The 288,358-nt window shown below is 45.5% G+C and overlaps 1 protein-coding gene across 2 annotated transcripts; it reads right to left on the bottom strand.

Annotated features, from left to right (window-relative positions):
- Positions 1-76,958: 76,958 nt before the first annotated feature.
- LOC138452671 (geranylgeranyl pyrophosphate synthase-like) lies at positions 76,959-259,933 on the bottom strand. Of its 2 annotated transcripts, XM_069605025.1 has the most exons (5): positions 259,810-259,933; positions 228,597-228,628; positions 215,931-216,023; positions 176,918-176,988; positions 76,959-78,026 (listed from the first exon to the last, which is right to left on the bottom strand). In XM_069605025.1, exons 3-5 carry the CDS (start codon positions 215,998-216,000, stop codon positions 77,238-77,240), a joined length of 930 nt encoding a protein of 309 aa, XP_069461126.1. In that variant the 5' UTR covers positions 216,001-216,023; positions 228,597-228,628; positions 259,810-259,933; the 3' UTR covers positions 76,959-77,237. The 2 variants fall into 2 exon arrangements, with proteins under 2 accessions (XP_069461126.1, XP_069461127.1); XM_069605026.1 differs by lacking the exon at positions 228,597-228,628.
- Positions 259,934-288,358: the final 28,425 nt, after the last annotated feature.

Here is a 288,358-nt window from a genome sequence, read left to right as displayed (position 1 = left end):
GATAAAAGAAGAGCCCAAACGAGGTTAAGGACAAGGGCTAATCCACAGCAAGAAGAATCCAAAATAATTTGTTTTTTCTATAAATACACAGACAAGTTAATTTGGGATTCTTTGACGATGCTTGCCTAAAAGAAAACATGATATTTCTACAGTAAGGGGAAAACAACAGATGTTCCCTATAACAGTTTTATTTTTCTTGGTCTTGTCTTTTTTATGAACATTTGTACCTTTTTAGGAGCCTGGAACATTTGCTTCACCATATTACTATTGAATATAAAGGCTATATAGTGTTGGAAAGACATATTCTCTCAATATTGACAGGGCTTCTGATACAAGAATGCATATGTTGAATAATATAAGATATTCTCTCTTAGTGCCTAGAGGAGAATTTACTCATAGAGATTTGCAGAAAGTAGAGACCTTAATAATAATGATAATAGCAATATGTTGTACATTTTGTAGTCTTCAAATAATAATGTTTATCGCAGCAAGTGAAATGATCATTTGCAATACTGCTAGACCAGTAAACATGAGCATAAGTACTGTAACAATGATAAATGAAATGGCACCAGAAGAATTCCCTGTAGTAAACACACAGATGAGGAGACTAAAAAGAAGTGTGATAGATGACTCCAGGTACCTGAGTAAATATATTACAGATTGTGCCCATGTCACTAATAATTTCTGGTAAAAGCTCATGAGCAAAGTAGGAAGTATAGACATCTGATTAGAGCTGTTATATGTGTCCCCTCATTCCCTACACCATGAGCGCGAGCAGGACATTTTTGGCTACAGAAATATCTGCACATAGAGCACACTGCCTAACAAACTTACCACTTTGCACAACTGGGGGCAATTCCAAGGACGTTGGGCTGCCTTGCGATGGATGACAAAAAAGTTGTTTCCTTATGAGGATTGCTACATAAAACAAAAGGTTATGATGGATGAGCCTGGAAGAAGAAATAAGGTGATGCAATACACATTAGAAGGCCCCGAATAGAGGAGAGGTTAAAATAATGATCCATAAGTTATTACAATGTATAAATGCCAGAGGGAAAGAGATACCTGGGTGCTGTGAAAGACACCAGCTACTAATATACATGCAGGTATTTACCTTAGCAGGTTGGGTCGCAGGGATGATGAGATGCAAAGCAGAAGCACTCCTGACAGTACCAGTAGAGGTGGTGCAAAATGCAAACAATGCATGCCTCAAAGAATGAACTGAATATTCCAAATTGCTCACATGGGTAAAGGATGAAGCAGGCTTACTACCCATAATATACGTGAAGAAAGTCCATATTATGTTTCCCCAATACTGGCACAGTAAAAGTAGTGGAAAACAAAGGGTGCAAACGGATATTCGATGTGCCAGGCATGAAAATAGGCACCACTGTATTAATGGACCACAATTGGGCCTGTGGTTCAAGAGCTTATATGCAGCTCCCTCCAAATTGAAGATGCGTGTGCTCCCTGGTGGTGATAAGTATGCCAGCCTTGGTAGTACCCCTGAGTGTAGTACAGATGGTGATTTCCCCAAAATGAAAACACACATAAGACATAAAAGATCCCTCACACTTGCACACATGAAGAGAAGTAACTATAACTCAATGAAAACGGAACATGCATATGACGCCATACCACATGAGCATATATTGTTCAGCAGAACTGAGATGTTCTTTACATCCCTCTTTACTGCCGGGTTGCAAGCCAACACTAATGCAAAATGTCTTCCAAGAACCCACCAGGAGCTTTTGCAGAAAATAAACAGAACTGTAAACGGCTGTAATCCCATAAGAGAAGAGCAGAGAGAAACACGACTCATGACCCACCAGAATAGATACTTTCTTGATCTGATGAAAGCCATGGAGGGTGGTGTGTGTGCAAAAATTGGGCCTTCCAGCTGCACATACCCACCCACCCACTTTGAGGAGAATGGAACCCTCAAAGAGGCTATAGCCCCTGTAACAGAAATAAATACAAGTATGGTGGAGGAGGTAGATGATATTGCTAATGATGACTGGTTTTAATTATCTGTTCTCATGGATCCCCTCCTAGTTGGCTAATGTATTCAAAGTACTGATGGCCATTGAAGTACTAGTACTATTTGCCTTCTGTGTTCTAAGAATTGCAATAAGCCAATGCAAAAAGACTGCCAAAAAGAAAGTAGGAATGAAAATAGTAATACATTTGGATGCCCACATACACAAGTATACCCAAACAGATGACCATATCCTTGCCCAAGTAATGGAAAGCCCTATCATCCATCCAGGATCAAAATGATTTTGTCCTCAGGACCCTCACAGTTACACTGAGCACTAGGTATACTTTGATTCTAATAGGGTATGCTGCTTTATGGCCCCGAGTTTGGACACACATGTTATACAAAATCAGTACTACAAGACACTCTCTTGATGTGTGTGCTGGATAGTGCAATTGGTTTAGTGCTACTGTAAGCAGTCCTAGGGGCATGACTGGTTTCTCAGTGCTGTCCTGCCTCCACATTGCTTCTGTGGGAGACAATGTGTTCCCTCTTCATTTCCAGAACTCCTGCTCTTCTGGTGGTGCCCTTTCCTGTAGTGTGGTCATTTGCGCTATAAGTAGTGTACTAAAACACCCTTCATTACCATGTTGCGTGCAAGTGTGTATTTATTTGGTGCAGTCACAGTGTGTGACATTTTGGGAAAATAAGCTGCTCTTTTTGCTTCAAGATCAATGGCCTTGTTGCCGTGAGAAATCAAATCCGTACCTCTGGGAATGGCCAATGGAAGTTGGAGTGTGTCTATGAGTTTGTCCAATGGATGTACATTCTACACTGGTGTGCCGCCTGCACGCAGGAAGCCCCTCCTCTTTGAACATGACAATCCTGCATGTGCTGTTGACATCACATAGGCAGAGTCAGAATACAGTGTTACTGCTTCTTCTTCATGCACTTCAAGGGCCAAAATCAACACTACCAATTCTGCTACTTGTGCTGAGAAATGCTCTGACAATCTCGCACTTGTCACTGTCTCAAAGATGTTATTCTCTTTTGCCTTCACTATTTCTGTGCCACTGTGCCTTTCATCAGTGGTCTGGCCTATTGACGATGACCCATCAATGAAGAGAATTATAACCCCTTCTAGGGCATTTTCCTTGACATGTGATATTTCATCAGTGTACTTAGTGCAATCATGCACGTTATCTCCTTCCTTTACTAGTTCTGCTATAAATCTGGCTCGATTTACCACTCAGCACCTGACCATTTTAATCGATGGGTTTGACATAATTACTTTATATCTGGAGGTTATCTGTGTAGTCAATGTGCTTTTGGCCTTTTCAAGTATGGCAAATAGGGCATGCTCAACATATAATGTAACTGGGCAGCCCATAGTTATACTGGCAGATTTCTCAATTGCAAAGGCTGCTGCCGCCAATGCTTGCTCGCAGGGATAATGGCCACTCATGACTGGATCTAAAATCTGACTGTAGAATGCTAATGATGTGTGTCCCATGGTAGTTTCCTGTGCGAGGACAGCAGTCATCACTACTCAATTTGAATGAGAGAATACAAATAATCATTTATTGTAATTGGTGAACCCTAACACAGGAGATGTGCTAATTGCTAGCTTCCTTCATCAAAGGCATCTATTATCTCGCCTTTCCAGGCTATATCACTGTTATCCTTCTGGGCCTCATTCAGTCCTTTTAAAAGTGGCCTTACATATGTGCTGTAATCAACACCCCATGCCCTGCAATAATTGCAAAGGCCTAGGAATTGCTGTAACCCTTTCACTGTCCCTGGCTTGGATGTCTTCCATATTGTTTCTACTCTTTCATGTGTCACCTTCCTTCTTTCTTTGGCTATTAGCTGGCCTATATAAAGGACTTTTTGTGGCAACATTGCATTTTTTCTTTGTTAACTTTGTACCCTTTCTCGGCCAATACTGTAATCAGTTTGATTGAGTCTCTCCTGCACACATTCCTCTGTGTTGGTGCACACTAAAATGTCATCTACAGATTGGATTACTATGTTGTCAAGTTGTACATTTTCCAAGTCCATCTACAGCACTCGGTTAAAGACCAAGGGGGATTCACAGCACCCCTGGGATAACCGAGTATGTTTTAGTTTAATTTTGCGGTAAGTAAACATGGTCAAATACTGCGATTCTTCATGCCAGAAGATGGAAAAAAAAAGCATTCTTTAAAGCATTCACAGTAAAATATTTAGCTTTAGATGGGATATTACATTATATTGTGACTGGGTTTGAAACTAAAGCAAAATCTGCCTCAACAATATTATTCAGGAGGCGTAAGTCCTGGATAAATCTCCACGACCCCCGTGTCGCTTTTTTCACCGGGTACACAGCCGTGTTGCATGGGGATTCTGAAGGCACTAATATCCCTTGTCACACTAAGGCAGCAATAGTTTCATAGATTCCTCCCCAGCTTCTTTTGACATGGGGTATTATCTTACTCGTTGTAAAATAGCTCCTTGCTTCAATTTAATTTTGACGGCCCCACTCCTTTCAATAGACCAACGTTACATGGACTGCTAGTCCACAATGTGCTTGGTACATATGCCAAATCTTCTTGGAGAAAGGACAGTACTTTCTTTACTAATGACATTCTCTGAGGTATCTCCCTATATTCAATTTTTAACTGATATGTAAGACTTATATTAAACATAACTTCATCATCTGTAAAAAATCTGTTATCTGTTAAGTCAGTCAATCTATGCCCTTCATCAAGAGCTATCACTGTTCACCAGTTAGCCCCCATCACGAACTCCATGTAAAATTACTCTGTCTTCCCTCACTGCTGCTTCTAACTCAACTTTAATTATCTGCCCTTCCTTGATGTCTGTGGGTACTTCTGGATGAAACAAGTATTCTGTGATAACCGCAATAGTCTGTCCTATGTTCTTGAAGGCCATGCTAACAACGTGCGTACACCGTAATGGAATACGTCTGGGTTTAATTGCACTCCTCTTTGTGCTTCCTGACCATACAGTGCTGTGATGAATTCTTGAGCCTTCACATATGGATCCCTGGGGTAGAACATACTATCCCTTGGTCAGTAAATGATATTGTCATGTTTAATTTACACCTCAAGTCTCTCTCTAATATCTTCACTGACGAGAGTACACCAATGGCATATAAATGTCATGTTCTCCTCTGGTGATGGGTAAAGTGTCTACAAAAGGAGCCATGGTTGTCGCCCAAGAAAGTCCTTGTGTGTTCATGGTAATGTCTGACATTTGGAACCTTCCCTCTTTAACACAAGATTGAGTCTCCCCCCAATCTACTAAAAAGGAAAATGTTTTGTCACCTATGGTCACCCCGGCCCTCAGGTTACAAAACGCTAGTCAATTGTGATTCAAAACAATTTGGGTGCAGAGGAGGTAACACAACCCTGAAACAAGGTTGGATATAAAGAGCAACAAAAGGATGTGCAAGAGCATCAGACACGCCTGTCCCCTGCACACCTTGATGCTGAATAAATCAGCCACAATTAGATGAACAATTGTATGCTCCCCAAGTAAATGTCATTCAACATTAGAATCTTAAAGTAGTATTGTTACAATTTGAGGTCAATCCAGTGCTCAAATCTTTCTTTATGTTCAAGGTCGTCAGCACAACGCATTTCGGGATACAGATTCCCTTCATCAGGTGCATTTCATTAAGCTTCAATGTAATAAACAGACTATCAATATAATAGAAAACTGTATTATGTGAGGATATAGTCAATTCCAAATATTAACTATGTGATAAAATTACATTTACACTCCTAATTGTATACACTTCATGATGAGTACTGTAAGGAAGGCATGGTATCAAACAGTAAGACAGACACAAGTGATCAGAGTTCACTGGTGTTTTTCGAACTTCAATGGGGTTTGAAAAATGCCTATCTAATCCTAAGTCTAAAGATGGGAGCAAGCTATGACCATCAAATAATAATAACACAGTTCTAGTGGTGTCTTGTCAAAATAAAAGGGCTTATACGAATAAACCTATTGCCAATCCTTACTTCTGAATACAAATAATGTGGGAAACAATGCTTTTGCAAAAGGAAAGTGTTCAAGAAATGATATGTCAGGATATTCATGCCGTTGGCTTCCCTTCCCCCCCGTTTTCAGCACGGGTCAAGGTGGCACACTCGAGCTTAGCACAGTCTCTGGCTTCTCTAGCACGAAGATGCAGTTCAAAACATCAACATCAGGGCCTTTTGTGCCAAAGTCTCTTTGTCATTCAAAGTCTCTTATTTCCGAGGGTCTGATGCAAAACGACAAACATCAAAATGTCTTTCTTCTTAGGATTTCACATGGACAAATTCTCGGGTGATTTTCTGTTCACTCCGGGTCCCCCACTGCCGGGCTCAGACCCCCTTTAACACATAGCCTTCAATTGGTCTCCCTCGGCTTGGCTCAGACCAAATACGCATACTTTTCCAAACTTTCTCAATTTCATGATCAGACTTTCAACTGTGCAAAGGATTTTGCCTGACCTGTCGCAGGACCACTTCGATTCACATTCATTAATTCTCTTTCAATTGGTCTCCCACCACCGGGCTCGGACCACATTTATCTACTGTTATTACTTCTCAGCTGGAAACCTTACAGAGACCTTCGATTGAGCACCAACAAAGTGCCGGACCACTCCATCAAAGGTATGGTAGCTTGCTTTAAAGTTCAATCATCCATCAGCAGTTTCATTTCACTCGCACCTCTTATCACAAACATTTTAACAATGTTCATTCCAGTGCTCGCCATACAATGTTGCTGCTTGCAACATTGACTTCAACACAGACGGGTCTTGTATCGGTCCCCCCAACTTACCAGCTGTGTTGACTTCACTGATGCTGCTTTTCTCTTGAAGCCAAGGAAGGTACCACAGTGGCTGGTGATTCTCCCCTCCTTGGTTACTGAAGCGGGAGGGCCCCAGGTATCTCTGACACACAATGCAGGATTGTTCAGCTTGGTTTCCTGGTCTTATGCTTTCTATTCTCGAGGTCTCTGGAAAGTAATGGTTCCTTATCGAAAAAGTCAAGGGAATTTCCTTCCTTGCGATCCCCTTCGGTTTTGCCGTCTTTCCCCTCTTACTCAGCTGCTGCCTCAAAACTGTGTTTTTCCTCGCTCAGAGCGTGCTCTCATTCGCCGCCTTTTATTGTGTTGGGAAGTGTAATGGAAGTCAGGTGTGAGTGATTGTCGATAATTGCCTGACCTTGCCTGACCATAGTATTGAAACATGTCAGATACATTGTTTGGGTGTTAGTCTGTTTTCCGTTATAGCAGGCTGTCCATGAGAAACTGTTTGTGCTATAAAAGGGGGCAAGGGGTGGTAGAGTTCCTAAATATCCTACCGGGTTGGATGGGGTAAAGGTGACAGAGGGAAGGGGATACCGTATCTCACCATCTAGTGTCCCACTCCGACTCCCTGAAGACCCCTCACCCAGGTGATCCTCCCTCACTGGTTCACCCCCAGGAACTGGATCCAAAATCGATGGCTTTTAAAATAGTCGAATTTGTAACTGAAAAAAGAATGGATTGGGTGGCTATACAATTTAATTCACCAAACCATTATGGATAAACAATATTCCTTCCAAAAGATGGGCTTTGATATTTCAGATACGGGGAGAGAATATTTGACTCCTGAAAGCTCGAATAAGAAATCCATCATCAAACCCAACAAAGAATTACAATCAGGATTCAGACCCTCAGAAAAAACTAATCAACAAAATAATTTTGGATATGTCGATCCATATAAGCTTAAAATAAAGTTTGGTACCGTTACATTCACACAATTTACTGATGTGGAAGTGAAGGCAGATGACCACACGAAGCAACCTTGGACATGCCCAAACTCACAATTTTATCTAGAACGGTCAAGAAAATCATAACAAACATGCTCAATGGAAATGGCACCATGGTCCCTGTGTTCATGGAATACATAGGGATCTGGACATCTATTTGAAGGAGACAGCAAAGAATTGAGGACATTTGATATCCTGTGTTTACAGGAAACATGGATCAGCAAACAACCAATCAGCGAGTATTATGTTACGTTCATTAATCCAGCAATTGTTAGAAACAAGGGTCGCCCATCCGCAGGTCTCCTGATACTCATCAAGCAAGAACTTAATTTAAGAGTTATTGAAGCGCGTAATCCAAATCATTTCAACCAGCGCGCGTCAGAATAGTGACAAGTCAAGATGCCCAGTCATAGGATTGGTGAACCTTTACTGGAACCCTGCGGCTATTAACAATAGCATCTTTATAGATTCTGTTCTCTCTTCCATTGACGAAATGTATGCATGATACATATCTCCAGAAATTATTATCTGCAGAGATTTGAACTGACACCTATTCACAAAAAATGCAACACTGATTGCTCCTAAGGATTTATCAAATAAAGCTAGAGTTTGGATGAAGAAACTGACACAAAGAGACCTGGTATAAATGAATGGGCATACAAAAGTCGATATTCCAGCCTTACCTACATGGTTCAAAGGAAACTCAAACGCATACTTAGATTACATCTTCACGTCATCAAAGTTAAGCGGCGAAATTGATTCACTGACCGTTGCCTTTGCAAATACTAGTGATCATCATAAACTGTCCATGAAATGGAGCACAATGCAAAAAAGATCCTCAATCATACAACTTCCAATAATGGAACCTACTTATGGGAATACAAGACTACGACTTACTAATACAGAATCGATCCAACTAAAACAAACTTTTGTGAACTCACGGATCAAGGAGATAAAAAAAATAGATTACGAATGGTTTCTCTTACCGTTTAGGAAAACCACCGATCTAAGGAAGAATCAACCACAAAGTCATACACATGCGTTCAACATAGAAATTATGACTAGGAAAAATTCATCTAAGAGCTGAATTTAGGAAATCTAAAAGCTCCTGATTGATCAACAAAAAGCATATACCAAAACTTGTATAAAGTGGCTTTATAGCCACCGGACTATACAGGCTCAAAATTACGCAGAACAAATGCTTCGAGCCTTGGAAGGCCGTAACACAAGAGATCTCTGGAAGATCCTAAATGGCCAAGGTTCACATACTGAACTACTAACATCAAACATTGGGGAAGCGGAATGGGTGGCTTACTTTACACATCTGTTTGCAAAGAAGGCCACCGATCAATATGAAGTGAGAAAAGAAATCTTAACCCCCATCATTGAACCTCAACTTTGAAATATGAAGATATATTGCTCCAGATCAAGTCCTTCAATCCGTCCAGAGCTCCGTGACCAGATGGACTCACTAATCAAATGCTAAGATCCAACCGGAGACCTGGGAAGACTTTAGTTACCATCCTTTTGCTCTAATTAACACACATAAGCAAATTCCAGCATCATGGCAAACGGCAACCCTGATTACGATTTTTTTTAAAGGAGACAGGGCTATGCCAAGTAATTACCGCCCAATAGCCCTCATAGAACCACTTGGAAAAGTGATTGCTTCCTTTTTACTTCAACGTCTGACAGAGTGGGCAAAGACCAATGACCGAATGTATCCTCGACAAACTGGATTCAAGCGAGGTGTTGGGACAAATATTAACCTTTTGCTCTTAAATTGACTTAGGCTAAATGCCATCAAGACCAAAATGCAAACCATTTCAGTATTTATTGATTTCAAACTCGCTTTCGACAGTGTTAACAGACAAAAACTCTGGGAAAAACTAATACTATGGAACTGTCCATTGGATATTCTGAAGCCAATAAGAGCCTTGTACTCTAATTCAGAGTCAGGATAACAAGAAACGGCATTACAACTAAAGCAATTCATTCATGCAATGGCCTAAAACAGGAATGCCCCATGGCAGTCTTCCTATTTAATCTTTATACTTCAGACCTTAACATCTCACTGATCTTGTTCTCATGGACAGAACACAAATAGGGCTGCAAGAACGTCTGATTGCATTAGAGAGATATGTAAAAGACAACGATCTTGAAATCAACATATCAAAATCTCACTCGATGTCTTTGAGCCAGCAAAGAAGGAAAAAACAGAAGAATGTGACAGTCTTCCTAAATGCCAAAAAACTTGCAGAAGGTAACAGCGTCAAATATTTGGGAATCTGGCTTAACCAAAGCAGATGTGAAAAGGAATGGATAGATCACGTACGTATAAAAATCAAAGCATTAGTTCGCCAAGGCCTATTGCTACACAGGAAATATGGGAAATTCTCGTTAAAACCTGTAATCTTGTTTAATAGACTACAAGTAGTAGCAATCCTTGCCTACGGCTCAGAATCTATGCCAAATCTAAAATGGAAGGCACGGGATGTACTGGAGGCAATATTCTGCCGCAAAATACTAGCTTTGCCAAAATCCTTACCAATGCAGCGGATACAATTTGAACTGGGTTTACAATCTCTGAGATCAATAGTTATATGGAAATGTTTGGACCTTTTTAGGAAAACACTACTGGAGGAAAACATCCCACCAATAGCAATCTTAAGCGATAAATCGAACTCGTCACATCGCGCATTGCTTACATTATGGAAGAAACAATGTGCCCAGTCCCTTGAAGATCTGAAGTCTTTAATATACCGTCCTCTAGAAGTTAAAAGAAAGATCCAAAGAAGGGACTGGATCGAGACTATAGAGAAAAAAGAACTATGTACACTCTCAATATGAGCTATAAACGAACACAGATCACTAAATCAACTTTCAGACTACCTCACCCTCTTCCCATGCCAGCGGATCAGGGATCTTTTCCTAAGAATGCATCTAAATATATTACCAACTAACGAAGTGTTATCAACAAGAAAACAAGATGCGATAACTTCCCCTATTTGTCGCTTTTGCCACAAAGGAGATAAGATTGATTCACTACAGCATATTATTATGGATTGTTCCACTTTGATTGAAGAAAGACAATGGCCTCATTATTACTCCGGCGGTAGCCATGCTGGTAAATGCCAGAGTTATGAATTTACCGGCACCCGGCAATGGGGACTTACTGGGACATTCCAGCCCCGGCGGACCCGGTAAATCCCCATTGCCGGGTGCCGGTAATAATTACTCCCCATTCCCATTTGAGTCCCGTTGGACTCAATGGGAATGGAGAGGCCAGATATACCGGCACCATTCATGAATGGTGCCGGTGCATCTGACATGGTCTGTTCGCGAGTGCCGGTCCGCCCTCCAGGTCAGACCTGGCTGGCGGGAAGGCTCCCGCGAACAGAACTCGTAGTTTGCCGGTCCGGTAACAACTATACCGGCAAGCTTACCGGTACCGTTGTTACCGGACCGGCAAGCTTATAATGAGGCCCAATGATATGCTGCTATGTCACCACCAGAGGCTGTGGAATTGACACCTGAAGAAAGATGGAAGGCGCGCATTGGAAGTGCCTGGGAAGTGTAAGGCTGTAGGGCTGAGACGCTGTTGCTCCGAGTTGTCTCTGCTTTTCTGCTGCCTAGTGTGGACGTAAGGACAAGGGGAAGGTTTCAACTTCCTACAGCGGCGAAACGCTACCACTGCGTGTGCTTGGACTGCCTATTCAGAACTCGGACTTCATAGCCCAGAATCCTTTGCGTGTTGAAGCCCCGCCCACTATCCCTCCAGCCCCCCAGCCAGCCTACTTACACTCGGGCACGTGCGCATTGGGCGTGCGCATTGGGCGCGCGCATTGGAAGTGCCTGGGAAGTGTAAGGCTGTTGGGCTGAGACACTGTTGCTCCGAGTTGTCTCTGCTTTTCTGCTGCCTTGTGTGGACGTAAGGACAAGAGGAAGGTTTCAACTTCCTACGGCGGTGAAACGCTACCACTGCGTGTGGTTGGACTGCCTATTCAGAACTCGGACTTCATAGCCCAGAGTAAACATATCTATTTTTCATATTCATTTTTGCTTTTGCATTTAGCCCACTTGCATACCTTTGGTGTGGAGCTCTTGGTGTGGACCTACTGAGGGTGGGGGTGGCTTGCTCCTCCTCCCTGTTCAGTGTGTTGGGCTGGTAATGCTTGCGTACAATCATGCTAAGGTTTGGTTATTTTGAATCTCCCTGCAGATCCTGTGCGTGTTGAAGCCCCGCCCACTATCCCTCCAGCCCCCCAGCCAGCCTACTTACACTCGGGCACGTGCACATTGGGCGCGCGCATTGGAAGTGCCTGGGAAGTGTAAGGCTGTTGGGCTGTTGGGATGTGGGTGAGTTCAACATTATGCCTCAATTTTCAATGCATTATTGATTGCAGGAAGTGTATGGATCTGCCACCAGGCTGTTGCTGATTCTGTGCTGATGCATTTGATATTTTCACCGTCTAAGTTTAGTTTAAAGTGGTATGTTGTAACGTTTAACTCTCCTACCATTTCTAAATCACCTCATCTAACGTTTGCATTTTTGTCAATTGCGCTGAGGATCAACGCAGTATTATAATGGTAAACGGTCTGCGTAGCGGATGCAAACTTATCACGGTTAAACCTAAATTCGCACTAACCCCCGTTCCTGCTTGTATTACTTTGTCCGCGACGTCTGATGTCCATTCTATGTCAAGACGGAGGCGAGCATTAAGCTTCATCTTCTATTTTTATTCCTGTCTCCAGCAGTTTCAACAATAAACCATTTATCAACATTTGTGGAGAAAAACATTATTTTTTTTATTTTTTTTAACAAAAACTACATTTCCCTTCTGCTCCGGGTCTGCTGTAGTCCTCCTGGTCTGTCCCTTTGACCTTAGTCCATTCACTTCCTGTGCCCTCCCTCTTCTTTCCTGCTCTCCAAGCAGATAAGTACCTTTCATATCTAGCTGCGTAGTTTACGTGATTAGAAGAGGATAAATGATAGATATGACCTATATACTAATGCCCACTAGCGTAGGAGCGCAAGCGTTCTGGTAATAATTAGAGAACATTAGAATTCTCCAGAGATATTGACTTATAAATGAAAATGTATAACGTTGTTTAATGCGTGTAGGATTAATATAACTGGTAAGTCTGGATAGTGTGAAGTGAGGAGGAGGCGGCGACCCCGTGCCGCATTACCGTCACGCTGGGGATCTCCAACCTCCTCCTCAGTACCGTAGTCCAACGACATAAATATTAGTGCGGTGAGCGCGAAATAGCCCCCACCCGCGTGAGGGCGGAGCTACAAGCACGAGCACTCGCGGGCAGCCCCCACCTGCGTGGGGGCGGAGTCAGGAGCGAGAGCGCTCGCAGGCGTCCTCATAAAAGGCCCCCACCCTTGCAGGGCCGGAGCCCGGAAGGCTCCACAGAGCCAATGAGAGGAACCAATTAAAAATACAAATACAAGGCCGGTTAAGAGCGCACGGCGCATTGGAGGGAGGAAAGAGCCCCCACCCTTGTATGGGAGGAGCTACGATCGAAGGAACACACGGAATCTGACAGAGTCAGATGTCCTAACGTTCGTATCGTACGGAGAGTAAAGAGAGGAGTGAAAACTTGTAAAGACACGATCTTGTACTGGTCAGTGCCCTCTGTCAACAAAGAGGGGATAAAACACAGAAATAAAAGAGCATTAGCTCAGAGGAGACAAAGAGCAAATTCAGCTCTGCAAATTAAGGTGCAGCCTCAAACTCATCAGAAGTGAGCAGTGGGCGTGCCACTAAACCGAGACAGGTATTGAAAGGCACTTAACAGCACTGATCATGACAGAGATGGAATGGAGTGAGGAGGAGCAGGAGGCAGCCTATTGAGAGGACTTAGCCTTCAGCTTCAAAGAAGTGCTGGGAGACTCACTTATAGAGGCAGTGGCTCAGGGGGTAAGGCCCCTCCAGGACAGATTAGAAACAATAGAACTCTATCTGAGCCAGAAGGAAAAGAGCACCTTACCAGAAACTAGCACGTCCACAAAAGTCCCTCTAGAGGACACTCAGGGGTGTAAAAAGGCCCGGAAGAGCAAGAACTCTTCTGACCCCCCGGGCCAAAAAGAGGGGGGAATTTCAAAGGCCCCTGAGGCTACCGATGCGTTCCAAAAACTGAGAGACGCTTTCATTAAGAAGTCGGGAGTGCCGAGCCTCAATACCCCCTACCCAGGAGGAGCAAGGTTCAGAAGAAGAACCAGGAAGGTCTCCACAATCCTCACAAGATGAGTTGGACAAGGAGGAAGTACAACCTCCACCCAAGAAAAAGTTGAGAAAGCTCAACAACATCGAAGAGGAGGAAGGGACATCAGATACGTTCCAACCCGAACACATAAGAAACCCAAGGTGCTCAGAATGGCTTCCATCGCCAAGGGTCACACAATACATGACCAACACACTACGGAAGGCACTAGAGAAAGAGGTGCAGCAGAGAATGAGCGCAGAATGCCCTAAGCCCGAACTCCCTGGAAAAGTAGCGGAGGCGCCGGAGCTTGACCCAAAAATGTTGACCTGTGTATCAAAGACCTCCAGAGACCCCAGAAAGGGGATCGATCGATCTTGGCGAAGCTGTCAAGAAAAAGTGCTAGATCTAGCAGGGCCGCTGACAAAGATTATGGACTTAGCGCAGCCAGCAAAGGATACAGAGGGAGAAGTAGATCCGGAAGTGCTCGCCAACTGGGCTCAGAGAGCAGTTTGCCTTTTGGGAAACGCCAATTGCGCCATATCATCAGAGCGCAGAAGAGGGCTACTCCTCAAGATAGATCCTAAGCTAGGCAATCTAGCATCATACGAGGCTGGCGAAGCAGCCCAAGGATTGCTGTTCGGCGAAACCTTTGGGAAGGAGATGGGGAGGTTTGTAGGGACCTACACCTCATTAGAGAAGGCTCAAGCATCGATAAAGAAAATATTTCTTGGGAGAGTTTTTGGCGGGACCGGTCGGTACCGAGGCCGAGCGACCGGTCACTACCAAGCCACAAGAAGGCCTCATAACAACAGAGCTCACTATTGGGAGCACAGGCAGCAAGACACCTTTTTTCCATCAAGAGGTCGCTTCCAAAGAGGAAGGAGAAGCAGAGGACAGGGAAGAGGACAAAACTTCCCCACAGGTGAAACAACACGCTAACCCACCAGTGGGGGGGAGAACATCCAAGTTTTGGGAGAACTGGTGAGCGCTTTCCAGCGACGCTTGGGTTTTGCAGACAGTCAAAGGCCTGCAGCTGGAATTCACAGAAATACCATATCAATCCCACCCCCCAGCCCTCTGTATTTAGCGCTAGCAGAGAAAGAAATCCTCAGAACTACGAGGACTAGCGAGCAAGAGAGCGATAGAACCTTGTTTGGCAAGCCCCGAGTTCATAAGCAATATGTTCTTAGTTCACAGGAAACAAAAAAGTGAGGCCTGTGATAAATCTGAGAGAAATTAACAAGTGGGTGGTGTACCACCACTTCAAGATGGAAGGAATCCATCAGCTCAGAGACACGCTCAGACAGGGCGACTGGCTCACGAGAGTGGATCTAAAGGACGCATACCTCACGATACCAGTGCAGGAGAAGTATCGCCCTTTCCTAGCATTCGACTGGGGCGGACAGTTATGGCAATTTGAGACTATGGCCCTCATTACAACACCAGCGCTAAACCATGGCGCTATTAGCACCATGGTTGGTGCCGGTGTTGTAACGGGTCCGCCATGGTTCAATGGGGAATTACCACCCCATTCCAAGGTTGGCGGGGCGGTAATTTCCCATTGAACCATGGCCCTTCCCCATTCCCATTTTTCGCCCCATAGGGCTCTATGGGAATGGGGAAGGCGCTAAGAACAGTATCGCAAATTGTGGTACCGTACTTAGCACCAAGGTCCCTTTGCGGGTCCCTACTTTAACGGCTGGTGTAGACCAGCCGTTAAGGTCGGGTCCCGCAAAGGGACCTCGTAGTAAGGCGCTAAGTGTTTAACGGCGCCGCAGCCTTTTACGGCGCCATTAAACACTTAGCGCCAGGGTCGTAATGAGGACCTATGCCATTCGGGCTAGCCTCAGCGCCTTGGGCCTTCACGAAACTCATGAAGCCAGTAGTGGCGACAATGAGAGAGAAGGGGATCAGGACGATTATATAACTAGACAACATCTTGCTGATGGCAAGCTGCAGAGAAATGCTCACATATCAGACAAGCTGGGTGTCAGACCTCCTGAGGTCTTTAGGTTTTCTAGTGAATCAAGAGAAATCAGAGATGACACCAGCCAAGAGAATGGAATTTCTAGGTTTCGTCATAGATACCAGAAAGGCGACACTAGTACTCCCGCTCAAGAAAATAAGAGACAAAAAGAGAGAGATAAGGAACTGCCTCAGCAAAACCCTAGTTTCTCTGAGGACGATAGCGAGAATAGTGGGGCTGTTAGCAGCATCAATACAAGCAATATTCCCAGGACCTTTACATTACCGAGCCCTTCAACGACTCAAAATAAAACACCTACAGCAGGGCCTGCAATACCACCAACTGGTACCTCTAGACAGAGAGTCAAAGACGGAACTACAGTGGTGGTTACAGAATATGGAAGCCTGGAACGGGAAAGCCATATTCGGCGACCGGCCGGATCTAGTGATAGAATCAGACGCCAGCAGAGCAGGCTGGGGAGCCCGATGCGGAGAACTAGAGACAGGAGGGAAGTGGAGCTCAGAAGAGCTCAAATTACATATAAACTGTCTGGAATTACTAGCAGGATCGTTGGCGATCAAAGCTTTTATGAACGACAAAGTGAATTCATGTATCCTGCTGAAGATGGACAACATTTCAGCGGTCAGATACATCAACCACTTAGGGGGGACGAAGTCAAAGTTACTGGCGGAACTAGCCAAGGACTTCTGGCATTTCTGCCTGGAATCAGGAACTTCAGTTGTAGCGGAATATCTCCCAGGCTCGCAGAATGTAATAGCGGACTGGAACTCCAGATACCTAATAGACACCAGCGACTGGATGCTGGACAACAAGAAAATCTTTCAACAGATAGAAAGGATATGGGGGCCAGCACATACAGATCTGTTTGCGTCCAGACTGAACGCGCAAAAGAGCAGATATTTCAGCTGGAGGCTGGACCCGACAGCGGCAGGCGTAGATGCTTTTCTGCAAGACTGGAGAGGAGAAACGCACTACGCCTTTCCACCATTCATTATGATGAACAGAGTGTTAACGAAAGTGCGCAGAGAGGGAGCGACACTGATAGTGGTAGCGCCAATATCGAAGTCGCAAGTATGGTTTCTAGCACTAATGGAATTAGTGGCAGACTACCCAAGAATACTACCAGCACGGGACAGCCTACTCACGGACCCAGTTGGGTCATATCATCCTGTGAGAGTGAGAGGGACGCTTCCGCTGATGGCATGCAAGATAGCAGGAGACGCTGGAATCTCCCTGAGATTTCGAGGCAAGCTGCTAGCCTCATTGCGGAGTCGTGGGCACCATCGACTAGAAGGAGCTACGACGCAGCTTGGAGTAGGTGGTCAAGATGGTGCAAAAGGAGAAGTATTCATCCCGTTTCAGCACCTCTAGTAGAGATATTAAATTTTCTAGCTGAGTTGCTACAAGATGGGAAAGCTTATAGAATGATAGGAGTCTATAGGTCAGCCATATCAGTGGGTCACACACCCATAGGAGGTGTACCCGTGGGAGAGAACGAAGCAGTAGTAAGACGGCTGAAAGGAATAAAGTTCAGAAAACCGCCACAGCCAAAATACGACTCATTATGGGACGTGGCGGTAGTCCTCAAACTACTAGCCAGCTGGCCAACAAATAAATATTTGTCTTTGAAGCAGCTATCCGGAAAGCTAGCAATGTTGTTATGTCTAGTGTCATGCAGAAGAGTGGCAGATGTCAGAGCTCTACACATGAATAGGAGAGCATACGGGCCACAGGGTGTATCCTTCACTCTAGTGAGAAGAAGTAAGACTGATTCTGCGACAATTGTATATCCCTATCTACAGGCGCACCCCAAGTGGTGTGTAGCGGCCTGCATAAAAGAGTACGAGCTGAGAACAGCAGAAATGAGGCCCATGGGTACAACACAGATGCTGATAGCGCGTCGAAAACCTTAAAAAGCAGTAGCCACAGCCACGATAGCAAGATGGGTCAGAGAAGTAATGCAGATAGCAGGAATAGATATGACTAAATTTGGAGCACATTCAGTTAGAGGCGCAATGGCTTCAAAAGCGCTAGCGCAGGGCGCGAGATTGCAAGACATATTACAAGCAGCCGATTGGGCAAGCGATACCACTTTTAGAACATTCTATTTCAAGCCTGTACAATCAGTGGCAGAGACAGTAATGACAAGCTTTGAACAAGCTTAATGCTCGCCTCCGTCTTGACATAGAATGAAGATTACCCCTGCTAAATAGCGCAGATAGTCTTGATTCTATTAAAGACAAGGAGGCGAGCATTACTTTCCTGCCCTAGATACACGGGAGAGTTAATATAAATGATGATGTGAAATGATAATGATGTACTCATAAAACTTTCCTCCCAGAATAGGGTGTGTATCCGCCTCCGTAACAATATGTGTTGTATCTTCCCTTAGGAGATGACCAGAAAAATAGCTGAACCAATCGATAAGTTCAGAAGATGCAGAGCAAGACCGTCAGTTCTAGAGCGGAACAGCTGCAAATCAAGATAGTCCAAAAGACATTATCAAGTTGAGAACTGTTGAAAGCCGGTTCAAGTTGGCTTGCAGTTAAAGAGCAGTCAAGAAGAGGGAGGGCACAGGAAGTGAATGGACTAAGGTCAAAGGGACAGACCAGGAGGACTACAGCAGACCCGGAGCAGAAGGGAAATGTAGTTTTTGTTAAAAAAAAAAATGTTTTTCTCCACAAATGTTGATAAATGGTTTATTGTTGAAACTGCTGGAGACAGGAATAAAAATAGAAGATGAAGCCTAATGCTCGCCTCCTTGTCTTTAATAGAATCAAGACTACCTGCGCTATTTAGCAAGGGTAATCTTCATTCTACTGCTTCCGAGCCCAGTATAGTTAAAATGTCTAATGAGCAAGTTCCGATTCTTAAAGCTGTAATTTCCACTTCTTGTGCGCCCCATGAGCCTGAGAACACTGGCTCTATTGTTGATATGTTGGCAGACGAGCCTCCACGGGTTCCAAGTGATACCGTGGAAGTCTCTATCTGTCCGCCTCTTAACATTAACATTGAGGCCCACATCACACAGCCGCAGCAAACTACGGATATTGATTTAGAGGTCCTACCAGGCGTGGGCGCACCAAACGAACCCAGTAATCCGGTGGCCACCTCCCCTAACGTAGTGCCTTTGCACCATTCACTTCCCTTGGATAGGAGTGTTACTTTAGGAGCATTCATAACTGGGCCTGTTGCCCTTGAAGTAGTTCCCATAGTTGCAGAAATATGTCATCCAAAGGGATCAGGTGACGAGAAATGTATTTTAAAACAAGCATTTCCACTGCATGCAACTGCAACTCCAGGTGGCTATACTAATGCCCAAGTTCACAAACATGCTTTAGGCTCTTTATCTCTAAAAGAGGCAAACAAAATCTTGCCCATACATTTGGGATAACGAGGATGATAAACTGGATAGTACAGCCGATAGGGAAACCATAAAAATATCGATGGGAGTGGAGGGCTGTATTAGTCATCATGCTGATTTTTCGATGCTTGCTCCTGCAATCGAATCAGAGCTAGGAAAGCGCATTAGACTTTCAAACGAACCCTCGACCCCCGTCACTCAAAGGAGATATGGCATGGAAAATGTTTTCCTTTATAATAACTTGCCTAATTATTCATATAGCAGTCCATCACGCACCCTCCCATGTAGTGATCGGCGCGGTATAGATAGTATTTTCACTCCTAGAAATCCATCGATCCCTCCTGCAGCTAGACAAAAAATTAGCTCCCCCATATCTGAAAAGTCTGCCTTTCATCATTCTAAGAGCTCTAACACTTATGAACAGTCATTGGTCCATCATCTATCTGAAGTCGATCCAATTAATGACGACCCTGTGCCTGCAATGGCAGCCAGTTTAGATGAGTTCGAGTGAGTCCCGAAGCATTTCCGGTTCTCACCCGCATACTCAACTTGCTGGACAGGGGCCATGAACAAACACACGGTGAAGTCAGGATGCTCGAAATGCAAATGTCTGAGCTAATTGGCAAACTTAGCAAAATCGAGGGGATGCTATTTACCTGTGACGCAATTTCTGTTCTAACTCAGCAGTATGTTAAGAAGGCTGAGTCTCATTCTATTGCCACTCAGACAAAAACATTTGCTGAAATTGTGGCACACAATTCATGCAACGAGTTGACTTCAGCTCAAAGTTTAGAATTGCAACTCCCCCAACTGATTGCAATTAATGCAGCCAAAATTGCAGAATTATCGTTGAAATTTGTTGTGCTAGGTTCAACTCAGTTGGCTAATTCTTCCTCTGACGAAGTGGGACTTGTAGGGCCAAATGTCCCTCGAGAGATTGTGAACTTGGATAGTCCCACGGCTCTAACAGATCTTATTCATCTTTCTGATGACATTGTAGAGCCAATAGAGGGACTGGATCTGTCTGCGACCATTTATTGTACCAATGACACCTCCAAACCGGTTTTGACGCGTAAACTAAAACGAGCTATCGCTAGAGCTGAGAAACGTAAAGCCTTTGAAAAAAGATCTAAGACTAAAACAGAAAAAAACAAAAAAATTTACCATCAGAGAAAAATGATAGAGACAACACACACATGAAGGATATTTGTAATCTGTCCGGGGGGGACGCAATCATTGACTTGAACCAGTTGAATGAAGAGTCTAAGTTACTGCTTAATCTCTCGATGCCCCATCTACAGGCTCACTTATCGATCAATCCTGTAATTGACTTAAAAACTAAATAAAAACTAAAAAATAATCTATCTCAGCGTGATATAAGTGATTTAACAGGATTACCTCCTCTGAGCTCAGGTCATAATGATAACAAAGGCCTATTAAAATCATCAAAAGGGGCTGCTCCAGTCTCTAAAGGGACTGCTAAAGGTGTCTCTCCACTATGTGTGCTTTCTGTAATATTGGAACAAAAACAATCTGTTCTCTCAAATTACTATCCGATTTTGGGCACCAAGAAAACCGAAAAGGTAATCATTGGTGCAGTAAAGGAACTAAGTGCTCAAAGCCCAGGCAAATTGTCATCAAACAAAGAGAATAGTACACTTTTGTCCTCTGCTGACTGCATGGCACACATAGGTGGGGGTGGCCTCAGTAATGGAGGAGTGCTCATTGGGCAAGTGCCTCCATCTGCAAAATCAGATGCACAGGCAACGATCTACCCCCCCACTGGGCTCAGTAAAGAAAAAGAAAATGGGCTAGTATATAATGATCCTCCTCCTACACCAATCCAGCTCAATTCTGCTACTATGATGGGCTGGTTAAGTGACCCGAAGCGTCACAGCAAAGCCTGTTTGAATCAAATGTTTCTTTTAAATGCTTTGCAGGAGATTCCAGCACTACGCATAATAAGATCTAATGACCTAGATTGGATCAAATTAGCCTCTGTAAACAATAACAGAATGATATGCAGATGGACCTCTCATTTTATTCTCAAACTTATTTGGGAGTATAGAGAAGATTTGATTCCTATTGGTTTAATTCCACATTTGTTTACTACAATTGAGGATGCCACAAGTTTCGTTGAAACCCCCTTACCTCCTGTAGTTGAGACAGTACCAGGGGTGACTCAGGGTAATCCTGCTACGATAGATGATCGCACAATGAAACAATTCATGGCTTTTGTATCAGCAATTAAAGGTATGCCATGGATGGATCCTTGTCTTGCTCAACCTGTCTCGAAAACTGAAAAGGTAAACGATTGTTAGCATTGCTAACTTTTCCATCATTTCCTGGAATTCCTGCGGTTTAAATAATTTTAGATCTTGGTGCAGGAATAAAAATAATCTTAAACCAGATATCATTTTCTTACAAGAAAGATGGTCGACAATAATGATGGGCACAAACAGAGACTTATATTTAGAGTTGTACAGTTTTGGATTAATGTTATTGAGAAAATACCATCAAATATACATGGAAATTATCCCTGATATCTAAAAGAAAGAACTTCGAGACTGATTTTTATTTTGTTTGCCATATGTCAGCTTTTGTAATTTTATTACTGGTTTGACCTAATGAAAAAAGATTGTAACTCAAACTATACACATTTAATAAAAAAAATATTTGACAGCTACTCAGGGACTGGTGCCTGAGACACCTTCTTGTTTCTCATAATACCAACTAGTCAAAAACCAGGGTCATAGTTTATCTGTATCATGTAATCTGAGTTTCGTGTGATTTAGTATCAAAGAAGAGTTAGTATGTGCAAAAGTAATTCCCAGCTGGCTGTACTGCTCAAATGGTGTCAGCATGCTGGAGTAGTGTCTAAGGTTAGAAAACCCATACCAAGGCAATTCACTGTGTAGCCTTATTGCAAGAGAAGAAGTGCAACCCACACCTCATGAGTTACAAACTGTGTAAAAAATAGATAACTACCTAAGAACATCCCGGAAGGATCCCCTTGAAGGTAGAGCTAAGCAGTTGACATCTAGTCATGTAAATATGGCTGAGGGAAAAGTGCCCAAAAAGGATAATATGTAGCCATGAATGTTGCTTCAAATGAAAAGGCACCCAGTAGGAAAAATGTGAAAGATATGAGAACAGAATTACCTCAATTATCATAGTAATTCCCAATTCCTGCAGATGTGAGATGATTGTCTGCCTGCAGAGAAAATATGTATGGAACTGTTGTATCCAACCAATACTAGAGATAGTAATTTAAGGAAAAAGGAAGAAACGTTCCATTAAAAAAATCAGTCTATGTAAGTATACCATGGGAACAGGGTTAGAATAAGAGGTCCGGTCAACAGAGCGATGAGCCCATTTCAGAACTGGAGTCTGCGAGCTTGTGTGCAGCGTAGCAATTTAAAGCTGTAAAGGCATGTAACCAAGGATTCTTCGTGTTGGGAATAGTTGACCTGAATACTCAATACTGAATATAGTTGACCCTGAATACTTACCAAATTTTTATTCAATGCTCACTAACTCTTTTGCCTCCATTTCACACCCTTTCCCAATAATACTTTTCCACAAATGAATACTTCTGCGTCTCTCTTTGAGACCACGCATCCTGCGTCCCCCAATGCTTCAGAGCAGCACCACAAGCCCCACCTCACGTTCCCTCCAAACCTTCTCAGTGACACCACACCCATCACTCATGCTCTGAGAAGCCCCACCTCGCTGCTACCACACTGGACCACACGCCACGGTCCACACCACAACTTCACGTCCCCCACAATATATAATAATATACACAAAAAGACCACTTTTTACAAATCCTAAGCTATTTTACAACATAAGGCTGGCACCGGAAATTACTTCACAAATAAATATACTACGGCCATCTTTCCAACTCCTGTTGAGTTATTTATCTCTTTTTGCTATTACCCCGTAACAAAGTTTACCACGTGATCTTTGCTGACCCTTCTCAGAAGCTATCTTTTTATCACTTATCTCTTAATTTCATAAACATCCTTTAATATACAAACAATGCCCTCCCCCCATTTTGCCAGGCCTATGTCATACTTACATTTGTGGATCTACTGAAGGTCCTCAGTGTCGTGTCTCCCCTAACAGCAAGCTGCCCTATGCCTTACGGGGTGCCCTGCAGGGACCGGAGAGGACTTTCTCCAAAGGGGCTCCTGTCGACCTCTCGCCATTAGGCAAGATCCTGCTCTCCACAGGCCACCTCCTTAGTCTTTGGCAGGGACCCTTCGACAATCCAATACATGCATACAATTCTTGGTGCTCTCGCCGGTTATATATTCAACATTTGTCATAACCAACACCATACTGTAATTTTAGATACCAAAACCTACGGGGAACGATGATTGGATTATAGTGGTGATTACATATACATTCTATGGGGGTTACATTTCTAATTAGGTAATGCTTATCTGATGGCTCCTCCTGAGACCACCTCTAAATTAATAGAGGTAAAAAAAACATCATCTCTGCAATATGTAAATGGCTGGCACCTTACTTCATAGGTGCTATAACATTGGGGGTTTTCATTAGTTGGCTTCGGGCTAACCAAGCTTCAACAACTGACAGGCCGTCAAGACATGGGCCAGACAGGAGTAGGGGAAGAGAGGTCCATGGACAAGGTTCCTTTTAATTAATTTCTAGGCCATGAGCCATGGTGATCTCTTTGTATTTAGCCTTGTGTGGGATCTTGTGTCTGGGGATACGTATAACTAGTAAGACAGTTGTCCTTTCTGTGTTTGCTGCTAATAAATAAACAATGCTCTCCAATTATGGGTCACGTGTGATGGGAACGTGCTAAGAATTATTTCACCCTTCATTTATTGGGAGTTTAGCAAATAAAAAAAAGTGTTATGTTTTCTCTTTCCACAGGGGATGCTCGAGTTATTCTTCATGGAGTCTTTTGGCTTAAAGTTGTCCTGCAACTGGATTAGAAAGACTGGATATGCTCTTATAAAACTTTAATTAATCTGGGAGTATCCGTCTGCATTCTGGGAATTGTTATCTTGTGCTTTCACTGAAGCGTTCTGACCCTCTGTCAATTTGCGGTAACCTTGGCTGTGGTTGGCGGCTCCTGCCTGAGCCCTGTATTTCTCTGGTGTCAGAATTTTGAGTTCTCGTGAAGCCTTGAGGCCCTTTGTTTAATTAGAAGCATGTTATGTATGGCTTCCTTTTTGGAAAAAGATGGCTGCCCATTACTGTTACGTTTTTATATTAGTGAGCTATGTTCGTGTGTCGTTCATGTTGCATTCAGCTTATACATCGTGTATGTTAGTAATCTTCATGACGTATGGATTCTATGTTAATATTCTTCATGTATAAATGCATATATTACCTAATGTACGCATTCTTCATGTTGAGTGCATGTTTGGTTTGTTTCTAATACATGCACCTGTGTTGTCACAAAGTTACTTTTATTACTCTTGCCATCTTTAGCGCAGATGGTTTCCATCTCCTGCTGTACCTGCCTGGGATAAGGGCAATATGGTTGCCTCAATGAGTAGTGCTTCTCACCTGTGCAATATTGGGCCGGGGAGGGGCAGAAGCTATGGATGACTTATTCCTCTGCCTCCCAACACTGACCAAGTCGGAACTGCAGTGCGTGGTTCTGACTCTAGGGCCTCATTACACGTTTTTCAGTGTGGAAATAACATGCTGATAATTCCATTTACTGGCACTTTTCCACACTGGCAAACTAGAGGTTTGCCAGTGGGGCAGCCAGAATTACCTCCAGTGAATAGCTGGAGGTAATTCCACCACCCCACCAGCTCAAATTGCCTGTATTACCGGCACCAGTATTACCGGTGCCGGTAACACCGGCAAATCCCCCTGTGTAGTCCTATTGGACTCCATGGAATGGGGATTAACATCCCTTACCAGCACCTCTAATCTCCCAGTAATTCCAGCAGACCAAGCACCGGTAATGGGATTACCATTTGGTGTTATCCAGCCAGATTTACTGTATGGTACCTACCATACTTGTAATGAGGTCCTCTGTCTCACATTCATCAGTCTCAGTTTCTTCAGTGAGATTATAATGTGTATCCAGCAACTCTTCATAAAAAAATACTTAAAAATCACTCAATGAAAAGACTTCCGCCATTATCCAAAGTAGGTCCTCAAGTCTGCTGGAATCTAAAATAACCTTATTTCGCTCTGTCTAATCAGTTACTTGACTGCGTACATGATTCTGTTGTCTACACCCTTTGAGAATGTTGCAAGATGTGATCACAGACAGGGATTGAGGAATCATCTTCAGTGATCGAAATGATGAGGGTCCTGATATTTCTGTTGGGCTTAGGACATCTGACTCCCCCTTCTCTAGATGGACCATCATAACTGTACCGTGCAAAGTTCCTTTTACATACAGAGTATCCTCAAGGAAGTCAATGTTGTCAGCAGCACAATAGACAAATCTGCTTCTGAGGGATTATAAGATCCTCCACACTCATCAATGCGTTTTATTACATCTGTGGCTATCTGTGTCTCAAACCGAAGGACTCTGGCATAACTTATAGATGCTCCCATGCTAAGCAGAAATTGAATGATGAATTTGCTGCGGGTAGCTGTGTGCATTGTGAGCCCAACTGCCACTTGCAAGGGCATTTTGTGGATATGCGGTGTGGTAGAAGTGCTTGTGTAGAAATCCTGTTGTGGTGATAGCATTTCATATATAAACTCCTGTCACAATGTATGTACCCTGTTCATCACAGTGGTATCCCGCTTTTCTGAATGACTTGTAAAAAAGAACAGATTCCCTTGCAACAACATCTGCCAAATTCACTTTTTCAAAGCTTTCACTGAATTTTCATTTTTCACAAGTTAGTACGACTCTCCGTAAAATCATAGCTGCTTCAAGAACGGTTCCACATTTTTCTCAATATCCTCAAATTCTTCTTCTACATGATATAGGGCAACATCTGTTGTTACTTTCAGTTAAGACGTGTGGTTCATTCACCCTTTTGGGATTACTACATTAAAATAATGCCAATACATTCAAGCTCTTCTTCTATGAAACCTTTGATTCGTTTTCTTGTATTAATCTGTCCTTCTTCTAAACCATTATTAGCTGCAATTTTCCTGTAAAGCTTCTCAATTTCCCCCACTGTTGTTATGTTGCCTTCAAGGAGAAAATCACTGATTGAAGATACAAATTCAAAATGTTTCACAAGACAGTAAATTTGGCTTTATCTTTCTGCTTAGTGTAGTCTTGCGCCGTAAGAAATTCACTACATGTGTGTTCCAACATAGCTTGTGATGTGCAATTTCCAGTGTGTGGGGGTCACCAAGATCTGTAGAATTACTAAGACAAATCTTCAATGTGTCTTTGGTAGACAGTTCTACTGCTCTCTTAAAACGGATGCCTGCTGAATCAGTTGCAATCAAATGTAATTGATTTCTTCTGTTTCCTTTTTTATTGCAAAAAAAGCACTTATTTCTGTCCTCCATAAGTTTTTTTGATCTTGTAGTGTAGCTTTGTTCTACTTCTTCCTCTTCTTCATGGCTGGAGATGACGGCTTTGGCTCACATAACTGCTCTCCATACAATCTTATGCTTTGATTAATGTTTGCCTTATGAGTACATTGCTTGTGGCATTCCGAATGGCAAGATGCTTTTTCATTTTTCAGTTCTTCAGGTGTTAATTTGCCTAATTGTAGACTTATGTTCAAGTATTCATTATAATTCAACTTGGCTGTCATCCGCAATCGCTACCGCGGGTGGCGGCTCCTTCCACGTTGGAGGCTGCAACCCGGCAGGTAGGGCGGTTTAGTCCCTTCTTTGTGTCTGGTCTCGAGTCATTGGCCTATCGCAGTACTGCCGGAAGTTATCTGCCCCTCAAGCCCGGCAGTCGCTGCGTTTCAACCCTTTGTTGGTCCTCGCTCCAGCGGCTCTGGTTCTTGCGCTCTCCCAGCTGTGCCCTCTGCTCGCCTCGGCGTGCGGCGGGTTATTTCTGCCTGCTCGTTCCTTATCCTTGGGAACGAGATTCCTCTCCTTCTCTGCCGGCCGGTTCGTTTTAACGGCGGCGGCCTTACCTCATCCAGTCTCTTCCTCGCCGACCTCTCGGCACTTCCTCGCTTCCTCCTCCTAGTCTCGCTGCTCCGGCGGCGGACGTTTTTTCTCCTCTTTGCCGCTCTTTTCACTCGCGGTTCTCCAGTTTTTCCTTTTCTTCTTTCTGTTGTATTCTCTCCTGTAGGTTCTCTCTTTTTCCTACCGCGCCTGTGTTTCCTTTGGGCCGGTTGTTCATTGGCTTCCTTCTCACCTCGAGTTGCGTCGCATTGGACTTACTTCCTGTGTTCAACCCTGTGGATCTCGTCTCTGCTTCCAGTCCTACTGCTACTAATTGGAACTTCACCTACTTCATTGCCAGAAGTCTCCTAAGGGTTTTTCCCACGTGTGGGTTTTTTCCCTTTTGTCCGGCCTGTTCCCGGAAAAGGGGCCCCAGGACGGCTGTATATTCAGCAGTCACTGTGGCTTCTCACCGAGACAGGCAAGTGCTACCTAAAAAAGAACGGTACTACCTGAGCCGGCGGAATCTACGAAACTCAGGTCACTCTGAAGACTCAGGTGAGGAGAGTGTGGAGGGACGGGAAGACGAAGGGGTTCGACAGCTTAAGCATTCACAGATTGAAACGCCAAGAAAGACCAAGATGTCAGCCGAAGAACAAGTTCAGGAGTTATGGAAGGCTTTCCAGGCCATGTCACTGGAATTACAGGGGGTCAAGACTGAGAATGCCCTTCTAAAACAGATGGTAGAGGTCCGGGAACCCTCACATCCCCTGGAATTGCCCCCTATGGCTCTTTCTTCAGGAAGATTTGATGGCTCACCTAAGAAGGTAAAGGAATTCTTGGAGGCCTGTAATGTTTACTTCACCTTCAGACCGCACACCTTCTCCACGGACCAAGCCAGAGTGGGGTTTCTGATCTCCAATATGACGGGGAATGCTTTGGCCTGGGCTACTCCGCTAGTGACGAACAGTAATGCCATCCTACAGGAATTCTCTTGGTTCCAGAACCTACTGAAACAGACCTTCGAGCGACCCAAACTATCTTTTACTGCATGTGAGGACCTGCTGGATGTACGACAGGGTGCTCTAGATGTGCTGTCATACATCTCCTCCTTTAAGACACTGGCAGCAGGAGCGGGATGGCCCGAACAAGCACAGTATGCTGTATTCCGGAGAGGGTTGAGAGATGAGATCAAGGATGAGCTAGCCAGATCTCCACGCTCTCCCACATTTCCAGATTTACTTGCTGCCGCTCTCCACATCGAGTACCATCTCCAAGAGAGAAGGGCAGATCGCCGGAAGCAAAGAGGATCAGGTAATCCCATGGACCCTCCTTCACACTCTCCCTCTGGACGTTTCTCCTCTACTCAGAGCGAAGAACCGATGCAAATCGGAGCCACAAGGGCACCCCTGTCATCTGCTGAGAGGCGGCGAAGAAGAGAAAAAGGTTTGTGCGCCTATTGTGGTTCCGACCAACATGTACTAAAGGACTGCTCTGAGGTACCGGAGAGGAAGGCGGGAAACGATTACCCTCGGCGTCAATAGGGACGGGTAGCCGGGGGTACTCAGATCTTCTTCAGCGTCCCTATGTCACACTTTCGGTGTCGGTTTCAGAATCCCAAGAGGATTCCAGACTGATGGTACTATCCGTTACCTTGAACCTCAAGGGGGTACCGGTGGAAACATTAGCCTTATTGGATTGCGGCGCGGCAGGGAACTTTGTGGACACTCTGTGGGCTGACAAGATGGGTCTCACTCGGATAGTCCGGAAGGTGGGTCAGAAAGTGGAAGGAGTAGACGGTACACCTTTGTCGTCCGGACTAATCACTCATACCACCGAACAACTTTCCTTGGTCATCAACCAACACACAGAAGTCTTGGAATTCGACATTATTAGAGCCGCGCATTTCCCCATAATCCTAGGCATTCCTTGGTTGCGTAGGCATAACCCGCATATCAACTGGATGGAAAATCGACTGAGTTTTTGTTCCACGTACTGTTCGGTCAATTGTCTTCCTCCCGATACCAGGGAAGATCAACAGTTGGTTAGGGTTCTCTCCAAGGATCATGTGGGTATTCACGCGCTTCCTAATTTTTGTGCAAAATTCTCCGGGGTATTCCAAGAGAATCTCCACGCTCGGCTACCTCCTCATCGGCCAGAAGACTGCTCAATCGATCTCGAACCTAATGCACTGGTTCCATTTGGGCGCATGTTCTCTCTTTCTCAGGCCGAAAAGAAGGTATTAAGGGACTATCTGGATACCAACTTGGAGAATGGTCTTATTCGACCTTCGAAGTCACCAGCTGGTGCCTCCCTGTTCTTCATCAAGAAGAAAGACACGACTGATCTCAGACCCTGTATCGATTATCGGGGCCTCAATAAGGTTACAATTTGTGATCGGTATCCCATGCCACTCATAACCAACATTATTGAGGCGGTACAAGGTGCTCGAATCTTCACAAAATTGGATCTCAGGAATGCATATCATCTGCTTCGCATCACCGAGGGGGACGAATGGAAGACAGCTTTTCGCACCCCATATGGTCTTTTTGAGTATAGAGTGATGCCGTTCGGCTTGGTGAACGCACCGGCTGCATTCCAGAGATTCATGGATAGGTTATTTTCAGATCTGCTGTCGGTTTCGGTTATAATATACCTCGACGACATTCTGATTTTCTCCCCTAACATGAAGGAACATATTCAACACGTCACCCAGGTTCTGTCTCGCCTTCAGAAAAATCAGTTGCTAGTCAAGGGCGAGAAGTGCAAGTTTGCGGTATCCTTGGTTCACTATCTCCGATTCATTCTTTCCGAAGAAGGGGTGGCCATGGACCAAACCAAGGTTGATGCTATTCTTGATTGACCAGCACCTACTTCGGTTCGGGAAGTCCAAAGATTCTTGGGATTATCAAATTACTACCGTAGATTCATCTCTAATTTTTCAGAGGTAGTATACCTGATTACGCGCCTACTCAAGACGGAGGCGGTTCAGTTTTTTTGGTCGGACGAGGCCGAGAAGAGTTTCGATTTTCTCAAGAGATTGTTCTGTACCGCTCCCATTCTTCAGCATCCTGATCAATCACGGCCATTTATTTTGGAGACCGACGCATCAGCTGTCGCAGTAGGAGCGGTATTGCTCCAGACCGTCCAAGGTGTGGTACACCCCGTGGCATACATGTCAAAAACTCTTTCTCCTAGCCAGCTCAACTATTCTGTGCTGGAGAAAGAACTACTGGCCATGAGACTTGCCTGTGAAGAGTGGCGCCATCTCCTACTAGGAGCCAGACATCCATTTCTGATTAGGACAGACCATAAGAACCTCAAGGTACTACAAGAATTGGAGTGTTCTAATTCCAGACAGGCCAGGTGGGCCCATCTTTTTGCACAGTTTGAATTCCAAGTCTCGTATATCCTGGGATCACAGAATAGTCTGGCGGATGCCTTGTCGCGCAAAGACTCCACCAAGGAACACCTGGCAATCAAGAGGGAGTCCATGTTCAAGCGCAACCAAATCCTGGCTTTTGTGGGTTCTTTCCTTAAAGAGGTGAAGACTGCCCTCATTCAGGAAAAACCCCAACTACCCCCACGTCTGACCTCTCCCTTTCAACAAAGAGGAGACTGGCTTTTCTACAAACAGAAATTGTACATTCCTGAAGGTCCTCTTCGTTCTAGAATCCTGAAGTGGAGTCATGACTCTCGCTCGGCCGGCCATAGAGGGGCTGAGAATACCCTTCATCTCCTCTCTCGAACGTTTTGTTGGCCAAACGCTAGAAAGGAGACATATGAGTATGTCAAGGCTTGTCCAATTTGTGCCAGAGCCAAATATCGCCTGGGAAAACCTTTGGGTCTGCTCACTCAGGTCGAACTTCCTACTCGCCCATGGGGTCTTATATCGACCGATTTCATTGTCGATCTACCGGTCTCGGAATCCTGTACCTGCATTATGGTTACGGTAGACGCTTTTTCTAAGCTGGCACATTTTTTCTCCCCTTCCAGGTCTGCCCACTGCGGCTAAGATGGCAGAGGTTTTTTCTTGAGACATATTCAAGTTACACGGTCTCCCCGATAAGATAATATCGGATCGGGGAAGTCAGTATATCTCGAAGTTTTGGACTGCCTTCTGCAACCGTTTGGGCATTGAAAGAGCTCTGTCTTCAGGGTTTCACCCGGAGACCAATGGTCAGACGGAATGCCTGAATGCGACCCTGGAACAATACCTAAGGTGTTATATAACTCAACATCAAGACAACTGGGTCTCTCTGCTTCCCACGGCAGAGTTCTCGTACAACAATACCAGGCATTCCCCCACAGGACTCTCTCCTTTCTTCTGCACTTATGGGGTTCACCCTCGTGCTGTGTTTCCGGAGGTTCCCAGTTACACCAACTCCCCGACTGTGGAGGAGGTATTAGGGAATATTAAGGCAGCCCAGACTTCAGCTATTCGGAGTCTAGAGGTCAGCAGACGACGGACAAAATCCTGTGCCGATCAACATCGGAAAGAATGTCCAGCATGGAAACCAGGTGATCAGGTGTGGTTGTCCACCCGGTTTCTGCCCAGATGGACACGGCCTTCTAAACTGTCTCCTCGTTTTCTGGGACCTTTCACTATTCTCTCTAAAGTTAATCCTGTCACCTATCGCCTCCGGCTTCCTTCCTCTCTTTGCCGCATTCACCCTGTTTTTCATTCCTCTCTTCTCAAACCTTACTGTCCCGACCTTCACCATAGAACCATTCCCAGATCTACCCTGGCACATTCCTCGGAGCCTGATGAGTATGAAGTATCTCATGTCCGTGATTCCAGGTATTATCGCGGACGTCTTGAGTACCTCCTGTCCTGGAAGGGATACCCTGAGTCGGAGGATTCATGGGAACCGGCTTCTCAGGTTCATGCACCAAGGTTGGCTACTTTTCACCGCCGCTATCCAGGGAAGCCCGGTGCGGTTAGGTGGGGAGGGGGTCATACTGTCATCCGCAATCGCTACCGCGGGTGGCGGCTCCTTCCACGTTGGAGGCTGCAACCCGGCAGGTAGGGCGGTTTAGTCCCTTCTTTGTGTCTGGTCTCGAGTCATTGGCCTATCGCAGCACTGCCGGAAGTTATCTGCCCCTCAAGCCCGGCAGTCGCTGCGTTTCAACCCTTTGCTGGTCCTCGCTCCAGCGGCTCTGGTTCTTGCGCTCTCCAAGCTGTGCCCTCTGCTCGCCTCGGCGTGCGGCGGGTTATTTCTGCCTGCTCGTTCCTTATCCTTGGGAACGAGATTCCTCTCCTTCTCTGCCGGCCGGTTCGTTTTAACGACGGCGGCCTTATCTCATCCAGTCTCTTCCTCGCCGACCTCTCGGCACTTCCTCGCTTCCTCCTCCTAGTCTCGCTGCTCCGGCGGCAGGCGTTTTTTCTCCTCTTTGCCGCTCTTTTCACTCGCGGTTCTCCAGTTTTTCCTTTTCTTCTTTCTGTAGGTTCTCTCTTTTTCCTACCGCGCCTGTGTTTCCTTTGGGCCGGTTGTTCATTGGCTTCCTTCTCACCTCGAGTTGCGTCGCATTGGACTTACTTCCTGTGTTCAACCCTGTGGATCTCGTCTCTGCTTCCAGTCCTACTGCTACTAATTGGAACTTCACCTACTTCATTGCCAGAAGTCTCCTAAGGGTTTTTCCCACGTGTGGGTTTTTTCCCTTTTGTCCGGCCTGTTCCCGGAAAAGGGGCCCCAGGACGGCTGTCTATTCAGCAGTCACTGTGGCTTCTCACCGAGACAGGCAAGTGCTACCTAAAAAAGAACGGGACTACCTGAGCCGGCGGAATCTACGAAACTCAGGTCACTCTGAAGACTCAGGTGAGGAGAGTGTGGAGGGACGGGAAGACGAAGGGGTTCGACAGCTTAAGCATTCACATTGGCTCTCTTCTCTTAAAATCTAAAACCTTTTCATAACATTTTGGATTAACCAGGGGAGATTTCTTTCTTTGTTGACATAAGATACACAAGGAAAAGTCTGCTAACTGTTCTTTTTGTTGGCTAGTGTTGAAAGTTCTACTTTTAAATGACTTTCGATATCTGGAGGTATTGACATTTTGAAAATATTGATTTTACTGGAAGATAGAATCAAATTTCATGCTTCAATTTCTCTTAAATAATTGTCACATTTTCTTGCCAATTACGAGAACCTACAACAAAATAGAAGGACTTTTTTTTAGATATCATTAAAAACTAACTGCGATGAGAAACCTCTAAACAATAAGCGATAACAAATTATTTGACGGACCTTCTCTTTGATTTTTATGTTGAACAAAAAAGGTCCTTTGAATATATTTGATAAGATCACTCTGAAAGGCGTTATAAATCAAATTCTGATTCATAACTTGTAGCAGTGGCGATTTTGGATGAATGACTTCACACAGGCCCTCTGCCACAAATTCAGACAAAACACCTCGTAAAACATGATGATACGCTTCATTTGCAATGTACCCCCGGTATTCATAACTTCCCATGGAATTACATATGCCCCTCAACTAACTTCCAAATTTACCAAGTATCGATCCAGAGTATGCTTATTCTTTTTTAGGCTGCTTAAAATGTGGAACAATTATTGCGGTAGGAGAAACAAATGCTGCTACTTGTCTGTAAACATGTAAGTATCATCAATTAAGACATATTTTTTAAAATTAAACATATACAATATTGAATTTTTTATTTTAAATTTGTATTTTGTTGCATATTCATAAATGTGGGCCATTGATTTTCAGTAATAATACATGTATTACAATACAATTTTTGTATATTTCCAAAGCAAAAATAAAAATATATGGCCCAAATGTACTAATTAAGTCGTAACTTACATTGAGGTACCTTACACAAATGTACTAAAAGGACTTATGATAAAACACAGAAAGGCAGAAGTCAAGAAAAAGAGCGTACGCCAAAGCAAACTTCTGCCAACGAAGGAAGATATGCACAGATGAAAAAGCATAAATAACCCAAAAAGATATGAAAATCAATATGTCTGGTAAATAATTACTGAAAAATACACACCACCTACATTCACCCCAAAGTCATCTGAGCAGAGAATCGACACACAAAAGCCAAAACATGTCCAGTAACACACCCTAGAAACAATCAAACACACATACTGTCACATCATATGTGCATCCAATACGACTTGACAAAAAAGGGATAACACCCCCCATGCTAAAAACACACACACCCCAGCAGCAAACAAGATACACCTGAACACCCCCCACACACAGCTGCAGAACATCCAACACAAACAAGGACAAACCAACCCATACAGCAATGATGCACATCAGCATGCATATCATGACGCCATACATCCCTATATGAATACACACAGCACCACTGCACACCTCCCACCTCAGGAGATATATCCCTCTGACATAGCAATAGCACTCTACATGCAGGAATGGCACAATGCTGCTGCTGCAGGTACCGCACAACATCCGAGAGGGAGACGGAGGGAGTGGGTCTTCCGTGTCAGGATAACCCTCTTCACCATGGCCGGCACTGAGTTCTACCGAAGGCATGGTTTCCCTTTGCGTGCCATCATGAACATGTTGCGGGAGTGGGAGGGTGATTTGCACACCACCACAGTTCGTACACATGCCATCGGGGCACATGTGAAGCTCCTTGCCCCCCTGCATTTCTCTGCCACTGGCTCATTGCAGAGGGTTAGTGGCATCACTGCAGGCATCTCCCAGGCCACACATTCATGTACCCTCCACCGGGTCGTAGCATACATCAAATTGATCAGCCAACACCCTGTTTAAATGCCCTCAACCCAAGACCAACAAAGACGGTGGCACATGGTTTTTAATTGGCACACCGATCACCCATGTCATCAGTGCCATTGACTGCACTATGTCCCCCTCAATACCAATGCTTACATGTACCAGAACCGGCACTACTGGCACTGCATCAATGTACAACTAGCCTGCAAAGCCGGTGTGTTGTTCATGGATGTGTACGCCAATTTGTCAGGCTCCACCCACAACAGCCTCATATTGCGGGTCTCCAGCTAGTGTTCGCAGTTGGAAGCCGGACACTATGGGGACATGAGCCATCCACAGACATGCACACAGCCACATTACCCTCTCAACACGTGCATGCCATCACTGGGTCCACACAAAGCCAACTACCATGCATCCAATACGATGCACGAAGTGGCACCCAATCTGCACTGACACCATTCATGTGCTTCCTCACGCAGGTGATGCAGGTCATCCATTGCGGCCCTACCTCATGACACCCTACAGGCAGCTAGCCAGTATGCAACAGGAAATGTACAATTCGGCACACAGGGCCCCCAGAGGCATCATTGAGCAGTCCATAGATCTACCGAAGTCACAATTCAGATGCCTAGATCACTCGGGGGAATACTCCTGTAAAGGCCACATGTTGTGTGAGATGTCATACATGCTTGTTGTATCCTGCATAGCATCGTAGTGCGCAAACGTTTACATGATATCAACTGTTATTACAGTGCTTTGATGCCACTCGGTGAGCTAACGCTATATAAAAACTGGTTTTATTATTATTATTATTATCATGCAGACCTAGTACCTGACCCCAGGCCAGAGCCAGGCACCAGGCTACTAACCCGGGGGAGTCCGGTGCGACAGCAGCACAAGTGTGGGAGCGACTGGTCAACAGCTTCTTCACAACTGCATGCATGCTGCCAGAAAGAACAGTGACCTGACATAGGACAGTGTCTATTACAAAATTATGACAAGTAGCAGGCAAGGAAACACTTTCCTGCCTAAAACACCCATGCAAACAGACATCTGGCCATACCAACACGTAGCAAAAATGCACGCCTCCACATACACAGGTGTGCAATTGCACAAAAAAGCAATGGGCAGATACATACAACCTTCCGGCACACCAGCACTGCACATGCACAAAGGTATGATCATGGAGTAAGCAGGACTCAACATCAACTCCATTGCACATAGCAACACTCAAACCACCATGTACCCCTCAGCACAACCACATCCAGCATCAGTGTCCACACGTACACCCACTCCACCACACATGCGCCCTGCATGACATGTCACACGTGACAAGTCATCTGATGACGTACCCACAACAATGACCAATTGCGCACAACACATCATGACACAACTACAGCTCAGTCCAAACACTTCCCAGTGCCGTAATCAATGCATCACACTGGAGGAACAACATGAAGACTGACTTGACATGCCGTGCATAAAGTGGAGTAGACACCATTCCCCATTGTAACATCTGCCACCCACCCGTTGTCTGGAATCAGGCAATGGCAAGAAAGCAGTACACAACACCCACTCACAAGACACCTGCACTGAAGTGGCAGAGGTACACTGGTATACATCATTGGGCGCACATAGTGAAAAACGCATTACTTTTATTTTTTTATTTTTTATTGGCTATTCATGGGTATACAAAGAAAAACCTTTAAGACAGTTTATCCGACATCTAAAATCCAAAATAAAAAACAAGTAAACACTTGAGTACAGGTCCAATATGAACTTTAGTTCATTTGGTTTGGTATCAGTCCGATTCTCCAGATGCAGAATTTGGTACTTCCAGTCTCTTGAAGATTCCAACAATCAGTTAAACGAATGGCAATGTGATTGAAACTGGCTCACCCGCCATTAGGATATTCCAAAAGGCTTCCCTAGATCTTTGTCCATACTTCTTGATCACTTCCGACATGAGTTTCAGCCTTAACTCTTTTGTTTCAGAACATGTCATTACCAAGTGATTGAGAGTCTCAATCGTTGAATCCCCTTGACACAATCTACATATCAGAGTTCCCCCACCAGGTTTCCTTGGCCTCAGAATTTCCCTAGTCGGAAAAAGGTTAAGACGGATTCTCAAGAATTGAGACCTAAAAAACCAACTAGGAAAAAGCTGTAGATATTTCGGCAAACAGTTCAGCCTTTTTTCCCCTTGCAGCGGCTTTCCATAGCGTTTGAACGCTTGCCTTTCTGTGGGTCTGTATCAAATCCTGCATGTATAGTTTGTTTTTACCTTGTCAGGATTTTGCAGGAGTGATTGATCTGTTTCCCCCAAGTCGGAAAGTACAGCTTTACAGGTGCTTTCGCATACTATGAGGGAGCACTCTGATCTTTCATTTAGGGGTCTTTGTAGAACCCTAAAGCCACCCCTCGGCTGATCTTCTATACATATCCTGAATAGCTGGAGAGATTTCCACTTAGCTTTGGCAAGTGATGTTAGGCCACGTTCCATTCGTATAGCCTGTACCGGACAACGCATTACAATATTGCATGGATGTGGTGTCATAATGCACAGCCATAGCTACAGCCTCAGTAACATCACATGCACGCATGGACAACTATTGGTGCACACTACATTTGTACTGAAGGAAAAGGACACCGAGTTCAATCGAAACAGGAGTCTTAAAGTAACCACATGGAGTCAGCAAAGCAAACTTCCCACTACCCAAAATTACACAATGAACAACGGGAACAATGTGTGACTGCACCTTGGGATGCACAGATGATGGACCACAGCCTTGTGAAGTGACAACAAGCACCCAAGGAGATGAACTGGTCCCAACCAAGTACAAAGTCGGAAGGCAGATACAACATCATCAAATCAATAGATGATGAGGACCCAGGGGAGCCCAGTGTGGATTCCAAAAGCAACATCACCAAGGAAAAGCCAGTGGATGCACTGATGGCATAAGGCACTGTAACTGCAGGCTACAACAAGCTGAACGTCAGTAAGTATCAACGAATGCAACCGCAGAGAACACACATGTCCTGATGGCACTGCATCACTGGCATTGAGGACACTGCTAACTAGGTCTGGTGGTGAACTGCAAATGCTAATGCATACCGAATCCCTTTACTGCCTGACATGAGAGATCGGGGGAGAGGGCACTACTTGGAACAGCGTTGACACACCAGAAAGATCCACCCACACCATGGCAACTACTCCACTTCGTCCCCATAAGGATGTAGAGGACCACACCCACCCACGGCGGACAACACCTCTCCCCATATGTGGGCCTCCAACATCCCTCCACCCAACATGTCACCCCATGACCAACATAGCATAAGTGTGACCATCAGTGCACCTTAATTACCTGACATAGGCCTCCGCCCGACGACCTGTCATAAAGCACCACGACACATTAACCAGTGGATTGCAAAAGGACCCCTGCATGAACCCAATGTAATGGTACATCTCCCCACAATGCTGCCTGCACCCACCACCCCTGCATAGCCAGTCAGCCTGCACATAAGAGAAGCTGTAAGTAGGCACATATGCGCAAGGGCACCAGCATGAGCAGCAACCAAAATGTATGACACGCAGACATGTTCATGGCGGCAGGGGCCACTGTACGCTTTATAGCGAATCATGCAGATCGCATCACAGAGTCAGGACGAGTGTGACATTCACCATGCATAGCACTGCATGCGGGCAAATCACTCTGTACATGTCAATGTGCATTATCAACAATGAGCTGCAAAACGGCAGGTGAAGGGCTGTCACTTCTCGTAAAAAATTATTTTTCTAGAACAAATATTCCATAACAGCGACAGACTGCAACAATGCATCTAGGGACAAAAAAGGAAATGCACAGTCAGAAGCCAAAATGGGACACAAGGCCTCATACCTTCCCACAGTTTGCAGCAAGACACATGCATGGAGCCATGCTAGTGAAGAAGTGTTCTTACATCAGATGTAGCAGTACTTTGGGATAGACTCATATCAACATACTTGCCCTTGTCCCATGCTGGCCCTGCAACACATACAGGAATATGTTCATGCAAGCGCTCTCAATGCACACAGACATTTATCGTGGGACACATGGGTACATGATTACTCGCAATGTACCCACCTGTAGTCTGATTGTATCCCAAAGCGATATAGCCACATATCCATGGAACACACCTTCCAGACTCTCTCTGTGCAAAATACTAGAAGGATGCAACAGGGCACCCATATTCATAGTCGTCCGGTGAAGGACTCAAGAACCCCACACAAATTCAAACGAGCCATAAAATGTAGGACCATCTCTCCACTAATCAGCTGAGGTAACACGCAATAAACAATGTGTCCTTCGCTGTTGCAAAAGAGGTAATCAATCCACAACCCACAAGGTTGGTGAAAACAAAAACTCATTCACCCTATTGACATAGCTTGAAAGGTCAAGGTCAGTGTGTACACCCAGGATGTAGGCAGGCCATGGCAGATGAGTACAGGAATGCATGGCACCTAACACCATCCTGCTCACCCACTCCCCACCCACCCGATTTGAAAATCATGCGCATTACCCACATGCTGTTGCAGCACTTACTCTGGTGCCAAATGCGTGGACATGACGGAAGATGATGCTGACCCGATGAATTGGCCCATTAATAGGCAGGACACCCCCATGCCTGCAAATCCCAATCCCAGCAGCTGCATATTCTTACGGACACATCATCGATGGAGTCGACACACTGCCTCCGTCACAGGACTACTCACCTGATGTACATGTCGATGCATATATGCATCATGACACAATCACACGGACACTGCCAGTCCAAATAACACACCTGCATTTACTATGTGCAGGTTCAGTCCTGATATAATTCTGCCCACCACAACCTACAGAGGCACACACTACACACAACAAACCAAATGGACAAGAGCCGTGGATGGAGCACAAAAAAAGAATATTGAAAAGTACAACAGAGTGTGAAAGGCAATGGGGAAAATGGTGCACACAAACATTGCCAGGGAATATATGAATGAAAGGGTGAGTGCAGGTAAATCAACATACACAGTGAAGGTGCAATCTACAGAGTCAGTGGTACAAGTGGCGATAGAAACATCAAGATGAACAAACAAGACACAATGCACACTGTGAAATGAGAAGGACACAATGAGTTAAATGATATACTGTCACTGCTCTCCCTATGACCCCTCACATTCACTGTCCCTTCTTGTGAAGGAAATGCATTGGAGGGACAGGGCCTCCATGTCCTTGTCATGTATTCCCTTATCATGTGTGTTCTGTATTATCTTCTGCACGGGAGGCCTGTTGGGACCCCCTAAGACTGTAGCTCTTCCTCTTTTTGTTTGTGGTGGAGACCCTTGGGATACCCTTATGGCACCCATGAATGGGGGTACAACCCTGTACCCCTAGTGTATGTTTTTGGGCACCTGTGTGTTGCCCACAGAGCAGGGTATGGGCAGCTTCATGCAGATGTGACAGGAGCTCTGAGTGTGCTCCATTTTGGGATCCCCAGGCCCTGCCATAGGAATCAGTGGATTCCTGATAGGAGACAAGATGGCCCCTGGGGCCTCTTGGTTTCTATTGCCTGTTACCTTGTTTTCCCAAAGTCCTGGGAAGCCCTGACTCTGTCCCTTCCCCTGAATTGCTGTTGGGTGGAAGAACCATGTATGGTATTGTGGGGAAGTCCAGGCCAGACTGGCAGGAGCCTTCCAGGTGACTGTCTGTTGTGGGTACACCCTTGGGGTGGGACCTGGGTGAATAGAGTGTGTGACCAATATGCATTCTATGTTATGAGTGTCTGGTTTCTGTGTGTGTGACATAATAAATGAGACACACCTGCCTATAACTGACATGAATGCAGTGTGGTGTGCTGAAAGGCTGGGTGCTTGCCCCAATCCACATTACTTGTTATGGGTGTCTGGGTGGAAGTGAATGGCCTGAATGCCTGTGAGCCTGATTGGGTGCCTGAATGCATGAATGCCCTTCTGTGTGATTGGCTGACTGAGCCTGGCTCAGCCTGAGTGAATGAGGGACAGATGTGTATATCTGGGGACCTCTCAGTTACCAATTTGTTCAGAAGCTGAAGTCGAAACTTGAAGCTGATCCTTGAAGCCCAGCTGGAGGAGAAGATTGCTGCTGCATTTCCTTCAATGTAATCCAAGAGCTGTCGAGTCTGTCGAGGACTGATCCAAGAGAGGAACTGGCTAGTAGACCTCTCGCCGAGCTATGAGGGACCATCATGCAATAACTGCTGTTCTTCATCGAAGCACCCTGGAAGCCAGTTCTGTGAGTCTGATTTCCCGAGTAGGGGTCCGCCGAGAATCCTGAAGAGAGCACCTGGACATTGAGAGTCGCCCAATCCTTTGGCATCGACCAGGGTCGGAAGATTTCTTTGACCGCTGGAAGCTAAGTAGAATTGTGTTGCCCAGAAGCGGGGACACCATGACGCCATACTACCTGATGGCCCGAGCCGAGAAAGCTCCACTTTGCCTAAGAACATTTGACAGAGGGCTCCCTTGCCATCACCGTTGACCACTTTGTCCCGCCAGAGAAAGTCAAGGTCGCCGGCTACCGAGGAAAAGTCTGCTGGTGGGTTCCCCACCACCAGAAGCCGACAAAGACATCCCAAGGACGGTGTCCTGTCAATTGGTCGACTGCAATTTGGTCGACAGGACAATTGGTCGACACCATTTGGTCGAATGCCAAATGGTCGAATATTTTTTTTTTATTTATATTTTTTTTTTGTGGGTTTTCGTGTGGGGAAAGAAAAAAAAAAGAAAAAAAAGGGGGTTGGGGGGGGGGACCCCCCCAAAAAAACCCAAAAAAGGGGTAAAAAAAAAAAAATTCGACCATTTGGCATTCGACCAAATGGTGTCGACCAATTGTCCTGTCGACCAAATGTTTTCGACCAATTGACTGGTAACCCCCAAGGACACTGATGGAGTGAAGATCCGAGGTGCAGCCCCTGGTCGAGTCCCTATCACCAAAGTCATCCCGAGGTACGTGCTGCGGCTGCAGCACCGACAGACCATAGGACCCCTGAAACAACTCCCAACACCCAACGCCCACTGCCGGGCCTGCATTCATCACCACCGAAGGTTTTTCAAGTCCACTGAGTCATATTTGCGGCAACAAAAACTTTGCATCAAGGTTTACCGCACACCTCATCTTCCCAGGACTTCCACCATAGAACGATTGATCATCGAAGAGCACTGAGAAGGTCGAAGCTGCTGTATATCCACAAGTGTTCCACTTTTCTTCGAGGATCTCAATGCCCAACGGCTCCTTCTTCAAAGGGGTTCCATCCTCGAAGGATAGCATCGACGAACCGTTGAAGAAACTCTTCCACTTCAGTTACATTGTGTGGTTGAACTTTTTAACCAAGAAACAAGGCTTATTGAACATTTATGGACTGGGCTTGTTAATTCATTTATTACAGGTTTCCCAGGTGGGGGATCCTCACACAGAATTGTGTATCTATATCCAAAGAAAACATTATGCCATTGTTTAACCTTAACCTGCCTTTCTTCCTTATTATCTATGCTGATACACCTTACTGAATGATTTGTATGCTCTATTATAACTGCTAGCAGTTGATGCATTTTAAAGGAATCTAAAGTACCACATAGAACTGTGTAGATTTGTCATTATAGAATTGCTAGGGTACAAAGTGTGTTATTGAATTGTGTATACATCTCTGAACCTTATTTTTATGTAAAGAACTGTGTTAGCACATAACATAGTGTGTGGACATTCCAACGATAAACTGATAAGACATGATGAAATTGTTAGGGTATAGGCAACATGATAAATATTGTGCTTATAACCCAAATGTTGGCATCCTACAGGTTTATTTACTCCTGTCTAAATTCAGAGCACTAACTGCTGTATCTCATGCTAAATATAATGAAGGTTCAACTCCATGGAAATGCAAGAATGTTTGTGGATAATGTGGGAGGTGGATTCCATCCAGAAAGACAGTTTGATGAATGGAGGTTGGACTACCTGGAGCAGGGGCTCTTACTTGAGCTTTATAAATGTGAAGAAACCTACTCACGTGTCTTGTTCCATCATTGAATCTTAACACATTTTTGACGAGGAAGGGATTGGTGGTCTTCCTAATACTCTGCTAAACTCCAGAGAGGAATCCAGATGTATGGTGCCATCCACAACTTTTGCAGCTCTGGAAATCAAGGAAGGGGCAGCTACTGAAAACTCTGGTGAGTGCAAGTATTATGCCCAGACTGGACTATTCCAATGCGCAATGGTGCTAGCAAAAACTGCATTCAGAAACTCCAGACATTACAGAATGATATACTTTGTATTGTTAAGAATGGCTCAAGAAGAGAGCACATTTCTGCCTTTAGGAAGGAACTTCATTGGCTGCCAGTAGCATCTAGAATTTGCTTCGAGATAAATAACTGTCTCTATAGATGTCTTCATGGGTCTGCCCCTTCTTATCTTAAAGAAAGTATTGTGCAACATACTTCCGCTAGACCAACACAGTCATGTAATAACACATGCTTGATTTGCCCTAGAGAAAAACATGTGAGGGGGAGCGACCGCTCCTTCCCTATCTATGCAGCTACTTCCATGTCAAGGAACCTGTCAAGGAACCTGATCACCTTTTGAAAACACCTCAAGATCTCTCTGTTTAATGAAAAGGTCTCCTCAATACTTTATCCTGTTGTAGTATGATCTTGGTGTTTGTGTGTGCCCTGATGCCTGCGGGCTCTGGCGAGTAAAAAATAGATAAATAAATAACACTGCCAACCCCATTGGTGAGTGCTGCTGAGGGGGCTGCAGAAGCGACAGCACGAGAAAACTATTGAAAAGAATTGAAATTGAGCCACGAGCAGAGCGCAATCCCAGGAGAGGGATAATGGAGTCGGATGCTGCATGGCATAACTGTGTGGAACGAGCTCTGTAAGCCACGGCGTAGAGTGTTGGAGGAGCCGAAGTCCTGTACAGCGATGCGAGAAAGCAAAGCATGGTGATGTGACCTTGGAAAAAAGGGCCGTGCAGCATGCAACGCAGATCATAGATATTGAATTTTGTTCTCCAAGGGAGCGCAGTATATAAAACAAGACAGTGGATGAAGGAACTGGTGTAGCTGTGCTGCTTTGTAGTTCTCAGCATAATTAAAGGGGCGTGCATAAAAAAGGGGTTAGGGAGAAGTTTCATATGACCAAGGACTGTTTTAACATGCTGAATAAGGCAAGGAATGTGTAAGCCACATATATAAAAAAAACTATAACTCCAGTGAAGAGGAGAAAAGGAGCATAATGCACCTGGACCAGCCATTTTTTACGGCTCCTCCTGGGTCACCAAAAAACTGAAATGGGGACCGTGCAAAAAGTGGTTCATGTACTACCTGAGGGTGACATGTGGAGGAAATGTGGGAATGGATAGAAAGGTTTCCCTACTAATGTGGATGTATATGGTTTGGGCGTGGCACAATTGTTCACGGCCAAATTGACGGTGGCCAATTCGACCGCGAAGACAATTTTGCTGTGGCCAAAATTGGGCCCAACTTAAACCCCCCATTGCCCCCAATACACTCCCCCACCCACACCCTACTTACCTTTTTGCAGTCCTCTCATCTTCTGACCCTGTGGCGTCGGATCTGTCCCTCCAACCCCCAAAGGCCATAACTACTAAACATGAGGACCGGAGGACACCCCGGCAACCCCTGCTCTCCATGTTTGGTAGCGATTACCCAAACTCATAGTTTACAATAGATCGAATGGTACTGGCCGGATTTGGCCATATTTACCATACAATCAATTGTAAACAATCAGCAAGGTGCACCTAGCGGCCACTGAGAGCGGTCCTGGAAGAAATGTCATGTGCAAAAAGTGCAACAGATGGGGCCATTTTGCTAATTAATGTATGAACTATAATAAAAGTCACAAGAGTGTGGGTGTGGTCTGTGATAGTGTCCAAACTGAGTAGAACTCTCAGGATAGTGAGAGTGCTGTAGAAGCAGATGTGTGCCCCATAAGTGTGGTAGGAGGGGGTGATGAGAGTGCTGATGAGAGTCCCATTCCAGCGATTGAGTAAATTGTAAGGCAATTCCCCTGCTGGATGTTTCTGGAGTTAAAGTGTCATGATCTCAAAGGATCAATGGCAACTCAAAGGACTGATGATGCTGGACCTAAGTCCTGTGGGTATAAAATGGACAAAATTGAGATATTGCAGTATTTCCTGGCGATGTTGGAGTTCAAAGGAAGGGAGGCAGATGAGAAAATGTACGTAGCAAAGAAGGGAGACACTCTCTTAAGATGGAAGGAGCGAAGGAAGTAAAAGATTAGGTTAATTCCTAACACTTGCATGCAGGTCCTGGCTGTTGCAAATAGCTATATATATGTCTGAAATCAAGAAATATCCAGGAGTGTTTTTGGATGGGGTAGTTAAGTTGGGAGGTATGGTACACAAGATAATCTTGAAAGCCGCGGCAGTGCCTGTCACTGCTAAATTAAGACCTGTAAACATGGTTTTAAGAGAGGTTGTGAAGGATGAATTGAGAACATCATGTGAGAATGGAATTATTGAATGTGCAGGGGCAGTGGAGTGCATCTCCCCACGGAAGTAAGGTAGTGCGTAGAGGTGCGACAGTTGTATAAGAACGTGGTAGTGGAACGTCATGCCTTGCAAAAATGGGTAAATGCTCAGTCTTGTGGGAGATAGCAAATGGTTCACTAATCTCAGCTTAGTGTCGGCTTATCACCAAGTAAATTTGCATCCAAAATCCAGGAAGCTAAACGCATTCATCTCGTATTAAGGAGTATTTCAGTTTTGATGCATGCCTTTTGAGTTGTTGTTGGCATCATCAGTATTGCAGAACGTTATGTTCAAGTTGTTCCATGGAATCAGAAATGTGTACTGCTTCCAGGATGACATATTGGTCTTTGGGAAGGATGAAAAGGAGCATGATGAAGCATCAGAAAAGGTTTTGAGAATTTGGTGTGGGATCGGACTCATGCTAAAAAAGGAAAAGTGTGTGTTCAGGAGAGAAGAGGTGGGGTACTTAGAGCACAGGATCTCTAGAGTAGGCGTGGGGCCTAAGGAAGAATTGGTCAACACCATCAAAGCGATCAAGAAACCAATGTCTAAAGAAGAGATCAGGTCATTTATAGACTTGGTAGAGTTCTCTCAAAGGTTTATAAAGAAATTATCTGAAAAAGTGGAAGGTTTGAGGATGGCTTTGGGAGAACGGACCGAGTTTGAGTGGTACGCCAGGTGTCAGAGGGGGTTTGAACGTATTAAAGAAGAAATTGATTTAGCCAGGCCTTTAGGACAATTTGATACTGGGGACAAAGTGTTGAGGCGATTTGCACAATGGGTGACCCGCATGCAATGCCATGATTTTGAAATGGAAGTAGTTCCAAGGAAAGGCAACAAAGTTGCCGACCACCGGTCAAGAATTAGAGTAGAAGGAAGTTGTGAGGATAAAGGCGAGGGATGGGATGAGCATGTGTATATGACTGACAATGATGTCATAGGATGAAGGGATTGGGAAGCGGAGTGCTATAATTATATGATATATGATATGATATGTCATTTATAACGCACCGGTACACAAGCATTTGAAGGAAGTGAAGAGGTACGTGAGTGGACGTTTGCCAAGGAAGGCTAATCTGAATGAAGAGTTAAAGATTTTGGGAAGTGCAAGACGAACTCAGTATGGAAAATTAGTTGCTCTATAGGTCATGTAGGGTTGTGACTCCCAGTGGTCGACATAGCCCATGAGGCACATATGGGGATGACGAAGACCAAAGGGTTATTGAATGCAGATTATTGGCGGCCTGGGTTGACCAGATATGTTGAGCACATGTTGAAAGAGTGTGTGGTGTGGAAAGAGTCAGGGAAAGGGCTATGTGTTATTGAGCATCCATTAGAAATTCCCAACCTCCCAAAAGGTGTGTGGTATGAATGTTGCCATGGACATCCTAGGTTCCACAGAAAAGAGATCACAAGTGAAGAAATATGTGATGGTATTGGTGGATCTGCTTTCTAGATGGATTGAGGTGAAGGTGGTGAGGGAGATGACAGGAAAAGTTGTTGAGAATATCACAGAAGAGGCGTTTGCTAGGGAATGCATTAAGTGCAGTATTTTGATTGACAATGGGCTCCAATTTATGATTGAAGAAACGAGAAGGTACAGAGAGAGGCACAAATAAACTGCACTGCAACATCCCCAGACCAATGAAAGGGGTGCATCTGGGGGAGAGTTGTGAAGTCAGTCGGAAAGAAACAGTGTTTGAGAGTGTCAAGGGACTATAGTTGACACTGCATGCTATGATGGGAGCTATACCATTTGAACTACTGAGAGGAAGGAAGGGACATACGCGGGAGTGCCCCCTTCGCTAAACAGGTCAGAATGGAAAAAGATGCATGAGAGGGGGCTAAAGGAAAAGGTAGTGTATAGTAAGATGTGTTCTAAAGACAAGTACGATAGGGTGAAGTGTGTAGAGAAAGTGTGCATTCAGGAAGGTGATGTATTTAGTGTAAACAAGGCAGTGACAAACGGGAAAGCAACGTTAAATACAGACCTCCTGAGAGAGTCAAGGAAGTGTTGAGTGGTGCTGTACGGTTGGAGAGTGGACATTTGTGGAATTTGAGGAGGAAAGTCAAAGTGAAGTTTACCGAATGTTATCTTCACCACAGAAAAGTCTTGCAGCTAAATTAAACAGTGATTTCCGGGTTGCACTGTGACGAAGGGAGATGTGTTGCATCTCATGCTAAATATAATGAGGCTTTGACTCCATGGAAATTCAAGAATGTGGAGAATGTGGAGTCAAGCGAAGGCTAAAGAAGAAGAAAGACAAAAGGGATTACACTAAGGAGAGTGGGTGGAAAGGGGAACAAAGGACAAGCTAGAGAGCATGTTTCTGCTGTTCTAGCAAGGTGCACCTAGCTGGCGCTCAGAACTGTACTGGAAGAACAGTCATGTGCAAAAAATGCTCCGGATGGGGCCATTTTGCTAATTATTATATGAACTGTAATATAAGTCACAAGAGTGTGGGTGTGGTCTGTGATAGTCTCCAAACTGAGTAGAAGTCTCAGGATAGTGAGAGTGCTATAGAAGCCAATGTCTACCCCATAAGTGTGGTAGGAGGGGGTGATGAGAGTGATGATGAGAGTCCCTTTGCAGCGATTCGAGTAAATGGTTCGACAATTCCCCTGATGGATGTTTCTGGAGTTAAAGTGTCATGATCCAAAGGATCAATGGCAACTCAAAGGACTGATACCACTGGACCTAGGTCCTGGGGGTATAGCATGGACAAATTTGAGATATTGCAGTATTTCCCTGCGATGTTGGAGTTGAAAGGAAGGTAGGCAGCTGGGAAAATGTATGTAGCAAAGAAGGGAGACACTCTCTTAAGATGGAAGCAGCGAAGGAAGTAAAGTTGGGAGGTATGGTACACAAGATAATGTTGAAAGCAGTGCCTGTTGCTGCTAAATTAAGACCTGTAAACATGGTTTTAAGAGAGGTTGTGAAGGATGAATTGAGAACATTGTGTGAGAATGGAATTATTGAATGTGCAGGGGCAGTGGAGTGCATCTCCCCATTAGAAGAAGCAAGGAAACCCAATGGGGAAGTAAGGATGTGTGTAGATGTGCGACAGTTGTATAAGAACGTGGTAGTGGAATGTCATGCCTTGCAAAAATGGGGTAAATGCTGAGTCTCTGTGGGAGATAGCAAATGGTTCACTAATCTCGACTTAGTGTCGGCTTATAACCAGGTAAATTTGCATCCAAAATCCAGGAAGCTAACCACATTCATCTCGTATTAAGGAGTATTTCAGTTTTGATGCATGCCTTTTGGGTTGTTGTCGGCAGCATCAGTATTGCAGAATGTTATGTGCAAGTTGTTCCATGGAATCAGAAATGTGTACTGCTTCTAGGATGACATATTGGTCTTTGGGAAGGATGAAAAAGAGCATGATGAAGTATTGGAAAAGGTTTTGAGAATTTGGTATGAGATGGGGCTCATGCTAAAAAAGGAAAAATGTGTGTTCAGGAGAGAGGAGGTGGAGTACCTAGGGCACAGGATCTCTATAGAAGGTGTGAGGCCTAAGGAAGAATTGATCAACACCATCAAAGCGATCAAGAAACCAATTTCTAAAGAAGAGCTCAGGTCATTTATAGGTTTAGTAGAGTTCTCTCGAAGGTTTATAAAGAAATTCTCTGAAAAGGTGGAAGGTTTGAGGATGGCTTTGGAAGAACGGACCGAGTTTAAGTGGTACGCCAGGTCTGAGAGTGAGTTTGAACCTATTAAAGAAGAAATTGATTTAGCCAGGCCTTTAGGACAATTTGATACCGGGGACAAAGCGTTGAGGCGATTTACTGGATGGGTAACCCGCATGCAATGCCATGATTTTGAAATGGAAGTAGTTCCAGGGAAAAGCAACATATTTGCCGACAACATGTCAAGAATTAGAGTAGAGGGAAGCTGTGAGGATAAAGGTGAGGGATGGAATGAGTATGTGTATATGACTGGCAATGATGTCATAGGATGAAGTGATTGGGAAGCGGAGTGCGATAATTCTATGATATGATATGATATTATATGTCATTTATAACGCCCCTGTACAGAAGCGTTTGAAGGAAGTGATGAAGGAAGTGAAGAGGTACGTGAGTGGCCGTTAGCCAAGGAAGGCTAGTCTGAATGAAGAGTTAAAGGTTTTGGGAAGTGCAAGACGAACTCAGTATGGAAAATGAGTTGCTCTATAGGTCATGTAGGGTTGTGACTCCTAGTGGTCGACATAGCCCATGAGGCACATATGGGGCTGACGAAGACCAAAGGGTTATTGAATGCGGATTATTGGTGGCCTGGGTTGACCAGATATGTTGAGCACATGTTGAAAGAGAGTGTGGTGTGTAAAGAGTCTGGGAACGGGCTATGTGTTAGTGAGCATCCATTAGAAATTCCCAACCTGCCAAAGATTGTGTGGGATGAATGTTGTCATGGACATCCTAGGTCCCATAGGAAAGGGATCACAAGTGAAGAAATATGTGATGGTATTGGTGTATCTGCTTTCTAGATGGATTGAGGTGAAGGTGGTGAGGGAGATGACAGAAAAAGGGTTTGAGAATATCCTAGAAGAGGTGTTTGCTAGGGAATGCATTAAGTGCAGTATTTTGATTGACAATGGGCTCCAATTTATGATTGAAGAGATGAGAAGGTACAGATGGAGGCACAAATAAACTGCACTGCAACATCCCCAGACCAATTAAAGGGGTGCATCTGGGGGGGGAGTTGTGAAGTCAGTTGGAAAGAAACAGTGTTTGAGTGAGTCAAAGGACTATAGTTGACACGGCATGCTGTGATGGGAGCTACACCATTTGAACTAATGGGAGGAAGGAAGGGACATACGCAGGAGTGCCCCCTTGGCTGAACAGGTCAGAATGGAAAAACATGGATGAGAGGGAGATAACTGAAAAGGTAGTGTATAGTAAGATGTGTGCTAAAGACAAGTACGATAGAGTGAAGTCTGAAGAGAAAGTGTGCATTCAGTAAGGTGATGTAGTTAGTGTAAAGAAGGGAGTGACAAATGGGAAAGTAATGTCAAATACGGACCTCCCGAGAGAGTCAAGGAAGTGTTGAGTGGTGCTGTAAGGTTGGAGAGTGGGCATGTGTGGAATTTGAGGAGGAAAGTCAAAGTGTAGTTTACCAGATGTTATCTTCACCACAGAAAAGTGTTGCAGCTAAATTAAACAGTGATTGCCGGGTTCTCCTGTGAGGAAGGGAGATGTGTTGCATCTCATGCTAAATATAATGAGGCTTTGACTCCATGAAAATTCAAGAATGTTTGTGGAGAATGTGGGAGGAGGATTCAATCTAGAAAGATGGTTGATGGACTTTAGAATTCCTGGAGCAGGGGCTCTCACCTTGAGATTAATACATGTGAAGAACTCTACTCAAGTGTTATGTTCTGTCAGTGAATCTTAAAACTTACCATGCACTTAATTGTACTCTAAATATTTTCACTTACTGTTGGGGCTTGTTTGACTCGGCTTTGCACTGCTAGAAGAATTTAGTAGTCTTTTGCTAGACAAACGATGCAATTAAGAGCCACATAGGCTAAAAAATATAGGACCTGTTCCTATTAATGTACGTAGATCCGAATGTGTACTTAGCTACAATAGGACGTTTTTCCTGGGTATGTAGATTTTATTTAGGAAAATCTAAAAACCCAATCACACATTCGTCCATACTCCCTACTTTCATTTACATAATGCCTGGGAGAAGAGAGAAGATTATTCTTTTAAATCCACTGCTCTAATCACACTATTGTCAATCAACAGATAATGCCAATTTATTGCATATATGAATGTGTTATGTATATATTTGTTCAATTTAGCAATCTATATACAAGTACATACAAATTGGAAATCATAGCCATCGATCAAGCGCGTGAGGCCACCAATAGTGGCAGACAGGTGCTATACAAAACCACTTACATTACAATATTCAAATATATTTTACACTATGTACACCTTGATTAGGTACAAGAGAATACTAGTGTTTGAAGTAATAGTTTGCCTGTGTGGAGATGTAAATTCATAAATAGCAACATAACCCAATTCAATGTTATATTTTCATACAGCTGGGTAAATGAAAGGGTTTGATGTTAAAATGCAGAATAGTTATGTTTATTACATCAGCTGAAATATTTATACCAAATGTTGGCTGTTGTTTGTATACCAGTGTCGTCATTATCTTTGTACATGTTACGCTCTGGGTTGCCTCACAGTCTCTCAATATGTCTGTATGCTTCTATTTCAAGCTCTTTCAGTAGATGCCTCAAATATTCAAAGGAAAACAGATTTTGCACAGAATATTTTTATATTACATTGCCACGGTAGTGGCCGTGTAGTTATGGTTAAGTTGCTATTCCCATAGGAAGAGCACTTTTTGGGCGGCTTATAACTTCGCTCCCCATGGACGAATCCACACCAAACATTGCAAAAAAAGTATATGGCCCACTCTGAATATGTTTGCAAAGTTTGGTGAGGTTTGGTCCAGGGGGAGGAAAGTTATAGGGGGGGTCCCAACATTTATTTTTTTCCCATAGACTGAATGGGGGAAAAACTTTGCGCACGCCTACAGCCCAAACCGCTGGACTGATTTTCACCAAATTTGCGGCAGGAGCAGGGGCTTGGTCCCGAAAGCGTGCTTTTTTAAATTTGGTGAAAATCCATCCAGTAGTTTTCTTTAAAACGACCAAAAAGTAGATCTAAAAAAATTGGTGATATCTATGTCTGCTCCGCGGAGACACTTCCCTGTTCGCTCCGCAGGCAAGATATCGATTGGCTAATCGGTCGCGTCATGTCCGCGGACATGTGCCGCATTCGCTCATCGGATGGTGAAGAGCGTGAAGGTCATCAGATTGTGCCGATGCGCCCGCCATCTTGGATCCGTGTTTTGGTGTCCGCGGACATCGCCGCAAAAAACATATTAAAAAACACAACATTGCACTTGTTAAACCTAGCAAATACTGTCTGGGGAGGTGAGGGTTGATGAGGATGGGATGGGATATGGCAGCAAGAAGCAAAAATGTGGTGTTTTTCTCTCACGAAAGTCATACGGTACATTTGGAGGTGTTCCACAATATAATATGCGTAAAGTACAGGCGAAGGACTAATGTGTCTGTGTTAAATTGTATTTAAAATAATAATGGAGTCAGACTGCCGCCCCCTAGAGTCTGACATCTGAGACAGCCACCTGCAGTATTTGATGGAAACAGCGGCCCTGCACGTGTATGAGAATACGAGTTCTCATGGATGCGTTGAGCCATGTTATTGCAAAGTTAGAATGTATTTAGATTCTGAGTGAAGGTCACCAGCTTTGATTTTTTGGTTGCGAGCTAAGGAAGCCCACGCATGGGACACAAAGTATAAGGTTCAATTGTTTTTTGACCTTGAGAGAAAGTGAATGTTCCTTAAGGAATGCAGTGAGAGGAGGTTTGTAATAATGAACATTTGATAAGGTTATGCATTCCAAAAGTGTGTAAGGAGCATGAAAATTCAGTTCATGAAGAATCTTTGGTGTGAGCGCAGTGAGCGTTACGTTCTGATTTACGCCAAGAGAATGGAAATGGTGAATATAATGTAAGTTTGATTTTGACGACTGTATACCGGAACGAGCATTAACATATTATTATCTGAAGATTAATTTTGGGTTATATTCTATTTGTTTGTTCTGTGTTTCTTATTGCAATGTAACGCAAGTACTATCTTTCTGTGTGGTTGTCTTTTTTATGTGGTTATGGGGAGTGCAGGATCTAGGTGCATGGAGACTATCACTAGGTTCACCCAGGTTCAACGCTAATATTTCATTAAAATGTCATGTATGACCATATTGAATTGTGTATCAGTTTCCACGTTGTTTTTGTCTTTGTTGAGATTGTTTGATGTGTGTGCTAATCGTTAGTTTAAACTCTATGCCGAATTAAAAAGTCAATAGATATATTGTAATAAAGTTTGTGTATTGATACACATTTTCTGTTATGTTTTCCAAATAGCTACATCCTGCCTTTCTGCGATTGTCATAGATTCCAGGTGCCAACTGACGGCTTCTTAAATCAGCAGCTGCACGTAGTTGTCAATGGCTGGAACACAGTGACTGTATTTTGGGACGATCGCCCAGGGCCAATGTGCCCATACGCTGTACTAGCGATTAGGAGTAACATAACATCCTTTATGGTGGTCTAGGCCCAAGTTGATGCAGAAGCCCTAGAATTCACTGTGTGACCCAAGCGGTTCCTTTATCGAAAACGAACACTTTGTGTACGGAAAAAGAACAACGTGTGCCTCACGATTAACATTTTGCATCACGAGCGAAGAAACAAATTTGTAATTTGATTGAATATGGGAATAGTGGGATGTTCTCGGAGCGTTTATTGTGAAATAAAAGCACTTTACAAATTGTACAGTGTTATTGTTTTCTTTTAAAGAGCGGTTTAATATTCCAAATTGTGACGTGCTGTGCTGTTAGTCGATGTGTGTTGATTTTCGGGTTCTGCGTCACGTCCCGTAGGTGATTATGTGCGCGTTTGGCTACGCTGAAGAGGAACGTCACCGAGAAAGGTGTAGAATATCACTAGGGTTGGTGATGTGAGGGTCAGGGGCGGGGCATATGATTTAGTGACGTCAGGGCAGTTTACTTTAGGCAGATGCAGCAATGGATAAGAATAGCACAAGATGGACGCGCCCTGCTACCAGATTTCGTATGTTTTTAAAAGAGGAAAAGTGAGGTGAGGTGAATTGGAAATGTTTGCGATAGATCAACGTATGTATAAAAATACATGGTCGAACCCTCGGGACATTAATATTTTCTGAGCATTGCACTTGTGAAACTTATGAAATAATGTTTGGGGAGGTGAGGGGTGATGATTATGGGTGGGATATTTCTGACATGATTTCGAATGAGTTTACAAAGTTTGGTGAGATTTTGTGCAGAGCTTATATGATGATTGTATGTCTATTCATTTGACAGTTTTGAAAAAATAAAACATGGGTGGATTTCCAGCAAACTTGCATAAGGCACATTGGCAAGGATCGAAAAGCATGGTTTTGCAAATGTGGCAGTGTTTTCTTATTTGACAAGTGTCATAATGTAGTTAAAAAAAATAGCGGTATAGCTTTAGTGACTGAGGGGTAGGCTGTAGCCATGGGCAGTGGCCAGAATGTCCGGGTCATGGTATAAGGTCATGATCCGGACAATGTGGCTACTGGCCATGACCAGAAGGGACAAAACATAGGATTAAAGTGGCCATGTCCACCTGGGACTGGCTTTGTGGTAAAGTTATTCGAAATTAGGATAGATTTGAAAGGGAAGAAAAATGTGCTTGTGGTAATATGGTCATAGGGTTTTCTTTTTGCCTTTTGCAGGCTGCCATGGAAAGCGAAGAGGGGCCCTGTATGGAACCTCCGCCTTCCCTTTCCATGGTGGCCATCTTGGAAAAGGAGTTTCCTTCCTAAACCTAACGCAGTGAGCGTTACGGTCTGATTTACGCCAAGAGAATGGAAATGGTGAATATAATGTAAGTTTGATTTTGACGAAAAATAGGACGAAAAATCCTCTTTTTTTAGTAGCACGGGTTACCGCTTTGGAATGGTCTTCATACCCCATTTCAGGGGCTGGAATGGGGGTAATGGTCCAGAGACCTCGTTATCCACCCTCGCTTCGCTTGGGCTGATAACTTGGGCTGCTGGGCCGGTATCCACCGTTCCAGTCCGTGGAACGGAGGATGAACGTACCAATATTCCGATTAGCATAACACAAAATGTAAATGGAAATGTTGGAAAATCTTATTGAGTCTATGTATTTTACTGAGAAATATAAAGTAGATGTAGTCTATGCGGTTTTTTTTAGTTCTATTTTTTAACTGTGAAAGGTGGTTCCTAAAGGAACATTCATTTTGTTTTTGGATGGATTTTTTTGGCAGGAGAGCTAAGAACGAAAGGTGGGGAGGGAAATGAGGGAAGAGGCACCAAACATAATATGGAGGGGCAGGTGGACAGGGGAAAATGTTGCGCGTGTGTTATTTCTAAGGTAGGGGGCAGTGTTTCTCATGCTCCTTGATTACAGCAGTGGTGGTGTCTCTTGGGGAAGAGGGATGCCCTTAGCTGATGCCATTTTAAGATAAATAGCAGTTTTGCCAAAAGTATGTACTGTGTACTAGATTGTTAATGGATGAGTACGAATAGATGTTGGAGCTGTGCAAGGGAAATGTTGAAGTTGAAAGTTCCTAGATCAGTAGAAAATGTAGTTCCAAACTGTCCATGAAGCACAGATCTTATTGTGAAGTGCGTACGGGTTCTCGGACACGTCATCATGCTGCGCGCCAGCATATGGTCATGTGGCACTCTCCGGAAGGTCTGCAATGAAGTCAGATGTTCGTAGACATTATGGTTAAATTGCGCTAATAAAAACCTACGAAATTCAGTAAAAAAACTTTGTTAAAGGGACGTTATGGTTAAGTTGCGCTACTAAAAAACTATGAAATTAAGTGAAAAAACTTTGTTAAAGGGACGTTATGGTTCCAAGTAAAACCGAAAACCCCCTGAAATTCGCTAGTTATGGTAAGCTAAGCAACCATAACTCGCGCCACCACCCTGCACTACTAAGACTAACCCCCAGGACATCAAAGATGACATCACAAATGTCATTGTTGACATCACTGATGACATCACATGTGCATTTACTTTTCATGCAGAGCTTCCACAAGGGATTGTCATTATTATATTGCAGAAAAGTATCAGAGATAATTGAAGAACTATCATATGCCAAATAGTTCATTAAGCAATGCATTGCTAAAAAATTCCATTGCATTACTGAGTTCTTTCAGTACATAAACGAACTCATGAAGAAACGTAGGCATTGTCTGCAGAATGCGCTATAGAGGTGACATATTCGAAATCCTCCCATGTTGGATACTAAATTGATAAATGCTTCCATTACAGAATTTTGCATACTGTGAAACATTAGTATCTACGAATGCTTCCCTTACTGCATAATTGTACTATTACACACAAAACATAAAGAGACCACAATGCATACATATAGAAGCATATACAGGGAACGTAAAGTAAGCAAAAAAAACTGCAGTATTTCCAGAAAGTGTTCATAACCGAAGTAATTAACTTCATGCACAGAAAAGATTCTTGTGTTTCAAGATTCCTTCTTCTCCTATGTATATGTATCATATGATATAACTGTACCCTAAGGAAAGTATTGTAAGAACATATGATAAGGGTAAGGACTACAAATATAGCACTTTTTACTTTTTTAATTCCTGACTGACAGTGAAGAAAGCCACCTGGATTAGATATGTCAGTGAACAAAAAAAGAGGGAGCTAGACATGTGATGTCATCAGTGATGTCATCAATGACATTTGTGATGTCATCTTTGTTGTCCTGGGTGTTAGTCTTAGCAGTGCACGGTAGTGGCGCGAGTTATGGTTGCTTAGCTTACCATAACTGGCAAATTTCAGGGGTTTTTCCGGTTTTACTTGGAACCATAACGTCCCTTTAACAAAGTTTTTTCACGGAATTTCATAGGTTTTTAGTAGCGCAACTTAACCATAATGTCTCTTTAACAACGTTTTTTTACTGAATATATATATATATATATATATATATATATATATATATATATATATATATATATATATATATATATACTTTCTGTCCACTGGCACGGGACAATTTGCAAATGAGTACTTTCTGGTCTGGAACATATCAAATATGTATTTTCGAGCCCAGAACATATATATTTTTCGTCTATAATCTTTAGCATTTAAATTTGGGCAAAATAGGGCAAGTGTTTTGAGAAGTGGCTTGCCATTCACGTGTATAGTCTGAGAATAACTGAATGAGGTCTATAGTTAACGAAATAAGTCCTCCTTTTTTCTTCAATACCATAACTTTATATTGAGCGTTTGTTGAACACGTGTAGGTATAAAAACGGTAAATATCCTAACTTTGTCGTAGGTGGAGGTGTAATAACTTATCTGTAAATATCTTCACCCTGTCCTGGTGTTAGAACATTTTGAAGAGGAGATATATACATAATGAACTGAATGTATTGTAGTTAGAATGACATAGATGCTCTGGAAAAGTGACGTAAGTTTGAGTCATCTCCAATGTCATGTATCAACAGAGAGGCATTGTGCAGCATTTCTCTTCTTGGATTATCTTGAAAAGAAAAAAATGTGCACAGCATAGAAAACAACAGGTCACACTGCAATAAACAGTGAAGAAAGACTATTGATATACACATGAGACTCAATATGTATACACCAATTATGTGTTTTCTAAACATGTAATAAACAATTTCCGAGAACAGAGAAACAGATGCTGCAAACCGTTTTGACAAATACACTGTTATTTCATCTACGACGCAGAACAAATAGTTTAATAAAATCATTACTATTAATACTATTTCAATATTCTTCTGCTGAGTAATACAGACAAACTAAAAACTGTCATCCTAAGAGGCTTAATCAGTTTAATAAACAAGCAATATACAATTTCCTCTACAACGGGTTAATATCCCTAATCTCTGTCCCTACACTGCAAACTCAGTGTGCAAAGAATGACCTTGGTGGTTCTTTATACCCCAGACAGTGTAGTACACCGGAGCTGATTGTCAAATGCCATTTCTCCACTACTTTAATATGTCAAAGCGTCCTCCTACTAATCAAGAATATGACCGTTTTCACCATGTCAATGTAATAATTCACAGGAAAAGTTAAAGAGCTGCATTAGGAGTTTGGTGGTATTCTGGTGGAAAATCTGCGGAAACACCGCCAACCTCAATCACTGTTACCAGCACTTGGTCCCGTGGAGTTTACATGGGATTACATGTGGTGGTAATTACCTATTTTCGGAGTTCGTGGGACTCCATGGGTATTTTTTGCAGATTTACCGCCGGCAGACTTACTTTGTGGTAAATCCACTGATTTATGACGGCAACGTGGAGGATTTACACCTGGAAGCAAGCTGGAGGTGCATCCTTCGCTTTCCCCCAAAAAATCAGTGGATTTACTGCCGGCAGAACGACTGCACAGTTAATCTGAAGATTTTCGCACATAAAGTGGCAGATTCACCTCCAGCTTGTTATAATTTGGTGGTGCAGGATAAGTGGCGGTAGAGGATTTACTGCCACCTTTGCTGCACTGTAAAAACTTGCAATGAGGCCCAAGGTGCCCAAACCTGCAAAAAGAAGATAGACCCTTATACAAGATATTAGAACCAAAATGATCAATGATATTCATTGATTTCTGCAATTGGCCCTGGCCAAGGAAAATATTTGATCACAAGTCTCTATATGTTGCGCGGTTCAATTAGCCCGATGACGATTATTGCTGAAAAATGACAGCAAAAAAGAGTCCAAATCCATTCTGGACCCTGTCATGAACGTGACTGGGATCAATGAGACACATAAACCCAAAGTGTCACTTTGACATGGTTTTATTTAGAAAGATAAAAGCCAAGTGTCTCAATTCAAATAAATAACTGAGTCGCTTTTCGGCAGGCTGAAGCAAGTAGGTAAGCAAGTGGCCATAATAATAGCAGGATACCGTCTTCTTTGGCGCAACAAACAAACCAAAAAGTACGTTTCTAATTCAACAGTTACAGAGTCCGGGTCCCCCTGCCTGACAATCCACAGGTGATGAAAGTGACTCACAGTCTTAGGTGTGTAGACAGCCCGCCAGCCTTTTTTCCACAAGTCCTGTGCTTGATGTCCTCTTCTCCTTCACTTGTAGTGTAGAGCCTTGGTTCAGTGTTCTCACAAACCACCATCATCCAAAGAAGGCTGACCACTGGAGGGAGGTCAAGGTTGAGCAATTGCAGTCAATGAATCCCTGTCGTGGTCTTGGGGAAGCTGGGTGCTTGGCAGGCCAAGTAAACTGGAGGGAAAACCCTATGTATTGGGAAGGTCAGGTTAAGGGCATCGAAAATGCTGTTATACAAATAAGGAACTGACCTTATCCCATTAACAATATTAATCTTTTTACACACACTGTTTTTTCGTGTGGTGCTCTACGAACAAAAGGCTTAAAACTGGTACGCCTATGAAACAATAAATGTTGAACCCAAAAACTCTGGATATCTAATTAATTTGATATCTCAGGCTACCCCGGAGCATCGAGTGTTGCTGCCTTGGAGCAAAAGAAAATATATAGAGAAAATTACTGTGATAGCTTAGTGGCTATTTATTAATTATACAGTTATTGTTTAACAAATAAACATGATCTCCCAAAGGAGCATTTACAAAAAATGGTACTTTCAAAAACAGAAACCATGATCATTAAAGTGCACAGTGAATTACATCGAATAGTATGGAACATACATTCTGGTATTTGACAAGAAATAAACATTTTCAAACAAAAAACCATCCACACAATGTGTAATTGAATCCACAGTCTATATAATGAGTTGAAAAGACAAAGTGAAGGAAAGAAAACAACAAAAAGCAAAATCCCAACACGTCCTGGTTGTGTGTGATAGGGCAAAGCAACCAAATGCGACCCCCACCAGAGTCTGATGTATTAGTGGCCACGGCCAAAGGACCAGATGTCAAGTCCTCGGGTTTGGAGCCCAGGGCATGTGTGGTTCCAAACTAATGCCAGAGGTCCGGTCCTCCTGATGACTTGGAGGATCAGCTGGTGGGAGTTTATCAAGAGACCAATCCTAGGTCAGACTGCTAACATTGGCTCTCAGGTTTCTTTACCTCTGACTGCTCTCCTAGTGACTCTATTAGACGTGTTCCTAGGAGTTCTGTGATATGTTGTATGGTAGAATGGGGTCGTTGAAATCCAATGGGCGACATGGAGTGTTGAACCCATAGATATTCGACGAGGGGAATGAGAGGATTCGAGGGAGAGCCATTGGAATTTGATATATGATATGATATGGCATTTATAACGGGCCTAAATACAAGTATTTCAAGGAGCGAAAGGGAGGTCAAAAAAACAGGGTTGATGGATCAAAGTTAATAAAACCTTAATTCACATAACAGCCACTCACATGATCATTACTGGTTCCTTTCGCTCTTTTTCTTCACTACTCACTCTGTACTCACTCTGAACTCCTATCCCTTCTGCTGGGCCAAATGATGTGGGGCTTATTGGCCCAGGAACTCCTTTGCCATAGTCTGTCAGTTCTTTTTCCACTGCCGCCTCCTATCTTATTGGCCCCATCAGGCCCTGCCTTTGCTCTCTCTGTTCTTTCTTTTGTACATTTCCCACCACCGCCTGCACTTTCGCTGTTCCGCACCACCTTCACCTGGTATTTCACTGTCTTCCCACTTTACTTCCTCTTCCTTCGTATTCTACAGTCCTCCACCTTTCTATCTCCCACCACCTCCTTGACTTGAATTTTCAAGACATCCTGAGTGTCTCAATTCCCAGCCTCCTTGTTCTCTCTCTCTCTCACTTTCTCTCTCTCCAGCCTCTTGGGTCTTTCTCTCCCCAGACACCCTGGTCTTTTCCTTCCAGTCTGCTGGGTGCTTCTCACCCCCGGCCCTGGACCTCTCTCTCTCAAATGCCTTACATTGTGCCTCTCCTCCTTAATGCAGCCTCCTGGGCCCTTCTCTTCCCACATAACTGAGTCTCTCCTATGGCCTCCAGTGTCCTGCTCTAGATGCTTCTGCACTCTTTGCTACCAATCTCCAGGTGAACCCCTTCTCCTGCATCCCACGCAGAGGCCATTTCTTATAGAGCATTAGCACTACCTTCCAATCTCTTTCCCTCTGCCTGCCACACTCTGGCTTCACCATTAGGGAGAACTCTCTTAGCATAATAGGTCTTAAGTGTAAGGGTGTGCGGAGAGGCTGAAAAGGTGACTTGTTGAATACTCAGGTTGGATGTCTTAGTTTCTGCCTGCTTCTTCCCCTTGCGGGTTTGTGTATGGTTTCTGTGCCCATGCGAGGGGGGCTGCACAGGATGGTGCTGCAAGCTCTGAGAGATGGCCCCTCATAATTGGTCCCCTTAAAGGGACCATGCTGATGGTTAGACTCTTGTGACAAGCACCTGTCTGGCTCGAGGGAAAGCGTGGGATGGACCAGTTAATCTACCCTGCACCCATTCCTCTTTGCTCCCCTTATTTCTAACTCCCAGAGTAAGGCAGCACAGTTTGCCACACTCCCAAGACAGTTAGGCATTGACAGAGGCTAATTTAACAGCGTGACTATCCCATCAAAAGGAATTCCTAACCAGGAACCAGGATCTCCTATATGCTGTGCATGATTGATTCAAAATGGGGTATCCTGTGGCAGACCCACCGAGTGTGAAGACATGTCCCTAGTCTACAACAGCTTCTCCAGCAGAACTTTTGGCACATGATTCTTATTTTGACTTTCTATGCACAACAGACAATTTACAGCACCATCGCTGAATTTAGCATCGTACAATACCATATTACTAAACTACTCCGCTTAGCCTAGAACTAGAAAACAAAAAGGTCATTTATTAGAATTTGAGTTCATCAGAATGTCAATGGAAGTTCTGTAAGAATAAAAAAATAAATGAAATAAAATGCAAAACATGCATCATTGAAGGCTGGTTTACATTTTGCAGCATACAAGAAACTCTCATAGGTAGCTAATTATCTAAATAGCTAATTATCTAAACACACATGATGCATACAGAACAAACAGAATTTAATAACACCACCAATATCACACACATTTTGGGATCAATTAAAACCAAAGATACACTGGGATCCTGTAAAAATAGTGCTCAATTTAACAGGTTTACTGATGATAGTTGTTGGTATCAAGAAAGTCATGAGTAGATTTGGCATTGACCTGATTAATGCATGCGAGAGATGTGGCCAAAGCCCAAGCAACAGGGCGAAGCTTACATTTTTGGAGGAACCTATGCCACTTTCTGTTAATGTACGACTAGAAACTGAAGGGATCAAGCCAGCTGTTTACTGGAGATGGGCGCCAGTAGATTCACAGGTAACCCAAAACACAAACTTGCACATGCAGGAAAGTCTGTGCCCTGAAAGAGAAGCAAAGACGTCAGGGAAGGGGATTGCCACATGCATGACACTACTAGAGGTGTTTTGCCACCCAGGAATGTATGTATGTATGTAAGTATGTATGGGATGTATTAAACGAAAATCTAGCTGGGAAGGAATAGAGTGTTGTACATGGGACTCACTGAAACAGCTACAAGCTAAATCTCCATGAACTAATGTGTTCTCCTATATGCCATTGCTATTAGTAGTGTAGTGCCCTAAATCTACTACCGTTAATTTCTGCTCGGACGCCCCCAGACATTGTGGATAGATCTGTAACTCTAACAGGGTCACATATCCATGTATTTTACCCAAGCCCACCCATGAGCGAGTGTGACCTCTGCGACAATATTCCTGTATGCGCCGAATGATACTCATACTCATGCCTTAGTCCAAATCATACACATGTAGAATCACCCGCCTTTGATCATGACACCTCTTAGCATTACTGTACTTACCATCGATTCGGATCGTTACCAACATGCTTTAGCATCCATTTTAAATGTTACATCTAGCTCCTTATATGCTGCCCTTCAGGCTATTTAGAGATACCAATGCAAAGCGCCTAGTGACATTGCACTCTGTATCTTGATGTTTATATACTGCCCTTCAGGTTATTTAGAGATACCAATGCATAGCGTCCATTGACATCACGCTATATCCTGCATCTAGATGTTTATATGCTGCCCTTAAGGCTATTTAGAGATACCAATGCATAGCGTCCATTGACATCACGCTATATCCTGCATCTAGATGTTTATATGCTGCCCTTAAGGCTATTTAGAGATACCAATGCATAGCGTCCATTGACATCACGCTATATCCTGCATCTAGATGTTTATATGCTGCCCTTCAGGTTATTTAGAGATACCAATGCATAGCGTCCATTGACATCACGCTATATCCTGCATCTAGATGTTTATATGTGTGACTGCGTGAGCTGTAGAACCCCTTCGTCTTCCCGTCCCTCCACACTCTCCTCACCTGAGTCCTCAGAGTTGCCTGCGTTCGGTAGATTCCGCCGGCTCAGGTAGTCCCGTTCTTTTTTAGGTAGCACTTGCCTGTCTCGGTGAGAAGCCACAGTGACTGCTGAATAGACAGCCGTCCTGGGGCCCCTTTACCGGGAACAGGCCGGACAAAAGGGAAAAAAACCCACACGTGGGAAAAACCCTTAGGATACTTCTGGCAATGAGGTAGGTGAAGATCCAAGCTTGTAACCAGTCGGACTGGAAGCAGTTGCGAGGTCCACTGGCTTGAACCCAGGAGGGAAGTCCAATGCGACACCAAAATGAGGTGAAGGAAGCCAAAGCAACTACCGGCCCAAGGACATAAAAGGCGCGGTAAGAAAGAGAGAAATTACAGGAGAGAAAACAACGGACAGAGAAATAGGGAAAACTGGAGAGCCGCGAGTGAAAAGAGCGGCAAAGAGGAGAAAAAACGCCCACCGCCGGAGCGGCGAGACTAGAAAGAGAAAGCGAAGAAATGCAGAGGGATCGGCAAGGAAGAGGCTGCAGAAAGGAAGGCCGCCGCTAAAACAAAACGGCCAACAGGTAAGAAGAAGGAACTTTATCCCAAGTAGTAGGGACGAGCAAGCAGAGAAGACCCGCCGCACGCCGAGGCGAGCAGAGGGTGAAACGCTGGGGGAGCGCAAAAACCAGAGCCGCTGGAGCGAGAACCAGCAATAGGTTGAAACGCAGCGACTGCCGGGCTTGAAGGGCAGATATACTCCCGGCAGTGCTGCGATTGGCCATGAATCGATACCAGACACAAAGAAGGGACTAAACCGCTCTACCTGCCGGTTAGCCTCCAACGTGGAAGGAGCCGCCACCCGCGGTAGCGATTGCGGATGACAGTATGACCCCCTCCCCACCTAACCGCCCCAGGCTTCCCTGGATAGCGGCGGTGAAAAGTAGCCAACAACCTTGGGTCATGAACCTGAGAAGCCGGTTCCCATGAGTCCTCCGACTCAGGGTATCCCTTCCAGGACAGGAGGTACTCAAGACGTCCGCGATAATACCTGGAATCACGGACCTTAGATACCTCATACTCATCAGGCTCCGAGGACCGTGCTAGGATAGATCTGGGAATGGTTCTATGGTGAAGATCGGGACAGTAAGGTTTGAGAAGAGAGGAATGAAAAACCGGGTGAATGCGGCGAAGAGAGGTGGGGAGCCGAAGGCGAAAAGCTACAGGATTGACTTTAGAGAGAATGGTGAAAGGTCCCAGAAAACGAGGAGACAGTTTAGAAGGCCTTTTCCATCTGGGCAGAAACCGGGTGGACAACCACACCTGATCCCTTGGCTTCCATACTGGACATTCTTTCCGATGTTGATCGGCACAGGATTTTGTCCGTCTTCTGCTGACCTCTAAACTCCGCATAGCTGAAGTCTGGGCTTCCTTAATATTCCCTAATACCTCTTCCACCGTCGGGGAGTTGGTGTAACTGGGAACCTCCGGAAACACGGCACGAGGGTGAACCCCATAAGTGCAGAAGAAAGGAGAGAGTCCTGTGGCGGAATGCCTGGTGTTGTTATACGAGAATTCTGCCGTGGGAAGCAGCGAGACCCAGTTGTCTTGATGTTGAGATATATAACACCTTAGGTATTGTTCCAGGGTCGCATTTAGGCGTTCCGTCTGACCATTGGTCTCCAGGTGAAACCCTGAAGACAGCGCTCTTTCAGTGCCCAAACGGTTGCAGAAGGCAGTCCAAAACTTCAAGATATACTGACTTCCCCGATCCGAGATTATCTTATCGGGGAGACCGTGTAGCTTGAATATATCTCGAGAGAAAACCTCTGCCATCTTAGCCGCAGCGGGCAGACCTGGAAGGGGAGAAAAATGTGCCAACTTAGAAAAGGCGTCTACCGTGACCATAATGCAGGTACAGGATTCCGATACCGGCAGATCGACAATGAAATCGGTAGATATGAGACCCCAGGGGCGCGTTGGAAGTTCGACCTGAGTGAGCAGACCCAACGGTTTTCCCAGGCGATATTTGGCTCTGGCACAAATTGGACAAGCCTTGACATACTCGTATGTTTCCTTTCGAGCGTTTGGCCAAAGAAACGTTCTAGAGAGAAGCTCAAGGGTATTCTCGGCCCCTCTATGGCCGGCCGAGCGAGAGTCGTGACTCCACTTCAGGATTCTAGAACGAAGAGGACCTTTGGGAATGTACAATTTCTGTTTGTAGAAAAGCCAGTCGCCTCTTTGTTGAAAAGGAGAGGTAATATGTAGGGGTAGTTGGGGCTTTTCCTGAATGAGGGCAGATTTCACCTCTTTAAGGAAAGAACCAACAAAGGCCAGGATTTGGTTGCGTTTGAACATGGACTCCCTCTTGATTTCCAGGTGTTCCTTGGTGGAGTCTTTGCGTGATAAGGCATCCGCCAGACTATTCTGTGATCCCGGGATACACGAGACTTGAAATTCAAACTGTGCAAAATGATGGGCCCACCTGGCCTGCCTGGAATTTGAACATTCCAATTCTTGTAGTACCTTGAGGTTTTTATGGTCGGTCCTAATCAGAAATGGATGTCTGGCTCCTAGTAGGAGATGGCGCCACTCTTCACAGGCAAGTTTCATGGCCAGGAGTTCTTTCTCCAGTACCGAATAGTTGAGCTGGCTAGGAGAAAGAGTTTTTGACATGTATGCCACGGGGTGTTGCACTCCTTGGACGACCTGGAGCAATACCGCTCCTACAGCTACCGCAGAAGCGTCGGTCTCCAAAACAAATGGTTGTGATTGATCAGGATGCTGGAGAATGGGGGCAGTACAGAACAATCTCTTGAGAAAACCGAAACTCTTCTCTGCCTCATCAGACCAAAAAAACGGAACGGCCTCCTTCTTGAGTAGGCGCGTAATTGGGTAAACTACCTCCGAAAAGTTTGAGATAAATCTGCGGTAGTAATTTGCTAATCCCAAGAATCTCTGGACTTCTCGGACTGAAGTAGGAGCTGGCCAATCAAGAATAGCATCAACCTTGGTTTGGTCCATGGCCACCCCTTCTTCGGAAATAATGAATCCGAGATAGTGAACCGAGGATACTGCAAATTTGCACTTCTCGCCCTTGACCAGCAACTGATTTTCCTGAAGGCGAGACAGAACCTGTGTGACGTGTTGAATATGTTCCTCCATGTTAGGGGAGAAAATCATAATGTCGTCGAGGTATATTATAACCGAGACCGACAGCATATCTGAAAATAGCCTATCCATGAATCTCTGGAATGCAGCCGGTGCGTTCACTAAGCCGAACGGCATCACTCTGTACTCAAAAAGACCGTATGGAGTTCGAAAAGCCGCCTTCCATTCGTCCCCATCAGTGATGCGAAGCAGATGATATGCATTCCTGAGATCTAATTTGGTGAAGATTCGAGCCCCTTGTACCGCCTCAATAATGTTGGTTATGAGTGGCATGGGATACCGATCACGGATAGTAACCTTATTGAGGCCCCGGAAATCGATACAGGGTCTGAGATCAGTTGTGTCTCTTTTCTTGATGAAGAACAGGGAGGCGCCAGCTGGTGACTTCGAAGGTCGAATAAGACCATTCTCCAAGTTGGTATCCAGATAAACTCTTAATACCTTCTTTTCGGCCTGAGAGAGAGAGAACATGCGCCCAAATGGAACCAGTGCATTAGGTTCGAGATCGATTGAGCAGTCTTCTGGCCGATGAGGAGGTAGCCGAGCATGAAGATTCTCTTGGAATACCCCGGAGAATTTTGCACAAAAAGTAGGAAGCGCGTGAATACCTACATGATCCTTGGAGAGAACTCTAACTGACTGTTGATCCCCCCTGGTATCGGGAGGAAGACAGTTGACCGAACAGTACGTGGAACAAAAACTTAGTCGATTTTCCGTCCAGTTGATATACGGGTTATGCCTGCGCAGCCAAGGAATGCCTAGGATTATGGGGAAATGTGCGGCTCTAATAATGTCGAACTGCAAGGCCTCTGTGTGTTGGGTGATGACCACGGTGAGTTGTTCAGTGGTATGAGTGATTAGTCCAGACGACAAAGGTGTACCGTCCACTCCTTCCACCTTCTGACCCACCTTCCGGACTATCCGAGTGAGCCCCATCTTTTCAGCCCACAGAGTGTCCACAAAGTTCCCTGCCGCTCCACAATCCAATAAGGCTAATGTTTCCACCGGTCTTCCATTTAGATTCAAGGTAACAGATAATACCATAAGTCTGGAATCTTCTTGGGATTCTGAAGCCGACACCGAGAGAGTGACATAGGGACGCTGAAAAAGATCTGAATACCCCCGGCTGCCCGTCCCTATTGACGCCGAGGGTAGTCGTTTCCCGCCTTCCTCTCCGGCACCTCAGAGCAATCCTTCAATACATGTTGATCGGAACCACAATCGGCGCACAACCCTTTTTCTCTTCTTCGCCGTCCCTCCGCTGATGACAGAGGTGCCCTGGTAGCTCCGATTTGCATCGGTTCTTCGCTCTGAGTAGAGGAGACACGTCCAGAGGGAGAGTGTGAAGGAGGGTTCATGGGATTTCCTGATCCTCTTTGCTTTCTGCGTTCTGTCCTTCTCTCTTGAAGATGGTACTCGATGTGGAGAGCGGCAGCAAGTAAGTCCGGAAATGTGGGAGAGCGTGGAGATCTGGCTAGCTCATCCTTGATCTCATCTCTCAACCCTCTCCGGAATACAGCATATTGTGCTTGTTCGGACCATCCCGCTCCTGCTGCCAGTGTCTTAAAGGAGGAGATGTATGACAGCACATCTAGAGCACCCTGTCGTGCATCCAGCAGATCCTCACCTGCAGTAAAAGATAGTTTGGGTCGTTCGAAAGTCTGTTTCAGTAGGTTCTGGAACCCCGAGAAATCCTGTAGAATGGCATTACTATTCGTAACAAGCGGAGTAGCCCAGGCTAAAGCATTCCCTGTCATATTTGAGATCATAAACCCTACTCTGGCTTGGTCCGTGGAGAAGGTGTGTGGTCTGAAGGTGAAGTAAACATTGCAGGCCTCCAGGAATTCCTTTACCCTCTTAGGGGAGCCATCAAATCTTCCTGACGAAAGAGCCATAGGAGGCAATTTCGGGGGATGTGAGGGTTCCCGGACTGCTACCATCTGTTTTAGAAGGGCATTCTCCGTCTTAACCCCCTGTAATTCCAGTGACATGGCCTGAAAAGCCTTCCATAACTCCTGAACTTGTTCTTCGGCTGACATCTTGGTCCTTAGTGGCGTTTCAATCTGTGACTGCGTGAGCTGTAGAACCCCTTCGTCTTCCCGTCCCTCCACACTCTCCTCACCTGAGTCCTCAGAGTTGCCTGCGTTCGGTAGATTCCGCCGGCTCAGGTAGTCCCGTTCTTTTTTAGGTAGCACTTGCCTGTCTCGGTGAGAAGCCACAGTGACTGCTGAATAGACAGCCGTCCTGGGGCCCCTTTACCGGGAACAGGCCGGACAAAAGGGAAAAAAACCCACACGTGGGAAAAACCCTTAGGATACTTCTGGCAATGAGGTAGGTGAAGATCCAAGCTTGTAACCAGTCGGACTGGAAGCAGTTGCGAGGTCCACTGGCTTGAACCCAGGAGGGAAGTCCAATGCGACACCAAAATGAGGTGAAGGAAGCCAAAGCAACTACCGGCCCAAGGACATAAAAGGCGCGGTAAGAAAGAGAGAAATTACAGGAGAGAAAACAACAGACAGAGAAATAGGGAAAACTGGAGAGCCGCGAGTGAAAAGAGTGGCAAAGAGGAGAAAAAACGCCCACCGCCGGAGCGGCGAGACTAGAAAGAGAAAGCGAAGAAATGCAGAGGGATCGGCAAGGAAGAGGCTGCAGAAAGGAAGGCCGCCGCTAAAACAAAACGGCCAACAGGTAAGAAGAAGGAACTTTATCCCAAGTAGTAGGGACGAGCAAGCAGAGAAGACCCGCCGCACGCCGAGGCGAGCAGAGGGCGAAACGCTGGGGGAGCGCAAAAACCAGAGCCGCTGGAGCGAGAATCAGCAATAGGTTGAAACGCAGCAACTGCCGGGCTTGAAGGGCAGATATACTCCCGGCAGTGCTGCGATTGGCCATGAATCGATACCAGACACAAAGAAGGGACTAAACCGCTCTACCTGCCGGTTAGCCTCCAACGTGGAAGGAGCCACCACCCGCGGTAGCGATTGCGGATGACAATATGCTGCCCTTAAGGCTATTTAGAGATACCAATGCATAGCGCCTAGTGACATTGCACTCTGTATCTTGATGTTTATATACTGCCCTTCAGGATATTTAGAGAAACCAGTGCATAGCGTCCAGTGACATCACGTTATATCCTGCATCTAGTTGTTCCCATGTTGCCTTTCAGGTTGTCTTAAACATACTACTGTATAGAATTCGAGATACCACATTAGATTTCGTATCTAGATGCTCCCAAGCTGCTCTATACATCAGACTATATTTAGGGTGCCCATTGTCCTCTGGTCCTCTGGTCCAGCCCTAACTAGTCACACCCAGTATCATAGCATACTTTGTATCCCAGATGGTACCCTAAGCTCCTGCTGTCACCACCCACTCTTCACACAAACCGCACCTTTGCTCTTACTCGTTACCACTGTCCTCTCGATATAGTTCATGTCCACTTATCTACTAGCATATCCTACCCAGCCAACACTGCAATGTTATACTACCCTATGCTGTTCTACCTACTCCTCCATATAGCCTCTTACACCAGCTAACATATATACCTAACAGCTCCGCTCCAGTCACCTATGACCCCCACACAAGATGGTAGGTTGACCCACACACCACTATGCACTAAAGGCACATATATCTACCAAGACATAGGCCTAGCCAGCATTTGCTGCCCAAGACACCATCCTCTACCCTGCCCCACGCCATTCCTGCCCACAATGCTAGTCTTCCCACCTGGTCTTGACGTGGCTCTCAGCATAGTTGACAAAACTATCAATGCATCTTAAGCCTCCCACACAGACATGCTACGCACAGTCCATGTCATCCACCCATGCCTACCCAACCTAACATGCTCTGATAACACCCACACCTCAGCCCTTCGCACGTCCCCATGCTTAGGGGTCATGCGCCAGTCACGCCTAAGATCAAGAATCCTACCTTACACCCCGCAACCTTCGAGACAAATATTAGGTGCACTCAGGAGATCCAAACTCTCCTCACACTCCCATCTACACCTCATAGATACTGGCAAACAGAAAATCCCCTTTCCCCTTCTCACCAGGTCATCAAACTACAACCCCATCAAGCGTACCACAACCTCAACACAGAAACCCACCACCTTGACTCTCTCAGGTCAACCAAAACTCCAGCCCTCCCACAAGAAAGGCCATGTAGCTAGAATAACTTGTACAATTCCACCCCTTTCACTCTGGCCAAACATTACTGCTCCCAGTACGCATCTAAAAGGAGGATTATTGAATGTGTGCTCCCTAGGGGCACATGCCATTGATGTACACAACATCATATTAGAACACCAACCAGACTTCATTGCACTAACCGAAACCTGGCTCCATCAAGCCTCTGGCCCAGTACTGACCCTAGCCGTCCCACCTATTTTCACCATTATTGGATCTGACCGCCAAGACACTACAGGAGGAGGAGTAGAAATCATTGCTAAGTCCTCCTTACAGCTCAGAACATGTAACATAGATAGTCTAGATGGTTACGAGTTCCTAGCCCTCAAACTAACCACTGACCCTAAAACCACCATCAATTTCCTGTTATTATATAGAGCACCTAGCACCTCCAACCATCCAGACATAGATATCCCGCTACTCATTACCCCAATGCTCAAACCCAAAGCTAAATTTGTAATACTAGGCGATATAAATCTGGGCTTCAATGACTCGCATGATCACAAAGCCACAGCCTTCCAAACTGCGCAGCAAGAAATGCAGTTCTCCCAAATCGTCAATGCTCCCCCACACTAAAGGTAGAACCCTAGATTGGATTCTTACCTTAAACACTGAAGTATCCTTAAAGGAGATAACAAAACCCTTATGGTCGGACCACTCCTTAATCCAATTTAACATATCCACCATGAAACCCCAAGATCCACCATGCCACCTGCCCAGCCAATAATGGTGAGAAACTCTTGCAAGCTCATGGCGGAAACTCTCACCCCTATCCTGAACAAGCTATTGGAGGCTCAACCCAAAATGTCTGCCGATCCTGATAGTATATCCCATTTCTATCACGGCTGCTTAAACAAGGCCATCAATGAAGCAGCCCCACTCAGCTCTAAATTACCTAAACCTAAATGTATTAAAACTTGGTTCAATGACGAGCTCATTGAACTAAGAAGAAATAAAAGAGCACTAGAACACCTTATTAGAAAAAAAACACCAGTGAATCCCAAAAAGAACTCCAATTAGTATCACAAAAATACAAACGTGCAGTCATCACGCACAAAGTCAGCACCCTCAATTCACGTATCACCAATGCAGCATCCAACAGTAAAGAACTGTTTACAATTCTCAGATAATTGGAATCTCCTATCTCTCCGCCCAGTCCAGCCATTGCAAGTAAAGCATGGTGCACCACTACACAAAACGCTCAAGCCACTAAAATCACATCTCTCCAAGACAAAATAACTCATAAAAAAAACTACTGCCCCAAAATGCCAACACAACCCCAGATGTTCAGACTGAAAATGTAATTACAGGTCCTCAATTTAACTTCTCCCTAGTCACCCAAGACCAAATAATTAAAACCATCGCCTCACTAAAACCTTCACACTGTAAAGGAGACCGCTTCCCGGCTAAACTAGTTAAATTCCTGTACCCTCACGCTAGCTCCCATAATCACTAATATTATCAACTCCTCCTTCAGTACCAACTCGGTCCCATCCAACATCAAAGAAGCTTGTGTCACGCCACTATTGAAAAAACCCACCCTAGACCCTACATTCCCCACTAACTACAAACCTATTAGCACAGTCCCCTTCCTCCTGAAAATAATTGATATAGTTGCATAGACCCAAGTTCAAACACATTTAGAAACCAATCACTTACTAGGTGACAGTTGTCAGGGTTCCGACCGAAACACAGCACCGAGACAGCACTGCTTGATTTGAAAAACCAGATGGACACTATCAGAGATTCAGGCAACCTCTGCATCCTATTGCTACTGGACCTTTCGGCCGCTTTTGATTTAGTGGACCACAACAAACTCTGTCTAGCATTATCTAAGAACTTTCAATGTTCTCAAAATGCTACCATGTGGATTAAATTGTTTCTATCAGAACGTACCTCTAGAGTATCCATAGGCAAGGATGCGGCAGATCCCATAGCAGTCCCCATAGGCGTACCGCAAGGATCATGTCTCTCACCCACTCTCTATAACGCATACACTAAACTGCTCTTTGCAGCCTTAGATGCCATGGGAGTTATATATACCAATTTTGCTGATGATACTCAGATACTCATTCCAATCTCTGGTGACCTAGAACATGACACCATTCTTGTAAACAAAATCTACTGAGATCCTAATAGTAGGATCCCCAAACCAAATGAAAAAATTGAATCATGACTACACCTCTATTGTTATAGATGGTACTCCTATCCCCATCTCCAACCAAGTTAAAACTCCAGGGGTATACTTAGATTTGTGCCTAACCATGAATAAACACATTAACATACTCCTACTAGGCACTACTAAGAAACATCTGGCCAATTTGCAACTTATGCAAAATAAAGCTCTCAGAGCAGCCTTAGGTATCAGAAAAGGGACTACCTATTTCAGTACAGGAGAGAGGCACACTGGCTACCCATACAAGCCAGAATATTGTACAAAACCCTCACCACCACACATAAATGTATCACCCAAAACGCCCCTACTTACCTGAACAAATGTCTTGCACTGAAAAAAGTGGCATGCAGCTACTCATCCTCCATTTCAAGAACAACAGAACAGGACAATCCAGTTTTCCTGTTGCAGCCCCCAGACTATAGAATTCTCTCCCCGCATACCTAAGCAATGAGACCTCCCATACCCTTTTCAAGAAACTCCTAAAAACCTGGCTGTTTATTAAATACTAAAACAACATTCAGATGTACCCACAACCATAGGGATGGTTGACAACGCAATCCAACTTTCTTTTCATACTTGTAATTGTTTACCATTCCTTTGCATATGTTGTACAGTTTGCCAACCCAATGTCCTTATTGCCACTGTTTTGTTTTTGTTATTCACCATTGCCACTGTACATAATGTAACTCTTCTTAAAACCTACCCGATTGAAATATTTTGTACATCTCTGTAACCAGCAAGCATTCCATATTCATGTAACCTACGCCGTGATACCTCCGGGGTTGGGCGTATTATAAATGTAATAAATAAATAAATAACAAAGGTGAGAAGATAGCAGAAGAGCTGGGATGGATAGGATAGCTCCTTCTTGTGCCCGGAGGCCAGCTGCATCAGTGTTTTCTTTGTTCTTCAAACGAGACCAGAGATACAGCTCAGGTTGTAGACTGGACTCGCATATGCATCTGCATTGCCTGTGTACTTTTAATCCGAACCAAGGGTAGGAAATCGAACCTCTGATGACCCCCTCCAGACCTGCTAAGTTTTGACCCAAACCGAGCTATGGGCGGTGAGTACTGAAACCACTTAACGGTGGCCCCTTGTTCATCCATTGCATTTGACGCAGGGAGGATCCTTTGTGGTCCTCTCTTTGGCTTGGGTAGCTCCCACTTTCTAACACCCTCCTAAAGTTGGGAATAGTAGTAGTAGTAATCGTAGGGCTGGACTTATAACATTAGGGTTGTCCATCTTTGAAGATTGCCTATGCTATAAAGATTGCCTGCCCTTTTCACTTACAGGTATTGGTGGAGTTAGCTCTTTTACCGCATTGATACCATTGACTGTATATATTTTACAAAGTGTGTTGTTTGAGTGGTGTTTTACTGTGCATTAATTTTTAACTTGTGTGTTTATTCTTGGGCCTATACATTGGATATGTTCGTATACTATTGTCTAAAGGTAATTCTTGGCATCTAACTGGGTATGCTCATAAAGACCTCTGATCACCCCGATTCCTCCTGAGACTTAGCCTTTACTGCTCTCCAATCTACCGTGAACTGGTCTGGCTTTTTGTCCCAGTTTCATTAACAAGGGTGTCCTCCTAAACTTCTGTTCACCAGAGCAGAGTTTAGAAATCCATTCGAACAGTCCGTGACCTGAGTCACGTGACCGGAACCACTACCTCTTCACAGGCACTCCCAGTGCAGCCTCGCCTGGGCAGCCACTAAGGGCCAAAAACTAAGGGCAGCTCCTTAGGGCAGCTCCATTCCCTGTTTTCCCCGTTCGCCCGGGGCTCCCCAGCCAAGCCCTAAAACTGTCTGCAGCAACCTTCAGGTATGACAGGGTGATATTTGTTTCATATATTTAAATTCTGTAGCTGAAGTTTGGTGTTTGAAGTTCGGTGCGTATTAAAGTATACCCACTGTATTTAAGTTAGGTGCATATCTAGGGGATAGCCACAGTTCTGAACCTAGGCACACATCCACTCCATAGCCACTGTTTGAATTTAGGTGTATTTTTAGGGCATAACCACTATTCTTGCTGTGCTCCAAAACTAGCAAATGTATTGCATCTATATGATTTTTGAGGGTAGCCCATGTACTGCATTTGGATTAATTCTGATGGTACCCAATGTATTGCAATGTATTTCATTTAGATGAATTTATGAGGGTAGCCAATGTATTGCATTTAGATTATTTTAAGAGGGTAGCAAATGTATTGCATTTAAATGAACATTTAGAAGAATTTTGAGTGTAGTTCAATGTATGGCTCTTAGAAGAATTTTGAGAGTAGTCAATTATATTCGTATTGCACTCAGAAGAATCTTTAGGGCAGCCTGTGTATTACACTTAGAAAAATCCTGGTATCCTATATATTGCACTTAGAAGATCTTTGAGGGGAGCCAACGTTTTGCACTTATTACAATTTTGAGGGTAGCCAATGTATGGCACTTAGAAGAATGTTTGAGAGTATTCAACTGTATTTGTATTGCACTTAGAAGAATCCTTAGGGCAGCCTATGTATTGCACTTTGTAGAATTTAGAGGGTAACCAATGTATTGTATCTAGTGGAATGTTGAAGTATAGACAATGTATTGATTACGGTACTGCTGCCCTCTGCATCCTGTCTCTGTGTTGAAAGCATCCTACACTCTGAAGCTTGCCACTTTACTAATCAACCCAACATGGGCTCCTTTCCCGCATACCTCCCAAATACCACACAAGCCCTAAAGGGCCAGCCACTCTACACACGAAACACACAAACCATACATCCAGCACAACAAACATCTGCAAACAACAAACAATCACAGACACTGGGATTTAACCATCTGGACACAACAAGTCAGTGTGCACAAGCAAAGCTCATTTAGATAGCAGATGCACAGAGGCAAGATTCCCCTGGTTCTGCAAGTATCAACAGATGAGCACAATCTCTCTCCTATCCCTCTTTTCTCACTAAACCAACCCACCCTCTTTTTTACAGAGCCGTGTGAATGCCTGGAGACCATGCAAATGGTACCGGTGCACAGTATAAGTCAACTTAACATAACAGTCCACTTTGAGTTGATTACTAATCCCTATTTACCTTAGAATACAATACTTATTAAAGTTATTAACAATGATCATTTACATAAGACAAAGTATAGTGGAGCTATATCTACACAACTTTCTGTAATATTCACTGTCGCAATGCCTCAATTTGTTTAATGAACTTTTTCGCATAAGGGAAACAGACTGATAAGGCTCGACCTCAGGGTAAGATTCAAAATCGAGGTATTGTAAATAAACAACAGAATTCAGAGCACAAAAGTCAAGTGTAACCAGTGCAAACCATGGTAAATATGTAACGTTATAGACAAAGGATAATGTTGGTACTTAACTTTCAATGCTGGCACCCTACATGGTTAATTCTTCTGAAAAAAAGATTAATTAAGAGTGCTTACATTGCAATTATTTAAACCACAAATAATGTCACCTCTTGCTGGGGCTGTTTGACTCAGCTCTCCAAGACTAGAAATTTGCATTTTCCCACCGTAAATATCTAAGTGCTAAATTGTGAAAATATATTCTAAAAATCATGATCTTACTAATACAGCTGCACTTATCTACAAAAGGTATTTACTTGGGTTTTTAGATGTTACTTTAGGAAAATCTAACAACCCAAATACACATGTGCCTTGCTTTCACTTTTGTTCTTTATGGGAAATGAAATAAGAAGACGTTTTGGAAAGATTCTTTATTAAATAGATTGCTGTAATCAAACTATCGTCAATCTACAGAAAATGTCCATAATTAATTGTTTTTCAATTCAGCAATTTATACAAATACATAACATTTGGAAATCATGGGCATTGATATTCTAAATATATTTGACATTTTATATACCTTGATTAGGTACAACAGCAATACTAGTGTTTGAAGACTTTTTAACCGTTTCGATAGGTTAAAATTGTTTATATCAATATAATCCAATTCAGTTTAATTTTCTCACACAGCTGAATAAATGGAAGTAGTTGATACTAAAAATCAAATAAGTTTATTCCATCAATTGAAATAATTACATCAAACGTTGGCACTTGGTTGCAGAGCAGTGTCTTCATTATATCTGTACATTTTACATATATGTTGGACTAAATCTACAAGATCAGGGTTTCCCCCTAGCCTTTCAATTTCACTGTGTAGTTTGGATTCAAGCTCTTTCAATGTTTGCCTGGTGTATTCAAATGAACCTATCTTTTCTATATATTCCACAAAATATTTTTTTATGTGTATATTTTCTGTCCGCTGGCTCAGTATGTTTTGCACCACACTACTTTCTGGTCGTGACCATATTGCATGTACAGCAAGAAACGAATATTTTCCCTCTGTTAAATCTTCACAAACAACATTGTTCTCATTATACTCTTTACAATTTAAATTTGTATAATCATCAATTATTTGGAGATATAGGGCTAGTGTATTAAGAAGTGGCTTTAAATCACGTTTATCATCTGAGAATAATTGCATGAGGCCTACCGTTAATTCCAAAAGTCCTACCGACTTCAGTAATACCATAGCTTTATATTGAGCTTCTGTCGGACACGTGTAGGTATCTCGCCAGTGAATATCTATACCTTGTCCTATGTGGAGATCTAAAGCCACCTCTATGAATACTTTCATAGCGTCTGGGTGACAGAGTGTTAGAATCTTTTGAATACTGAGTAAATATGCATAATTCGCTGCATTTATTACAGCTGCAATGCCATATACGCTATGCGCCACTGGAAAGCCTTTTCGTAACTTTGAGTTATCTTGAATGTCGTCTATCATCAGAGAGCCATTTTGAATCATTTCTGTCACTTTAGTGATTATCTGAAAAATAAATATATAGACAGGTAGTCAAAAAGAGGTCCTATTCTAATACACATTAAAGAACTACTATTGGAATAAACATGAAACTGGACATAAATATGGCAAATACGTTTTTTCAATATGTTCAAATTAATTTCCATGAACAGAGAAACAGATGATGCGAAAACCTTTGACAAATATTCAGATTTCAAACCAATAGCAAAAAAATATGTTAATAAAACCTTTACCATGAATACCATTACAATATTCTTCTGTAGAGTAGTACAGACATACCAAACTTTGATTACTAAGAGGCTTTGATTACTAACCAATAGACTTAATCAGTGTTAATTAACAAGCAATAAAAAATCTACTCTATAATGCATTACTGTCTCTATGTTTATGTTTATGTTTATTATTTCTATTGCGCACCAGGTACCCAAAGGCTTAAGGGCGCATACAAACAAAGAAGCAAACAATACAAACAATTCTTAGAACAGGAACAAGAATGAGCAAAAGGGAAGTGTGTCCTAAACACAGTACAAAACAAGCAACAGAAAGACATAACCTAGAAAACCGGCTAAAACCTCATAAGTGATCAAATAATCAAACTACAACCAGTCGATCGCCTAGGCATGTATTTACATAGTCTTAGGAAGGCCGTTAGGGAGCTGGACCCACACCCCACCAAGACACAATCTTTATTATCCTCTGTATTCCAGTCTCTCAGGTCCATCCTACAGAGGATTTTAAGATCTGATAGCCTGACCACACCCGGCCCTGTTATTTGTCTGAGCCAGCCTAAGACTTTAAGTCGTAAGGCTTCTTTGGGTTCATGTCCATCGACCTTGCTAATATTGGTGATGATCAAATTTCTCGAGTCCGAAGCAAAAACCTGAGTATTCGTATCTTCTATCCTAGGCATCCGGCATTTTCTAATGCGCAGGTTCTGGGAGGAGCCCAGCTTCGGAGGGACATTCGGTTGATTGTAAGCTTCTTGGCCCGATTTCTGTGCCACTGCTGTAATAGCAGCAGCTGGTTCGACAGAAGGAAAGACAGTGAGGGACTTTGTAGTAACGCTACTTTTATTTATCGGAACACTAAGTGGTGTCTGAACTACCTTACCACAGTGGTCCGATTGCGAGGCCTTATCTAGTAGCTTTTTTTGAGGGTTAAATTGACAGGCCTTATCCAGATTGTATGTCCCAGTTCCAGCATGTAGGCAAAAAGAATCATTAGTTTGTGAAGCTATATTCTTGCTCAAGGAGCTTGGATCCCCCACAGTTTACTAAGAGAGTTCACTAAGAGTCCCAAGTCGAAGGGGCTTTTACATAGCAGCAGCTCTTTGGCGATACTGGCCATAAAGTCCAGCCAATGATCGAGAATAGATTGTTCAAGAGATAAGGAGGGTGCCGGGCCAGCCTGCTCCAATTCCATATCAAACTGATTGGTGGAACCTTATGTACTACAGATAGGGGGAAAAAGGAGCTACTCCTGGCTCCTTGGAATTGGATGATGGAGACCCCCCTAATATGCAAGTGACTAGAAAGATGTTCCTTCCACAGGTATTGAAACACCAGCAGGGTGAGTGGCCCGCTCAATGTATGCGCAGCCCCTCTCTCCAGGGAGAACTACACCCGTGTGAGTGTGACTCCAGTTAGTCTGCCTATTTCCTCCCGCACTATAGCGTCAGAAGGCGGAATATGGTGCTCTGAGCCCTTTCCCCCAGGGGCCTGAGTAGCAAGCCCAGCATATCTCTCTCACCGGCCGCCGGGTCGCGTCCACACTGGGGCGTGTCTGCCCGATCCGCCAGCCAAGCCAAGCGCATGCCAGCCATGCACCCACACCGATCTTGACCCCGGACACCGTCTCTCGGTGCTGGTGGCTCCTAGTTCACCTGACCGCAGTCGCGTCCTCCTCGAGGGCCGTGGGGAAGCTTCGAGACGCAGCAACAGACGAAACGCTGAGCCGCGCCGGTTAGAGAAAGGCACCTGGAAATCCGCAGTACACGTCAAACCGCACGGCAGAGCCGCCGCTTCCGACGCTTCCTCCTGATGAGCAGCTTCCTCTATCTCCCTCCACCCCAAGCTCAGAATGCAAGGGAGAACATCAGTGGTCTTCTATCCCCCAGTTATTAGTGCAGTACACATGATCTGAGAGCCAAAATCCATTTTTCCAATACTTAAATATATCAAAAGGAACCTCCTAATAATCAAGACTATGGGCCTCCTTACGAGTTTGGTGGTTAATCAGTGGCAATCCATGGATTTACCATCAAAACCGTTGGCCATTTCTGTCACTTTGACATGTGGAAGTAACGCAGGAGTATGAGTGATGGCAAGGTGGTGTTAATTCTCATTTTTGGAATCCATAGGAGTCCATGGGGATTTTTTTTAGATTTACAATGAGCTGTAATTCTGCAATGGTGGATTTGCTTCCAGCTATTTGCCGGAGGTAAATCCTTAATGTAACCTCCAAAACGTGTAGAACGGTGGCACAGTTAATTGTCAGTAAAGTTTAGGTAATTGTGCTACTGAAATATTACTGACAATATTTCCCATAACACTGTACCTGAAATGAGGCCCTATGCCCTTTTTGACCATAACAGTGTAATAATTCACAGTAAAAATCAAAGGGACCAGACTGGCATGGACAAGCAGAATTAGGAACAAAAAAGGTACTTTTGAATTGCTGTGATGGTCCTTGTTCAAGGAGGTGATTTGTTTACAGTCCAATTCACTACCTGTCCTTGTGAACAGACTGTCAAGGACTTTATCACATCGTTGTTTAGTACCTATATTGGGTGGCTTGTCAGGATGTTGCGAACTGGACTCTTTGGGGTTCCAGACTCGACAGACTCCAGTCGTGGAGCACCTAAGTGAAGACACATTGTCGGGTACTCAGAGATCTGTTCCCTGCATCATGAGACATCTTCCCAGATTAATGTGGTGAAGGAAGAAAGCAAGAGCTGAACCAGATAGCTGGACTGCTTCTGTCGATGGCAGGTAGAGTACTCCAGGAGTACAGATGGTAATAGGAGAAGCAGGTAGGAACTCCTGGGGTACTTGTGGATGCAGGAATAGCTGCCAGGAACTCCTGGAGTGCAGATAGTTTTAGGAGCAGAGCAGCAAGAAAGAAAGTTCCTGCAGAAACTGCAAGGCAGGTGGGCAGGTGGACCAGGAGACGAAAAAGATACTGGAAGTCAAGCAGAGGAAAAGGACAGGGAGGAGGAGAGTGAAGCAAGGCAAGGTGCAACAGTGGAAGGGTGGGGGAGCACACGGCAGGTTAACAGATAAGATGAGACAGGCAACCAAAGGCTAGGCAAAGCCAAGGAAAGGCAACCAGCAGTACGCAGCTTGTTGCAACATGTCCATTTCAGGCTTCACAGGGTTTAAATCACCTCAGGGCAGTGAACTCAAGGTTAGGGCCTCGGTCATGGTTTTCAAGGCAACACAGGATGCCCCCATTGCGTACATGATGTTTGGGACAGAGTTCCTCATGTCATCATGCCAGGACTGTGCCCTCTGCTGCTCATCCACGTCTGGCCTGCCACCGAACCTCTGTGGAAGCCGGGCGAGCAGCCTCCAGCAAGGGTACAACCTCCAACCAGGTAAGTGCTGGGTGCAACGGTGAGCACAAGGCATGTCACCTTACCCTTTCCGCTGGGAAACCTGGTGCACTGTGTTTCCAGGGAAAATGCTGATAGAACTGTCACACCAACTGAGTAGCATGGACTTGAGTAGCTGGTTTCCAAGACCGATCACAGACAGCGTAACACTTCCAGTTGATCAAGAAGTACAGCCGACCATTCTGTAGATGGGAGTCGCAGAACACCTGGACTTTTAATTCAGGCTGACTGTCAACCAAAACAGATGAAGGTTTTGCAGGTGCATGGCCATAGGCATCTTCCCGGTAAGGCTTCAGTAAGGTGATGTGAAAGACAGGATGAACAGGTCACTCAGTGTTCTTAGGGTAGGCTTTAGAGTGGCAGATTCATACTGTACAGCCATACTCTATGGCCAATCTTGTACAGAGGTTCCTGCATCCTCTTTCTGTCTGCGATATCCTTTTGTGATTGTGCCATTTCCTGGAGGATCAGGGACACCTTCTTATGGACCTGCTGTATGTGCTGCACCAAGACATTGGGAGTAGGAACTGTACTTTGCGATGGTGACTGGAGTGGCAGGATCTTGTGGTGAAATCTGAATGTGCAGTAATAAGGTGTTCGTTTTGAAAAAAGAGTGCATAGAGTTGTTGTGTACGTTGTGTAGCCTGTATACTTCGTGACAAAAAACCTGTGCCATCTGCACAGTGGTAGACAAGGTGGGTAGAGAAATTACATTCTCTAATTTGGAGAAACTATCAACTATTTCCATACTGCAAGTGTTGCCGTGGGAGCACAGGAGCTCTACAATGAGGTCTTTGGCAACAGTATGCCAGGGATAAGGCGGTTTCTCTAAGAGTTGTTGCAATCCAACAAGCCGACTCTGGCTCGTCTTGGACTGGGCGCACACAGGACATGTACTCACCTACTCCAGCATCTGGCATGACAGAACGGGCCACCATAACTGCAGAGACACCAAGTATGTTTTGGCTTTGATTCTCTGATGCCTGGCAATTTGAGAATCGTGGAAGCAGGAAAGGATCACACAGCGAGCAGCCTCAAACAAGGGTACATCTTCCAGCCAGGTAAGTGCCGGGGGCGGCAGGGAGCGCCAGGAATGACACCGTCAAGCAGTATTCCCTTGGCCCCAATGCAAGACCCATATTTTCATTAAGTAACTGATTTATTAATTTTTTCTAATGAAAGAAGGTAACTGGAACTCTCCACAGTGCGCCACTATGTGGAAACTGTGTTGTAGATTTTGTAAGGACAGGACACAGTGTGGGTTCAGAGCCAACCGTTTCATCAGCAAAGTCCAGTTTACTTAGCATATCATTTAGAAAGGTAGCAAGTATGGACTTAAATGTCCCTAGGGACCTTTAAGGCAGGCCAGGCGGCCATACATTGTCAAATAGCTCTTAGGCTTGTTCTTGGGGCTTGACCGAGTTGTGCCAGGTTGGTAGACAGTTTAAAATGGGTTTAGTCAGCATCAGGATGTTTTAGGACCATTTCTCCCCAATTGATCAAAGGTGTCGAGACAGTGGAATTGGACTGAGGTGGTCCAGCGATGTGGTGCAGCCGTGCAGCTGTGATCGGCACAAATCGGGTGAAGAACAGACAGGGGATGGTCGAGTCAAGTTGGCTCAAAAATGTCCAGCAATTAGATGTGATTTCTCAGTGGCAATCTAAGGGGAAAAGGCTGAATCACACAGTGGTTATTGGTCGAGTCAGGGGCTCGATGACTCAACAGAGGACAAAAAAGCGGCGAGTGCCATGGGCAGCTCTGGGTGCGTGTAGTGGCATGAAATGTTTTCTTAGCAGTCAAAAGGACTTGAAAATGGACCAAAGCTGAAGAACAGAGTCCAGAGCTTCCCTTAAATTCTTGATGATGAGAGACCCCTCCATAGTGTCTGGGGGTAATGCAAGTCAGTACTCTGTACTTCGCAGCCATAGGCAGGAAGGTTTAAAGAGCATTTTCACTACTGTCACCATTAAGCAGGTTCCTGGGTACCAGCAGTCTCATTTTGGAGAAGGCGTTGTCCAGCCAGTAGACCACCCCAAATAGTCCTCGGGATGATTAAGGGAAGAGACTTTCTCATTTCTTTGAGCATTTATCTTCACCTATATGGATGAAGGCTTTGGGGCATACTGTACCCCAAAAAAAGTTCCAGGTCAAATTCTTCTTCTGTAGATTAAAGAAGATTCACCTGGGAAGTTGTTCTCATCCCCTTAAATAGTCACAGTGCTACAGTGTATTTGCTCCCTTTTAGCCTTCTAGAAGGGGTCCAGTACTGGCTGCTGTGTTTAGTCTTTTGCCTGGTGATGTCAGTCTCTGAATGCTTTGTCTGCTGGAAGTCGGAAGGGGGAGCACAACATTTGGGAGCCTGCCTTAGAAGCAGTGTTCCAAGCTATCCCCAGCAGGTATTTCCTGTTTTCTGATGAAGGTAAGAAGCCTTCCCAGAGAGAACAAGTGTAGTTTCCGGGCTGGTCCCAAGAGGTTGGATAAAACTCTTTTTTAGATGCCGATAGACATAAGGCACTGTGAGTGGGATGAGTCACTAATAACCAAGCTGTCAACTATATCACACCAATCGTCTTTGGGCTCCATACTTGTGGATTATAAGAGTCCACCGTGTCAAAACCAGACATGGCTTATATTTAGAGTTTCAACTGCTTCCAGGCTTTGGGTGTTCACAATTATAGAAATTTGAATCAGAGATGCCCATGGTTAAAGGAGGACCCTAGCTGCCGGAACATTGGATTCCATCAGTCTGATGAAAGGAATGTTTATGTAACTTTGCAATTGTCATGATGCCAGACCTCAAGGCAGCTGGTTAGAGGTGTCAGTAGACACATTCACCACTGCTTTATGTTTGCCTATGCTTTACGGTGGTCAGTGATAATGTCGAATGCAATAATGTCGACAGTCAAAATGTCGAAAAAAATAATGTCGAAAACCAATAATGTCGAATTTTTTCTACATTTTTTTGAATTTTTAGAAAAAAATAAATAAATATATATAATTAAAATGTGTTGAGTATGAGGGGTGAGAGGGTGGTGGGTGTGAGGAGGAGGTGGCAGGGGGGCGTTGGGTCAGGGGGGTTGGGGGGGACCCCCCCTAGTAAATGATACTCTTCTTGTTTATTTATTTATTGAATAAATAAATAAATAAATAAATATATAAATAATTAAAATGTGTTGAGTATGAGGGGTGAGAGGGTGGTGGAGGGGTGGGGGGAGGGTGGCAGGGGGGTGTTGTGTGAGGGGGGTTAGGGGGACTCTTCTTGTTTATGTATTTAGTGATAGTGCTAAATGACTTTTTTTTTTAAAAAAAATTTCTAAAAATTGACTCTTCATTATATGTATAGGTTTTCGACATTATTGATTTCGACATTTTTTTTTCGACATTTTTGTAAGTCGAATTTTTTTTTTCGACGTTATCACTATAAACCATGCTTTACAGCATGGAGCATTATGACTGGGGGATCTGATTAGCAAACCATGCTTTCAGAGTCAGATATAGCCGCATCATTTTGCATTAAAAATAATAACTGCTCAGGCTATTCAGCCCTCGCAGATACATTCTGTCACAACTGATGTGATAGGCAATGGAGTATGCAGATAATCCTGTATTGGGGTGGGCGGAGAGGGAAAGTGAAGGGAGGCTAATCGATTCCACCTCCAGATAAAAGGCTACCTATTAAATCTTGTCATGCAACAGTTTTTATTATACTTTTAATATTTATTTGCTTTTGTAAAGTCAAAGCTAAATCTTTAAACAGAAGAGGTGGGAATGGACATGCAATACACATCTCGATATTAGAGAGAAGGTCCGAAGAGCATCATCCCATCACTATATGTTAAATTGTGCTCCGCTGTCGCTACATTTACGTGGGCCTCACTCACACATTGGTGGATTGGCAAAGTGCAATCAATATGGGCCTCCAATTAAGCACTCGTAAGAGCAAGGTTCTATTATCACCTCCACCAACACCTTTTGAGAAGTGGCCCTGTGGTTTCTTTTTTATTTTGGAACAGCAATACAGCATTACAATGAATATACTTCCGTATTAAAACATAAAACTAGTCTTTTGGCTTGCATAGCCAAGGGGAAAAGCCAAGCGAGGGCTAACAGTTCCTTCTATGTATCAATCAAAATCCGTATTCAACTTTATTCGGAAAATAATCATCAATCCAACTGTGTTGGCTTTGTTAGTGACATAGGATTTACTAAGCTCTGTGCATGGTGACAACTCAGGAGGGATTTTAATGTCTTTATCCACAAAATAAGTAGTCGCTGCACAGACTTGGATGATTTAATAATACATTTGTGACCCCATTTCTTCGATTCTATGTAATTCACCAGGTTTCAAACCCCATTGTCATTTAACAGCATTGTTATGTTTCTTTTCTAATTGTATTTGTTTTTGCTAGACTACCAGAATATCTCTTTCCCTGCAAAGCCTTAACACTGTATTTCTCCCCAATTGATCAAAGTTGTCGAGACAGTGGAGTTGGACTGAGATGGTCCAGTGATGTGCTGCTGCCGTGCAGCTGTGATCGGCACGAATCGGATGAAAAATAGACAGGTGATGGTTGAGTCGAGTTGGCACGAAAAGGTCTAGAAATTAAATGTGATTTCTCAGTGGCAATCTAAGGGGAAAAGGCTGAATCACAGGGAGGTTATTGGCCGAGTCAGGGGCTTAATGACTCAACAGAGGACAGAAAAGTGGCGAGTGCCATAAGCAGGTCTGGGTGCTTGTAGTGGCTGGAAAAGATTTCTTAGCAGTCAAAACGACTTGAAAATGCACCATAGCTGAAAAACAGAGTCCAGAGCTGCTCCTTAAATTCGTGATGATGAGAGACCCCTTCCAGAATCTCCAGGGGAATGCAAGTCAGTCTGCAGCCATTGGCAGGAAGTTTTAAAGAGAGCCTTTTCATTACTTTCACCATTAAGCAGGTTCCTGGGTACCAGATGTCTTATTTTGAAGAAGGCTTTGTCCAGCCATTAGACAACCCTAAATAGTCCTTGCAATGACAAAGGGAAGGGTCTTTCTCCCTTCTTTGAGCATGTATCTTCACATATATGGATGAAGGCTTTGGGACATACTGTACCTCCATCAAATTTGGTCTCATCCCCTTAAATAGTTACCCTGCTGCAGCAGATGTGCTCCATTCTAGCCTTCTAGAGGGGTCCTATCCCGGCTGCTGCGTTCAGGCTTTTGCCTGGTGATGTCAGTCTCAGAGTGCTTTATCTGCAGGAAGTCGGAAGGGAGAACACGAAATTTGGGAGCCTTAGAAGCAGTGATTCCAGCTGATATTTCCTGTTTTCTGATGAAGGTGATAGAACAAGTACAATTTCTGGGCTGGGCCCAAATGGTTGGACAAAATCCGTTTCTAGATGCCGATAGACATAAGGCGCTGTGAGTGGGATGAGTCACTAACAACCAAGCTGACAATTATATGACACCAATAGTATTTGGGCACTATAATTGTGGATTTTAAGAGTCCACTGTGTCAAATCCATACATTGCTTATATTTAGAGTTTCAACTCCTTCCAGGCTTCGGGTGTGCACAATTATAGAAATTTGAATCAGAGATGCCCCTGAACTGTACCTGCCAGACTACCACTATATCTCTTTTACCTACAGAGCCTCAACACTGTACACTGTTTCATTGAAGTAAATTACCTCATGGAAATTACATTACTTCGCTGACATTACATTGTGGCAATACAAATAATGATATATATATATATATATATATATATGTATATATATATATATTATTTGAAAAAGAACACTACAGAAAATGGAAGGTTAAACCAATGAAAATGTAAAGTCTACAAACATTAGAAATTATAATACTAAGGTAGCAAATAATAAAATAAAAATATTTTTTATTCAAATCAAATATCATGGTGACCTTATCTCATCCTGTTTTTTACAATATTTTGCTTTTAAATTAAATGTTTTATAGATGGAAGTGATGTAATGTGTTGAGTGAATATTTGTTTGTGCTAAATAATAATGTTAAAGTGTTTTTATGTATGTTTACAATATGTATTGGTTCACACATAACTTTATTCGGTTTAAAACCATGAAAGCAAAGTTGCATCACGATATATAAAAAAAAGAAATTGACACCAGCAATACACACGCTGCATTTAAACATAAAAACCCAATACTTTCCTGAATAAAATCAATTAAATATTTTTAAAATCTGAATTCATCTCATTACATACTATAATTCATTAGCAGTCATTTTGTACATTGGCCCTTTTTCCTTTAGGTTATACTTTTTTGCAATGTGTAATTACGTTTGCACTGCTTTTGTTACTATTAAAACTTTCTTATTTAGTAAATGTAATTTAGTGCACATATTACATGTTAACATTTTTTCTGCAGAATAATGACTATTGCACTTTACATGCTACTAGCTTTGTAAGTTATAAATGTTGTATATATTACTATTATTTGTTGAAGTAAATGTAACTAGGTTTTACTGTATATGGTATTTGAATATTTTTTTAGTTGTTTTGTGTATGTTTTATTTTTGTTTATTGTTTACTAAACTTTATATTTGCAATATTAACATGTAATTTCTATATTTTTATTGTTTTTATATGTAAAGTATGATACTGAAATGTATTGGAAAGGATTTAGGAATTTTTGCCCTGAAGATGGAATTAAGATCACTGCCCATAGGTGCTTTCATCCCTCCTATTTCTCCCTCTGACGTGAATCAGGCAATATGGGAACAGCAAAGTGGCAGAGCCCCAGGTTTTGACTGTATACCATCTGATTTGTTAAAGAATGATCATGCTATTTGGATCCCCTTTCTTACTAAGTTTTTAAGCAGTGTTTACACTATGAACTTACCCCGCAAAGCTAGAGGGAGGCGACCATCTTACTGATCCATAAGAAAGGAGACAAGGACCAACCGTCCAACTATAGACCCATTTCACTGATCGATTCCTTAATTCCTTAGCAGAAATGTATTCCTGAATTATTCTACATCGTCTTGAGGATTGCGCTGCTAAGTTAAACATCCTTTCTTATGCCCAGGCAGGTTTTTGATCAGGGGTTTCAACAATCGATCAAGTGATGCGGCTGGTCCTAATGTTACAAAAATATGTGCGGCTGGATTCTCAACGTATGCATCTGGCATTTGTAGACCTCCAAACTGCATTTGACACTGTCCTAAGAAACCTTCTATGGGAAAGTTTGGATGATCTTGGCGTCTCAGTAAGTCTTAGTAACGCCATCAAGTCTCTATAGCCCAAGAACAGCGCATACATCTGTTGGGGTGCACGAGGAGAAGCTACTGACTCAGTGCCCATTAAAATCGGAGTAAGGCAGGGCTGTGTCCTGGCCTCTTTATTATTTTCACTGTACATTAATAACATAGTACCAGTATTACACGCGGCGGCAAAAGATGCTCCTAGCCTGGGTAGACATAAGTGGAGCTTGCTTCTCTTTTTACAGACCATGCAGTTTTGTTGGCCAAAACACCTGCAGGTCTACAACATCAACTCCACACATTTGAGGCCTTATGCAACAGCAAAGGCCTGCGTATCAATTTAACTAAAACCAAGACCATGACATGCGCCCCTGTCTGGCGTCTTTCTCGTGCTGTTGTAAAATTCTTTCTGAATAACCATCTTCTGGAAACTGTTGACTCATTTGCCTATCTAGGATTGACCCTGTCCAGTAATGTGAAATGGGTTCAGCAAATTGAGAAGAGCTCTCTGCAGCACGATTGCAGGCCTTGCATCTCACCTGGAAGGAAAAACAGTCTCAGTACACCTCAAGATTATAGGGCTCTGGCTATTCCAGCCATTACATATGGTGCTGAATTGTGGGGTCATTGTTCTTGGCCCACAATCCAAATAATGCACCTACTGTCCCGGTGACCCTGGAGGGTGGACTAATATAAATAAAATATGTCATTATGCTACAACCTGTGCTATACTGGTTAATAATCTGGAATACAGAGGTGCTCATACACAAAGGCCTGGCAGAGGTGCTGCTTAGACCTGGAGGAAAGTTACTGTCATGGTTTAAGCATGTCAAGACCATGTTAAAAAATATTGTTCTCAAAGATCTGTGGGAAGATCCTACGTTTCGCATTAAGTACAAAAGCAGCACTAAGAACCATTTTAATGAATGGCTCCTGGACAAGATCATTGACACATGCTTTTAAGGACAACTGGCAGTCAATTACAATGGAGTCAATACAACCTTGGGTATGGAATCTTACCTCGACTACTGAATAATTTCCAAGGCGAAAAGCGTTTTCACCTAGTTTTACCTAGGCATTTTACTGTTTGCTGAGTTCACAGCTAAATGGGACAAGAATTCGTCCTCTTTGGGGTCTATCATGAGTTGGGCGGTATCCCAGCAGCAATTGCACTGGGATACCACCAGCGCAAATAGAGTTACCGCAGCTCGGTCCGATGCTATTAGTGCCGGATCACGAGTAGCGGTAAGGCAGTAAATCCTCATTCCCCATTGGGTTCTCTGGACTCAATGGGGTTGGAGGCGCTAATAACGCAGAAAATGCCCTCTCCACCGGCACATTCACCTTGAGCTCAGAGCTGGAGGTGAATGCGTCCTGGCAGGACCAGACTCGTGATTGGGCCAACCCTTAAATGCAGCAGTAATAATATTACCGCCGCATTTAAGGGGTACCACCCAACTCGTGATGAGGCCCTTTGTGTCCTTTTTGTACCACTATGATAGAAGATGAACTCCACTTTTCCTTCATGTGCACTACGTATAACATCGAAAGGTCAACATTGCTTAAACCTCTGTGGCTCCAGCTGCACTCAAGAGAAACTGGCTCTGCCCTTGTTTCTATGAAATTATGTTCCACCTATTCTGACTTTGTGGCGGTTTCCACTTTTCTTAATATTGCTTTAAAAAAAAGAAGCATGCTCTTAAAGTTACTTGGACTGGTGCTGAGTTGGGCAGAACTGATAACCATCTGCACATTAGGCATCTTCAGAACTTGCCTGCGATGTATGAGGATCTTCTATTTTTTATTGAGTACAAGCTTCTGGAGTTTTTCATATGATCCTGTTTTAGCCTTCAAGTATTTCATCGTTGCATCAGTGTATGATTTGTTTTCTTTTATGGCGGTTCTCTGCCCAAAAAAATGTATGTTTTATTTATTTATTTATTTGTATACTGCGCCGAATGCCCACAGGCATCAAGGAGCAACAATTACACATTAGGTACAAACAAAAAAGACAGGACAGTCAGATCGGGAGAAATGAGTTCAGGGCCGGTTGTGCCTCATTACTTAAACAGACGAGTTTTGAGACTTTTGCAGAAAGACTTCAAGCTTGTCTCAAGTCTGAGCGGGGAAGGAAGTGAGTTCCACAAATGTGATGCTTTTACTGGAAAGGATCTTCCTCGGCCATTTGCCCGTTTGAAAGCGGGGCAAGACACCTGTATCTGATTTGAAGAGCGCAATGTCCTGACTTGGTTGTACCCATGAGTCCATGCTTTGAGGTATGATGGAGCTGTTCCGAAGATGCATCGGTGTATCAGAGTGCATGCTTTAAAGTGTAGGGGTTCCTTTATCAGAAGCCAGTGAAGGTCCCTCCTGTGCTTGGAGATGTTAAACCTTCTTGGAATCTGTTTAACAATGCGTACAGCTTCATTCTGGAGAACTTGGCATTTTTTCAGATTGGACATGGAGGCTCCGATCAGTAACGAGTTACAATAATCGAGCCTCGATAGTACAATTGCTCGGGCAGTGATGGACTAGTTTTTTTCTGTAATATATGGACGAATACTTTTAAGCAGACAAAGGTAGTATTTACAGTTTTTGGTTATCTGGTTGATGTACGCATCTGTATTAAGTGATGCCTCAAACTGAACGCCTAAGGTTTTCACCTTGTTTTGTACTTGGATAATGCTATTTCCAACGTTGAAACTTTTATACTCAGTGCTCAGTTTGGCCCGGGCCTGCCGGGATCCAAAGGTGAGAAGCTCAGTTTTATTGCCATTCAAGCAAATATCAGTTTTTAGACATCTATATGTCAATTTGTTCATATACCATGTATAGGACATCAGAGGTGTAGTTACCACTAATTTCCAGAATCAGCTGAGTTTCGTCGGCATAGTTTGTAAATAGCACCCCTAGTTCCTCCAGAAGCAAGCATAGTGGCCCGTTGTAAAGATTGAACAGAACGGGCGACAGGCACGCTCCCTGAGAGACACCACATCTGATAGGAGCCGGTTGTGAAGAAGCAGGACCCCACTGAATTCACGACTCTCGATTTGCAAGAACGGAGTGGAACCAATCAACCGCATCTTTGGAACAATGTCCAAGTTGGGATAAAGAATGTTGTAGGCATTTGTGGTGCACCAAATCGAAAGCCGCTGATAAGTCCAACAAGACCAGCAGCCCAACTTTCCCCTCGTCCATGGTTTTCAGCATGTGAGACTGTAAGTCGGCGAGAGCTGTCTGTGTACTGTAAGATGGTCAAAATCCTGATTGTCGGTTATGAAGGATACTGTTAAGTTCAACCTACTTTTGGAACTGAGAGGAAGCTAGTTTGTCTTGGAATTTGAGGAGAAAGTTGCCATTCGTAATTCGTCTAAAGTTGCTCGGTTCTTTAGGATCAAGGTTAGGCTTCTTAAGGAGAGGAGTGACAGTGAATGTGATGATGATGATATTGAAATGTTTATGCATATTTTGGCATAGTAAATGTATGGTTCATTTACTTTTATTATTTAGAAAATGTTCTGTGTATTTTACTTTTTGTAAATTCACTTTTTTGCAGGAATTATATCTTTGTATATTAAAAAGTAAGTGTGGTTTTATAGTAATTTTGTATTACAAAAAGTTACATTGTTTTAACATTTATTATAGGTATACATATAATTTACTTTCTAATAGATTTGCATTTTATAAAATTACGTGTTTCTTTGAGGGTAATTATTCTTATTTTATGGTCATATCTTATGCTTTCATGTTTGTGCGTGAGTTAAGGTTACCATGATATTTGATTTTAATATTATATAATTTTAGTTTATTGAAAAAAGTGTATTATGTTAAATTAATATTATTATTTTTAAAGTGTTTAGACTTTACATTTTTTTTCATTTAATGTAAACTCTTTTATGAAAAAAGTTGTTCTGATAATTTAAACGTTTTTTATGATTACATAATTTTGATTTTTAGTGGTGTGAAGTGAGTTTTTATAATTTGAGATTTATGGTTGAATTTGTAGACGTATACAGTGAGTGTTGGTACTTTAACTTCCTTAACGTTATTCTGATTGTTTGTACACTTTACTTTATGTTAGATTAACCTTAACTTTTTATTCCCACTCGTTCTGCACTTTACTGTTTGTAAGATTAACCTTAACTCTGGATTTAAAAAGGTTTGTTTTGTTTATAATGTATTTTTTTGTGGGGAGCATGGTGCATAGCATGTGAGCGCATGTAGAATGAGTATCTGCTGTATGACGGCATTAGTGTATGGCATATAAGCCATATGCTTTACATTTACTACAGAGTGCGGTGGAGTGTCTTGGCGGTGAGTGAAGCCAATTTTCTACAGACCGGAGTCTGCTTACAGTGGCTGTAACTTGGAGGCAGTGCTTAAAGCCTCTTACTCAGGTGGAGCCGCGGGCGGAGTGCGGTGGAGTGTCTTGGCAGCGAGTGAAGACGCTTTTCTACAGACCGCTGTCTGCTTACAGTGGCTGTAACTTGGAGGCAGTCCTTAAAGCCTCTTACTCAGGCGGAGGCGTAGGCGGAGTGCGGTGGAGTGTCTTGGTGGCAAATGAAGCCGCTTTTCTACAGACCGGAGTCTGCTTACAGTGGATGTAACTTGGAGGCAGTGCTTAAAGCCTCTTACTCAGGTGGAGCCGTGGGCGGAATGCGGTGGAGTGTCTTGGCGGCGAGTGAAGACACTTTTCTACAGACCGGAGTCTGCTTACAGTGGCTGTAACTTGGAGGCAGTGCTTAAAGCCTCTTACTCAGGCAGAGCCATGGGCAGAGTGCAGTGGAGTGTCTTGGCGGCGAGTGAAGCCGCTTTTCCAGGGACCAGAGTCTGCTTACAGTGGCTGTAACTTGGAGGCAGTGCTTAAAGCCTCTTACTCAGGTGAAGTGTCTTGGTGTCTGGGTGCGGGTTCTACGGTGGGGGTCATTTCCATCTACTCCTGTTTCCCGAAGCCGGGCACTCTTTTGAGACATCATCTCCTCCATGTGAAGCGTACCTGTCATTGTAAATAAACTAGCACCCTGCTGGGGGTGGAGATACAAGCACTGCTGTTGGTGTTGAGAGGGCTGGTTGGGAAGGGGTAAGAGCCTCGCCCTGAATGTGCTAAGGTCCCTCTGCCCCCTTACCCTGCACCAGGTGAGCCTGAACCCTACAGTTGGCTGCATTACCCAATTATTATATTTGAACTAAGGGGGTTGGTGACTACGGACCAACTCCCCTCTTGCCCTAATTCACTTTTACATGATTCGTAACACACAGGTGGGCTTAAGGAAACTTTGTTAGAGCGGTGCTCTCTGATTTTTACTCCTTGGACCCACAACCAGTCACATCCTACTGGGAATGAGCGTTGTTTTAACGTCACCCTGGCCTGCTTGTTGATTCTTCAAAAGTAAGCCTTTGCCACGTGTGTTTGGGCATTTTCAGAAGTGTGTGCTAAAAGCCATCAGTGCATCCATTGGGCTGCCGGTAATTAGTGACTGTGTTGTATATTCTATTGGAACTATGAAGCCAAACGTTGACCCGAGACAAGGACTACGTAGTCACACGCTAATGAGAGGGACGCGTCTACATAGCCCGACTCTCACTAGGAAAGCACATAGAGCGGTGCCAAAAACAAAAAAGGGGAAGAAAGATCGGTGGCCTAATGGGGGTAGCCACCCTAATTGTCAATGTAGAATTTCAGGTTTCTTTTCTGGTGTGGGTAACGCTTCCACGCAAATATCAAAATGTACGGCCCCCTCTTCCCCCTTCCACAGAACATGGGGATATTGCCCCCTGATACCAATGTTCCTACAAAGATTGTACTTGCGCCTTCACTGTGTGCTGACGGTGAAAGTTGTGCGCTGCTATCATGTTCTATGCAGTCTCTGGACAACAACGGTTTGCTACTTAATCTCTGCAGGACCTTACAGGGCAACCCTCAAGGTAATGTTCACTCGGCTAGGGCTGACAATATAACCCATTTGTCTACCAGTCCTAATCAAGTTGCCCTGGCTTTGGAAATGGAGGCTGCTGGAGCTGCTAACTATGAACTTGAGATATCGGGCAAAGGAATGATATGTGCCCCATTGGTAAAGTCAACAAGCTGATACCCTACCTTAATGAGTTAACTTCTAAACTGGATGCCCTGTTGGCTCTATGTTCAGCAATTGATTCTGACCAATGTGACCTCAAACAAAAAATGTTGACTTATCTGGAACTAAACATGGAGCACAAGACATTTAGCTTAGCTCATTCCCAGACCTGTACACATACATGGGTCGCCCCAAATGCTCCCTCAGGGGTATATACCAATATGATTCATGGTTGAAACTCTCATTGTGACTCCGGGGGTAGGGGTGGACCAGTGACTACGATTACTGATTCTCCTGATGTGACTGAGGTGACCAGGAATACCCAAGACTCAGTCAATATTGCGGCAGGGAAGGAGGAGGATGCACTGGAAGTCTTGTGTGCAGAAATATCAATAATGGTGAAATCCCCCTGCGTCTACGCCATCTATTATTGCGAGGATGTTTGAGCATCTAGAAGAGTCCCTAGCTGTGAGTAGTGGGTCTCTCGCTGATTATTTTGTTTTGTTGAGGAGATTTTAATGCCAAATGTATCAATGAATTATCCTGTGACACATGCAGAAATGTGGTTAATCAGTGCACTATGCTGCAAGGTAAAAGCAATGATAGTGGACAAGTTCCTGAGAACCTGGGACTTGGTAATGTTAAATGGCCGGACCAGGGGTGATATCCCAGGAAATTAGACGTGTACTGGGAATAAAAGTCAGTCAATTTTGGATTATTATTTTGGGAATAACGCATGCCTTATGGCCGCTATTGAATTTAGGCTGATCACAATATATTGGCCCTTAAACTTTACCTCGGTTCCTCCCCCACTAAGTTTCAGGGAGGGGTTGGGATGTCTACTAACCATGGGGTTAGCCGCATACATTGGACCATCAGACAAATACATAAGAGGGGTGAGTATATTGCAGACCTCCCTAGTGAGGTTATTGAGAGTCTGGGTCTGCTGGGTCCTAATGATATTGAGGCATGGATGAAGGAGACAGCAGAGACAACTGGTTCCTGTGCTAGGGCTTCATTTACTAACTGTGCTAAACCAGCTAACAAATTTGATAGTGCTATTAGAGATGCAAAACGTGAAATGCTTTGTAAACCTAGGGTAGTCTAACGTACTAAGCTCCCAGAAATGGAAAGGTTCCATAGGGTGAAGCACATTAAAAGGGACAATAAACGTTGGCTTAAGGGTTGGAAACTCTCCCTACAAAATACCCACTGGCAACATATGTTTATGTTGCTATGTAGTGGTAACCCTAAGAATATATGGGCAGCATTAACAAAGGCCAAAGTTGATCCCAGATCCAAGATACTAAATCCTATACAGGAAGAAAGGTGGATTTACAACCTCAGGGAGAGAGGTGGTATGTCAGTCGATGCTTCTCCGCCCAGTTTCCTGTTGAAGGGTTGGCAATTGGAAATTGGGGTAAATGCTATTGAAAATGTCATACGAAGTCTTAAGGATTCGAAGGCCCCTGGGCCTAATGGCCTGGCCAACGTGGTACTAAAGCAGAATCCAGGCGGGTGGGCTGGAATACTTAAGATTCTATATGATAACGTGTGTAGAGAGCAACTGAGCCCTACCTCGTGGCAGCAGTCAGTATTGGTTCCAGTGTTTAAAAAAGGGGACAGGACCATGCCTCACAATTACAGACTCCTGTCACTTCTGGATATCTCTGGGAAAGCCTTTTCTATATTCACACTCAGGGCCCTGCAGAGTTGGGTAGCAAGCGCTCAGCTATTGAACTTTACTCAAACAGGGTTCAGGCCTGGATGCAATACCGTACATAACCTGAGGATTATGGATGTGCTCTTCCGAGAAGCTTCTGCCACGGGGGTCGGGGGGACATTATATGTCACTTGAGTGGACTTTCGAGCAGCCTTTGACGGTGTAAACCGGGGGGGAAGTTGTGGGCCAAAATGGAAAAATTGGGGTGTCCGGCATGGCTAAACACCCAAGCCAGAGTTCGTCTAGACGACCTGGGCACCATTTCACAACTGATGCAGATCTTTAGGGGGGTTAAGCAGGGTTGTACCCTGGCCCCTTTCCTGTATAACGTATATATGGGCAAACTCCCCAGATGTTTTAAGTCAGGGGTTGGATGTTTCCCGAGGATTGGTAATTTTCCTATCCCATGCATGTTAAATGCCGACGATTTGGTTATGTTTAACCGTACCTTATTGGGTGCTTGTGCTTTGTTCGAAACCCTAGTTAGTTATGTAAAAGATAACGATTTAACAATTAACAAGGGGAAGACGAAGGTAATGACAATCTCGCCTAAAAGAATTAAGCATTTGAGTTTTGGCACCAGCTTAGTGACTATTGATTATGTGGACCCAAACCCTTACCTGGGTCTGGAGGTGAGTGCCAATAGGCTTTATAAGGAAATTAAAGAGGCTAAGGTCATAAAGGCCCAGCGTTTGACCGCACTAGTAGGAAAATGTGCTATTAAAGCAGCTGGCTATACCTTAGATGGAATAATTGCCCTCTGCACACAGTTCTTCTGCCCGATGGTACTGTATGGATTGGAGGCACTCTGTATGGGTGACAATAAGTGGTTAGATTGCCTAGAGGGTTTCTTTTGGAAACGCCTACTAAAATTGAGCCCTTCAACCCCTATGGAGTATGTCCACTTGGAACTGGTTGTGGTCTCATTGAAGGGACAATTGATGATGAGACAAGGTGTATTGTATATAAAACCCAACTCCCACTCACGCTGTCAACTACTGGCTACTTTATGTGACTCAGGAGGTCTTCTCAATAGGCTAGCGAAGTTGAATATGGTAATTGTAATTGGTCATTTATTACGCGCTTAATACCCAAAGATTTCTAAGCATGGACCCGGGGATCGAACCTGTGTTGCTCCGCGTTGTCTTGCTTCCAAGGCGAGCGTGTTGCTCCTGAGCTATCCTCCCGAGACATGTCTAGGATGTATGAGAGGATTGGATGGTGCCCTGATTTTAAACGAGGTACTAGGGTCCACATACTGAACCAAGTGTTTAAAAATAAAATAAAGAATTGGGATTGGATCAATAACTACTCACACCTGTCTACTCTAACCAACTATAAGTATGCAGCGAGTGTGACACATACATATCTACAAGAACAACGATATATGAGACAATGTCCTTGCCCTGCAATGCAGACTTTCTTATTGAAACTACAGACAAATCAACTACCTTTACTAATATTCCTTGGTGCTAGGCTCAAGATACCAGAAGCTGACAGGATATATCGTATATGCAAGGTACCTGGGGCCCTAGAAACGCCCAGGCATGTCTTCACAGAGTGTATAATACTGCACTTGTCATACGTGACAATTTTGGGCAGCCTGGTGAATGATTACAAGGCGATAAAACAAGATGACATTTGGAATTATTGTATAAAGACGGAGTCTGAAAGAGTCAAGATACCCTTGTTCCGCCTGTGGTGTCTTATTTCTAAAAGCCTCCCTGATGTAAATTTGGAAAGCTCTGCTGAAGAATACTTGAAGATGGGTATGACATAAGCCATTGAGTTCCTTGCTTAGGTGTAGGGTAGGGATGTGCTCTTTTAAATTTTCTTATGTTGCCAATTAACTATCTTGTGTGTGGCCTGCTTGGCCGCTCTGAATCATTTTAACATTTATTTATAGAGAGTCTACCTAAATGGACCCTCGTCGTTTTTTTCTGTAACATCTTCAATGTACATTTGATATTTTATTGAATTTTTTTTTTAGAATTTTTATAAATATCATGGTCGCCATGCAGATTGTTACTCACATTAGTAAAGCATTGCTCCTGCCCATCTGCTAGTTCTGCGAGACCATGCCGTGCCCCCGCACACGAGCAGAGTGAGCTCCTGACAGAGCTCAGAGCCTCCCTCTCTCACTGGGAGTGGGTTACTTTTCTGTTTCATCTCTGCCTATCCTGAAACCCTGTAAGGTGCAGGATCTCTGACTGCAGGTGACGGAGAAGAGTGTCTGGTGATGGGAGGGCAGGGGCTGCCGATGCAGGGCACGTGAGGGGATTTGCTTTGGGGTGTGGGTATTGGCGAGCGCAAGGGTGGAGAAGGTAAAAGTAGACGGTGCAATGGGGTGCACAGTCAATCACAGAGCAAAAGAATGCAGGCTTGGATCTTAAAATACAGCTTGATTGACTGTGCATTCCAGCAAGGGTGCTAATGTGTTATAACATGACATGTAAGCCCCACGCTAAGTTATTGGTTTGCTGCTTCATGATCATTCACTGTGAATGCATCACATTACACTCACAGAGTTTCTACATCTCAACCATAAAGCTATCAAATAATCCTCTACTTGCTCTTTTGAGTCAATCTTTTAGGGGTGAGCACATTTCATTAGATTTGTGTAATTGGTTGGCATTACTCATGAGTTTTCCATCCTTATTATGGTTAAGATATTCTAAATTCCAGCACCTTTTAAATATATTTATGGTTGAATCTCTAGTTTGAGCTTATCACTCTGAACAAATACTAGTAGAGAACAAGTGCCAGTTCTCCACAGTTCGCCAGGGTCTCATGATTGTCAGTCTTTGATTTCTCAAACATTAATATTTTGGAATGGTGCTTTGGATGAGCAGATTTTGGGGCAGTGTTCGATATAGCCATTGTGCATTTTTGGGACACAATTTGTCTATTTAATTTTCTCATTTTACTTACTGTTTGTTTTAAGGGCCTGTGTCTCCTCCACAAGACTGCCTGATAATAGAATAAGGTATACCCAACACTGTGTGCCCAGCATGCTTCTTTTATTATGGCAGATAGGTTTTAAAGCACATAATGTATATAAGTGAAAAAACATTTGTCAGCTAGACAAGAGAATGAAACACTTGTAAAAATAATGAACTTTCTATAGTATGGAAAACTAGGGCAACATTTTATAGGGCCTCATTACGACCCGGGCGGTAAGTGAATAACGATGCCGGTAAAGGATTACCGGCATCGCTTACCGCTCCGCATGATTAGGACAACCCATCCCGCTATTAGCGGAACCGTAATTTACAGTGCAGCTAATAGCGACAGGAGCGCTGGCACGCGACCCTTCATGCCGGCAATACCATCATGGCGCAAACAGGGGAAGATCACAAGTCAGGCGAACATGCAAATAACGCCCTAGTGAAGGCCAAAAAGTACCTTACCGGCATGGAGCAAATACCGGCATCGCGGACCACCCGTAAACGGCCATGTGCAGTGTTCCCAACTGCCACAGGTGCACACAATCAGCACAGGTGGAGGCAATACAGACTGGGCCAGCACAAAAGGAGCACACCCCACCCCTTCCCACACCCAGCCACACACCAAAATGATTCCCATACTACTAGCAATGCTGGGGCTGGAGGACATGATTGCATTCGAACTGCTGCAACAACAACAACAACAACAACAACAACTACAGACAGCACAGAGGAGACGCAGGAGGAGAAGGAGGGTGAGGCAGGCCCAGCATGCCCCACCAGTGCAGCCAGTGGCACCACGCAGGCAGCCCCCAATTCCTTGCATCAGAGCCAGACCATTCAACCTAACCCCTGAGCAGATCCACACCCTGTATCATCTGGACCGGGACACCATCACCACCATTGTGGACATGATACATGACGACATTGTCAGCCTGATTGAAACACGCACCGCCATGCCACCTCTACTAAAGGTAGTGTCTGTGCTCCACTTCCTGGCCACAGGCACCTACCAGCACACAGTGGGGCACATGCATGGCATATCACAACCATTATTCTCACGTACGCTGAACCAAGTGCTTGATGCCCTCCTGAAGCACACAGGCGACCACATTTACTTACCACGGACTGGCCAGGAGATTTCAAACACCAAAGTTGGTTTCCATTCACTGGCCGGCATCCCTGATTGCATTGGCGCCATCGACTGCACCCATGTGGAATTGGTGGTCCCACATGCCATTGAGGTAGCGTACCACAACCGTAAGCTATACCACTCAATCAACGTGCAAATGGTATGTGACTCAAACAAGATCATCACACATTGTTGTGCCCGATACCCCAGATCAACCCATGATTCAATGGTCCTGCGGAACTCCACGATACCACGCTACATGGAGCGACATGCAGGGCACAGATCCTGGCTTCTCTGTGAGTTGCTTGTTAGGCTCATGGACATGCGATGTGGGTGGGTGATTTGGGGAGAGATGCATACCTCACCTGGCTGAGATGGGGGGGGGGAGATGCATACTTCACCTGGCTGAGATGGGGGGGGAGATGCATACTTCACCTGGCTGAGATGGGGGGGGGAGAGATGCATACTTCACCTGGCTGTGAGTGCCTGAGAGAATTGACCATGCTCATATCCCAAACCAGGCCAGACCGGACCTGACCACATAATGCAAGATCAAAGCTGCCCTACCATGTAAATGATGCAGTGTTCCATAGCCATCTACATGTGCACTGTACTCAACCAGACCGTATCCCCCTCAACACTATGCAGCTACAAGTAATTACCATGGCCAATACACAGCACCAAATACCATCAACTGAAAGTACTGTCCCCCATTAATGTGTACAAAGGAGTCACATGAGGGCCAAATACATCAATACACCACTACACTGACACAGAGGTCCAACAAAAGTGCATGTCACGATTTGTTGTGCATAGTGAAATCATCATGAGGCTGACATCAACAGTGCCAGGATGAACGCATACAAATGACTGGACATCAGCCAGATCATAGAAACAACCGGCGTAGACTAACACAGTGCATGAGCACTCACAAGGAACTGGACCCACCTGCGCCCACTAGTTGATGGCACGCACACCAGTCCATAAGAGGAATACACACATAGCAGTCACATTGTGTGTCTCCATTCATGCATGGCAATGTGGTTGCAATCAGGAAATCAATGCATGCTATGGTGTCAATGATACAGCCCCACATGATGTGATGACTTACACATATACATTGTTGCCCACATGCAGGTGATGCAGGCTATCACTTGAAGAGGTGGCTCCTTACCCCAGTCCGGAACCCACAGAACAGGCACGAGGAGGACTACAATCGTGCACATACACATACCCGTGTGGTGATAGAGCAGACATTTGGCCTCTTGAAGGCACGGTTTCGCTGCCTCAGCAGGTGTGGTGGGGCACTCCTGTACCGCCATGAGAAGGTGGCCAAGATCGTCATGGCATGTGTCATGCTACACAATATGTGCATCAGACGGAATGTGCCCCTGGCGCTGAACTGCAACGACCTGACGATGAGGACGAGGAGGGTGGGGATGGGCAGCGCCTCAGGGAGGCAGCGATGCACAGGAGGGACGTGCCATGTGCCAGACTCTGATCAACCAATGTTTCTAGCACTCATGGACGGGGAGTGTGAGATGGAGGTGGCACTAGGGACACTGGGTGTGTCAGGGACATGGACACTGTAGACTGTTCACCAATAAAGCACAAGTACGCAATAAGCAATGTCCACACATGTGAATCATGATTTAACTAAAGGTGTATTAGAGAAATAAAACACAGTGCACAAGCCCTCCACCCCACACACCCTCTCCCCCCTCTACCAGCACCAGGTGGGCCCCTGTCCGATCTGCGCAGATTCCTGCCAGACCTACGCACAGGGCTGGTCCTAGTAGAGCTGGCATTAGATGATGCTCCAGATTGTCCTGGCAACTGTGGTGGATGCATGGCCCGCATTGCCGCCACCATTTCCGAGAGCACATGTCGGACTGCTGCCAATTCGGCACAAATGTCCTTTGAGGTGGACTCGATGGCTGTTTTTATGGATGCAGCAGAATCCCTAATGTCATCCCTTGCACGGGTGCATTCCGTTATATGCTGCGTCAACAGCCCTGTGAGTTCCTCCTGGCGCCTCTGTATATCCCTGATCCCCTCTTGGGTGGTTGTCACTGGGGTGGAAGTGTGAGGCATTTCAATCATGCTTTGTTCATCAGGCACAGTTTGCGTGGGGCTGAAACTTTCTGGCCATGAATCACCAGGTGACAGCCCGTGCATGCTGCCGTCCTGCACGCTGCATGGGGATAGTTGTGGTGAGTGCAGGGGGCCTGTGGGGGGGTTGCGCCATGCAGCTGTACGTCTGCCTCGTCGTCGGATATGGCTGCTGTGGCAGCTGTCTTACCGACTGTGCTGCTGGCAGCCGATGCTGTGCCCTCTGCCAATGCCTCCTGGGTGATGGTGGCTGGTGTGGGTGCAGTTGTGGGGGCTGTGGTGCACATTGGTGCTGTGGCCTCTGTGGTTTTCTTGGCCTTCCGTGGTGGTGCAGGTTGGCCTCTGCCCCTTGATGTTGAGGGGTGGTGTTCTCCCTCCTTGGCCCTGGCCGTCTTCTGTGGTGTGGCTTTTTTCTCCCTGGTGTCCTCATCACTGCTGTCAGAATGTGTGCCTGTGGGGGACCAATGGAGGGAGAGGGTTAGTGATGGATCTACAGGCATCGGGCATGCATTGGGGTGACTGCATTGATATGGAATGGTAGATGATTAACATTGGGGGAGTGACATACAGGTTGCTTCACTCTTGGGTGGGTGATGCATGGAGGCGTCTGGGTTGCAACACATGTGGGGTGCATTATGCATGTGGACAAGGTGATGCTCTGCACTGCCTGTAGGCAGTCTTGTACTTATGTGTCTGGTGGACCTTGCTCTACATCATTGCACTGTCAGTTCAGGTGGACATCATCGTGGTGGTATTAGCATTGTTTCATTTGGGACACCTACTTGCATCGGCTGATGACGGGGCTCCTCGCTCCATGTCCCCGACTCCCTCAATGGCCTCTGTGCCTATGGTGGTGGCACATATCTCCTCCCATGGTTGCAGTTTGATAGGGGACTCTGCACCTCCGCCTGTCGCCATCCCTATGTTGCGGTTGGCGTAGAGTATGCTCCGCACGCATAAACGCAGGTCATCCCAGCGCTTACGGCATTCTTTGGGTGTGCAGGGTGTGGTGCCAACGGCACTGACTTTCTGGGCGACCTCCGCCCAAATCTGCTTTTTGCGCTGCAGTGCTGGACGGGACATCTTGTTTGAGAAGACCACATCTGCATGTTCCTGCAGTGTCTCCGCAAGCATAGTTAACTCCTCTCTGGAGAAGCGCGCCTTGCGCAGGTGATCTCCCGTTTTCTTCACAGCTTTTGGCATGGTTGAATGGAACAGGTAGTGGTGGAGGTGTGTTGGAGTTCTGTGGTTCAGATGGCTCCTGGTTGTGGTGGATGGCAATGGATTGTGTTTTTAAAGATGGCTGCCGTGCTCGTTCCCGTTCCTGTGCGATGACGCTACTTCCGGTTCTGCTTATTAACGGTCACCGCTAATATCGGTTACCGCTATTAGAGGTGGCCGCTATTAGCGGTCACCGCTAATGCCGATGGCTTTGATGCCGGAGGAGCTATTTCCACTACAGACGATGCCGGAAAGGGGGATTTTTCGTACTTTAATGGCATGGCGGTGGGGTCATTACCGCCATGGCGCAAAGCTCGTGCCCGTGTACTCGTAATGGGCTGCTTTTAGCGGTCTATTGCCAGCACGGACACGGTACTTGCGCCATGCCGGTAATGACCGGTGCTTACCGCCCGGGTCGTAATGAGGCCCATAGAGTATTACATGGTCCGCGGTAGCGACTGTGTAGTTATGGTTGAGTTGCTAAACCCATAGGAAGACCCCTTTTTCGGCAGCTTGTAACTTAGCTCTCCCTGGAGGAATCCTCACCTAACTTTGCAAGTTTGGTGAGGTTTCGTGCAGGAGGGGGGGGGAGTTATAGGGGGGTCCCAAAATATTTTTTTCCATAGACTGAATGGGGAAAACTTTGCACCAAATTTGCGTCAGGAGCAGCAGGAGTGGGGGCTTGGGGCAGAAGGCGTGCTTTTCTGTCTTTGGTGGAAATCCGGCCAGTAATTTTGTTGCAAAGAACTGAAATGTACATCTCAAAAAATGTGTGATATCTGGCTCTGCTCCGCGGACCCATTGGACTGCAGTACGCCATGTTGTCGGCAAACTTTGGACACGGCCGGGGGTTGGCTGGAGGGAAGCGTGCTGTGCGTCAATGTTTTTGGGAAACGCTGCCATGGTGTATCAAAGGAGAGTGTTGTGGTGTGTGTGCCAAGCCCTTATGGCATTGTGTGCATGGCTGGGGTTCTTCTACGTACCAGTGTGCCACACAAAAGTTAGTCATATCTTGCTCCGCTCCGGCGTTCCATTTCCCTGGTTTTATTGCACTGCAGTGTGCGGTGACGTGATGTGTGTCATAAGTTTTCCATACCGTCGGCATGTTGTGTCGAGGACAATGCGGCGGCGAAAGGGCTTGGAAAACATACTTTACGGCATCTGGTGGTGGGAAGAAGGGATGGAAAGGGTGGGGGAGTGAGAAGTGCTTCATCTGATATATCTGATTAGAAGAAGACGGTGATGTGCCAGCGGTATCAGTGCATACTACTCCAATTTGCGGTACCTCACCAGGCAACAACCTTGTGTGGTGATTGCAGGCAACCGTCATTATGACATGAGAGCTCCATTGGCGATCTGTTTCTGTGATGAGTGGTGGCAGGCTGAATTGCAGAAGGGGAGTGCATTCCACATGACAAGAACATTAAAACGTAGCGTGTACTATGGTGTGTTGCGTGTGGTAAGTCTGTAGCCCCTTCGATGCATGGCTGGAGCCCTTGCGCAGAAAAATATGCACACTGGTTGAAAAGGTATGTCCACTGGTTGCAAGTAGGTGGGATATTGTTGGTTTCTGTGTGTGGTGTGGCTCCATTGCACACATTGTTGATTGCATGGGTGTGCCGATTGTTAGAACGTCCTACAGCTGTCGGTGTGTGGGTGGAGATGCTGCAGTGAGGAGTCCTGCATGTTGTCCATTGGGTGCAGGGTTGGAATAGTGTCCAAATAGAAGAGGGTACGGTTAAACTGGTTCTTATATGTGCTTGGGTAGTCTGCATTGGGCAGATTACTAAGTGTTGTAGTGCACTATGCAATATTGCTTCTATGCACGTAGTACAGTGCTGGGAGCAGAACAAATGGTGTGAAGATTTTGTTGCTTGGTTGGCATTAATGCACTGCTTTGTGCATGGAAGTGGGTAGCGGTGGCAAACACTGTGGTATGTTTCTGCATTATGGTAAGTGGAACATGTGTGCGTGCATCCCAGCTTTATGGTACGGCGGTGCAGTAGAAGTGCTGGTCCCTATGTTGCCTTTGTGAATTCTAGCACATGGCTACATGGTCGCCTGCATGGCTCTATTATGTTGTGGTGGGTGTGGCCACGGCCTAGACTGTTGAGTGTATGGCCGAAGGCCGTAGGGTGTAGGCCATGCACCCAACAGCCTAGGCCTAGGTCTTCACCACACCCACCACTACATAATGCAGCAATGCAGTTCTAACTCTGCATATGCCATGCACCAGCCGTGGCATTTGTGGCCCCGATGGAAGTTCCAACATCGAATGATACGGAGCCTCTACAATGGTGCCAGAAGTGACCGTAACGGACTAGCCCTCACCCAAGATGGCCGTCCGACGTCACTATAACAACGCCTCACGCGGTACACGCAGTGCGCTGTATCCGTCTCTTCGGTGTATTCTGCTATTGCATCCCGCGGTTCCCTGCCTCTGGATTGCTTCCCCAATGTTTCTTCCTCTCTTGCTCTCTCTCTGTGATACCTCCTTGTTTCCATTCTGTTCCTCGTACTGTTCTTTTTACTTTGTATCAGCATTCTCTCCGATACCATCTCCCAGTGTTCCGACTTCAGCAGTCCGCTTTTGGTTTGGACTGTTGCTGTTCTACCTTTCTCCACCTTTCCCGTAATTCTGTACATCCTAAAGCCACTCTGGTTTTCTTCCTCACTTCTTTTTTCCCTTCAATGTATACTATTTATCTTGTCCTATTTCTATGTATATCTGCAGCTCTTTGATACTTATCTTTTGACGTCCTGGTCCGTCTCTTTTTGGGCTTGCGGATATACCTTGTCAAAGGAGGATACCTTTGCCCGCTCCTGCGGAGTTCCTGACCGACACTGAGAAGGAGTGGTCATTACCACTAGCTTTTCAAGGCATTTCCCAGGACTACAACCACAGCAGGTTATTTTTGCTGCTTCAAGCTTTCTTCCCTGCGTTTGGGGTTGTGCTCCCCGGGGTTCCCTTTTGGCTTGGACTCTAGATCCTGCCAGGGTGGCCTCCGGGGGAGCCAGACCTTACCTTTACACTAAGAAGAAAAGTAAGCCTAAGAAGACTAAGGAGCAAAGAAAGACTCGCTACAAATCTTCCTCCGAGGACCGGCACTGCTCATCTGGAGAAGGAGGTGAGGAGGGGGCTGGGGAGGGTACTCCGGAGTCTACACGCTGTGAAGGCACACGTTGTGACAGTATACAGCGCCCAATAACAAGTATGGCGTCTCTTGAACAGTACCAGGAATTAGTAGCGGCTATACAAGGCTTGACTGCTGAAGTCCAGAATGTATGACCAGAGAACGCCGCACTCAAGCAACAGGTTGCTAACAGGGATGAAGATAGAGATGATCTGCCTCATATCCTTCTGCCGTACGGAAAGTACGATGGGAATCCACGAACGATCAAGGAATTCGTAGACGCATGCCAGGTGTACTTCACCTTTCGCCCTAGGACTTTTGAGACAGCTCGATCACGAATAGGATTCTTAGTATCTAATCTCACGGGTAGCGCCCTAGCGTGGGCTACCCCGTTGGTCACCAATAATGACCCGACTTTACAAGATTACACCCAATTCTTACAACTGTTTCAAACAAGATTTGAAAGACCTGAGGTCCTCTTCACGTCCTATGAAGCCCTGCTAGACCTTCGTCAAGGTACTTCAGATGTACAGGCTTATATTTTGCGCTTTCAGAAGCTAGCAGCAGAAGCCGGATGGCCAGATACCGCTCAGGAGACATTATTCCGAGAGGGCTCCATGAGGAATTAAAGACGAATTAGCCAGGGTAGGCAGGCCGGATACCTTTCGGGAGCTTGTTACCCCGACTCTGCAGATCGAATACCGTTTAAGCGAGCGGAAACAAGAAAAGCGAAGAACCCATAATTACCTTCCGCAGACTGGTCTTCCTCCTCCTATCAAGGAAGCAGTGCCACCTGATCGTTCCATGGAAGAACCAATGCAGATCGGAATAACTCAAGGACCTTTGACTCCAGAAGAACGGCAAAGAAGGAGAGAATCCAGTCTCTGTATGTATTGTGGCTCGGCTAAACATCTATTGAGAAATTGCCCGGAAGTCCCTCCCAGAAGCAAGGGAAACTTCAGCCCTCGATCCTATGCAGGGGAGATATCGGGGGAAAACATTCTAACCCATGCAACCACACTCAGGCAACCCGATCAGAAGAAGACACAAGACTGATGGTGTTTCCTGTGCATCTACAGGCAACTCTCTAAAAGAAATAGAGATCTTAGCCATGTTGGACTGGAGAGCCGCAGGGAACTTTGTTGATGTGGACTGGGTAAAGGATCAAGGTATCTCTTTAGTTGACAAACTAAGGCCAATTCCTGTAGAAGGCGTGGACAGCACTCCCCTGTCCTCGGGACCCATAATCAAAGAAACAGAAGTTCTTCAACTGCGTATGGGAAGACATCAGGAAGAATTGAAGTTTGACATCATATGGGCTGCACACTTTCCGATAATCCTAGGTATCCCTTGGCTTCGTAGACACAATCCTAGGATAGATTGGAGGCAGAACATTCTCAGTTTTGACTCTTCTCATTGTTATCAGCACTACTTACTTCCCTTCGAAACCGAAGAGACACACAAGGGACAGGCTCTTCCAGTATCACATCCAGTGGTATCTGCCATACCTCCCCAATACCAGAGGAATTCCGAAGTGTTTGAGGACAAGAAGCCTAGATTACTGCCTCCTCATCGACCGGAGGACTGTTCTATTGATTTACACGATGGAGCGGCAATACCTTTCGGCCGTATGTTTCCTCTATCCTTACATGAGCAAAAGGCACTCCGGGAATACCTTGATGACAACCTGCAGAATGATTTAATAACAGAATCTAAGTCTCCAGGAGGTGCTTCTTTCTTCTTTATTACCAAGCGGGCTACTACAGAATTGAGGCCCTGTATCGATTACCGGGGTCTCAACCGTATTACCAAGCGAGACAGATATCCCATGCCCCTGATACGGGATATCTTGGAGGCCGTTCAGGGCGCCGTAATCTTCACCAAGCTTGACCACAGGGGAGCCTACCATCTCCTGAGGATCAAGAAAGGGGATGAATGGAGGACGGCTTTGCGCACCCCCCTGGGTCTCTTTGAATAAAGAGCGATGCCTTTTGGACTCATGAATGCACCTGCTGTATTTCAAAGATTTGTTGACAAGCTCTTTTTAGATCTGTTGTTCAGATCTGTAGTGGTATATCTAGACGATATATTTATTTTCTCTACCTCGGAAGAGGAACACCGTGGACATGTCACAGAGGTGATAAAGCGACTTCACTACCACAGACTTTTCGCCAAACCAGAGAAGTGCCAGTTTCATGTACAATCTGTATAAAATGTGGGGTATGTCCTGTCAGAGGCTGGAGTTCAAATGGACCCAAGCAAGGTTGACGCCATTTTACGATGGCCTATACTCCAGAGTGTCAAGGAAATACAGAGATTCTTGGGTCTAGCAAACTTTTATAGACGATTCATTCCTCGATTTTCCGAGATTGTCTTACCCATTACAGCTCTGCTTAAGAAGGGAGCAGTGTTTCACATGGAATCAGAGGCTGTCAAGGCTTTCCAACATCTTAAGACTCTGTTTACCACAGCACCGATACTTGCTCAACCCGACCAGACCCGCCAGTTTATTCTTGAGACTGATGCCTCTGATGTTGCACTGGGAAGTCCGGAAAGAGAACCGGAAGAGGACTCCCTATCCTTCTCACTTAGTCCAGAGAGACGGTCTGCTGTTTCATGATTCAGCTCTGCTCGTACCTACCAGTCCCTTACAAGAGACTCTCCTCTTTTGGTGCCATGAGTCTCCTTTAGCAGGTCACAAGGGGCAGAAGGGGACTTTGGATCTGGTCAAACGGTCCTTCTGGTGGCCCACTGTAAACAGAGATTTCAAACAATATGTCAGGTCATGTTCGATCTGCGCTTCCAGTAAGACAACTACAGGTTGTCCCATTGGACAATTGCAACAACCTTCTTTACCGTTCGGTCCCTGGGAACATGTCTCAACCGATTTTGTGGTAGATCTCCCGCTTTCTAATGGTAATCAGGCGATTATGGTAACAGTTGATTCCTATAGTAAATTGGCACATTTTTCTGCCCTGCCGGGGGTGCCATCGGCCCCCGAGATGGCCTCAGTCTTTCTCAAGGATGTGGTCCGTCTGCATGGTCTACCAAGGACTCTCCTCTCTGACAGAGGACCACAATTTACTTCGAAATTCTGTTCAGCCTTATGTGTCCAATTGGGGATGCAGAGAGCTCTCTCCTCTGTGTTCCACCCACAGAGCAACGGTCAGACAGAGAGGTTAAACGCTACACTTGAACAGTATTTACGTTTCTTCTGCAATCGGGAACAAGACGATTGGTCTACATTACTCCCATTAGCAGAATTTTCTTACAACAACACATACCACTCGGCCATCCGGATGAGTCCATTCTATTGCACCTTTGGCTATAACCCCCTACATCTACCTTGGAAGGACTTAATTGCTACTAATACTCCCTCAGTAGACCAGTTGCTTCATAACATACAGGAAGCACATAAGGATGCCAGAGATTCACTGGAAGAGAGCAGAAGAGAATACAAGGATCACGCTGATCGAAAAAGGAGAACTAATCCTGATTGGAGAACTGGCACTCTGGTATGGTTGGCTACCAAATACTTACCCAGGTGGGTTCGTACTGGAAAATTCTCTCCTAGGTATCTTGGTCCCTATCCTGTAGTGGAACGAATCAATCCAGTGGCCTATAAGCTCCGACTTCGCAAGAGTCTTCAGAGAGTCCATCTAGTCTTTCATACCTCTTTACTGAAAGAATACATACCTGATCGATTCCAGAGGAAGAGGAAGACTTTTCGGAACAAGGCTCCCATTGAAGCCAGGCAATATGAGGTCTCTCAGATAGTGGACTCTAGGTACAGAAAAGGTGTTCTGCAGTACCTGATTCATTGGAAGGGCTACTCAGAAGCTGAATAGACTTGGGAACCCAGAAGTCATATCCATGCCGCCCATTTACTGCATAGGTACCATAGGCTGTTTCCGGGGAAGGCTTGGGGGGTATCGAGAGGAGGAGGCCATACTGTCATGCGCCAGCCTTGGCATTTGTGGCCTCTATGGAAGATCCAACATCGAACGATATGGAGCATCTACAATGGTGCCAGAAGTGACCGTAACAGACTAGCCCTCACCCAAGATGGCCGTCCGACGTCGCTATAACTTTTTTTTTACACTTTATTTTTGGGTTTTTTCTCCCAACGTGGTACAACTACACACCCACATTAGGGTGGAATCAACTGAGCGCGTCACTCCTTTCTAGCCCGCCCCCCCCACGCATCTCCCCCCCGCCTTCACTCGTTTCACAGTTTTTTGCCCTCGGAAATATTCTTCCGATTCCGCATCTCGACTCTGGAAGCTTAGACTCTAGGCCCAGTCGTACGCCGCGTTGTTCTTAATTGCTTGTTAGATTCTTGCTGGAGAGTTCGGGGTGTTTGCTGCTTCTTCCATTAAAAATAGTATCATTGGGCCCCAGATATGTGGAGGTCTTGCGTGTAAAGGTAGCGATTTAATGAAGTCCGACTCCACGTCTTGGCAGTAAAGGATGTCCTTACGCCAGTTGGCTATCATGGGGAGGGGGCCTCGGCCCCAGGACATAGCCATTCTCCTATGGGCTAGCGTTAATAAAAGTCCAGCTAGTTTCCTGATTGATGCCGAGAGGAGTCTCGTCATGCCCAGTAGGGCAGCTGTTGGGGTAGGCTGTATTTCTTCACCCACGATCGCCGCCATTGTCTCAAGGACCTGATTCCAGAAGGGGGTCAGTTAGGGCATTACCACGCCAGATGTACAAAATCAGCATTAGATGCGCCACATCTTTCGCAATTTGAAGAGGATTCAGGATGGTGTTTGTTGGCTTTTGCTGGCGTATGATATGTTTGGTGGAGGAAGTTGAAATGGATAAATTTGAAGCAGAGTTGAGGGCTGTTTTTTGTGTTTGTCACAGGATACAGGACCAGTCTTCTTCTGGGATGGTTAAGTGTAGGGTTTTTTCCCATCACGTTTTTGTACGGGTGTTGGTGGGGGTTGTGTCGGTGATGATTGCCATGTAGATTTGCGACACCAGCCTGCCCTCACCTTGAGCTTGTATGACGTTGTGGAGTAATTGCCAGGTTGGAGGTTGTTGCGGAAAGTCGGGCAGGAGTGCCTGCAGGGTGTAGCGAGTTCTGAAGTAAAGGAAAGTATCGAGGGCAGTAGTACCACCTTTTTGTTTTGCCTGTTGCGGGGTTATGAAGCCGTCCTCGGTGAAGAGGTCACCTATGGTATTTATGTGGAGTTTGTCAATCCACTGGAGAAAGACTCTCCGATGTCAGCGGGACCCCAGCTATGAACTTAACAGGAAGAAGTGGTGAGTAGCGTGTCCGATCTTCTTCCAAATCGTATAGGTTGAAAGCATCACGTTCATGGTGTTGTAGGGAACTGGGGTTTGACTGAGAATGACTGGATTTAGGAAATTAGGAGTTGCCAGGGCCCTTTCGATTTGTACATGTGGTCTGATTATGAGAGTAGAGTACCAATAGCTGAGGAATTGGGCCTGGGCCGCCCAATAGTATTTCTCTAGATCTGGGAGCGCCATCTCTCCCTACGATACTGGAAGCGTCAGGGTCGAGTACGCCACTCTAGCCAGTTTGCCTGCCCAGAGGAGCTTGAGAACCATGCTTTTTAACTTTTTCATAAAGGATTGCTGGAGTAGTATGGGAATGTTAGTAAATAGGTACAGGAGTTTCGGGAGGATGATCATTTTGACCAAAGATGTCCTTCCCCATAGGGTTAATGGCAGGGCTTTCCAACGGGACACTTTATCTTGCAGACTTTTGACGACTTCTTCGTAATTGTCCCTGAATACATCATGGTGGTTTAGTGACATTTGTATCCCTAAGTACCGGACCCGGGATGCTTTCCATGTGAATTGGAAGTCGTCCGTGAATTGTTTGGTTGCCGGTGTCAGCGGCAAGATGATGGATTTCGTTTGGTTGATCTTTAGCCCTGAGGCAGTCCCAAATTTGACGACTTCTCTCATGACTGGGTTTAGGTTTTCCTCTGGGTCTCGGATGAATAATGCAACGTCGTCTGCATATAAGGATATGATCAGCTTGTGTGGACCAATGGTGAGTCCTATAAGTTGACGCTGCTCCCGGAGATTGGAGGCAAGTGGTTCCATTACCAAAGCAAATATCAACGCCGAGAGCGGGCAGCCTTGTCTTGTGCCGCGTTGTAATTCTATGGGGGCTGACTTTGCCGTCCCCACGATAATGCTAGCTTGCGGTTTGGTGTACCGAAGGGATACCAATTTTATGAATCTGGCTCCAATCCCCATTCTCGTAAGCACCGCGAAAAGGACTGGCCATTCAACAGAGTCGAATGCCTTCTCAGCGTCGAGCAGCACTTCGATTGCCTGCTGAGATGGGTCGAGCGCTGCGATGACACTGAAAAGACTTCTGATACCAAAGGTTGTGTTGCGACCTGGAATGAATCCTGCCTGATCTGCCAGTACCAGTGCAGCCATCAGTGGTAGCAGTCTGTTTGTGAGCACCTTTGCGAGGATTTTGTTATCGAGGTTAAGGAGAGAAATGGGACAATAGGACGCGCATTCTTCTGAGGGTTTACCTTGTTTGTGTAAGAGGATTATGTTGGCATCGTGGGTTGTCTGGGGAAGGAACCCTTTTTCTAGTGCTTCTTCATAGACTGCGGCCAGGAGAGGGGCCAGCGTATGAGCAAAGGATTTGTAAAATTCCCCTGTCAGGCCATCTGGGCCGGGGGCTTTGGAGTTCGGAAGAGATTTGATGGCCTCGATAATCTCCTCTGGAGAGACGAGTTTGTTGAGCGGCTCTCGTAGTGGACTTTCGACCCAGTAGAGTTCTGTGTTTTCGAGATACTCCAATGCGACCCGTGCGTCTGCTTTGTGTTTAGTGCTGTATAACTCTTGGTAAAAAAGTCTGAATTCTTCCGCGATCCCTTCATCAGTGTGGGTTGTTCCACCTTGCCTGGTGCGTATCTCGCCTATTGGTGCTAATGTGTTATCCGCCTTAATCAGTTTTGCTAAAAGCGCGCTGGGTTTTTGGCCTTCCCCGTATTGCAGGACCTGACTGTTGCGTTTAAAAAATTTCAACTCACCGCGCTGCGCCGGACGTGGCCAGCTATTCTATCCTCAACCAAGCAAACGTTGAAGGCATGGGATTGGGCCCGCAAATCCAGAGGTATCCCGAGAGCCCTGGGCCCCTCAGCCCCAGTCTTCCACAATCTGGCGTTCTCTCCGGGAGCTCACCCCTTGAACTTTAAGAACTGGATCGCCGGAGGCCTCAGCTCCCTAAGCTAACTATTTGAGGGAACACAGCCGCTGACATTCGCCCAATGCAAAAGTGCGTTTAACCTAGCAGAGTCAGACAGGTTTTCATACTGCCAAATCAGACACTGGTGCACACACCCCCAGACGCGAGAGGCGGCCACCCGGACCCTGGATGCCATGGAATTAACGGTAGCAGACCCTCCATTCCGAGGGCGGATTTCGACGCTGCATCGATTATTCCAGGGGAACCTCCTGTCAAATAGAGCGACATATATGGCGCAGTGGGAAAAGGACCTAGGGCATCCAATCCAGGATCAAGACTGGACCGATATCTGGTCCCGCACACACTCATCGTCTTTCTGCATCACCAACCGAGTATGTGCACATAAACTGCTCATGATATGGTATTTCCCACCGCTGCAACTACACCACTTCAATCAGTTGCTAGATCCACAGTGCTGGCGTCGGTGCCGCTCGCCAAGCTCCTATCTACACATGTGGTGGTCATGCCCGGTGGTGAAGGTCTTCTGGTCCCAATGTATAGCTACCATCACAGACATAACCCAGATCTCGCTGCCACTGGAACCGGAGCCGCTACTGCTGGGGACCCCGATCCCAGACACCTACCCGAAATCGGGCGCATCCGCGGCCCTCATTACACAATTACTCCTGGCCGCCAAAATCACAATAGCCCGGACATGGAAGGCTCCGGAAGGTCCTCTAACGGTGTTGTGGTGGTTGAAAATCTGGGACATCTTCATCGCTGAGAAAATTATGGCAGCAAACAGAGGCCGCCTCCATCGTTTCACAAACATTTGGTCGCTGGTGATAGACTATGACCTACGCTTCCCGGCCCTGACATACAAACCGCGCCTAGTGCAACAGGCCCAGCGGGCGGCGGACAGGGAACAGACTCAGTCGATGGAGGAGCAGGCCCCGGAGGATAGCCAGATCCAGGATTTGAGGACGTAAGCCGGGAGAAGAGGGAGGAAGGCGAATCGAGGTAGGAGGAGACAGGAGCGAATGAGTCAGGAATCGGACCTTATAGGAAAAGAGACAGTCCACTGTAGACTGCCGAGACTAAGAAGTGGGTTTGGGTGTCGGGGGATAAATAAGTGTATATTAATGCTGAGATAAAGTGTTGATCTGACATGCTAATGCGTTCTCCTGTATGCCAACCGAAAATAAACAAGTTTAAAAAAAAAAAAAAAAAATTCAACTCTCGATCTGCTGTGTCATTGAACTTTAATAGTTCCTCTTTAAGGGCAGCATTTGCGCTAGGATCGTCCCTGCTTCTTGCTTTAAGTTCAAGTAGTTTAAGCTTCTCTTCACTCACTGCTAGCTCTCGCCGTATGAGCTTGAGGATGCCATTCTCCTTGGCAAGACAGACTCCTTTGGTGAAACATTTTAGTGTCTCCCAAACTGTACTTGCTGGGGGGCCCGAGTTTATATTGGTCTCAAGGAAAGATGTGATCTCCTTTCTCAGTTCGGAAGCGAATACCTCGTCTCGCATTGAACCTGGTTTAAAACGCCAGCGTTGCAGCGGGTGACTGGGGTTAGCTGGATTGAGGGTGAGGATCACGGGTGAGTGGTCGGATATGGTTCTTGGGGATGTGGCATGAGCCGCAGGTGAATGGGCCGTTTGCCGAGGAGAATATGTAATCAATCCTGGAGCTCGAGTTGTCAACAGTCGAGTGGAAGGTATAGTCTTGCTGGTTCCCATTACTAGCTCTCCATGAATCTTTTAGGTTGAATGCTTCACATATTTCTCGTATTTGAAGACCAGCCTTAGATATGGGTTGTGGCGTAGTCCGTGATCTGTCCTTCGATGGGTCAAGAACTGTGTTCATGTCGCCTCCCCACACTATTGTTGCCGAATCTTGAGTAGAGAGGTGGGTAACTACCCAGTCGAAGTTGTTTCCACCATCAGTGTTGGGGCTGTAGGAGTTGACTAGGGTTATTTTTTGGCCCGCCACAGTGCCGCTTACTAGGATCGATCTACCCTCAGAGTCTTTCTCTTTGTGGATTAGGCAGAAGTTAGTCTTTCTACTGATTAGGATTGCAACCCCTCTGGCGTAAGATGAGTATGAAGAAAAGTATCGATGACAGCCCCAACTCCTGGCCCAGAGGTGGTCCTTCCCCGGAAGCAGATGCGTTTCTTGAATCATGGCTACATTTATCTCATGTCTCTTTAAGTAGTGGAGGATTTTCCTAGTTTTAGGCGGGATATTACCCCCTCTTATGTTCCAGGTTGCAACCTTGAGCGGAGCGAGGTGCTTTGTATAATTGCTTTGTCAATATTCGAATCAAGTGTAAGGGTTATAATAGGGCTTGACTCTCCTGGTGGGTAGTTGTGTACTGAGACTTCTGCTGGGAGGGGATGCCGGGGTGGAGGCGGTTCGGGGGCTGCGGCACTTACTCGAAGAGTCAGAGGAGGCGGAGGGCTTATCGGGGCAGAGATACGGAGGCAGGGGTCAGGCAGTGATCGGGGGCGCGCATCCAAACGAACAACCTTAGAACTTTTCCTATTACGCGGACAACCCCCAACTTGTCCATCGGGATCCCCCCCAACTTGAACTAGGGAATAAATGCTGTGCTAGGGGCGCTTGGGGCCTCCCAATTGTCCCTGCCCTGCTTTCTTTACCATCTTGAGCTTGTTCCGGTGGATTCCATGCGGTTTGCTAAGGTGTATTATTCTCCGGTTCCTTAAGGAGGATTCCTGGGATTTCTTTCTCTTTGGGGACGGGGTTGACAAGGATGTTGGTCTGGACATCCATTCTGGTCGAGGAATGTGTGGGCTTCTTCAGGAGATTGGAAGAAGTGGACTCTTCCGTTGTGCTGCACTCTGAGCCGTGCTGGGAACAGCATTGAATAGGCCATCTGTTTGTCTCTGAGCCTTTGTCTGACGTTAGTAAATGCTCTTCGCTGTGTTTGGACCGCCGGAGAGAAGTCGGGGTAGAGGTGGATCTTATCCCCGTCGTGTAGCAGATCTCCCTTCTCTCTGGCCCGACGTCACTATAACAACGGCTCACGCTGTACACGCAGCGCGCTGTATCCGTCTCTTCCGGGTATTCCGCTATTGCATCCCACGGTCCCCTGCCTCTGGATTGCTTCCCCTGTGTTTGTTCCTTTCTTGCTCTCTCTCTGTGATACCTCCTTGTTTCCATTCTGTCCCTCGTACTGATTCTTCGTTTTACCTTGTATCGGCACTCTCTCTGATACCGTCTCCCAGTGTTCTGACTTCGGCAGTCCGCTTTTGGTTTGGACTGTTGCTGTTCTACCTTTCTCCACCTTTCCTGTACTTCTGTACATCCTAAAGCCACTCTGGTTTTCTTCCTCACTTCTTTTTTCCCTTCAATGTATACATTTCATCTCGTCCTATTACTATGTATATCTGCAGCTCTTTGATACTTATATTTTGACGTCCTGGTCCGTCTCTTTTTGGGCTCGCGGATATACCTTGTCAAAGGAGGATACCTTCGCCCGCTCCTGCGGAGTTCCTGACCGACCTTGAGAAGGAGTGGTCATTACCGCCAGCTTTTCAAGGCATTTCCCAGGACTACAACAACAGCAGGGTTTTTTTGGTGCTTCAAGCTTTTTTCCCTGCGTTTGGGGTTAGCTCCCCGGGGTTCCCTTTTGGCTTGGACTCTAGATCCTGCCAGGGTGACCTCCGGGGGAGCCAGACCTTACCTTTACACCAAGAAGGAAAGGAAGCCCAAGAAGACTAAGGAGCAAAGAAAGACTCACGACAAATCTTTCTTCGAGGACCGGCACTGCTCATCTGGAGAAGGAGGTGAGAAGAGGTCTGGGGAGGGTATTCCGGAGTCTACACGCTGTGAAGGCACATGTCGTGACAGCATGTCTTTGAAGGTGGGACCTTTACACAATGGTTGTGGAGGACATTGTACACTTGCTAGAACAGCAGAAGGGAGTTGCCATGCGTACAGTAGCCTATGGTGTAGGTCATTGAACGTGTTGCACATTAGGGAGGCACAAGGGACCATTTGCGTTTGCCAGGGTTTGCACTTTATAAGATCCTTTAAATGTTGCGTTGCATGCACGGCTGAATCCCTTGCATCGACAAGTATGTCGACTGGTTGCAAGTAGGTTTGGCATTGTTGCTTTCTGTGTATGGTTTGCATACATTGCATTCAATGTTGGTTCCATGGGTGTGGTGATTGTTAGAACATCTTACAGTTGTCAGTGCATGGCTGCAGATGTGTTGCCTTTGTGAATTCTAGCACATGGCTACATGGTTGCCTGTATGGCTCTATTATGTTGTGGTGGGTTTGGCCAAGGCCTAGACTTTTGGGTGCATGGCGGAAGGCCATAGGCCGTAGGCCGTGCAGCCAACAGTCTAGGCCAAGGTCTTCACCATACCCACCACAACTTAATGCAGTTCTAACTCTGCATGTCTTCAAAGGTGGGGACCTTTACACAATGGTTGTGGAGGACATTGTACACTTGCTAGAACAGCAGAAGGGAGCTGCTATGCATACATTAGCCTCTAGTGTAGGTCATTGCTCGTGTGGCACATTAGGGAGGCACATGTGACCATTTGCGTTTGCCAGAGTTTGCACTTTATAAGACCCTTCAAATGTTGCATTGCATGCACGGCTGGAGCCCTTGCACCAACAAGTATGACGACTGGTTGCAAGTAGGTTTGGCATTGTTGCTTTGTGTGTGTGTTTTGGCTACATTGCATACCATGTTGGTTCCATGGGTGTGGTGATTGTTAGAACATCTTACAGTAGTCAGTGCATGGCTGCAGGTGCTGTCTAGCGGGTGCAGTGTTGGAATACTGTCCGTATGGAAGAGGGCATGGTTGAAGTGGATGCAATATGTGCTTTGGTTCTTTGCTTTGAGCACATTAGTAAGTATTTTACTGCACTCTGCACTATTGCTTGTATGCAGTTACTTGTTACAGTTGTGGCGGCATGGGTGGAGATGCAGCAGTGCAGGTTGCAGTGTTGGATTAGTGTCCATATAGAAGAGGGTACGGTTGAACTGGTTCTTATATGTGCTTCTGTAGTCTGCATTGCGCAGGTTAGTAAGTGTTGATGTGCACTATGAAGTATTGGTTCTATGCACTTACTAGAGTGTTGGGAGCAGGACCGATGTTGTCAAGAATTTATTGTTTGGTTGGCTTTAATAGAATGCTTTGTAAATGGAAGTGGGTAGGGGTGTCAACCAATGTGGTATGTGTGTGGAATATGGCAATGGAACATGTTAGCATGCATCACTGCATTATGGGGCGGTGGTTGGGTAGAAGTGCTGGTGCCTATGTTGCCTTTGTGAATTCTGGAAGCTGGCTACATGTTCGCCTGCATGGCTCTGTTATGTTGTGGTGGGTGTGGCCAAGGCCTAGACTGTTGGGTGAATGGCCAAAGACCGTAGGACGTAGGCCATGCACCCAACAGCCTAGCCCTTCACCACAGCCACCACAACACAATGCAGGCATGCAGTTGTAACGCTGCATGTATTTGAAGTTGGTGACTATTACAAAACAGTTGTGGAGGACATTGTAGACTTGGTAGAACAGCAGAAGTGAGCTGCTATGCGTTGATTAGCATGTGGTGCACATCATTGCAGCAGTTGTACAATAGGGAGCCACATGTGACCATTTCCATGTGCTGTGTTTATGCCCTTATAAGACCCTTGCTTTAGGAAGTACTGTAAGATATTACGGCATGAAAGGAAGTGCTCAGCACCACACATGTAAAATATGGCCAATGTACACAGGCACCTACATACCGTTCAGCACACCCGACGCAATGTTATGCAGCCATGCATGCAAACATGTGGCTAGGGTGAAAGCTGGCAGGTCAATTGCAGATGGAGAGTGATTTGCACATGACATGAGCATTTAAACATAAGGTGTACTATTGTGTGTTGTCTGTGGTGAGGGCCTAGCGCCTTGGATGCATGGTTGGAGTGGAAAGGGAAGAAGGACTGTCCCTGCTTCACTGGGGCGTGGCCCTCACTGTAGCTAAGAAAGTGCACATGCCACATCCTGCCCTTTTAAGCATGGTGGGCATGGAAGTGGAACTGTGGGAATTAGCCAATCAGGTATCGATGGTGTGGCTCACAGGAAGGGCCGGTACTATTTTTCCACATCAGTCTGTGCAGTGAGGGTGGCAGGCAGCGATGGAGAGGCGCAAAGTCCTAATAGTGGGTGATACCTTTGTGCAAGATCTGTACATGTATGCTGCACAAAGAGGCATGGCTGCTAATTTTGAGTTGGAAGGAGTGGAGGCTTTCTGGGGCACTGTCTATGAGGGCAGTTTCGGCAGTCTGGTTGACCTTTGCAGATGTGTGGCCTTTCTCGGTACTCTTGATGTTGTCGTTCTGCATTATGGAGCTGTACATTTGGGATACATGTCGTGTGGATGTTTGCTCCGTCGCCTAAAGAAGTTGATGGAAGAAGTGATGCAGATTTTTCCCACTGCCAAGGTGGTTTTCTCAAGCATACCACCAAGAGGAGCATGGGACCATGCCGGTGTAATTTGGCCCCAGCCAGAGGTCGGAAGGTGTTTCATTAACTGAAGCATGTGTCAATTTATGTCCACTGCTGGGATGTTCTCCACTGACTACGACATCATTAATGAGTGAAATTTGCACTGGTTCCATGCAAATGGCTTTTTTTTTACCAACATTGGCAATGCTGTTTCGTTTTACACTGTGCAAAAAGTGTTGAAGACACTCCTGTAACAATGTAATGAGACAACCAAAAGAGAAAGTCAAATAAAGAGCAAAAACAAAAAAAGTTCTTTGTAAGCACGTAAAAAAAACTATTTTCCAAGGGAACAATAAAGATCAAATCCCCTAACCTGTTTCACACTTCTTCCCCCCACGCCCTCTTCCTAGCACGACAACTCAGCGGAATCCGTGGCAGTTTCAGGATAAAATGTGCCACTTCCCCCCCTTTTCAGGATGGTAGCCATGGAAATGGGACTGTGGAGGCAAAGGGATTACTCTATAAGGTTTCTGGTTGTGGTGTGTATGGAAAAACTGTGGCAGAAGGTCTCTTTGTACAGAAAAATGCAGAAGACAATGGTGGAAGTGTGCAAGCTAAGGGGCAGGCATCCTGTTTGTATGCATGCACAATATGTACTTGTTTGCAGTTGCTAACATACACTTAGTGTTGATTTTCTGCAATATGTTGTCATAAGTTTGCAGTAAGTGGGGTGCTGCCGATTTTGGTTTTGTAACGTGTACAAGGTAAGTGGCAGGCATCCTGTTGTCATGCATGCAATGTGTGTATAATATTATCCGATGTGATATTGTATGATACGCCATTTGTACTGGGCATAGACACAAGTTTTTGAAGGTGCGCCGATGCAAGGACGGGGGAACAGAGGGGAGACAGACACAACGAACCTACTACGCCAGTGGTCACTCGGATCGCTGAAGGACATGGGGAGGGAGGGGGAGGAGAAACTGCAGTACATGGGAAGAAGAAACAATGACAATAAGTAAAAATACGGCCCCATGGTAGCAAGTGCAAGGATAAGTGCAGACATCAGGTGGTGGTGGAACTGTTAGGGATACAGAAAACAGTCCCCAAGTGCAGGGTTTGCCAGAAAGCCAGTGTATGGGTGCGACTGGCAGAGGGAGGCTGCCTGAGCCCGAGATCAGAGGGTGGCCAGGTAACCAGTGCAGAATCAGTTTCAGCCACAAAGTCAGCAGGGGATAGGAGGAGAAAAAGCAGAGGCAAAGAGAAAAGTTTTGAGTTGCTTCCGGAACCAGAGATGCTTCTCCTCACATTTCAGGGACGCAGGGAGGCTGTTGCAGAGGGAGCCCCCAGCCGAAGAAAAAGATCTACCACCAACTGATTGCTTGCTGAAGCAAGAGACCCTGAGGGAGTTGGAGGCGGATGAAGGAAGCGGTCGAGCACAGAGAAATTTAGGAAGTGACAGTTGCAGGTATTGTGGCCCCAGAGCCCAGAAGGCCTTGTGCATAATGCGGACGATTTTGACCTTATTATTCCCTGCTTCTGGGAGCCAATGCAGACATTTCAGTCCCAGAGAGATAAGATCCCTGGGCTTGAGGCCAAGCACAAGGTGCACAGACTTCTAGTGGATGAGTTGCAGAGGGCAGAGAGTACAATCAGGCAGATCTAGAACAAGGCTGTTGCAATAGTATAGCCTACAGCGATCCACAGCTGTGGAGAAAGTGAGCTTTTCAGACCTTGCTTTAGGTTGGTACCATACATTCAGTGGTGGTTTTGGTGGCACATTTTTAGGATTTATGTAGGAGATGCATTAGTGGGGAAAAAAAATCGTAGTTTTGTCGGAAGGAAAGAAGAGAGTTCCTATTTCGATATTACAATGGGTGATACGGGTAAATGGAAACATTGCAAGCATATACAATTGAAGTGCCACTTGACGATAATGGATGGGGGATAAAAACAGAATGTAATGGACGCTCACTGGCAGATACTGTGCGCACAGGCACTTATGACGGAGTTGTAAACATACTGCAGAAACAGTTTTCATACCTCCACTTTGTGGTTATGGGTGCTCATGTGGATGAATGTTGATGCACAAATCTTGCATTCTTTTACTGAACTTTCCACTGGACATGCTTTCCAATGACACGACACTTGTAGGCTCAATGTGCAGCGGTACATATGCAGTGTTGTACAGAAAGTGACAGTGTTAGATGCTAACGTCTTGGATGCCATTGGTGGATGCATGTGTGACTATTTCAAAGTACCCAATGAGGTAGCGATGGACAAAAAATAGCTGAAAGTGAAGAAGGACTGCTCTTGCTGTACTGGGGCGTGGCCTGCGCGATACTTGGGGAAGCGCACGTGCCACATTCTGCTCTTATCACCCTGCTGGCCAATGGAAATGGGACTGTGGGAATTGTCCAATCAGGTGCTCAGGGTGTGTGTCACGGGAAAGCGCGGAATCATTTTCTTTCCTTACTCTGTGTAGTGAGGGTGGCAGGCAGAGATGGAGAGACGCACTGTTTTGATAGTTGATGGCGCCTTTGTGGAAGATCTGTTCCAGTATGCCATCGAAAAAGGCTTTTATGGCAATTTCGATTTGGAGGGAGTGGAGGCTTTGTAGTGCTGTGGCGATGTGTGCACTTTTGGCGGTCTGCTTGCAGAATGTTGGCGAGTGGCCACTTTTGCAACTGTACATGGTGTGGTCGTGCACTATGGAGCGTTGCATTTGGGTTCCATGGCTTGTTCCCGTGTGTACCATCAACTGAAGAAGTTGATGTAAACAGTGAAGCACATTTTTCCCACTGCCAATGTACTTTTCTCATGTATACCACCGAGAATAGTATGAGACTATTCTAATGATTACTGTCGCCAGCCAGAGGTCGGAAGGGGTCTCATCAACAGAAGCATGTGTGACTTCTTGAGTGCTGCTGGGATGTTCTCCTGTGAGAATGAGAACATTGGTTCTCGATATATACACCTTTTCAAAGCAAATGGCATGTCTTTGTCGACCAGTGGCAATGATATTTTGGTTCACAATCTACAGGCTGCACTGAAGAACCTATTGTAAGAATGTGAGCTGACACACAAAACCCAAAAATACTTATAAACACTACAAAAAAAGGTGTTTCTGTGGAAGCACCTTTAAAAAAAAACAAAAAAGGCTCTTTTGAGCCGCCACAACTAACGACGTCCCCTACCCTTGTTGAAATGTATTCCCCCCACTCCCGTGCGTGCACAACTTGAAAAGTCTGTGGACATTGCGATAGTTGCAGGGTTGCACGTGCTACATACGCCCCTTTTGCAGATGACGGACATAGAAATGGGCCTGTAGAGGCTACGGGATTGGTCAAAAAGGTTTCTGGGTGTGGGTTGTATGCACAGACTGTGGTACACAGTGTATTTGTCAACAGAAATGCAGAGGGTGCCGTTATGGCTGTGTGTTTCACGAGCCACAGCATACAGGTTTTGGGGGAGTTCTAAATACATTGGGCCTCATTACAACATTGGTGCTAAGTGCACCAACTTTACCACCATGGTGTAAACTCCGTTTACACCATGGTGGATGGCGGATTTACCGCCCCATTCCAAGGTGAGTGGGGCGGTAAATCCCCATTTCCCATTTTCCCTTCCCCATTCCCATTTTTGCCCCATAGGGCATAATGGGAGTGGGGAAGGTGCTAATTACGCCGCCGTAAATTACGGCGGCGTAATTAGCACCATGGCGGGTTAGCGCCATGGATTTTAACGCCTGCTAAAAGCAGGCGTTAAAATCAGAATCAGGCGTTAAGGGTTAACGGTGGCGTTAACCCTTAACGCCTGAGTTGTAATGAGGCCCATTGATTGAAAGTGAATGGAAAACACTGTGCAGTGGATGCTTATTTTGGATTCTATCATGTGGATGTGTACGGCTATGGAGTACCTACAATGAAGTGACTGATTTTGGTTTGTGTGTGTGACACTTTGGCGCCGTGCGATCATGCCGACATCATTGGTCTTCATTGTGGAGGCAAAATTGCACAGCATGTTACACGAGTTTCAGTGCCGTTTGCGATGAACGAGGCACTTGCCCAGGTCATGCGTCTGTTTCTGATCTCCTGCATAACCTTCTATCGCATTACGCAGACATTGATGTGGCTGCGCTATTTTTCATTTGGTCCGCAAATGGAGAAAGAGCGGTACATTGTGAAGAAGTCTATTTGTGTCTTTCTACGACATGTGTCAATGGGGTACTACACACATGGGAATATGATGTTTCACAGCACGAACAGTTTTTCCCACCGATAACTTTCATCTTACTATTCCTGTCATCCCGATTTCTGCACGCCCTATCCAAATTGCCTTGCTGCCCTTCTTGAAGGTAGTGCAAGAATTTTTGTAGTAAGTGTTGCGCACTTAAACTCTTCACAACACTCTGCAATACTTAAAGAAACCTCTTTCTACAGCGAGCCCCTTTCTACCCAATTCCACTACACTGTTTTGCAAAGTGCCACGCCTCCCTTTATTTTGCACACATTGTGTGGAGCGTATACGGTGCGCCGCGCCCTCCATCCATTCTTTGGCAATTCCATTGTTCAACTCTGAAAGGAGCTTTCTTTATTTCCCTTTTTTCCTTTCCCAGTTCATTTCTATTTATTTCTGGTCTTCTGACACACGCCACAGAAGGAACGGCAGGCAAGGCCCGGTACGGAAGGGGCAGCACCTGCATGGATAACATAGGGGACTGTAAAGAAGCCACAAACTTGGTAAGTGAAAGCCAGTTTATTTGGAACAGCTTCAGTAACTCACTTAAGACCCCCAACACAGGCAGCATCCAGGGTATAACTGACTTCACTCCAGAGTAAACATCTCCAAGCACACATCATTCCAGAATGGCACAGTAGGCATAAATCCATTCTGGAATTACAGATGATGTGCTTGGCATAAACACAGCTGAAAACCATAGCAACAAGAAAGCATACAAAGGTTTAGCTTTATACAACAAAGCATACAAAGGTTTAGCTTTATACAACACATCCCCCTCCCTTATGAAATAAATGTCTTTATTGTGGGATATGTACCCACTGAACAGATATATACTTACATCATTTTACTTTCGCGATTCTGGACAAAGACCAGACTTGACCACTTTCTACACACACAGCGTTTTTGAAGACTCGTGTAACCCTAACAGGCTCTGTGTATAACGGTTCCTCTTTCTTGGTAACAACAGCCTTCCTTATCCGTACCCAATCTCCAGCTTTGACCACGGTTATTCTCCTTGGGTGCTTCTTATTGACTCTTTCCACCCACTTGTTTTTTCGGGCTTCCATCCCTTTCTTTACATCATCCACAACCGCATCTGACGCTCTCGCCCTGCCCAACCAAGCTGGCGCAACACAGGTATTTGCCTTTCGCCCTCTCATAAGTTCAAATGAGCTAATCCCTGTTTCTACTTGCGGAGCCATCCTCAAAGCATACAGCCTGTCTCTTACTGCAACCTTTTTGTCAAGACCACATGCATTAGCTCCACGAATAGCATCCATAATACTTCGATTTACTCTCTCAACCATACCGTTTGCTTGGGGACAATACAAAGGAGTCTTTTTGTGTTTGATTCCACATTTGTACAGATACTCCAAAAATAGTTTTCCCATGAATTGTGGACCATTATCCGTGACAATGCTCCTGGGCAAACCCTCCCTTTCAAACACATCCTCCATGAATTCAATTATGCGTTGACACGTGACTTCCCTCAGGATCTCAAACTCTGTCCATCTCGAAAAGGTATCAACCATCACCAAAATGAACCTACCTCTACTTGCACCCATGTCTACGGGACCTAGAACATCCATGGACAAATCTTGCCACACACCATCAGGAATGGTAGTTTTACCCATTGGTTGGGACACAGCTATCACGTTCTTCCCTGATTTGGTACAGTCACTGCACGCACCAACCACTTTCTCAATTTCGCGATCAATTCCTGGCCACCAGTAATCAGCTTTTATTACTTCTTTCGTTTTACAAATGCCAATATGTCCCTGATGGGCACAATCAATCAATTTCCTCTGCAGACTGCCTGGAACCACCAACTTGTCCCATCTGTACAACAGCTCTCCTTTTATGGATAGTTCATTCCTTACTTCCCACATAGCCCTCTCTTCACCTGATAGTAGCCTTTTCTCTGGCCACCCATCCGCCACAAATACCATAATCCGCTTCCACATTTCATTGGCCCTTAACACTTGAATCCACTCTTGTTTCTGAATTATACCCTCCACAGTTGCAAAAAACATTTTATGTTCACCATATACATTACTTCCTTTTTCACCAGCATCATTCTTCAACTTCACTCTCGAAGCGTGATCAGCTTGCACATTCTCTTTACAAGCAACTACTTCTATTTCAAATTTATGACACTGTAGCCTGGTTACCCAGCCTGCCACTCTCCTTGAAACCTTGTAGAGGCCTTTACTTTCAAAAATCGCCTTAAGGGGTTTGTGATCTGTTCTCAAGGTAAACTCTTGACCCCAGACAACATTTTTCATCTTTTCAATGCCCCAATGGCACGCCAGGGCTTCCTTTTCCAACACGGAATAGTTCAATTCTGCACCTCTTAACATGCGGGATGCATGCATTACAATCATCTCCGTACCATCAACATCTGGCTGCAACATCACCACACCTATACCTGTCTCACTGGCATCCACGGCCAGAATGGTTTTCTTCCTAGTATCAAACATCGATAGGGGTTTTGCCATATCAATTTTTCTTTTCATCGCTTCAAATTCTTTTTCACATTCCTTGCTCCATTCAAACTCAGCACCCTTCCTTAATAATGCCCTCAATTTAGTTATGGAATCGGCATAGTTCTCAACAAACCTATGATAGAACTCAATAGTACCTAGAAATGATCTCAACTCAGCCTTATTCTTTGGTGGCTGTGTTTTCAAAATGGACTCAACTAAATTCCTTTTTGGTTTGAGTCCCTGCTCAGAAATCTCATGACCTAGATAATCAACCGCTTGAGTCAGAAATACACATTTTTCGCCACGCAAAGTTATTCCTCTTGCTTTAAAGATCTTGCAAACTAAATCCAGTCTTGTTTTTAACTCACTCTCGTCCTTCCCACATATCAGGACATCGTCCTGAAAGCACCATACACCACCGACATCCTTCAACAATTTGTCCATAACCTTTTGGAATACGGAAGACGCTGACACCAGCCCAAATGGCATGCGCTTGAATTGATATATTCCCTCATAAGTGATGAAAGCAGTCAATTTGCGTGACTCATCATCTAAACTTATCTGATGATACGCACTCGCCATGTCAAGCTTTGCAAAATATTTTGCACTCCCTATCCTACTTAATAACTCCCCCATATTGGGAAGAGGATGGCGATTTGCTACCACACATCGATTAAGCTCCCTCAAATCCCCATTGCTTTTCTTTACCACCACCACAGGAGATATCCACTCCACAGCCCTAGCTGGCTCAATAATTCCTTCTCTTTCCAATTTCATTAATTCCTCACGCACAGCATTCCGCATAGACAGGGGCAGCGGTCTGAGCTTGGACGCAACAGGATTGCTTCCTTCTTTCACCTCAATCTTGTGCACCATCCCTTTGAGACACCCCACTCTGTTACAAAATACCTCAGGATAGCTAGTCACCATTTCACATTTTGTTTTGTCACTATTAACCTCAGAAGAATTAACCACATTGAGGACTTGCTCTTCACTATTAGGTTCCAACTTGATTCCCAAACCCCTTTGTTCCTTCCAACCTAACAAGGTTTCACCTCTTTTGGTAACATATATTTTCCCACGTGTGAACCTCCCTTTGAATTTGAATTCTGTCTCATAGCACCCCAGAATTTCTATTTTGTCTCCGTTATATCCGCCAGGCATTTGATCTGAAGGAATCAATCATCTGACGTCACCTCCAATTACATTCTCAAAAACAGTTTCAGACATTAATGTGATTTTGGAGAAGGAGTCAGCAAGCATTTTAACCATATGACCATTTACCTCTATCCATGCAGATGGATGCTTGCACTCATCAGAACCTGAACACTTTAAGATATGAACGGTAACTATTTAATTCTCAGAAACATCAGCTTCTTCAGAAGATACACTGTCATATTCTTCAATCAGGAAGGTTCCCCTTCCACCTCCAATTCGATAGTTTTTACAACAATTCTCGAAGTGCCCCCACTTCTTACATAAACCACAATTCACTCGCCTCCCAGGGCAAATGGGAGATGTAGACAAATGTCGTGAGCTCCCACAGCGAAAACATAACCTATCTTCCTTTTTCACATTAAATTGAGCGGCGTCCTTTTGAAACCGCCTATTATTCTGCTCACCACCCCCACCTTTGGCTTGGGTATTCTCATAATGTTTATTGGGCTTGGTTTTATGTTTTTTCTTTTCCTTTGGGCACCCTCCCTTCTTATCTCCAACTCTTAGTACCTCAAAACTTGGTGCTGATTTATTTTCCTTGAGGGACAGCTTCGCTACACACTGTAATGTGTGCTCAATTCTCTTCGCTATACTAATGACCTCCTCTAAGTTTGGATCGTCCTTTAACCAAATTTCCTCCCGTATTTTATCATTAGAGCAGTGAATCATAAATTGATCTCTTATGTGTTCCTCTAATCCACCACCAAACTTACAATTGAGGGATAAATGTCTCAAAGCAGTTATATAGTCTTCAACAGTTTCTCCTTCATGTTGACATCTCATGCCAAAATGATATCGCTCCAATACCTGTCAAGGATGGCACTCTATTAAGAGTGGCACAGGACACCCAGAAAGGGTTTGGGTGGTTGTGCCAAATAAAGTGGACAGATAAGAACACACACAGCAGAAAGGAAAGAGAACGAAGAGTAGGCAAGAGTAGCAAGGGAAAAGATACAGAATGAATACCCTCTTGGGGTGTATGCAGATATAGGAAAAGAGTATTCCACGAACCTTGGAAATACTCTAGCCTTCTGCACAGTTTGCTATAACAGAGGCCCATGCTGTTTGCTCATGACTTGGAACAGCAGCTATGGGTGTCTGTAATGTAGAAACGAGACAAGGGAAGGGGCAGAGGTTGACTGATGGGAACCAACAGACAAGCTCTGTACAAAAGGGTCTACAAACAGTACAAGAGAAGATACTACAGACAAATCCAGGAAAGGAGGTGATAGCAAACTAGCAGAAGGAAATGAAGGGAAAGTCGTGTAACAGGATAGGATAGCAGAAGACAGTAAGGAACAAGGTTGAGAGCTCAGAGGAGCAGGAAAGCAATGAGTAAGCCCACAGGAGTAGGACTGTAAGGTAGAAAGCCCAGAGGAAAAGGGCTTAGGGCAGCAGCGTAAAGCAGACTGCACGGCAAGGATCCCAGAAGGGCCGAGCAGTAAGGAGTGAACCCTGAGGGGCAGGGCCGCTGAACGTAGAAGGTAGCAGAGGACTGTAGAGGGCTGCTAGGCTGAGAACCCAGCGGAAAAGGTAGGTAGTAGGCAGCGGAGCGTGATAAGCTGCAAAGTAGGAAGGCCCAGAGGACAAGGGCTGTAGGTAGCCGGAGTGAGGTAGGCTGCAGAGCAGGGAGCCCAGAGGACAAGGGCTAAGGCAGCCGGAGTGAGGCAGGCTGCAGAGCAGGGAGCCCAGAAGACAAGGGCTGAAGGCAGCCGGAGTGAGGCAGGCTGCAGAGCAGGGAGCCCAGAGGACAAGGGATGAGGCTGGAAAGCAGCAGAGCGTGATCAGCTGCAATGTAGAGAGCCCGCCGGTCAAGGGCGGAGGCTGGAAGGCAGCAGAGCGTGATCGGCTGCAATGTGGAGAGCCCGGCAGGGCAAGGGCGGAGGCTGGAAGGCAGCAGAGCGTGATCGGCTGCAATGTGGAGAGCCCGGCAGGGCAAGGGCGGAGGCTGGAAGGCAGAAGAGCGTGATCGGCTGCAATGTGGAGAGCCCGGCAGAGCAAGGGCGGAGGCTGGAAGACAGCAGAGCGTGATCAGCTGCAGTGTGGAGAGCCCAGAGGAGCAGGGCTGTGAGGCAGGGAGCCTGGAAGGCTATGGCTGGAGGCAGCAGGGTGGAGCAAGCAGCAAGGCAGGGTCCAAGCAGGAGTGAAGGTAAGCAGCATACAAGATCCGTAGGAAGACGTGAAAGGTGGAGGAAGGACTCTCAATGCAAGAGGCTGAGCCACTGCAGACAGCAGCCTTATATACTGCCTAGCCCAGCACAGAGGCAGGCTAATTGGTTGCACCTGGCTAAGCACACCTGCAGGCAATCGGCCACCTCCCTTTCTGTTCCTGGGCTGGTGGAAGCAGGGCAAGTCCCTAGGGCTTCTGTGGGGTGTAGTTCCTTTGATGACCAATAGGAACAGCCAGGAATCGATGCTTGTAGCCAGGTGCATTGTGGTATACGTAGTTTGTTGGAAAAAATAATAAAGCACCAAAGTCTCGCAAATGGGAATAAAAGTCCCCAAAGTAAATATAGATGGATCCAAGAGTCTGTTGTAAATAAATGATAAACAAATAGTCCATATTGGCGCAAATGGATGCGCCCATGGCGCAGGCATGACAGTATGCCCCTCTCCAGGCCCCTCTCCAGGCTCCCTGAAGACCGACCTACAAGAAGAATGTCTGTCACACCGTACAAGAGTCTTAATCCAAAAAGGCACATCATGAAGCACCAGAAACGGGTTGCAAGGTGAAAGTCTTGAATGACGGAGACAGTACCAATGTTCTGAACTTTTGATGTAGAAATCAGAAAAGACGAAGTCTTTGGAACACAGACCCCAACTGTGTGTGCATGAAGAGAGGAACTGCGAAAAACTGCTGCAGGCTCCATAATAGATTTTGCTTTGACGGGCAACATTATGATGCTGGAAAGTGGAGCCATAGGTACAGCAGAGTTGGTAGCTTTAGGAAGGTTTTCCAAGACATTCGGAGCAGCAATGACAACGTTAGGGTTAGGCGCAGAGAGTTCAGGAGTCACAGCAGCGGTTTTCCCATGATTAGTAGACAGTTCAGAGGTTACAGCAGCAGTGAGATCTTGAATGGCTGTAGAGAGTATCAAGGCTGTAGCAACTGGGTGTGTGGGTGCCATGAGAGAACCAGCGGGCTGGAACGCACCTGAGACTGGTAGAGTAGAGTCTGGCAGTCTTAGTGCTATAGATACACCAGCAGGAACAACTGGAACAGTAGTCTTAACAGGGAAACCCTTCGCTGACCTTGCAACAGTTAACATGGCGGATGAGGGATCAGGAAGAGTAGGTGCTGCGGGATCAGGTTGTGTAGCAGAGGATTCTGCTGCAGCGAGCACAGCTGCGAAGGAAGTAGAAATCTGGGCATCGGGAGCATCAGAAATAGCGGTAGCTTCAGGAATCATAGTAGCTATAGCAACCTCAAGATTTGCAGCAGGGACTTCAGGAGTCTCAAATGTGGCAGGGAGTTTAGGAGCCATAGCAGCAGGAAGATCATGAATTGCAGTTGGAAGTTTGGGTGCTGTAGCAGCTACAGACAGTTCAGGTGTTGCAACTACTGGTAGATCGGGTACCACAACCACTGGTGATTCAGGGGGTATCAAAGAAACTGAAGATGCTGATTGCTCAAGAGTGTTGTCTGATAGCACAGCCACACTTTGGCAAGCCCCGCTTGCCAACTCAGCATGCTCGGTGTGAACTGCGCCAGTCTCTTCAGCTGCCGTTGTCATTTCAGAAGAGGTTGTAAGTGTGAGTACTGGACAATAGGCAAGGGTGAGGGCGGAACCATCCTTTGACTCAGAGGGATCTCCAATTAGAAGACCACCCTTGTTTTGTGGTGTTATGGCTGTGTGAGTGATTTGAACCACCAGAGGAGTTAATTCTTTTCTGTCAGTACAACAACCTGAGTTACTGTGGCTGGAAGGTGAAAGAGCTGTGTCAGTCTTTAGAAGGGATACATATGCTATATTTAGGTCTTCCATCTGCTTGGTATAAGTCTGTATCCTTTTCTGCGTGGCAATTCCAGGCCTTATCATGTCGATCTCTGAAGATAAGATGTCAGGTGTTGGACATAGTGTCAGATGGTCTGGTAACTTGTGTCCCTTCATAAGATTCTGATAATGCAAATAAACAAAGTCATCATAGAGGTCTTCGGTCTTTCTTTTAAGGCGTAGGAGTTGTTCTTGTAGCAGGTAAGTATCATTTGTTTGATCTAAAGCTTCAGAAGCTGGTGTGGTAGAAAATTCGGTTGCAGCAATGGGAAGACTGACCTTAGGGTTATTGTGGTTAGTAGATACTGTGGAAGCATTTAGACAACCGATGGTTAGTATAGGTCTTTTGTACCCAGGACCAGATGCACAAACCTCAGGATAATGACTGCCTTGTCCTGCCAAATAAGGTTTTCCAGCATTCTGGGGGGCTTGCCAAGCTGATCTTGCGCATATCACTCTGGCAACAGCGTATTCTGGTTTAGAGTCTCCCACAATGAGTGATATATCCTTAGCTGTTGCGGTGTTAGAAGGCTTGTCAGAAGACGCAGGAGAGTTTTTCACTGTTTGGTCTAACAAGATCTGTAAGAATTCATTATCTTGCTGTAGCTCTGCAACAGATAAGGACTGCGGATCATACTCGCAAATGTCATAATAATTGTACATGGAAGAAGGGTCAGCTAGCCAGTGAGTATAGTACCGTGCTTGTAAATCTTTGTTTACTAAGGCGAGACTGTCCTTTAGACTAAGGTTCTTGTTTGCTGTCTTTAGGGAAACCATAGGTTTATGGAAAGGTTTCTTAACTTGAAAGGAAAGCATCTTTGGTCTGTGTGTGCCTTTCCGGCCAATGGAACAAGAAATGTTTAGCTCTTGCATTCTGTCAAGGATGGCACTCTATTAAGAGTGGCACAGGACACCCAGAAAGGGTTTGGGTGGTTGTGCCAAATAAAGTGGACAGATAAGAACACACACAGCGGAAAGGAAAGAGAACGAAGAGTAGGCAAGAGTAGCAAGGGAAAAGATACAGAATGAATACCCTCTTGGGGTGTATGCAGATATAGGAAAAGAGTATTCCACGAACCTTGGAAATACTCTAGCCTTCTGCACAGTTTGCTATAACAGAGGCCCACGCTGTTTGCTCATGACTTGGAACAGCAGCTATGGGTGTCTGTAATGTAGAAACGAGACAAGGGAAGGGGCAGAGGTTGACTGATGGGAACCAACAGACAAGCTCTGTACAAAAGGGTCTACAAACACTACAAGAGAAGATACTACAGACAAATCCAGGAAAGGAGGTGATAGCAAACTAGCAGAAGGAAATGAAGGGAAAGTCGTGTAACAGGATAGGATAGCAGAAGACAGTAAGGAACAAGGTTGAGAGCTCAGAGGAGCAGGAAAGCAATGAGTAAGCCCACAGGAGTAGGACTGTAAGGTAGAAAGCCCAGAGGAAAAGGGCTTAGGGCAGCAGCGTAAAGCAGACTGCACGGCAAGGATCCCAGAAGGGCCGAGCAGTAAGGAGTGAACCCTGAGGGGCAGGGCCGCTGAACGTAGAAGGTAGCAGAGGACTGTAGAGGGCTGCTAGGCCGAGAACCCAGCGGAAAAGGTAGGTAGTAGGCAGCGGAGCGTGATAAGCTGCAAAGTAGGAAGGCCCAGAGGACAAGGGCTGTAGGTAGCCGGAGTGAGGTAGGCTGCAGAGCAGGGAGCCCAGAGGACAAGGGCTAAGGCAGCCGGAGTGAGGCAGGCTGCAGAGCAGGGAGCCCAGAAGACAAGGGCTGAAGGCAGCCGGAGTGAGGCAGGCTGCAGAGCAGGGAGCCCAGAGGACAAGGGCTGAGGCTGGAAAGCAGCAGAGCGTGATCAGCTGCAATGTAGAGAGCCCGCAGGGCAAGGGCGGAGGCTGGAAGGCAGCAGAGCGTGATCGGCTGCAATGTGGAGAGCCCGGCAGGGCAAGGGCGGAGGCTGGAAGGCAGCAGAGCGTGATCGGCTGCAATGTGGAGAGCCCGGCAGGGCAAGGGCGGAGGCTGGAAGGCAGCAGAGCGTGATCGGCTGCAATGTGGAGAGCCCGGCAGGGCAAGGGCGGAGGCTGGAAGACAGCAGAGCGTGATCAGCTGCAGTGTGGAGAGCCCAGAGGAGCAGGGCTGTGAGGCAGGGAGCCTGGAAGGCTATGGCTGGAGGCAGCAGGGTGGAGCAAGCAGCAAGGCAGGGTCCAAGCAGGAGTGAAGGTAAACAGCATACAAGATCCGTAAGAAGATGTGAAAGGTGGAGGAAGGACTCTCAATGCAAGAGGCTGAGCCACTGCAGACAGCAGCCTTATATACTGCCTAGCCCAGCACAGAGGCAGGCTAATTGGTTGCACCTGGCTAAGCACACCTGCAGGCAATCGGCCACCTCCCTTTCTGTTCCTGGGCTGGTGGAAGCAGGGCAAGTCCCTAGGGCTTCTTGGGGGTGTAGTTCCTTTGATGACCAATAGGAACAGCCAGGAATCGATGCTTGTAGCCAGGTGCATTGTGGTATACGTAGTTTGTTGGAAAAAATAATAAAGCACCAAAGTCTCGCAAATGGGAATAAAAGTCCCCAAAGTAAATATAGATGGATCCAAGAGTCTGTTGTAAATAAATGATAAACAAATAGTCCATATTGAGCGCAAATGGATGCGCCCATGGCGCAGGCATGACAATACCGTGCTAGTTTTTGACTCAAAATGCCTATCAAGTTTGGTCAATGCCAGGTCAAAATCATTTGTTCCCTCTTCTGAATCTAATTCGGAAATATCAGGAAGTGTGTCATATATCCTCTGACCTTCATACCCCAGAAAATGCAATAACATCGCTACTTTACGTTCTACAGACATTCCATTCCCACACGTAGCTTTAACATAATGTAGGAATCCCTTCTTCCACGGGGCCCACTTAATTTTTGGCGGACCTGGTGTGAGCATAAATACTTGCGGACCGGGGACTCCAGACAGGGCCATATTTATAACCTCTAAATGCTACGTAACACAATGCGTAAAATAACAGGTTAATATGCGTTCAAAGTATATGACACAACAAAAACAATTTTGCTTTCAAGATGTCAAATGGTGATTCTTAGAATATCGTCAAATGTTGCCATACATAGCCACTCTATTTTGGCTATGCTTGTCCAGTCACCACCACAAAAATATCTCCTCCTTTGGGGGGGCCAGAGAAAGCACCTTCTCTAAGCTGTGGTGCCCTTTGTCATACACCCCTAATTCGCCTTCCCACAGGGGGCCCTGGGCAAGGTTTCAGTATCCTTTCTCAATTCAGCGCCACATCGGCATTCAGCTGGGCTTGATTCAGCACCACATCCACTTTCAGGCAGCTTCCATCTTCCAGCTTCCTGCTGATAGCTCCTCCTAATTCGCCTTCCCACAGGGGGCCCTGGGCGAAGGTTTCAGTATCCTTTCTCAATTCAGCGCCACATCCGTATTCAGCTGGGCTTGATTCAGCGCCACATCCACTTTCAGGCAGCTTCCAGCTTCCAGCTTCCTGCTGATAGCTCCTGCCAATTCCTCCTGGATGGTGGCTGCTCCTGCTGACAGCTCCTGGATGGTGATTGCTCCTGCTGATAGCTCCTGCCAATTCCTCCTGGATGGTGGCTGCTCCTGCTGACAGCTCCTGGATGGTGGTTGCTCCTGCTGATAGCTCCTGCCAATTCCTCCTGGATGGTGGCTGCCCCTGCTGACAGCTCCTGCCAAACTCCACTTCCAGTCACTGTTGGGGGTCTTGGCTTCTGCAGGGATCACTACAGACATCCCATCCTCGTCGCCATTGTAAAGAAGCCACAAACTTGGTAAGTGAAAGCCAGTTTATTTGGAACAGCTTCAGTAACTCACTTAAGACCCCCAACACAGGCAGCATCCAGGGTATAACTGACTTCACTCCAGAGTAAACATCTCCAAGCACACATCATTCCAGAATGGCACAGTAGGCATAAATCCATTCTGGAATTACAGATGATGTGCTTGGCATAAACACAGCTGAAAACCATAGCAACAAGAAAGCATACAAAGGTTTAGCTTTATACAACAAAGCATACAAAGGTTTAGCTTTATACAACAGGGATATGCAGAGAGAGGGAAATATTGGGTGGCCCTCACCTACATAGGTGCCAGTCATTGACATGCTCCCGAACGGACCCTTCCCACGCACTTCCAAGTACCTTCTCTCTGTACAGTAGCGCGTTGCAGTACATGCACAATACAATGCCCTTTGCCGGGCAAGGGTCTGTAGCGCGGCATATGGTCTGCAAGGATGTTTTAGAGCTCCACTGCCCTACAGGAGTGTCCTTGTTGTTGGCCGCAGCAGATGTGGAAAATGCTGTACAGGAAATTACCCTAATGCATTGTTGGAAGGGCAGTACCCTGCCCACTGGTCCCTTGTGCTTCCATTTCAGTTGTCGTCACATGCAGTACAAACACCTCATGCTATGGCATTAGCCATAGGACTAGGATTCACAGAGATGCATACATTCTGAAATACAAGATTGCTTACAACAACGCGAAACACAGCTTCATTACGTGGAGCAGGAAGATATTTATTCAGTACGACCCATGCGGCTACAGTACTTTTCTACTTTTCTAACCACCACTGACATTGTTTGCGCTCTGAAGATTCTGCTGTTTGCTTACTTACCTTTACATGCACTAGTATGTGCGTGACCAAGCCGCACCAGCTTTGCCATTTTGCAGACTCACTACAAAATGTCCCACCTGCAGTTACATGTTTTCTTCAACTGTACGAACCGCAGGTGACCCCTTGACACTTTCCGTCACAGTGCTCAGTGCAGAGACGGAGTGGCTGTTTCACGGGTCATGGAAAGGCAAGCAGCATATCAATCAAATGAATGCAACATTTAAGACGCCCACGTTACACTGGCGGTTGCTGTTACTTGTTTACCAGTGGGCCTCATACAGCCAGGCGTGCTGCAGCCATACATTGGTAGGTTTGCACAGCCACCCGCGTAGTCGGCAGGACTACTTGAAATGCGGTAGCCTACCATATGAATCCGTAGGGCTGGCGACAGGGGCGGTGTTAGCAGCACACAGAGGATGCCCTACGGATGGGTATAGCTGTACAACGGATACATGTGCGCTCCCAAACCTAATTAAAAGTGCATTAGAAGATGAGGCCATGTGGCCACTAATGGAGTCCTACGGATACCTGCAGTGTGATTGCACATACGCCGGCCAGGTGCAGTCTCCCTAAGAAACGTCCATATTGCTCACCTGCAGTCATTTCAGAGAGTACTGTGCGGCACAGATTCACCATGCAATGTTAACACAAAAAGAGAAACCACTCAAACATTCACCAACACTTACCATGTACATCTGTAATTGCTAAGACACCAACACGATTAGAAAAAGGAAGGGGTAGCAAAAATGGATACATACACCAGAGAATGTGGCCTTTCCACAAGTTTATCATGAGGGCAGCCAAGGAATCAGTGACAAACCGGTGCTAAGGGGACGTTATGGTTCAGTTGCAGTACCAAAAACCTATCATCTTTACAGAAAACACTATGCTAAAGCAACATTCCGGTTGCAGTGCCCTACTAAAAACCTATGAAATTCACTAACAAAAAACATTGTCAAAGGGACGTTATCGTTAAGCTGCACTACTACAAATCTATCCCCTTTATTGAAAAAACGATGCGAAAGGAAGGGTCTGGTTACAGTGACCTACTAAAAACCTATCAAATTCAGTGAAAAAACGTTGCTGAAGGGACGTTATGCTTCAGTTGCCCTAAGAACAACCTAGCAACTTCAGTGCAAAAATATTTATTACAGGAAAGTTACAGTTACTTTGCACTAAGAACAACCTATCCATACTATACTTGTAACCATAGTATGGATATGTTGTTCCTTTAGCATAGTTTTTTCAGTAAAGGGGATAGGTTTGTAGTAGTGCCACTTAACCATAACATCCCTTTAACAATGTTTTTTGTTAGTGAATTTAAAATATACATGCATTTAAAATTCAGGTGCCAATAACGGTGGTATATGATTCATTTCAATTTTCTGCAAGGAGTGAACCATGGCTCACAAGTGACATTCGCATAAGTGAGGTCAAAGGAAATGTAGCTTTCAGTATGCACTTCATGAATGATATATATAATTCTTAAGGGTGATATGGCATATTTGTGAAAAGGAACATATAGCACAAGCGATTTCTTGGCTCTATATATGGAGCATCACTATTATAGCCTATTAAACCATGTGTGAAAAAGACTATTTATAAAACATACACTGAGGTGAAACATTGCTAAGTGATACCAGTTTAGTAAAATAACATACATAATTTGCCTGGAATCTCCTAATGTGGAGAAAAAATAATTCAAGTTCCCTAGTCTCAAAGTTCATAATTTAGGCAGCAAAACCACATCACCTGTGTTTCTTCTCAAAGGACTCAAAAGACCAACAGACAGAAGGTCTGCAAAACAATTCTCTTTACTATGACAAATGGTAGGAAGATCAGTGCACTCCACTGACACACCAAGAAAAACTCTATCAGAAGTTGATAAAGATCCTATTTCTGCAAATCATATAGCTTGGTGAACTGTTAAAATATCAGAACAATGAGACCTAGGCAGAGCCTAGTGTTGATACTGAAAACAGTGATGTCCAGATGGGCCTAGTCACTACTGACTCATTTCACATTGCATAATCTGTGCTTTCAGCTTCCCATCTTTGATAACAAGGCAAGGGAACTTGAAGAAAGAGGCTCCATATTTTTTGTAAACCCCACCGCTGCATAAATCTGCCCCTGTTCCGTGACCACCCAGGATTGCCTGCCAAACAGGTTGATATAAAAAAAAGCAATAGGAAATCATGCTGCCAAATGCAAAGTGTCACTGATTCTACTGTCAGCATAACCCGTTCTCTTCATTTTGTTGTACTCTCAGTAGGGTTCACAGAACTTTGTGCAAAACAAAATACAGATATTGGATAATACAAATTCATGATTCTCATGGGCTCTATCTTATGTATGTTTTATTATTATGCATATAACTGCATCTTAGAATCAGATATAGCTTCCCCCTTTTTCCAGTTGATGAAAGGGTTTAAAAGATTTGCCAAGATGACTTAATCAATAGATATGAGGGCATTATCATGATTATATTTTCAATTAAAGGCCTTTGTTCTTGTCCTCATTGCAACATTTAGCCAAATAACTTGTTTTGTAGAGAGCAGCCATATTTTTGGGAGTGTTGGGGTGCATTATCTAGATAGAGGAGAAATAACATACAGGATTTGCTGATTCCATTTGGGGTACCAAGAAGTCATTGAAGACATTACATCAAAGACTAAACACTTAACTAATTTGCTCAAATATTTCAATCCATGCTTTGTTCAGTGTTTCTCCCCAAGCCAGCTGCTTGTCATGTGAAGCACAAAAGCTACGGGGTATTTTTTAAATATTTGGAAATGTACCCCCCCCCTCCACTTAGTAGCCAAAAATGTATTTTCCAAAATTCCCCTATCTAATGCCTCCTCCATTATATCATTAACTGTCTCTCCCAGAGTTAGACAAAATGTATACCAAAATAATGCAATTTTATATGATTCCATTTGCAGCAATACTCTACAACACCACTTCAAAAGCATGCCTTGAAATTGAATGTGAACTCAATTCAGATTTCTCTAGGTTCAATTTGAAACTTGAAACCTCTACACAAGATTCTGGTAAAGATGCCTCAGAGTCATTGCAAAAAATAGCGCCTTTTCATCTGTATAAGCCTCAACTTCAATCTCTGCATCCCCAGTTTGAGTCATAAGTGCAAATAGGAAGAGGAAAGGCCTTAAAAGGGTAGCATTGTCTAGTACCACATACCAAACTAAATTACAGGGACATTGCTTCTTTTCTAAAAATGCATGTTCTGATGGCACTACAATGTGGGCAAGCTTTGCCCAAAGTGCGGCCATAATATATAGAGCAGATTGTTATTTCAAAATGTTTAAAATGACAATATATTCTTGCAGAATATTAAACTTTGGAAGGGATACGTAGATGACGTCCTAGCTATTTGGACATGAAGTACAGAGGCATTGGCACAGTTTCATAGCTGGGTCAATGCCCCAAGCATTCACATTCAGTTTGAAATGTCCTACAGTCAGGATATCATCACTTTCTGGACAGCTACTCTGACGTACAAACTCCACATGAAATATGATGCACAGGAATACAGTCTTGCATCATTCTAATGTAAATCTAAGTTATAAGCGAGATTTATGTTATGGGTAATTCTAAAGGATGAGATAAAATTGCAGTAAAACAGTAAAATGTCCGTCTCATATTAGACTCTTAATGTACAAACTGATTGAAGCAGCTTAATCACAAAGAATTGTCAAAACATCAATCCTTATACAAAGAGGGAGACATTACTGGAACCTTCGCGATATAATACCAGTACTGACAAATTGGCCTGTGCAACCAACTTTTGAGAAATAGTCAGATAGTTATAAACGATTTTAACACACTGGTTCTTGATAATCATTTGCTGACCAACTTCACAAAAACCCTTTTTCATATAGATGTGGTCTGAATTTGAGGCACTACTACCTGGTACATGCATGACACAAACAGCCAAGATGAAGATGTACGTTAAGGGGCCTGTCAGGCCTTCCACCAGTTTTTGAACAATCTTTGTGGTCGTAGACTTATATGCACAACACACACACATATCTCCAAAATAAATAAGCAACATATTGCACTGAAAGCTCCCTAAAAGAAATCAGGATAACTGACATGGTCTCACTCTGATAAATGTGATGCTTTGGTTCTACTACCTGCTTGTTTATTGATGTTTTTTATGTGCCTGTGTTACTTGTTTGTACTTCTATAGCACCTTGAAACTGGTTTTGTGCTGGGCATTTGTTTGGCTTAATGTTTTTGCTGCTACTACTGCTCTATGGTATGCCCATACACAAGGGTCTATGTGAGGAAAACTAGCAGAAGAGTTTACATTTGCATAAATGAACACTCATCCACAATTAGATATAGGGTTCTGCAAAGACTAGCAGTCCCAAATTTGTAAGAATTCCAGCATATTGAAACAAATGTAAATTTGGTGGAGCTAAGAAACAGCACAACATGACAAGTGGACTGATTACAAAAGTTTCACACTTCCACAGAAAAAGCCCTCACAGGAGATGGCGTCTCCATTGCTTGACTGCCTCCTTGATGGGTAGGAGTTCCATCTCAATGACGGCATAATTCCATTCAATGGTTGACAATTTGCGGGAATGGTAAGCAATGGAATGGTGAATGGTCAGTGGGTTTGTTTGCAAGAGAACAGCTCCAGTTGCCACATTGGAGGCATCAACTTCCACAATATTGGGATGCACGTTATCGGGATGGGCTAATATAGGTGCTGAGATGAAGGCATCCCTCAGTGTTGTAAATGCAGTCTCTGCTCTTTTCATGCCACATGAAGCTTTGCTTTGTGCTCGATAAACATATGATGTCTGCAGTTACGTGAACAAAGTTGTCTATGAAATGTTGGTAATAATTAGGAAATCCCAGGTAATGCAGGGCAGGTTCAATGTCATGCAGCCTCTTCCAATTCAGAATGGCCTGTGTCTTTTTGGGGTCCATGTGCATGCCTGTGTCACTGACTATGTATCCAAAAAACGTCATCTCAGACTGATAAAAAAAGGCACTTTTCTGCCTTGGCGTACAGGTGGTGCTCTTCCAGCCGAGCAAGGACCTCTCCCACACACCAAGCATGTTGTTTTGAAGATGAATAATACACCAGAATGTTGTTCAGGTAGATCCACAAGGTGAGTCCAAGCAAGTCAGAGAAGATGACATCCATGAAATGTTGGAAAACAGCTGGGGTATTACAGAGGCCGAAGAGTATTACCCTATACTTAAAGTGGCCCAATGGTGTTTTAAATGCCATTTTACATTTGTCTCCATCCTTGATACAGATCTGATCTGACCACATAGGTCTAATTTTGTGAAAATCACTGTAGGCTGTAGGGATTCCATGATGTCTCGGATTAAGGGATAGTGTACCTGTCCTTGAGAGTAATCTTGTTGAGCTGGCGGTAGTCCACGCACAGCCGAAAGATGCACTTCTTCGGTATTAAAAAGAGGCGGCCACAGCTGGAGACAAAGAAGGCACAATGTAGCCGTTTTTGTCATCCACATGCTTCCGTAGTTCTTCCCTTCCTAGTGCAGTCAAAGAGTAGATCTTTCTGAGGGGAATCAGCTTCTCTGGTAGTGACAGAATTTCACAGCGTTATGGAGGATGCAGTTTTAACAGTATTTCTTCAGGATCAGAGAACATCCTGCAAAAGTGATGGTATGCCACCAGAACAGTTTGCAGATGGGAAATGCGTTGTGTAGTGATATCTGGCTGTAACAGCGGGTTCAGCTCTGTTTCTTTGTGGTTTTTCCCAACCTTGATGAATTCTTTTGAGCTAAAAATAGAATTATGTGAGCCCAATTAATGTACAGATTATGGTGTTCTAGCCGGGGAAGTCCCAAGATGATGGTATACATCAATATTTGAATGATGTCAAATGCTACATAATGTAATGTAAACAAAATGAATACAGCGCAACTAATGCCCAAGGGCATCTAGGCGCTAAAGCTCTATACAGACACTAGGGGGCCATGGGGAGACCTGCCAATGCACCAGAACAGATTTAGAAAAGATACTTTTCAAGTGCATTTCGAAAGGGACGGTACTCCTCTATTAATCGCAACGAGAGTGGAAGCCGGTTCCATAAAGTCGGGGCAAGTACCGAGAAGGAATGTCCACCTGCTAGTGCACACTGATACCTAGACACTCTGCGATATCACTATAATGTTATATACATTTCATGCAAGAATGGATCACCATGTGTATCGTTAATATCAGTGTGTATAGGCCCATATTACCAAATTACTGTGAATGCAAGCAAACGTCCAAGGCCAAATGATAATGATATGGTATTATATAGCACTTACGCTTTAGCGCTTTATAGAGAACAAATATACAATATCACCCAACGTGTGTTGGTACTCAACTCTGGCGGCAACCGGCAGCCAGTGAAGTCGCTGCATGGTCTCATGATGACTGCCTATGGAGAGGGTTAGACCCCATGTCTGATGTTAAATGGGTCCTAAAGCCAATAGAGAGAACAGGGTCGGACTGGGACAAGAAATAGGCCCGGTCACCCAAAAAAAAGTGACCCACCCCTCGCCTCACAACCCTTGACCTCTGATGACATCACCGGAAGTGATGTCATTTGACCCCACCCCAAAGTGACATCCCAGGAAGCGATGAAACACGACCTTTCACCCCTTGACAAAACAGGAAGAGGCATCAAATAGCATTGTGTCCTAAGTACACTAAATTACTGTGAATCCAAGCAGACGTCCAAGGCCAAATGATAATATGTTATTGTATAGCACTTACGCTTAAGCTCTTTTTTTATCGAACAAATATGCATACGATATTGCCCAACCTGTGTTGGTACTCATTTATCGACCTAAGAAGGATGAAGGGCTTTTAGAAAAAAATAAAATAATAAATTGACAAAACAAATATTTTCTTTTCCAATTTTCTTTTTCCAAAACCGGCCCAGGCATGGCCAGAAATCGGCCTCCACTCTCCAGGGACGATTTCAGGCCGGCCACAGACCAAAAGGCCCAGGGGCCAATCCGACCCTGCCCCAGAATCAACAAAGGCCAATGTCGGTTTCTTAAGGTTGTCTTGGTTCCATGAAAGGATGATATCCAGGGTGAAGAGAGTAGATGGTGCCATCCGGGCAGCTGGTCTAGAGGGAAGGGCTTTTATTCAGGAGGGGTTGATGACGCCTATCGCTCTATCAGTAAGCTCATCCGTTTCCTTGATACTCTGGAGGTCGAAGAGGACAGTTTCCTAGATAGTGCCCACACCACTGCAGTACAGAAATTACCTCTGCTGCTGTCTTTGTTGTTTCCTCGTCTCGGACAAAGGTCCATGTACCGCTCCAGCTGCATGGGTTCTTATTTTGCATCAAGTGTGGCAACACTGGTGGGCACAAGTGCAACAGATCTTTTGGGTGGAAAAGAAAATCCAACTCTCTTCCTCTCACCACATCTTTCAGCCAGTCTGTTGTCTACACGGATCACTTGATCGTTCAAAGCTTGGAGTGAGTCTAATTCTAGTGCATGCATCAACTTGTCCTTATATTCTTCACACAACCCCTGACGAAACAAGGTCCATTGTGTTATTTCTACCCATTGTGTATCTGATGCTAACTGTCGGAATATATTGATGTAAGCAATAATATCCTGATGGCCTTGCCTTATCTCCTTTCACTCCATCAATTGTTGCATGTACCTGTAGAAAGGCTAGTTCAACCTGCCTTTAGTACATTCACCTAGTTAGCGGTGATGGGCCAACTATCTAATAAAAAGGGGACAGGGAAGAGAGATTAGCTGTATCTAAAGATTTTATTAAACTCAATGATCACACTTTTCCCAAGTGTACCAACATCATCCAACTATTCCATGTGCAGAAAAAACAGATTGTTCAAAAAGAGTTTGGACAAGCAATTATAGTGAAAGTAAAACATCCTCCGCATCACTGCAGAGTCAGAACAGGTAAGGAGTGTGTTAGCTTTTATTGCTCCCCCTCATCTGTTCAATTAAAAGTCTAAATGTTGGAACCATTAAAAAGAAAATAGCGTATTGCTAAGTGAGCCGGGGTATCTTCCTGTTTCTACAATATCCTGCAAGTTCACTGCACGTGTTCCAGTGTCGACCGGTTTCAGCGGCTCATCATCCTCTATTGCTGCATTCTTCAGGACCAGAATACATGAAAATGATGGCAGGGATGTTTACTAATCCCCACTTCTGGTTATGGACACACTGTGAGCGTGGGTCCTCATACACTCGATATTTGGATTTTGCAGCAGAAACACTTCATCGTGACTTTAATTACCTAGTTTCACCCTCTTGCTCTTTCTTTTCCATTAGTCTAGAGGTCTGCATATATTTGTAGTTTCCTTATTTATCATGCCAACTGATGTTCCGTGTTATCACTGCCGCTATGTATGAGCATTGGGGGAACCTGCCGGCTCACTGAGATGGCCTCATTAGGTTTGTAGAGCTTGCCTTATCTCCAACAGCTGATTCTGTGCATTGTCCATCAGGTTAGAGGATTGAAAGATTTCCATAAATCCTTCTAAATGTCCTGGAAGCTGTTCAGTATGGGCTTGTTTTTATATATGTACGGATCGGCCTATGTCAGAGAATGAAGCCTAGCTTGGCCTTGTCTTGAGCAAATGGCATGGGATTTTACAGTGATTACAGAATTCTGCCAGATTGCACCGTCTTGTTGTACTTCATGGATACAATGCAGGCAATGGTGCTTTCCGTGATAGACACACTGTGCCTTTGTTCACGACATCTCGTAGTGCAGCATTTTCCTTTTTCAAAAAAGCTATTTCCCCTTGCAGGGCTTGCACCTCATCTCTCAATTCCTGCATGGCCTTGATGTGGAATTAGGGTGTCTTAATCTATCAAGCATGGCGTCCTGCCTCTGCTTCCAACCTGATGTTGAGCGGGGCTGTTCCAGGACGAAGATGAGTGATGTTGCTGTCAGGTAAGAGTTGGCTATGTGGGTGAACGCTAGGAATGAATCCCAGGTACTTGCCCATAATGTGACACGTAAGTATCCGGGAGACACTGCTCCAGCTCATGGCGTTCACTGATTTCCATGGCACAGGGACAGTGCAAGCACTGACAGGGAAGCCAGATGTTCACAATGTCTCTGATGATGGTACATAGCGGGAAGACCAAGGTTCAGAAATGAAACCTTGGGCGGGCAGTCAGAGCTGAGAGGCGCAAAGAGCCTAAAAGGACCAGACGGAGGTAAGAAAGGAAAATGGCTAAGAAAGAGTGAAGGCCAAGGACAATAAGCGCAGTAGGAAGACAGGTAAGTAAAGTGGATGTAAGCAAAGGAAAGGCCAGGAAACAGGGAGGAGTGCAGTCGGCACAACAGGGATACAGAGAGCCAGGAAATAGGGAGAAAAGGACCACTGAGCCAAGTCATAGGCTATAGGAGTGTTAAGTGACCCTGAGCACCTCCAGCCAGTGTTTTAAAGACACTGCCAGCCTGGAAACAATGCTCTGTGGCTTCAAGCATGTTGCCAGGGTAATCAGACCACATTCCACACAGTGCATGTGCAGATGTGAGACGCCAGTCCGCACACCTGCACTGTACCCACAAAATGGGGGCGTCCATTGAGGGCGCTGGCACCTCTGGCTATCGTATTCCGCACCTGGAACGAAGGCTGCTGCTGGTGCCCTGCGACCTCCTGAAGCCTGCCGATAAATCCCAGTAAATCCAGTGGGATACCACCAAATGGAATTACCATTATCGGCACCTGGTCTGCTGGAATTACCTGAAAATTGCAGGTGCCGGCATGGGTGGTAAATCCTCATTCCATTGAGTCCAATAGGAGTCCATAGAGGTATTTGCCGGTATTGTCGGCACCGGTTATACTGGTGCCATAAATACCGGCAGTTTTTGATGATGGGGTGCCAGAATTATCTCCAGCTGTGAGCTGGAGGTAATTCCAGCCACCTCACCGCCAATCTCTGAGTATGCTGGTCCAGAAACGTGCCATTAAACAGGATTCCCAGCACGTTCATTCCAGACCGGTATACCCATAATGAGGCCCATTAATTCAGACTCTTTGATTTCCCCAATTTTTGGAAAACATGTAGATTTCATCAGGAATTGGTGCACTGGAAATAATTTTGAAAACAAATTTCACCAATTTTGAGACAATAACGTTTTAAATGTATCTATATTTGGTGCAAGCTTAGAATGAATATGCATCTTTCATATGGACTGTGCTAAAATGCATATGAGTTGCACAGTTCATACATTACACCATATTATCTCCTGAAAACTCACATGAAAGTCAAGGCTGACTTTGATGACAGTTTTCAGGAAATGTAATGAATGTGCTCAAACTGTACAAAGAGGGAACATTATGCAATACAAATCTCCTAAAAACTCACATGAAAGTCAGGGCTGACTTCGATGTCATTTTTTTGGAGATGTAATGCATATACATCTTTAATATGAAATGATCTAAGAGGAATATGAGATTCGGAGATCATACATTACGCCATTACTTCTCCTAAAAACTCACATGAAAGTCAGGTCTGACTTTGATGTCAGTTTTTAGGAGCTATAATGAATGGATGAGGTGTAAGAGTTTTTTTTTTTTTTTTTTTTTCTTCAACCTTTTTGGTTTTTACAAAAAGAGAATTTCTGCATTGAAAGTTTTTCGGCCGTTTGTAAGCTACATTAAGACACCACTATGGGTCGAGTAGATTCGTAAAATGCAGAAGGTTCCGCAATTTTAGAGGACCCAGGCAGGTTGAATGCAAGGGGCGAAGTGACATCTGGCGCATTGGCTTTTTTAAGGGCCACTACCAGAAATTTCGCTGCCATCCTGAACCATCTGGCGGAGTCACCTGCAATGAACCGAAACCAAGTTTCTTCATTCAGTACCGACGGCTGTGAGATAAGTGGTGCCATGTAAGCTTGTCTTTCGTGTGCTAAAGCTGAGCACGCCGTGAGGAGATGACGTACTGTTTCTACTTGATCCAGCACTCCACACAAATGGCAGTTTAATACAGGGGAAAGCGCTCTAGTGGCCAGAATTTCCCTAGTGTGGAGCAAATTTAGACGAGCGAGCATGTATGTTTTTCTTAGTTCTTTCTCTGGGAATTTCTCACAGTACTTTGGGGCAACCTTTAGCTGATTATGAGATGGTGGCAGATGTTTTAAGGATTTGTAGAGCTGAATTTTCTCATTTGTGTTGATCCAGTCTTGTTTATCGAGTTTAGTCTTTACTCGACCTGGATTTGTGATAAGGGTTTCTTCATTACACGCTACTTCTTCTAGTTTAGCTTGGATTTTTATGACCCAATCAATTAGCGGTTTGCAAGATCCTTTGTTGATTTCAGAGGCCACAACCTGAAAAATCGGAAGCGAGCTTGGCATTGGGATTTTTCTGTATAGCTGTGTAGCACTTTGGATCACCACAGAGGCTAAAGATGGTAGGGCAAGGTCACGCCGGATCGCTCGCTGGCATTGGGGCTGATTTGGGCAAGCCCAGGACCGATTTCCATAGAAATCCCTCCAACTAGGTCCAAAACTCCGCCGGCAGATTTAAGTTGGCCGCCATTCCGTAAGTTATCGCTGGAACTGCTTTTGACTTATAGAATTGGAGAGCGGGGATCCATGAGAACTTCCCGAATTTTTTGTCCACTGCACACGTTTGCGCTGTTAGATTTCTCATTTTTTCCCACAGAGAGTTTTGGAGAGAATTTTCTTTAGGTGTATTATCAATCAAGACTCCCAGGCATTTGTATTCATTGACCACTTCAATTTTAGTCTTTTCGAGAAACCAAGACGGACTGGTCTGGTTTTTCTTGAGTGCTTTGGAAACTACAAGAATTTTAGTTTTTGTTTTGTTGATTTGTAGGTTGTTGCTTTCCATGTATGTGGTTAGGTTAGTTAGTTGCCTTTGTAGACCTATTGCAGTCTGATCCATAAGAATTAGGTCGTCGGCGTACCACAGTCTTGACACTTTGCTGGATCCAACTTTAGGCGGGAAAGATTGCACTGTTTTTCCTGACTCCTGAAAGTCTCCGATAAAGGCTATAAACAGGGCAGGAGCCAAAGGACATCCCTGTTTGACTCCTCGCTCCGTGTAGATCTGGACTGAGAGGGTTCCTTGCTGACTTAATCGCACCCGCAGAGATGTCAATGTGTGAAGGTCCATTATTGGTTCAAGTACTGGGCCCGGGCAGTTCCAGGATGTTAACTTCGTCCATAGTGTGTTTCGATCCACCGTATCAAAGGCTTGTGATAGATCCACCAGCACCATGTAGGCCTTGGGCGCGCCTCCTGTCATGATCTCTGTTCCAAAAGGTCAGGGTTTTCCCAACTCCCTTGGAAGCAGATCCATAACCCAGGTTCCGAGTGCCAACCAGTCCCAATTGGGACCTTTTGGACCCAGTCCTGGCGCCAGTGGCACCAGGCTCATAAATATGCCCAGTCCCAGCGCTGGAAGCGCCGGGCTCATAATGCTTGGGTGGACTTACCTGCAGCAGACCATGCTGCTTACTTGCCTGCCAGTTGAGCCTCTGATCCTCTTCTGTTTGGAACTACTTTTCCTGTTGGGTGGGGCTGGAGCCACTCCCTAGATTCAGAACGCTCATCGTGTCTTCTGCATCCGGTCCTGGGCCTAAGGAAAAAGGCTTACCATCCTGACTCCAGTCTTCAGCAACACCTATAAAGACAAGAAAGAACAGGTTAGCATTCCGGCATCTGAAAGGAAAAGGCTTACCATCCTGAATCCAGTCTTCAGCAACACCTATAAAGACAAGAAAGAACAGGTTAGCATTCCGGCATCTGAAAGGCAAAGGCTTACCTACTCTTCGTGCGTTCCGGAGGTCTTCACACTGCATTCCGGCATCTGAAAGACAAAAGCTTACCAACTCTTCGCACGCTCCGGAGGCCGTCGGCGCTGCATCCCGCATCTGAAAGACAAAACAAGGTGCGTTTAAATACATTGGGGAACTTTAATACTCACGTGCCAATACTCCTTTCCACATCTAACCCAGTGGGTATTCCGGCACCCTGCAGCCGCACCGAACTTGTACCTGCAAAATAAAAAGACAGTTAGAGCGCATCGTGAAGCTGGCAACAAGCGCTTACTTACGTGCTTCCAGGCGCTTCTATTCCTCACACGGGCTCCATCTTCAACTCACTTCAGCCCGTCATCCGCCATCGCCGGAACCCTGCAAAACAAGAGACATCATTATTAAAGACTTTAAAGACATTTGAGTTACTCGAAACTTACCGTTTGTGCAGTAAACGACGGACAGCAGTCCTCTGAAGTCAAGAGGCCTGCGCTACCTATCCAGTGAGGAAACTGGTTACAGCACCCTGCCCCGAGGCAGATGGAGAGCTCGGCATTCACTTACCTAAGGTGAGAGCGTTAACCTTTGGGGGTCTACAGGAGAGGAGAAGAGGAAAGAGATAGGGACACCCCAATAACCCCAGTTCATTAAAACCCATATTTTCTATCTGCAGACATCTTACCCTACACGTCAGGCATACAGTGCACAGAGGTCCAGCCCAAAGAGCCAACCGGGTGCTGCACATCACCTTTGAAGATACAGTAGTCGCCCAGTCAAGACCGGCGCCTCTGCGAGAATCAGGTGAGCGTTACAGAACGCAAAGCCTACCACAAAACTCTCGCCCAGGCGCTATGGAAACCTCGGATACTGACCACCTAGCCCGGTTACTTGGGGAACTAAGGGCAGAAGTGCATGCAGCTCGTCAGGAAATGAATGCTCTAAGAAGGGAACTAATTATTTCCAAGGAGAGAACTGATGATCTTGCTAGACAATTGCTACAGTCACAAGCCGGACAGACCTCGCTACCCGCATCAGGGGCAAATCTTCCTTCAACATCCTCTATGAATCCAGTGCAGATCAACCTACCTGGGAATGTACCTCTGGCTCCGCCCGAACGATTTTCTGGTGACCCAAAGAGGTTTGCGGTATTTATCAATCAGTGCCGGTTGCACTTCTTATGCCGGCCAGCAGCCTTTCCAACTGATCAAGCTAAAGTAGCTTTTGTACTTTCGTACCTTAGTGGCAATGCGGCAGACTGGTCGATCCCTCTAGTTAATCAAAATGATCCGATTCTCCATGATTTTCAAGCCTTTCAGCTTAGTATGGAAAAACTGTTCGCAAGACATGCACAGGGGCAGACCTTGGACAATGAGCTTCTTTCGTTGCGACAGGGTAATCAAGACCTTTTGGCTTATATTGCATCTTTCAATAGACTAATAGTGGAAACTCAATGGCCTGAGGACAAAAGGATTACGCTGTTTTATAGAGGTCTACGTGGAGAGCTCAAAGACGTTTTAGCCCAAGTAGTGAATCCCCCACAAGACTGTTCGGATTATATAGACTTGGTCGTTCAAATAGATCACAGACTGCAGAACAGGAAGGCCGATCGTTCCAAGTTTGAGGCTCGAGTATTTTCCAAACCGCCAACTCCTTCCAAAGGAGTAGACTCCGGGGAACCCATGCAAATAGGGGGTCTGAAAGGCCCTCTAACACAAAGGGAGCGGGAAAGGAGAAAACAGTTGCAATTATGCCTATATTGCGGAAACTCAGGGCACTTTCTTCGAGACTGTCCGGTGAAACCTGCCAAGAAGGCAGTAGGAGCTGCAGTTACCACAGTTACAAACTCTGAGCAGGGAAACGACCTCGCCCGACAAGAATAGAGGTCCTCTTGCCGAGCGTGAAAACCAGTTCTGTGACCTCGCATTTCGTGATACCTATGGTCCTCATTAGCCCTGATAATCCGGATCGATTACATGCAATTGAAGCTTACGTCGACAGCGGTGCCATCGGCAATTATGTGGATCATGAAATGGTTTTGAGGATGAATCTAACTCTTTGTCCCAAGGCTGTAAAGGACGTCATTACTACGGTGGATGGTACGGAGATAGCCTCCGGGCCAGTAACACATACCACTCAAGAGGTGACGCTAGTAAGTCAAGATGGACACCATCAGAAGATCGTGTTCGATGTGATCAAGGCCCCTCAGTTCCAGATTATTCTAGGAATACCTTGGTTAGAGAAACACAATCCTCTGATCGATTGGCGAGCAAGAACGGTCCAGTTTCCAGAATGTGTCTCTACTTGTCACCCTCCACCTGGTGTTGCACTGGCAGCAATTTCTTCAGAGACTCTCCAGTTACCTCCCGAATACCTAGAATACCAAGATGTTTTCCGGAAGGAGCAGGCTAACTCTCTACCTCCTCATAGGTCTTATGACTGCCAGATAGACCTGATACCTGGATCTACTCCTCCTTGTAGTAGAATTTATGCCCTCACCGAGCCTGAGAACCTTCACCTTCGACAATACCTGGATCAATACCTGGCAAATGGGTTTATTCGTCCTTCCAAGTCCCCTGCTTCTTCAGCTTTGTTCTTCGTTCCAAAAAAGGAAGGAGACCTTAGAACTTGTATCGATTATCGCTCCCTGAACCAGATCACCGTTAAGAATAGATATCCGTTACCTTTGATCCCTGAACTCCTGGACCAAGTCAGAAAAGCATGCATATATACAAAGCTGGATCTTAGAGGAGCGTACCACTTGGTACGAGTAAAAGAGGGCGATGAATGGAAGACGGCCTTCCGCACCAAGTATGGGCTATTTGAATATCAGGTCATGCCCTTCGGACTTTGCAATGCCCCGGCCGCCTTTCAATATTTTATGAACGATGTCCTCAGAGAACTCATAGATGTGTGTGTTGTTGTTTACATTGACGACATTCTCGTTTATTCTTCATCGGAATCTGAACATCGGAAACACGTGAAAATGGTCCTCGAAAGATTGCGTCAACACAAACTTTTCACTAAGTTGGAAAAAAGTGTTTTCAACGTGACTGAAGTTGAATTCTTGGGATTCATATTATCACCTGGCGGAGTGCGTATGGATTCAAAAAAGGTCGATGCAGTTCTCAAATGGCCATCACCATCCTCCGTAAAAGGTGTGCAAAGCATGTTAGGCTTCGCTAACTTTTACCGCAGGTTTATCCCTGAGTTCTCTCGAATAGTCCAGCCCATCACTGCCTTGTTAAAGAAAAACAAACGTTTTGAATGGTCTACCGAGGCGGAACAAGCTTTCCAGGATTTGAAGACTAAATTTATCTCTGCACCAATCTTAAAACACCCTCGCCCCGAACTCCCCTACATCGTGGAAACTGATGCTTCAAGCCTTGCCATGGGGGCAGTTCTATCACAAAAGGACCCGGTAACCAATCAGTTGCATCCCGTGGCATTTTGGTCCCGCAAATTCTCGCCTCCGGAAATCAATTACACGATTACTGACAAGGAACTTCTGGCTATCAAGTCTGCCTTTAAGGCTTGGCGGCATTATCTGCTGGGGGCCCGACACACCGTTACTGTGATTACGGATCACCGAAACCTGCAATATTTGAAAACCGCAAAAGCCCAATCCTCTAGACAACTCCGTTGGGCATTATTCTTTGCCGAGTTTGACTTCATAATTACCTATCGACCTGGTACAAAGAACGGTAAAGCTGATGCTCTTTCTCGGATGGGAGTGGAAGAACACTTGATTAACCCAAAACCTGTACCAATCATTCCCGAACAAAGAATTCTGGGTGTAATCGCCACAGAATCCATAGAGGAAGTTAAGGATAAAGCCAGGCAACTTGTAACTCCAGCAGACATACAGAATTGGCATCTGCAGGGAAAGGACTTTGCAGTAAAGGACAACTTATTGTATTTCCAAGAACGATTATACCTACCCAGCACAGATTTACAGAAAAAAGTAATCTCTTGTTATCACGACTCTTTAATGGAAGGTCATCCTGGTATAGCCAAGACCTCAGAAAAGATCAAGCGCTACTTCTGGTGGCCGTCTTGGAAAAAAGATATCTGAGACTTTATAATGTCCTGTGGAGTATGCGCCCAAAACAAGAGTCAAAAGGAAAGACCAGCAGGCCTCTTACGCCCTATTGACATCCCACCTCGCCCTTGGCATACGCTTTCTATGGACTTCATCACCGATCTACCTCCATGCTCCGGATACAATACGATTCTAGTAATCGTGGACTTATTCTCCAAGATGGCGCATTTCATTCCGCTCAAAGGCTTGCCAACAGCAGCAACTCTGGCCCGAGAATTTCTCGAAAACATCGTCCGACTGCACGGTTTTCCTTCGGTTCTAATTTCGGATCGAGGTAGTCAATTTATTTCTCATTTTTGGCGAAGTTGCTGTCGGTCGGCTCAAATTGATGTGAGACTATCGACCAGTCACCACCCTCAGACCGATGGACAAACCGAGAGGACCAATCAAACTCTGGAACAGTATTTACGCTGCATGCTGCAACAAACTGAAAAAACTTGGAAAGATATCCTTTGGATAGCCGAATATGCCTACAATAACTCTGTCCATTCGGGAACTGGGAAAACCCCGTTTTTTCTTTTGTACGGCAGTCACCCTCGAACCTCAGAGTTGGATCCCCTCCAAGATCTTGAAACACCAGCAGTAGACTACCTGCATTCTACAATCACCCAAGCCTTTAAGGAAGCTGGTTCTCACCTTCAAAGGGCTAAAGAACAATACAAGAAAGGAGCAGATCAACATCGGAAGGAAGCCCCTCACTATCAAGTAGGGGATCAAGTCTGGTTATCCACTAAATATTTATCTCTAAAAGGGCCACGCACATTCAACCCAAGATACCTTGGTCCCTATTCCATCACTACCATAGTAAATCCAGTAGCGGTCAAGTTGGACTTGCCCCCGCACATGAAGATACATCCGGTCTTCCACATCTCTCTATTAAAACCCGTGCAACCTCAAACCCGACTAACCAAATCTCCAAAACCTATCCTAGTTGATGGAGAACTCGAGTTTGAAGTCAAAAGCATTCTGGACTCCAAGATCTCCAAATCTAAACTATTCTACCTAATTGATTGGAAAGGCTACGGCCCCCAAGAGAGATCCTGGGAACCTGCTGAATATGTCCACGCTCCTCGCCTAATCAAAAGATTTCACCGAACATTTCCTGACAAGCCAAAACCCCCAGAGAAGCCTGGTTTGGGAGGGGCCTTGAGGGGGGGTACTGTCATGATCTCTGCTTCCAAAAGGTCAGGGTTTTCCCAACTCCCTTGGAAGCAGATCCATAACCCAGGTTCCGAGTGCCAACCAGTCCCAATTGGGACCTTTTGGACCCAATCCTGGCGCCAGTGGCACCAGGCTCATAAATATGCCCAGTCCCAGCGCTGGAAGCGCCGGGCTCATAATGCTTGGGTGGACTTACCTGCAGCAGACCATGCTGCTTACTTGCCTGCCAGTTGAGCCTCTGATCCTCTTCTGTTTGGAACTACTTTTCCTGTTGGGTGGGGCTGGAGCCACTCCCTAGATTCAGAACACTGGAACTCTTCTGGAAGGCAGGAACTCTTTTCTTACCAGGAACTCTTTTCTTACCTAGGCGTGGCTGTGGAAGGAGACACCTAAGCACTACAGGAGGCTATTTAAACCACACCCTGTGGATGAATCTTGCTTTGCGTTATTCTGCACCCTCTGCAGCAGAACGCTCATCGTGTCTTCTGCATCCGGTCCTGGGCCTAAGGAAAAAGGCTTACCATCCTGACTCCAGTCTTCAGCAACACCTATAAAGACAAGAAAGAACAGGTTAGCATTCCGGCATCTGAAAGGAAAAGGCTTACCATCCTGAATCCAGTCTTCAGCAACACCTATAAAGACAAGAAAGAACAGGTTAGCATTCCGGCATCTGAAAGGCAAAGGCTTACCTACTCTTCGTGCGTTCCGGAGGTCTTCACACTGCATTCCGGCATCTGAAAGACAAAAGCTTACCAACTCTTCGCACGCTCCGGAGGCCGTCGGCGCTGCATCCCGCATCTGAAAGACAAAACAAGGTGCGTTTAAATACATTGGGGAACTTTAATACTCACGTGCCAATACTCCTTTCCACATCTAACCCAGTGGGTATTCTGGCACCCTGCAGCCGCACCGAACTTGTACCTGCAAAATAAAAAGACAGTTAGAGCGCATCGTGAAGCTGGCAACAAGCGCTTACTTACGTGCTTCCAGGCGCTTCTATTCCTCACACGGGCTCCATCTTCAACTCACTTCAGCCCGTCATCCGCCATCGCCGGAACCCTGCAAAACAAGAGACATCATTATTAAAGACTTTAAAGACATTTGAGTTACTCGAAACTTACCGTTCGTGCAGTAAACGACGGACAGCAGTCCTCTGAAGTCAAGAGGCCTGCGCTACCTATCCAGTGAGGAAACTGGTTACAGCACCCTGCCCTGAGGCAGATGGAGAGCTCGGCATTCACTTACCTAAGGTGAGAGCGTTAACCTTTGGGGGTCTACAGGAGAGGAGAAGAGGAAAGAGATAGGGACACCCCAATAACCCCAGTTCATTAACCCCCATATTTTCTATCTGCAGACATCTTACTCTACACGTCAGGCATACAGTGCACAGAGGTCCAGCCCAAAGAGCCAACCGGGTGCTGCACATCACCTTTGAAGATACGGTAGTCGCCCAGTCAAGACCGGCGCCTCTGCGAGAATCAGGTGAGCCTTACACCTCCCTTTACTTTCGCTTTGATGATATTGAGGATTAAGAGGTTTATCGTTGTACCAGCGCCTTTTTGGAAGTCAGTTTGAAAGATGTCAGCTGCCGGGGAGTTGATGGCCCATTCTTTAAAGTGCAGCAACAAAAGGGACGCGAAGATCTTGCCGATAATGTCAAGTAGTACTATTGGTCTGTAGTTGGCCAGGCTGTCTCTGTCCCCCTTTTTGAAAATCTGGACCAGGACTGCTTCTGTCCAAGTTTTCGGGATTTGTTTCTGCTTATGGCAGTATTTGAATAGCTCACCAATTGCTCGTGCCCAGTCATTTGGGTGCTTTTTGAGGTCCAAATTCGTCAGCCCGTCAGGACCCGGGGCCCTTGAAGATTTTAGGTTGGAGATTACTCTGGAGATGTCTTTGACGCTTGCCAGTTGGATCCACGGCTCAGCGGTCGAGGGTAACGTCTGTGGGGCTGAAGTTGGAGGTAAACGGTAAAGTTCCGTAAAGTGTGAGATCCAGTTTTGTTCTGATACGGAATTTGAAAGCGAAAGCGCCTTCTGACCATTTGTACTCTTGAGAAGCGTCCAAAAGTCTCTAGTGTTTCTTGATGCCCAGGTGTTTAGCATGGCTTCTGCGTCATTCTGGTACATAGTCTGCCGCTGTTGCTGTAGCCATGCTTTGTAATGCCTTACTCCAGTGTGGTAGGTGGTCCAAGATTCTATAGTTCCTGTTTTCACTGCCAGTTTTTTTAGCTTTCTCACATCTTGTCGCTTTCCAACCACCGTGTAGTTAAACGTGTGAGTGTGGTTTGGCTGGTTTTGTTGCTTACCAGTAAAGCTCACTTTGTGGGCGGCCAGTAGGGACATGTACTCGGGTCTTTCTTCTACTGAGTCTCTGCTTATTAGACCGTGTTTCTTGCTTAGGTTGTCCTTGAAAGTTCTTACATTTTCGGATGATAGACGAAGTCGGTTTTGTTGCTTGTTAGACTCAATGTCAGGTAAGTAATAAAGTATTTTCTGCGATGCTCCACCCCACGACATCTGAAGGAGGTTATGGTCACTTTCGATGGTTTTTAGAACTGAAAAGTCACTGGAATGCGGGATCAAGGCTTCCGTAATGAAGATGTAATCCAAGGTGGCGAACGATCCCGACCTTTCCCAGGTTGGGATTTGGCTTCCTCGATCTTGGAGTGACGCCACGTGATAAAACTTTCTCGACTTCATTAAATTAGACCATGCTCGGCCTCTTTCGTCGACCAGTGGCAGGGTCGTTTGCTCCTGGTCATCTGCTGTTTCCACCCCACATTTTGCGTTCAAATCTCCGCATATTATGATGTTGGGCACATTCCGGTCAACTGTAATTTCGTCAATGGCGTTGGCTACCGAGTTACAGAATTCTTTGATGGTTGTTCTCTCCGGGTTCCAGTACAAGTTGATTTTAGCCAGTTCTGAATTTGCCCAAGAGTCTCAGCCTGGGTCTTGGTGTAACCATGTGGTTAGTGTAGTGAGCATACCGTAACCCTCTGCGATTTTTCCCTTCGGGGTGATCCCTGAGCCCAGGCGAATAGCAGTCATTAAACCCGCTGAAGGTCGACCCAAGATAGACCTGGTTGCCGGCGAGACTTCGATTACAAAGCCGTCCAAGGACGGTTTGTCCAGTAGCCAGGTTTCTTGTAAACAGATCAGGTCGAATGAGCCCAAATTTACCTTGCTCGGTCTGGTTAGATGGCGGTATCCTCTTGTGTTCCATGATGCCATTTGCAGGGCACTTTTTTAAGCTGAATCAGTGGTTTCTCAGCCTGCCTCTTGGTGTCAATGGGACGTAGAGCTTGCTGCTATTTCTTTTGGTTGTGAGAGAAGGTGTCAGCAATCCACTTCCATGGTTTGGACGCAGGTGTTTCATTAGGTTCCCTCTTAGACGGAGTCACCTTTGTTTCCATGCGATGTCTCTCCTGAGTGCTCTCCATGTATCTTTTTGGAATGTTGGATGTTATGTAGTTTCCATTTGTCCGATTTTTTTCACGGTCGGCGTGCTGTTCCGTCCGCTCCCCTTCCCATCTCTTCCTGGGGTCGTACCATCTGGCATCGTTGGGTGGTTCTTCAAAACTGGGGTTTTCGCTGCGGTTTCTCGAGGGTCCCCTCTTTTCGCTTCCACGGTCCACCTGGTCTGGTTCGGGCTTCTGTAGCTGTTGTATTTTTAGTCCCAGGCGATGGAGATCTTTCATTACTTCTGGGGAGAGTTCGCTTATCGCCTTATTTCTTATGTGGAGGTAAGCTTTAGCTCTGTGCGCCCGATGGTAAGGTTCGACAAGTATGAAATCGTCAGATGTTAAATGTCGAAGCCTGTTGACTTTCCCCAGTATTTTTAGCACTGTCCTTCGATTAAGTACCAGGTAGCTGTCCTTCGCTGAAATCTGCCCAATTTGAAAAGTGACGTTTCTGCCAATGTAGCGGTCTTCTTGGCTTCCGCCTCATTAGTTCTTGTGGCCTCCTTGTAGGCTGGGTCTCGATGCCTGCCATACCGATACTTTTGTTCAGGTCTTGAGTCGGTTTCCCAATCAGATCTGTGGTTGGATAACTTTTCTATTTTCTTTAGGCTTTTTAATGCCTCTAAGACGGCGCTTGGAGAATTCGAGCGGGGCCTTTGATTGCGGTCAGGAGGGTCACCGTCCCTGCGTTTTTTCCCCCCTGAGGGAAGAGCACCACTTGTTCAATGGGAGTTTTTAGCGATGCCTTGGATACGGCCACTGGGGTTACGGATGGTGAAGTAATCACTTCCTCTACGTCTGAGTGCTGTGAGACGTTCATCAGGTCTGAGGTAGGGTCCGAGTTGTCACTCATTTTCAACACGAGAGACAGACCCGCCCTGGCTTGGTTTTTTGTCGTTGGGGGTCTGTTTTTAACCTGTTGCTTTGTTGGCGTGTAGTCCTTGGGGCTAGTGCCTGAAGGCAGCATAGCTTCTGTCGACTTTTCTTGTTTGCGGGAAAGAGCGTTGGATGGATTCCTCTTCTTTGTCTGCTTTGCACTCCCTGTGGATAGGACTGCGATATCCAGGGTCGATGCTGATGAAGAGAGCTTCGTTGGGATTTTTGCGAAAATTGGGGCCATGTCCTTATTCTTCTCGCTCTCTGAAGTCTGGGTAGATTTTGTTGAGGATGGTTTGGTAGTTCGAGCCAATTTGTCTCTGCTTTTAAGTAGTTCTGCACCCAATATTTTTTAGTTCACTTCTATGCTGTTTGAGTTTCGTTCAACGGCAGTTAGATATCCTTTGATAAAAGTCAGTTTATCCCTCATTGTGCTTATCATTGAGGTGTTATCTTTGAGGGCCTCGTGGATTGACTCGTAGAGCTTTCCAAATGGATTTAGAGCTATCGTGAGAGCCGACATGATTGATAGCAATTCCGCTTTTTTTTTTTGAGGGTGTCTCTTTTTCTGACAAGCTTGGAATTTCGCTTAGCCGTCTAGTTTTTGTTGGGGTGTTTAGGCCTTTTTCGTTTTGGGGCTGTAACAGTCTTTCCAGAAACCTTCTCTCTAGTGCTGTCATAAACTCTTGAGTAGTATACGGGTTTCCCCCGAAAGTCTGCTAGAGTTTCCTTGGATGTGTGGTCGTGTCCATGCATAATGATCCGCGGCTTGGGATTGCCTGGGGTCGTGACTTGGCCCGTCCCTTGCCGAGATGCCTGGGTCTGGGCAGCCGCTCCTTCAGGCGTTGGTTCGGTATCTCGACTGTCTTTTGGTGTTTCAATGTTCTCAGGTCTGGTGCCCATTTCAGTCTGACGGATCGCTGTTTCTTTAGACTGGATGTTAAGTTGGGACGCTGGACTCTCTATCTCTGGTCTCCGGTCCATAGTTGAGCCTGATTGCGGGTACAGTTTTTGGTTTGAGTTTGGCCCCCGAGGATTTAAGTCAGTTTTTCATGCTTTATTCCTCGGTGAAGAGTCTTGAATGGCCTCCAACATTTCTGCGTCCGACAGCTCTGGATCTTGGTCTAATTTCCTTTTGTGTTGTTTTATGAAGTATTCTTTCAAGGAGGATGATATCAGCGGAGCTGGCAAGCATTTTGAGCCCCCCTGAGTTTTAGGGCCTACTTTCCGGTGTTTCTTTGTGAGCATCTTATCAGACATAGTTTTTATTTTGGCGTTTCCCCTGGTGAACAGAGTCTTTGAGGCCTGGTTGGATTTACCTGGAACTGTGGCTGAAGACCCCGAGTCCCTCGGCTGGACCTCGCCTGGGGCTAGGGGACGATCTTCAGTCGGGTTGGAATTTATTCTTTGAGTTGCAGCGGCGGGGGGTGAGCCCATGCCTACCTTGTCCACCCTCTCTGTCGTGTTCTGGTCGATCGGCTCACTCAGTTCTGTAGCCGAGACCTGGTGAACAGAGTTTGACCCGTGAGACACTTCAAACACCGAGTCGTCTTCTGTCCACCTATTCGGTGAGCACAACTGGTCCTCGTTGTCTGTGTCCCAAGAGTCATTTGTGCTGTTTCTAATAGGGGCGGTTTTTAGCACACACTGCTTTGGTTGTAAGAGTTTTACAGTTCGTACATTGCAAGATTTAAATCACCTCAAAACTCACATGAAAGACAAGGCTGACGTTTATGTCAATTTTCAGGACATGTACATTGCATCTCCTGTACGATCTGCAAAAGTCATATATACTCTCGTATATACTGGAAAGGCACATCAATGTTATATTTGACTTTAATGTGAGCTTTCACATGTATAGGAGGCATACAATGCATCAGCAGAATGAAGGTACATTTTATATTAAAACCCACAACACACTCTTATAACACATGCTTCTACGACACTCACTTCTACGGCATGCATTCCTACGACATGTGCTCATATGACATGTCCTCCTGCAACAGATGCTCCTATGACATGCGCTCTTACGACAGGTGCACTTACTACACACGCTCATACAACATGTGCACCTGAGACACGCGGACCTACGACACATGCACCTAGGTCACGCACACCTACGAAATGCACACCTAGGACACGCACATCTAGGACACGTCCACATACAACAAGAGCAACTACGACACAAGCACCTACCACTCGCCCCCCTTTGACACTCTCTTCTGTTGTTACGGAACCTGCTCCTAAGATGCAAGTTTCAGCAACACAAACTGTCACTATGCAAACTCCTATGGCACACGCTTCTATGACACATGCTCCTTTGTCAAGTGCTCCCATGGCACATTCTCCTACGGTGCAATCTCGTATGACATGCCGTTATACGACATGCTCATCTACGACATGCCCACCAATGACTCACACTCTTATGACAACCCTGTTATGACACATGCTCCTAACACACATGGTCCAACAACACACACTGCTACTATACACGCCCCTATGACTTACACCACACACACTTTTACTGCACACAATTTTACAAGACAAACTTGCGGCATACTTACACCACTTGCTGTTATGCAATAACAAATGAATGTATGCCTTCTATACAAAATTTGCATGTACATTTAGAATATGTACATTACACAATGCTGAGAATAAATGTGCAGCTTCTATCCAAAATATACATATACATGTAGAATATGTACATTACCCACGCTCAGAATAAATGTACTGCTTTGCTACTAAAAGTTCATGTAAATGTAGAATATGTACGTTACATACACTCTGACTTTCGGTTTTTTATTGTATTTGCTTTAAAAAAAAGGTTAATCAAAACCTATTCAAACCTTTACAATCTAGAAACAAACACCCAAGTTAACTTTGAATTTTACAACACTAGAAAAAAGAAAAAATCAAACACAGCATTTAGACACTTTTCCTAGATTAAATAAGTATTAAAACAAAGCAGAGAAAAAAAAGAAAAACTATAAAACCAAAATATACTATCAAAAAATGGCACAGAAAACACATTAGCATAGAAATGTACGAAATCAACATATACAATCATAATTAATCATTCTAATAATTTACATTATAAAACCCTGTATCAACACAATTTACAGTTCTTAAGATATCTCACCACTGACAAGATCAGGGAGCTCATTCCTCGGTTCAACATGGACATCCATAGCTTTTCAATATCAACTCTTTCTAGATTTTTGTCACATGCCCATAGAGACAGTGTTTGCGCATGCAGTCACCTGTTTTAATCCAGTCAGTCATACATACCAACACCTTCACCCTAATAGGGTTCGACAACAGCGTTGTTATGAATGAACCAATAGCACCTAATACAATCTAACAATACCTCATGAATTCTCCCAGCGGGTGATTCCCCCCTCGAGAGCCTGCATTACCCAGAAAAGGTGAACAACAGATCCTCTTTAAAGCAGAGGAATTTCCCAAGAAGTGTTACCTGGCGCCAAATTACTCGGCTCTTCAGGGACTGGAGGCCTAATTCCCAGCAGATGGCTGCTAAACGTATACATTTGGCCAGCCAGTATAGAATATGGCTCCATGTCTGTGATTTAATGCTGTCTAAATCTTCCAGCTCAAAGCTCGTAAAACCTCCAAGCCATACAACAGCTTTGGGGCAACCTTCCCATTGTAATACTTAATGACAGGATTTAGACTACATTTTCCAGATTTGTTATTAATGTACAACATTTGGGCAGTGAGTTTACCTGCTTTGGCTTTCAGTTGCTCACACATGGGTAGTTTTGCTGGTTGAGCCATGACTTGAAACCCTAGGTATACCAAGGGCTCAACCACCTCCATCCGTGTATTATTAATAGATCATGCAAAACGTTGTTTCAACTTTTGACTGCAAAAGCATATCTTCTTAGACTTCTTAGGATCGACTTTCAGCTTATTACTATTCATAAAGGCTTTGTACGCCGACAGGAGCTGCTGCAGGCTGACCAGGGTCATGTCAAGCCAAACAAGGTCATCCGCATATGGAAGCCAGTTTATTCTAAGATCTCCAATTTTAGGAGCTATGAAGGACACTTTGTCAAGATAGGCCCAGTATGTGACACACAAAAGTTGAAGAGACAGGGAGCCAATATGCATCCCTGTCTCAACGCTACAAAAGTATCAATTTCTTTTAGATAGATTACCATCACTATCAAGTATAACCTGGATGGTGGTGTTCTGATGGAGACAAATTAGGATATTCAAGAGGCCATGGTCGATGCCCCAACGATCTAATTTCTCCCACAATCTGTTCTTAGTCATCATATTGTAGGCCATGTACAGATCCAATGACGCCATATAGGCTACCGTGGCTTGTTTTACCCATGCTGATTTCTGTATACAGGACATGACTAAACCGTTACTGTACACCCCAAATCCCTTCTGAAGCCTGTCTGGTTGGCATTCAATAGACCCCTATGGTCTATCCATGCTTTGATGCCGTTAAGTAGCAGGCCTGCGAAAATCTTACTCTCCACATCAAGTAATGCTGTTGGCCTTTAATTAGTTGGTAATGATAAGTTACCCTTTTTATGTATGGGAATTATGAACGCATTCTTCCAGGTTAGGGGGGCTTGTTTCCCTTCACATTATATCCTTAAACAACAGAAAAAGCCAACTGGCCCACAAAGGGGGGGTCATCCTTTGAAGAGCTTATTTGACAGTTGGTTCGGACCACATACTTGCGACCCACTAGCACTCCTAACAGCATTTTGTAGGTCCTCGACTGTGAAGTCTAGTATCCATGATTTGTTCTTCACCGCCACTTTGGGACACTGAAAGCCTCCCTTAGAGCTATATAGAGCTATATAGTTGCTATATAGTTGCGAAATGTGGGTCACCCATATATCTTCGAGGATAGGAATAGTTTGAACATTAACCAGTTCCATCTCCATACTATTAACCAATACCCAAAAGTGTGTTTCCTGTTTCCTTAATAGTGTAGATAACATGGCTTCCCCATCATTTTAAAACATTTGGTACTGATGATTGATCTTTGTTTCTCCAGCCAAATCAGCTTAGAGCACACTTTGATGAACTTGTATTACTTTTTACTTAAATGTATTGACCTGCGGAAAATGTTTTTTTGTTCTGCAACAATGCCATCCCATCTGTGTTTATGTTTCTTCAGTGCCCTGTCCAGCATTGGCTCCATATGTTCTACAGCACATGTATTGACCTTTGACTCCATCTCAGTGTTAATCATGATAGCTTTCAACTGTTTACTGACTACTTGAATGTTACGATCGCTCCATTTAAATTGATTGGACACGAAATTAAGGATGTATACGTTTTGGCCGTGGCACAATTGGTCATGGCCGAATTGACCATGGTCAATTCGGCTGCTAAGCCAATTTTGCTGCGGCCAACACCACCCTGTTTAAAAATCAACCCCACGTCCCCCACCCACCCCCTACTTACACTTACCTTTTCACCGTCTCTGCCTTTACTGACCCTGCAGCGTCAGATCCGTCCCTCCTACGCGGGTCGGTTCCGACGCCAAAGGGTCCGCTTTTCTTTTTTTAAATTATTTTGCATTTCTTTTGTCACCTGCCTCCATACCACTGGAAGTGGGGGACACCCCCGCTACTCCAAAGTCAATCACTACCAAACATGGGTAGCGCGGGACACCCGCTCCCCAGGTTTGGTAGTGATTAACCAAATTGGTCGTTTTGAAATGACCAAATGGTACTGGACAAATTCGGCCAATTGTACCATTCAGTCACTTCGAAAAGACCAATTTGGGTAATAGCGCAATTAACACTCAACACCTGCACTCCCATAGATTTCTTTGGATGATGTTCACATTTAAATCCTGTGATTAGCATATTGTGATCACTAAGATCTGTTTCTTTTATATGAAAAGATAAACATTTGTCAAGCATCCCTGAGGATACAAATATGTAGTCAATTGTCGAGCATTGTTCACCTCTGTGTCACGTTGGGCCTGTTGTCTCAGTCCTCTGTGAGTTTGCTCCAACCCATTCCCTGTTTCATTTTCCCATCACTACAAATGTCCCTGTCCTCTGATTGACTTAAACAGTAGGAGTTGGTATCCCCCGCAAGCAATATATCCCCTCCTGGAAATGCAATCCTCCATGCCTCCACCAGGGTGGCTAGATTGCTGAGAAACCGTTGGAGTTCACTATGGGCCTGTTGCCAATAAATATTAATAATCTGGAGGTTTCCCTCCAATTCCTCCCTTCTTTTCACATGATTGGCCAAGTTGCCCCTACACGACTCCAATTGTTCCACACAGTGAAACCCTGCATCATTTATGATAACTTACAGTAACCCACCCATAGGATGGCCCAAATCCCCTTTTAGAGCTGGTTGCAGCCATGTTTGGACCCTATCAAGAGCCGGCATTGAGGTTAACCATAGCTGAAGCAATATAATGGAGTGAATTAATACACATCCACACAGCACTGCATTACTAGTCAATTTGTTGTGGCCTCTAGTATTCCATAATAAGCATGTGCATGAATCCGTAGGTCTAAAGCTGCTGTTTCAAAACTTTCAACTGTGAGATTGATTATTTCAAGGAGAGGGCCAACCATCAGCACTGATTGGCTTCATCCATTCTATTATTATGCTGCTCTTCATTTGACTTACACCCTCCATCCTGTCTAGTAATCTCACCCACAGGGGCCCTCTGGCTCTTTGTGTTCACCACTTGGTTCCCTTCCTTTACTAGGGTTGTCACCCTTTGGGACCCCCTCATCAGATCCTCATAAGGTGTCAAATCATAGCCTAATTTCCTCACGCTACTAATCTCCCCCAACAGGGCATTAAATACCATATGGGACAGAATCGTCAATATCACCATCTTCTCGCCCATTATCCGCAAACTCCACCAGCTCAATATCTTTAAAGGAGATTAACCTCTGGCTTGGTATTTCATAAAAAAGTTCCAATACTTTCGACTTGTTCAGTATTTCAGGACCTCCCATGTGGATCAAGTATTCCAGCAATAGCTTTGTAACATCACTCTCCCTTACATCTTTCCTTTCACACCAAGATTGAGATAGACACTTGTTGTCCCCCGCTACCACTGGTACCATCATCCCAGAACCCACACGGAGGCATGGGATATGGGCCTTCTCACACAGATCTATAGTTTGACAAAAGCCATGTTTCATTACTGGCCTTATTGGGTTACCAGTCAATTGGTCGAAAACTTTTTATCGACGGGACAACTGGTCGACACCATTTGGTCGAATGCCAAATGATCGACATCCTATTAAGACAATGTGGACGGTCATTACGTCGATTCAAAATGGTCGAAAGTCAAATGGTCGACACTCACGTAAATACTGTACTCAGGGCAAAAGTACGATTGACATAAAGGAAGGTCGCAGGAGATAACATAAAATGAAGAGTAAAGCACCTTGTACGATACCTATGATGACAGATGACAGTTATAAAGAAACTGTCATTCCGTCAGAAAAGTGACTGACAGAGCAGCTGAACAAAACACGCAAGTGAAAGAGATATACGTGACTAGGAATAATCGGTGAGTGAAAACCAGTAAAAACGCAAATTAAAACATGGTTATCACAATTTTATATTTTCGGTATGAGGAGATAATCCATTAACCGACCATTTTTTTTTTTAGAATAATTTTCGTTATAGAAATGCGAACCGTCCCGCAAATAGAATTATAAAGCGATTATTTTTTAACAAGTTTTATATTCATTTGGGCATTTTTGAGAAACAGACATTGAATTCCACACAGTTTTCACTGAACATAATAACGAAACGGGTAGATTAATTTCATAATTTTCCTTTTTCAGATACGGCTTCATACAAAAAATGGAATTCATAACATCACAAAGAGGCGCAGCGCAATTGACGTATGAGGGATATATATACAATAAGGAGTGCACAAGACAGGAAAAAAGCTATTGGAAGTGTAAGGAGTATAAAGCAAATACATGCAAAGGAAGAGCAATAACGGAAGGCGAAAATATACGTTTGACTAGCGAACATAACCATATGCCAGACACTACGGCTGTCATCATAAAAAAAACACTTAACGAATTGAAGGAAAATGTAGAGAAGAATATAAGTGAAGCATCGACTTCACAAGTAGCAAAGACATATGGAAGTTTACCGCTTCATATAACGGCACAGATGCCAAATACGAAAACAGTAACACGGAATGTAAATAGACAGAAACAACAAAAGGAAAACTTTCCCATAGCACCACAAAATTATGAAAATATGTATATACCAGATGAATTACAAATAACAGAAAAAGGAGAGCAGTTTCTATGGAAAACTATAGACATAAAAAAGGAGAAAATGTTAATTTTCAGCACTATTCAGAACATAAAGCACTTGGGAAATTCAAACACTTGGCATGGGGACGCAACGTTTAAAATCTGTCCAACACCTTTTCATCAGTTTTATAGCATTCATGGTACAATCAATGACACTGTTATACCTCTGATTTTCGTGTTAATGCCTGGAAAAACAGAAGAACAATACAGCTGTATATACAAATTAATTCATGAAACACTGCCAGATAAAAAACCAGAAAGAATAATCATGGACTTTGAACAGGGACAAATGAACGCTTTTTCGAAAATGTATCCGGACACTCGTATTCAAGGTTGTTTTTTTCATTTTACCCAATCATTGTGGCGACGAATTCAAAAATTAGGATTACGAACATTGTACATAGAAGATACGGAATTTCAGCACCAAATAAAGAGATTATACGCTTTAGCATTTGTAAAAGAGGACATGGTTACTAAATATTATGATACTTTAATTGGATCTAATTACTATACTAATCATGAAGAACAATTTTGTAATTTACTTGACTACATGGAAAACACATGGATTGGGCAACTTACAAGACAAGGAACGAGACGAAAAGGAAAATATAGCATTAACATATGGAATTGCTATACATCTGTAATACAAAAAAAACCCAAAACGAACAACGTACAAGAAGGTTGGCACAGCAAGATAAACAAGGAATTTAATTCTAATAACCCGACATTATGGCACTTCCTCAAAAGTCTTAAAACTGAACAAAATAAACAAGAAATAAAACTATCCCAGACAATATCTTTAGAAAACCAACCAGTAATCAAAAAAAAATACAGAGACCATGAGGATAGAATTGCAAACATAGTACACAATTTTACAAATACAGAGCCTTTACAGTTCCTGGAAGCAGTGGCGTACAATTTGAAATGTTAAAAATAAAATAAATAAAAACTCACCATACTGAATAAAACCAGCTCCAGGAACGAAAACGATCCACAGACTACAGGGAACCGACTCCAAAAATGTCCAGACAAATAAAATCCATACGAAAAACCATCGATAAATGGATCCGTTGCGGTGAACATTTCCGAATTCTTGAAAAACTCGTTCCAAAATACGATCAATGGAAGCAGAAACATCCAATGGAGAAAAATCCACTAAGAAATGCATCCAAAAAATCCCAAAAATAAAATCACTCCAACGGAAAATCCAGGAGCGCGCGCAACAGGTCTGGAACAACGATCCATGGAAACAGAAACATCCACTGGTGAAAAATGCACTAAGAAATGCATCCAAAAAATCCCCAAAAAAAAATTAATCCATCGGAAAATCCAGGAGCGCGCGCGCAACAGGTCTGGAACCTCGAACACGGAACTTCCAAAATGGCGTCTACGTCGTAAACGTAACACGTCACAAGTGTAAATATTTACAAAATGTACTGTACATATGCTATACAAAGCTAATACAATAGCGCCACCAAGTGTTAGAAAAGAAATACACATGTAATGTTTAAAAAAGCTGTTGGTATATTTAATTATTTATGAAATATATACATTACAAACTTTAATACGTTTAAAATAAATTTTAAAGATGATTATACATGCATTAAATTATACATATTATTTATTTATTAATTATATACCAATTATAAAATAAATTTCGACCAAAAATAAATAAAGAGTGTATGTTTCATTTCGACCAAAAATAAATAATGTCGACCAAAATGAAATTCGACCAAATTCAAACGACCAATTGTCTGTCGACCAAATCACTGTCGACCATTTGACTGGACACCGCCTTATTGGTATTTGCATATAAGCCTTACACTAGAGGCTCATATCAGTTCGTAATTATGGGATTTAAGTGGAAGCCTCTCGCTCTTTCACACAATGGGAAAGCACTCGGGGCTCTAGGGAGCCCCCTCCAAGTTCATTACTTTTTAGAGATCTATGGGCCTCTGGGCCCCTGAACCCACATGATTCCGTTTTATAAGCAGTATTTACTTCTACCCCTCGCCCTAGCAGAGGCCTGTTACCCACAAGGTCCATTCCATATGCCTATTATGACTGGCACAGTTGTTACAGTATCCTCCCCATGCTCCACCGCCCCATTCTCAGTGGCACAGGTAGCCGGACAGTTACATGATTTCGTTCGTTCTTGAAACAGAAAAATTCCCACAATGATGATCGAAATATTGTCCTCACCATCCTGACCGGAGCTGGTTAAGGCCGGGGTAAACACCTCAATCAAGTCGTCACATGGCACCTGAGGATTCTTCTGTTTTTTTAAATACTCCAGGACAGTCTGTAAGAATTTCAAGGAGGATCCCCCCGTCACCCATTTCCTTGCCTTATTCTTCCCTTTCAAGACCAGTCAGTGACGTTCACTGCAGTTGAATCATTCACAATAATTTGGTTCTCCTATATCAGTTTATCTTAACAGTGGGCTGAGGCTGCAAGGTTTCAGTGCCTAATTGGGCCATGAGCGAGTCCTTAGGGTGCCTTTGCTTGTCCCCCATGCTCATCCTCACCTCTTCCGTACCAAGCCCAGCAGCACCTTGTTCAATCTTACTCAAGCTCTTGGCTATCTGGTTCAAGAGGGAAGACTGCCCTTTGAGTTCATCCAGAATACCAAGACCCATTTCTTTTGCCACGGATTGCATCATTATTGACATGGATGAAACCCAATCCCTCAAGGGGTGATTCCAGAGCAGTCCAACTTCCCATTGGCCTTATGATGTTCACTGAACTCCTCTGCTTCAATAAGATCTTCAAATTCATAGTACAACAATTCCTCCCCAGTGAAAACATGTGGTGTAGTCAGCAGTGATGCTGAACGCTGAGGATGGTCTAAATTGACCACCCTTTGCTGATGATTTAATCCTGTAATTACTGGCTCTTTGCTTAATATTTGATTTTCTATAGTTTGCGGGGGGAGCTCAGGTCACTTCCCTGGGACATGGGTACATTTCTCTGCTCACCGATCCAAACTTCTTATGCTGGAGCATAACAAGATGGCTCTACAAGATTAAAGGGTCAGTCCATGTGTATTGAGGACACAAATTGTCACGCTGTGCAGCTTCAAGTGAGCAGAGCGGATTGTGTTCCACGGACATCGCTGTGCTGTCAGCTGTTCGATTTTCAACTTTCTTTCCTCCCTTGAAACAAACCGGAGCCTGTTTTGATTTTCCATCAAGAGCCGGAGCATTTAAACTCACCCCTCGGCAGAGCCAAGGTGGAGTGAGCAGAGCAGATTGTGTGCCACGGATATCACTTTGCTGTCAGGCAGAGGCGTTGCTAGGGGGGGCTAAGGGGGCTATAGCCCCTGGTCTTTTGGTTGTAGCCTCGGATAGAATCCCAGGAGCTACAGTTAAAAGGCTAGCTAGCCCCCAGTCCCAACAGTTCCGACATCAGCGAAGCCCCGGGTCTTTTCCAGACCTAGCAACACCCCTGCTGTCAGCTGTTTGATTTTCAACATGCTTTCCCTCCTTGAAACAGGCCGGAGTCTGTTTTAATTTTCCATCAAGAGGCAGAGCATTTAAACTCACCCCTCGGCGGAGTGAGCAGAGTGTTCTGTGTTCGGCTGTGAGGCGGTGGGCGGGTACCTGCCCCCAGCCGTAACTCAGCACTACCTGGATCATCTGGCTCGGCCCACAACACTGGGGAGAGGCAGAGGGGGTGAGTATTTTGCTGAATATGGAAGGGAAAATAATTCCATTTCATTGTTTTTTTTTTCTTGCCTGCTGTTTCGCACAATACTTCCACGTAGACTTGCTTAGTGCGTGTGTAATTGAACACACAGAATGCTTTTTCTAGCATTCTCCCTCCTCAGTTGTAGCTAATGTGCTAGCCGTTGGCAATCTAATGGCATTAGATTAACACCGGCAATTGCAAAAATCAGGAGTTCGTCTGCTTTCCTTTCGCTGCAAGAGCCCTTCGATGATAGCTGATTGTGTCTAGGAAAACCAAGAAAAAAAAGCACTTTGATCTGCTCAAACTTGTGATATTATCAAAATTGAACTATTATTCCCACGTGTTTTCGAAGTAACTGTGTGAAAATACAAAACACCTTGGTAATCACTTCTGGAAGAGATCTTCTTCTGCAAGAAGATTGTTGAGACTACGAATCCATCACGTGAAAGTGGTTTTGGTTGTGATATTAGAGAAGTGATCTCACCAACATCATGATGACGTGGCATGTTGCAAGAGTGGAATCAAAAGCCACACATTTGGTGGTGGAACCTGAAATAAACATTGCAGCTACTTCAAACATGGCGCTGTGTAACTCAAATGATAATTGTGAGGGTCCTCGTGATTCTTCTGAGGGCAATGTTGAACTTCAAGGCCCAATCAATATTACACAACTGTCTATCATGGCAACAATAGATATCTCATTGTCGCAGGGCTGTCAAGGAAATTTGACACTGTTTTCTTCTCACAAAACTGATGCAGCAATGTAAGGGAATAATTGGAAGTTATCTGTGAGCAATCTCACTGAAGCAGTATTCAAGGCAACTATATCCACTGAAGTAGAGACGGGTGTGAATTCCCTTACTGGTATGGATAGAGAAGATCGGTACTCTTGCCCAAATGCGAGTATAGGTGTGATTTCTGCAGAGTTCAACTCTGCCTGCACAGTGTTGGCTACCTCAAAAAACTCTGAGATTACAGCCCAACTAGCCAAAGATCTTTCTGAGTTGACAGAAAAAATCTCTAAACAGAAAAGACAAAGTTTGGTCTCAATTCAAGATAGACTCTCAATTCTTGAGGCCAATATGTGCTATGAAGATCTTGACTTGACATCTCTGCAAAGCAACTTGTATGATCCCCAGCATGAGAGGCTGCCCCAATTGGTTGGAGTGAAAAGTTGTCAGGATAGTGGAGATTTGGCACCCTCTGTGCTTCCTTTGAATCAAATTGCATAGAACAGCCTTCCACATTCAACTCGCCAAAATTCCTCTAGCAGGGAATCAGTTGAGTCTTCGGAAGTAAGCCAGGACGAATCTGTGTGGGAAGACCAACACTCAACTAGTCATGATAAACGTTCAAATGTTGACCTGCTAGAGACTCAGAGGTTAATTAGTGCATCCTTCACAATAACACTCACACCATTCACCAAATTGTATGAGTCTCTCAAGGACGTCCTCCGTGATCAAGGCGCTTTATTAACATCAATGTTGCCCAAATTGACTGCTCAGAAAGCCTGTCATCAAAACTTGAGGACAGGCTGAATAAAGAGGCTAAAACTTCTGCTGTTTGGCAGAACCGTTTGTGGGATCTAGCCCGAAAAGAAACATCTGACAAATCCATTTTAATGGATGCCTTGATAGAAGATTGTAAGTGGATGCAAGCTGCCTGGAAGGGAATTCAGTGGCAACAAAAAGTCATTGTGAATCAAACAAAATCTCCAATTGAGCTGCAGGTCTAAGAGCGTGAATAGATTACCACTGAGGATAACCCGGGTCAGGATACAAATGTCTTCTCAATCTTCTCGAATACAGAACAAGGGGATTAAAGAAAAACAGGGCAAGGGAATGGTCCTTGAAATTAGCGCAAGAGACTTACCTATGTTGATTGGGCAGTCTAGCGGGGACATCCCAGGGGCTTCCACGTGGGGTTGTGGGCAACAAAGGTTTTGTCTCAACTACTTTTTTGTCTCTGGCCCTCTTTGAGATCGAGTGGATCAATTGAAAGTCATCCCCCAACGTGAGAGTGATCATGATCTAATAACTATTCGAATCGTGAAACAAGATAAGCCCAAGTTGGGGCAATTAATAAACCCAATTGAAGTGACCTGGGCTAGAAATCGCATCAGGATATGCAAAGAAGACGTTTACTCAATTTGAACCCGTTATGAAAATTTTATTGACATGGATCACTCTTGCATTGAACACAGCTGGATATTAAAACAATTCACTTATAACATCAAAAATTCCACCGTTACTAAGCAGGTTCCAAAACATACTTATGATCCACTAGTTAGGAGGGCCAAGCAGTTACTCCATATTGACTAAAGGAAAATCAAAAGCATGAAATCTACCAACACTCGCCAGTATTGTCGCTTGAGGAGGCAAACATTTAAAAATTGGCTTATTGCCACCAAAAGCCAACGTTTGCAGTCTGATGCAGAACATATGCTGCAAGTGATTTGTCGTAAAAAACACCACAGATCTTTGGGAATTGTTAAATAATGGAGGGCACTTTAAATCAGATCACATGTTAAATCAAGTAAGTGAGTCTAGCTGGCATGACCATTACTCTAAATTATTTGCAGATCCTGGTGATCCTGTGATCTTGGACACCAAGTGTTGCTCTTCTCCCTGGGACATCCAGATGGATAGAGAAGATCTGGAGCCATAATCAGAGAGCTAAGTATGTCGAGAGCTGCTGGCCCCAACGGCATCTCGAACCAGTTACTCAAACAACATCAGGAGGACTGGAGCCAGTTAGTCTTCTTGATTTTAGTCAAATTCTAATGATGAAACGAGTCCCATCCAGCTGGCATGAGGCAATCATTGTACCCATGTACAAGAGGGGCGATCGAGCTGACCCTAAGAACTATCGGCCGATCACTCTTCTTGATTCTATGGGAAAGCTGTTTGCCTCTATCCTCTTATGTGATCTGACAAGATGGGCTTTGAAGACTGGAAGGTCTGATCCCTGACAAACAGGGTTTGTTAAGGGGGTGGGCACTGGCCTGAACCTCTTTATTCTTGGAATACTCAACAAGAGGCATTCAGATCGGGAACTTGCGTGTATAGTGTCCCAGTCTGACTTTTCATCTGTCTAAAGCACTCTTCCATTTTAGGTGTTGTTCCCCTTTGACCCATGATGCACTTATTTTTGTGCTTTTATTTATTCTAATAAAGTTTGCCTGCACTTCTCTTTTGCCCACTTTTACAGTTTTCTTTTGTTTCTGCTTGGATTTTATTTCCTGTTACCGCTGTTCATGTATTTGATGTGATAAACTTGAAACCATTTCAAACTTGTTTGAATATTATAGAGGTTTGTACAATCTCTTAAATCTTGATGAAGGACAGGGAGTGAAACACGAGCACAGGTACAGTGTAGGCTTTTTTAGTTCAATTACTACATTTACCATGGAACAAATTAATTGTGTTTTGTAATTCATGTTTCCTATAAGCATTTGAAGATTGTTTATCAATTCGATCAGAGGAAAATGATTAACTGATTATAAGAAACTGGTGTACAGGCCCGTAGACACGGGCCAAAGCGCAGGTTTTCATTGACACAGTAGGACCACTATATATCTTAAGCCAACATCTCCCTCTAGCGATGACAACAGGTGAAGCTATGCAAATTGGACCACTGTTTATCCTATCCTAAGGCAACAGCTCCCTCTAGCTGTGACAACAGGAGAAGCGACTGCATCGGACAAACATACAGGGACAAACATACATTTGGTCTTTTATTATATTATTAGATGTGCGCATTGGTGCAATCAGATTTTACTGTACTTGTGGCACTTCTTTTTCAGCACTCAACTGATCTGTCATATTCCAAGGCTGAGAATAATCAGACTCTTCTACTCCCCCTCCCGCCCCCCTCGCCCACTCCTTATCTCTTGGGGCACTTGGAAGTGACTGTGCTTGTAGTATGATATGATATGATATGATATGATATTATATGATATGATATGATATGATATGGCATTTATAACGCGCCTATACACAAGTGCAAGTGCCTTGTGCACCATCAGCAAACAGAACCACCCCATCAGTGGTAGTTGCCACATTTATCAGTATTCTCAATATGTGAAGTAGCCCGACATTTCACTCACATTGTCCAGAGCAAGTCCTAGAAGACCCTGCCTCTTGAAATCCGACACAGGTCATGGCCATCCACACACTGTTCACAAGACAAATGTCCGGTTGCAGGACCATGCATTGTAGGTGTAGCCTCAGGGCCCAGCTGTTCTGAACACCCTGACATGACATGTCTGCCATCAACCACAATGGATTCAACACAGCTAGATACCCGAGGAGACTTGCCTGGGGAAAACCTGTGTACATGACATAGCGCCTGCCGTCAGAGACGCATGATTCTGGGAGCCACACATAAGGGCATGGATCCATGTTATTAATCTATATGAGTTAGAAGTAGGTAGGGAAATAGTCAAAAGCACTGTGCACCAGGTAGGGAAAATACAGACACATGCAGGGGGGATGAGGCGGACCTGCAGCGTAGGGCTTCTGACTTAAAAGTACTGACGGATAACAGGTCTGAGGGGGTCCTTTCTTCCCTCTTCTCTTTTTCTTCCTCTATCTCACTCTTCTTCCCTAGCATTACTTACCGTAACTGTGCCTGATTAATTAGTATCTTTTGTTAACCTAGGATACTGACTCCCATTTCAGATATCTGCCAATGAAGAATGTAATGTGACCAAGATGAGACATAGACGAGTGTTTATTGTAATCACAACAAATTTGCACCCAAAGGAGGTGGACTATACAAGAGAAGGCGATGATAAAGTGGTGGGCGGGGGACACTGACACCTAGAAATCTAGTTGCAATTGTCTTATTGCTTTTTGTTTCTAGGTCTTTGTCCATATGAATAATCACTAAATGTGTTTGAACAAACAGGGAAAACACCAAAGAAGAGAGGAGCACCATGTCATATTCTATATTCTATTCTATATTGAAACCATAGAATACCCGTTTTTCAGAAATAAAGTGTATTGTTTTAAAAAGGAACAGCAAAATAAATGTACACAAACATGGAATACCTGTGTTTTCTCGTCCGGAACATTCAGCCAGTAGTTAAAGGCTTTTACAGATTTGGTCATCACGTTCTTCCCTGTAATAAAAAAAAGATTTACATCATTTACAGGCTTCTTGATGACATACTTAACGTTCTTGTATGCACCAGAGGTGGACCAGAGCGTTTCTGGGCTCTTTTATCTGCAGCCCCAAAAATGTTGCTCTCTGTGATCCTATCAGTTGCACCTCAGGACAGTTTGTGTTCATTAAAACACAGAACGCAAGCTTGTTCTGTCTGTCTTTTTCCTACACCAAAAGAAAGGACAAAACATTATGAGCCACATTACAAGTTTGTTGGTAGATCTACCGCCAAACGGAAGTAAAGTTACTGCCACTTGGTCGGGCGGATTTACTGCCGGATTACAAGTGGTGGTAGGCAGTTTAAAGTCCCCATTTTTTGGAGTTCATAGGACTACAAAGGGATTTTGGCACAATTACTGCCGGCGATAATCCTTTCAATTTTGTAATTTTGGCCACTATAGTGGCAGATTTCCCTCCAGCTTTTTGTTGGAGGAAAATCCTCCACTTCAACGCCAAACCTACTGCGTGCGGTGATGTGGCGGTTATGCAATGGTGACCGAGTTACCATTGCTTTAGCACCATGTTTTCCCACCTCCCCGTACTCGTAGTGAGGCCCTATGTTTGCTTGTAGGCAGAATTGGACAGTCAGTGGCAGCGTAAAAATTGTGCATTTTCAGGTATAACTTGCAATTCTAATGTGAGAGTTTACAAGCTATCCCAAATCAGAGGATGGTGACTTAAATATGTTCTTTTTCTCTGCAATACAGTTATTTCCTATGTATTCGGCATGGATATAGTGCCAGTCATTACCGGCCTGTTTAGCTATAATTCTGAAGGGCCGGCCTTCTTCTAGTAGAAGGAAATAAGGGATCCCAGCTCCTCCTCCTTACAGAAAGCCATCCATTTCATATATTCTAAAAAGGAGACTAATTATGGCACCAATTAAACAAGCTGCTCTTTAACTTTACCGAAAAGAGAGGAGCAACTAGACAATACATTTCTCAGAATCCAGACCAGACCAGATGCTGCGCATTTTCCAGGAAACCAGTAAGGAATGACAATTGGTTTGCTAATGGTACGCGCTAAAACATGTCTGGGGTTGCTTTTGCTTCTCTACAGAGGGTACCTGGCCTAGCACTTCTGGTTGGGCTGCTCCCATTGGTGGAAGTACATGGCTGATTTGCATGTGCCTACCCCTTTTGCTGTTGGCTTTGCCAATGCTTGTTTTTAACAGGACTTCAGTGAAGGACACTAGACTGCTTATAAATCGAGTGGATGAAGGCAGGCCTGGTTTAGGCATTTATATTCCACCAGTAGCAGGTTTATAATTCCAATTCAGTCATTAACTCTCAGAAGGCTGCATGAAAAAACACTGGCAGGGACTTGGAGTGCAAAGTTTGATGGTACAACTCCATACTCTCCTTCTCTCCTCACATCTCTGATGTCTCTAAGAAGTCAAGCTTCCAGGTGCACCTCCTCAGAGGTATTCTTCCTTTCCTCACCTTCCCCCAGAAGCTCACTGTCTCTAGAGCTCTGGTTCTCTCTAGGCTGGACTACTGCAACAGCCTCTTTCTAAATCTGCATGCCTCTACTCTCCATCATGTATAACTCATCCAGAACAGGACTGCTAGACTTGTCCTTGGCCTCAAGCCCAGGGATCGTATTTCTCCAGCCCTGAAATCTCTCTATTGGCTCCCAGTGGCAGCGAGGATCAAGTTCAAGACCCTACGCATTGTCCACAAGGCCTCCTGGTGCCTGGAGCCGCAATACCTCCAACTCTCTCTTCGGAAGTATCTTCCAACTCGAGCTCTTCGCTCCTCCACCTCCAAATCTTTGAGGGCCAGTCACTTCTCCAAGCAAGAAGTTTGGGGCAGATCTCTTTCTTCGGCTGGTGCCTACCGCTGCAACAGCCTACCTGCCTCTCTGAAACTTGGGCAGACCCATCTCGGGTTCCGGTAGCACCTCAGGACCTTCTTCTTTGCTTCTGCCTTCTCTCTTCCTCTCCCCTGCTGATCTATTGTCTGATACTGCACTGGTCACCTGGCTACCCTCTAAACTCAGGCTCAGGTCCCTGCCCACCCAGGTGCACTCCCGCACTGCCACCTGGCATCCCCAGCACTTGTGGTCTGTATCTGCATCCCTACAGCTCCCTTACCTGCACTTATTGACACATATTGTCTGCACTTTAACACTCACATTTGCCACCTGTTGGCTGCACTACTTGTTTGTGATTCCTTATCTGGCACTTGCCCACCCCCCCCGACACTTCTCCCGTCCCCTCTCCCCTGCACTTGCGCAATCTCAATGTCACTAGGCCTAGTAAGATCGTTGTTTTTGTCCTCCCTCTGTTTCCCCTCCCTTGCCTCGTTACGCATTGAAACACTTGTGTATAGGCGTGTTATAAATGCCGTATAATATCATATCATAAGGCTTGATTAAAGCAACCCCAAAGAGCTCCCATGATGAGGTGTTTTGGGCTGGGATGGGCAGGAACTGGGTGAGAATGGCACAGTAATTGGTATGTATGCAGCAGAAGACCGGGTAAAATAACTCGGTCACACAGTCGCTCTCTGTTTGTCCCAACCTGGGATGATAGATTTCAAAAAATCTGTCTGTGACTTCTTTGTATCAACATTACATGAATAAATAGGGTATCCAAATTTGGTACAACTCCTCAAATAATGAGTCTGTGCCTTATTAGTTGTAAAAATGGTTTATAAACAAAAAAGGAGCAATCACCAATGAATTCTTAGTGAGGAAGCGGCCGACACATTCTCAAACAACAGACTAAAAGTGCCAATGCATTTCGGAGAATGTTCTCCTTCATCAGGGCCACTCTGTCACATAGTCAAAAACATTACATATCAAACAATACATGGGTTAAATTACAATTAGCGAAAAAATGATAACATACCATGTGTTGGCATTTTCAAGTGATGGTAGAGCGTCAGTGAGGGAAAGGTTAAAAAGAAGAAAAAAGATGGTAAGAGTCAAAGAAAATAGAGTCAAAGGCAAAAAGGAAGAAAATGTATGGGTTTTACCTGAAATATGTCAAGCCGTGTGTAGATCAGGACATTGCCTGAGGTGATAAGTATAGCAATCTGGGGTACTTGCTAGAGAGTGTTCAAAGCTGGGCAGTGCAAAAGGACCTGCCGTTCTGTGATAGATACAAAAAATGCGGCGTGTAAGCATGGGAGCACTTTGTACAGATGCCGCAGTGTGACCCATTCTATCGTGGACATACCTTACGAGTGGAGGGCTGTCCACATCCGTGCTGCTCTGCAAGCTGCAGTCTAATGCGGAGCCGAAGGGCTTCCTTGTTTAGCCGTTGCCTGGCAACGGCTCTCTTATCTGTCACGTGACCGCCTCGCGTTCAGATCTGGCGCGATGCGGTCTGAAGAAACAGTATGAGGCTGGGGGAAAAAAACGAAATGCTGAATGGTCATAAAACGCTAATCTGAATGTGTGCGCGGTGATACATTGTAAATAATGTAACTTGAAACTAAAAAAATGTTATAGTAAAAAAATGAACACAATAGAAATGGAAGAAAGGCTGAAGAAAAAAGACTGTAGAAACAAAAGCCACATGGGGCGAAAAAGTTGCATGGGTACATGTCATGGGTAAAGAAATGGTAAAAATAAGTATGTGCGCCAGTGACACGGGAGGTGCCACACAGACGCCACCTTGGGTCCCAGACACGAGGTCCGGGAGGGGTGTCAATGGTGCAAATGGCTAGATAAATGGGGAAGATATATTCTGTATCCATACATAAATGACATGCAATATGAAAACCGGCCAGGCGGGTGTTGAAAAGTACACATAGATAATATCAATAAATCATTAAATACATGTAGAATCTCTGTTATTGTCCGACCTGTCATAACCAGAATAGGCTATAACTCTAAAGACCTGAATAAAGAAACATGTGATTAAACAGATGTGAATAAACTTAGATCGTACATTGGAAACTGCAACAACTAGCTAAAGCTGGTAATTTCAGATAAAACAATGGTAATTAATCTCCTCGTTGAGGCCATTGGGAGTAAGACTGCCCAATTTATCGATCCAAAAAGTTTCTCTTCTGTTGAGCCGTAGGCCCAAATTCTCGTGAGGGTTTTTTTTGGTCAGAACTTCTAGAATCAGAAACCTGATTTGAGTTAAGTTGTGACCCTTGCTGACCCAATGTCGAGCCACTGCAGAGGTAGTGTTCCTATTGCGAATGCAGGAGCGATGTTCATTCCAACGCGTTTTGGCTGTTCTGGTGGATTGCACCACATAGTATATCCCACATGGGCACTTAATGCCGTAGATTATGTTGGCACTATCGCAAGTGCCATATGTTTTGAGGAAAATGTTCCTGCCTGTACGTGGATGGTATATGGTGTTGCCCTTGATTACAAAATTACAGTTAGCACAATGGAGGCAAGGGAACGTTCCCGTTCGTTGTGTAATGGGTTCATTTGTGGGTGGTCTGGTTCGCACAAGTTCATCACGTAAGTTCCGACTTCTTTGGTAGGCAAAAACCGGTAGTTCGTCGAACAGATTCTGTACTCTTACATAATTTCTGAAGATGCCCCAGTGTTTCTTGATTGTGTTCTTGATTTTATTGCTTTGAATGGAATACTTGGAAACATAAACAGGTGATTTCAGTTCTCTCTTGGTTTTGGGTGCTCTTGTAGAGAGAGGATTTAGATTCAGCAACCCAAAGAGTAAACACTCTGGACCGAGATACACTGTTATCCAGAGCCCCCAAAACCAAGTGTTAAGCTTTGATTCAAGACAATGAAACAAAATGAAACACAAGAGAATAAATCAAGGTTTTTGTAAAGGATACAGGCTGGTAGTAGCAAAGGATACACTCGAAGACTTCTTCCAACAGAGACGTCGGAGGTAGAACGTAGCATATCAAAGAGAACCTTCTAACTAATGTCACTCTCTGACTAGTAAAACCTACAGTCAGATAGAGCTATTAGTGGGAAGGGCATTGGTGGACCAAGATTCACCAAGCTGTTGATAAAGAGGAAACTATTCAGAATGCTGTTTGAGATGTAGGACAATATGAGCCTACGTTGTAAGGACTGACCTGGATATGCATCCAAGGAAGTCCTAAGAAAATCCAAAGAATCCAAGGAAACAACGGCAAGGAAAGGGTAGTGAGGAATCTAACCCGAGCGGAACGAGGGCCGCACTAGAGACGGGTTGGTGCACACGCAGGAAAGCGTTCAGAGTCCAGTGCACGTGCAGGAGATGTGAAGGAGGTCTTGATCCAGGAAAGCAAGCCCAAGCAGTAGGAGTTCGGTCAGGTAAGGCAGAGCGGGACTCTGTAAGTGATGGTTGACTGAGGTAGAGCTGAGTCTTGGTAGACTGGAGCAGAGCGGAATGCAGAGCGGGACTCTGCAGGGTCTGAAGTAGAGCGGAATGCAGAGCGGTACTCTGCAGGGTCTAAAGCAGAGCGGAATGCAGAGCGGAATGCAGAGCGGAATTCTGCAGGGTCTGAAACAGATTGAGGCAGAACGGGTTGACGGTGCAGCCTAGAATAGGGCTGTGCGGCGACTCCGTTTGGAATGAGGAGAGGAGAGCCGCGTAGAGCACGGAAAAGACAGGCAGCTCGAGGAGGAGCTGGAGTTGCGGGGAACTGCGTCAGAACGCAGGAAGGCAACCGTACCCTGGTAAGTATGGCAACTGCGAGGAAACAGCAGCAGCAAGCTCCGGAACGCGAGAATCACAAACAACGATCAGAAGCGCATGTGCAAGGCTTCCGCTTCCTTAAATGGTGTCAGCTGACGTGCGTACGTGTACGTAGACGTCATCACGTTGGTCATGTGATACATGATTTTAGCAATAGCGTCTCCCGGACAGCTTCCACTGAGTATAGAATGGTCCAGCCGTTCTCAAAGCTGATGAAACCGGGAAACAGGAACGTGTAGGTGTAGTAACGGAGCCAGATGGGGAGGCAGGTATGACAGTGCCATCCCCCAAAGGGCGCCTCACACCTCTTGCTGCATGGAAGCGACGTAACAAAACGGGAGCATGGATATTTGACAAAGGCTCCCAGGATCGATCTTCCGGACCGTAGCCTTTCCAGTCAATGAGGTAGTGAGGAATCCCGGATCGCATTCTCATACCTAGGATAGCACGGACCTCATATTCATCGGTGCCCTTCACAGAAACCGCCAAAGGTCGGACAGGCAACCGGGTTCTTGACGCACACGGCTTGACCAATGATACATGAAACACCGGGTGTACCCGCCAGCGTGCGGGCAGATCCAACCGTACAGCAACAGGGTTGATAACCTGTGTTTTTCTGTATGGCCCAATAAAACGAGGCAGCAGTTTTCTTTTCCCTGGGATCCTTAGGTTTCTGGTAGACAACCAGACAGACATACCAGTTGTGTATCGTGGGGCAGCCGTACGGTGCTGGTCAGCATAGTATTTGGCCCTGGTTTGGGCTTTCAATAGATGCCCCCTCAGACTGATATGAAGGGTGGCCAGAGCCTTCAATTTGTCAGTCGCCTCAGGCACTGTGTCGGTCAGTTCCAAGTCCATCGGAATGGATCGCGGGTGTTGCCCGTAGAGAGCATAGAACGGGACATACCCGTGGAGGAATGGCAAGAGTTATTGTAGGGGAACTCAGCTGCCGGCAACATTGAAAACCAAGAAGACTGGTATTGAAGACACAGACAGCGTAAGTATTGCTCCATAGTACCGTTAGCCCGTTCTGTCTGCCCATCAGTTTGAGGATGATAGGAACTGGACATGCGATCCTCCATGAGCAGGGCAGAAGTTAGTGCTTTCCAGAATCGGGATGCAAATTGCGAGCCTCTGTCAGTGATAATAACCGAGGGCAAACCAAAAAACCGGAAGACGTGTTTTAGGAACATATCGGCCAGATCCTTAGCAGTAGGAATACCTTGACAAGGTATGAACAAGGCCATCTTAGTGAAGTAGTCGACTACTACCCAGACCGTGTCGTAACCCTGGACAGAAGGCAGTTCGACTACAAAGTCCATGGAAACCATAAACTAAGGTCTGTGAGGAACCGGTAACGGGCGTAGTAATCCCATAGGTTTACTTGGTGTGTTTTTACATTGTGCACATACGGCACACGAGGAGACGTAATCCACGACATCTCTGGACATCCTGGGCCACCAGCACCATCGCCGTAGATGTTCCAATGTTTTCCTTTGACCCGGATGAGCTGCGACCAGAGAATCGTGACCCCAATGCAAAGCCTTGGTACGTGTTTCCTCTGTCGGTAAGTACAGGAGTCCGTTCATGAACGGAAGACCTTCTTTGACATCAAGATGAAGGTCATGTATCTCCCGTGGATTAAGTGTAACCCACTCTAGGATATCCTTCTTTAATGAAGGTTGAACAGAACAACCACAGACTACATGGTCTGCCAATAGAAGCGGTTTAGTGTTGTCTGATTTGTCCACCCCAGAGTGCAGACGGGATAAAGCGTCGGCCTTGGTATGTTCTCTTGCGGGTCTGTAGGAGATGCGGAAGTCAAACTGGGCAAAAAACGAATGCCAACGGGCCTGGCGGGCCGTAAGGCACTTCATGGTTTTGATGGCCTGTAGATTGCTGTGATCGGAGTAGACAGTCACCGGGTGTTTTGCACCAAGAAGGTGGTGACGCCATGCGAGCAACGCGTCTTTGATGGCCAACAATTCTTTCTCGGTCACCGTGTAGTTCTTTTCGTATGGGGCTAGCTTGCGGGAGAAAAACGCCACTGGGTGTTCCACCACGGAGTCTATGCATACCTGAGAAAGGATTGCACCTATAGCCAGATTAGAAGCATCCGCCTCGATGATATATGGCAAATCAGGATCTGGTTGCTGCAAGACCGGAGCCGTGGTAAAAGCCTCTTTGAGTAGATCGAATGCCCCCTGAGCTTCTGTTGTCCAGCGAAATGGAGCCTTTGGGCTGGTTAGCGCGGTAAGCGGTGCCACCACTCTTGAGAAGGAGTGGATAAAGCGTCTATAAAAGTTCGCAAATCCAAGAAAAGACTGCAAGGATTTGATAGAGACAGGTACCGGCCAGTCCAGGATGGCTTTTACCTTGGATCGACTCATTCTGACTCCATGACTGGTAATATCATACCCCAGGAATTCCACATCCTGTGAGTGGAAGACACATTTCTCTGCTTTGACAAAGAGATGGGTCTCTCTTAGTCTTCGAAGTACCTTGGATACATGCTGTATGTGTTCCTGTAAGGATGTTGAGTATATCAGAATGTCATCCAGGTAAATGACCACGAATTGATCCATGTAATCACTGAATATATCGTTCATGAAAAACTGAAAGGTTGCGGGGGCGTTGCACAGGCCGAAGGGCATGACAAGGTACTCATATAAACCATATCGGGTTTTGAAGGCGGTCTTCCACTCGTCTCCTGCCCTAATCCTTGCATGATTGTAAGCACCCCTCATGTCCAGTTTAGAAAAAACCACTGAAGAGCCCAACTGATCCAACAGGACGTCAATCAAAGGTAGGGGATACTGGTTTTTAACCGTTATAGCATTAAGAGCCCTGTAGTCGATGCAGGGCCTTAAGTCCCCTTCTTTTTTAGGGACGAAAAACAAAGGAGACGCGGCCGGGGACTGAGAAGGACGAATAAACCCAGTCTGAAGTGCTTTGTTGATGTATTCCTTCAGGACAGCGTCTTCCTGTTTGGTAAGGGAGTAAACCCGACCGGTAGGAGTTTTGGCTCCAGGAATCAATTCGATAGGACAATTGTACTGGCGATGTGGCGGCAACACCTCAGCCTTGCCTTTGTCGAACACATCGGCAAACTGTCGATATTCCGGAGGTATCGGTGATTTAGGTGATGCCATAGCGTTTATTCTTGACAACCCTTCGAGGAAAGCCAAGACAGGGGTGTTATGAACCCCACCGGAATCCAAAAAGCAGTGTTCATTACAATGATCCGAAGGATACTGGATATGACCGGTGACCCAATCAATCACAGGATTGTGTAGCTTCAGCCAAGATAGACCCAGAATCACTGGATATTGGGGTGCCGTAATTATGTCAAAAACCATTTTTACAGTGTGACCGTCAGGTAAGGAGACCGTTTTAGGCAATGTTTCCTCCGTTACCAGACCAGAAGACAGTTCAGAACCATCGACCGTCTTGACTGACTCGGGTACCGGTTTAGTGGTCATAGGAATGGTTGACTGTCTGGCAAAAGCAATATCCATGTAGCTATTAGTTGCACCGGAGTCTATCGTGGCTTGGGTCTGAACAGTGATGTCGTTGAAGTCTAAGGATACCACTACTGCAATGGAAGCATTAAGTGACAAAGCGGAGTCCGTTTTGGTACCCGGCATACGGACTCCCACTATTGCCGAGCTCTGGTGTTTCCCGGCTGTTTTGTTGGCTTTTTAGGGCAAGCAACCAGTAAATGCTCTGCTGAACCGCAGTACATGCATAGGTTATTCTTGCAACGGTTTTCTCGCTCAGCGGCGGATAAACGACCCCGAATAGCACCTATTTGCATGGGCTCAGGTTCGCTAGAAGAGGGCTGAGAAACTCCTGGAAGGTATGGTGCGGACAGGAAGGGCTTCTTTTCGCCTTTTCTGGCGGTTCTCCGAGCATCGATTTGTAGAACAAGATCGATCAACTCCATGTATCCTGAGGGTACAACAGGGACTGTTGACAAAGCGTCTTTCAATTCCTCAGACAGTCCTTTATAGAAGACTGCAGTCTTCTTATCTTCTGGCCATTGTGTTTCTGCTGTCAACTGGTTGAATCGTGCGAGATAGGCCACTAAAGTTTGGCTACCCTGCTGTAGATTCAACAGTTCCAAATCGGTGGCCTGAGTGGAATACCTCATGTCGAAGACCCTGCTCATGGCTGACAGCAATTCATGGCAGTCATATAGTAGAGGGCTGTTGGTCTCCAACAAAGGATTTGCCCAGGCAGCGGCAGTGCCCCCCAAATGCGACAATACAAAAGCCGCTTTGGTTGTCAAATCCGGAAACAAACTGGGTCTACACAAGAAGTGGAGACGGCACTGATTAACGAACGTGCGGTAGTTCTTTGGGTCTCCCGTAAATCTTTCAGATGGAGCCAGAGGGAATTGGGTTGGCATCAACACCTGGACGGATTCCCTTTGCGGTACATATGCACCTGAAGCAGAGGCAACGGGAACCGGGGCAGCCCTTCCTTGTGAGAAAGCATGTATGGCGTCTTGCATCACGTCCATACGATGGCGCATGGTGTCCTGAGCAGTGATCATTTCTTGCCTTAAATCCGACACCAATTGGGTGAGGACAGACAGGGGATCAGACTCCTCCAAAATGGCTTCTGATTCTGTTAAGCTTTGATTCAAGACAATGAAACACAATGAAACACAAGAGAATAAATCAAGGTTTTTGTAAAGGATACAGGCTGGTAGTAGCAAAGGATACACTCGAAGACTTCTTCCAACAGAGACGTCGGAGGTAGAACATAGCGTATCAAAGAGAACCTTCTAACTAATGTCACTCTCTGACTAGTAAAACCTACAGTCAGATAGAGCTATTAGTGGGAAGGGCATTGGTGGACCAAGATTCACCAAGCTGTTGATAAAGAGGAAACTATTTAGAATGCTGTTTGAGATGTAGGACAATATGAACCTACGTTGTAAGCACTGACCTGGATATGCAGCCAAGGAAGTCCTAAGAAAATCCAAAGAATCCAAGGAAACAACGGCAAGGAAAGGGTAGTGAGGAATCTAACCCGAGCGGAACGAGGGCCGCACTAGAGACGTGTTGGCGCACACGCAGGAAAGCATCCAGAGTCCAGTGCACGTGTAGGAGATGTGGAGGAGGTCTTGATCCAGGAAAGCAAGCCCAAGCAGTAGGAGTTCGGTCAGTAAGCAGAGCGGGACTCTGCAAGTGATGGTTGACTGAGGTAGAGCTGAGTCTTGGTAGACTGGAGCAGAGCGGAATGCGGAGCGGGACTCTGCAGGGTCTGAAGTAGAGCGGAATGCAGAGCGGGACTCTGCAGGGTCTAAAGCAGAGCGGAATGCAGAGCGGAATGCAGAGCGGAATTCTGCAGGGTCTGAAACAGATTGAGGCAGAACAGGTTGATGTTGCAGCCTAGAATAGGGCTGTGCGGCGACTCCGTTTGGAATGAGGAGAGGAGAGCCGCGTAGAGCACGGAAAAGACAGGCAGCTCGAGGAGGAGCTGGAGTTGCGGGGAACTGCGTCAGAACGCAGGAAGGCAACCGTACCCTGGTAAGTATGGCAACTGCGAGGAAACAGCATCAGCAAGCTCCGGAACGCGAGAATCACAAACAACGATCAGAAGCGCATGTGCAAGGCTTCCGCTTCCCTAAATGGTGTCAGCTGACGTGCGTACGTGTACGTAGACGTCATCGCGTTGGTCATGTGATACATGATTTTAGCAATAGCGTCTCCCGGACAGCTTCCACTGAGTATAGAATGGTCTAGCCGTTCTCAAAGCTGATGCAACCGGGAAACAGGAACGTGTAGGTGTAGTAACGGAGCCGGATGGGGAGGCAGGTATGACACCAAGAGAGTACTGAAATCGCCTGTTTATGTTTCCAAATATTCCATTCAAAGCAATAAAATCAAGAACACAATCAAGAAACACTGGAGCATCTTCAGAAATGATGTAAGAGTACAGAATCTGTTCGATGAACTACCGGTTTTTGCCTACCAAAGAAGTCGGAACTTACGTGATGAACTTGTGCGAACCAGACCACCCACAAAATAACCCATTACACAACGAACGGGAACGTTCCCTTGCCTCCATTGTGCTAACTGTAATTTTGTAATCAAGGGCAACACCATATTCAAAATCATTCAGGATCTCAAAGCCACATCTTGTCCAGCAGATGACTGCCACACCAGTATTCTTAAGGATTCTCTAGAAACCCTGGTCCCATGGATTACTAAACCGGTTAACCTCTCCTTTGATGAGGGTCTGGTGCCGGACCTGCTTAAGTCGGCATGGATCACTCCTCTACTGAAAAAAGAAGGCCTTGACCCAGCCAACAATGACAATTACTGACCCATAACTAACGTGCTCTATGTTCTCAAGATACTTGATAAACTGGCCTACTTACAGCTACAGGCCCATGTTGAAAAATACGATATCTTGGGCACCCGTCAGTCTAGATATAGGGCTCGTCATGGAACTGAGACAGCTATGCTTGATCTCAAATCTACACTTGCTAGCTTAGCTGACAAAAACCAAGCTGCTCTGCTCATGCTATTGGACCTCTCTGCGGCCTTCGACCTAGTTGATCACAGCTTACTAGTGTCAAGGCTCGGAGAGGTCGCCAACTGCTCTGCAATCGCATCCAAATGGATCGCTTCCTTTCTGGGTCCCAGAATGGTAAGGGTTTGCGTGGGTGATAAACAATCTTCCCCTATCTCTCAGACATGTGGTGTCCCTCAGGGCTCCTGTCTGTCGCCGCTGCTCTTCAACCTTTACATCCGGCCCCTTCTCGATCTTTTGAACAAACTGGGAGTGCAATATACAAACTACGTCGATGACACTCACGTTGTTATTCAGTTGAGTGGCTCATACAGTAGTGACTCGGTAACCATTAACCGAATATATAAAGCCATACAAGATTGGATGGTTTTTAATTCCCTGGCCCTTAATGATAAAAAGACTGAACTCCTTATTGTGGCATCTAAAAACACCCGGGCAAAACTGGATCCTAACTACGCCTCTTTTCATATTGCCAACAACACCATCACAGTTCAAAAGAAAGTCAAGACCTTGAGAGTAGTTCTTGATGAGGAACTCTCCATGAAACCCCATATTTCTATCATAAAATCTAGTTGTAGTGTTCTAAACAAGAAAATCAGATATATTCGACCATTCATATCGGAAGAGAACTGTGCTCTATTGTCCACTGCATTGATAAATTCAAGATTGGACTATTGTAACAGCCTCCTGGCGGGCACCACGGCCTCTAATATTCAATCCTTACAAGTGGCACAGAACAATGCCGTGCGTAACATCTTCAATCAGTCACGTCGCACACACATCTCTACTTTTAGGAAAAGACTCCACTGGCTACCCGTTAAACACTGCATAACGCATAAGATGCTTACTACGACCCATAAATGCCTCAGTTTTAGCAGCCCAACCTATCTGTCATCCCGTATAGGCATCAAACCCAACGTGAGGAACCTTCGCTCTTCTTCGGCGGTCACTCTCAATTATCCCAAATTCAGGACAGCCAAATTTGGAAGCACTACACTGGATGCTCAGGGTCCCCTTTTGTGGAACACACTTCCAGCAGGTATACGGCATATCCAGAGCTATACCGCGTTCAAACGTGCCGTCAAGACTCACTTATTCAACTTGGAATAATTTCCTGACCCATCTCTCCTTTTTTCACTTTTCTTGTTTGTCCTCGTCTTGTTCTTGTTCTATGTGCGCCTGAGGCCCACGGGCATGTTGGCGCGTTAAAAAAATTAAAATAAATAAATAAATAAATATACCATCCACGTACAGGCAGGAACATTTTCCTCAAAACATATGGAACTTGCGATAGTGCCAACATAATCTACGGCATTAAGTGCCCATGTGGAATATACTATGTGGGGCAATCCACCAGAACAGCCAAAACGCGTTGGAATGAACATCGCTCCTGCATTCGCAATATGAACACTACCTCTGCAGTGGCTCGACATTGGGTCAGCAAGGGTCACAACTTAACTCAAATCAGGTTTCTGATTCTAGAAGTTCTGACCAAAAATAACCCTCACGAGAATTTGGGCATACGGCTCAACAGAAGAGAAACCCTTTGGATCGATAAATTGGGCAGTCTTACTCCCAATGGCCTCAACGAGGAGATTAATTACCATTGTTTTATCTGAAATTACCAGCTTTAGCTAGTTGTTGCAGTTTCCAATGTACGATCTAACTTTATTCACATCTGTTTAATCACTTGTTTCTTTATTCAGGTCTTTAGAGTTATAGCCTATTCTGGTTATGACAGGTCGGACAATAACAGAGATTCTACATGTATTTAAAGATTTATTGATATTATCTATGTGTACTTTTCAACACCCGCCTGGCCGGTTTTCATATTGCATGTCATTTATGTATGGATACAGAATATATCTTCCCCATTTATCTAGCCATTTGCACCATTGACACCCCTCCCGGACTTCGTGTCTGGGACCCAAGGTGCCGTCTGTGCGGCACCTCCCGTGTCACTGGCGCACATACGTATTTTTACCATTTCTTTACCCATGACATGTACCCATGGAACTTTTTCGGCATATGTGGTTTTTGTTTCTACAGTCTTTTTTCTTTAGCCTTTCTTCCATTTCTATTGTGTTCATTTTTTTACTATAACATTTTTTTAGTTTCAAGTTACATTATTTACAATGCATTAGCGTGCACACATTCAGATTAGCGTTTTATGACCATTCAGCATTTCGTTTTTTTCCCCCAGCCTCATACTGTTTCTTCAGACCGAATTGCGCCAGATCTGAACGCAAGGCGGTCACGTGACAGATAAGAGAGCCGTTGCCCAGGCAAAGGCTAAAAAAGGAAGCCCTTCGGCTCCGCGTTAGATTGCAGCTTGCAGAGCAGCACGGATGCGGACAGCCCTCCACTCGTAAGGTATGTCCACGATAGAATGGGTCACACTGCGGCATCTGTACAAAGTGCTCCCAAGCCGCATTTTTTGTATCTATCACAGAACGGCAGGTCCTTTTGCACTGCCCAGCTTTGAACACTCTCTAGCAAGTACCCCAGATTGCTATACTTATCACCTCAGGCAATGTCCTGATCTACACACGGCTTGACATATTTCAGGTAAAACCCATACATTTTCTTCCTTTTTGCCTTTGACTCTATTTTCTTTGACTCTTACCATCTTTTTTCTTCTTTTTTACCTTTCCCTCACTGACGCTCTACCATCACTTGAAAATGCCAACACATGGTATGTTATCATTTTTTTGCTAATTGTAATTTAACCCAGGTATTGCTTGATATGTAATGTTTTTGACTATGTGACAGACTGGCCCTGATGAAGGAGAACATTCTCTGAAATGCATTGGCACATTTAGTCTGTTGTTTGAGAATGTGTCGGCCGCTTCCTCACTAATAATTCATTAGTGATTGCTCCTTTTTTGTTTATAAACCATTTTTACAACTAATAAGGCACAGACTCATTATTTGAGGAGTTGTACCAAATTTGGATACCCTATTTATTCATGTAATGTTGATACAAAGAAGTCACAGACAGATTTTTTGAAATCTATCATCCCAGGTTGGGACAAACAGAGAGCTACTGTGTGACCGAGTTATTTTACCCGGTCTTCTGCTGCATGTATATTTTTGAGTCACGGTGTCTCCAGACTCGTCTCAGTCAGCTCCTGAATACTCCACTATTAAGTTTAAGAACTAGTGAACATTTGCACTTTTACTTTTTTTATTTTTGACCACGAAGTGAATATTACAAAGTGGTGCCCACTTATTTATGCTTTGCTACAGTGATTGGTATGGCCATGGGCAGTCAATGGGTGGGCAAATAACCAAACAACATCTACAGGCTGTGTGTTCCTCCTCATATGCCATTCCTCCCTATCTGCACTCTAACACACAATTTTTGGCTTATAGCCCAAAATAATAAAAAAATAAGGAAGTGAAAGGGGAGGGGGTATTCATTACAATACAGAATTTACACCACCATCACATTTGTGTCTGATGTCATACCATGGCAATACTAGCCGCTCTTTATTCAGCTTCCTCCTCAAATGGCCTGTGAAGACATCTGTATATTGTCGGCGGAATTGCAGTCTTTAGACTCAATAATTGCTTGTGAGGGCATCTGTATGTTATGATATGATATTTCTAACCGGCCTGTACACAAGTGTTTCTAGGCGCCACAAGACAAGGGTGGGGAGACAGAGGGAAAACAATCCTACTAGGCCTTGTGACATTCGGATCGTGCAAGTGCGATAACGAGAAGTGCTTGGGCAAGGGAGAGGGAGAAATGGAGTTGAAAGGGTGGGGGGCTGAAGGGATTACAGTTACAGCCCGAAAGTGTGCGGTAGGCCAGGAGTGAGTGCAAGGAAGACTGGTCATGGAGGAGCCTGGTAACCAGTGAGACTCTGAGGGTACCAAGCAACCAGTCGGCAAAGCCGACAGGTAAGTTAGCAAGGAAGCGAGAGAGAGAAGGCAGAGGAGAAAAAGAAGGCCTTGAGCTGCTTCCGGAACTTCAGGTGATCCGGCTCAAGTCTGAGACAGTCACGTAGGCTGTTCCAGAGGGAGGCACCTTCAGAGAGAGACCTGCACCCCACTCTCTGCTTGGAGAAGAGCCTGACCCTCAGAGAGTTAGAGGGTTAGAGATAGCTGAGCGAAGGGCTCTAGAAGGAAGGTATTTAGGCAGAGAGAGTTGGATATAGAGAGGGAACCCAGCCCCAGAAAGCCCTGTGGATGATGCAGAGGCTCTTGAACTTGATCCTTCTTCTTCTTCTTCTTAATTATCGAACGCGTGGGCGGACCCACGCAGGCGCTTCCCCATCCTAAAGGATGATGTGCACCAACCCCACCAATCAATACACAGGCCACACTTCCACACAAACCACCAGCTACCCAACCACAAACAACCACACCCCAATCCAACACCACCAGCCACCCCACCGCAAACACACACCCCCCACCACTCAAAACACCACCCAGCGAGCCCCGGAGACCGGCGCGCAGACGCGCGAGACCCCGGCCCGTACGCCTACACATGCAATTCAGGCGAGGCACCGCGCGCTGCCACCCACCCACCACGACCCACCCGAGCAACACCCACACTTCCACACGAACCTCCAGACACCAAACCACAAACAACCACTACCCCCAATTCAACACCACTAGCCACCCTACCGCAAACAACCACACCCCACCAATCCACACCAACAGTCACAACACCCCAAACCCACACCACCCAGCGAGCCCGGAGACCGGCGCGCAGACCCGCGAAACCCAGCCCGTTCGCCTACACATGCGCTTCAGGCGAGGCACCGCGCGCCGCCACCCACCCACCGCGACCAACCTGAGTAACACCCACACTTCCACACGAACCTCCAGCCACCAAACCACAAACAACCACTACCCCCAATTCAACACCACCAGCCACCCAACCGCAAACAACCACACCCCACAAATCCACACCAACAGTCACAACACCCCAAACTCACACCACCCAGCGAGCCCGGAGACCGGCACGCAGACCCGCGAGACCCCAGCCCGTTCGCCTACACATGCGCTTCAGACGAGGCACCGCGTGCTGCCACCCACCCACCGTGACCAACCCAAGCGACACCCACACTTCCACACGAACCTCCAGCCACCTAACCACAAACAACCACCACCCCCAATTCCACACCACCAGCCACCCAACCGCAAAACATCACACCCAACCATTCCACACCAACAGCTACCCAACCGCAAACAAACGCCCTCCACCAACTCACACCCCGACCCCAGCTCCGTCAACTACCCGCCACATCCAAATGCATCCGCTATCCGCGCAACACCTCTCAACAGCCCAACCACCTTCCCGAAACATGCCGGCCGCACTTCAGCGTCTAGTCCCCATTCCTCTACAAGACATGTCAACCCGTCACTCCCAGTGTCTCTTGAACTTGATCCTTGCAGCCACCGGGAGCCGGTGGAGAGATTTCAGGGCTGAAGACATGCGGTCCCTGGACTTGAGGCAAGGATAGGTCTTGCAGTCCTGTTCTGGATTAGTTGCAGGAGGTGAAGAATAGAAGTACCGACACAGTGAGGCAGTGAGCTTCTGGGGGGAAGTGAGAAAAGGTAGAATACCTGTGAGGAGGTGAAGCTGGAAGTGGGCCTTCTTGGCAAGGTCCGAGATGTGAGGAGAGAAGGAGAGAGTGGAGTCGAAGATGACACCAAGGTTTTTTGCCTCACAGGAGTCCGTGGGTAGAGGGCCCAAAGAGGGTGGCCAGAGTGAGAGAGGGAAAGCAGGAATAGGGGTCCCAATGAGAAGGATCTCAGTCTTACTGGCATTAAGGCAGAGATTGTTGGCAGTGCAACAATCCAGAATTGTAGATAGACAGTCGGGAATGAGCGAGGAAGTAGAGGAGGCTGAGGGAAGCCTGAAAGAGAGCTGAATGTCATCCGCATAACACTGAAAGTTAGAAGAGAAGGAGGAGTTCAGGTGGGCCAAAGGGGCCAGATAGACATTGAACAGCATGGGTGTGAGGATAGAGCCCTGTGGGAAACAACATGTGGAGAAAGAGGTGGTGGAGAGAAAGGACCCAAGTTGGACCTCGGAGGGTCGGTCCAGCGGAAGGGAGCTCAGCCATGCCTGGGCCTGATCCGTGATGCCCAGGTACTCGCAGAGTCGATTGATCAGGGTGGCGTGATTGACGCTATGAAAAGCAGAGGAAAGGTCAAGGAGGATGAGGACAGAGGGAGAGCTAGAATCAAGATTAGAGAGCAGATTTTCATGGGTGTTCGGGAAAGCAGTTTCCATGCCTCTGGCTGCTCTGAAGCCACACTGATTGTCATGGAGGCGACCAACAGATTCAGTGTGGACAGTAAGCTGGGAGATGGCCATCTTTAGCAGGCGTTTGGCCAGGAAAGGAGTGACAGAAAGCGAGCAATAGTTTGCCTGACAGTTAGGATTGGCGGAAGGCTTTTTTTGGAGGGGCTGCACAAGGGAGTGCTTGAGGGGAGAGGGGAAAGATCCAGTGGCGAAAGAGTGATTACAGAAATCACCCAAGGCTGGAGCGAGGGTGGAAATGTGGTCCTTAATAGTCCTGGAAGAGCAGGGGAGCACCTGTTTGGACAGAATTGCACTAAATCTCCCTAATGGTTTGTGGGGACATCTGGAAGTTGTAGGTGGAATAGTAGCCTTTATTCTCCATAATTGTTTGTGAGAGCATGTGTGTAATATTGGTGAAATTTCAGCATCCATTTGTGTGCAATTATTGCATCAAATCTTGTAGAATTGTGGCGTTAAATCGGGCAGGTGAATGCACAGTTTTAAACCTCGCAATCCCTTGTGTGGGAATCTGTGTTTTATTGCTGGAATTCAATTCAGCTAATGATTATTTTAGCAGACAAAGGATATAAGGAGGACAAAGAGAAATTGCAGTAATGCCAAGAAGAGATTTTGTATATAGGACAGTTAATCTCACCTGAAGGAAAGAAAGTTATGCCTGAAAGAGCTGAAGCAATCCTGAAAACTTCAAAACCGCACACGATAAAGCAAATGCAACAGTTTTTAGGACTATGTAATTATGTCAGAGCGTGGGTATTTGATTATTGTTCACACACGAGACCCTTGTTGCAGGCCCTGAAAAAGGCACAGGTGAATCAGGAAAACATTGAATGGACTGAGGAAATGGAGGAAGGGTTTGATTAAATAAAAAAGGCAATTTGCACAGCTCCAGTTTTAGGAATTCCCAATTATTCTGAGGAGTTCTTTTTATTCTCGCACACAAATGGGACAGTCATGTAAGCAGTACTCACACAGAAAACGACATTGGGGAACAAACCCTTAGCATATTACAGTGGGATTCTGGACCCAGTTACGAGGGGTTACTTCCCTTGTGAACAATCGCTGGCTGGCAGCAGCCGCGTTCACTATCGAGAAATCTGCAGCCACAGTGATGGGGTATTCCATAACGTTATTTGTTGAGCATGCTTTGTTTGCTGTTTAGGAGAAACCTAAGGGTACATTGACGTCTCAAAGAGCTTTTGCTTATGAAGTAGTTATATCTAATCCAGCTATCAAAATAGTCAGGTGTAAAATGGTGAATCCTGCCATGTTTGTAGCTGAACAACTAGCAGAGGATGAACAAGTGCATGATTGCTTTAACTATGAGGAATTATATGACGAGATACCAAGGGTAAAGGAGAATGCACCAGTAGCTGGGGAGGTTCTTTTTATTGATGGTTCTTCAAAGATCGATCAAACTGATGGAGAAAGGCATTCAGGCTCAGCTGTGGTAAGACACAGAGCCAATGGGGAATTTGAAGTGGTAGCAAGTGCAAGACTATTGTCTCATTTTTCAGCATAGTATACAGAATTGGTGGCGCTTATTGTCGCGGTCGAGAATCACGCAGGGCAGGAAGTGATGGTGTACAGTGACTCTGCCTACGTGACGTGAACCGTGCACGCAGGGTTAGCACATTGGAAAAGGAGGGGCTGCATCTGAGCGGACGGCACTCCAGTGCAACACACCGCATTATTGTACAGGCTTATTAAAGCACTACAACTCCCAGTAGCCATCTCCATAGTTAAGTGCACAGCACACACTAAGAGAACTCACTTTATTTCACGCGGAAACCAAGCCATGGATGAAGAGGCCAAAACAGTTGCATATTCTTCTGATATTTTTAGTTTTGAGACTCCTGATGTGAAAGAGAAAATGGTTGTAATAATGGTTGAAAATGAAATCTTTAATCATTTGTCATGAAGGCAGTTAATGGAGGTGCAAGGTGGAGCTCCAGAGGAAGAAAAAGACCTGTGGATGCGGAGGGGGTGTTCTTTACCCCCGTTCCAAAGCACTGTGGCGACAAGACAGCACTGGTAAACCGGTGATGCCTGTAGCCTTATTAAGGGTGGCATTAGAACAGCTACACTACCCTGCGCATGTCTCTAGGGAGAGCCTCGCAGCAACCATTGTAGAGGGCGGTTCGTACCGAACCTGTTAGAACACATTGCTTTTTATGTAGTAAATTGCATCGTATGTCAAAGGTTTACTGCTAGGCACATGCTGTGAATAGTCAGAGGAGTAATTCCTCGACCAAATGGCCCTTTTCAGCATTTACATAATCGATTTCGATTATGTTATAATGCTGCAGGTCTATAATGGATGTAGGTATATGATAGTGTTAGTGTGCCCATTCTCAAGATGGATTGAGGCTGGTCAATGCACACATCCTGATGACACATGCGCTGCAAAGTTTTTAGTCCAAGAAGTATTTCCTAGATGGGGAGTATGTGAGGTGTTGAGATCAGATAATGGCCCCCAATTTGTGAATGAGGTATTTGAACAGATTAGCTTTTTGCTTAGCATTAAACATAAGTTTTCTTCTGCTTATCACCTGCAAGCGAACGGGATATGTGAGAGACTCAACTGTCTGCTCAAAGAGAGAATAGCCAAGTTGCAACTGACACTGAAAAAGGTGTGGCTGCATTTCCTGCTCCTCACGTTATATGCATTGAGAAATCAGCCCGGCTCTGACCACCACCTCACACCCCACAAATTAGTTACAGGGAGTCGAATGAGAACGCCTCTAACTCCTCCATCGAGGACTAGAAGTGATGCCAAGACAACTTCAGAATTGGTAGGAGATGAGCTACGTGATTACTTAGCATGTATACGTTCAACCAGGAGAGCCGGGCACATTAATAGTAGATGATGAAGGGTTTCCTTTTCAGTGGTCACATGGCAATATCTACATACTGAGTTCTCCTTCCCATCACGGTTTCTGATAGACATAATCTCCTTAGTGAGGAGGACATTCATGCGAAACCGCATAAAGTCGTTTCTAAATTTATTTGAGGAAACAGACTTAAATATGATTTGACAGTACCCAAGGTTTTGTGATGTAGACAAAGGTGCTTATACACCGTGGATTTAGCAACACATTCCCTTGTACTAATCCAGTCATTCAAGAGCATCTTTTTCTTTGCCTTGATAGGGTTTGTAATTAGCATTTCTAAACTACAGTCTAAGGAGAACAGCAAGCTTGTGCACTGAGAAAAAAAGGTTTTCGTAGCATTGTTATTCAACCTCTCTGCATCCCTTTAGATAGAATAAAATTGTTGATTGGTAGCAGTATGGAATTTCCTATAAAGTGCCAACTGTTTCCATCGCACAATGCTTTCCAGAGAGTTGATGCCTAATTCCAAGCGAAGGGCTGATATGGTGGCACTATGTGGTAGAAAGTAAAAAGTCTTCCGCCATAGTATGGATTCATTATAATGTAACTCTACAATCAACCACTCTGTGAACATTTCCACTCCATAGGTCAGCTTCGGAATCAGCTTCCCATAATAGAATTTTACAACTGGAAGTAGGGAAATATTTTTTGTCAATTCTGCACATTTGTGCCACCAACAAAAGTGCTTTCTGGTAGATCTAGTACCTGTAAAAGGCCTTTGAAGGATGGGAAACAATTGGGTAGCCTAAATATAGCATGCTGTTACATAGGGTAAGTTTACTCTTGTTATTAAACCAATTGCAATTACATTTCTTTTTAATCTTACAATATTTTAAGACAACTGTCTTCTTAGGGTTAATCCTGAGCTTATTTAAGTTAATATAGTTAATAAAAGCATCAATAAGCCTCTGTTACCCACCGGCGTGCGGTCAAAGATGACAAATTCATCAGCATTAGCCAACCAAAAGACATTTGCATTCCCAATTTGCAGCGGGACAAAAGATGCATCCGTAAGGTCCCCCCCCAATGTCGGAGATGTACATGTTAAAAAGCCACGGGGCCAGGTTACAGCCTTGTCTTAGACCCTTACATGTTGGTATGGGAGGGGACAAAGATCCCTCATTAGTTAGACAGACTTGCACAGAGATCCCTCTGTACAAGTTTACCAAAATATTTAGCAAACCCTCGGGGCAGCCCATCTTATTTAGCTTATCCCATAGTATCTCCCGATCTACGAGGTCAAAAGCTAAGGATAGATCCATAAACACGGCATATACGGCCAGAGAATCTTCCCTCCATGCCAGGTTCTGTACATAGGTCATTAAAAAGCACCACAGTCAATGCCAATTTGTTTCTGAAAGCCTTTTTGGGGTGTCTGCAGTATGTTCGATGTGCGGCCCCAATCCTCCAGTTTCTCTAAAATAAGGGATGCAAAGATTTTAGAATCTGTGCCTAGAAGTGTTATTGGACGATTGTTAAAGGGGGATAATTCATCCACTTTTTTATGAATATGTATGATGTGGGCCTGTTTCCAGGATAGAGAAGAGGATCTGGTGGTCATTAAATCATTAAAAAAATGTAAAACGAAAATACGAACCCATAACCCTATATCACTCTTAAAAATGTTGCTGGCCAGAGAGTTTGGCCCGCTGGGGCGTGAGGCACTGTCCCTTAGAATAAGTCCTTCAATGTCCTCTATTGTGAATGCCAGGGCCCATTCGGTAGTAGGGGCCTAACCTAATGCATTAATTTTTCCCCACCATACAACTCCACAAAATGGGCACTCCAGGTTGCTTTAGAGATTGGATTACTTTGTGCGACTGACTGGATTATTTATTTATTTTTTATTATTTATTTTGACTTTTAGTTTATTACAAACCTTTGTCTAGAGAAGGGAAAAACAACAAAAGAAAGAACATTTGAACAAACCCTCTCTTGTATCCCACAAAGAAAATCATCTGAAATGCAATTTTTTTTGACTCGCATGTCCTTCTGGTTCTTTCAAACACTTCTTTCAGAAATGTCACCAAACAAAATACTGCTGAATTATTTTCTCCACGAGGGAGGAATGACCAAAATTCCTCAGTGTCTCCTGAATAGTTGCTAGCAACCACTTTTCCCAAGTAACAAGTTCTTAACTGGGTAATTCATAGAATTTCGCGCACAAGTGGCACACGCGGCTGGCACACAGTGTGCGCGTGCGAATGTCTGCGCCAGCCGCGTGCGCTAAAATCGATTTCCGCGCACAGCGTATTCATGGATTTTAGCCTCCAAAACCAGCCGTGGCACAGAGTGGCACAGCGACCCTGCAGCAGCACCAGTTACGCCCCCAAGAACGCCCTCGCGCAAGGAAAAGCCATCAAAATCCCCAATCCAGCGCAAAGGGCTGCGCTAACCCTGGACCAGTTTACAGGGCTGCCAAACAGCGAACCGCAAGCGGGGAACGTGTATTACTGGGGTTCGCGTGAAGTTTCACACGCGATAGGCCCTGTGCAAGCGGGTATGTGTATAACTGGGGTGCGCAGGAAGTTTCACACGCGATTGGCCCTGTGCGAGCAGGGTACGTGTATAACTGGGTTCGTGTGAAGTCTCACACGTGAATGGATGCGGGTACATGTATTTCGGGGGTGCACGGGAAGTTTCACACGCGAAAGGGCCTGTGCGAGTGGGATACGTGTATTACTGGGGTTCGCGGGAAGTTTCACACGCGATTGGCCCTGTGCGAGCAGGGTACGTGTATAACTGGGGTGCGTGGGAAGTTTCACATGCGATTGGCCCTGTGCGAGCAGGGTACGTGTATAACTGGGGTGCGCGGGAAGTTTCACACGTGATTTGAGCAGGGTACGTGTATTCCTGGGGTGTGCGGGAAGTTTCACATGCAATTTGAGCAGGGTACGTGTATTCCTGGGGTGCGCTGGAAGTTTCACACGCAATTTTGCTGTCAGAGTGGTGTACTGAATTTCGGGGGTGCGCAGGGATTCCTACACGTGAATTGGCAGTGTGGGTCCTCCCAGGTGTTCCCTCTACTCCCTCCATGGCCCCTGCAGGCAGCCCACACCACAGGGGACTACCCTGCACCCCTGGTCATGTCCCGCAGGCAGCCCATCTACCATGGGCCTGCCCCCCAGCCAAGCCACATGTCAGCTTGCACTACTGATCACCCACTCATGTCCCCCTGTACCCCCACCCCCCAGCAGTCAGGGGCACCTGCCAGCAGGCCCCCACTCATGTCCCCCTCCACCCCCACCCCCCTGCAGTCAGGGGCACCTGCCAGAAGGCCCCCCTCATGTCCCACTCGTGTCCCCCTGCACCCCCTCCCCCCAGCAGTCAGGGGCACCTGCCAGCAGGCCCCCACTCATGTCCCCCTGCACCCCCACCCCCCAGCAGTCAGGGGCACCTGCCATCAGGCCCCCACTCATGTCCCTTTGCACCCCCACCCCCCAGCAGTCAGGGGCACCTGCCAGCAGACCCCCACTCATGTCCCACTCATGTCCCCCTGCACCCCCACCCCCCAGCAGTCAGGGGTACCTGCCAGCAGGCCCCCACTCATGTCCCCCTGCACCCCCACCCCCCAGCAGTCAGGGGCACCTGCCAGCAGGCCCCCACTCATGTCCATTTGCATCCCCACCCCCCAACAGTCAGGGGCACCTGCCAGCAGGCCCCCACTCATGTCCCCCTGCACCCCCACCCCCGAGCAGTCAGGGGCACCTGCCAGCAGGCCCCCACTCATGTCCCCCTGCACCCCCACCCCCCAGCAGTCAGGGGCACCTGCCAGCAGGCCCCCACTCATGTCCCACTCATGTACCCCTGCACCCCCAGCCCCCAGCAGTCAGGGGCACCTGCCAGCAGGCCCCCACTCATGTCCCACTCATGTCCCCCTGTACCCCCACCCCCCAGCAGTCAGGGGCACCTGCCATCAGGCCTCCATCATGTCCCTTTGCACCCCCACCCCCCAGCAGTCAGGGGCACCTGCCAGCAGGCCCCCACCCGTGTCCGCCTGCACCCCCACCCCCAGCAGTCAGGGGCACCTGCCAGCAGGCCCCCACTCATGTCCCTTTGCACCTCACCCCCCAGCAGTCAGGGGCACCTGCCAGCAGGCCCCCACTCATGTCCCCCTGCACCCCCACCCCCCAACAGTCAGGGGCACCTGCCATCAGGCCCCCACTCATGTCCCTTTGCATCCCCACCCCCCAGCAGTCAGGGGCACCTGCCAGCAGGCCCCCACTCATGTCCCACTCATGTCCCCCTGCACCCCCACCCCCCAGCAGTCAGGGGCACCTGCCAGCAGGCCCCCACTCATGTCCCACTCATGTCCCCCTGCACCCCCACCCCCCAGCAGTCAGGGGCACCTGCCAGCAGGCCCCCACTCATGTCCCCCTGCACCCCCACCCCCCAGCAGTCAGGGGCACCTGCCAGCAGGCCCCACTCATGTCCCACTCATGTCCCCCCCTACACGAAATAAAGATGCACAGTCATGGCCCACTTCTACACCAAAAATACTACATCACGCCACCCCATTCTTGAGACGCAATGATTTCCCAATCCACCCCACACTGACATGCCTATCTCAAGACACAAACCAAAACTCAACTATGTACATCAACACATGTCCATCACACACATACACTGGTTGGCATTGCTTGTGTAAACCCACAATTTCACATGCATCAACCCAATGAGCAAATCCCACACATGGAACTAAAATATGAAAATGTATTATGTACATAAATAAATAAATGAAATGAAAGCATACCAAAATATCAAACATGAAATGAAAAGCATGTGAAAAAGATGAGTGAATGAAAATGATAAGCAATGCAAACAAATTTGAAAGAAAAACAGTCCAAACTCTCCCTCCACCAACGCAAATCCAAAAAAAGGTAAAAAATAGATATCCATTGTTTCATGTTCATAATGACAAATAAAAATGCGAAATCAATCCGTAATCAAACTATTTACAATACATTGGGCCTGATCACGACCTCGGCGGTAACGCTAACGCTACTAGCGCGGGGGCTATTAGCGCGACCGCCATAGCCCCCGGCGCTAATAGCGCGGGATCACGAGTTGGGTGGACTTGGAAGTCCCCATTCCCCATTGAGCCCATTCGGGAATGCCCCATTCCCCTTTGGGCTCAATGGGGAAAATTTGCGCTCTTACCGCCGGCGGATTTCCCGCCGGTGGTAATAGCGTGAATTTTCGGCGGATTTCCCCCCAGCCAAGAGCTGGGGCGAAATCCGCTGAAGCCCTGATTCGGCGGACCCTTAAATCCAGCGGTAATAGCGCTACCGCCGGATTTAAGGGTTACCAGCGAGGTCGTGATCAGGCCTATTGTCCTGAAAAAAAAAAACATTACTCCATGTCCATAATGGAAAAAAAATCCAAATGAATCCATGATGTAACTATATACAATCCATTGTCCAAAATAAAAATCCATTAATCCATGTGCAAAAATCCCAAAAATAAATCAATCCATTGTACAACGATGTAAAGGGTCCATGAGCCCAACTAAACAAAGAAACCTTCCTAAGAAACTACCTAAAAATATAACTATATACAAATGTGTGTGGCATTATCCATTGACCACAAATGAAAGGAAAACGAAAAAGAAACCTACCTCTAAAAACTATTTACAATGGCAGCGGGCTAGTCCGACGGCTCACTTTTGGATGTCCCGGGCCAGGGCATCATCGAACTCCTGCTCAATGTCCTGCAGGCGGTCCTCTTCCATGGCCCTGAGGGTTCGCAGGGACGATGACATGTTCTCCTCCAACTCCCTGCGAATTGCCTCGAGGCACTCAGCCCGCCTCAGAGCCCTACGCATGGAGTTCTCCGCCCTGACCATCGTGAGCCGTGCCTCTTCCGCCCGCTGCCGCTCCGCATCTATAGCATGGCCTAACCGCTGCCACACGGAAGACACTTCCATTCCTGGGTCCTCCTGCCCTCTGGCCGATGCCTGCCCCTCCGATGTTGAAGGCCCCGAGCCATCATGGCTCCCACCTTGTTGCTGCTGCTGCTGTGCCTGTGCCTGTGTCCTGGCTCTTGCTGCCTGCATGTCCTCCTCCGGCTGGGGTGCAGTTGTCGAGCTGACCACCCCTGCTGGACGTCCGACTCCCGACTGTGGCAGGGATCTTTCCTCCACCAGCCTGGCCGCAGGGTCAGAGGCAGCTCCACAGGGTACCCAGGTGACACATGGGTGGGAAGATGGCATGGAGGACGACTAGCGCATAGGGGGTTCAGGTGAGGAGGGTGTCGGAACAAGGTCCAGCAAACAGAGGAATCCAGCCCTGGTGACCTGTCCCAGTAGGTCAACGCGGCCAACGGCACATTCAAGATGACATGCAGTGTTCTCACGAAAACACTGCAGGTCACCTCGCATGCCCCGTTGACGCAACGCCATCCCACTCAGGACAGGCTCAACCCGGTTCCAGATAGCCACGTCCGCTGGGAGAGGAAGGCCAGTTGTTGTAAGTGGATCCCGTCCCTGAAAACGGGTCTGGACGTAGGCATCCCTGCTGGTGCAGGATGATGCAGTCACAGGATCGGGGACAGGATTACACACAGGCACCTCCGCGGCGGCCTGTGCTGCCTCCTGTCCCAGCCCCTGCACTGCACCACTAGCACCAGTGGAATCCCCACCTCCAGACCCCGTGTCTGTCCCTTCCACGGCCTCCTCCTCCACCAAACCCCCCACCAACCTGGATGACTCCGTGCCATCTTCCTCCGTCGGACCCTGTGGGGTCTCAGCTGCCCCTTCTGCTGCCGAGGAGTCCAACTCCGACCTCCGCCATTTGGACCTACCATCGGCAGCTGCGGCACCGGTCTCCTCACTCCCTGATGAGATGACAACTTGGGAGGGGAGCCGGGCCTTGCGTCTCCGGCTGGCGTTGCGATCCCTGCCGCTGTGCTCCACAGCACCCTCTCCGCCCTCTTCATCAGTTGACGCTGCAGACAGGGAGAGAAAGAACACATGCATCAGGGCACTGTACAATGGACTGATACACACATGACAGTTGCACATGAGTGGCAGTGTCAAACTTCAGACATGGCATCACAATCCCCAACACACATGTCATTTCAACTCACACACATGAACAATTCCACAGCCATATCGCACCAGCCAGCACCATCCATGCACATACGACAGCATGAGCATCCGAAGGTGAGCCTGACGTCACATGAAACACGGGGAGTGCACAACACATGCACACACGCCACCACACTTACATGCATGTGTACATGTCCACCAACTGTCACAGGGCCTCATCACGACTTGGCCGGTAACGCCGGCGGTATTACCGTCGGCGGTATTAGCCCTACCGCCGAACTCCCTGGCGCTATTAGCGCCGGATCACGAGTTCGGTGGTAAAGTAAATCCCCATTTCCCATTGAGCCCATTCGGGAATGCCCCATTCCCCATTGGGCTCAATGGGGAAAATTCGTGCTCTTACCGCCGGCGGATTTCCCGCCGGCGGTAATAGCGCACATTTTCGGCGGAATTCCTCCCAGCTCAGAGCTGGGGCGAAATCCGCCGAAGTCCTGATTTGGAGGACCCTTAAAAACGGCGGTAATAGCGCTACCGCCGGATTTAAGGGTTACCGCCAAAGTCGTGATGAGGCCCACAGTGATGAGATCACCATCCATGTCACATCTGGCATTCAGCCTTCTACATGTCAGTGTCACATGCATCCAAGTTGCATCACAGTTGCACACTTGTCAAATACACACACATGCACATGTACACAGTGCAGATACATGCAGCAGGAACCACCATCCATGTGTGACACCCCAACCATGCCAACGTACATACACAGAATTTCAAACATGTGTGCTCCCACATCTGCATTTGGCCTGCATGCTTACCCACACATACACCATCCATTTGTCTCACACATAAAAGGACTTGCATGTGTCAGCATCACCCCCTGTACATACACATCCATACATGGCCATACAAAAACACATGTGCAACCTGCCCACTACAGGCACACCACGACACGCACAGCATACAATCAGTATGCATGTACACTTACCGCTCGACTCCAGACGGGTCTGCCTCTCAAGGACCTGGACGTGGAGTGCTGGGCATATGCGTTCCAGGACCCTCATTTGGTGTTCCGACAGGTGGCCCCGGCTCCCCTTAGCATCCGCTGCCTTCAAGAGGCGCTGGGCCTTGTTGAGGGTCCTGGACCTGAAGTCCTCCCAGCGCTTCTTGACATGTTGTAAGTCGCGGACTGCCACCCCCTGTGCGTTGATGGCAGTCACGATGTCCATCCAGATCCTGGTCCGTCCTTCCTTGTCGGCGCGCAAACTTCCGAAGAGGGCATCATACTGCCCCAGGACTTGCTCCACCAGGACACCAACTTCGGTGGCAGTGAAGCTGGTGGCCCTCTGCCTCTCTGGCTGGGGGTTGCCAGTGGTGCCAGATGATGTTGTGCCCGACATGGCAACCCCAGAGGCAGGAGTGGGTGGGCAACTGGGTCCTGGGGCTGGGCTGTGGAGCGATGGTATACCAGTCGGGAGTCTTTGGTTCCAGCAGGGGTGGTCACAGCCAACTGCACCCCTGGCTGATGTGCAGGCAGCAAATAGCAGGGCACGTGGGCAGCAGGCAGTCAGGCAGCAGCAGATGGCAGGTGGGAGCATGCTCAGGGCTCTGGGGGGCAGTAATTCGGCCTTCTGGCCAGGAGCGTGGTCTTCCGTGTGTTGTTGCGTGGCCAGCTTGATACGGAGTGATTTGGCACGTGAAAATCTTGCACGTCTGCGTGTCATTCGAGGAAAGGCCCTTAGCGCGTAAGCGCGTCAGCACACGTACGCGGTTTCATTGGACCAAAGGCCCTTAGCGCGTAAGCGCGTCTGTGACGTGAAGCGCGCGGGTGTTTCCCTCATAGCACGTGATGACAGAGCCCACGTGGAAAAACTGCATGTCCGAGTGTCATCGCGTGTAATTGGAGGAAAGGGCCCGCGTACACGCGTATGTGACATGTACGTGTGAGCCGGTTTAAAAGCTACGTGTAGGACGCCATTTCCTTGTACGTGCTTTTCGTGGAGAGCGAGTGGGTGAAATCTGTACTTCTTGTCAGTTCACACGCGATTACTTCACAGCGTTTCTAGTTCGTACTCCCTGTTACCTCTGACAGCTCTTTTCTGATTTTTTGTTGGGCCTGTTTCCTCAAACAGAGTTCACTTCTCCTTTTGTCCTGTCTCCTCAGACAGCGTACAATTCTTCTTTTGGCTGGGGTGTTGCCAACCCGCACACGCGCGTATTTTTCACGTTCTTTTTCCAGGCAGACGGTGAGTTCCGCACGTACTTAGCAACTGTGCTTGCCCCGTGTGTCGCGTTCCCCTTCAGAGATCATTGTAGGCTGCGTGTATTATGCGTACGCTTATTTTTGTGTTTCTGGGTGCCACAGCGTAGTGCAGGTTCATTTTTTCACGCACGTGGTCTATGAGGGGTTGCGTGCATGTTAATTTTTGATTTTGGGCTGCTGTGCTTTGCGTGACCCATCATCTTCCCCCAGGGGTCACAGACAGCCTTGTTAGAGCACTAGGGTACGAATTCCATCTAGTATCCTACCCCTTTGACCCCCAATCGCCCAGGACAATAGTGTACTGCAACTCCCATACGCACAACAACATCAGTGCCATGGTTGGGAGGCGACCAAGCGGTAAGGGAGGCAAAGGTGGCCGACCTTCAAAAGGTGGGCATGGTGGGCGCAGTAGAGGATGTGGCCGGGATTTGCAGGGTGCCCCTATACCCCCATGTGTGGAGGAACAATCAGGGACACCCATGCCCCCCCATGGTTGAGGGAAACGTGGCTGACACCATCCCAGCTCAGCTGCTGTTGGACAAGCCCATTGTGGCACATGACCTGGCACAGGATGACTCCCAGGCTGACTTCCAGGTCAGCAAGTCTAGGCCACGTGTGGCGGTGCAAGTTGTTGTCACCAAGCCACGTGGATCTGGGGCAGCTATGTCATTTGCTGCCCCAAGTATGCAGGGTGGGGAGGCTGCAGGGGCAGCTGCAGCTCCATCCGCCCCAGCTCTGACTCTCCCAGCCAGGACAGTGTCAGTCCAGGTCCATCAAACTGACGTTCCCCCTGCCAACAGTACCCTGCAACCAATTCCTGCATCAAGACCTATGGTCATTGTGCATTCCCACACTCCTACTACCCAGTCCACCGGTGATTCTGCCCCTACTGACCAGAGCGGCGTAAGCCACTCTGGCTCCGCTCCACCTTCAAAGAAGAGGAAGAAGGGTGCTCGGGCACGACAGGCTGAGACCCCAGACACGGCTACACACTCAGGCACGTCAAGGAAACCTTGCTTTAATGACGCGGAAGTTGATGCACTTGTGTCCTATGTGTCGGCACATAGCCGCGAAATGGTGGTGACTGCAGGGTGCAAGACCACACCTGGTCAACGTAGGCAGACCATCGCTGACCGCATACGTGCCCTTGGATTTGTGAGGCGCACAGCTGATGATTGCTACAAGCGGTGGAATGACCTGAAACGCATAGCAAAGAACAAGCTGGCCTCAAATCATGCCGCTACTCTAGTGACTGGCGGTGGGTCTCCACAAGAGGACAACGAACTCACTGAACATGAGTCTGTTGCTGGGGCCTTCGTCACAGAGGAACAGATCCAAGGTGTGGGAGAACTACCTGATTATGATGCATTGTCCGGTGAGTGCCCATGCATGTGTGTGTAATGCATGTGTATGTTGATTGGGTGACGGGTTCTGATTGAGTGCCAGGTGAGGGTGTGTGTGCCTGAGTGGTATGGGTCACCCATGTGCTTCATCCAAAATATTCAGCGGCCTTGGATTTGGGTGTGACAGTATCCCTTCTGCCCACAGTAGTAATTTAGCGCAACATTACGGCAGTTGCCCTTGAAGTGGCATCTTGCAACAACATTGTTTGTATTTTTCAGTGTTCGTTCAGGCTGATTGTTTCAATTCTCCCACTTTTGCTACGCATTCCTCAGCCCTATTGTCACATTTATGACATGTTTCTGTCATTGATGAACCCCACATTGGCCCACATGTGTTACCTTGTTAGGTGAATGATTTGACCATTCAGGCTGATTGTGTATTGGCCTGATCACATTAATTTTTGGGGCCTGTTTGAATGTGGAACATGATAGTTGTTTCCTGTCATGTTGAAGTGCACAACCATTGATGTGTACATCGGCCTGCATTCACTGTATTTTTACACTGGATGTGTTGCAGTGTGTGGCACATGCGTATTTTGTCACACTATGTATCATTTTTCATCTCATCATGTCCATCTCACATGGATGGCTGACAGTACTCATTCACTGACATATGGATGTACTTGTGGAATGTACCATGGCTATGGTACATGCCATCTGTGTGATGGCATGTGTCATGTATGTGTATTGGACATGCCACTCACAGGCCAATGTGTGATGGCAGTGCTACCCAGCATTCAGCAAATGTGTTGCTCTTCCATCTTGGTGTCATCAGTGTCTGCCTTTTGCCTCCCCTTCCAAATCAGTGACAGTGCATGCATGGGAGGGTTATAGTCATGTGGGACATGTGTAAATCATGTACTGGTTCTGTAGCTTGTCAGGCCTATTTGTGTGCTATGGTGCTAATGCCTGTTTCCATTTTTTGTCTTTCATGTTTTTGCAGGGGATGACGCACTTGATGCTGTTGAGGTTGAGGAGATGGTGCAGACCCAGGAGGAATCTCAGGCACGACCGGGCACCAGTGGTGGATGTGGTGTGGTGGTGGGTGAGAACCCAATCTTGCTGCAGACCATTCTGTCCAGGGGTGTCTCTGGGTGCACCTCCCCAGACCTCTATTCAGGTGCTGATTCGGATGATGAGACCTATGTGCCGTTGCAGGTAAGTGTTTCTGGCAGGGATTCTGTTCTGTCCAACCCACCTGCACCAGGGGTAGAACCCTCTATGGGGATGTCAGTGTTGGTAAGTCCGCCTTTGGCGGTTACGGATGCATGGTCACACTCCACAACATCTGATCCTGTTCCTGGGCCAGCAGATCAGAGGGGGAATGCAGTCCTGCAGCCTCAGGCAGTGCCAGCACAGCAAGGCGCAGATCGCCTTGCCCCAAACAGGTGTGGTGCCCGCTGACGCGGTGGCCGTACGCCACCAGGCAATACCGTATGGGAACAATCCATGTACGGTATGGCAACCCAACAGGCAGCATCAGTTGAGCTGATGGGTCAAGCAATGGAGAGGGTGGCCACTTCCATTGTCCCCCCTCAAAGGCAGATGGAGCAACTACAGCAGGCAACAGACTCCATTTGCCAATCACACAGGGAAGACATGTTGGCATCGAACAGGGACGGGCGGCACTGGAGACTCTACGCCAATCGATATCAATAGAGTCCCAGGGCCACAGGGAAGCCCTGAGGGTAGAACTCCATCACCTCAGGGAGACTCTCGTTGACCTTGAGGCTTCCACTAACTTGAGGACAGAACAGCAGCTGGAGCGGCTCACACGTTCCCTCTCAGCTGAGATGCAGGCAACTCAGGAGGAGATCCGGGCATCACGTCAGGTGCTGCATGGGGATCTCTGCACTATAATCCTCCAGAACGAGACCTTCCACACCTGCATGCTTGCTGCCATGGAGGACCATACCAGGGCTTTGTGTGGGCTGCCTCCCATAGCACCACCACCCCCTGATGCAGCAGCAGAGGGTGATGAGAGCGACAGCAGCAGTTCTCCCACATTGGCATAGCCGTGCAGGCCATGAGCCCATGGAGGTGTTTTTTTTTCCAAACATCCACACAGGTGGCTGTTGGTGTGCACCCTGTCCTCGGACCTCCTGGGTACCCCCCCCCCCCCTAGCCCCCACATGGCCATTTTTGATTTTTTTTTTACAGTGTGTTGCCTTGTGTGGCTCCCGTGGGCATTCACTGTATTCCGGCTGGGCACATGCAGGCTAGTCCTGAGTTTGGGTTATATGCTTGGGTTCGTGAGACACACACCCCTCCTGCTTCCCGTTTCCATGGGCTTGCAAAGGGTGTGCCCAAGTAACAGTGAATTACACAGTGACTCCCATGAGCTGTGTGGGCAGTCTGTAGTCAATACTGTGTATACATTCCTAGTGGATATTGTTGTTGTATTGTACACTGAATGGTGTATTGATATGTGCTTGTGCATCCATGTCTTCCTCCTAATTTGCAGGTTCATTCCTCATGTCTTCACAAGACCGTCTACTTTGGAGATGGAGTTCATGTTGTAAGCAGTGCACTTACACATTTGCGTGGCAGCAACACTGTACAGTTGGAAGGGGTCGATGTGCTGGCATGATCAGGTTGTAAGACTACCACTACTTTAACTTAGTACTGCCATGTTTTTGCTATGTTTGAGGTTGTGTAGCTGCATTGTATTGTTGGTAAGTATTTGGTCATGTGTGTTGTTAGTTCTACATTGCTGGGAGCATATTGTGTGTGGCCAGTTGCCATTAGGGACAATGTACTTTGTGACACTTGTGTCAGGTTTTCGGGATTGCTTTGTTTGCTCTCACATAGCATGACATGCCATGGTGTGTTGGGTGGCGGTGCTGGGGAGGGGTTGGGTGACATGGCACTGTTGTCATGTTGTATTTTGCAAGGGGGTAATGAATTTAGCAGCATAGAAGTGTGTCTTTTGATGACACAGCATTGGTGGTGTTTGTGTAGGTAGGGATGCACACAATGTAACACTTCCAGGTGACCAATCTCAGGCTGGTATGGTTGTGACAGTTGACTGTCCCTTATGTCATCATCGTTGATTGTCAGCTGGTATGTGCCAGAGCTGTGTGCACTCCACAGGGGTGTGATTTTAGGTGAAGTAATTAGCCACTAGCTGTGTACGGGCTGCCTCACCCCGTGCCCTTTCCCCTCCCATGTGCAGCGGCCGTGCATGTGGTTGGGGATGTGGGGGCACCACCATGTCCACGGGCAGGCCCCGGCGTGTTGCAACGTTGTGCAGGACACATGCTGCCACTATGATCCTGCACACTACTGGGGGAGCGTATAACAGCTGCCCGCCAGAACGGTCAAGGGAGTGAAAGCGTGACTTGAGCACTCCGAATGTACGCTCCACTATGCCCCGGGTTGCAATGTGGGTTGTGTTGTATCTTACCTCGGGTGGCGTGGTGGGGTTCCGAATTGGCGTCATCATGTGGGTGCTCAGAGGGTAGGCACTGTCCCCTGGGGAGGTGGTGATGGGTATCATTAGTGGGGTTGTGACATTACTCAGTATCTGACATGCATGCATGTGCTGTGGCATTTATACTCACCGAGCAGCCATGTATCGCCATGCCGCCCAGCTTCTAGGTCCCGGTTTAGGGTTGACATTCTGTAAATAAAACTGTCGTGGGTGGACCCTGGATAGTTAGCATATACTGAGGTGATGATTCCCTTGGCATCACATACTACCTGCACGTTGATGGAATGCCAGTGCTTGCGGTTTCTATAGATGTGCTCTGATGCCCTGGGGGGACGTAGAGCCACATGGGTGCAATCAATGGCACCTAGGACTTTGGGGAATTGTGCCACCCCGTAGAAATCCTGGACGGCAGCCTGCCTTTCTGCAGGTGTTCTGGGCAAGTATATGTGCCTGCGGACTGATGGGCGTGCAGTCATGATGGCCAAGACCTGGTGTAGGCAGCGTGACTGCGTGGCCTGTGACACCCCCCCCACTATAGCACTTGTCCGCTGAAATGATCCAGTGGCCAATAAGTGCGGTACATTGAGGACCTTCTCCAGGGGGCTGAGTGCTTGGGAGCACAGGGTGGGTGATGTGAGGTCATCCTCCCACTCACTCACCAGGTCGAGTATTATGTGAGGTGGAAACCTGTACCTCCCATGCACCTGGTCATCAGGCATCCCAAAATGGCTGGTTCTGGGTGTGAAAATTCTGGGCCTGACTATCCTCCTCCTCCTCCTGCGGTATCCCACGACCACTGCTGCTAGGAACGGTATATTCATCCTGGCGTCGGAGCTTGTTTGTTGTTTGCGCGCACTTTTATGCTGCGCAGGTCCACGTACTCCTGCTTCCTGCTGGCGTACGTGTTTCCGGATTAGCGCGTCTTTTTTGGCGCATGCGTTAGCCCCATTTGAATCCGTGAATACGTGTTTTGAACGTGCGTGTGGGCGTTCCGCGCATTTGCCTCCTGTACTTCCCCCGTGACACCCACATTTTCACGCGTAGTTCCCCATTCCGCGTGTCACGCCCCCTGTTCCTCCTACCTTTGTTGTGTGCGCCGCACTATGTGCGATTTCGCTGTGCGCGTAGCGCACGCTTCTTGGAGACGTGTGCGCCAGCGTGCGCCACGCAGAATTTTGGCGCACATCCTGGGATTTACACGCACACGGACTTCCATGAATCTCTGTGCGTGGGTTTCGCTGGGATTTTCGCACTGGCACTGCGATTCGCACGCTTTCGCAGAAAATTTCAGCGTACATTAATTCCATGAATCGGCCTGTATATCGGTAAAACCTGAGCAAAACATAGTGATGTGTTTCAGAGTTTCCCTTTTCCCCTCATTAGAACAAAATCGACATTCCATATTAGCAAATTGCTTATATATCAACATAATCTGCTTGGTGGGGTAGCGATTCAGTCTAAAACGCATACATTGAGTCTCATACCACCAATTAGGGAATTTAATGAGATATTTCGGCAGGGAGCCCTGAAGCTTGCTTTCAATCCTCATTGCCGTCGGCAACTTATAAGCATTCTTATCGCTTGGGTCTTGATCCAATCTTGTTGCCACCATTTCTGTTTTACTTTATGCAGATTATTGATGGGTTCCTCTTGTGTGGAAAGTAGATGGTTCAAATAAACTATACAGCCCCCTTTCCATTGGGTCTCAAAATCAGGAAGGGCTTGGCTGGATTGGGCACCACACATTTCCGATAAAGGGCCAAGATTTTCCATATAGTTCTCGCCTGGAGACAAATTAGGCCCAGTTCAAATCTAATAATAGAGGTCGAAGTGAGGTTTGCAAGCCTAAGTAGTTTCCTCCAGAAAGTTCCCTCCAAAGACGGCCATAGCTCCCAAGGTGTAGAGGGAAATCCCTCAGCTCCGTATATCAGCGTAGGAATAGCCTTCTGATTGTAAAAGGTCATAACAGGCAATTTTTAGAATTTTCCAAATTTTTTCTGGACCAGCTCAGCTTGACTCACTAAAATTCTCAATTTGACTTTTAAAGCCACCTGGCGTGGCAAGTCGACTGCTTTTGTTGATCAAAGTCCCCAAGTAGGTCACCTCGTCAGTTCGCACCAAAGGTTTTTTATTCACAAACCATTTAAAGCTGGGAACTCTACGAGGGGCTTGAGGACCAACTATCATGATGTTATTTTTGCCAGAGTTCATCACCAACCCATTCATAGACATATACTTGTTCAAGGCCTCAGGACTTCTCTGCAGTGCCGTTGGCATTTTGTGAATCAACACTAGATCATCTGCATAAAGGAGTCTTGACAGGAATTGACTGCCAATCCTAGGTGCGAAAGGTTCTGATCTTGTCCAGGTGTTGACAATTCATACCCATGCCCATTGAATATGTGCCATTTATTGCATAAAAGCCATAATGAATTATTTTGCAAGGCACATTCATACTTATGTTAGACACCAAGCTTTATTTGATATCACAGAATGTTTCTAACCAGGGCGAGGCTTAATGTGCTGCTTCTGGCAGCACGTATGAGCAGCTGTAACGTGGGAGCTACTCCATGCCATAGTTGTGAGGCAGAAGAGACTTTCGCACACTTTATTATCTACTGCCCGAACTACCCAGAAATTAGGACAGCATGGTAATTGGGCATCTGAAGGAAAAGCTGTGTAAGGCAATACAGACCAGCACTCACTTTCTTCTTAGCCTGTACGAGGTGAGGGCACCATTTTGCCCAGGCCAGTTATCTGACCAGGGCATGGAAAAGAAGAAGTCACTTGCTCGATGTGGCTACTTAATTTAAGACACATCCCTTTGCACACTTTTTCTGCTCCTTTAATCTATGACAGATTTATTGCCCGCTATTTTTGGGATCCAATACAGAGTTATACATTTTTAGAGTTATTAATTGCACTTTCTGCACTTTATTTAGTTCTGACAAAGAGGTTACTTTGCACTTAATTATGGCGTATCCTCGGATTGGCATCTGGGACTAACTTTGCTGCCCCTTGTGGTGGGGTTGATAATGCTAAAATAATTTCGTAATTTAATGATACTGTGACTAATCTTGTTTTTAAAATGTTAATGGATTGTAACTGTATTTAGCGCATTTTTCATTGTGTATAATAGCTGGGTTCATTCTGTATACACCTTGACCAGTTTTTGTGAATTTGTTTCAATCAAGGTATTTGATTGTTTACATATTCATTGAATGAGGAATTTTTTTCTGAGATTTCATGACAAATCTTCTGAAATAAAGTCAATCAACCAAATACAGTTCTAAACGAATCTGAGGGCACTGAATACTGCATTTCATGCACATTCATGTATTTTGAATAATGATAAACAATACATGTATGTGTGTGTATAGGCAAAAAGCAACATCATACCTAGCTTTTCGGAAAAATACTTGTATGATTCAAGTACGGCCCGTTCTGATGCTTCTCGTATGTCTTCCATTATGTGTAGTTAAAGGAAAACAGCTGTGAAAAGAAAACATTGCAGAATTTCGTCATTTGTTTGAACATATGAGGCAGGTTTTTATTTATTTATTAAATGAAAAGGCCTGTCGTTGCTCTAAATGAAAAATGCATTATTAATTGCAAAAATAATTATGACAAAATGCTGCACTCTGCAAAAAATTTCGAATTGAGTAGGTTATAGGGGGTCATATATTTGAGCCCTAACGACCAAAAACATACCACTGGGTCGATTAAAAAAAGCAACCGTTTCTTAGTTTAGTCTAGCATATGTGAAAAATGCATTTTAAATTGAAGAAACACTTTAAAATATTATCGGCACAGGTCTAAATAACATGAAGGAATTTCTTGTTAAAAACTTTGCGTCGAAGTCCAACGTTTTCTGTTTGGAATCTCTTCTGGCAGAAAGGTAAAAACACAGACACCAAGTCATGACCTTCAGGCAGCATAAACCAGTGTGCACGACATCTAAACATTCTGTGCGTGGGGTGCTTCAATCCATATTTCAGAGACACGGGCGCACCCATCCCCACTGCAACTTTAATACTGTCACCGTGTTGTGCACAGGTCCACTACTTTAATAGTAAATCAGTCATCAGTCTTCCTTGGAGACACAATAATGTTTGTTGATTTTACTTTTGTCTGCCCTTACACTCTCAGGGTGCTAGCTTGCCTTTGACACACTAGCAGTGCTTAATTTGTGCCGGTGTTTGCCGGTGGGCAACAACGGCACTCTTTTTTGGGCACCGGAACACTAATTGATGCAGGCTGCAGGAAGTGTAATTGTTTTGTTTGTTGAGAGTTCGATCTGATCTCTATCTCGTACTACCCTCTTTGCAGTTGCAGGCCATGGCTGGCTGGGCCTGGGACTACAGCAATTAAAACAGCCAATGAAAACTAATATTGTGTTGTTACTATGCAGTATTTGCTCAATTCTGTATAGTAACATAGAATATACAGTTTTCATTGGCTGTTCTTCTGGCCCAATGAAATGACATATGGTGAGTGTGGGGGTGGGTCACGTGGGTGCTGTTGTTGCAGGCAGCGTGGCACCACCTTCACTTCATGAGTTGCTGTTGCTGTGTTAGGGCGTGGCGACGAGTCGTGTCATGTGAGAGCCTGCCAGCCCAGCATGTGTGGTGCCATGCGGCCTAGTTGTTGCTTCCCTCAGAAGTCAGCCCTGCTTATTTATTTTTTTTGCCGGGCAGGCGGCCCAACCTGAGGAGAGAGACTCAGGGGGTCATTACGAGTTAGGAGGTAACCATGCCGCAATTAGCGGCATGGTTACCCCCTTACCAGGTACCCGGTCCGGGTTCCTTGAATGAGGAATTACCGGGCCATTCGACCTTGGAGGGCCCGGTAATTCCTCATTCAAGGAACCCATCCCCATTCCCATTCGAGCACCCATAGGGCTCAATGGGAATGGGGAGAGTGCTAACAACGGGCCCGTTAATAACAGGCCCGTTGTTAGCACCCAGGTCTGCTCGCGGGATCCGCTAAGGGCGCCTGGTAAAACCAGGCGCCCTTAGCGGGTTCCCGCGAGCAGACTCGTAATGCAGCGGTAAGGGGTTGACGGCTCCGGCACCTTTACCGGCGCCATTAACCCCTTACCACCACACTCGTAATGACCCCCTCAGTCCCCGGCTCCCCGCCGACTCCAAAGAAAGCAGGAGGTAAGTCAGCCTGAGGTGAAGTGCTGATTGTGATTGGGCGGCCCGGGGTCCATCCGGCACGGCACGCAGGTCCCCTGGTGCCCGCCTCTGCATAGACCATTGCATAACCTGTGTACACCCTCACACAACCCCCAACAAACACACCATGCAGGGCATCCACAACTCATGCCTAGTTCGATACTGAGACCCACAGAGCTTCAACGCATCTTAGGGTCAATTAGCCCTCCCACCCCCATCCTGCACCCATACGTCAAACAGGCACAGCACACCCCCTACCCACCTTAGCTTACCCCAGGGATCTACGTGCCAACATTGCACACATCTGATATTAACTTCCTCCTACCATCTACTGGACTCCCACCATACATACCCCCCATTGCCCTCCCCGTGCCCCCATTGCTAGGTACATTTCTCCACCTGGCTGTGCTCTATTTTTTCCAGTAGTCATTAATTGTGCAGATGCAACTTGTGTCTCTTTTCAGTTGTATGTATTTTTTCTGATAAACAGGAAGTTGACCCGACTGCCCTCTCTATCTTCCCCTCGCTACTTCACGGACACCCATTTAGGGTCTTGGGGTAGTGAGACAAACAGTTGACTGGGTACTGGGAAATATTTCGAGGTTCATGGGGTTTAACGGATCGCGTGGAGGCCGCCAATTAACAAATGCAACTATACGATCGTGGGAAGGGCCGACGGGGAGGTGAGGGGGAGGGCACTTGAAACACTACGCTTTGTTGCCTACAAGTATAGTTGGCGCAAGTTATTACGTGGGGCGATATCACTCGCCAGCGGAAATGTGTTCCAAACGGTACAATTTAAAGAATATTGCAAGGCCAATAAGACTAAGGGAAAACCATTACATTCTTAGATAGCCCGTTCCCGGGGGATTGCGTAATAGTGCAGAGGGTGGCTTTTATAGTTGGGGGCAAAGCAGTAGTGCTAGTGGGCAATGTGATCAAGTGTGTTCTTTTAAAATTGCAGCAGGTCCTTTGACATGGCGTGGGTTGGTTGGTTCAGGGTTCGAGGGGTGGCTGCCGAGCTGCCTCAGGGTTTATTTTTTCAGTGAACTAGTAATTTGTATATAAATAAAGGTTATGCGAAACCAACAGCATGGGGCAATCCATTCTTGCATGAGCTCCCTTGCTGGTAGGCGGTCTCATGAGAGGCCGGAAGCGGTCAGAGCCGTGTACCCAGGCACTGTGCAAAGTTAACTCAAGAAACCTGGCGAGGGCTGTGCGGTCTTGAGAGTTACCTGTCGAACCGCATGTAATTTTCAAATTGAATGTATCTGGCTTGGTTTCTGATGAACGGCCGTCACGTTTGAAATCAGTGAATATTGTGCTCCAAGAGCGGCGTGGTAAAAGATCAAGCAATGGGGTCTGATTTGCTTCCTGAGAGCCAATGGGTCAGCAACTGGTGGCTCTGGAGATGTTTCAGACTACGACTCCACCAGCTCTAGCCAGCATAATCAATGGTGTGGGATTGTGGGAGTTGGAGTCCGAACATCTGGAGAGCCCAAAATTGCAGAGCTTCTGCTCTTGGGCCACACTTGCAACCCCCTGCGTGAGGTACCTTAGCCAGGCACCCAGAATAGCCTTAACATAGGGCCTTTTGGCTCTAGCTCTCCTGATGCCAAAACATAACGTACCTGCTGTTAGCCGCATCAAGTATACAGGCTATGCAGCAAATTGTGTGGCAAAACGATAAGTGATCCTGAACCCAGCCCTGGTTGCCGGACACACGCAGTTCTTTGCCGGGACTAACAAAGGTCCTAGGCAACCTAAATTTGCATGGGAAGGATTTCGACTGCTACAGCCTGGTTGAAAGCAAGGAGACAGACGGTCCCCTAGATTAGTGTCCCAGTAACCTGAAGGTCTCCTGCCCTCCAGAATCCAACAACCCGAGGGACTACAACCTGGGGCTCTTCAGAAGGTTTAGAGTAGACTATGATGTCCATGGTTCCTCCCCATGGTATATGCTAGCCAGGGTCAGACTCAGCCATACAATTGTTTCACGCACCAATGAAATAGAGTCCCACAGTTGCAAATGGCTATTAATTCCTTTTGTGACACTGTTTGAAAAGTACCCAAGGGGGATTTTGATGAAGTGTGATGTGACATGAACCAGCAGCAGTGTGATGGGCTGGTGGTGGGCCGATCTAGGTGTAGCACTGAACTGGCCCGGGCGGCGCCCGCCGGCCCCAAGGCCGGCATTATGGGGACAAGATTTTTGGGACTGGGCACTTATTTTTTTTACAAATTAAGCACTGCACACTAGCCCAACACATTACACAAATACCTCCAGGCCAAGCTCGCACTTCTTTGTTTTAATGGCTGCGTCCATCTGCTCTGACAGTGACAGACAAAACAAAACTAACACCCAATTGCAAAAATGCAGCTGTTTTACGTTATCTTTTATGTGCACTGAATAGCACGTAAAATACATTCTCAATACTAGTTGAAATGCTTTCGGTTTATAAAAGAAAACGTTTTTAAGAGGACAACTTTAATAGCTTAAACACATATTTTGCATCTTCATATCTTCCTTTCAATTCAAGAATAAATGCGGCTGTTTTTCTTCAAAAATTACATTGAGAACAAGAACACTCAAACATTATGAAGGAAACGTAAGGTTCTCCACACTTTTCAAAAAAAAAAAATTTGTCTGAGACAAAGTAAGATGTCGAAGAGCACACAATTTTCCTCAGGTGAAGGTGCCAAGAATACACCTCACATCTTCGAGTTCTACAGTGGGCAACTCAAACCACTGGGACATTCACCCACATTCAGGAAGCACGAACAAGCAGAGAACGACAATAATTACATTCTGGTTTAATAATATGTTCTCTGGTTTGAAGATGCTTCATTATTTTTCCAGTTTCATTAGTAGGACCCATCAGATACTCAGTTTACAAGTGAAACATCAGAAACAGTAAAGAACCATGGTGACACATGTGAAATATATCAAGTTGTCCACTTCTCCCACTGCCCCATGCACTTCTGCCTTCCCTTACCCCTGCACTTGCCCGATCTCAATGTCACTCGGCCTAATAAGATCGCTGTTTCGTTCTCCCTTGTTCCCCTCCCTTGCCTCGTATATATTTTTTTTGTAATATGGTGTAGTAGTAAAACCTTTCACATAAAAATATCCTTAAGTCAATAAGAATACATCACAATCCATCTTAAAATAGTTGATACAATGCTAAAATACAATACAAAAAATAAAATAGAATAAACATTAGTAAAATATATAAGTTTTATTGGGATTCACGTACAGCGTCACAGCCAGGCCAAACGATTATGGTTGAGAAAAACCTATTAGAATGAATCATCGTGGGGACAGACTGAAGGCAGTGCTGCAGAAGCCCACATGTGTTTTAGTTAGGTTTGACACATGTTAGATACTCACACATATCAACACTGAAAGAGCAACAGAATGCGTCATTGTTGTGGTTGCAGAGGTCATAGATAGGGCAGCATATATGACCAGTGTTTTAGGTTTTGTATTCGTAATAACATAGTACAGTCTGATGTGTTGGAAGGACCAAATTAGGTGGAAGATGGAGTCAGCAAGGTATTGTGGTAGAAGTGCAGATGGTGTGCTAACATGACATGAATGTTGCCGTTTTGGATGTTATGGCCTACCTCACAATGAATAGAGTAGAACACAGCCGCAACTGCAACTCTGTTAGTTCAGCTCCAAAAACAAATCCCCTTTCCCGTCCCCCAGGAGAGAAACCAAGGTCAGAGGGTATCCCTACATATTATCCCCACCAAAAATATTGCCGTACATATGGTCGTTTGTCTTGCCATAGGGGATAATTTTGGGGAGGATAATTTGTGGGAGCGGGGGTTGCACGGGTGTCCCCCACACATTTAAAAAGAATGCAGGGATTGCGTGGTTGTCCCCTGCAGGGTACATGGCTCAATATCGCCACAAAAATATAGTGATATTTTTGTATCGAGGTATTTTTGCGGGGATATTAACACATGGAACCGGTCAGAGGCACCCATGGTACACAGATAAGAGCTCATTGTGTCCAGCTGCAGAGCTTGAATATGCTGGGAACGGAATGTGAGCTGGTAGGGCTGCGCCCTTTGAAGAACAAATTCATTAGAACAGGGCCTAAAGTTTTGTGATTCCAATAGGTAAGATGAAGATTTACTGCCCTATCCAATCAGCGGTCATCTCATATGAATTACAAGTAGACACACAACCAAAAGCAAACAAATCCCTAAAAATCAAACTCAAAAGGGGTGCCCTGATTATGTAGTTACTAGGCAAATGGGTTTCGAAGGAGATAAGGGGGTGCCGTGTCTGGAACGTTCCATGATTTGGAATAAAAGGAGCAGAGGTGATGGCAATAACTAAAGTACAAGGTCAGAGAGGCAACTTGTGTGTACCACAGCATCTGGGTTGTTGGGAAGGCCTATTGTCTAATAGTGCAGAGTTTGCCTAGCAAAGTTACTTTGATCGTGTTTGGAATTGGGGGGTGCACATCACGTGTGGTCTCGATTTACGAATCTATCAATAATCGGAAGCCAACAATCATGTATCTGGATTTGTTTGACTATGATGATGTAGCAGACCACGTGTTTAGGGGGATAGGTTTAGATTAGATGTGGCCAAACAGTGCAGGGACTATAGGGGGGAGCCATTGAGGGTGGAGGAACTATGTCATACTCATTATTATGCATAATATTTTTAATTTGCAGTTTCTCTGCTATACAAGATGTAACGTATTGAAATAAAATGAGCTCCATGTCAGTTTGCTTCTATGGGACCATCTGAGACCTTTTTGCATGTAATAAACCTTGTTTTCCGTTGCAGAGAGGGGCAGTGATTATTTGTTCTTTTTGGATTATTTTTACGGATGGGTTTTGGGTTGCTTTCCTTTCAATCTGGTGACCCCGATGTGATCCCAGACTCTCCGTGAAGTCGGGGGAGTCGCGGCCACACATCCTGGGGTGAGGCACCCATCCGCAGCGACCAGATCCTGCGCATGTCTTGAAGAGGGAGAGAGGTGCTGTGTTGTCAGAAGGCTTGCCTGCTCTTTGGAGTGGGGCTCTGCTCCCAGATTGTGCAGGCCATCGATGGGACCCCGTATCAGAGGAGCTCATGAGAACACATAGATATAAGTGCACCTTTGCAAGAGAAAACATTAAGAGGAGAGTGGGCATGTGTGGAGTGATTTGTTGGTGAATGGAATGAGTGTGAAAACCCACATGGTGATACATAGCGGTTTTATATAAGGTGGCGTAACGGCATATATTATGAGGAAAGAGATGAAGAGAGAGTAAACAGGAACTCCTTCAATTGTGGAGGAAAGGCAGCGCTGCAGAATTAAATAAAAGGTGAGGTCCATTATATGGAGGACCTAGGATCCTTCCACTCGGCAAAAGGGAGTGTGAGGAGGCAAATACCCTCATCCCGAGGCAAGGGGATAGAGGCAGGGTCTGCACCATTTGTAAATAAATGTGATTTTGTTGGTGGGCCCATTATATGGTGGGTCTGGGATCTCTTTGCCTGGCATATGGGGGCATAAGGTGATTTAAGGAGTTTTTTAGACGTGCTATGATGCTTAGTGGTGATTGTTGTGTTATGTGAGGAGTTGTGTGGGGTATTAAGTGTGTGGTGCTTGCGGCGAAAGGGATAGGGAGGGAAAGACAGGGAGTGTGGGCAGTGTGGGGATTGGGCAGAGAGATCGGTGCAGCTGGATCGGTGTTTGAAAGGCAAAGGATTGTTATATGTTCAAACTAGACACAAGAATGAGTTCTCTCACCCAACTTGAATACATGTGTACCGCACTCCCACTGTATAGGGAGAAAATTATGAAATACCTCAAGGAGTGGGTCACTCAAACGAGGGAGGAATGTACAAGCCTTGGTCTGAAGAAGGAACAAATAATAAAGATGTTTTGAGCCATATGTACACATATTTGGCATCAAATTATAATGGGAAGAAGTTAAGAAATAGAAAAGGCGTTTTGGAATTGTGGAAGATGGTGGAGGATTTGGAAGATGTCCCTATGGATCCTAAAAGGGGAGAAAGTGTAATACAAGCGCCCGGTGTCACCTGAATGCCTAGCGTAGCCCCTGAGCCCAGTGATACCCCTACAGGGATGATAGCCAATGCAAGCAGCAGCATGTTACACTAACTCAGAATATGTACCCCACACAGCCCCGCAACAGCCAGTGCCTGCAACATATGAGAACGTCCCACTGCCCCTAGCAGTGAATGCCACATGCAATCCATTAGTTATGGAGATAGAGAATAGGGCACAAAGAGAGCTTTGAAGGACAGAGGCAGAGCTTGCATGAGTAAGATTAGATACGGGAGAGGGGTGAGCAGGTGATATTTTATTTAGGATCGATAGCACTGCAATTAGAAATGTACACATTGAAATGGAGGATACTGGTTGCAATGATGAAGGGTATCAGGAAGAATCACCACGAGCAGTGAGTTTCGATTATGAGTCAATCATGTCAGATGTTAGGACTGATTTTCTCTACTCTGACCTGGTGAACAGATGCATAGAAGGCCAACCTATATTGGGACAGGGACCACTCTGGGGATCTGTAGCCAAACCAGTTCAGGTACCAGTGACTAGGCTAAGATGTTCAGAGGTGGTGAGCTTGTAAAGGGTCCGCAATGAGGTCACACAATGGGAAACACAACGTACACTTAGACAGAATGTATACAAATATAGTTATTATTTATTGGCCTAAACACACTATGGAAAATGACTACTAGCAAGTAGAGTTAGCACACAACACTAATTAACTAAATACATATGTACATTCACTTTGTTATAGGGCATAATGCATATCGGAAACTCCTGCAAAGGAAAGGTTAGAATAGTATTATGCATACAAGGTCCACAGAGATGATCCCTAACTAAAATTGTCCACCCCTAAATTGTCTGGGGCTTTTTGCCCAATAGTTCAGGTAAAAGTTCCACAGAAGTTATGAAGCAGGACAAAATGCAGGTAGGGTCTCTGGGGTCCAGTGAAGAGTACTTAGGGTTAGGGTACAATTAAAACTAACTATCAAAAGTAGGTCTTGCGCAAGCAAGTTATGTCAAAGCCAATATTGGTAGAATTAAGGTTTATTATAGGCCCATTGACTTATAATGGGAGTATGGGGTCAGGTTAGAAGCTCTGCAACTTACCCCCTATACTTCTTCCCCAGACTTGGCAGGAAAAAGGAAGATAGTCCGATGTTGCTTTTCCTACCGAAAGTCGCAGTCCTTGATTCCCAGGGGTTGCAGGTTCGAGCTGATCTCCGGTTGGTGTCTTTCACTGTTGCAAGGACTCTTGATGGAAGAATGCAGCAAAACTCGATGCAGTACTCCTCTCAGGACTGGACTCAGGTCAGGTAAGCAATTTCAGACAGTAGTCACCGCAGCACGGTGACGCAAAGGGACTCAGCAGCTGTGTTTGGACTTTCCCTCCTCTCTCTGATCTCCTCGATGCTAGGATGCTGAACGGTGACACTGGCAGCCCAGTAGACCAAAATCAAAGCTGGTCAGGCACAGCACGGTTCAGGGGCATTTACGAAGGCTTCTTTTGGCAGGTCATCAAGCAGACGTCCCTTCACGCCAATGGTCGCAGCTCCTTCGCAGGACTGCTAAAGATCACAAGCAAGACAGGGCTCCTCCAGGACAGCAGCAGAAATTGGTTGCCAGGCCTCCTTCAGTCAGGTCTCAGGTTTCATCGCAGGTCTTACAGCTGGACAGGATACTTGGCTCCTGCAGGTTTCTCCAGGATCTCTGAAGAATGGGTGCATGGGTCCTCTTCTTCTCCTAAAAGCTAGGTAAGAGCTGAAAACTCTCACTCTCCAGTAGCAGGACTAGCCCACACACACACACCCCAGCAGTGTTCCAATCAGAACCACTGGCGAGAACATTCATGCATACCACTCAGACACACTGAAACCAGTTTGTGGATTGTGACCAGACAGTCCCAGCCCACACCCTGCCAGCAAACACACACAGCCCTCCAGTAGCCCGCCAAAAGCTTCAGCTTTCCTGGGCACTGGAAGTCTTTATAAGGATTTTCCCGGCCTCTCAGGCCATGAAGAAGGCCAAAGAACTAGATGGCAAAAGGACAAGTGAAAAATCTTGTAGCAAGGCCAGGTATGACCAGTAGCCACAGTTAGGCTAAAAACACAGTAAGGCTAAAAGTGTTATTATAGGGCAAAAAAAATGTGCCCCATTGTACTGCAGTGTAAGCTGCATTGTACAATGATAAAAAGTTTCCATAAGTGATACTAAAGTAACTAAACATAGCAACACAGTAACACGACTAAGGGAAACAATGTTTCCCAGTACTGACAGGCTGAAGGACATGTCAGTTTCCCCATGACAGAGGAGCAAAAGCCAGTGCACTGCAAAAATCAGAAGCCAAAGCAAGAGTAGCAGAGGAGGAGCACTGGGGAACAGACGAAGAGCAGAGGGATGAGGTGCCACCCAGAGGGACACCAAGAGTGGATTGGAGTGTTTATGGGTTCTGAGGCTGAGAATGTGACCAGGTCGCATGGCAGTGGTGAAAGGGGGGGCAGACAATTACCAGCAAAGCAGGTGGGAACACAATTCCCATTGTTGCACAATGGTCTGGGCAAAGCACAGTTTATGTCCTGACCACATATGGATAGAAATATTTTGATCAAGACACTGCCATCACTCACCGTAGGAGCAGGCAAGTGGATATATGCACTTGAGAAACAGACAGCAGACATCACACTAGCAGTAGGAGAAATGAAGAGCTTTTTTGCTGCCGTATTAGGAGATCAAGCAGACAACATCTGGAAAACATCACGATATCCGGTGGTACTGATAAGGATGACAATCATGATGGGGCACATTTTAACGATTGTTGAGCTAGAGTGTGGGCAGCCTTAAGGAATGCATATCCTAATACACCTGATATACATTCAATTATGGCACATCCTATGAAGGACATTGAGGATCCGGTGTAATACTTATTACAGATTCAGGTGACATGGAGGGCTGAGACAGGGGAATCAATAAGACTATAGCAATATGTTATCACATGTTGATGAAGGGAGATCCAAAGGAGGTTCAGAAAGATTTGGATAAGGAAGTAGGGATCGAGGCTAAGGCAGGCGCAGGGATTCAGGCAATTATAGTGCCTCATTGCAAATGACAACAGGAGAAGGAAAAGGAAGTAGTGGATAATGTGCAAAAGGCTGAAGTGAAGTCAGTACAGAAGAAATTAGCAAAGTTGAGTACAAGAGGAGCAGTGATCATGGGTTGGTCTGCGTGAGGCAGGCAGAACAGCAAATGTAACCGGGGGACACAAGGGTGGTGCCAGAATAGGTAGGGTGATATGAATACTATCCAGACAAAAGAGGGTACCATGGAGGGAATTCAAGAGGAAGAGGGGGCTTTCAAAGATTCCGAGGAGGTAGAGGAGGAGAATTTGGCGGGATGGGGCTGAGATTTGGTGGGCCAGGGCCGTTTTCATAATGTGCAAAAATTGGTCATTTTGACCAAGTGTAGGAGTAGGCAAGCAGCTGCATATGACCCCAGCGCATATCTCAGTGGACCAATGGCCCTGTTCACATTTCCACAGCAGTATGGGATGATGCCTTTGAGTGCCTCTTATGGCGTGGCAGCCGCGCAGGCAACCCAGCAGCCCCTGTACCACTATCAGACGCCATTACCACAACTGTTACAACAGCAGCAGGGACAGCCACTAGCACTTAATAGCCCACCTGTGTACACACAACAGCAAACACAACAGTCAGCACCACAGGCATGGGATAAAAATGCCTTACCACATGGCACAGTGACACAATACCAAGGGACGAGTGTGCTGGGTGTGTGTTGCCAAGATCGAACACCCACCACACATTAGGTCTGCCCACAGAGAGCTATGGCATGCCCAGTACTATCAGTTACTGCTGACCCAGAAGTGGAACCCCTGGTACATGTAGAGACAGGCAACAAATCAGTTGTTTTCCTGGTTGACACAGGGGTGACAAAATTGTGCATAAAGGAAGGGTGCTTTCACTTATCAGATTAAGTAATGGACACGCAAGGGTTCTCTTGGGCAATTAATTTGGTTCCATTTACAGAAGATTTACCTATCAAGGTACGTAACAAAGGGGTGCTAGCTCCACTATTATTTTCAACTGCAACTCCGGTGATTTTGTTAGGCAGGGATCTGTTAAGCAAGTTCAACATGACAATTTCATTTCAGAATAAGGACTGCTCCAAACCAGGATTCTGTTATGTTACAGTGCTAATGATAACACAAGCATTGTAAAGTGCCAGTAGAAGTATACCATTACACTCGGATTTGTTTATATATGGAGTAACTGTGTTGTTGAGTTAGGTGCCAGGTATTGGAAATAAGCCATGGAGGGTATTGTCAGAATGTTTGTTTCAGCCTGCAATTCCCCAAGATTATGCTCTGGGTACCATCATAACATTAGATTTGGAGGGTTGTTGATTGCGGATTACAAGATAGTGCTGATAAGGACGGATGAGGAAGGAGGTGAGTGGCGTACAGTTGTGTGCATCGACTGTCTCAACCACTGAACAGGGTATCAAATGGGAAGTTGTTTCAGGATGCTGACAATGATTGTGAAATGATCCTGCAGGTTTATATTTTGTGTCAAATAATGATTCAGCATAGGAATGTCCCTTGTCCTATACCTATTGCTAAATGCATGTATACATACTTACAGCAGGATTTCTTACAGGTCCCAAGCACTTTATGAATGGACAACCCCCCATGATGTAGGGTTTTTGAAGATGATAGGGGCAGTATGTATAAAATTTAAACAAGGAGCAGTGTTACAGAGAGTGTGACAGTACCCATTATCTTGAGAGCCAGAAGAGGGAATACATGAGACAATTGTTGCGTTACGTACCCTCAGAATCCCTGTGTAGCACGTTGTATAACCTGTCAAAAAAACAAAAGGGTCAAGTTGGAGGATGATACAGGACTTGCGCCTGTTAAATAACATTGTTGAGGCTACATTCCCAGTTGTACTGAACCCTGCCATTATCCTTTGCAGTATAGCAACTGAGGCTACACATTTTACTGTCATTGGTTTAAAAAACTGCCTTCTTTTCTATTCCATTGTACCCCGATTCTCAATATCTCACTGTGTTTACTTATCGCGTGCAAAGGTTCTAACATAATAGACTCCCTTAGGGGTATTGTGAGTCCCCCAGTATTTTTAACAGAGTATTACACACAAATTTGGGCAACATACATGTAACGAGTTTGGTCACGCAGTATGTAGATGACCTCTTAGTGTGCAGCGCAACGGAAGACATGTGTAGAGCAGATTCGATTAAACTGTTGCAATTGCTCACAGATAAAGGATACAAAGTGGACAAGGACAAAATGCAGTACTGTCAGAAAGAGGTAGTGTACTTGGGACAGATTCTATCCTCTGAAGGGTAACCAGTAACACCAGAAAGGGCAGCCACAGTACAGAACACACCACACACCACAGCCCATGGCCGTGAAAGAAATGCAACAGTTATTGGGATTGTGTATTGTAGAGCATGAATTTTTGACTATTCTACTTACACAAATCCCCTACTGCAGGGACTCAATAAGACTAAAAAATCTAAAGGGTCACTCACATGGACAGGCGGAATGATAACATTTTTTCAGTAGCTTAAAGATGCCATTAGCAATGCACCAGTATTAACAACCCCGATGATGTGAAATAATTTGATCTATTATCACCTTGCAATCAACAAATAATGACTGCTGTATTGGCTCAGCACACATCTCTGGAACACTAACCCTTAGTCAATTCCCTTGTGAGCAGGCACTGGCCACTGCAGCCTTTGCCATCAGAAAATCAACGACGATCACTATGGGGTGCTTGGTCACATTATATTGCAATTCTTGAAAGATCTAAATCTACTTTAGCTACACAAAGGGCCTCAGCATATGAATTAATTCTATCAAGCCCATGAATTCACACTGAGATGTCGTACAGTAAACCCAGCCACATTCACTGCAATACCAGCTGAGGAAGGAGAGGAGGTGCATGACTCTGTGACTTATGAAGGCCCTGAGCATTCTTTAATAAGAGCTAGATAGGATGCGATTGATGAGGGGGAGGTTCTCTTCGTTGATGGATCATCGATAATTGATCAGGAGACCGGCCAGACACACACAAGTACAGCAGTGGTGCACCTTGTAGATGAAGAATATGAAGTTCTAGTACAAAAACGGTTATCCACACACTATTTGGCTCAGGCATCAGAACAGATTGCATTACTAGAAGCACTGCAAGCATCCCAGGGATACTTATTGACCATCTACTCAGATTCTGCATACGTCATCTCCACTGTACATTCAGGGTTGTCCAGATGGATAAGTAGGGGATTTCCGAGATCTGATGACTCACATATAAAGCATGCAGCCTCATTATTTTATATAAAAGGATATTTAAACCGTGCACTATCACCACTGGAGTGATCCCCTGGTGCTCTGGCGGATCTGAAAAGCAAGAGGGTAGGGTAAGTTATTAAGACTGAGTGGGAAAAAGTGCAAGAGAGCTGTGTTGTGCTGTTGGCAGCTTCAGTTCGGTTTACACCATTCGCTGAGCATAGCTGTCATTTTTTCGGTCAGAAGTTGTCATGTGCTGTTGTGCGAGGCTATGTGTGGTTTGTTTCGTTGTTGTGGTGTAGTGAAGTGTGTGCAGTTTGTTGTGCCATATAGGTATGCTTGTCTTATGTTTAGAATTTGCGAGGTGCAAGCAGAGGGATGAGATTTTTAATTGGTTGGGATGACGCTCCATCGTCCCTCCTCCGCTTTGGCCACCTTTGGTATGCATCCCTGACAGTGTCACGTATTGTGGTGCAGGGTTGTGGGTTGCCTGCAGGGTATTTTGTGGTATGCCTCCTCCACCCGTCCCTCCGCCCTATGTCCCGAATAATGGATTTCTACACTGCTTTGGCCCCTGGCATATCCTGATGTGCAGCTGCCATCCCCTTCCTGGGCCCCTTGAGGGACGGGATGGGGGCCTGGGACCTCTTCCCTGTGTCTTGGGCTAGTTGGTCCCTGTGGTTTATCTGTTCAGACGCCACTCTTTCCCCTTCAACTCTTATGTCCTCTGTCTGTGGTTCAACCTAGGATGCTTCTATCTCTCTTGTTAGCCCCGGTTAAGGCCCTCCATGGGAACCCTGGTCTCCCTCCCACTCAGAGGTCTCTCCGCCTCTCTGCACTTATCGTGGTACACTTTAGTCCTCTGTCTTGGGCTATGTGTGTTTATTCCCAGAGGTGTGGTATTGCTAATTTGTTTTGTTCTGTTCTGAGTTGAAGAGCCGGGTTTTTAGGAGTTTTCTGAATTTTAGATGGCCCTTCATGTTTCGTATTTTTCTCGGGAGGGAGTTCCAAATGTTTGCCTCTAGGCAAGAGAATGCTAATCCCCCAAGTGTTTTCCTTGTGTACGGTTTAGGTTCCAGGCGGATGTCGTTGCTGGATCTGAGTGTTCTGGTTGACTGGTAAATGGTGATTTTCTCCTTGGCCGTGGATTGCTCTGTGCGTTATGCACATTGTTTTGAATGTGATTTGTTTTTTGACTAGCAGCCAATGTAACATCTTTAGTGCAGGAGTGATGTGGTCTCTTCGTGAGAATTTGAGGAGAAGTCTGGCCGCTGAGATCGTTACATGTTGCAGTTTTGTCAGCAGATAATCCGGCATTCCAATATATAGGCTGTTCGCGGCGTCTATCCTGGACATGATGAGTGAAATGATGGCTAGCGTTTTGTACATAAATGAGAGGAATTGTAGCATCTTTTTGATCATGTGTAGGTGGAAGAAGCATTTCTTGATTATTCCGTTTACATGCGGTTCTAGTGTTAGCTCATTGTCCACTAGGATTCCAAGGTTTTTGACGGTTTTTGATGGCGTGGGCGCTGTTCCTAGTTCTGTTGGCCATGGGATTTATTGGTTGTTTTCCTGATTTTTCTATATGATCATGATTTCTGTCTTGCCCGGGTTGAGTTTGAGGCTGTTTGTGTTCATCCATTCATGGAGTTCTTTCAGACAGTCATCTAGCACTGTGTTCTCCTCTTGTGCATCTTTGATTTTGTAGATGATTTGGGTGTCATCTGGTAGTTGTAGCAGGTGAGGCCGTGACTTTTGATGAGGTTGATTAGTAGGGTCAAGTAGATGTTGAAGAGGAGTGGGGATAAAGAGGATCCTTGTGGTACTCCACAGGTGGTGTCCCTTCGGCGCTGATTTGAATGGTTTTATCCATACTGTTTCTGTTCTTTCAGATAGGAACTATTTAATCCAGGGCATTGCCTTGTCGGTTATCCCTATTTCTTCAAGTCTCTTGATTGGGATACTGTGGCGGGCTGCGTCGAACGCAGTGGAGATATTGATTTATGCTTTGTCCCGCCCAACGCTAGTAGCAGTCGTTAAATGCACTGCTCACACCCAGAATACAGACCCTGCTTCTCTGGGCAATGACGCAGCAGATAAGGAAACAAAAGAAGCAGCATATCACATGGATCCAGATGTAACTGGATACACTGAGGTAGCAAACCAACAGTTTCAGTAAGCAATCCCATATACTGCAGTACCGATTACACAAATAATTGCATTACAAGGCCAGGTAGCTCAGGGCGAGAAGGACCTTTGGATTAAGCAGGGTTGCTCGCAGTCACTGACCAGTGTAATCTGGAGACAAAATGTTACAGGTAAGGTAGTAATGCAATCAGAGTTGTCTTCAGTTACTTTTGAGCCACTGAACAACCCGCAGCATGTTTCTCTACAGCATATTGCTGCTGACATTTAAGAGGACGGGTGTGTCCCCAATTTACAGGAGTTCGTCAACACATTTGTGGCAAATTGCACAACATGTCATCTTTACAACACTGGCCAGATGCTCTGTACCACTGGGCCATTCCGGGAGCTACACATCAACTACGTGGATATGATCAACAGGTGCAGTAATTATCGTTACATTGTTGTGGTGTGTCTGTTCTCCCGTTTGGTTGAGGCTGGTCCCTGCACACAACCTGATACAACATCAGCCGCAAAATATATGGTACGCACACTATTTCCTCATGGGGGGGGGTGTGAGGTCCTAAAATCTGATCATGGAACTTATTTTTTGAATGATCTATTTAAAGAAATAGTGTCCCTATTGGGGATCAAGCACAAACTGTGTTCAATACATCATCCACAGGCCACCGGGATTGTAGAGAGGTTGAACTGACTTTTGAAGAATAAACTGTCGAAGATATGTGTAACATGAGGGAGGAACTGGGTGAATGTGTCCCTCTGGCTTTTATTAGCTTGAGAACACAGCCCAGTAAAGACCACCACCTGTCCCCACACAAGGTAGTGATGGGGAGATGGATGCACACACCTCTTACTCCTACACACATGGCATCAGATGCTCACAGGGCAGCAGGAGTTTTTGGGGAGGTGTTTCTGGGGTATTTACATAAGTAAACAAAGTGTATAAAGGTTTTTTCTTGCAGGATTGCGCCTAGAAATTGCTGCAGCATCACAGACAGATGAACTGAACCTGCCATCGCCACAGTTTTTTTCAGGGATAACATTTATATTAGGAATTTTGTGCGCTACTGTCACGACCGCCAGTTACTGGCGGCTATGGAAGAGGTGGAAACTTGGCCGCCATTGAACTACGCCGTCACTTCTTCTCGTGTACGGCGCAAACGGTCTAGTCTTTTCCAATATGGCCACCGCCAAAGTGTATTTACCACTCTACACTAGGCGACTCGGCGCGTTGCAACTTCGGATTTCCCTCAGTTGCTCTCGCTCATCTACGTTTTCCTCTTGGCGGTGCTCCGCCCGCTTTCTGCTTTCTCCTGTTGTTTGCTCTCCCTCTCCTTCCGTCTCTGGGGTCCTTTCCTCCCCCCTGGTTTCCTTCGCTGCTTCTCCCTTGCTTTCATTGTTACTTGCCTCTCAGTCGCTCACCACCTTACACATCTCAAGTGGATCTGCAGCATGTACCTTCACCGTTTTTCTGGTCCCCGGTTCAGCCTGCTTCAGTGCTCCGAGGGGTTTTTACACTGTTGGCTTTTCCCCTCACTCCGTATTTTGTCCGTCGCGGAGGCGGGTCACCGTGCCTCCACTGTTGAGCCACGGTGGATTCCTTTCGAGGCCGACCTTACCTCCTTAAGAAGAAAAGAGTACCCGCTCTGCACGCCAGGAGAAAGAAACTGAACTACTCTTCAACTTCAGGTGAGGAGGAAAGGGAACCGGGAGACGCGTTGTGTTCCACTGAAGAGGAGGACATTACCCATCAAACTGATAAGGTAGTGAGTCAGCCAGTCAACGTTGATAGCTACTGCAATGAACAGAAGTTCCAGGGCCCTTACACTGTGATTTTTGCACCCCCTATGCTGTTGGGTGAAGGAGTTGCGGTATTGGGTTCACCTATCCAACATTCGGAAGGCACCGCTCCACCTTCTCATAAGATTGAGCCACCTGCTGACGAAGATTAATTATTTGATATTGCAGAAGATGATATCATTTACCATGATAACGAATTTGCAAGCTCAACACTACAGACATTGTGTAATATATATGTTATGATGTATACGTTGTTTTTTATTTGTAGGTTGTATGGTTTTTTTGTGATTATTTTGTAAGGTTGGGACATATAACGCGGGGTTTAGAGATGTTTTTGAAAATTATACATATTTGGGGATAACACAAATTAGGAGGGAAACTGAAGAAGAGATAGAGTACAACCAATATAAAGGGGTCCTCTTTGACACAGCAGCTTACCACCCCAAATGCTACCAGAATAAATCTGACAACTCATGTAGGTTCAAATTCATTCAGGAGATAAAAGTAAATCTGTCAATAGACTATTTAAGGAATACACAGGAACAAAGACAATATGCATAGCATATTATGTTTATGTAATCTAACATGGCATGTGCACAATAGTAACATGCATCTTCTACCTTGTATGTAAACAAGAAACAATAAAAATGGCAAATCGCACGCGATGATGTCACAACATCGGTAACGTCATCGCATTTGCGTCCGCTGGCGCCATTTTACAAGATTAAAGCTGTACTGGCACCAGGGATCTGTTTCCACAGCAGTGCACGGATGCCGGACGACTTTTAGAAAGTTTTTATGCAAGTAAAAAACTGTGAATGCAAAAAGTAAGAGAACGGGAACTGTCATGAGATAATGTGGGAAAGTAGAAACCACATAGAATAACAAGTTAATGTTAGACTATTTATCACAGGGCACGCGTAGAAAAAAAGGAAACATTTTGCTGAAGAATACCATACCTTACAGAGAGAGGTATGCACTTTTCATACTTTAAATATTCTCTATAAATGATATAGAAATCGATTTTCTCCGAATGCAACTAATGTTGGTGACTCAGAAGTGCATTTACAAGAACACGCTTGTATCCTAGGGTTTGAAGATAGATCCTTGAATAGTAAGCCGGTGGGTTACAAGAAATTTGAAAATAAGCTCTAACTTGCACAAATAACAACACAGCAGGCAGGTAAATGGATTTTTTTTTTAAACAGTTGACATAATGAGTTCAAATATGGTAATTACCATTTATTTGCAAGCTTTATTTATTTAATTTTTCAGTAGAACTTCGTCCCTGAAGATGGTCCACCGACCAAAGTGCATTGGACATTAGAGACTGCCTGTGTCTTTGCAATAAACACCTTTTTTGTGAACAAATCGTTGTAGATCTCATACGTTTGTACAAAGAAGCAGAGAAACAACATTGAATCCGATGTAAAGTGTTCATTAACTGTATATATTTGTTTTATTTATTGAAATATTTATAAGGCGCACTAAACATCAAAAAGTGTTTCAAGGTGCCAAAAGGCAAAAAAGAGGGTGGGGGTTGAAGGGGATATAAACGACAGAAATGGTCCTACTAGACCTTGTGACATTCGAATCGTGCAAGTGCAGTAACAAGAAGCGCAGTAGGGGAGGAGGTGGATGGGTGGGAAGTTTACTAAATAACTGTATGTGATTTTTTAGGAACTGCGCTAAAAAACGCATTAGTGTACGGCGCAAAATGTCTAGTCTTTTCCAATATGGCCGCAGCCAAAGTGTATTTACCACTCTACAATAGGCGACTCGGCGCGTTGCAACTTCGGATTTCCCTCAGTTGCTCTCGCTCATCTACGTTTTCCACTTGGCGGTGCTCCGCCCGCTTTCTACTTTCTCCTGTTGCTTGTTCTCCCTCTCCTTCCGTCTCTGGGGTCCTTTCTGTCAAGGGTTTTGACCCATGTTGAAATATTAGGCCAGAACAAAACTAACTCAATAGACTGGGTAGATGTGGGGATGAGCTGTCGCCGCCCATCATTCTATCCCAGAACAAAACTAAATCAATAGACTGGGTAGATGTGGGGATTGAGCTGTCGCCGCCCATCATTCTATCCCAGAACCAGGAAAACCGCGCAGTCTTTGCGCACAACAAAATGGTCACCTGACCTGCCACCCACCAGTGTGAGCATGAGGGGCCAGGAGTGCCATGAGTGAAATGTGTGCCAAAGGAAAAACAGCAGTGCCGGTGGCTAAAAATAAAAGCGCTTTGAAATCACCTTTGTTGTTCTGAAATGCAAGCTAAAAATGCCTATTTTAAACATTGCAAGATATTCAAAAATCTCACTGAACACCAGCAGACATTTGCCAGAATGTATTCTTGTGTGCATACTAAATCTGGAAAAGCTTAGAGGTTGTGTTCTTGATGAAAAGGGCAGAATTCTGTCATAAGTGGACACGACATCTTACAAAGACAGTGATCGGATGGTTTGGTGCTACAGAAAATATGTTAACTGGACAGATAATATTAGAAAAATGGTACATTGATAAATGGGTATTTGGATCAGAAATAGATTTGTGTGCAATTTGACAAGGGGAGGACCCTCTGACCCATAAACCTACCTCATCACTCTGACTCATTGTTCCCTTCTCAAATCAGGTCAAAGAGAAATCCTTGACCTATCAAATCGTGAGTGGGTTGGGCAAACAAAGTTAGCCTCCACACCCATTTTCAAAAGACGTAAAAAGAGCTACTGGAAGCCAGACAGGGACATTCATTTTCCAACCTTCAACTGAATTCCTGCGCAGAACGCTGACGGAGAACTCCAGAATCCAGAACAGAACCAGTACCCAGAAAGCAGTGCTGTATCCAGAGAGACCAGACCAGATCGCTGTGAGCGGAACCAGAGACCCAGACCAGACCAGCAGAGCAGAGCTGGCCCAGATAGCTGTGACTTCAGAACCAACCGCCAGAAGTCCAGTCCATTTTGTTGACCAGATCCGTGACGAGGCCCATTCCTTCCAAAATTAGGAGTGAGTACCCAGCCAGAACTGTGCAAAACCAATCTCTTAGTTAAAATAATCTAATTCAAACTATTTTAACCTATTGAGAACTGCATCCTATAAATCGTGTCCCTTCTGTTGATTCAAAGCTGCAAAAACTCTCATCAGTCATTCTGAGCTTTTACTTTTATTTTGAGAAACTACCTTCACAAAATCGTCCGTATCTCTTGAACCGTTTGTGCTAGGAGCGAGTTTTAACTTTCATTATCAGGCTAAGATTCTAGGCTTTCCAAACGACTTCCTATTCATTATACCTTTTCCGTAATCGCGCTCGACGCATTCGTAAAAAGTGCCACGAATTGCGATTTGGCTAAAATTTCTTCACGTGTCAAAATAGCAGCTTTTTGCTTTCCTTTGCTGAAATTCGTTTGCAATCTGACAATCATTCATAGAGCATTTTTAAAGTGATCCTGAACTAATTTAAAGTAGCTATTACCCACCCTGAATCTCTTATAGAGAATTAAAATCATTTTTAGCATATTTTTCCCTTCTTTGCATACCACCTTTAAAGTACTTCGCCTGTGTTTAAAATCATCCCTGTTTCTCTAAGCTTGCTAGGGGGGAACTGAATTCGTATTGTACTGTGATTGTGTTCCTGAAGACTGTGTGTGTTACTTCCATCTCCTTATATTGCATAAAGTGGGGGAGTGAATTGCCGAAAGGGGAAAAGTGATTCTATTATCTTTTGCTGAAATCATATCAAGTTTATTCCTGTGTTGCTTCCTTTCCACCTTGCATTTCCTTGTACCATATAAAGCATTCTCAGCTACCTTATCCTCTATACTACTCCTAAGTAATTAAACCAGTCTGCTAGTATAACATCATCCATTGTTAACCACTGTCATATGTCTAAGTGTGATATCAAATATTAATTTATTATAAAAGTGTGATATATATCTATTGTTTAATTTTTCCAATAAACCTTTTAATTTGCAAAACAAACCTACTTCTTGGCTCAGTGGGGTCAGGGGGATTCTAAGAGAGGTGTGTCATACAAGGGTTGTCATCCAGAGTAAACGAACTGGACATAAAAATATATCAATAAGGGCTTCCCTTGAGCAATCCCAGACAAGGCACTGACTTAGTGGGAATGCTTGATTGGAGTCATTAACATTTCCTCCCCCCTGGTTTCATTCGCTGCTTCTCCCTTGCTTTCATTGTTACTTGCCTCTCAGCCGCTCACCACCTTACACAACTCAAGTGGATCTGCAGCGTGTACCTTCACCGTTTTTCTGGTCCCCGGTTCAGCGTGCTTCAGTGCTCCGAGGGGTTTTTACGCCGTTGGCTTTTCCCCTCACTCCATATTTTGTCCGTCGCGGGGGGGGTCACCGTGCCTCCACTGTTGAGCCGCGGTGGCTTCCTTTCGAGGCCGACCTTACCTCCTTAAGAAGAAAAGAGTACCCGCTCTGCACGCCAGTAGAAAGAAACTGAACTACTCTTCAACTTCAGGTGAGGAGGAAAGGGAACCGGGAGACGAGTTGTGTTCCACTGAAGAGGAGGACATTACCGATCAAACTGATAAGGTAGTGAGTCAGCCAGTCAACGTTGATAGCTTGCAACGCCAAAATACCGAAATGGCAACTCCACAACAGCTCCAGGAGCTTGTCACTGCGGTACAGAACCTACATCTGGAAGTACAGACTTTGAAGACAGAGAATGCCGCTCTCCAACAGAGGGTTGCCGGCCGAGAACAGCTCATGGCTGATCTCCCCCCCCCTACCTTTGGTATCAGGCAAATTCGATGGAACCAAAAGGAAAGTAAAGGAATTTTTGGATGCATGCAATATTCACTTTGCTTTCAGAAGAGGCACCTTTTCTACCGACCATGCCAAGGTAGGGTTCATGATTACCCACATGACGGGTAACGCCCTAGCATGGGTAGGTAGGACAGACTATCGAGGGGCGTCCTTCAGTTCCTACACTACTCTTTCGGTGACCTCGGCCAAATCCTCCGAAGATCATCATTTAATGGTTATCACCGTCCTACTCCAGTTCAGAGGAAAAGAGATGGAGACTCAAGCCCTACTCGACTGTGGAGCTGCCGGGAACTTTCTAGACACCTTATGGGCTGATAAGGTGGGTCTGATCCGAGTTCCCAAGAAGGAAGACCAGAAGGTGGAAGGGGTAGATGGCACTCCTTTATGCTCCGGGCTCATCACTCATACTACAGAGGAAGTGTGAGTATCCATTCAACAACATTCAGAGGTGATAAAATTCGATATCATCAGAGCAGCCCATTTCCCTGTGATATTGGGGATAGGATGGCTCCATAGGCACAATCCTACTATAAACTGGACAGACAATCTACTGAGTTTTTGCTCAACTTATTGTCAAGAGAAGTGTTTGCCTGGACCTGGGTTTGAGAAAGTCAAGACTGTATGTGCCACCGAAAAGAGCTCCATCCATTGTATTCCCAGGCACTTCAAGGAATTTGCAGCCATCTTCAAGGAACAAAGACCCCTAGTACTCCCCCCTCATCGACCAGAGGACTGTAACATTGACCTCATACCTCAGGCCTTGGTCCCCTTTGGGAGAATGTACCCCCTTTCTATGTCTGAAAAGGAAGTGCTCAGGTGTTACTTGGATGACAACCTTGCCAACGGTCTGATTCGACCATCAAGATCCCCGGCCGGCGCCTCCTTATTTTTCATACCTAAAAAAGACTCTAAGGAATTAAGACCTTGTATTGACTACAGGGGTCTTAATCAGGTGACCATCAAGGACAGATATCCCATGCCCATCATCTCAGAGATTCTAGAAGCCGCTCAGGGGCTGGTGATTTTCACAAAGTTCGGATCTTCGGAACGCCTATCATCTACTTCGCATTAAGTCCGTCGATGAATGGAAGACGGCTTTCCGCACTCCCTATGGGATTTTTGAATATCGAGTGATGCCTTTCGGACTTGTTAATACCCCCTCAATCTTCCAGAGGTTCATGGACCACATATTCTCCGATCTGTTGGGTCTCAACACCGTGGTTTACCTTGATGACATCCTGGTATATTCCCGTAAGAAAGAAAAACATACTTCCCAAGTTTCTGAGGTGTTACACAGACTCCAATCACATCACCTACTGGTGAAACTAGAGAAATGTGCCTTCGCCCAGTCGTCCATATCCTACTTAGGATTTATACTCTCTGAAAGGGGAGTTGCCATGGATCCCAAGAAGGTAGAAGCCATTCTCGCATGGCCATCTCCCTCATCCGTAAAGGAAATCCAAAGGTTTCTAGGTCTAGTAAATTTCTATTGGAAATTCATCCCAGAGTTCTCGAGACTTAAGCTTCCCATCACTTTTCTACTAAAGAAACCCTCCACACCCTTTTTTGGAACAAGGATGCGGAAGACAGTTTTATCTGTCTCAAGAAAAGATTTTGCATGGCCCCCATTCTCAGGCAGCCTGACCAACAGAAGCCTTTTGTATTGGAGACTGACGCTTCTGCTGCGGCGGTGGGTGCTGTCCTCCTGCAAACCAACCACGACATGGAACATCCAGTAGCTTATTTCTCTAAGACCTTGACAGCCAGCCAACAAAACTATTCTGTCATCGAGAAAGAACTCTTAGCTATGAAATTGGCTTGTCTGGAATGGAGACACCTGCTCCAATGGAGTATGCATCCCTTTCTAATACGCACCGATCACAAAAATGTGCAGATTTTGAGGCAACAGGAATGTTACAATACTCGACAGGCCAGATGGGCACACTTTTTTGCTCAATTTCATTTTACCATCACGTACATTCCAGGCTCCCAAAACCAAGTCGCAGACACGTTATCCCGAAGAGAAGAAGTCAGCCCGATATATCAGAAAGAACTTATGTTCCCCCATTCTAGGATTGTCTTGGTGGTGTCATCGTTTCTGGAGGAGGTTAGGGGAGCTTCTCCTTCTTTAGAAGAACTCACTCCAAGCCTAGGGAGAATACCTGTCGAAAATAAAGGATGGACTACTTCAACCGAGGGAGGTTGATCCTCCCTACACACAATCTCCAGGTACAAGCCCTTTGGTGGTGTCATGACTCGAAGGTCGCGGGTCATCGGGGTCTACGTGGTACTCTTGAGTTGCTCCAAAGATCGTTCTATTGGCCCAACATGAAGGCAGACACTCAGGCTTACATTCGGACCTGTTTGACTTGTTTACGAAACAAGAACTCCAACCAGAAGCCGTTGGGGTTGCTTCAACTCAATCCGATCCCTCCAGGTCCTTGGATGAACATTCCTACGGATTTCATCGTGGACTTACCTGTATCCCAAGATTGCACGTGCATCATGGTTACTGTCGATACCTATTCTAAACTGGCACATTTTTCTCCTTTGTCCAGCATACCCTCGGCCTCGGTTACGGCCGAAGTCTTCCTTAAGGATGTATTCAGACTACACGGCCTTCCACAAAAGATTGTATCCGATCGTGGCAGCCAGTTCACCTCTAAGTTTTGGTCAGCGTTGTGCAAGTTATTGGGGATTGAGAGGGCTCTCTCTTCGGGATTCCAGCCTCAAACAAATGGCCAAACTGAGCGATTGAATGGTACCCTCGAACAGTACCTGAGGTGTTTTGTAAACCAGTCCCAAGACAATTGGGTATCTCTTCTCCCAACTGCTGAATTCACTTACAACAACTCTATCCATGCCTCTCTAGGTATGAGCCCTTTCTATTGTCTGTATGGGTACCACCCCAAATCTATAATACCCACCTTCTGGAAGGATACCTCCATTCCATCGATAGAAACCAGCCTGGCTCAACTAAGAGAAGCCCACATAACTGCCAGGGCATGCGTTCAGTACAAAGAACAAGCTGATCGACACCGAAGACAAGTACCGGCTTGGGAAAAGGGTACTAAGGTTATGTTGTCTACAAGGTTTTTACCTCGCTGGGTCCGACCATCCAAGCTGTCTCCCTGTTACATTGGCCCCTTTGACATACTGTCTAAGATTAACCCAGTTGCTTATCGCCTCAAGTTGCCCAAGTCACTCAGTCGGATTCATCCAACTTTTCACTCCTCACAGTTACGTCCCTATGTGTCTGACGATAGGAAGCAGGAAGCTCCTAGACTTCGCATATTACCCAACCCGAACACTGATGAATACGAAGTCTCCCACATCCTGGATTCCCGTTATCACCGGGGACGTCTAGAATATCTCATACATTGGAAGGGCTTTCCTTCGTCCGAAGATTCCTGGGAACCTCGGTCCTATGTTCATGCCCCCCGTTTGGTACGCCGGTTCCACAACCTGCATCCCGGTAATCCGGGGGGATGCCACCTTAGAGGGGGGCATACTGTCACGACCGCGAGTTACTGGCGGCTATGGAAGAGGTGGAAACTTGGCCGCCATTGAACTGCGGCGTCACTTCTTCTCGTGTACGGCGCAAACGGTCTAGTCTTTTCCAATATGGCCGCCGCCAAAGTGTATTTACCACTCTACACTAGGCAATTCGGCGCATTGCAACTTCGGGTTTCCCTCAGTTGCTCTTGCTCATCTACGTTTTCCTCTTGGCGGTGCTCCGCCCGCTTTCTACTTTCTCCTGTTGCTTGTTCTCCCTCTCCTTCCGTCTCTGGGGTCCTTTCCTCCCCCCTGGTTTCCTTCGCTGCTTCTCCCTTGCTTTCATTGTTACTTGCCTCTCAGTCGCTCACCACCTTACACACCTCAAGTGGATCTGCAGCATGTACCTTCACCATTTTTCTAGTCCCCGGTTCAGCGTGTTTCAGTGCTCCGAGGGGTTTTTACGCCGTTGGGTTTTCCCCTCACTCCGTATTTTGTCCGTCGCGGAGGCGGGTCACCGTGCCTCCACTGTTGAGCCATGGTGGCTTCCTTTCGAGGCCGACCTTACCTCCTTAAGAAGAAAAGCGTACCCGCTCTGTACGCCAGGAGAAAGAAACTGAACTACTCTTCAACTTCAGGTGAGGAGGAAAGGGAACCGGGAGACAAGTTGTGTTCCACTGAAGAGGAGGACATTACCCATCAAACTGATAAGGTAGTGAGTCAGCCAGTCAACGTTGATAGCTACTGCAATGAACAGAAGTTCCAGGGCCCTTACACTGTGATTTTTGCACCCCCTATGCTGTTGGGTGAAGGAGTTGCGGTATTGGGTTCACCTATCTAACATTCGGAAGGCACCTGGCACCGCTCCACCTTCTCATGAGATTGAGCCACCTGCTGACGAAGATTAATTATTTGATATTGCAGAAGATGATATCATTTACCATGATAAAGAATTTGCAAGCTCAACACTACAGACATTGTGTAATATATATGTTATGATGTATATGTTGTTTTTTATTTGTAGGTTGTATGGTTTTTTTGTGATTATTTTATAAGGTTGGGACATATAACGGGGGGTTTAGAGATGTTTTTGAAAATTATACATATTTGGGGATAACACAAATTAGGAGGGAAACTGAAGAAGAGATAGAGTACAACCAATATAAAGGGGTCCTCTTTGACACAGCAGCTTACCACCCCAAATGCTACCAGAATAAATCTGACAACTCATGTAGGTTCAAATTCATTCAGGAGATAAAAGTAAATCTGTCAATAGACTATTTAAGGAATACACAGGAACAAAGACAATATGCATAGCATATTATGTTTATGTAATCTAACATGGCACGTGGACAATAGTAACATGCATCTTCTACCTTGTATGTAAACAAGAAACAATAAAAATGGCAAATCGCACGCGATGATGTCACAACATCGGTAACGTCATCGCATTTGCGTCCGCTGGCGCCATTTTACAAGATTAAAGCTGTACTGGCACCAGGGATCTGTTTCCACAGCAATGCACGGATGCCGGACGACTTTTAGAAAGTTTTTATGCAAGTAAAAAACTGTGAATGCAAAAAGTAAGAGAACGGGAACTGTCATGAGATAATGTGGGAAAGTAGAAACCATATAGAATAACAAGTTAATGTTAGACTTTTTATCACAGGGAACGTGTAGAAAAAAAAGGAAACATTTTGCTGAAGAATACCATACCTTACAGAGAGAGGTATGCACTTTTCATACTTTAAATATTCTCTATAAATGATATAGAAATCGATTTTCTCCGAATGCAACTAATGTTGGTGACTCAGAATTGCATTTACAAGAACACGCTTGTATCCTAGTGTTTGAAGATAGATCCTTGAATAGTAAGCCGGTGGGTTACAAGAAATTTGAAAATAAGCTCTAACTTGCACAAATAACAACACAGCAGGCAGGTAAATGGATTTTATTTTTTTAAACAGTTGACATAATGAGTTCAAATATGGTAATTATCATGTATTTACAAGCTTTATTATTTAATTTTTCAGTAGAACTTCGTCCCTGAAGATGGTCCACCGACCAAAGTGCATTGGACATTATAGACTGCCTGTGTCTTTGCAATAAACACCTTTTTTGTGAACAAATCGTTGTAGATCTCATACGTTTGTACAAAGAAGCAGAGAAACAACATTGAATCCGATGTAAAGTGTTCATTAACTGTATATATTTTTTTTATTTATTGAAATATTTATAAGGCGCACTAAACATCAAAAAGTGTTTCAAGGTGCCAAAAGGCAAAAAAGAGGGTGGGGGAGCAGGGGATATAAACGACAGAAATGGTCCTACTAGACCTTGTGACATTCGAATCGTGCAAGTGCAGTAACAAGAAGCGCAGTAGGGGAGGAGGTGGATGGGTGGGAAGTTTACTAAATAACTGTATGTGATTTTTTAGGAACTGCGCTAAAAAACGCATTCCAAAAAGCTCAAGTTTCCGAATTACATTTTGAAACTCAAGCTTTTGGGAATGTACTCATTTGTCCCCACTTTCCCTTTAATGTATGCAGGGAACACCCACGCAACCCCTGAAGCCCATAATACAGAGGTAGGGGAGAGGGCAACCCAACCCCCCCTCCCCCGCAACCCCAGCTCACCTAGTTCGGCATTTTGGGATTCGCCATTATTAAGTATGCCGAATGCGCAGAAAACATACATTTGGCACTTTTGATACGATATTTTGGGGCAGTACCGATTTGGATCTGTGTTAAAAAAAAAACACATTCCGAAAGGCTCGACATTTCCGACCCAGGAACCATTCTTTTCATAATTTCTATACCTCACATTGAAAGTGAGGTTATTTTGACAAAAGGAGCACAGACTTTACTGATTATTACACAATTGGACTAATTTTTGAAATAAATAACTAGTGCCCGCTCACCAAGGCTTTTCAATTAACCACCCCAAATCAGACAACATGTGGTATTTGGCTTTTGGAAAGGGCCAATTATTAATATTATTATAAGGGTATTTATTGAGTGCGGATCAGGCTTCGGGAAGCAACAGAGGGCTTTACAAATCATAGGGGAAAGGACACGGTAAAGGAAGTAGAGATACAAGGAATCCAAGAGTTAACAACAGGGGACTGGCAGAGTGACTGGCAGAGTGACTGGCCGGGTGAACGGCAGGGTGACTGGCAGGGTGACTGGGGGGGGGTGAACTGGCAGGATGGGAATAGATCAGTTACACATGCACTTTATCTTTGACAATTACTGTACCAAAGGTCATGGGCAGTTCAAAAAACAATTGGAAACAATTCCTTGCAATCAATGTTAGCTTTTAGCAAAACAGCTGTTGGATACCCAACGGTGTGTTTTCCACAAAATACAAAATTAAGACATCATTGAAAAATGAAGATAGCAGTGGGGAATTTTCAAGCAGTTTAAAAAACGAATTGAGTTGGGTATTTATATTGCGCTTCATGACGGATTCCAGCCTCCAACCGTGGGACCGTTGTCTTACTTCCAAGAAAAGCACATTGCACTTGAGCTATCCTCCCAGCTGATTAGCGATCATATTCTGCAAACATTACTTCAGTAGATCTGAAATTTACTGTGGTTTACTATGCTGTTCGCAGAGGCTTGGAACAGATAACTGAATAAAAAAATTACTTGCAGGAAATGTTTGCAATTGTTCTTTGTGAAAATAAGCCGTTGGATACCGGGGGCCATATTGTAAATGGGTAACATGTAATCAGTGAATAATGCATATGGAAATTCAGGGTTCCCATTGCTGGGAGCCCTGAGCCATTTAGCTCCTTGTTGTAGCCTAGACACCAACCGCTACCCAGAGCTACTTTGGCTCATCGAGCCGGCTGATGCAATGCAACATATTTACGTGACAATAACTCTGCCTCTTGGGATTTCTATAAGGGTACATTGGGAACACTCTATAAGAGGACGTTTAATGCAGGATAGATCACAAGTAATGGACTGAAAGTGGAAGTCTGATCGGCAGCCTGCTGGCTATCAGCTCCTCATTCTCCAGAGGAAGTTCTTGCTCACTGCTTTATGCGTGGCACCCAGCAGCTGTTTTGGCTATTGCTCATCAAATCTTTATATCGATCCTGGCAATTTATGATTTAGTTATTCCTAAGGATGGAAGATTTGGGCATTTTAGGTGGATGTACATTTAATTTATGATCACCAAAGAATGACATAAAACATTTCTGTTTGCATGGAGACATTTGAACATGTCGGTAATGTCCACAACTAGCCGATAAGAGGCTGTTGGATCTCCTTTACTTTACTTTATTTTACTTTATTTAATTTATATAGCGCGCCATGGGACCCAAAGGCGTAAGGGCGCTTACAAGACAAAACAAAACATCAATACATTCAAGAGCCTAAACAGGGTATAATACAATGTAAGTAATTCCAAAAGAGAGTCTTAGGAAGTTTCAACAAACCAGGTAGCCGACATACGTCAAATAATCAAATTACAGGAGGAGGGCCCTCTGGGGAAATATTTACAGCAATTGAGAAACGCAGGTAAGGTACTATCCCCACAACCCACTAAAACACAGTCACTGTTAGCTTGTGAACACCAGTCACTCTGGTCCATTCTACGCAGAATTTTTAAGTCAGTGCGTCTAACCACACCAGGTCCAGTTCTTTGCCGCAACCAAGCCAGAACCTTATTGCGCAGACCTTCTCTGGTCTCTTTTCCATCTATTTTCCGAATGTTATTAATAACAAAGTTTCTTTGATCCATGATGAAGTCGTACATGTTCGTATCCTTTATTATTGGCATTTGTGCCTTTTTTAGACGAGCATTCCATACGGGTAGAGACTCACTTTTAACCTTCATCATTGTGGGAGGTTTCACCCCCTTATGGTCAGATTTCTGGTCGGGGATCAAAAGGGGGAGAGATGTTTCATAAGTTAGGCTATTAGAAGAGAAGTTTGTTATATTCTCCCTACTGTCCACTCATGACAAGGTGGAATTAGGCGGCGCCTCGCTCCAGGAGTTAGTTTGTGTAGCTTGATCTTTTGTCTCCTTAGGTATTAGAACTTGACAGGCGTTGTTCAACTTCAATATCTGTGGTAGGGTGATAGGAGTGGACAGCCCGTCTGTCTGTGAAGTATTATTTACTTTAGGTGGTCGCAAGTCCGCCACCCAATCATTAAGAGCATCAGTCAGAAGACCAAGGTCAAAAGGATCTTTACATAGGAGTAACTCTTTGGCTATGCTGGCCATTGCGAGGAATCGATGTGCTCAAACTGAGCTAGATTAGGCCTAGCCACGCCTTGGGGAACCTGGAATATTAAGGTAGAGTGTGTTATATTACTCTCTGTGTGGTTAAAGAATTCTTCCGGCCTTTTTTCCGGACATGGGGATTTGACTGGGATTGGTACAGGCGCCATGATCTCAACAGTGTCAGATTTTGGGATACTGTCTGGAAGTACGGTTCTGGGGTACCAATCTTCAAAAGAGGGCTATATGATTCCTGTCTTGGTCTTATTTTGCATAGAGGCATTGTTGTAACAGGAGGTTTTTCGCGTCTCAGTCTCCTAAGAGTACTGAGTGCCAGGACCTCTGAAACGCGATCTCTATTGATCAGAGGGGATAAGGCTGCAGAGCCCTGCAAGGCCCCGACAGCCAGTTCCTGGTGTCCATTCAACAGACCGTCAGTATTGCTCTTTTTGTTAACGGCCATGATAAACCCAGCCTGCGCAGCGGCAGATTAAAGAATAAGGAGGAGGGACAGTAATGAGGGACCACGCGTCTCGCGTGGTACAGGACTGTCCTGCCTATCCTAAAATGATTTATGACTCTGGGGCGCTTACCGCAGCGGGAATGGACGAGATTCCCAAAACAATCCCCAGGTGCTCGCCTCCAGTGAATCCTTGAGGCCCCTTAGCACCGGTCCACCGATCCGTGGGACCGCAGGGCCGCCGAGCCACAGAGCCATCTTCATAAGAGTTAATCATTTATTTAGCAGAGAGTGTTTCCCTAATTGCCTCCTTGATATGTGTAGCATTGTATTATACTTTTGAAATTAGAAATAAGTTTGAACTGGTATTTGTATTAATGAGATTGTTCATAGTACTTTCTATTTACTCGTTACAAAAGTTGATGAAATGTTACACTTCACAAGTTCCCCGAGTGGATTCCTGCCTCTGTCATTCCTACAAAGGCCTAGTCCTCTTTCATCTGCAGGCTCTCTCTCTCTACTAGCCATTCCCATACTGTGGCTACCATCAATCGACACCAGGTCAGATCTCCTCCTTCCTCTCCGAGTGGGTGGACTTCTGCTCTTCCCCCCTGGTCTCGACCACTCAACTCCTCCTTCTTGGAGACGTTAACATCCACCTGGATGCTTCCTGTCCTTCCTCTGGACTCTTTCGCGACCTCTGTGACTCTCTCTCTCTTTCTATTCTCCCCTCCAGCCCGACTCACTCTGCAGGGCACACTCTGGATGTTCTGATCTCTTCAGACCTTCCCCTCTCTATCCCTCTCAACACTCCTCTCTCCTGGAGTGATCACTTTCTCCTTTCCTCCCAGCTCACTTTCTCCACCCCTCAGGCCAAGCCAACTCCAGCATTGCCATCTACCTTCTCGGTTATCTGACCCATGTGGTGTGTGTCAGATGAGGCTTTTTCACCACCACTTTCTCCCCACCTCCCCTTTGGCTGACTCACAACCTGACACAGCCCTTTCTATGCTCCACTCTGCTATATCTGGTACTCTTCATGTTCTTGCCCCTGTCATGAGGATCCTCTTGAAGCCCAAAGCCAAGTGCAACTCCTGCTATGACTCAGACCTCGTCACCCTTAAACACAAGTGTAGGGTGGCTGAGAGGAAATGGCGTGCTTCCTGTACATCTTCTAACAAACGGGCCTTCCGCCTGGTCCAAAGGCAATACCGGCTCTTTGTCCGCACCATGAAGAGAGCCCTCATCCGAGCCCGCATCTCTACAGCATCCAACAACTCAGCCGAACTCTTTAAGATCTGCAAGGAACTGGCCAATCCTGCTGCAGTCTCTACCTCTCCTGTCCCCTCCCAGGCCCTCTGCACGGCCCTGGCTTCTCATTTCCTCTCTAAAATTCAGGACATCCTGTCCTCACTCTCTTCCTCTCCTCCTCCACCCTCTAGCCCCGCTCTTCCTCTGGCCCTTCTGTGGTCACCCCTCCTCCCTCCTTCTCTGCCTTTCCCCTGTTCTCCCTAGGCAAGGTTTCTAGACAAGTCCGATCTCTGAAAGTCTCGTCAAAACAGGTTCTCCCCTGTTCCTCTAAAACCATCAAGGACCACATTGACACCCTGGCTCCTGCTTTGGCCAACTTCTGCAACCACTCCTTCACCACTGCAGTCTTCCCTTCCCCCCTGAAGCACTCCCTTGTGCACACTCTTCTTAAGAAACCCTCAGCCGACCCCTCCTGCCCTGCTAGCTACTGCCCAATCTCCACCACTCCTTTCCTGTGCAAACTCTTGGAGTAGCTGGCCATCTCCCAGCTTAATCTTCACACTGAATTGGTTGGTTGTCTCCATGACCATTAGTCTGGCTTTAGAGCTGCCTATGCACAGGAACTGCTATCCTGAACACATGTGAAGACCTGCTCTTAAACCTTGACTCCAATACCCTCTGTGTCCTCATCTTACTTGATGTCTCTTCTGCCATTGACACGGCCAACCATGCCATCCTGCTCAGCCATCTCCGTGATAACCTGGTTAGCAAAGATCAGGCCCTGGCTTGGCTGACCTCTTTCCTCTCTGATCGACCCTCCCAGGTCCAACTTGGGTCCTTCCTCTCCTCTATCTCTATCTCCACCTGTGGTGTTCCCCAGGGGTCTAATGTCTCTCCCTGGCTGTTCAACCAATACCTGGCACTTCTTGCCCACTGCATTGCCACTTTCTGCCCAAACTTTCAGTGCTATACGGACGACACTCAGCTCATTTTCAGGCTCCCTTCCACCACCTCTTCGCCTTCTCTCATTTCTGACTGTCTGTGTGCTATCCAGGAGTGTTGTGCCGTCAATGATCTGTGCCTTAATGCCATTAATACTGAGATTCTCCTCATCGGCACACCTGCTCCCTCCTTTCCTATTACTCTCTGGCCGGCCTCACTTGGCCCTCTTCCTTCTCCCACCCGTGAGGCTAAAAACCTCAGGGTCATCTTTGACTCCACACTCTCCTTCTCTCCTCACATCTCTGACGTCTCTAAGAAGTCACACTACCAACTGCACCTCATCAGAGGTATTCTTCCCCCAGAAGCTCACTGTCTCCAGAGCTCTAGTTCTCTCTAGGCTGGACTACTGCAACAGCCTCTTTCTAAATCTACCTGCTTCTACTCACCGCCCTCTGCAAATCATCCTGAACAGGACTGCGAGACTTGTCCTTGGCCTCAAGCCCAGGGATCGTATCTCTCCAGGACTGAAATTTCTGCACTGGCTCCCAGTGGCTACGAGGATAACATTCAAAACCCTCTGCCTTGTCCAGAAGGACTTTTGGGGCCTGGAGCCTCAATACCTTCAACTCTCTCTTCCTAAATATCTTCCTTCTCGAGCTCTTCGCTCATCCGCCTCCAACTCCCTCAGGGTCAGTCGCTTCTCCAAGCAACGAGTTGGTGGGAGATCTCTTTCTTCGGCTGGAGCCTCCCTCTGGAACAGCCTCCCTGCCTCCCTGAAACTTGAGGAGAACCATCTCCGGTTCCAGAAGCACCTCAAGACCTTCCTCTTTGCTTCTGCTTTCTCTCCTCCTCTCCCCTGCTGAACTCGTGACTGAAACTGCACTGGTCACCTGGCTACCCTCTGATCTCGTGCCCAGGTCCTCTCCCCCACCAGCTGCACACCTATACTGCCTCCCAGGTAAGCCCTGCAGGTGGGGGCTGTTTCTGTATTCCTACAGTCCCCAACAGCTCCTGACATTTGATGTCTGCACTCAAGCCTGCACTTGGCAAAAGCTGGCTGCACCTTTTACCTATTGTTTTTTATTTATTCTATTGATTTGTTACTGTTGATCCTATATATTGCACTGCCCCTTCCCCTTTCCCTTTTGCACTTTTCCCCTTTCTTCTCTTCCCTGCACTTGCGTGATCTCAATGTTACCTGGCCTAGTAAGATCGTTGTCTCTGTCTTCCCTCTGTTGCCCCTCCCGTGCCGTGTTGCGCCTTGGAACACTTGTGTATAGACACGTTATAAATACCATATCATATCATAACTTGGTGTAGGAATACACGCAAATCGTTCACTGGATACATTGGCTAGAAAAACAACGTGGAAAAGGATGCATGTTTGTTTCCATATGGACATTAGAAGAATGTTGTTAATATGAATGTTTTCCTTCTAAACAAGATCCAGAAAAAAACATGATCGATTCTTGCGGATTAATTAGAGAGTTTAAGGAAAATTGAATGTTGTATATAAATGGGGAAATATTTAACCTTGCAAGCTAGTAGCAAGGCATAGCATTCAGTCTTCTCTCCACATGCACACAACACAATGTCTTGCTTGCCAAGAATCAATCATCACTTGCTAATAGAAATGGTGAATATACATTGTGAGGTCTATGTTGCATGTAGATATTCACTAAATATATTATTCAAGATATGCTATAGGTCTGAATGTCTCCCTGCATTTCCTTGCAGAAGAGCTGGTGTGGCAGCTAGTGCTTGGCTTCCACGCCCCCTCGCTTGAATCCTCCAACAAACGTATTGCCACATTCACCAAAGAAATTACTCATATAAAGGTCTCTCTTGATGTAAATGTTAGATATAAGATAGAATGTGTAATTGTCAGAGCTCCTCAGCTCCATGAAGCCCACCAATTTCATTGCAGGGCTTATTCCATCTTCAACTATTCAGACTTTTCTCAGGTGTGTCTGTTTCATCAGAAACTCCTCCTTTTCAAAAGATCTTTTTCCCTCCCCTTTAAGCATGGTCTAGTTGGACCATTACTCAATAAACCCTTGTGATAGTTCTAACTATAGGCAGTGGTCGAAGTGAGCGGGAGCGGTCGGGAGCGGTGCTCCACTACTTTTTTTAATTAAGTTTTACAGCTCCGATACTTTTATTTTAAAAAGAAACCGTTCCGGAACGGTTTCGTCTTAAAATAACAGTGTAGGAAGAAGTTGAAACTTGCACTTTCAGTGCACTGCACTGAACATTCCCTTAAACATCAGGCACATGTTTTTGGGGGGGTGTATTGTGTGTGGGAGGGGGCAGGGCAATGGGGTTTGTGAGGAGAGGGGCAGGCTAGCAGGGAACATAGTTCCACTACTTCTTTTCTCACACTTCGACCACTGACTATAGGCTAGCTGGCTTACATTCTAGAGAGTATTGCCACCTCAATACAGAATTATATCACAGGCAATGGCATGCTTGAATGTTGTTGATGAGGCTTCTGTGCCAGACATGGCACAAGAACTGCTCTTCTGACAATCTGGAATGATGACTGGCAACCGCAGATGACAAGCGCGTCACAGCCATTGCACATCATCCTTCTTTCCTAACCAGGAGGTCCCCGACGGCTGATTTCAGGTACCTGTCCATCTGAAATTTCCCCTGTTACGTGTGGTGGGGTTGCGCTAGACTCTCCCAATTTTCTCTCCTCTCTAACCTCTATATTCTTCATGTCTGCAAAATAATACAGTGCTAAAAGCAACTTGTATCATTTATACACTCAAAAATAATAAACTTCTGGCAACGTTTCAATCAGGTTTTAGCGAAGTATGTAGTATAGAAACAACACCACTCCACATACTAGATAATGTGTTGAAATGCCTAGATAGTGGAGGGGAATGCCGATTGGTCCGGTTAGAGCTAATCACCGGCTCTTGATCCCACTGACCATGAAATGCTTTGAGAGGCGCTCCAATATCAAATGGGGATAGGAGGAAAGGTATTGAATTGGCTCTGGACTTTCCTTTCTGATAGGCAGTAGTTCATTTCTATTGGCCAAAACCATTCAAACCCACTCCTCGTACCCTATGGAGCACCAGAGGGTTCAAGTGTATCCCCAATCTTATGTAACATATATATGGAACTATTATGCTGATGAAACACCTTGGTATATTCAAATCTCGTCAATAGGGGATATCAGAAGTTTGGGAAACTGCCTCACGAGATTGAAAATTGTATGGCATTTTATTTTTAAAAGTTGAATCCATCAAAGACTGAGTTTTACATTTTTTTTCACTTGACGTCAAATCCTTTGACAATTGGCTTTCTGAATCCAAGATATTAGGTGCTAGGTGCGGCTGACATTAAATGCCCCAAAACAGTGAAAACCCTTGGGGTCACACCAGATTCTCATGTTTCTTTTATACCACACAATAATTTTTGAGGCAAAAACTGCACATTTTCATCTATTCTCGCTTAGAGCAGTAAAACTCTATCTGACAGAGGCCCACTTTTGTGTATTAGTTCAATATTTAGTTCTATCCAGGATTGACTTTGGGAACTCTGTGATGGTTGGGCTTTCAAAATCACTGTTAGCCCCCTTTAAAGAAGTGTTCAATGCAGCAGCTCAGCTAATGCGCAGCGTGGGTAAATAGGTGCACACTACTCCCATTTTTAAATCACTTAATTGGCTCCCAATCGAACAGAGGATTCAGTCCAAGCTAATGTGCATAACACACCGAGCATTTTATAGCAAAACTCCACTATATCTTACTGATAAACGGACACTAGCTGGTGGCATCAGAGGCCTGCAGAGCCGAGAATCCTTACGGCTGGAAAACTCTAGATTTAAATGGCGCTTAACTATGAACCAGTCATTTATGGACCCGCCTTAAAAAACTGGAACTCCCCTCTGAGATTCGAACAATTGCTGATTATTAGAAATTTCGGAAAGTGGATAAGGCGTGGCTTTGGATATTGGTCTTCAAATGAATATTTTATTTAGTTTAACACCACCTGGAAAATGTATGAGCATGCTTATTTAGATTTTTTTAGTGAGAGATTTTAGTCTGATTATGTTTTGACTGTGTTTTAATGTGATGACAATTGTTTTAATATTTGTATTTTAAATTATTGCTAAAGTTTTTCAAAATATGTACAGTGCTCTGACACATGTTTGTTTAAGTTTGCACTTCCTTGTATTCTATTAAAAGAAATAGACCTCATCGTAGGAGCTCTTATGAACTCTTGCCTGGATTATACTAATACCTGTAGTAAGGACTACTTATTAATGCCCTTGCCCAGTGCCAGCCAAACAAAAATGTGGCTTTCAAAAGTGTACCAGGATTTCAGTAGCAGGACCATGTATCTGCAACATGCACTTCTCTGCACTGAGTTGACGTCGAACTCAGGATCCTCTTTACGGTATTGTGTCCGATACACAAATGCCTTTGGGATATCAGACTACTATATCTGAGCAAATACATCCCAATATACCAACCCCCCCTCCCCCGCCCCCAGTTACTTAGATCTGCTGGCTCTGATCTGCAGGTGATTCCCGTTTGGGATCCCTCCTCCCCACACATGGACAGGCATTTTTCTGTGTACGGTATTAGACACAATGTTGGGCTAGAACTCCACCACCTTAGCCTCAGGGCGCTTCTCACAATGCACCCGTTCAGCAGTCATTGAGTAAAACACCTGCAACTCTTCTGCTCTACTGTGATGACCAGGGGCACCAAGAGACTCACCTTGCCATGTGCCTAAATAATTAATCCCACTCACTCACCACAGAGCTGTTCAGTCACATGCGCGACGTGGTGATAGTTATAACATCACATGCATAGCGACATATGTAAAGCAATTGACTCTGGTTGATCGTTCAAGTTGTACTGTCTGGACTTGTAAATGTAGAGTCTATAGAGATCAACGTGTATTGCACTTCATAATACAAGGTATGTCTCTATTAGTCTTCTTGGCATCAAAGTCCAGTAGATAGATATGTCAGTTCAGAAGCACGTGACAATGTTGTCTGGCAGGGGCTTGTCACATTTGGCAGGAGAATGGTCCTCTCCTCTCTAATGAGACTCCAAACAGGGTTAATGGAGGCAAGCTACCAGCCTCCCAGTGGCACAGCTGATCCCAAAGATGGCACACAACGTGGTCGCAGGCAGCCCTCTTCCTGTGGGGCATTCTTGCTTAGCATTTTCCAAACCAGATAGGGTATTTCTAAGACCCCCAAGGAAGGAGAACACGCAGAGTCCTTAGTGCAACGGAAACACTGCCACAACCTGGAAAACACATTCTCTGTTCTAAAAACAGTGTTCCCATAGTCAGGCATCATAGGTAGGAAGAGTATGTTCAGGAGGAGTCTGGAAATAACAGCAAGAGACTGAGGACCATGAAAGGCCAGATACTTTGTTAAATCATGAGATTGTGGTATAGACAGAGGCGTTGATACTTACCCACAAGTGGATTCACCTCACTGCTCCTACTTACCTCTCTCAAAGGATCCACCCCGTCTCCTCTACAAGGCCAACCAGATCATCATATACCAACATGCTCTCTGTGCCACTAGTAAAAAGAGCCAGAGCGGGCGGATCCAGCTTCCCATACCTCGCACCTACTCACTGGAACGCCCTACCTCCCACTATCAGAGGTGAGGCCTCCCTCAGCGCGTTCCGCAAAGCCATAAAAACCACCCTCTTTACATAAGGGGCGTCGCACCAGTTGGAATACCTCTCATTTGACCCAATGCATATGCAGGAATGTTATGACCAATTGTACCAGTCTTAATATCAGTATTATGCCTTGTCGTATTCAGAATGTGCCATTGAATGTTACTATTCCTGTGCCTTTGTAACTAAGCTATTGTACGTAACAGTGCCTCAATGCCCTTGGGCTGTTTGCGCGCTATATAAATAAACATAAATAAATAAATAAACCCCACAGAGGTTGCTGCTAATGTCCCACGGTGAAGACAGCCCGTTGTTGCATTGACATTTGTTATTAGTTGGTCCACCCCGACCTGGGGGGCAGAAAAGGGGTAAAGGAACCCCAAATAACATAGAAACTTCTTTAAACATGTGGACGGAGGATAGCACAGGGGCAACCCACTGGTCTTGGAAGCGAGACCACACCAAGGTTCGAATCCCAGATCCGCGCAAAAACAATTAAATGAGTAAACGAGGGTTGCAGCTCACTTCCTTGGTCAACCACTAACTGCCCACAGTTCCTACATAAACATTCCACAACTCTGGAGATTCTACTCATAGCACAGGTGCAGTGTTCCACAGGGAATTATGTGACATCACTGATAGTGAGTTAATGACAACATGTATAGTATGGACTATATGCAATATAACAATACTCTGTTGAATCCCCGAGCGAGCTACTGGGGGGAGACTAAGGGACGTTGGAGAGTGGCTGTTAGGTTTCTATTTAGCTTGGCCAAGATTGTAATTTCCGCAATAAGGCAGTTTATTTTCCCCTATTTGTGTGGGCATCTGTGGTTGATCATACAACAGCCACACAAAACAAGCAGCAGGCATTAAATCAGTCATGCAACCACTTGTATGGGAGGGGAATCACAGGGCCCTAAACCCCTATCCTTCATGCCCAATACAAACAGTAAAGCATACAAAGACACTGCCATAGGCGCGTTATAAATGCCATATCATATCATATCACATGACACTACACTCTCAAAGGTCATCATTAGGCTTGCAGGAGGAACATGCACGCACACAATCGCCACACCCAATTAGAAGCTACCGCTGAACCCCACTCCTGCACATGAGTACAATTGGGCCATAGGATGCTGAAGCACAACTCAGGCCAATATGCCAGGTTACCGACTGCTGTGCCGTCAAGTATTGAAGCCGGACATGCAGGTCAAGGAGCATGGCTGCAGGACAGACAGCGTGAGAGGATGCACGTGCCTTAAAGAAACCACCGGGGCTGGTCCATGTACCTGAGAGAACACGGTCACTGAGATCCCCCATGGACCATTTGTTGACCACTCTGTGATGCCATGAATGATATAGCCTCACATACCAAGTGGAGCATACAGGAACACTGGCAACATACCTGCATTAACCCCCAACAACATGGGCCAAGCAAATACTACCTTAGAAGATCCATGGAGGTAAACAGGGCAAGACGGATATGCGACCTCGGAATGTCTGTTTCCAATACAATGTCCCCAGAACAACCGCTGTGACAATATATCCATATGAGTCCTTCACTCGCGAACCCACCCATTACTCCATCACTCAGGTGAGCCAATTAATCCATAGCCCTAAATACACAACAGGCCAGCTCTCACAAGTGGTCTTCCCTGACCCTAAATAAACAACAGGTCAGCTCTCACAAGTGGTCTTCTCTGACCCTACATACACAACAGGCCAGCTCTCACAAGTGGTCTTCTCTGACCCTAGATACACAACAGGCCAGCTCTCACAAGTGGTCTTCCCTGACCCTACATACACAACAGGTCAGCTCTCACAAGGGGTCTTCTCTGACCCTACATACACAACAGGCCAGCTCTCACAAGTGGTCTTCTCTGACCCTAGATACACAACAGGCCAGCTCTCACAAGTGGTCTTCCCTGACCCTACATACACAACAGGTCAGCTCTCACAAGTGGTATTCCCTGACCCTAGATACACAACAGGCCAGCTCTCACATGTGGTCTTCCCTGACCCTACATACACAAAAGGCCAGCTCTCACAAGTGATCTTCCCTGACCCTAGATACACAACATGCCAGCTCTCACAAGTGGTCTTCCCCGACCCTACATACACAACAGGCCAGCTCTCACAAGTGGTCTTCCCTGACCCTAGATCCACAACAGGCCAGCTCTCACAAGTGATCTTCCCTGACCCTACATACACAACAGGTCAGCTCTCACAAGTGGTCTTCCCTGACCCTAGATACACAACAGGCCAGCTCCCACAAGTGGTCTTCCCTGACCCTACATACACAACAGGCCAGCTCTAACAAGTGGCCTTCCCTGACCCTACATACACAACAGGCCAGCTCTCACATGTGGGCTTCCCTGACCCTAGATAAATAACAGGCCAGCTCTCACAAGTGGTCGTCCCTGACCCTACATACACACAAGGCCAGCTCTCACAAGTGGTCTTCCCTGACCATAGATACACAACAGGCCAGCTCTCACAAGTGGTCTTCCCTGACCCTATATACACAACAGGCCAGCTCTCACAGGTGGTCTTCCCTGACCATAGATATACAAAAGGCCAGCTCTCACAAGTGGTCTTCCCTGACCCTATATACACAACAGGCCAGCTCTCACAGGTGGTCTTCCCTGACCATAGATACACAACAGGCCAGCTCTCACAAGTGGTCTTCCCTGACCCTACATCCAGCTCCCACAAGTGGTCTTCCCTGACCCTACATACACAACAGGCCAGCTCTCACAAGTGGTCTTCCCTGACCATAGATACACAACAGGCCAGCTCTCACAAGTGGTCTTCCCTGACCATAGATACACAACAGGCCAGCTCTCACAAGTGGTCTTCCCTGACCCTACATACACAACAGGACAGCTCTCACAAGTGGTCTTCCCTGACCATAGATACACAACAGGCCAGCGCTCACAAGTGGTCTTTCCTGCCCCTACATACACAATAGCTCAGCTCTCACAAGTGGTCTTCCCTGACCCTACATACACAACAGGCCAGCTCTCACAAGTGGTCATCCCTGACCATAGATACACAATAGGCCAGATCTCACAAGTGGTCTTCCCTGACCCTACATACACAACAGGCCAGCTCTCACGAGTGGCCTTCCCTGACCCTAGATACACAACAGGCCAGCTCTCACAAGTGGTCTTCCCTGACCCTAGATACACAACAGGCCAGCTCTCACAAGAGGTCTTCCCTGACCATAGATACACAACAGGCCAGCTCTCACAAGTGGTCTTCCCTGACCATAGATACACAACAGGCCAGCGCTCACAAGTGGTCTTCCGTGACCATAGATACACAACCGGCCAGCGCTCACAAGTGGTCTTCCCTGACCCTACATAAACAACGGGACAGCGCTCACAAGTGGTCCACATACTCACCTTCTGCACTTTTCACAGTTTAGAATGTTATGCTGCTGAACTGAAAAGGGGCATAAGTGCAAAAAAGGGACTGGAACCTTGCCGCCTTCTTTCCCCAAATAGTCACTTACTTTCTGCGCTTCTCTTCCTCTTCTGGGAAAACAATTGCCCCTACGCTAATCACACAAAAAACATAAAGATACCTTTCAATACTCGCTCTTCCCAGATGCTAGACAAGCAACAAGGAATACAGCATGAATCGTCTTCACATAGAGCCATAAAACAAAACCTGAACCTCCCTGTAATCTTCAGCCCAGGAGCACAGCCAAGGAATGTCCCTTACTCTATCTGGCCATGCAGTTTGTTAATTATGTTTCATTGACGGGTTCTGCTATGTGTCCAAATGTCACTTGAGTCGCTAATAATGTGTTAGCAGGCTACGAAATGAAAGTGACATGTCTCCGATATATGCCTATTTTTCGAAGCTCCAGGAAATCGCTCCCTTTTGTCCTCTGAAATATCGGAAAAGCTGGCACGGGTTCCCACTTACCTGGTGTTTTGTTCTGTTCGTGAAGCGAATGTGTGTTAAAGGTGTGTAGCTTCAGCTCAGAGCCTCAGAGCACGACCATTAATCACAGTACCAAAGTACTTCATAGGTTTTTCAGGGAGGAGGCAGCCGGCTCGGCGTCACTACGCAGGCTCCCACTGGAATATATTGCTTAGGGAACCACCCGATTGTTTGCTTGCTGGTCTCACGAGATTTCCAGCCTGTTCCAAAAGGGCTGGTTGGCCACTGAGTTCAAGAAGAAACTTAAAGCATTTATGTTTAGATAGCGCTTTTGAGTTCTGTTGCCGGCGGTCTGCGGCCGCTCCGGTGTATGTCTAGTTGTCTGTTCGCTTGTCTGACCATCAAACATCAAGTAGCGCGCGTACGCCTGCGGGTCTCTGTCGCGCGGTACAAAAATTAAAATATAAACGCAAATGTTTACCATATCTTAGTGTACATATGCATTGTGGGAGCAGCTTGTGCCACTAGTGCGGTTTTATCTAACACTAACCTTCGTGTTCTCAAGAACTCTGTAACCATGACATTCGCATAGTAGCCTCATACGACCTGTAGTCCTCATGCACATCAAAGGAAATTAATGGATTCTAACAAATGACGCATACAGGTGGCGTGTTGCTGGAGACCTCTGAAGACCGCAGCCAACATACCTTCCACTTCTCCCAGGGCTTAACTGTCGCAGTACGCTTGACAAGATGACAGGGGGGGGGGGGGACTGGTGGGCGGAGAGGGGGTAAAATGGACACCACAATCAATGCAGACCCCTGCTACACATGTGGGCTGCCGTGACGAGGCCAGAGCACGTTGGCTACTCTATGCCACGTGCCAATGGCTTTGTGGTACATAGAAAGAATCAGTGACACATCAGTGACACATACCGCGCTGCCCAACTGCCAGGATGACAAATGCGATTGGGCAGAGAGCACCTGTCCCTCGTGATAGCTGTGCAGGACACATCACCTGAATGGGGCTACCTGTACCAAGACCTCCCAGAGAAACTAAAACAATCGGCAACACGTGGTATTCCACATATGTTATGTTAGTGCAATTTATAACGCGCACTACTACCAGAAGGCCTCTTGCCGCGTGGACTGAGGGCGATATAGGCCATAGTAGTGGCCCTAGAACAGTAACGTTTTCAGGGCTTTCCTAAACTGAAGATGATTAGCCGTGGCTCTCAAGCCAGCAGGCAGCCCATTCCAAAGATACGGACCCTACATATTTTTGGGACGGCCATTACATTTGCATTTCCTGACCGCAGAGATCTGCCAGGGACGTAGGGAAGAAACTTCTACTGCACGTCTTCCGGTCCCTGTTTAGAAAAGGCACGGTGTACTAGGCACAGAGCCTTACATTGAACCCTCTTGGCAACTGAGAGCCAACCCTATGCCTCTACTGCCCCCCCACCCCCTACCACAGCACAAGAACGCACACAGGCCTAAGTGAAAGTGAACAAAACGTATTTTATTTCCACACATACAAAAAGCCACCATGCCCCCCTCCAGCTCAAAATCTTACAAACAACACCGAAGGGCCGTAGTTGCACATCCTACCCCATCCCTAGCCCAACATCCCTGAAAATACAGCCCTGAGCCTAGTGGCACATCCTACCTCCTCCCTAGCCCAACACCCCTGAAAATACAGCCCTGAGCCCAGTGGCACATCCTACCTCCTCCCTAGCCCAACACCCCTGAAAATACAGCCCTGAGCCCAGTGGCACATCCTACCTCCTCCCTAGCCCAGCACCCCCATAAAAAATCATAATCTTGGTCCCTCAGGTTTTACTTCCCTTTTTTGTACAGTCACCCAGAAGAAATGGGGTGGAGGACAGCAGGCCTGGCAGAGCTGCCCCAGGGGCTCGGGGAGGCTCGAGATGAGGGTTTAGCGTTTGTGGTGTCTGAACATAAGTCCTCTGGCAATCGTAACTGGCCCAAAGCCAGCAGGCCCTTCTGGCTCTCCAAGATCCCTGAGAGCAGGCCAACCCCCTGCCCCATTTTGTCTGCAGCCTCCCTGATACACTGGGCCACAATGGCCTCAGAGTTCTCAACCTGCAGGCGGTAGAGGCAGCTTTGGTAGCACCCACCTTTTGCCGTACCTTGCCTAGGTCTTTTGCAGACGTGCAAGAATGTCCGCCTGTCTCGCAGCAATCTCTTCCTGAAGGACTTGATGATGTTTCATTTCACACGTGTGCCTTAGTATCTGGGACAGTTCTAATTCTTGAGGATCCACTTCACTGGAACTTCGAGGTGTCTATCCAGCCGATGGTTTTGCCACTGGTTCTAGGTGGTGGTGCATTCCTGTAGAGGAATCGCAAGGTCCGGTGAGCATCTCTCAGGTATTCATCAGCGTCACTGTTGCCCCGACGATGACCAGGAGAGACTCACAGGGGTGAGCCCTATTGATCACAGGACAGTCTTCTTCTTTATTCTTTCTGGGCAATTTGCAGATGATGACCTCTGATGGCTCAGGAGTGCAGCTCATCATCCATAGAGAATGGGTTCCTCGGCTGCACCTATGCCAGATGGAAAAATGCAAGAGGCTGCAATGACACCCTCTAGTTGCCTAATTTCAAGAGACACTTTGTGCTTCTGCTCTATTGCAGAAGCACTGCTGTGGTGGAAGCCGTCGTGGCCTTGGTGGAAGCAGAGCCCACAGTGGTAAAGAAGTTTCCCTAGAAATGGTGGCAACATCATTTGTGGTGGTAGTATTAGCAGTGGTGGTGATTGTAGCTGTGATGATGACAACAGGTGATACTGGGGCCCTAGAGGCAGGCTTCTAATTGCCACTCTCTCTTTCGGCATGTCCCCTGCTGCTCCTCTAAATCTTCTGTCTCTGGTTCTCCTGTTGTAGAAGTATGGAAAACACAGTTAGGCACTAAACAAAACGGTATTGTTTTCAATGATACAGGTGTAGTTATTTGGGTACCCCTTAGAGTTAGGACTATTTGGGTGAATGAGTAAGTTACAGCTGCCACTATTTTCTTCACTGTCTGCTCTTTGGCATATTTGCCTGGCAATGCATTTCCAGCTGTATGCCCCAATGTATGAGGTCTTGTGTGCATTACTTACAACAGACAATGATTCTCTTTGATATCCCAAAGCTGTTCCCAGATTTTCTCTGCAAATAGTATTTCATTTTTAGAATATTTAAAGTAATTTTGTGACCACCAATATTGACCTGTGTTAAAGTAATATCACCCAGTCTGAATTTGAGACACCTTACTTCGGCTCTTTTGGGTCAATCCATCAAATGGCCAGTAGTAGACAGTGTAGATCTACTCTTTGTGCTGAAGTATCCCCAGTGCCTTGTGTGGCACTGGAAAATGAGCTGGGGCTCATCTAGAGGGCGTGGCCTAAAGGTGGGGGTCGCCTGCCAGCTCATTAGGCCACGCCCCTTTGACGAGCCACAGCTCGATGGGTTTCAGGCAGCCTTTTGTATAGATCAGCGCCCTCTCTCCCTGCTGGGTGCTGATCTCTGCATTTATTTGCTAAATGCTTGGATGGCAGGGGACAGCGCCTCACCTTTTCAGCCTTAATGGTGGCAGCGTCACCATTAAGTCTGAAAAGGTGAAGCAGCTGGAAGCCTAGGCCTTTTTTCCTAAAGCTTTAAACTCCCCCGAATGAGCGAGAGCTTCAGGATTTAGCAAAAAAGTCCTCTGCTTTCTTCCATAATGGTGGCACCGGCCCACGGGCATCTCTTGCTGGAAAGGGATGCCTCGCAGGTGCAATACCACCATTATAGTTTCAAGGCATTTTTTCTGAAACCAGAAGCTCTTGCACATGAGTGAGAGCTTCAGGCTTTAGAAAAAAAAAGCCTTGTGCTGTAGCAGCCCGGGCAGCCAGGGGAAATTAGTAGGCATCGGCAGGGCCCCGCCTCAGAACGAGATTTCTGAGCCTGGCCCTGACTAGCCCTGGCACACTTAAAGCCCTGAGTATTCACAAATATTTTCTCTTCATGTTTGAGTGTTGTCATGTTCAAAATATCACTTTTTTAGCCTGCATGCAGCGTCATATTTTGAGTGTGTACCAGTGACTGTGATAGCGGAACCAATCCGTATTCCCAATGAACATTCACCAATCGAACGTCAGGTATGATGTATGACTCTGCCCACTGCCTATCATTCTGGGATCGACAGTGTGAAGGTCAAAAAGGCTGGGGGCCACCCTGAGCTAGTGGATACTGGACCTTCAGAAGGTATTTGGGGGTTTCCCAGACCACCCCAGTTGGTAGTGGGCAATCATGGGCAATCACAGGAGCACTTGCAAACCCACAAACCACAATTGCCCTCATGAGGAGAGGGTAAAGTACAAACACCTTACCACCCACTTTGGAATGAAAGCCACAATCCAGCTATGTTTAGCCCGATATTGGTGGCGAGAATTACGAATACATGTAGACATTATATTGTAAACAGTGACACTTGTCTGTAGATAACTTTATCACAGTAAGAAATCAAAAGTAACTCCTTTACTAAGGTCAAATACACCATTTGAATGTATGTTCAATGGCCATATTAGGCCCAAACCCATTGGCAACAAATACAAATGTCCGCTGGTAATAGTGGATGCACGTCTCAGGAATCCCTTACCATATGCCAACACTGCGCTGCTCTTCCAGGGTATTATCTGCTGGTAATAGTGGATGCACATCTCAGGAATCCCTGTCCGTGTGCCAACACTGCGCTGCCCTTCCAGGGTATTATCTGCTGGTAATAGTGGATGCACGTCTCAGGAATCCCTGACCGCATGCCAACACTGCGCTGCCCTTCCAGGGTATTATCTGCTGGTAATAGTGGATGCACGTCTCAGGAATCCCTGACCGTATGCCAACACTGCGCTGCCCTTCCAGGGTATTATCTGCTGGTAATAGTGGATTCACGTCTCAGGAATCCCTGACCGTATGCCAACACTGCGCTGCCGTTCCAGCGTATTATCTGCTGGTAATAGTGGAAGCACGTCTCACGAATCTCAGGAATCCCTGACCGTATGCCAACACTGCACTGCTCTTCCAGGGTATTATCTGCTGGTAATATTGGATGCACGTCTCCGGAATCCCTGACCATATGCGGTTGAACATCTCAGGAGAATCCCTGACCGTATGCCAACACTGCGCTGCCCTTCCAGGGTATTATCTGCTGGTAATAGTGGATGCACGTCTCAGGAATCCCTGACCGTATGCCAACACTGCGCTGCCCTTCCAGGGTATTATCTGCTGATAATAGTGGATGCACATCTCAGGAATCCCTGACCGTATGCCAACACTGCGCTGCCCTTCCAGGGTATTATCTGCTGGTAATAGTGGATGCACGTCTCCGGAATCCCTGACCGTATGCCAACACTGCGCTGATCTTCCAGGGTATTATCTGCTGGTAATAGTGGATGCACGTCTCTGGAATCCCTGACCGTATGCCAACACTGCGCTGCCCTTCCAGGGTATTATCTGCTGGTAATAGTGGATGCACGTCTCAGGAATCCCTGACCGTATGTCAACACTGCGCTGCCCTTCCAGGGTATTATCTGCTGGTAATAGTGGATGCACATCTCAGTAATCCCTGACCGTATGCCAACACTGCGCTGCTCTTCCAGGGTATAGTGGATGCATGTCTCAGGAATCTCAGGAATCCCTGACCGTATGCCAACACTGCACTGCTCTTCCAGGGTATTATCTGCTGGTAATATTGGATGCACGTCTCCGGAATCCCTGACCGTATGCGGTTGAACGTCTCAGGAGAATCCCTGACTGTATGCCAACACTGCGCTGCTCTTCCAGGGTATTATCTGCTGGTAATAGTGGATGCACGTCTCAGGAATCCCTGACCGTATGCCAACACTGCGCTGCCCTTCCAGGGTATTATCTGCTGGTAATAGTGGATGCACGTCTCAGGAATCCCTGACCGTATGTCAACACTGCGCTGCCCTTCCAGGGTATTATCTGCTGGTAATAGTGGATGCACATCTCAGTAATCCCTGACCGTATGCCAACACTGCGCTGCTCTTCCAGGGTATTATCTGCTGGTAATAGTGGATGCACGTCTCAGGAATCTCAGGAATCCCTGACCGTATGCCAACACTGCACTGCTCTTCCAGGGTATTATCTGCTGGTAATATTGGATGCACGTCTCCGGAATCCCTGACCGTATGCGGTTGAACGTCTCATGAGAATCCCTGACTGTATGCCAACACTGCGCTGCTCTTCCAAGGTATTATCTGCTGGTAATAGTGGATGCACGTCTCGGGAATCCCTGACCGTATGCCAACACTGCGCTGCCCTTCCAGGGTATTATCTGCTGGTAATAGTGGATGCACGTCTCAGGAATCCCTGACCGTATGCCAACACTGCGCTGCCCTTCCAGGGTATTATCTGCTGGTAATAGTGGATGCACGTCTCCGGAATCCCTGACGGTATGCCAACACTGCGCTGCCCTTCCAGGGTATTATCTGCTGGTAATAGTGGATGCACGTCTCCGGAATCCCTGACCGTATGCCAACACTGCGCTGCCCTTCCAGGGTATTATCTGCTGGTAATAGTGGATGCACGTCTCAGGAATCCCTGATCGTATGCCAACACTGTGCTGCCCTTCCAGGGTATTATCTGCTGGTAATAGTGGATGCACATCTCAGGAATCCCTGACCGTATGCCAACGTAGTGTTGCTCTTCCAGGGTATTATAGTAGCCCTTATGATTTCTAGTATGGATGTATTTTTGTTTACTTCGAATAAAAAAAATCACTATGCAGGACAAAAGTTAAACGTCACAGCAACAACCTAAAACAGCATCATATCCTTAATTTAGAATAGGACTGTACACAAATAATACATATCCATATTATAAAAACATACTTTAAGTTAAAAAAAAGTTATACATATCCATGTAATCCTAATCCCTCAAGCGTCCATTGTCTGACTGTTAAGGCAGATGATAAATAATGCTCCACACTCCAGCTCACTCCTTTATAAGGCACCAGCATAATGTAACAATAGGCCACATCACACTGTTTAAAACCTAACAATTCCAGCAAAGGCAATATTCTTTACTTGAACTAAATGACTGGATCTCTGAGAATAACATACTCACCCCTAATCAGATGAGTTTCATCAAAACATCTAATACATCCCATAATCTGCTCATCCTTGTCACATAAATAGAATATGCTTGGAAGCACAGAGATACCCCAGTCTATGCAGCCTTCATTGATTTCTCCGCAGAGTTCGATTCAGTGCCGCGAAGCAGACTCTGGAAGAAATGATCACATTGGAACATCCCACCAGGTTTGCTTAAGACGTTGATGCTACTGTGTTCCAAGACTTCAGTAAAGCGCAGACTAGACGCAGAAGGCAAACCGCCTGCTCCCATACCCACACAACGCAGGGTTAAACAAGGTTGCATTGTCGCTGCAACTCTCTTTAACCTATACCAAGCAGATCTTGGTTTGGCCTTTAATAACCCGCATATCTGCCCCGTCAAAATGGGTCGCCACCTGACTAGTTGGATAGCTTACGCTGATGACTTGGTACTGGTCGACCATAATCCAAAAGGTTTACAAAGTTTGATCTTAGCTCTAGGAGAATATGCAGACATCAATGGTCTATCAATCAACATAGAGAAGAGTAAGATAATGAATTTTGCCCCGTCTACTACAAGATGCCGTAAAGTTGTCTGTATGCTAAATGGGCTGCATCTTGCAAACGTCCCCACCTACAAGTATCTATGGCATCTATGTTCAAGATAATATGAAGTGGGTAACCCACTGGAAAGAAACAAAGATTAAATGCAACAGAACAGTGAGTGCCATCCGTCAGTTCACAGGTAAACAATGTGGTATAAACAATAGCGACTATCCTCCTATTATACCAGACCAAAGTTCGTTCCATCCTATTTTATGGAATCGAAATATGGGGACAACAATATGGTGCTGCATTAAAGCGCTATGAAAGCTCAACATCACGGAAACTACGTTGTATGCCACCGTCTTCGCCTCACTACAAGTTTTGCAGTAGCCTTGCCGATTAAAACGGCAGGCTGCCGCCAAACTTGCAATATTTTCCAGTGCCCGCGAATGGGCAATTACCGGAGACCCCGCTGGGCCCGGTAATTGCCCATTCGTGGGCGCCGGAAAAAAGATGCTGCCCATTCCCATTCGGCCCCATATGGCTGAATGGGAATGGGGAGGTTGGTTTATAACGGTGCCTGTGCAACCGACATGCTGTGCTGGCGGGTGCCTTTCTGCAACTCGTAGTTTGCCGGTCCGGGATCTACGTTACCGGCAAGCTTGCCGGTACCGTAGTTCCCGGACCGGCAAACTCATAATGAAGCCCATTGTCCATAGAATACCAATATTTAGAATTCGATCTTGACGGTAGCCTGGCTGATTTTATTGTGAAAACAGTAATATTCTGTGGCAACTTAATAAAGCTAAACAACAGCACAATGATGGCGAATTTTGTTAGGGCGATCTCTGAAATAGACAATAGCCACTCAATGGGTACATTAGGCTTTCTCCTTTCACTCCACACAAAGTGGCAAGTCGGATGCTGTTCTCACTCTGCAAACGGTGTAGTGCGCGTGATTAATGCCTGCTTGAAATCCAGACTCTCGACACATACACCCAGGCGTTAACCATGGCGCTATTAGCGCCATGGTTGACGCCGGAATCCGCCATGGTGAATGGCGGAATTACCGCCCCCATCACAAGGTTGGCGGGGCGGTAATTCCCCATTCACCATTGGCCCTTCCCCATTCCCATTTTTGCCCCATAGGGCTCAATGGGAATGGGGAAGGCGGTAATTACGGTACCGCAAATTGCGGTACCGTAATTGCCTCCAAGGTACCTTTGCGGGCCCGTTCCTTAACGGCTGGTAACAACAGCCGTTAAGGTAGGGACCCGCAAAGGGACCTCGTAATTAGGCGGTAAGGGGTTAACGGCGCTGCCACCTTTTACGGCGCCGTTAACCCCTTACCGCCTGGGTCGTAATGAGGCCCATAGCAAAGATCAAAACGTAGTCAATATGTACTCTGTGCGAAACAGTGCATCATTTTGTGAGCACATTTCTATTTGCTTGATAAAACCATTGTATTTAACTGCCTCTCCCAATAGCTCCATCGCCAGACAGTACATGCTATTCAAATTTAATATAAGTAATGCCTTGATCACTCAAGGGGTGCGCTTTTGTCGTCTATGTGGTACTGAAGATATAGAAACCATTGAGCATTTGTCAACAGTCTGTGAGATTCAGCAAATTATAAGAACAAGCTATCTTAAATCCTACAATAGTGGTTTTAATGGTGATGAACTTTCCCTGGTATGGCCAGTGTTTTTAAATGGATCTGACAATAATATGATTTTTTATCTTGTGAAACGTTATTGGTAATGTGTAGAGATTCTTAAATTACTAACCTGTTGAGTTCTATAGTCTCATCTCCCATGTCTATGAAATGCTGATGCAGTTGTGAAACATGTAACCTTTCTGGCTGTAAGATCATGGTCAGGTTCATGTTCATATCTAGGGTTTCTTTATTGAGATATGAACTCTTATATTATTATACGGTTTTTAAAATAAATTTCGTCTCCAGGTGATTTTTAATCTTGTCAACATGGTTTTGACATAACAATTGTAACTGGTGTATTTGTTTTTAATGTTCTATATACAAAGCCACTCGGCTGAAAATATATAAATAAATATTCTTTTGCCCAGGAATGACATACCAATTACAAAAGAATACAATATGCATAGTGGTCTCAATAAAAAGCTGGTCACAGCCACAATGTAAACTAGCATCATTCTCCAAGCTTGAAGTATCACTGGCTAGAAGAATGTGATGGAAGTAAAGTCTCTTGATTTGTATCCTCACTAGAGGATTTGTTATCCAAGCCAGATATGAAGTGCCAATACCCATTCTTTGGGAAGATTTGGCCCTTTCATCTATAACCCAGAGAGTATTGTATATTCATTAAAGGATGTTTTGACATATGGAAACCATAAACATCCATATACACCATCACAAATTAATAAATCATCAGTAATGCTGTTATTCAATATTGCCCAGGCATTCTCACCCAAAGACGGGCGCTCAGCCAATCAGGTGGCTGGAAACGCGGGTCTGAACTGCCAGTGTACACCTGTGTTTCCCCAGCCACCTTAGGCCCTTCCCTGGGTGCCACCATTTTGATTGTGGTGGTTGCCTACCCTTGATCCAACCGCTCCCCCATCCACGAGAATATCCTACACCCTTCCCCCACTACCCTCCCTCCCACTTGCCTGCTGGACCAGAGGTTTCTGCTCCAGTCACGGTGCTCCGTCCTCCCTCAGCCACTCCCATAGTAATAGAAAAGGGACTCAGTCCCTTTTCTATTACTATGGGAGTGGCCATCTTGTTTTTTTTTCCGTTGGAGATTGGGCTTCCATAATATGCCTGGAGTGTATCTCCAGTACACAAAATCCCAACCAACTGTTTGCACACTGGGCAGGACCCCAGGATGCGAATAGCTGTCACCCCCTTGTCAATGGAGTGTACATTGCTGGTAACGGTCCTGAACCCTTGCCAAGGCTCTCGCTTCACTCGGGTTGGCAGGTCATTATCGTGCATGTGCATTCCCCCATGCAGCGTGATTGCTACATTAGACCTCATTTAAATCCACAGCTGAACTTTGTAAAAAGAAATCTGTCTACTTTGACCTCATAATATAATAACTATTCCGTTGTGGATGAGCTTAACAATAATGTAAACTTAACAAATGTTAACTAAGTTTTAACCAATTGCTGAATTGAATCGTAGGCGCTCACCCCAGTAGCATTGCATATTAGACCACAAGATTTGGCATAATAAACGTTAGTAGCAGGAACAACCGCTTTACCCCCATCATTAGAGAATGTTTTCTTAAAATACCAGAATTTACCTGGGTCATCTGGCCAGTTAATCTCATTATCTTGAGAGCCCAGATATTAACAACTCTGAACCTCGCCCCCGGATAAATTAGCCGATAAACTATGGTTAATTAATTTACTTCTATATAAAAAGAGGGGATGATCTTTCAGTTCCTAGAATAAACCATAACATGACACTCTTCAACATTGACAGGCATTCCCATCTTGGTCATAAAGTCATTAAACCCATAAAACAGCTTTTCTAATGCTAACAGGGTTGCGCCCATCAATGTAGCATCATCTCCATAGACTAACACACAGGCACCGGTCTGCCACAAAAACTTGATGAGCTTCAGAACCCATATCCAAAAGATGTGCTTCATTTAAATATAAGTTCAAAATAAGTGGGGCCATAACATTTCTAGTATGATTCCTCTAGGTCTGATTGGCATTACGCATCACATCCTGGCAAAGTTAAATGAGGTGTTAAGCATGTGCCTTTGGGTCATGGGTATACTGTTGATCCTATTCCACAGTTGTTCCTGGGTTGTTGTGGCTTGATTGTGGTAAGTGACCCTTGGGAATGTTGTTGAGGGTTGGCACTTCCTGGTCAGTTGTGATGTTCTGTATGTTTTCGCGTGTCTGTGGGCAATGTGTGAGTACTATGTTTTCTTTTAGTGGATGTGCCATGGTTTTGCTGCATGATAGCCAGAATCGTGGGGGTTGTAATTCTCCTTTTGTCGGTGGTTGTCCTCAGTCCTCCTTTTTCATTACCCTTGTGCATATCGCACTCCTATTGTTGAATGAATGTTGGTGGTTGGATATTGGTTGTTTTTATTGCCCCGTTACTGATGTTAGTTGTTTCCTCTTGCAGGTATGGTCCAAGGTTTCTGCAGTGCATTGTTAAGGAATTGCATGGATGAGTGGTAAAACATGGGATGGGTGCTTTTATTTTTACTTTGATATGATATGGCATTTATAATGCACCTATACACAAGTATTTCAAGGCGCAACAAGGCAAGGGAGGGGAAACAGAGGGAAGACATAGACAACAATCCTACTAGGCCAGGTGACATTGAGATTGTGCAAGTGCTGAGGAGGGGGAAGGGGAAAAGTGCAGGGGGAAAGGGGAGGGGGCAGTGCAGTACATAGGATAAACAGTAAAATAAATAAGACAATAAAAAAAAGTGCAGCCAGCTGGTGGCAAGTGCAAGGGTAAGTGCAGACATCAGATGTCAAGTGCTAGTAGTGGCTGTAGGGATACAGAAACAGTCCCCGAGTGCAAGGGTTGCCAGGGGGGCAGTGCAGGCGTGCAACTGGCAGGGAGGGGACCAGGCCCGAGATCAGAGGGTAGCCGGGTAACCAGTGCAGTTTCAGAATCAGCCAGGAGATCAGCAGGGGACAGGAGGAGAGAAAGCAGAAGCAAAGAGGAAGGTCTTGAGGTGCTTCCGGAACCAGAGTGGTTCTCCTCAAGTTTCAGAGAGGCAGGGAGGCTGTTCAAGAGGGAGGCACCAGCAGAGGAAATAGATCTACCACCAACTCGCTACTTGGAGAAGCGACTAACCCTGCGGGAGTTGGAGGCGGATGAGCAAAGAGCTCGAGAAGGAAGATATTTGGGAAGAGAGAGTTGACAGTATTTAGGTCCCAGGCCCCAGAAGGCAATGCAGAGGGTTTTGAACTTAATCCTCGCCGCCACTGGGTGCAAGTGCAGAGATTTCAGTCCTGGAGAGATACAATCCCTGGGTTTGAGGCCAAGGCCAAGGACAAGTCTTGCAGTCCTGTTTTGGATGAGTTGCAGAGGGCGGAGAGTAGAAGCAGGCAGATTTAGAAAGAGACTGTTGCAGTAGTCCAGCCTAGAGAGAACCAGAGCTCTGGTAACAGTGAGCTTCTGGGGGAAGGAGAGGAAAGGAAGAATACCTCTGAGGAGGTGCAGCTGGTCGTGTGATTTCTTAGAGACGTCAGAGATGTGAGGAGAGAAGGAAAGTGTGGAGTCAAAGATGACCCCAAGGTTTTTAGCCTCACAGGTGGGAACAGGAAGAGAGCCAAGAGAGGCCAGCCAGAGAGGGACAGGAAAGGAGGCAGTAGGTGTACCGAAGAGGAGAATCTCGGTCTTACTGGCATTAAGGCAGAGATCATTAACGGCACACCACTCCTGGATGGCGGACAGACAGTCAGAGATGAGAGAAGGAGAAGAGGTGGCGGAAGGGAGCCTGAAAAAGAGTTGATGTCATCCGCATAGCACTGAAAGTTGGGACAGAGAGGGGCAATGTGGTGGGCAAGAAGTGCCATGTATTGGTTGAACAGCCAGGGAGGGAGGTTAGACCCCTGGGGAACACCACAGATAGAGATGGAGATAGAGGAGAGGAAGGACCGAGTTGGATCTGGGAGTGTCGATCGGAGAGGAAAGAGGTCAGCCAAGCCAGGGCCTGATCAGTGATACCCAGGTTATCGCAGACATAGTTGAGCAGGAGCAGGATGGCATTGTTGATCGTGTCAAAGGCAGAAGAAAGCTCAAGTAAGATGAGGACACAGGGGGTGTTGGAATCGAGGTTGGGGAGCAGGTCTTCACGGATGTTCAGGAGAGCAGTTTCCGTGCTTCTGGCAGCTCTGAAACCAGACTGATGGTCATGGAGGCAACCAACAGATTCAGTGTGAAGATTAAGCTGGGAGATGGTCAGCTTTTCCAAGAGTTTGCCCAGGAAAGGAGTGATGGAGATTGGGCGATAGTTAGCCGTGCAGGAAGGGTCGGAAGAGGTTTTTTTTAAGAAGAGGGTGCACAAGGAAGTGCTTCAGGGGGAGGGGAAGACTCCAGTGGCGAAGGAGTGGTTGCAGAAGTCAGCCACAGCAGGAGCCAGGGTGTCAATGTGGTCCTTGATGGTTTTGGAGGAACAGGGGTAAACCTGTTTTGACGAGACTTTAATGGATCAGACTTGTCTAGAAACCTCATCTGCGGAGAACAGGGAAAGGCAGAGAAGGAGGGGTGAGGGGTGGCCGAAGAAGGGCCAGAGGAAGAGCAGGAAGTAAAGGGAAGAGGGGGATGGGAAGAGAGAGAGGACAGGATGTCCTCAGTTTTAGAGATTAAATGAGTCCAGAGGCGTGCAGAGGGGCTGGGAGTGGATAGGAGAGGTAGAGACTGCAGCAAGATTGGCCAGCTCATTGCAGATTTTAAAGAGTTTGGCCAGTTGTTAGATGCCGCAGAGATGCAGGATTGGATGTGGGCTTTCTTCTTGGTGCGGACAGAGAGCCGGTATTGCCTTTGGAGCAGACGGCAGGCCAGTTTGTCAGAGGATGTACTGGGAGCACGCCATTTCCTGTGTTTACCACTTTGCTGTGCTTGCCTCCTTTAAGGGTTTTCCTAGCATTCCTGCGTTTCTCTTGTTTTTCCAAATGTTGGGGCAGGCTGTTCTGCCATTTTTGGCGTCAAGGGGGAAACACGAGTGCCCCACAGTGGGTATCTAAAGTCTTCTCAAGCAGTGGTACCCATCTCCCACTTTCTTTGAGACCTCAATGACAGGCAGGCTGCCTTTGCTGGTCTGACTCTTTGTGAAATGGTTTCCCCGAAGAGACCCCTACTCCAAAATATCTCTCTTCCTACTATTTCACAACAACCAGAGAGGACACCAAAGAGTGGGGCATCAGCACTAAACAGGCTTACTCAACAGGTGGGAAGCAGTAGGTAAAAGTTCCATGACCAAAACTGTTCTGCCCGCTACCACTCTTCCCTTAAAATTGTTTCCCCTCATTCCCCTCAGCCTCAAGTGCCACACAATCCCTCAGTCAATTGGTATTTTGCAGTCCATCCCTATGCCTTGCCAATGCGGGTGCAGCCTGTTAGTGTCTCTGGGGAGGGGTGTGGTTACCATTTCTAGCTAGTAAAGACCTATTTCCTTAAGGGGTAAGGGGTAGGCTGGTCTGGGGAATAGGGACTAGATAATAGGGAAGGGGAGCTTGGGGGGGTCCCCCAAATACAAAATATACACATTTAAATTTGTTTTTTTGGCTGAAAACATTCAGCAAAAAACTTCACGAAAGAAACCCTGGTGATCTAAGACCATAGAACCATGGAGAAGGTCAGAGTATCCAATAGGTTATGGCATTTTGCAACACCTCCAAACAGGAATGCTTTGACCTGGTTTCAGTTCTAGTTAATAACTAGCCCATTCCAGGGTTCCTACTTTCTTCCAATTACCTAGAGTGTCCTGCAAGCGATGCTCAGGATTTGTGAATGCAAACCATCATTCTGAGAAAATTGAGGTCTCCAACAACTGAAATTGAAATAGATATAGGGTTGAGAGTTCTCCGAACATGACATGTGGGCAGAGTGGGTGCTAGGGATCGGGTTGGCACCCTGCTCCCGTGCTGGGGGTAAGCACCATGCTCCCCGTGCATTTTGTTTCCTTGGGGGGCGTTTGACCCCTGAACAACCCTTTGTGTCACCCAAGACCGCTCCGCTTCCTACCCCACAAAAAATTGAACCCTCACCACCACCCCAGCACTCATGCACACTCTCGCACTTAACTGCTCGCTCTACTCTTTCGTCTGTGCATGCACTCGTCTGCTGTAATGGGCACGCTTGTTGAGCGATCTGGGGAAATGTCTCTTTTTTGCCCACAAACTAAGGACTGCCAGCAAAAGACTCAATCCTGTATAGAACAGAGAGAGGAAATCCAGTAACAGGGATAATTTTGGAGGTAGCAGATATTCCGATCTCTGCTTCCCGGATACAATGGGAGAGTCAGAGAGAGAAGAGCGCTATGACCTTCACCACCGGGAAGGTGGATGTACGACTCTGAAGGAGGGCTGAAGAAGGCAGACAAAGGATCCTAAAAGCCCTAGAAGGAGAGAGTGACCAAAGTGATTGGGAAATACCTCTTCAGGCCTTGAGTGCAGGAACTGGAGGCCCAAATCAATAGGCCTAATGCCAGCAACCCAAGGGAGCTGCAGCAGAGAAAAGAAAGGATGAACACATTTGCACTCCTAAAATTCTTCAGGGATAGACCTGTTTGATGGTTCTCAGATTGGTAGTGAGGTGCTGAGGAGTGTAACACAACCCTGCCACTAGGTTGTGGGTTTGGGAAAACTGGAAAAGGGAGGGAATCCACAATTAGTGGACCCCTCGCGTCCCCTGCCCACTAGGAGTTACTGTCAAAGGACAGTCAGTATGTAAGGTTTTCTAAGAGAAACTATTTACAACAATGTTATAGGTCCACATATTTATAAAAAGTTGAATATATCTGTTTATTCACAAATATTGTTAGTAGATTTCCCTTATTAACATACAAACAAAAGGATTTTTTTCAACAAAAATAGTTGCATAGTATATAATTGTGCAACCATTCAACAGTCTTTGTTGTTTCTCAAATGTGATGCTACATAAAAACTCAACGCGTTTCGGGAATAATCCCTTCTTCTGGAGTAAGTGTTAAGGATTGTCAAGGTCTAATTTTTGTCAATAGACTTTCTTCAATTTCTAAACTTGCAGGATGATGTTTCTGGATATCTATAAGAGAAATCATAATTCTCAGATTGTATCTTGCTCACATAGTGTACAACTGACATTTCATACTCATTGTATCTATCATGATTGCACAGAATTTCCTACCTCACCTCGGTGCCCCGAGGTTGTCACTCTGAGTCTAAGTGGCTGGTATTATATTCATTCTGGTCTTCTATGACCCAAATGGGTAAGTATGTGACCTATAAATACAAGGTGAGTCTACTTAGTAAAAGATCCATGATGTTTAAAAGGTTGCATATTGTATATGTTTGTAGAAAGAATTACAAGGAGGTGTACCTTAATCCTATGGCTGTCGGGAACTTTGGGTCACGTAGCTTGTCACAAAAGGGGGTGCCTGTGGTTCGGGATGTTATATCCATGTTTATCCGTGATGGTATTGCCAGAATTTTCAAAAAAGTTATGTCTTTCCCTGTTAAAGTCCCAAACTGGGACGGTTCTCTTAAAGGGGAGAGGCAAAAAAATAATAATAAAAAGATAATGGGTGGGCTTAGAAGCATCATGGGGTGAGTGGTAGGTGGAATACTCCCAGGATACACCCATGCATAATTACTAAGACTTCTGTTTAGAAGTCTTACTAAAAAGTCTTACCTTCAGGAGGTATGTCTGGCTGTTGAGTAGGGGATCCTGCTCGAAATACCATAAGAAATGGTCTGCCTGTCTACCGTACGTCTCATTACGAGCTAAATTCGTTTAAAGAGCGCAGGAAATGACTTCCTGCAATTTACGCGTCATGTGCGTCCCTGCGTCATCACGCGTGCGTTTAATGTCGTGATGATCTTTGTATTGAACCGTATTCAATGCGGTCATGTACGTACTTAAGAGTGGGTATTTTATTAAAGTGATGCGATCAAGTTTAAAAGTGTGGCAAGGTGCATGCATAAAATGCAGCATCAGAAATGTATTTACCAAAAAGGAGGTGGGGTGAGCTATTCAGATGAGCGAATCAGGATGACTAGTGTGTTGCATGCAAAGGATAAAAGAGGTAAGATAAGCTGTGTGAATGGGCCACTGGGGATATCAAGGGTGTTGGTAATGCTAGCCAAAGTGGATTCAATGGATGGAGAGTCCCAAGGGCATTTGCGACGGGAACGAGGTAAAATAAACCATTACAGAGTAAAGATTAACTAAAGAGTAGGGACTATGAGTAAATGATGGTAAACCCTGGGGGTAGATGATGAACTATAGGCATGTAAGTCTAACTATGTCTGAAGATAAGCGCCAACCTAGGGGCACCTTTGTTTACAGTATGCATGAACACTCGTCATTATAGGTCAAGTACATTTTTTTGAAAACCACTTCTACCAATTTAAGTTCTCATGTTGGATATACGATACAGAGAAGTTGTTCACACCAGCTACCATCATTAATCAAGGTCCAAAATTCATAGACATAAGTATGATATAGCCTCAAATATGTATGTAGCCTACTATATTCCTGGTTTTTCTCTCATTCTGCATGTATGTTGCACAGAGGCATAATAGGTCAAATCCACTCAGTTTGGCATCCACTTAAGTCAATTTAGTTCACATGTTGGTCATGGGATATAGGGAAGATGTTCATATACGGCACCATCATTGATCAATGTTCAAAATAAAAAGACCTTAGTCTAATATACACTACATTCTGTATACAGCTTAATGTGTTGTTGGTGTCTCACTAATTCACTTCATGGAGCCAGATTAAAGAAAGGCACCTAAGTGAAACTCTTCATTCATTCTGTATGGGTTCATACTGTCCAGTTTGTCGATCCAGTACAATTCTCGTTGGTCCAATTTTTTGGCATGTTTACCTCCTCTAGGTGCCTTGGTGACCACTTCTAGTATCTGGCAGCGTAATTGTGCCACTGTGTGTCTCTTGTCAGAAAAGTGTCGCACCACAGGTGATAGTTCGTTCTTTGTCCTGATGTTACTTTTGTGCTCATTGCACCTTTCTTTCATTTTTCTTCTTGTCTGACCCACATAGTAAATCCCGCAAGGGCAACTTAATGCGTAGATGACTGACTTGGTGTCGCAGGTAGAATAATTTTTTAATTTTATCTTAGCCCCTGTTCTCGGATGTCTTATGTAGTCCCCTATGGTGATGTTGTTACAATTTCCACAATGGAGACATGCAAAGGTACCGAGTTTCTTAGTCTGTAGTGTTTGTTGTCGATGTTCAGGAGAACGTTCTGCTTTGACCAATTGGTACCGAAGGTTTTTCCCTCTCTTATAGGCAATTAAAGGTGGTTCAGGAAAGAGTTTTTGTAGCTGGGTGTCCATCTGTATGATCCTCCAGTTCTTTCTTATCAAGCGAGTGATATGGTGACTTTGGCTAGAATATTTTAGTGCATATAGGAAGGGTATCTCCTTGTGTTCCGGTATCTTCTTCAGTAGTTCTTCTCTTGATTTCAAAGTGGATCTTTCTTTAGCCGCTGTAATGATGTTCTCTGGGTAACCGCTCTCAAGGTATTTATTGGTCATCTTAACTATTTCAACTGTAAGTGTGGATTCAACAGAAGTGATCCCTTTGGCCCGGGCTACAGACTAAGAAACTCGGTACCTTTGCATGTCTCCATTGTGGAAATTGTAACAACACCACCAAAGGGGACTACATAAGACATCCGAGAACAGGGGCTAAGATAAAATTAAAAAATTATGCTACCTGCGACACCAAGTCAGTCATCTACGCATTAAGTTGCCCTTGCGGGATTTACTATGTGGGTCAGACAAGAAGAAAAATGAAAGAAAGGTGCAATGAGCACAAAAGTAACATCAGGACAAAGAACAAACTATCACCTGTGGCGCAACACTTTTCTGACAAGAGACACACAGTGGCACAATTACGCTACCAGACACTAGAAGTGGTCACCAAGGCACCTAGAGGAGGTAACCATGCCAAAAAATGGGACCAACGCGAATTGTACTGGATCGACAAACTGGACAGTATGAACCCATACGGAACGAATGAAGAGTTTCACTTAGGTGCCTTTCTTTAATCTGGCTCCATGAAGTGAATTAGTGAGACACCAACAACACATTAAACTGTATACAGAATGTAGTCTATATTAGACTAAGGTCTTTTTATTTTGAACATTGATCAATGATGGTGGCGTATATGAACATCTTCCCTATATCGCATGACCAACATGTGAACCAAATTGACTTAAGTGGATGCCAAACTGAGTGGATTTGACCTATTATGCCTCTGTGCAACATACATGCAGAATGAGGGAAACACCAGGAATATAGTAGGCTACATACATATTTGAGGCTATATCATACTTATGTCTATGAATTTTGAACCTTGATTAATGATGGTAGCTGGTGTGAACAACTTCTCTGTATTGTATAACCAACATGAGAACTTAAATTGGTAGAAGTGGTTTTCAAAAGAATGTACTTGACCTATAATGAGGAGTGTTCATGCATACTGTAAACAAAGGTGCCCCTAGGTTGGCGCTTATCTTCAGACATAGTTAGACTTACATGCCTATAGTTCATCATCTAACCCCCAGGGTTTACCATCATTTACTCATAGTCCCTACTCTTTAGTTAATCTTTACTCCGTAATGATTTATTTTACCTCATTCCCGTCGCAAATGCCCTTGGGACTCTCCATCCATTGAATCCACTTTGGCTAGCATTACCAACACCCTTGATATCCCCAGTGGCCCATTCACACAGCTTATCTTACCTCTTTTATCCTTTGCATGCAACACACTAGTCATCCTGATTCGCTCATCTGAATAGCTCACCCCACCTCCTTTTTGGTAAATACATTTCAGATGCTGCATTTTATGCATGCACCTTGCCACACTTTTAAACTTGTTTGCATCACTTTAATAAAATACCCACTCTTAAGTACGTATATGACTGCATTGAATACGGTTCAATACAAAGATCATCACGACATTCAACGCTCGCGTGATGACGTCACATGTTTACATGTGACGTCATCACGCTCATGACGCAGTGACGCGCATGACGCGTAAGTTGCAGGAAGTCATTTCCTGCGCTCTTTAAACGAGTTTAGCTCGTAATGAGACGTACGGTAGACAGGCAGACCATTTCTTATGGTATTTCGAGCAGGAACCCCTACTCAACAGCCACACATACCTCCTGAAGGTAAGACTTTTTAGTAAGACTTCTAAACAGAAGTCTTAGTAATTATGCATGGGTGTATACCTGGGAGTATTCCACCTACCACTCACCCCATGATGCTTCTAAGCCCACCCATTATCTTTTTATTATTATTTGTTTGCCTCTCCCCTTTAAGAGAACCGTCCCAGTTTGGGACTTTAACAGGGAAAGACATAACTTTTTTGAAAATTCTGGCAATACCATCACGGATAAACATGGATATAACATCCCGAACCACAGGCACCCCCTTTTGTGACAAGCTACGTGACCCAAAGTTCCCGACAGCCATAGGATTAAGGTACACCTCCTTGTAATTCTTTCTACAAACATATACAATATGCAGCCTTTTAAACATCATGGATCTTTTACTAAGTAGACTCTCCTTGTATGTATAGGTCACATATTTACCCATTTGGGTCATAGAAGACTAGAATGAATATAATACCAGCCACTTAGACTCAGAGTGACAACCTCGGGGCACCGATGTGAGGTAGGAAATGCTGTGCAACCATGATAGATACAATGAGTATGAAATGTCAGTTGTACAATATGTGAGCAAGATACAATCTGAGAATTATGATTTCTCTTATAAATATCCAGAAACTTCATCCTGCAAGTTTGGAAATTGAAGAAAGCCTATGGACAAAAATTAGACCTTGACAATCCTTAACACTTACTCCAGAAGAAGGGATTATTCCCGAAACGCGTTGAGTTTTTATGTAGCATCACGTTTGAGAAACAACAAAGACTGTTGAATGTTTGCACAATTATATACTATGCAACTATTATTGTTGAAAAAATCCTTTTGTTTGTATGTTAATAAGGGAAATCTACTAACAATATTTGTGAATAAACAGATATATACATAATTACATATATAAACATTTCTTTTTTTTTTAAATTTCTTTTTGAGAACTTATAGTGAACCCAACTTTCTACAGTAATTGCTATAAAGAAGTGGGTTGTAACGGGATAACAACATCACTACACCTTGTATCTAAAGGCATTTAACACCCAATACACTAGTTGAAGTATTTTCTTTGAAGTATCCAAATGAACTTTTTATAAATATGTGGACCTATAACATTGTTGTAAATAGTTACTCTTAGAAAACCTTACATACTGACTGTCCTTTGACAGTAACTCTGAGTGTGCAGGGGACACGAGGGGTCCACTAATTGTGGATTCCCTCCCTTTTCCAGCTGCAGCAGAGAACCCTGGGCAATATTGTTTTGGTGTGTGTGTCTACATGTGATTGTTTTATGTGTCTATGGCATGGTGCTGGATATTTTGTTTGTTGGGTTGAGTGAGATTACAAAGTGGATGTGCCATTTGCTGTGTGATTTCCAGTATGTGCAGTGCTATGGGTATGCGTGTGCTGTATTTGACAGTTAAGCGTTGAGTTTGTAGTAAAGTTTAAGGGTTTTAGTAGGGTTAGTGGTGAGGGAGGTCTGTTCATTCTTGTAATTTGCATTGTTTTGATTAGGCTGAATTTCTTATTTTGCAGTTGTTCTCTATTATGCTGTTCTTTCTTTGGACCAGTCCAGTTCGATTAGGTTCAAAATGGTTTTACAATGATTTGTGGTGCCTTTCCTTTTTTCATGGTCGGGTTTTATTCTCAGTAGTGCTTCCTGTTTAGGTGGGTGTGTTGAAGAGGCTGATGTTAAGTCATTTTCTGAATTTGATGTGTTCTTTTGTTGTTCGTAATTCCTTGGGGAGTGAGTTCCAAAGTTTTTCTGGGATGCAAGATAACGCTGATCCGCCATATTTCAGTTTCGAGTATTGCTTCTCACATTAGATGTCAGTTTGCAGTGTATAGATATTCCATAGTGTTTTGCTTTGATGACATCGAAAGAACATCTGCAAAAGTCACCAGTGCTGCATGTGGTTGCAACCAGGTTTTCTGCTGTATGCGGCGGAAACAGCTTTGAGTGGAAGCATTTGGTATTTAAAGAGCACATTTCCTTTCAAACAAAAGATACACTTATGGGCTGGGCATTAATGCCAAACCTAATCAATGTATTTATGTCCAAATTCCAAGAGGTTCATGTTCTTGACATGTGCAGCTGTTTCTTGTCTGCTTTGAACCTGTACAAGTGTATCAATTGTAGAAGTGCTTATATGTTCATTCAAGATTTTCTTATCTGGGTCAACGGATTAAATCCCAATTTGAAGTTTCCATTGAGTAGTATTACTAAATGAATACCCTTTTAGGATCAGCTGATTAAAGAGGAAGACGGGGTGTCGTGCTCACTTACTATAGGAAACTGACTGCAAACAAGCTGTTGTGTTTTTAGAGTTGCACTGCTAAGACACTGTGTCAAAACTTGACATATGCAAAATTAAATGTGTAACTCTATAACTCATGCACAATAGTAGGTAATGCAACCTTACATATAAATACATTGTACGTGGGCAAATTATATGTGTATATAAATAAAACACTCAATCGTGAATTAATCACGCTTCATGAAGCTATGCAGTACACTATAGTAATACTGAATTAATTCAAGTAACATAAATAAATAACACCCATTGAAATTAATTACACATAAAATATTATACTTTAAGACACAGGATGAAGGAATATTTTAGAAAAATAGACTTTCTTCAATATTTAAACAGCATTATAGAGATGACATAAATGACAACGCACAATAAATACTTTACATTTCAGTTCATTATACAGCCAGACAGTATGCCATATCCCAATTAAGTACATCATCACATTTAATTGCAATCAAACAATCACAAAAAGAAGCCTAATAACAATAATATGCCTAGATTAATCATAGGCTAATATATGTCATTGGCCTCAGGTAATTTCAACACTAAATCCGTTGGTACCATATGTTGAATATTTCAGCCATTTCCTGTCTACTATCAATGCTTCACAATGCAGACTCAATGTTCAATGTCACTAATAGTTCTTTGCTACTATCAAATTAATAGCCTTCTATCAGCTGAATGAGATGCCTTCTGTCATCCAAGTAGGTTGAGGTAGGCCTAGATACATGTTTTTTTAAGTGGTCAATGTATTTGCATGAATGCTCAAAAACTGATCCACATGCTGAAAAGATGGGAAGGAATAACTTTATCTTTATATATCTTAGGTAAAATGTACTTAATCAGATTATGTGGATTCTTTGGATTAAGAAAATCATGTTCACTCTGACTGATAATATCTTCTTGCCATCACTAGTGATCCTAGCAATTTCTTTGGGTAGGATCCACCGGTAAGGATCTGTAATGAAAAATGTCAATGTACTGGGTGAGAAGGTATACTGGCCTTGTCTCAGGGGAAGGGGAACCCCTCTAAGCCAAGGGTGGGAGTCTTATCAAGAAGCAGTCCAAAGCCAGTCTTTCTCCTGAGGGGGAAGGTGGAAGTTGAGAGGGTCCTTGTTCCTATCCCCACCTTATGCCAATATGTGGCAGGAGTTAAGTTAGAGAAGGCATCCTGCCTGTAGGTCCTCATACCTAGTTTAAGCCAGATTTAGACATTAGGGGTTAATATTCAGTATCTACGAACCTGGGCTTAGGGACGGTTGGGTTACACAGGAGGTGCTAAACAAGACGGACGAGAGAGTGAAGGACAGTCATAGAGCTCATTACAATTTCAATAAACACCCTTGAACCAGCTTTGAGGCTTGAAGTAATTCTTGTTATTCTTGTACCATCTGTGACACGTGGTGTCAGAGTGGGATCATCAGGCCACAATACAGAGGCTATCTAGCTGAGAAAACAGAAGAGAGATCAGAGACAGAGGATTCCTGGGTGCCCCCTGCCCCCAGCACTGAACCCCTGACAGGAAGATTTGGGAACTGTGAGTGGAACTGGACTTCCTAACTGTAGATCCAGTACCAAAGAGGCAGAGGGCTACTGGGAATTTACCAAATCAGACCCTGGTGAGACCCAGAGACACAACAAACCTATCATCCTGGCAGATGAGGCCATCAGTCGACAACACCAGGAAGCAATCACCGTCCTACGGGGCGTAATCACGGAAAGAAGAGAGCAGCCAGCAGTACCCTCAGCAATACAACAAAAACTTGGTATGGTAGAAGACCGCTCCGCTTTCTTCAAAAACGTTGAAAGAGTCACCAAAATAGCAGGATGGCACCGGGATTGTTGGCCCAGATACGTAGGACCATTGATAAACAAGGAAGCACAACAAGCCTTTCAAGACCTCAATCCACATGGGAAAACCCTGGATGAGGAATTGGAAAGAGGCAGCTTAGAAAGACTCGCCTATGACAGGGAACACAACCCTTTCTGCTTTAGACACCTAATGTTACAACAGGGAGAGAGCACTAGACAATTGGCATACCCAGCAAGAGACCTACACAACAAATGCCTGACAGACAAGACCTAGGAGGAAGTAAAGGTTTTGCTAGAACAGTTTATAGACTCACTACCTCCTTATCTTCAGAAGGTGATCTGGCAACTGCATGAGCCCACTATGGAAGAGGCCATACAAACAGATAATGCCCAGCACAGAGCCATGAGTGCTAGAGAGACCTGTGAGGGACCCAAGAAACCAAGTGACACCAAAAAACTGGTACCTGTCAGAGTGGAGAGTCTGACCTTGAAAAAAACCCAGCTCTAGCCATCCTATTCCCGTGAGCAAGCCTAGGGCCCCTACAGACTGGAGGAAACTGTTAGGCAAAGTTTGCATGCAGTACCCTCTAGGACCACTACACACAACTATGACTACAGGTGTAAGCAAAACCAACCTTTGGTATAAGTCTGTACCACACAGTTTTTGGTAGCGAGCTGAGCAGCCAGGCTTATCTCAAAAGGGAATGTGAGCTTGTAAGAGTGTTACACAAAGGTCTACAATGACAAGTATTCAGATAGACACTTAGACTCAATGTTTCTTGGTAAAACACTTCTTAATTTATTACACAATCATTTTTAAAGCATTCACTAAAAGAGACAACCAATATCACACACAAGTTATACTACAATACTGATTACTAAGCAGTTGAGCTCTCTTGAAGTAGGAGCCAAATAGCATTGAAGTAGGAGCAAAAAGGCATAAGTTAAATAAAACGAATATTACAGTTACTTTAAAACAGTGCAAATAGTTTGAGTTCACCAGAGGAGTTGATTCAATGCAATAGGCCACAGTCAATGGGATAGTGTGTTGTATAAGTAAAAACGTTTCTGGTATTTAAAACGGAAAAGTCTTTGCCACGGTTCACAGAAGAAAGGTTTGTATGTCGGGTCACAGGCTGACTAGGCCTGCAAGTTGCCAAAGTTCCACAAACGTTTGCCGTGAGAGGGAAGTTCTCTCGGTTGGGTTTTCACAGTACCTTCTATTGAAGAAAAAGATGCAGCTCAAGACTTCTGTTCCTGGCAGTTCCTGCAGATCTCGCTGTTCCTGAGCCTCAGTCGTGGGGACAAGAGGGAGGACGTCGGGGGACTCCTGCACTGCACGGGGACTGGTCGCAAAGCTGACAAATTGGCAAATCTTCGATTCCGGTTGCTGTTCTTCAAGCACAAAAGCTGGTGTCCTTCCCCCTGGTTAATCCTAACCAGCTCCAAGAATGGTATCCAGGTGGCTTACGAGTTGATTGGTCCCACCAACTCAAAGGAGGAAGTCGTCCTTGAAGGGGCTTCTCTGTCGAGGTGAACTTGGCAATTCGGACCAGCAGCAGGGCTACACCGGGCAAACCAACGGTCCAGTAGTTGCAGCAGCCATCCTCTTCCAGCTCGTCTTCGGTTCTATCATTCCAGTGGTCGACTCTGCCTTTCAGTCCAAGAGACTCGCCTTTTAAACAGTTTTCTCCCATTCATTCCAGCCTAGCTGCCACTCACCCAGCAGGGTGGCTGTCCATGCTGGACAGTCAGCCAGCCAATCACCCCAGAGTGCATTTGGGTCTCCTAGGAGACTAAGCACAGGGAGTTTCAGGCACCTCCCTCACTTCCTGCCCACCCCAGACACTCGGGCGCCAGAAGCGGTCTTCAGTCCTGAAGCCCACCAAAGGCGTAGGAACAAAGGGACCAAACCTGTTTGGCGCGCAGAGACAAACTCTAGAAGGACCTTTCCAAAAAGAAATGGCGAAAAAAGAAGACCGGGACCTGTTTAAACAAAGGTGGCTCAGGCGCCATCTTGAAAAACATGGCTCCCGCGATTTTTAGCTACCGGTGTTCGCGGTTGGGAATAATCATGGTAGTTCGTTGTAAAACCACTGCCTCCAGCCATTTCGATAGGAAAGGCTAGCATTTGACTGCTTTAGCACATCACAGACAGAACAATTTATTTACCATATTATTCCTCAAACTTAGTTCCCTATAGATTACTAAATGTCCCTACAAAAAACACTTTCTATCCCTGAGTGTGTGTAACTAACCCTGGCAGTGCGCTGATGTATCGCCTATCAAGGTTAAGGGATAAAAGAGAAAACTTGCCCTAACCTCTCTCACTACTTTCCTTGTCCACAAAAAAACTAGGAGCACACTTTTGGAAGTCAAATCCTTCTATTTTTATTTGTATTGCTTCCAAATGTGTGACTTATCAAGTTATTAAAAAACACACAGAAGGTAGAGCATTTGAACTAGTTAGATATCTCCATATGTTTATTGGTGTTCACTTTTCGTTACTAATTAAAATCTGAATGTAATTCAGCCAAGCTCAATCTCAATTTTACTGAGTCAAGGGAGTCGGGTAATCAGCCCGACCCTCTACTAGTCGACCGGTTTCAGCGGAATAGATCCAGTTCTCCGCTTTCTTCAGGACTTGGGCTGTGGCAATTGTAGTCACAGTAGATAGTTAAAAAGACAATCTTCTAATTTGTTGTCTCTCACTCCATCTCTCATGTTAAGGGAGGGCATCTTGGTTGAGTTGTGGGACGTCTCAATTCTCTTTTTCAATCCCTAAAATGGGGGGAAATATACAGAGGGGGACTATCAGAACGTATCATATATCAAATACTTAATACTACAATTTTGTCAAATCGTAAGGCTTACCTCTCTGAGTATCTAGTATGTGTATGGATGGTATATTCTCTGTGTCATCAGAGATCCTTAGGAAAAACTCTCTTGTTCCCCAGAACCTGTTGGTACATAGTTCTTAATTACTCTTCTATCCTGAAATCTCTATACCATTTATTAATTCCCGGATGGGTATTTGATGTTTATCATCTACAGATGAATCTGTTCAGATATACTCATCCCATGGTTGTGTTCTTGTTTTTGGGTAGATATCCAAATTATGACGGGTAAATTATACTTCGTGAGGGTACTTGGTTATCTGTTTAGGGCGAAAATGTTTATGTCTTATTCTTTGAGGATCTTGAGTTTTTTGAGAATTTTTAAACATTTCCATCTCTTTCGCAAGATTCATTTAATGGTTATATATCTATCTCTGCTTTTCTATTACATGTATCTGCAATGCCAGCTAGATGCTAGTACAGTGTCGTGTGCAGTGGTCGTTCTACGACATTGCACTACAAGATCTATTATTTCTTAAAGCTCATCTACGCACACAATTGTGTGTGCAGGCTGTTTCTTACTCGAGAAAACAGAGCGAGGAGGGTAATGGTCTCTCACCTTGTTTTATTATATCACTGAGCATCCGCTCGGCTTCTTACTTAGTCGGCGTCCCGGCCGCCGTGTTGAGAGGCCCAACCTTTTATGTATTTTGACACGTGACACTGCATTCGCGGGACATTCTTGTCCTCTTTTTGTTTTTATTATTAATGTGGATACGCAGGGCGGCACGGCACAGCGATTTCTTTGGTATCTGCGTTATATAATACTTCCAACTAATATAGAAACTACATTATTCCAAAAAACTATGGAGAGGAACTCCCTTTTAGAATTCACTAGCTTTCATCAAAGAACTCTACGGGACAGCTTGCCCTTTGGGCAATTTCTGAGATTTAGACGTAACTGCACTACGAGGCAGGAATTCGATATACAGGCAATAAAACTCAGCCAAAAACTCAGAGAGAGAAATTACCCAGAAAGAAAGATACAACATGCTAAAAAGAGAGCCCGTAACATCCCAAGGGACACTACCCTATTACAAC

This window comes from Ambystoma mexicanum, chromosome 4p (assembly GCF_040938575.1).
Source record: "Ambystoma mexicanum isolate Mex_15411 chromosome 4p, UKY_AmexF1_1, whole genome shotgun sequence".
Classification (NCBI taxonomy): domain Eukaryota; kingdom Metazoa; phylum Chordata; class Amphibia; order Caudata; family Ambystomatidae; genus Ambystoma; species Ambystoma mexicanum.
The sequence above is the reverse complement of the archived record's forward strand: the minus strand, read 5'-3'. Positions and strand labels throughout refer to the sequence as shown.

Bases quoted from the DNA above. Each gene is read 5' to 3' on its own strand.
- LOC138452671 (XM_069605025.1), bottom strand. From the start codon at position 216,000: ATGGAAGACATACGAGAAGCATCAGAACGGGCCGTACTTGAATCATAC. The intron at 176,989-215,930 runs GTATGATGTTGC...TTTTTATTACAG, and splicing joins GTATTTTTCCGAAAAGCTAG to GGAAGAACGTGATGACCAAA. The intron at 78,027-176,917 runs GTATTCCATGTT...TTTATTTTTCAG, and splicing joins TTCCGGACGAGAAAACACAG to ATAATCACTAAAGTGACAGA.